This window comes from Phyllopteryx taeniolatus, chromosome 23 (assembly GCF_024500385.1).
Source record: "Phyllopteryx taeniolatus isolate TA_2022b chromosome 23, UOR_Ptae_1.2, whole genome shotgun sequence".
Lineage (NCBI taxonomy): Eukaryota > Metazoa > Chordata > Actinopteri > Syngnathiformes > Syngnathidae > Phyllopteryx > Phyllopteryx taeniolatus.
In genome coordinates this window covers 4,863,429-5,090,432 of record NC_084524.1, presented here as the reverse complement: position 1 = coordinate 5,090,432, position 227,004 = coordinate 4,863,429, and the positions used below count along the sequence as shown (strand labels likewise).

Below are 227,004 nucleotides of genomic sequence, written 5' to 3'. Positions count from 1 at the left end.
TGGTGGTAGGTCTGGTTGAAATGAAGCTAGGGATGGAAAGTGTTGGGAGAGCTGATGGTTGGACAGGGTTTGGTTTGTGGTCATTGCGAAGGAATGAAGGTTGAGATGGTCTGCAGGTTGTTGTTTGTTTGACTTGTCTGCATCCAGAACAGCTTGTTGTTTTGAGGATGGCAATTTGAAAGCGGGAGGGTACAGTGAAGGAGGTGTCCATATTGAGCAATATTTATTATTTTTGTTTTTCCCCAGTTGTGTCCCAGAGTGTTGGTTTGTTTTTGCAGGGCAGCAGTGAAGTTGGTTGAGCTGAGAAGCAAAGAACCATTGGGAATGACTGCCAGATTTAATATCTTGAGGAAAATCTGCGGTAAGTAATTAGTGTGTATACACACACACACACACACAATGTGACTTGGCAAACTACTAAGTATTTTTTATTTTATTTTTTGCAGGGTGGAATGTGCACTGGATGGGACTAAACGCAGAGCAAGGGTAACCAACAAAGTAGACACTCCAATCAATATTCAAGTGACAAAACTATATTATTGAATTTGTTTTTAACAAGGAGCAGGATTGGACATGCTGGAGGAGACTCTAGTTTCTTTGTCTTTGCAGGCTGGTGGAGGAGACATTTGGGACAGGAGGCAGCAAGGAGAACCAGAGCGGGGTAAGAAGTACTAGGGTCCCAAAAAAGACTTGATCAAGAGTAATGGTGTGTTTGTTTTGTGGCGTGGGAGAGTTGTTCTGATAAAAGGAAAGGCTGGCCAAAGGTAACAAAATAAGTGGCACAAGTTGTTTTTGCAGGGCCCAGAAGTGGCTGGATGGGATGAGGAAAAGGAACAATTCCATACCAAGAATAAAGCGGCACACAGATGAGTTGTTAGTTCATAATCTATTTGCAGGGCGGATGTAAAAAAGTAAACAGGAGGGGGTAGAGTACGGAGCTTTGTGCTTTGCCTTGGTTGATTTTTGCTTTGGAAGATAGCTTGGTGGTCAGTGTGATTGTAATGAAGGCAGCCATGGAAAGTGTTGGTAGAGCTGACATGGTTGGACATGGTTTGGTTGGTGTTCTTTGTGAAGGAAGGAAGGTTGAGATGGCCTGCAGGTTGTTTGGCTCATTTGGGTCCAGAGCAGCTTTTCGTTGTGAATTGATGCAGACGGTGACTGCTTTGAATGAAGTATCAATCATATTGATCAACATAAGTAAAAAATCTTTTTTTTAATTTGTTTTTTTTTTTCATTCCCAGGAAGAAGACGAACTAATGTACAGAAATGGCATGCAGGTGAAGAGGAACAGTTACTTTTCCTGTTTAAGGTTTGTGCAATTAATGGGGATTAACATATGACATGTTGAGTCTTTTATTTTTTATACATGTCTTAAATTGTCCATTTGATGTTTGTATGCTTGGGGGCTTTGGAGGGATCTGCACTACTTGGAATAAAAAAAAAAAAAAATTTTTGAATTTGGAGTACATGTACACAACTTACAGGCTGAAAGATGGTAAGGCATGCATTTTTATGAAATGAAAATGCACCCCCTCCCCCCCCCCAAGCTGAAAGATAGGTCTTTTTAAAAATGTATGCCTCAAAGTAGGTATGGCAAGACTCAAGCAACATACAGGTGGCTTTGAAAATAAGACTATGAAAATTAGGGACTTTTTTTTCAACTGGTTTATAAAGGTGTGCATGTATAGGAATAGTTAAAGTCCAGTTGAGTAAGATATTTAGTTTGAAATTCATTTTCGTATTGGAAGCATGCTGGTTTTTCTTTGTGTACTTCAGTGTAAGCTAGTTTGTTGTCAGTAGTTATTTTTTGTGGGCTGTTATCTTTTGTCATCCAGTTAAGTTAATTGGGTGCTTTGGCACACTATCCTCGATGGCCAATGAAGAATGGGATTTGCATACTATGAAGTTGACTGTAAAGTGCACAGTCTGTCACCTTTGTGACTGGAAATAGGTCTGTGTTTGAGTGTTGAAAAATAAAATTTTAAAAAGCCAGCAAAATATCATATTTGAACCCCTGGCATTTCTTTTCTTCCAAATTCAGTTTTAACATCTACCAGAGTAACTTTTTTTCAGTCTTTTAGAAAATATGGGTCTTTCCAAAATATGAAAAAAATAGTTATGTCTAAAACTTTTTTCAGAGATGTTTTTTTTTTTCCTAGGAAAAAAAAGAAATCTGTGAAATTATTGGTTTATCCAGTCAATTTTGCCGTTTAGCTTCTTAAGACACCAAGTTGTGCAAAAACGTTGCGTGAACTCAACATTTCAAGTTGGATAATTCAAGTAAATGTTAGACCCTCAAAGGAAATTGAAGCCTTTATTTAAAAAAAAAAAAAAAAAAAAAAAAGCTGTCAGTCTCGATATGGCGGCCCTGGAGCGCCACCGGCCCTTTTGTGTCCTCAGAGGTTCCGAGGTCACCCTTGAGCCTTCTACGTCCAGCACGGAGTTTGGCGGTGTAATAACTCGTCTGTAGCAGTCTGATTTCTGGTCTTGGTCTTTTCTCATTCACCGTTTGACCCAGACCCCATAGAGATTCCTTCTCTATTGGCTCTTGTTTCAAAATGAAGCCTCCAATCTGCCTCAGATGTTATCGAGTCACTTGCCGCCGGTCGGGTAATGAGTACATGCACAAATAAAACTAAGTGTACTGTTTGAAGACGCGTTGGATAAAAGCCAGGCAAGGGTAACCAGCAAAGTAGACACAGAAAGCAAATGACTGCTAAGTATAGTAGGTTATTCTTATTTCTTTGTTGCAGGGAGGAGGAGGAAACATTTGGGGCAGAAGGCAACAATGGGAACCAGAACAGGGTAATTAGTGAGTCATGGTAAGTGATTTAGCTATTTTGTAGATATGTACGGTGACCTGGAAGTGCAAAACAATAAAACAAATTGTGAAACACTTCAAAATTTCAGAACAAAAGAAAAGCAGAAACACTTTTACAAAAAAGACGAAACAAATGACAATTGCAGGAACCTGGAAATGGAGCGGCCCAGTTCGCAGACATTCTTGGTAATCCCACGGCCTTTGTCGGTAACACCCCGTCCCGCTCAACGGGATTGGCTCCTGCATGGCGGGAAGGGTAGGCTATGCAGACGGAACGTGATGTCCATATCAAATAGCGATTGTATATCTGGAAGCCCTGAACAGCGAGCCTGTATAGGGCTTTGATTCTGTAAATACAATTTATGTACTTGAGCACATTGCTTAAATCATAAAAGATTGATGAAGAGTTAAGGGGGAAACGGGTTTCTATAGAGAAGATTCTGGCCAGAATGAAAGGGCACGTGTGGATATTGACAAGGAAGTTCCATTCATTTTTTTTAACGTACCTTGTTGATCTACCTAGTGTACATTGTGGTCACAAGCTATGCGGTTTCAACAACATTTGACGCTTTACGTAGTATTCATACTGCTCGCAAACCCAGAAATGTATAGTATTCTGGTGTGGTCGAAGGGGCAGGAAACGGTTCCCTAATCACGTAAACTGCGGCACAGTTAAGTCGGGTGGTTTTCTCGAGGCCGATCGGTCGTCCACTGGTTTCGACGCGATTCCAAATTATAATCTCAGTCGCACGGTGTCTTCACGTCCCAGTTTACGTTAAATGAAAAAGCACAGAAGCTTTCCCCTACGGTGAGAATACATTTCCGAGTCGGTGAGCAATGCTGCCGCGTCGCCTCGGCTCCAGCCGTATAAATAGCACGTAAAGCATCAAATGTTGTTTAGCATCAATGCTAAACTATATTCATAATGTATTATGAGCTTGTCGATGGAAAAAGCATAGCTCGTGACCAGAACGTACGCAAGGTCGATCCCTCGCTCGGTGCGTTCAAAACTGAATGGAGCCGGCAGCTTCCTTGCTAATATACACACGTTCCCTTTCATTCTCTCTTAAGAAATCTGCTTCTTCCTTTAACTCTTAATCTCTCTATGGTTTAAGAAATGTGATCAAGTACAATATATTGTATACACAGCATCAAACGCCTATACAGGCTAACCATTAAGGGCCTCAATATATACTATTCCTATTTGGGACGGACGTCACGTTCCATCCTTGTAGCCTACCCTTGCCGCGATGCGGGAGCCAATCACGTTGAAGCGAGACGGGTCTTGCCGAGAAAGGCCGTGGGATTTCCAAGAATGTGTGCGAAATGGGCCCTTCCATTTCTGGGTTTCTGCAATTGTAATTTGTTTGGTCTTTTTGTAAAAGTGTTTGTGTTTTCTGAAATGTTAGTGTTTCACAATTTTGTTGTTTTGCGTTTCCTGGACACTGTAGATAGGAGCTGGATAAAAGAAAAGGTAGCCAAATGCAAAGTGTTTATTTTGTGTGTTTTTTTGTTTTTAAAATCTTTGTGTTGTTTGAGCCGTACAAAGAGCCACAGGGCGAGGGTAATAAGTAAATGTAGGTCATGAAGTGACCAGCACAGAACCAATTGTACCGTTTGCTTTGCAGGTTTGGAGATGAGCTGGCTCCAGGCCGTGCAAAGGTAACTGTCAAAGTAGACGCGTCAATGAAACAGTGTGACGGGCAAGTGCAGTCGGCTACTGGAGTTTCTTTATTGCAGGATGGAGGAGGAGACCTTTGACCTTTGGGATAGGAGGCACCAAGGAAAACCATAACTGTAAGTACAAATGGGGGGGGGGGGGGGGGAACAAAACAATATTACCAGAGTAATGGTGTGTTGTGGTGTGGAAAAGTTCTGATAAAAGGAAAGGCTGGCCAAAGTTAAATATGTGGCACAACTTTTTTTTATTTGTTTTTTGCAGGGCTCAGAAGTTGCTGGATGGGATGAGGAAAAGGAACAATTCCACACATCAAATGAAGAATAAAGCGGCACACAGGTGAGTTTCTTTCATCTATCTGGAGGGTGGATGTAAACGGGAGGGGGCAGAGTATGGAACTTTGTGGTTTGCCTTGGTGGACTATTGTGATGGAAGGTAGTTGTTTGGTGTTTGCAGGGTCTCATTTGTAAAGAGGGCAGGTACGGAAGGTGTCGGAAGAGCTGACGGGTGGACATGTCGGTGTGGTTAAGTGGTGTCTTCTGAAGGTGTAGAGACTGTGCAGGTTGTTTGGCTCGTTATATTGATCAATATAAATAAAACCTACTTTTTTGTGTATTTGTTCTCCCCAGGATGAAGACTAAGAAATGTACACAAACTGCACGCAGCAACAAGATGAACACCTTGTCCCTTGAGGTCAGTGTGCAATTAATGCGCATGAAGGTGGCCTTGACCATTCAAGTACATTGTGGAGTAACAATTGCGGATGTAACTGCCTGAATAAAGGCAGATGAAATGACGACACCTTTTTCCCTCCGGAAGCTGGACCGAGAGAGACATTGCGCCGAGAGCTCCCTCGTCTGTCTTCAGCAGATGTAAGTAGTTGATCACTTCACTTTTCTTAAAGAGGCTAAACTCGCAGATTACAAACCTGATGTATTGTACAGTTATAGGCCAGTATTTTGAAAGCGTTCACTATATTTAAATGTTATGTTTTTAACCTTTTAGAGCGTAAATATTTGAACATTTCCCACAAGTCTCTTGTCCTATATTAATTTTTGAGTTTTACCTATTAAGGAATTACTGACTTAAATTCTTATGACCTATCATGAGTCACATGGTAGTAGCGAGTTTTAGTGTCATTGCTGTACAGTCGCGTCCCTTCGTGTTGATTTGTTGTTGCAGGGCAGCAGTGAAGTGGGATGAGCTGAGAGGCACAAAGAAGCACTGGGAATGACTGCCAACTTGAATATCTTGAGGAAAGTGTACAGCAAGTAAGAAGTAGACCCACACAATGATGTGACTTGGCAAACAAGTAATTGTACTGTCTTTTGCAGGATGGAAGGTGCGCCGGATGGGACGAAACGCAGAGCAAGGGTAAGCGACAAAGTAGACATTGCAATCAATACTCAAGTGACATAACTATGTTATTGAATTTGTTTTTTAACAAGGAGCAGGTTGGGACATGCAGCAGGCTACTGTAGTTTGTTTGTCATTGCAGGCTGGTGGAGGAGACATTTGGGACAGGAGGCAACAATGAGAACCAGAACAGGGTAATTAGTGAGTAATGGTAAGTGGTTTTGCTTGTTTTGTAGATATTGATATGTACGGTGACCTGGAAGTGCAAAACAATATAAGAAATTGTGAAACACTTGAACAATTCAGAACAAAAGACGAGACAAAACCCAGAAACTGAAGGTCCCACTTCACAGACATGCTTGGTAATCCCACGGCCTTTCTCTGCAAGATCCGTCCCGCTTCAACGGGATTGGCTCCCGCATGGCGGGGAGGGTCGGCTATGCAGACGGAAAGTGATGTCCATACCAAATAGCGATTGTATATCCGGATGCCCTGAACAGCCTATGATGCTGTATCTACAATATATTGTACTTGATCACATTGCTTTTAAATCATAAAGAGAGAGATTAAGAGTTAAGGAAGAAGCAGGTTTCTATAGAGATGATGCTGGCCAGAATTAAAGGGCACGTGTGGATATTGACAAGGAAGTTCCATTCATTTTTTTTTTTTTTTAACGTACCTTGTTGATCTACCTCGCGTACATTCTGGTCACAAGGTATGCGGTTTAATGGACTGGTACATTATACATTATGAATATAGTTTAGCATTGATGTTAAACAACATTTGACGCTTTACGAAGTATTCATATGGCTTGAGACGAGGCGACGAGGCGACGCGCCGGCATTGGCCGCAAACCCGGAAATGTACAGTATTCTGGTCTGGTCAATCGGGTAGGAAACAGTTGCCTCATCACGTACACTGCGCCACAGTTCAGTTTTACGGTGAGAAAACATTTCCGAGTCGGCGAGCCGTGCCGCTGCGTCGCCTCGGCTCCAGCTGTATGAATAGCACGTAAAGCATCAAATGTTGTTTAGCATCAATGGTAAACTATTCATAATGTATTATGAGGTTGTCGATGGAAAAAGCATAGCTCGTGACCAGAACGTACGCAAGGTCGATCCCTCGCTCGGTGCGTTCAAAACTGAATGGAGCCGGCAGCTTCCTTGCTAATATCCACACGTTCCCTTTAATTCTCTCTTTAGAAATCTGCTTCTTCCTTAACTCTTAATCTCTTTATGGTTTAAGAAATGTGATTAAGTACAATATATTGTATACACAGCATCAAACGCCGATACAGGCTAGCCGTTAAGGGCCTCAATATATACTATCGCTACTTGCCGAGAAAAGCCGTGGGATTTCCAAGAATGTGTGTGAAATGGGACCTTCCGTTTCTGGGTTTCTCAAATAGAAATTTGTTTGGTCTTTTTGTAAGTGTTTTTGTGTCATTTGAAATGTTAGTGTTTGACAATTTTGTTATTGTTTTGTGTTTCGAGGACATTGTAGATAGGAGCTGGATAAAAAAAAAAAAAAAAAAGGTAACCAAATGCACAGCAAGTGTTCTGTGTATTTCTTTGTGTTGTACGAGCTGTACAAAGAGCCACAGGGCGAGGGTAATAAGTAAACTTAGGTAATGAAGTGGTCACCAGCACAGAACCAATTGTACTGTTTTGATTTGCAGGTTTGGAGGTGAGCTGGCTCATGGCCGTGCAAAGGTAACTGTCAAAGTAGACACGTCAATGAAACAAAGTGTGACAGGCAAGTGCAGTCGGCTCCTGGAGTTTCTTTATTGCAGGGTGGAGGAGGAGACCTTTGACCTTTGGAACAGGAGGGACCAAGGAAAACTACAACGGTAAGTACAAATGGGGGGGACAAAACAATATTGCAAGAATGATGGTGTGCAGTTATGTGCTTGTTTTGTGGAGTGGAAGACTTCTGATAAAAGGAAAGGCTGGCCAAAGTTAAATACGTGGCACAACTTTTTAGTATTTTTTTTGCAGGGCTCAGAAGTAGCTGGATGGGATGAGGAAAAGGAACAATTCCACACATCAAATGAAGAATAAAGCGGCACACAGATGAGTTTCCTTCATCATCTATCTGGAGGGTGGATGGCAACGGGAGGGGGCAGACTATGGAAGTTTGTGGTTTGCCTTGGTGGACTATTGTGATGGAAGGGAGTTGTTTGGTGTTTGCAGGGTCTCATTTGTAAAGTGGGCAGGCACGGAAAGTGTCTGTAGAGCTGGCGGTTGGACGTGTCTGTGTGGTTAAGTGGTGTCTCGTGAAGGTTTTGAGACTGTGCAGGTTGTTTGGCTCGTCTGGGTCCAGAGCAGCTTTTTGTTCGTAATTGACGCATATAGTGCAGGCGTTGAATGAGGAATCCATTATATTGATAAGTATAAAGAGAACCTACTTTTTGGTATATATTGCCTTGGTTGATTGTTGCTATGGAAGGTAGTTTGGTGGTAGGTGTGATTGTAACGAAGGCAGGCACGGAAAGTGTTGGTCGAGCTGATATGGTTGAACTTGGTTTGGTTTGTGGTCTTTGTGAAGGAAGGAAGGTTGAGATGGCCTGCAGGTTGTTTGGGTCCAGAGCAGCTTTTCGTTCCGCTTTGAATTATCAATTATATTGATCAACATAAGCAAAACTGTGTTTTTTTTTTCTAATTTTTAATTCTTTTATTTCTTCCCAGGCAGAAGACTAACAAATGTACACAAATGGCATGCCGGTACAAGAGGAGCAGTTACTTGTCTTTTCCAGGTGTGTGCAAATCATGGCATTAATTAACATATGACATGTTGAGTGTTCTTTATATATATATATTTTCCACTGAGTTTTTCTGTCCACTAACTTACTGGGTGTGCATGGACTAGCGGATTTTTGTGTGTTGAGCTGTTCATTGATTCAAGGCAATAATGCTGAAACATGTTTATCGGTGGAATGTCTTAAAATGTCCATTTGATGTTTGTATATTTGGGGCCTTTGGAGGGATCTGCAAAACTTGACTTTGTTCCAAATGTACTTGTACTACTTGAAATAAAAAGAATAAAAAAAAAAAAGGTTGAATTGGGAATCTATGTACACAACTTAACTGAGACGGTAAGGCATGCATTTTTATGAAATGAAAATGCACCCGCCCTCCAAGCTGAAAGAAAAAAAAAAAAAAAAAGAGCTGTCAGTCTCTACATGGCGGCCCTGGAGCGCCACCGGCCCTTTTTGTGTCCTCAGAGGTTCCGATGTCACCCTTTAGCCTTCTTCGTCCAGCCCGGAGTTTGGCGGTGTAATAACTCGTCTGATTTCTGGTCTTTGTCTTATCTCATTCACCGTTTGACCCAGACCCCATAGAGATTCCTTCTCTTGGCTCGAAGGATAGTAGGTTATTCATGTTTCTTTGTTGCAGGGAGGAGGAGGAAACATTTGGGGCAGAAGGCAACAATGGGAACCAGAACAGGGTAATTCGTGAGTCATGGTAAGTGATTTTGCTTGTTTTGTAGATATTGATATGTACGGTGACCTGGAAGTGCAAAACAATAATAGAAATGGTGAAACACTTCAACATTTCAGAACAAAACAAAAGCAGAAACACTTTTACAAAAAAGACGAAACAAGGAAGAAACTTATTTCTGTAGAGAAGATGCTGGCCAGAATTAAAGGGCAAGTGTGGATATTGACAAGGAAGTTCCATTCATTTTTTATTTTTTTTTAACGTACCTTGTTGATCGACCTCGCGTACATTCTGGTCACGAGCTATGCGGTTTCATCGACGGGCACGTTATACTTTATGAATACAGTTTAGCATTGATGTCAAACATTTATTGCTTAACGTAGTAGTTATACGACTTGAGGCGACACGCCGGCACTGCTCGCAAACCCGGAAATGTATACTATTATGGTCTGGTCGATCGGGTAGGAAACAGTTGCCTAATCACGTACACTGCGCCACAGTTAAGTTCTACGGGTAGAATAAATTTCCGAGTCTGCGAGTCGTGCCGCTGCGTCGCCTCGGCTCTAGCCGTATAAATAGCACGTGAAGCATCAAATGTTGTTTAGCATCAATGCTAAACTGTATTCATAATGTCTTATGAGCTTGTCGATGGAAAAAGCATAGGTCGTGACCAGAACGTACGCAAGGTCGATCTCTCGCTCGGTGCGTTCAAAACTGAATGGAGCCGGCAGCTTCCTTGCTAATATCCACACGTTCCCTTTAATTCTGTCTTTAGAAATCTGCTTATGCCTTAACTCTTCATCAGTCTTTTATGATTTAAGCAATGTGATGAAGTACAATATATTATATACACAGCATCAAACGCCGATACAGGCTAGCCGTTAAGGGCCTCAATATATACTATCGCTACTTGCCGAGAAAGGCCGTGGGATTTCCAAGAATGTCTGTGAAATGGGACCTTCCGTTTCTGGGTTTCTCCAATTGTATTTTGTTTGGTCTTTTTGTAAGTGTTTTTGTGTTATCTGAAATGTTAGTGTTTGCCAATTTTGTTATTGTTTTGCGTTTTGAGGACATTGTAGATGGGAGCTGGATTTTAAAAAAAAAAAAAAAAAAAAAAAAAAAAAAAAAAGGGTAACCAAATGCAGTGTTTATTCTGTGTATTTGTTTGTAAATGTTTTTGTACGAGCCGTACAAAGAGCCACAGGGTGAGGGTAATAAGTAAACGTAGGTAATGAAGTGACCAGCACAGAACCAATTGTGCCGTTTGCTTTGCAGGTTTGGAGATGAGCTGGCTCCAGGCCGTGCAAAGGTAACTGTCAAAGTAGACGCGTCAATGAAACAAAGTGTGACGGGCAAGTGCAGTCGGATACTGGAGTTTCTTTATTGCAGGGTGGAGGAGGAGACCTTTGGGACAGGAGGCACTAAGGAAAACCACAACGGTAAGTACAAATGGGTTGCAAGAGTGATGGTGTGCAGTTATGTGCTTGTTTTGTGGCATGGAAGAGTTCTGATAAAAGGAAAGGCTGATGGAAAATATGTGGCAAAACTTAAATTTTTTTTGCAAGGCTCAGAAGTAGCTGGATGGGATGAGGAAAAGGAACAATTCCACACATCAAATGAAGAATAAAGCAGCACACAGATGAGTTTCCTTCATCTATTTGCAGGGTGGATGTAAACGGGAGGGGGCAGACTATGGAACTTTGTGGTTTGCCTTGGTGGACTATTGTGATGGAAGGTAGTTGTTTGGTGTTTGCAGGTCTCATTTGTAAAGTGGGCAGGCACGGAAAGTGTCGGTAGAGCTGGCGGGTGGACGCGTCGGTGTGGTTAAGTGGTGTCTTGTGAAGGTTTTGAGACAGTGTGCAGGTTGTTTGGCTCGTCTGGGTCCAGAGCAGCTTTTTGTTCCTAATTGATGCATATCGTGCAGGGTTTGAATGAGGAATCCATTATATTGATCAATATAAATAAACATTTTGGTATCTTGCCTTGGTTGATTGTTGCTATGGAAGGTAGTTTGGTGGTAGGTGTGATTGTAACGTAGGCAGGCATGGAAAGTGTTGGTCGAGCTGACATGGTTGGACATGGTTTGGTTTGTGGTTTTTGCGAAGGAAGGAAGGTTGAGTTGGCCTGCAGGTTGTTTGGGTCCAGAGCAGCCTTTCGTTCTGAATTGATGCAGACGGTGACTGCTTTGAATGAAGAATCAATTATATTGATCAACATAAGTGAAACCTTTTTTTTGTATATTTTTTCTCTCCCCAGGATGAAGACGAAGAAATGTACACAAACTGCACGCAGGTCCAAGATGAACACCACCTTGTCCCTTGAGGTCAGTGTGCAATTAATGCGCCTGAAGGTGGCCTTTACCATTCAAGTACATTGTGGAGTAACAATTGCGGATGTAACGGCCTTAATAAAGGGAGATGAAATGACCAATCGGACAACGACCCTTTTTTCCCTCCGGAAGCTGGACCGAGAGCGACATTGCGCCGAGAGCTCCCTCCTCTGTCTTCAGCAGATGTAAGTAGTAGATCACTGCTCACTTTTCTTAAAGAGGCTAAACTAGCAGATTACAAACCTGATGTATTGTACAGTTATAGGCCAGTATTTTGAAAGCGTTCACTATATTTCAACGTTATGTTTTGAACCTTTTTAGAGCGTAAATATTTGCACATTTCCCACAAGTCTCTTGTCCTATATGAATTTTTGTGTTTTACCTATTAAGGAATTACTGACTTAAATTCTTATGACCTATCATGAGTGACATGGTAGTAGCAAGTTTTGCTGTCATTGCTGTACAGTCACGTCCCTTCGTGTTGATTTGTTGTTGCAGGGCAGCAGTGAAGTGGGATGAGCTGAGAGGCACAAAGAAGCACTGGGAATGACTGCCAACTTGAATATCTTGAGGAAAGTGTACAGCAAGTAATAAGTAGATAATAACGGTAAGTGATTTTGCAGATATTGATATGTATGGTGACCTGGAAGTGCAAAACAATAAAACATTGTGAAACACTTGAACATTTCAGAAAAAAAAAAGCAGAAACACTTCTACAAAAAAGACGAAACAAATGACAATTGCGGGAACCCGGAAACGGAGTGGCCCATTTTGCAGACATTCTTGGTAATCCCACGGCCTTTTTCTGCAAGATCGGTCCCGCTTCAACGGGATTGGCTCCCGCATGGCGGGGAGGGGAGGCTCGGCAGACAGAATGTGATGTTCATATCAAATAGCGATTGATGCCCTGAACAGCTTTTGATGCTGTATCTACAATATATTGTACTTGATCACATTGCTTTTAAATCATAGAGAGATTAAGAGTTCACGAAAAAGCAGGTTTCGATAGAGAAGATGCTGGCTAGAATTAAATGGCATGTGTGGATATTGACAAGGAAGTTCCATTAATTTTTTTTGAAGGTACCTTGTTGATCTACCTCGCCTAGATTGTGGTCACAAGCTATGCGGTTTCATCGATGGGCACATTATACATTATGAATATAGTTTAGCATTGATGTTAAACATTTGACGCTTTATGTAGTATTCATACGGTTTGAGCCGAGGCGAAGCGCCGGCACCGCCCGGAAACGGACAGTATTCTGGTCTGGTCGATCGGGTAGGAAACAGTTGCCTAATCACGTACACTGTGCCACAGTTCAGTTCTACGGTGAGAGCTGCTCCAGCTGTATAAATAGCACGTGAAGCATCAAATGTTGTTTAGCATCAATGCTAAACTATTCATCATGTCTTACGAGCTTGTCGATGGCAAAAGCACACCTCGTGACCAGAACGTACGCAAGGTCGGTGGATCGCTCGGTGCGTTCAAAACTGAATGGAGCCGGCAGCTTCCTTGCTAATATCCACACGTTCCCTTTCATTCTCTCTTTAGAAATCTGCTTCTTCCTTAACTCTTAATCTCTTTATGGTTTAAGAAATGTGATCAAGTACAATATATTGTATACACAGCATCAAACGCCTATACAGGTCAGCCGTTAAGGTCCTCAATATATACTATCGCGACTTGCCGAGAAAGGCCGGGGGATTTCCAAGAATGTCTGTGAAATGGGACCTTCCGTTTCTGGGTTTCTCCAATTGTATTTTGTTAGGTCTTTTTGTAAAAGTGTTTTTGTGTTATCTGAAATGTTAGTGTTTGACAATTTTGTTATTGTTTTGCGTTTTGAGGACATTGTAGATGGGAGCTGGATTAAAAAAAAAAAAAAAAAAAAAAAAAGAGGGTAACCAAATGCACAGTGTTTATTCTGTGTATTTCTTTGTAAATCTTTTTGTACGAGCCGTACAAAGAGCCACAGGGCGAGGGTAATAAGTAAACGTAGGTAATGAAGTGACCAGCACAGAACCAATTGTGCCGTTTGCTTTGCAGGTTTGGAGATGAGCTGGCTCCAGGCCGTGCAAAGGTAACTGTCAAAGTAGATTCGTCAATGAAACAAAGTGTGACGGGCAAGTGCAGTCGGATACTGGAGTTTCTTTATTACAGGATGGAGGAGGAGACCTTTGGGATAGGAGGCACCAAGGAAAACCACAACGGTAAGTACAAATGGGTTGCAAGAGTGATGGTGTGCAGTTATGTGCTTGTTTTGTGGCGTGGAAGAGTTCTGATAAAAGGAAAGGCTGACCGAAAATATGTGGCAAAACTAAACATTTTTTTGCAGGGCTCAGAAGTAGCTGGATGGGATGAGGAAAAGGAATAATTCCACACATCAAATGAAGAATAAAGCAGCACACAGATGAGTTTCCTTCATCTATTTGCAGGGTGGATGTAAACGGGAGGGGGCAGACTATGGAACTTTGTGGTTTGCATTGGTGGAGTATTGTGATGGAAGGTAGTTGGTTGGTGTTTGCAGGTCTCATTTGTAAAGTGGGCAGGGACGGAAAGTGTCGGTAGAGCTGGCGGGTGGATGCGTCGGTGTGGTTAAGTGGTGTCTTGTGAAAGTGTTGAGACTGTGCAGGTTGTTTGGCTCGTCTGGGTCCAGAGCAGCTTTTTGTTCCTAATTGATGCATATCGTGCAGGGTTTGAATGAGGAATCCATTATATTGATCAATATAAATAAACATTTTGGTATCTTGCCTTGGTTGATTGTTGCTATGGAAGGTAGTTTGGTGGTAGGTGTGATTGTAACGTAGGCAGGCATGGAAAGTGTTGGTCGAGCTGACATGGTTGGACATGTTTTGGTTTGTGGTCTTTGCGAAGGAAGGAAGGTTGAGTTGGCCTGCAGGTTGTTTGGGTCCAGAGCAGCCTTTTGTTCTGAATTGATGCAGACGGTGACTGCTTTGAATGAAGAATCAATTATATTGATCAACATAAGTGAAACCTTTTTTTTGTATATTTTTTCTCTCCCCAGGATGAAGACGAAGAAATGTACACAAACTGCACGCAGCTCCAAGATGAACACCACCTTGTCCCTTGAGGTCAGTGTGCAATTAATGCGCCTGAAGGTGGCCTTTACCATTCAAGTACATTGTGGAGTAACAATTGCGGATGTAACGGCCTTAATAAAGGGAAATGAAATGACCAATCGGACAACGACCCTTTTTTCCCTCCGGAAGCTGGACCGAGAGCGACATTGCGCCGAGAGCTCCCTCCTCTGTCTTCAGCAGATGTAAGTAGTAGATCACTGCTCACTTTTCTTAAAGAGGCTAAACTAGCAGATTACAAACCTGATGTATTGTACAGTTATAGGCCAGTATTTTGAAAGCGTTCACTATATTTCAACGTTATGTTTTGAACCTTTTTAGAGCGTAAATATTTGCACATTTCCCACAAGTCTCTTGTCCTATATTAATTTTTGTGTTTTACCTATTAAGGAATTACTGACTTAAATTCTTATGACCTATCATATGAGTGACATGGTAGTAGCAAGTTTTGCTGTCATTGCTGTACAGTCACCTCCCTTCGTGTTGATTTGTTGTTGCAGGGCAGCAGTGAAGTGGGATGAGCTGAGAGGCACAAACAACCACTGGGAATGACTGCCAACTTGAATATCTTGAGGAAAGTGTACAGCAAGTAAGAAGTAGATAATAACGGTAAGTGATTTTGCAGATATTGATATGTATGGTGACCTGGAAGTGCAAAACAATAAAACATTGTGAAACACTTAAGCGTTTCAGAAAAAAAAAAGCAGAAACACTTTTACAAAAAAGACGAAACAAATGACAATTGCGGGAACCCGGAAACGGAGTGGCCCATTTTGCAGACATTCTTGGTAATCCCACGGCCTTTTTCTGCAAGATCGGTCCCGCTTCAACGGGATTGGCTCCCGCATGGCGGGGAGGGGAGGCTCGGCAGACAGAACGTGATGTTCATATCAAATAGCGATTGATGCCCTGAACAGCCTTTGATGCTGTATCTACAATATATTGTACTTGATCACATTGCTTTTAAATCATAGAGAGATTAAGAGTTCACGAAAAAGCAGGTTTCGATAGAGAAGATGCTGGCTAAAATTAAATGGCATGTGTGGATATTGACAAGGAAGTTCCATTAATTTTTTTTGAACGTACCTTGTTGATCTACCTCGCCTAGATTGTGGTCACAAGCTATGCGGTTTCAACGATGGGCACATTATACATTATGAATATAGTTTAGCATTGATGTTAAACAACATTTGACGCTTTATGTAGTATTCATACGGTTTGAGCCGAGGCGAAGCGCCGGCACCGCCCGGAAATGTACAGTATTCTGGTCTGGTCGATCGGGTAGGAAACAGTTGCCTAATCACGTACACTGTGCCACAGTTCAGTTCTACGGTGAGAGCTGCTCCAGCTGTATAAATAGCACGTGAAGCATCAAATGTTGTTTAGCATCAATGCTAAACTATTCATCATGTCTTACGAGCTTGTCGATGGCAAAAGCATACCTCGTGACCAGAACGTACGCAAGGTCGGTCGATCGCTCGGTGCGTTCAAAACTGAATGGAGCCGGCAGCTTCCTTGCTAATATCCACACGTTCCCTTTAATTCTCTCTTTAGAAATCTGCTTCTTCCTTAACTCTTAATCTCTTTATGGTTTAAGAAATGTGATCAAGTACAATATATTGTATACACAGCATCAAACGCCTATACAGGTCAGCCGTTAAGGTCCTCAATATATACTATCGCGACTTGCCGAGAAAGGCCGTGGGATTTCCAAGAATGTCTGTGAAATGGGACCTTCTGTTTCTGGGTTTCTCCAAATTTAATTTGTTTGGTATTTTTGTAAAAGTGTTTTTGTGTTATCTGAAATGTTAGTGTTTGACAATTTTGTTATTGTTTTGCGTTTCGAGGACATTGTAGATAAGAGCTGGATTAAAAAAAAAAAAGGCAACCAAATGCACAGTAAGTGTTTATTCTGTGTAAATCTTTGTTGTACGAGCCGTACAAAGAGCCACAGGGTGAGGGTAATAAGTAAACGTAGGTCATGAAGTGACCAGCACAGAACCAATTTTACAGTTTGCTTTGCAGGTTTGGAGATGAGCTGGCTACAGGCCGTGCAAAGGGAACTGTCAAAGTAGACGCGTCAATGAAACAAAGTGTGACGGCCAAGTGCAGTCGGGTACTGGAGTTTCTTTATTGCAGGGTGGAGGAGTAGACCTTTGGGACAGGAGGCACCAAGGAAAACCATAACGGTCAGTACGAATGGGGCGGGGGAACAAAACAATATTGCAAGAGTGATGGTATGCAGTTATGTGCTTGTATTGTGCCATGTATTTTGTTAGCTTTCACCAGCTTTCCTTTTATCAGAAGTCTTCCACACCACAACTTGAAATGTTTTTTTTTTTTTTTTTTTGCAGGCCTCAGAAGTAGCGGGATGGGATGAGGAAAAGGAACAATTCCATGTATCAAATGAAGAATAAAGCGGCACACAGATGAGTTTCCTTCATAATCTATCTGGAGGGTGGATGGAAACGGGAGGGGGCAGACTATGGAACTTTGTGGTTTGCCTTGGTGGACTATTGTGATGGAAGGGAGTTGTTTGGTGTTTGCAGGTCTCATTTGTAAAGCGGGCAGGTACGGAAAGTGTCGGAAGAGCTGGCGGGTGGACATGTCGGTGTGTTTAAAGTGGTGTCTTGTGAAGGTTTTGAGACGGTGTGCAGGTTGTTTGGTTCGTCTGGGTCCAGAGCAGCTTTCTGTTCCTAATTGATGCATATAGTGCAGGTGTTGAATCAGGAATCCATTATATTAAGTATAAAGAAAAGCTACTTTTTGGTATATATTGCCTTGGTTGATTGTTGCTATGGAAGGTAGTTTGGTGGTCGGTGTGATTGTAACGAAGGCAGGCGTGGAAAGTGTTGGTCGAGCTGATATGGTTGGACTTGGTTTGGTTTGTGGTCTTTGCGAAGGAAGGAAGGTTGAGTTGGCCTGCAGGTTGTTTGGTTCGAGAGCAGGTTTTCGTTCTGAATGGATGCAGACGGTGACTGCTTTGAATGAAGTATCAATTATATTGATCAACATATGCAAAAGCTTTTTTTTGTAATTTTTAATTCTTTTTTTCTTCCCAGGAAGAAGACTAACAAATGTACACAAATGGCATGCCGGTACAAGAGGAGCAGTTACTTGTCTTTTTAAGGTGTGTGCAAATCATGGGTATTAATATGACATGTTGAGTGTTCTTTATATATATATTTTCCACTGAGTTTTTTTGTCCACTAACTTACTGGGTGTGCATGGACTAGCGGATTTTTCTGTGTTGAGCTGTTCATTGATTCAAGGCAATAATGCTGAAACATGTTTATCAGTGGAATGTCTTAAAATGTCCATTTGATGTTTGTAGATTTGGGGCCTTTGGAGGGATCTGCAAAACTTGACTTTGTTCCAAATGTACTTGTACGACTTGAAATTAAATGCATAAAAAAAAGTAGAATTGGGAGTACATGGACACAAAGAGGTCTTTTAAAAATGTATGCCTCAAAATAGGTATGGCAAGGCTCAAGCAACATATAGGTGGCTTTGAAAATAAGACTAAAAAGTAAGGACTTAATTTTATTTTTTGAAGTTTGGTTTATAAAGGTGTGCATGTATAGGAAGAGTTAGTCCAGTCGAGTAAGATATTTAGTTAAAAATAAATTTTCGTATTGGAAGCATGTTTGTTTTTCTTTGTGTACTTTAGTGTAAGCTAGTTTGTTGTCAGTAGTTATTTTTTGTGGGCTGTTATATTTTATCATCCAGTTAAGTTAATTGGGTGCTTTGGCACACTATCCTTGATGGCCAATGAAGAATGGGATTTGCATTCTATGAAGTTGGCTGTAAAGTGCACAGTGTGTCACCTTTGTGACTGGAAATAGGTCTGTGTTTGAGTTTAGAAAATAAAAAAAGCAAGCAAAATATCATATTTTAACCCCTGGTATTTATATTTTATCTAAATTCAGTTTTAACCTACCAGAGTAAGGTTTTTTTTAGTCGATAATGTTTTTCCAAAATATGAAAAAATAGTTTTGTCTAAAACCTTTTTCCGAGAAATGTTGTTTTATTTTGAAAAAAAATAACTAAAAATCTGTGAAACTTGACAATTTTCTCAATTGTTTAAGTGAATTTATTGGTTTATTCAGTCAATTTTGCCATTTAGCTCCTTAAGGCACGAAGTTGAGCAAAACCGTTGGGTGAACTCTAAATTTCAAGTTGGATAATTCAAGTAAATGTTTGGCACTCAAAGGAAATTGAAGGCTTAAAAAAAAAAAAAATGCTGTCAGTCTCTCTTGGAGCGCCAAAGGGTTAGGGCTAGCGCCAAAGGGTCTCTTGGACCCTTTTGTGTCCGCCGAGGTTCCCATGTCACCCTTGAGCCTTCTTTGTCCAGTTTGGAGGTGTAATAAGCCGTCTGGTTTCTGCTCTTCGTCTTTTGTCATTCACCGTTTGACCCAGACCCTATAGATATTCCTTCTCTATTGGCTCTTGTTTCAAATTGAAGCCTCCAAACTGCCTCAGATATTATCAAGTCACTATCCGCCGGTCGGGTAATGCGTACATGCACAAATCAAACTAAGTGTACTGTTTGAAGCTGAGTTGGATAAAAGCCAGGCAAGGGTAACCAGCAAAGTAGACACAGAAAGCAAATGACTGCTAAGTATAGTAGGTTATTCTTATTTCCTTTTTGCAGGGAGGAGGAGGAAACATTTGGGCCAGAAGGCAACAATGGGAACCAGAACAGGGTAATTAGTGAGTCATGGTAAGTAATTGTGCTTGTTTTGTAGATATCGATATGTACGGTGACCTGGAAGTGCAAAACAATATCACAAATTGTGAAACACTTCAACGTTTCAGAAAAAAACAAAAGCAGAAACACTTTTACAAAAAGACGAAACAAATGACAATTGCAGGAACCCGGAAATGGAGCGGCCCAGTTCGCAGACATTCTTGGTAATCCCACGGCCTTTGTCGGTAACACCCCGTCCCGCTCAACGGGATTGGCTCCTGCATGGCGGGAAGGGTAGGCTATGCAGACGGAACGTGATGTCCATATCAAATGGCGATTGTATATCCGGAAGCCCTGAACAGCGAGCCTGTATAGGGCTTTGATTCTGTAAATACAATTTATGTACTTGAGCACATTGCTTAAATCATAAAAGATTGATGAAGAGTTAAGGCAGAAACGGGTTTCTATAGAGAAGATGCTGGCCAGAATGAAAGGGCACGTGTGCATATTGACAAGGAAGTTCCATTCATTTGTTTGAACATACCTTGTTGATCTACCTCGTGTACATTCTGGTCACGAGCTATGCGGCTTCATCGACGGGCACATTATACATTCTGAATATAGTTTAGCATTGATGTCAAACATTTCTTGCTTCATGCTGCGTCGCCTCTGATCCAGCCGTATAAATGGCACGTAAAGCATCAAATGTTGTTTAGCATCAATTGTAAAGTATAGTCAAAATGTATTGATTTTGTCGATGGAAAAAGCACAGCTCGTGACCAGAACGTACGCAAGGTCGATGCCTCGCTCGGTGCGTTCAAAACTGAATGGAGCCGGCAGCTTCCTTGCTAATATACGCGTTCCCTTTAATTCTGTCTTTAGTAATCTGCTTCTTTCTTAACGCTTAATCTCTTTATGGTTTAAGAAATGTGATCAAGTACAATATGTTGTATACACAGCATCAAACGCCTATACAGGTCAGCCGTTAAAGGCCTCAATATATACTATCGCTATTTGGGACGGACTTCACGTTCCATCCGCGTAGCCGACCCTTGCCGCCATGCGGGAGCCAATCACGTTGAAGCGAGACGGATCTTGCCGAGAAAGGCCGTAGGGCTTCCAAGAATGTCTGTGAAATGGGCCCTTTGGTTTCTGAAGTAGAAATTTGTTTTGTCTTTTTGTAAAAGTGTTTGTGTTTTCTGAAATGTTAGTGTCTCCCAATTTAGTTGTTTTGTTTCCAGGACATTGTAGATAGGAGCTGGATAAAAGAAAAGGTAACCAAATGCACAGTAAGTGTTTATTCTGTGTATTGTTTTGTAAATCTTTCAGCCACAGGACGAGGGTAATAAGTAAACGTAGGTTATGAAGTGACCAGCACAGAACCAATTGTGCCGTTTGCTTTGCAGGTTTGGAGATGAGCTGGCTCCAGGCCGTGCAAAGGTAACTGTCAAAGTAGATGCGTCAATGAATCAAAGTGTGACGGGCAAGTGCAGTCGGCTACAGGAGTTTTTTAATTGCAGCGTGGAGGAGGCGACCTTTGACCTTTGGGACAGGAGGGACCAAGGAAAACCACAACGGTAAGTACAAATGGGTTGCAAGAGTGATGGTGTGCAGTTATGTGCTTGTTTTGTGGAGTGGAAGAGTTCTGATAAAAGGAAAGGCTGGCCAAAGTTAAGAAAATACATGGCACAACTTTTTTTGTATGTGATATTATATTTATTTTTTTATTTTTTATTTGCAGGGCTCAGAAGTAGCTGGATGGGATGAGGAAAAGGAACAATTCCACACATCAAATGAAGAATAAAGTGCCACACAGATGAGTTTCCTTCATAATTTATTTGCAGGGTGGATGTAAACGGGAGGGGGCAGACTTAGGAACTTTGTGGTTTGCCTTGGTGGAGTATTGTGACGGAAGGTAGTTGTTTGGCGTTTGCAGGGTGTCATTTGTAAAGCGGGCAGGTAGGGAAAGTGTCGGGAGAGCTGGCGGGTGGACATGTCGGTGTAGTTAAGGTGTCTTGTGAAGGTTTTGAGACAGTGCGCAGGTTGTTTGGCTCGTCTGGTTCCAGAGCGGCTTTTTGTTCATTGATGCATATAGCGTGAATGTGGAATGCATTATATTCATCAATATAAATAAAATGTACTTTTTGGTGTTTATTGCTTTGGTTGATTGTTGCTACGGAAGGTAGTTTGGTGGTAGGTGTGATTGTCATGAAGGCAGGTATGGAAAGGGTTGGACTTGGTTTGGTTTGTGGTCTTGGCGAAGGAAGGAAGGAAGGTTGAGTTGGCTTGCAGGTTGTTTGGGTCCAGAGCAGGTTTTTGTTCAGAATGGATCCAGACGGTGAGTGCTTTGAATGAGGAATCAAATGAAATTGATCAATATGAATAAAACCTACTTTTTTGTGTATTTTTTTTCTCCCCAGGATGTCGACGAAGAAATGTACACAAACTGCACGCAGCTCCAAGATGAACACCTTCTTGTCCCTTGAGGTCAGTGTGCAATTAATGCGCATGAAGGTGGCCTTGACCATTGAAGTAGATTGTGGAGTAACAATTGCGGATGTAACGGCCTGAATAAAGGGAGATGAAATGACAATGACCCTTTTTTTCCCTCCGGAAGCTGGACCGAGAGAGACATTGCGCCGAGAGCTCCCTCGTCTGTCTTCAGCAGATGTAAGTAGTTGATCACTTCACTTTTCTTAGAGAGGCTAAACTCGCAGATTACAAACGTGATGTATTGTACAGGCAAGTATTTTGAAAGTGATCAGAATATTTAAACGTTATGTTGTTAACCTTTTAGAGTGTAATTGTTTGAACATTTCCCACAAGTCTCTTGTCCTATATTAATTTTTGAGTTTTACCTATTAAGGAATGACTGACTTACATTCTTATGACCTATCATATGAGTCACATGGTAGTAGCAAGTTTTGCTGTCATTGCTGTACAGTCGTGTCCCTTAGTGTTGATTTGTTGTTGCAGGGCAGCAGTGAAGTGGGATGAGCTGAGAGGCACAAAGAACCACTGGGAATGACTGCCAACTTGAATATCTTGAGGAAAGTGTACAGCAAGTAAGAAGTAGACGCACACAATGATGTGACTTGGCAAACAAGTAATTGTACTGTCTTTTGCAGGATGGAAGGTGCGCCGGATGGGACGAAACGCAGAGCAAGGGTAAGTAACAAAGTAGACACTGCAATCAATATTCAAGTGACACATTGAATTTGTTTTTAACAAGGAGCAGGTTGGGACATGCAGGAGGTTACTCAATCTTTTTTTTTTTTTGCCATTGCAGGCTGGTGGAGGAGACATTTGGGACAGGAGGCAACAATAAGAACCAGAACAGGGTAAGAAGTAGCAAGGTCCCAAAAAAGACTTGCTCAAGAGTAATGGTGTGCTTGTTTTGTGGCGTGGAAGTTGTTCTGAAAAAGGGCAAGGCTGCAAGATATTTAGCTGTTATCTTTTATCATCCAGTTAAGTTAATTGGGTGCTTTGGCACACTATCCTCCATGGCCAATGAAGAATGGGATTTGCATACTGTGAAGTGCAGTGTCAGTGTTGAAAATAAATAAATAATAAAAAACAATCCAAATATGGTATTAATCCCTGGTATTTTATTACAATTTAAGTTTTAACCTTTACCTTATTTTTTGAGGGGAAACCCAAAAATCTGTGAAACTTGACAATTTTCCCAATTAAGTGAATTTTTTGGTTTATTCAGTCAATTTTGCCATTTAGCTCCTTAAGACACCAAGTTGTGCAAAAACATTGGGTGAAGTCAACATTTGAAGTTGGATAATTCAAGTAAATGTTAGGTCGTCAAAGGAAATTGAAGCCTGAGAAGAAAAAAAAAAAAAGCTGTCAGTCTCTACATGGCGGCCCTGGAGCGCCACCGGCCCTTTTGTGTCCTCAGAGGTTCCGATGTCAGCCCGGAGTTTGGCGGTGTAATAAGTTGTCTGTAGCCGTCTGATTTCTGGTCTTTGTCTTTCTCATTCACCGTTTGACCCAGACCCCATAGAGATTCCTTTTGTATTGGTTCCAAACGAAGCCTCCAATCTGTTTCAGATGTTTTCAAGTCACTTGCCGCTGGTCGGCTAATGCGTACGTGCAGAAATTAAACTAAGTGTACTGTTTGAATCTGAGTTGGATAAAAGCCATGCAAGGGTAACCAGCAAAATAGTCACAGAAAGCAAATGACTCTTCAGTATAGTCGGTTATTTTTGTTTCTTTGTTGCAGGGAGGAAACATTTGGAGCAGAAGGCAACAATGGGAACCATAACAGGGTAATTAGAGTAATGGTAAGTGATTTTGCATATCTTGATATGTGCGGTGACCTGGAAGTGCAAAACAATACAAGGGTAGGCTTTGCAGACGGAACGTAAAGTCCATACCAAACAGCGATTGTATCTCCGGAAGCCCTGAAGAGCGACCCTGAAAAGGCTTGTATATACAATATATTGTACTTGATCACATTGCTTAAATCATAGAGTTCAGGAAGAAACCGGTTTCCATGGAGAAGATGCTGGCCAGAATTAAAGGGCACGTGTGGATATTGACAAGGAAGTTCCATTCATTTTTTTTAATGTATCTTGTATCTACCTAGTGCACATTGTGGTCACAAGCTATGCGGTTTCAACAACATTTGACGCCTTACGTAGTATCGATACGGCCGTGCCGCTGCGTCGCCAGCCGTATAAGTAGTACGTAAAGCATCAAATGTTTGGCATCAATGCAAAACTACATTCATAATGTATTATGAGCTTGTCGATGGACAAAGCATAGTTTGTGACCAGAACGTACGCAAGGTCGATCCCTCGCTCGGTGCGTTTAAAACTGAATGGAGCCGGCAGCTTCCTTGCTAATATACATGTTTCCATTAATTCTTGCCAGCATCTTCTCTCTTTAGAAACCTGCTTCTTTCTTAACTCTTAATCTCTTTATTGTTTAAGAAACGTGATTAAGTACAATATATTGTATACACAGCATCAAACGCCTATACAGGTTAGCCGTTAAGGGCCTCAATATATACTATCGCTATTTGGGATGGATGTCACGTTCCGTCCTCGTAGCCAATCATGTTGAAGCGAGACAGGCCGTGGGATTTCCAAGAATGTGTGCGAAATGGGACCTTCCGTTTGTGGGTTTGTGCAATTGTAATTTTTTTGTTCTTTTTGTAAAAGTGTTAGTGTTTGACAATTTTGTTATTGTTTTGTGTTTCCAGGACACTGTAGATAGGAATTGGATGAAAGGTAACCAAATGCACAGTGTTTCTTTTGTGTATTTTTTTTAGTAAATGTACGAGGTGGTCAAAGAGCCACAGGGCGAGGGTAATAAGTAAATGTAGGTCATGAAGTGACCAGCACAGAACCAATTGTACCGTTTGCTTTGCAGGTTTGGAGATGAGCTGGCTCCAGGCCGTGCAAAGGTAACTGTCAAAGTAGACGCGTCAATGAAACAAAGTGTGACGGGCAAGTGCAGTCGGCTACTGGAGTTTCTTTATTGCAGGGTGGAGGAGGAGACCTTTGGGACAGGAGGCACCAAGGAAAACCACAACAGTAAGTACAAATGGGGCAGGGGGGGAAACAAAACAATATTGCAAGAGTGATGGTGTGCAGTTATGTGCTTGTTTTGTGGCGTGGAAGAGTTCTGATAAAAGGAAAGGCTGGCGAAAGTTAAAATACGTGGCACAACTTTTTAGGATTTTTTTTTTTGTATTTTTTGCAGGCCTCAGAAGTAGCTGGATGGGGTGAGGAAAAGGAACAATTCCATGCATCAAATGAAGAATAAAGCAGCACACAGATGAGTTTCCTTCATCTATTTGCAGGGTTGATGTAAACGGGAGGGGGCAGACTATGGAACTTTGTGGTTTGCCTTGGTGGACTATTGTGATGGAAGGTAGTTTGGTGTTTGCAGGGTCTCATTTGTAAAGTGGGCAGGTACACTAAGTGGTGTCTTGTGAAGGTTTTGAGACTGTGCAGGTTGTTTGGCTCGTCTGGGTTCAGAGCAGCTTTTTGTTCCTAATTGATTTATATCGTCCAGGCGTTGAATGAGGAATCCATTATATTGATCAATATAAAGAAAACCTACTTTTTGGTATATATTGCCGTGGTTGATTGTTGCTATGGAAGGTAGTTTGGTGGTCGGTGTGATTGTAACGAAGGCAGGCATGGAAAGTGTTGGTCGAGCTGATATGGTTGGACTTGGTTTGGTTTGTGGTCTTCGCGAAGGAAGGTCGAGTTGGCCTGCAGGTTGTTTGGCTCGTTTGGGTCCAGAGCAGCTTTTTGTTCCGCTTTGAATGAAGTATCAATTATATTGATCAACATAAGCAAAACCTGTTTTTTAAATTTTTGTAATTTGTCATTGTTTTTTTCTTCCCAGGAAGAAGACTGACAAATGTACACAAATGGCATGCTGGTTCAAGAGGAGCAGTTACTTGTCTTTTTCAGGTGTGTGCAAATCATGGGCATTAAGATATGACATGTTGAGGCAATGCTGAAACATGTTTATCAGTGGAATGTCTTAAAATGTCCATTTGATGTTTGTATATTTGGGGCCTTTGGAGGGATCTGCAAAAGTTGACTTTGTTCCAAATGTACATGTACTACTTGAAATAAAATGATTTAAAAAAAAAAAAAAAGGTTGAATTGTGAGTACATGTACACAAGTTAAAAACTGAAAGTGCAGTGTGTCACCTTTGTGACTGGAAATAGGTCTGTGTTTGAGTGTTGAAAAAAATAAAAATAAAAAGCTAGCAAATTAGTATTTGAAACCCTGGTATTTATTTGATTTTGTTACAAATTCAGTTTTAACCTACCAGAGTAACTTTTTGTCAGTTGATTACAAAAACATGGGTTTTTCCAAAATATGAAAAAAATAGTTAAATGTTTTTCCGAGAATAATTTAGTTTTTCCTAGAAAAAAAAAAGTAATCTGAAAGTTGACAATTTTCCCAATTGAATTTATTGGTTAATTCAGTCAATTTAGCTCCTTAAGACACCAACTTGTGCCAAAAAGTTTTGTGAATTCAACATTTCAAGTTGGATGATTCAAGTAAATGTTAGGCCCTCAAAGGGAATTGAAGCCTTTAAAAAAAAAAAAAAAGCTGTCAGTCTCGACACTGTGTCTCTGTAGCGCCACCGGCCCGTTTGCGTCCCGTCAGAGGGTCCGATGTCACCCTTGAGCCTTCTACGTCCAGCCTGGAGTTTGGTGGTGTAATAAGCCGTCTGATTTGTGGTCTTTGTCTTTTCTCAGTCACCGTTTGACCCGGACCCCATAGAGAGTTCTTCTCTTGGCTCAATATGAAGCCTCCAATCTGCCTCAGATGTTATCAAGTTACTTGCTGCCGGTCGTGTAATACGTACATGCACAAATAAAAATAAGTGTACTGTTTGAACCAGAGTTGGATAGGCCAGGCTAGGGTAACCAGCAAAGTAGACACAGAAAGCCAAATGACTGCTAAGTATAGTAGTTTATTTTTATTTCTTTGTTGCAGGGAGGAGGAGGAAAAATTTGGGGCAGAAGGCAACAATGGGAACCAGAACAGGGTAATTCGTGAGTCATGGTAAGTGATTTTGCTTGTTTTGTAGATATTGATATGTACGGTGACCATCTATCCATCCATTTTTCTACTGATTATCTGAGGTCGGGTCGTGGGGGCACTAGCTTTAGTAGGGACGCCCAGACTTCCCTTTCCCCATCCACTTCATCCAGCTCTTCCGGGGGGATCCCGAGGCGTTCCCAGGCCAGCCGAAGGACGTAGTCTCCTCCTGGTGGGAACAGCCCGGGACACCTCACCAGGGAGGCATCTTAATCAGATGCCCCACCCACCTCATCTGGCTCCTTTCTGTGTGGAGGAGCAGCGGCTCTACTCTGAGATCCTCCCGGATGACAGAGCTTCTCACCCTCTCTCTAAGGGAGAGCCCGGACACCCTGCGGAGGAAACTCATTTCGGTGGCTTGTATCTGGAATCTTGTTATTTCAGTCATGACCCACGGCTTGTGACCGTAGGAATGTAGATGGACTGGTAAATGGAGAGCTTCGCCTTCTGGCTTAGCTCCTTCTTTACCACAACGGATCGATACAAAGTCCGCATCACTGTAGATGCTGCACCGGTCCATTTTTCCATTACTTGTGAACAAGACCCCAAGATACTTAAACTCCTCCACTTGGGGCAGGATCTCATCCCTGACCCGGAGAGGGTATGCCACCCTTTTCTGACTGAGGACCACGGTCTCAGATTTGCAGGTACCGATTCCCATCCCAGCCGCTTTACACTCGGCCGCGAACTGCTCTAGTGAGAGTCGGAGGTCACGGCTTGATGAAGCCAACAGAATCACATCTGCAAAAAGCAGAGATGCAAATACTGAGGCCACCATACTGGACCCCCTCTACTCCTAGAAATTCTGTCCATAAAAGTTCTGAACAGAATCGGTGACAAAGGGCAGCCTCGGCGGAGTCCAACCCTCACCGGAAATGAGTCTGACTTACTGCCGGATATGTGGACCAAACTCTTAATCCGGTTGTACAGGGACTGAATAGCCTGTATCAGGGGGTTCAGTAGCACCGTCCACAGGACAACACGAGGGACACGGTTGAACGCCTTCTCCAAGTCCACAAAATGTAGACCGGTTGGGTGAACTCCCATGCACCCTCGAGGACCCTGCTAAGAGTGTAGAGCTGGTCCACTGTTACACAGCCCCTCCTGAATCTGAGATTCGACTTCCCGACGGACCCTCCTCTTCAGCACCCCTGAAATAGACCTTACTAGGGAGGCTGAGTAGTGTGATCCCCCTTCTTAAAAAGGGGGACCCATCACCCTGCCAATCAAGAGGCACTGCCCCCGATGTCGCAGAGGCGTGTTAACCCGGACAGCTCCACAACATCCGGAGCCTTGATGAACTCTGGGCGAATCTCCTCCACCCCTGGTAACGTGATCAAGTACAATATATTGTATACACAGCATCAAATGTCTATACAGGCTCGCCGTTAAGGGCCTCAATATATACTATCGCTATTTGGGATGGACGTCACAGTCCATCCGCGTAGCCGATCATGTTGAAGTGAGACTGGTTGTGGGATTTCCAAGAATGTGTGCGAAATGGGCCATTCAGTTTCCTGCAATTGTAATTTGTTTGGTCTTTTTGTAAAAGTGTTTGTGTTTTGTGAAATGTTAGTGTTTCACAATTTTATTGTTTTGTGTTTCTAGGACATTGTAGATAGGAGCTGGATAAAGGAAAAGGTAACCAAATTCTGTTTGTTTATTGGTAAATATTTCAGTATTGTATGAGCCGTACAAAGAGTCACAGGGTGAGGGTAATAAGTAAACAGCACAGAAGCAATTGTACTGTTTTGCTTTGCAGGTTTGGAGATGAGCTGGCTCCAGGCCGTGCAAAGGGAACTGTCAAAGTAGACGCGTCAATGAAACAAAGTGACGGCAAGTGCAGTAGGCTACTGGAGTTTCTTTATTGCAGGAGGGACCAAGGAAAACCACAACGGTAAGTAGAAATGGGGGGAACAAAACACTATTGCGCAGTTATGTGCTTGTGTTGTGGAAACGTTCTGATAAAAGGAAAGGCTGGCCAGTTAAATGTGGCACAACCTTTTTGTATTTTTTTTTGCAGGGCTCAGAAGTGACTGGATGCGATGAGGAAAAGGAAGAATTCCACGCATCAAATGAAGAATAAAGCAGCACACAGATGAGTTTCCTTCATCTATCTGGAGGGTGGATGTAAGCGGGAGGGGGCAGAGTATGGAACTTTGTGGTTTGCCTTGGTGGACTATTGTGATGGAAGGTAGTTGTTTGCAGGGTCTCATTTGTAAAGTGTTGGACATGTTGGTGTAGTTAGGTGTTTTGTGTAGGTTTTGAGACAGTGTGCAGGTTGTTTGGCTCATCTGGGTCCAGAGCAGCTTTTTGTTCCTAATTGATGCATATCGTGCAGGGTTTGAATGAGGAATCCATTACATTGATCAATAGAAATAAAAGCTACTTTTTGTATATTTGTTCTCCCCAGGATGAAGACGAAGAAATGTCCACAAATGGCTACAAGATGAACACCTTGTCCCTTGAGGTTAGTGTGCAATTAATGCGTATGAATATCTATGACAACACGTTGTCTTCCCTTGTAATTTTTGTTTGATTTAGTGTTTGTCTAATTTCTCACTAGGTGTGCATTTTTGGACTGAGCTGTACATTGTGGCGCCAACGGTGAAACATGTTTCAGGAAACTGTTTTTTAAAATAGTGGTTTTGATGTCTGTGTGTAATATTGTAAATAAAGTATATTGTGTTGCCACTGTTTTGGGCTGTTATCTTTGTTAATTTATTAGCATTAGTCGTGCGCTTTGGCAGAACCATCCACGAGCTTGTTGCGGTCAATGAACAAAGGTGGCCTTGACAATTGAAGTACATTGTCGAGTAAAAATTGCAGATGTAATTGCCTACTCTGACAATGAGACTTTTTTCCCCTCCGGAAGCTGGCCCGAGAGCTCCCTTCTGTCTTCAGCAGATGTAAGTAGTTGATCACTGTTCACTTTTGTTTAAGAGGCTAAACTAGCAGATTACAAACCTGCTGTATTGTATTTTGAAAGTGTTGACATGTTTTGAACCTTTGAGAACATAGATCTTTGAAGTAGTTTTATATTCATGTTTTACCTATTACTGATTTAAATAGTTATGCGCTCTCATATGAGTAATCTACCACATGATGCTGTAAATTAGATGTTCTGACCTCAGTATTTCCCTTGTTTTGGAATTGTCTTAACTGTGTCCTGTTAATAATAAACTTATAGCAACCGATGCTAGCTTTTCACTACGTACGAATGGTCGTCGACGGTAAGTGCTGGAACAGGTAAGGCGTTGTTTGTGTGTGCTGCGTGTTGGATATCCAAGCTGGTTATTGGAGGTTGTCTGTCCGTCCTTGGTAAGTTGCATCTTTGTTGGCTTTCATGTCCACCAGAATCTGAGTGGCAACATTGCAGCCTCATCATCACGAACCCATCGGTTCATCATGACAGTGATTTTCCCCTTCGACACCACATCCTCTTTTGTCCAGTTTTCTTGAAGCGTTACGACCGGCCTGTCGTCTTCCTTTTGATCCGTGTTATATTGTGTACAAGCCGTGCCCACAACATCCAAAGCCTTTTGGAGCTGTGGGTGAATTTCATCCACTCCTGGGGCCTTGCCACCGAGGAGCTTTTTAACCACATCAAACCCAGAGATAGGAGAGCCTGCCTGTGGAATTGAGGTATGGGAAGTATTCTCACAACGTCCCGAGTTCAGGTCAGTAGCGCCCATCCCCACTATGTTGATGCTGCACTGCTTTCCACACCTAAGATGCCGGACGGATGTCTTTTTCAATGGCTTCACTGAACTCCTCCCATGCCCGAGTTTCAGTGACTACCAAAGCTGCATTCTGCTTGGCCAGCCGGTACTCCTCCTCCTTTAGTTTGAACGGCATCCTTCACTATTGGTGTCCACCAATGGGTTTGGGGATTGCCGCCATGACAGGTCACCTTAGCAATGGAGGTGTGGAACGTGGTCCACTCGGACTCTGTCCCCTGCCCCCCCCGGAACATGAGCAAAGTTCTTTTGGAGGTTGGAGTGGAAAGTCCTTCTGATGGGATTCCGCCAGATGTTCCCAGCAGACTCTTACTATGTTTGGGTCTGCCATCTTCCCCCACCAGGGGGTGAGCTGTCGATAGCTCTGCCCAAGACATGCGCCTGTAAGTCCGATGACACGACCACAGTCGATCATCAAACTGCGACCTCGGGTGTCTAGCGCCTGTGTGGAGACCCTTTTGTTTATGGGCAAGCTGTGTCCTTTCTCAAAAAGGGGGACCATCACCCCAGAGGTACTGTCCAGGTCATCTTGCCAGGTGTGTCAAACAGGACAGCCCCACAACATCCAGAGCCTTTTGGCGAATCTCATCCATCTCAGAGACCTTATGCTGCTTCCTCATGGGAAGGTGTGTTGGTGGAATTGAGGTTTTCAAAGTAGTCTCCCCACTGACTTACAAAGTCCTGAGTCGAGGTCTGCAGCGCCCCACCATACACAGTGTTTATGCTGCACTGTGGACTAGACTTTTCCGGAAGCTGTCCTTAAGTGTTTCTCCATGGCTTCCGCGACCACTGAAGTCCCCCTTGAGTTTGAATGGCACCCCTCACAATTGGTTTGGGGATTGCTGTCACGTCAGGCACAGACTGCCTTTTGGACTTGAAGCTCCTGATGGGATTCTGTGAGATGTTCCCAGCATACCCTCACAATACGTTTGGGCCTGCATCTTCCCCCACCATCGGAGCAAACTGACCACCAGGTGGTGATCTGTTGATAACCAGGGCATGTCTTGGGCAGCGCTATGTTTGAACATGGACAAGCTGTGATGAGCATTGATAACAGAACACTGCTTGGGTTCTGTTCTCTCAATCGTGCCCTTTTAGGTATCACTGTCCATGTGAGTATTGAAGTCCCCCACCGGGAGTGCTTTCCAGCACTTCAAAAAGGGTGGGAAGTACTGTTTGGCGCATAGGCACAAACAGTCTGGACTTGTCCCCCCCCACCTGAAGGCAGCTGCTTTCCTGTACACCAGGGTGAACTCCAACGTGAAAGAGTCCAGTTACCAGAGCCCCAGCTGTGGTGTGGGGGTGAGTCTGACTATCAAGTCTGCACACACCAGCTTGGGCTCAGGATCGTCAATGTCCCTGCCTTTGTGCACTTGACCCCATGTTACCCTTTTGGGCTCAGGCCATTGATAGTTGTCATCATAGTGGTGTCTTTGCCTGGTACCTCATGTAGGACCTGTTTGCCATGGGTATCAAGCGCCAGACAACTTGGCTCCTATGATCATTGGGGACACACAAACTCCTCCACCATGATAGGATTATACTCAACTTGGCCATCATTGAGATGTCACCTTGTCTATTGGTGAGGATATGAAGTGTTGAAATGCTGATTGAATACCATCAAATCGTGTTGGAGTCATTTTGATGATATAGGAAGAGGAAGACGTGGGGCAGGATCCACAACACAACCACACGTTTATTGCAGGAAAGCCCCCTCCATCAGGGTCTATCTGGAGACAAAGTCCTACCCCCTTATCTGATTGTACACATCCTTGCTTATCTTTGTTGTCAAGTGGGCAGCCAAGCCCCCACATAAGCCAATTACTACCTGTTCCATCGCTTTATTTAGCTGCGTTCATATGATTGCGCTTAGCCCCAGTTTGCAATTCCTAGTTTAACCACCAGAGGTCGCCAGTTCAAGCAAAGTCTTAAATGCCCTAATACTATTAAACCCCGTACCATGGTAAACAAACACATACCGAAGTCAACCAGTTAAGAATGAACGAACTTGTTGAACGCATGAGAATTGGATTCACAGGAAAGTATATCCATTTATTTAACATATACTCATGTATTGTGTAGAGATTGACAGTGTGATGAAATGTGCTTGGAGTTGAATGTATTTAGTAAAAAGAAGCTGTGGAAGGATGGTTTCTTCTCCACCAGTCCACTGAATTTGGGAGTCCGAATGAGAGACTGGGAATGAACATCTTTAATATTGTGGGTACAAATGTTCTACAGGCAAAGGCTGCAGCTGCACCAAATGTGCACTCTCAGTGCTGTGACCTTGGATCCACCCTGCTCAAGCTTTGGTCCCAAGAAGAGAAACATCCTGTTTTGCGGCTGACGTAGGTTTCACAGTTACGTGAATATCAGAACATTTTAATACTGAGGTTAGGTTACACAACATAACAGTGCACAAATAAGTCTATGTATGATCAGTATATCGTGCAAGGGCCTTCAAAGCCTATTTGGGTGAGCAAATAATAGGTCAGGATGACGCTTCAACTCCAGTTATGTCAGGTCACTGTGAGGGGAAGAAAGGTGCATGTCGCTAACAAAGGGGAGGTCTCAGCCCAAGCACGGGGCTCTCATCTTCCAAAAAGGTGGGAGAGACTTTTTTTCCTTGCAATGATCAGGGATGGGGTGGCAGGAGGACTTCATCTTTGAATTTTCCTCTTTAATTGGGTAAGACTAAAAGAACCGCTATTGACATTGTGTGGATAGGGAAGAGGGCTCGTCAGCTGTCCAGTAATTGTTATATTCCAAATGATTAATTGGCATTACGGCTCCGTAGGACTTGATCACTCAAATAAATTTCCTAGGTCTTTAACAAGTGCAATGGAGTTTTAAGGGATGAAGCACTCACAATATTAGCCTTTCACTTGGTGCGGTTTAGTCTTCAAGGGGTGATAAGTGAGGGCAGACTGGATTGGCTCCATAAAACTAAAGGCAGTTAGCACACCTAGGCGAATTTATCTCGACACCGGCTGAACAGCTCCTGGAAAAAGGAGGGAGCTTGACCCTTTAAATGGACATTTCTCCCCATCGGTCTTGCGGGTAAGCGAAATGTGACACGTCCAAATCAGTTCCACCTTGACATAACAGGGTTTGAAACCTGGCACAGGAATGCACTGAGCCACATGGGCTGCAACACTGGGCCTTTCAAATGTAACGTGTTCCTTTGAAAGGCCCAAATACTTGGATGCACAACCAGGTTCACCTGAGCTATTTTGAGAAACACTGCTTAGCTCACCTGTTTGGGGTTGGTTGAAAGCTAAACTGCCCGGTTCAAGTCCAAGTGCTTTATGTAAAGCAGCCCACTCTGAAAATAGCAACATTACATTCTAAGAGTGGCTACCCTGAACAGTCACCTGACTTTAACATAATGCTGTTGTGGTGGGTCGCAGCAGAGTATGATGAGCATCAACGCCTCCAAATCTAAAAGGGTGGAGGAGCTCAAAGATCTTGGTCTCGTTCACAAGTGAGGGACGAATGGAACGGGCAATCGACAGTGTAAATAAGACCCTGTGGCCAAAATGCCTTTTCTCTGGGCTCTCCCTTAGAAATAGGGTGAGTGGCTCACAGAGAGACTACGTCTCTGCTGGAAACTCTGAGCTTACCTGTTGAGGCTGCAAAAAGCAATAAATCTGAACATGTATTTAATTCCCTTCCATTCTACAAAACAAGTACACACCATTACTCTGTGCAAATGACCACATTCTGGGTCTCGTTGCTGTCTCATCCTCCAGATCAATGGTACAATATTTATTTCATGGAAAAGAATAGCATTTCAGAAATCTATGTAATGTTCTGTAAGTAAAGCACATTTGACCTAGACTTATTTTCCTTTCTGCAAAATGTCTTAAATATTGTACAATAAATTGAAAATAATCCTAAATGATGACCAATTTCACTATTAAAATATGGTAACAGATTTGCATAAAGTAGCTACATCAGTTTTCATTATAGATCATCAAATAAATGACCTGTCAAACTTTCCCCTTGGGTCAGAACATTGCTTTTAAACCTTTGACTGGGTTCCCTTAAAACTTGTCATCTGCTTTAGAACATTGGTCTTCTATGATGGTCAGCAGAGATACCAATCCTCCCTCAAAAGCCAGAAAAAAGAATTCCAAGTTCCTCCTCTTAAAAAGGTCACTTTCCACATAATTTGTGCGGTGCAGGACGCATCTGGGATGTTTCCATATAGCAGAGCGTCCCTTTAATCTTGCCAATTCTTCTCCCACGTGATAGACGCCTGTTGATGGGACCAGTTTTCTGGGAGGTGCTGCATACTGTTGTCTGATGTTGGAGAGAGGACCTCTAAACTTCTGGAAGACAGTTTTCTTTCTGTGAACAAAAGGAAAACAATTCACAAATGTTTACAATATGTACAGTAACATTATCTCAAAGTACATTTTGGAGTTGCAAATCCATACTAATAGCTTTTCTCTCAGGATTCCAAGCTCACCATTGACAGTCTTTTAAACAGTGAGACATTCAATCAAGGCTAACTTATTCCCTAAAAAGAACAGAGGCAAACATACCTTTACAAAGCCAACATGTTCATTATGGACAATCCATGCTGAGCACAGTAGTCCAGTAACAGATCGCTCTTTCAGGTCTCATTGTCCACGTGAGCATTGAAGCTCTCCAACGATTCCAAGAAGGGTGGGTACTCAAATGGTGTTTGGTGCATAGACGCGAACAGTCAGGACCCATGCATTTCACCGTGGGCAACTCCAGAGTGCTCATCACGGATTATCTATAACAAACACCGTGTTAAAGCATAAGGGTGCGCTTGGCAAAGAGAAGTGAGGAGCTGCCAACGGATCACCACCTGGTGTTGAGTTGGTGCCGATGGTGGGGGAAGATGGCAGGCCCAAACATATTGTGAGGGGGAGTTTGATGATGATGATGATGATGATGATGATGATGATGATGATGATGATGATGATGATGATGATGATGATGATGATGATGATGATGATGATGATGATGATGATGATGATGATGATGATGATGATGATGATGATGATGATGATGATGATGATGATGATGATGATGATGATGATGATGATGATGATGATGATGATGATGATGCTTCTTCTTCTTCTTCTTCTTCTTCTTCTTCTTCTTCTTCTTCTTCTTCTTCTTCTTCTTCTTCTTCTTCTTCTTCTTCTTCTTCTTCTTCTTCTTCTTCTTCTTCTTCTTCTTCTTCTTCTTCTTCTTCTTCTTCTTCTTCTTCTTCTTCTTCTTCTTCTTCTTCTTCTTCTTCTTCTTCTTCTTCTTCTTCTTCTTCTTCTTCTTCTTCTTCTTCTTCTTCTTCTTCTTCTTCTTCTTCTTCTTCTTCTTCTTCTTCTTCTTCTTCTTCTTCTTCTTCTTCTTCTTCTTCTTCTTCTTCTTCTTCTTCTTCTTCTTCTTCTTCTTCTTCTTCTTCTTCTTCTTCTTCTTCTTCTTCTTCTTCTTCTTCTTCTTCTTCTTCTTCTTCTTCTTCTTCTTCTTCTTCTTCACTGCTGCTTGGCTCTTGAAACAGCACTTGCCATGATCCTGCAAAAACATACAATGCCTGGTCTCACATGGGTGTGTCCCATCCTGCAACTCAGGAAGAGGACAATCACCTTTGGGAAACAAAATTAACTCTTAAGCATCATTTCAGACTTGTTACCTAGGGTTTTGTGCCATCCAAACACAGCCATGGTGGAAAATACTCCTACATGAACAGATTGACAAAATTACAAATAAGACCACAGAAAATTCTAAATCAAATTCATGTAGTTTTTAAACATGCATATCCAACTTAAACACCAAAGTGTGAACATGCACAAACCTTTCCTCCCACGTTGCTCCTCTGCCCATGAAAAGCCTGCAACAAGCACATTACCACCATTACAAATATGCTTACTCCCATGACAAAACATAGCTTAAAAAACCTGTTTCTTTTAAGTGCCTTCCACTCAACTTTAATCTTACTGCATTGTGTACATGTTGCAAGTTTAATTCAAATAGTAAAAGGACTAAACCTTTACCATTCCCTCCCAAAGAAAAATAATCAAAAGCACATTTAACTCAAACCTGTTCAATAGCAGTGTTGCCTTGGCTCTTGAAGTGGCACATCATTTCCACTTATTCTGGATTGCTGCCAAAAACTAAAAACAGACACCTTCAAATGTTTTGTCAGATAATGCACATCACTTGCCTCAAGTGAGAAGATGCTGTTCATCTTGGAACTGCATCACAGTTGGTCTTCACCCTTAAGAAAATACAAGTATTCAGTTTTGTGTTGATAAAGTCCTCACTCAAAACAAAGAGCTGCTCGGGACGAAGACAAGCCTAACAACCTGTGGACCATCTCAACCTTCCTTCCTTCGCAAAGACCACTCAACCAAACCACCACATCCAACTATCAACTCTACCGACACTTTCCTTGCCTGCCATCATGACAATCACACCTACCGCCAAACTACCTTCCACAGCAACTGTCAACCAAGGCAAAGCTCCATACTCTGCCCCCTCCGGTTTACGCTTTACTTCCACCCTGCGAATACATGAACAAACTACTTATCTGTGAGCCGCTTTATTCTCAGTGTGGAATTGTTCCTTTTCCTCATCCCATGCCACGTCCTTCCGAGCTCTGCAAAAGAAAATAAAGAGGTAAAAAAAACCATCTCACTTCATTTTATTTTATTTTTTTTTAGTTAATGTGTTTCATTACCTTTTCTTTCATCCAGCTCCCCTTCCACTCTCTGAAACATGTCACCTTTATTGATGCACATTTGCATTAATTACCCAATTCTGGTTCTCTTGCTCACCATCTCATCCTCCAACCTGCAATCACAAAAACAAACCTGGGTCATTCCAGAATTGGAAAACATTTGAGCTTCAGAAATCCTGAAAAATTAACTCACTTTTCTGATTTTCTGCTACATGTTCACTAATAAACTATCAAAAGCTTCATTAACGCCGCTTACATATCAATGGTACAAATTTTATTTGGTGTTTACAATACTTGCTTCAACACTGGGCAAACTGAAAAAAAAGGACATTGCTTTCTGAAAAATTATTCAACAAGTAAATAACGTAACATTCTCTGAATAAGCACTTGATATAAATTAATTTTCACTTTCCAAAACTGTTGTGCCCAACTTTTCAATAATGCCATGTTTCACTTTACCAATTTCAGTATTTATTGTACAATATTTACTCTAACGCAATTTGCATATTGCATAAACTCAAGGAAAATGGGTCAAAGCCCTTTTTAGCTGAAAATCATTTAGATTATTTTCAAATATGGTAACAGGGTTCAATAAAGTACAATAATGACTCGCTACATTACTTTTAATTATAGCTCAATACACCAAACTATTCTTTGAATAACATTTAATACACTGTTGGTAGTGTGCAGGGCGCATCACAAAACTAAAAAAAGAATGCAGTTGCCACATCTTGGATTTTACCTCCATGCGTTTCCATATCGCAGGTCGTCCCTTCAATCTCCATGCAAATTCTTTTAAGAAAGAAAACAAACAATTCAGGAGGTAAAATTCTGAAATGTGTTTCCAATAGAGTAACTACAAATATTATTTGTAATTCAACTATTTACATTATCTAAGATATAATTTAAAGTCTGAGTAAACTGGAGAAGGCGCAACAGGGTTGCAAATCCATACAAATGTTAGCATTCTCTCAAGAGTACAAGCAAGATGTTGCCGTTGACCAACAACAACCTCACTTGAAAAAACTACTAATTAATTTCTTAATCTATTCATATGCATAACAGGGTTGCATGAATGACAGTCAATCAAAGCTAACAATAGTAAAAAATAAAACCGAGTACATACCTTTGTTCTGCCCATTCTTTTGGAAAACTGATGTCAAGTCCAGCGTATCGTGAGTCACTGCTTTCTTCGGGTTCCGTGCACCTTGTGGGACATACATCCCATGAAGAATGATTACTTCAACTCTATTCAGCAACACAGCAAGTAGAGAAGAGGACAATTAAAGATTTGGAGAGAAAACAAATGGGCACATTTCACATGCTTTTATTGGTCCGTGCAAACTTGTTACCTGAGTTTTTGTGCTTTTCAAACTCATCCACAGGGAGGGGGGGGGCTATTAGTTGTGACGGTCATTTATTGATTTGTCTGTGCATGTCCTTATTACTCTAGTCCAGTTCATCTTGGCACCTCTCACCCGATCCGACATCGACTCTACCCTAAAGGAAGAAGGAGGGAGAGGGGAGAAGAGAAACACTATGGAGTCCTCCCTCAAAACCCTGCACTGCACACTCCAGACCATCGCAAGTCCACCGACAACACTTAACTGCAGCGACGTCTGTCCGACATCACACCTACAAACGCTTCCCATGCCTGCGCAGCATCATTACCACTCAGACCTTTCTAAACACAAAAAACAAACTGTAGCAACAGTCGACCAAGACACTCAGCTGTACCAGTGAAAAGCCCGCAACAAGCACATTGGCACGGTTACAAACATTTGCTTGCTGGCATTCCAAAACCTTACTCTCCATTGTTTATACATACAGTCCCACTTTAACAGTTTCATTCAAGTTGAAAAACCCACACTAAACAACTTACCATTCCCTCCCAAACAAAATCCAAACCACATTTTTCAAGAGTACATTTCAGTTTAACAACATTGTTGGCTTGACTCGAAGCGCAAGTCAGTACACAAAAATAATCACAAATCGGTGTTAGTCCATGCACACCCAGTGAGTTAGTGAACACATACACAAAGTAACTAAAACATACTCTCCCTGTATAGTTGCTGCTTGACTCTTCAAGCGGCACAGCATTTCCATCTTCACTCTAGATGACTGAAATAAAAATATTTTAAATACATAACACCTTCAAATGTCTTATCGATAATACACGACTTGCACACTTGCCTCAAGGGAGAAGAAGCTGTTCATCTTGTAACGGCATGCCGGTTGTGTACAATTGTTGGTCTTCACCCTGAATAAAATAGAACTATTTAGTTTTGTATTGATCAAGAGGATAAATTCCTCATTCACAGCCTGCACTGTAAACATCAACTCAAAACAAAGAGCTGCTCGGGAGAGAGACAAGCCTAACAACCTGCAGACCATCTCAACCTTCCTTCACAACAACCCCTGAACCATCAACTCAAGCGACACTTTCCATGCCTGCCCTCATTACAATCGCAACTGTCAACCAAGGCAAAACTCCGTACTCTGCCCCTTCCTGTTTACTCTTTACATCCGCCCTGCAAATAGATTCACTTGTGTGCCCAACTGATTCTGGACAAACATTGCTGCATCTAGCAGATCTGAATGGGCTTTCTTCCTGAACAAACGCAAAGACCACAGGTACCTGCGTAATTCCAATAAACTAATAACAATACCATCTATTTAACTCAAAGACAGGAGTATCTCCCAGTGTCTTAAACCCATACAAAAATAAAACTCGATCAAACTGTCGCTTACGACGGAATCCACAAAGAGTCACTTGCAGTTCCTCACGTGAACTCAAGGTGTCCAAAAAAAATGGTGGAAAAAAATCACGTCAGAAAAACAAAAATAAATCTATTTAAAAACAAAGCCCTAAAAAAAATTGACTGAGAAAAATAAATTATTTTTTTGCCTTTTCCAAGTAAATGCAATACGCTTCCGTACTCCTCCAACCCGCAATCACTAAAAACTAACCTGGGTCATTCCAGAATTAGAACATATTTGGGCTTCAGAAATCATGACAAATAAACTCACTTTTCTGATTTTCTACTACATATTCACCAATACGTAAAAAACTATCAAAGGCTTAATTAGCGCCGCTTACAGATCAATGATACAATTCTTTCTGAATTTATTTGATGTTTACAATACTTGGGGCAACCTGGAAAAAAAAGTACATTGATATTTCATTCCTTTTCCATCAAGTCAAGAAAATAACCTTCACCAAATAAACACTTCATTTAAATTTATTTTAACAGCTTTCAGTGTTTTGCCCAACTTTTTCATAATGCCATGTTTCACTTTACCAATTTATTGTACAATTTTTACTCTAACACAGTTTGCATACAATTGCATAAACTCGAAAGGAAAATGGGTCAAACCCTTTTGAGCTGAGTCATTTAGGATTATTTGCAATTCAAATGATATAGTAACAGGGTTGCATAAAGTATGATAATGACAAGCTACATTACTTTTAATTATACATCAAATAAATGCCCAATACACCAGTGTTCTTTGAATAACCTTTAATACGCTATTGGTATTGTGTGCAGGGCGCATCACAAAACAAACAAAGGCAGTTGTCACATCTGAGATTTTACCTCCGATTTCCTTCAGAATGAGCTCCATGCGCTTCCATATCACAGGTCGTCCCTTCGAAGCGTGCGGTTACTCCACCCACTGCGAGGGCGATCGGAAGTGACGTTGCAATTGATTTGCAAACTTGACTCAAGGGAAAAGAAGCCATTCCTGTTGGAACTTCGTGCCGGTTGTGTACAATTGTTGGTCTTCACCCTGGGAAAAAAAAATATACAAATACATATAAATATATATATTTTCACTTTTGTTTTCATCAACTTGATAGGTGATTCAAAGTCTACACTGTACACATCAACCCAAAACAAAGAGCTGCTCGGGACAGAGACAAGCCTAACAACCATCTCAACCTTCCTTCCTTCACAAACCACTGAACCAAATCACCACGTCCAACCATCAACTCTCCCGACACTTTCCATGCCTGCCCTCGTTACAATCAGAACTACCTTCCATAGCAACCGTCAACCAAGAAAAACCTCAAAGCTCCGTACTCTGCCCCCTCCCGTTTACACTTTACATCCGCCCTGCCAATATATGAACAAACAACTTATCTGTGTGTGGAATTCTTCCTTTTCCTCATCCCATTCCACATCCTTTCCGAGCTCTGCAAAAGAAGAAAATAGAGGAAAAAAAAGCGTACCACTTCATTTCTATTTTTTTTCAGTTAATGTGTTTCATTACCTTCTCTTTCATCCATCTCCCCTTCCACTCTACAAAACAAACACACCATTACTCTGAAGCATGTCACCTTTATTGATGCACATTTGCACTAATTACCCCATTCTGGTTCTCTTTCTTGCCTCCTGACCCAGACATCTCATCCTCCTCCAACCTGCAATCACAAAAAACTAACCTGGGTCATTCCAAAATTGGAGGACATTTGGGCTTCACAAATCTTAAAAAAAAAAAAAAAACTTTTCGGATTTTCTACTACATATTCACCAATACGTAATCAACTATCAAAGGCTTGATTAGCACCACTTACATATCAATGGTACTATTTTTATTTCAGAATTTATTTGATGTTTACAATACTTGGCGCAACCCTGTTACCAACACAAGGCAACCTGAAAAAACAAAAGTACATTGATTTCTGAATTACAATTCCTTTTTCCATCAACTAAATAAAATAACATTCTCCCAATAAACCCTTGATATAAATTTTTACTTTCCAAATCGGTTATGCCCAACTTTTCAATAATGCCATTTCACTTTACCAAGTATTTATTGCCACGCATTTTGCATATAATTGCATAAACTCGAAATGGGTCAAACCCTTTTGAGCTAAGTCATTTACAATTATTTTCAATTCAAATATGGTAACAGGGTTGAATAAAGTACGATAATGACTCGCTACATTAGTTTTAATTATAGATCATCAAATAAAAACACTGAAATAAATGCCCAATACACCAAAGTGTTCTTTGAATAACCTTTAATACACTGTTGGGACTGCGTACAGCACATCACAAAACAAACAAAGACAAATGCAGTTGTCACATCTGGGATTTTACCTCCGATTTCCTTCAAAATGAGCTCCATGCACTTCCATATCACAGGTCGTCCCTTCAATCTTGATGCCAATACTTAAGAAATAAAAAAACAAACAATTCAGGATGTACAATTCAGAAAGGTCTTTACAATATGTAGTCACAAAATTAAACTACAAAACTTTTGGACACATTTCACATGCTTCTATTGGTGCGTGCAGACTTGTTACCTGGGTTTTTGTGCAATTCAAACCCATCCACAGGGAAGGGGGGGGCTATTAGTTGTGATGGTCATTTCTTCATTTGTCTGTGCATGCCCTTATTACCCTGGTCCAATTCATCTTGGCGCCTCTCACCCGATCCGCCATCTACTCCACCCTAAGTAAGAAGAGGGACAAAATTATTAGTGTGTTGATCCATACTATGGAGTCCCTCCCTCAAAACATTGCACACTCCAACTTTCAAAGTGACATCCTGAAAGGTCATGACAAACATTATGGGGGTCGGTGATTATTCATATCTGCATTGTTAGTTAATACATGCACGTAACTTCCAGCACATTTTCAACCATACTTTAGCTAAAAATTTGGTTTTTAATGACGCATAAGGAGCCCTCCCCAAACATACCCGAAGCGTGCGGTTACTCCACCCACTGCGAGGGCGATCGGAAGTGACGTTGCAATTGATTATTTGCAAACTTGCCTCAAGGGAGAAAAAGCTGTTCCTGTTGATACTTCGTGCCGGTTATGTACAATTGTTGCTCTTCACCCTGAAAAAAATAAATAAAATATTCACTTTTGTTTTGATCAACTTGACAAGTTATTCAAAGCCTACACTGTACACATCAACTCAAAACAAACAGCTGCTCTGGACCAAAAACAAGCCAAACAAACTGCAGATCATCAACCTTGCTTCGTAAACCTTATCTTCTTTCCTCCAACTGCTCTTGCATTCTCCAAAACAAGCAGACAAGTCGCAGGAGTAGGTCACCTTCAACTCGGTACACAAAAATAATCACAAATCAGTGTTAGTCCATGCACACCCAGTGACTTAATACACTAACACAAAGTAACTAAAACATACTCTCCCTGTTTCATTGTTGCTTGGGTCTTGAAGCGGCGCAGCATTTCCACTTTTATTCTTCATTGCTGCCAAAAAACAAATAGACACCTTCAAATGTGTTGTCAGCGATAATGCACATTACTTGCACACTTGCCTCAAGGGAGAAGATGCTGTTCATCTTGGAACTGCGTGCCCGTTGTGTAACAATTGTTGGTCTTCACCCTAAAAAACTATTCAGTTTTGTTTTGATCAACTTGATAAGTCATTTAAAGTCTACACTGTAAACGTCTACTCAAAACAAAGAGCAGCTCGAGACTGAAACAAGCCAAACAACCTGCCGACCATCTCAACCTTCCTTCGCAACAACCACCACGTCCAACTATCAACTCTACGGACACTTTCAATGCCTGCCCTCATTACAATCAGACCTACCACCAAACTACCTTCCATAGCAACTGTCAACCAAGGCAAAGCTCCGTACTCTGCCCCTTCCTGTTTACATCCGCCCTGCCAATAGATTAACAAACAACTTATCTGTGGCGCTTTATTCTTGATGTGGAATTCTTCCTTTTCCTCATCCCATTCCACGTCCTTCCAAACTCTGCAAAAGAACATAAACAGTGAAAAAAAAGCATGCCAATTCATTATTAAAATTTTTTTCAGTTCATGTATTTCATTACCTTCTCTTTCATCCAGCTCCCCTTCCATTCTACAAAACAACCACACACCATTACTCTGAAGCATGGCACCTTTATTTATGCACATTTGCGCTAATTACCCCATTCTGGTTCTCTTTCTTGCCTCCTCACCCAAACGTCTCATCATCCTCCAACCTGCAATCACAAAAAACTAACCTGGATCACACCAGAATTGGAAGACATTTGGCTTCAGAAATCTGGAAAAAAAAACTCACTATTCTGATTCATGTTCACCAATAAACTATCAAAGGCTTCATTAGCGCCACTTACAGATCAAGGGTACAATTTTTATTTCATAATTTGGTGTTTACAATACTTGCTGCAACCCTCTTACCAACACAGGGCAACGTGAAAAAAACTACATTGATTTCTGAAAAATAATTCCTTTTTCAACAAGTAAATCAAATAACATTCTCTGAATAAAAACTTCATTTACATTTTAACAACTTACTAAAATCTGTTTTGCCCTACTTTTCAATAATGCCATGTTTCACTACCAATTTAAGCATTTATAGAACAATATTTACTCACGCATTTTACATATTGCATAAACTCGAAAGTAAAATGGGTCAAACCCTTTTGAGCTGAGAGTCATTTAGGATTAGTTTCAATTCAAATGATAACATAACAGGGTTGCATAAAGTACAATAATGACTAGCTACATTAGCTTTAATTACAGATCATTAAATTGAAAAAAAAGACAAATAAATGCCCAATACACCAAAGTGTTCTTTGAATAACCTTTAATACGCTGTTGGTATTGTGTACAGAGCGCATCACAAAACAAAAATTAAGTTGTCACATCTGGGATTTTACCTCTCATTTCCTTCAAAATGACCTCCATATCACAGGTCATCCCTTCAATCTTGATGCCAATTCTTTTTTTCTTTGAAGAAATAAAAAAAATAATTCAGGATGTAAAATTCACAAATGTGTTTACAATATGTACAGTAACAAAATGAAACAAAGGAAAAAAAATTTTTGGCCACATTTCACGTGCTTTTATTGGTGCATGCAGACTTGTTACCTGGGTTTTTGCGCAATTCAAACTCATCCACGGATTCGGAGGGCTATTAGTTGTGGTCATTTATTGATTTGTCTGTGCATGTCCTTATTACCCTGGTCCAATTCATCTTGGAGCCTCTGACCTGAACTTCCATAGACTCCACCCTAAGTAATAAGAGGGACAAAATTATTTTTTTATTATTATTATTATTGTGTTGATCAATACTATGGATTCCCTCCCTCAAAACATCGCACACTCCAGCTTTCAAAGTAACATCCTTAAAGGTCATATGACAAATACATTATGGCGTCAGTGAATATTCATATCTGCATTGTTAGTTAATACATGCACACAACTTCCAGCAAGTTTTCAACCATACTTTAGCCCAAAATTTGGTTTTTAATGACGCATATGGAGCCCTCCCCAAACATACCCGAAGCGTGCAGTTACTCCACCCACTGCAAGGGCGATCGGAAGTGACGTTGCAATTGATTTGCAAACTTGACTCAAGGGAGAAAAAGCTGTTCATGTTGGAACTTCGTGCCGGTTTTGTACAATTGTTGGCATTCACCCTGAAAAATAAAATATATATATATATTCAAATATTCACTTTTGTTTTGATCAACTTGATAAGTCATTTAAAGACTACACTGTAAACGTCAACTCAAAACAAAGAGCTGCTCGGGACTGAAACAAGCCAAACAACCTACGGATCATCATCAACCTGCCTTCCTTGCAAACACCACTGAACCAAACCACCGCATCCAACTATCCACTCTACCGACACTTTCCATGCCTGCTGTCATGATAATCAGACCTACCACCAAACTACCTTCCATAGCAACTGTCAACCAAGGCAAACCTCAAAGCTCCTTACTCTGCCCCCTCCTGTTTACTCTTTACATCCAGCCTGCAAATAGATGAACAAACAACTTGTGTGCCGCTTTATTCTCGGTGTGGAATTGTTCATTTTCCTCATCCCATTCCACATCCTTTCCGAGCTCTGCAAAAGAAGAAAATACAGGAAAAAAGCGTGCCACTTCATTTCATTTTCAGTTAATGTCTTTCATTACCTTTTATTTCATCCAGCTCCCCTTCCACTCTACAAAACAAGCACACACCATTACAATGAAGCATGTCACCTTTATTTATGCACATTTGCACTAATTACCGCATTCTGGTTCTCTCTTGCCTCCTCACCCAAACATCTCATTCTCCTCCAACCTGCAATCACAAAAAACTAACTTGGGTCATTCCAGAATTAGAAGACATTTGAGCTTCACAAATCAAAAAAAAAAATTAAATAAATAAATAATACAAAAATTAAATAAAATACACTTTTCTGATATTCTACTACATATTCACCAATAGGTAATAAACTATCAAAGGCTTGATTAGCGCCACTTACAGATCAAATGGTAAAATTTTTCCTTCTGAATTTATTAAATGTTTACAATACTTCGCGCAACCCTGTTACCAACACAGGGCAACCTGGAAAAAAAAGTACATTCATTTCTGAATTACAATTCCTTTTTCATCAAGTAAATCAAATAACATTCTCTGAATAAACACTTCATTTACATTTTAACAACTTTCAAAATCCGTTTTGCCCAACTTTTCTATAATGCCATGTTTCACTACCAATTAATTTTAAAATATTTACTCTAACGCATTTTGCATATAATTGCATAAACTCGAAAGGAAATGGGTCAAACCCTTTTGAGCTGAGAGTCATTTAGGATTATTATCTATTCTAATATGGTAACATGGTTGCATAAAGTACGATAATGACTAGCTACATTACTTTTCATTATAGATCACCAAATAAAACTACTGAAATAAATGCCCAATACACCAAAGTGTTCTTTAAATAACCTTTAATACGCTGTTGGTACTGCGTACAGCGCACATCACAAAACAAACAAAAAAATGCAGTTGTCACATCTGGGATTTTACCTCTGATTTCGTTCAGAATGAGCTCCATGCGCTTCCATATCACAGGTCTTCCCTTCAATCTCGATGCCAATACTTTTAACAAATCAAAAACAAACCATTCAGGATGTAAAATTCCAAAATGTGTTTACAATATATACAGTCACAAAATTAAACAAAAAAACTTTTGGACACATTTCACATGCTTTTATTGGTGCGTGCAGACTTATTACCTGGGTTTTTGTGCAATTCAAACTACATCGATACTATAGAGTCCCTCCCTCAAAACATTGCACACTCCAGCTTTCAAAGTGACATCCTTAAAGGTCATATGACAAATACATTAAGGGGTCGGTGAATATTCATATCTGCATTGTTAGTTAATACATGCACGTAACTTCCAGTAACTTTTCAACCATACTTGAGCTAAAAATTTGCTTTTGGTTTTGGTTTAATGACTTCACTCACTGCAATGGCTATCAGAAGTGACGTTGCAATTGATTTGCAAACTTGCCTCAAGAGAGAAAAAGCTGTTCATGTTGGAACTGAGTGCCGGTGATGAACAATTGCTGGTCTTCACCCTGAAAAAATAAATAAATATTCACTTTTGTTTTGATCAACTTGATAAGTTATTCAAAGCCAACACTGTACACGTCAACTCAAAACAAAGAGCTGCTCTGGACCCAAACAAGCCGCAAAACAAGATCATCATCAACCTTCCTTCGCAAACCTTACCTTCTTTCCTCCAGCTCCCCTTCCATTCTACAAAACAAGCACACACCATTAGTCTGTAGCAGGTCACCTTTATTTCTGCACATTCGCACGTTTTACCCCGTTCTGGTTCTCCTTGTTGCCTCCAACAACAAAAACAAGCCTGCTGTAGTGTAGTCACTTGCTTCTTCCACTGGTGTGTCTGTTTGTTATTTTTGTCCAACGATTATCCAGCTCATGTGCAAAAACACATACAATAAAATTGTCTGCTGGTTCTCACCTGTTTGCACGCGTCTGTACTCATTACCCTCATCCAGTGGCTCTTCATGCCTCTCGTCCCTTCCTGCACCACAAAACGAAAAGTAGGGAAGAGGACAATGAATAATTACAAGAGAACAAAATAAATAAAAATTTACTTTTGGACACATTTAACATTCTTTTATTGGTGCGTGCAGACTTCCGTTACCTGGGTTTTTGGCCAATTCAACCTCATCCACGGTGGGGAGAGGAGAAAGCTCTTAGTTGTGTGCTGCTCATTGATTTGTCTGCGCATGTCCTTATTACCCTGGTCCAGTTCATCTTGGTGCCTCTCACCCAAGCTGGCATCTCCTCCACCCTAAGGAAGAACAGGGGGAATGATCAATACTATGAATTCCTTCCTCAAAATCCTGCACACTTCACCTTTCAAATTGCCGTCCTTAACAACAAACCAAACAACTCCAGACAATCGCAAGTCTACCGACAACACTTGACTGCAGCGACTTCTGTCCAACATCAGACCTACGAACACTTCGCATGCCTGCGCAGCATCGTGACAAATCAGACCTTTTCAAACACAAAAAAACTGTAGCTGCAGTCAACCCACACAAGCCACTAAGCTGTACCAGAGAAAAGCTTGCAACAAGCACATTCAGCTCAGCTCAAGACACAAATACAATCACAAATCTGTGTTATTGCATGCACACCCAATCAGTTAGTGAGGAAGTAGACAAACAAAGTAACCAAAACATACTCTCCCTGTATAGTTGTCGCTTGGCTCATGAACCAGCACAGCATCTCCACTTTCATTCTGGAAACGTCAACTCAAAACAAAGAGCTGCTCGGGACCGAGACAGGCCAAACAACCCGCGGACCACCTCGACCGTCCTTCCTTCGTGAAGACCACTGAACCAAACCGCCACACCCAACCATCAGCTCTCCCGACACTTTCCATGCCTGCGCTCGTTACAATAACACCTACCACCAAACTACCTTCCATAGCAACTGTCAACCAAGGCAAACCTCAAAGCTCCGTACTCTACCCCCTCCTGTTTACTCTTTACATCCACCCTGCAAATAGATGAACAAACAACTTGTGTGCCGCTTTATTCTTTGTGTGGAATTGTTCCTTTTCCTCATCCCAGGCCACGTCCTTCCGAGCTCTGCAAAAGAAAATAAAGAGGGAAAAAAAACATGCAACTTCATTTTTATTTAATTTTTTTAACTTAATGTGTTTCATTACCTTCTCTTTCATCCAGATCCCCTTCCATTCTACCAAACAAACACACACCATTACTCTGAAGCATGTCACCTTTATTTATGCACATTTGCACTAATTACCCCCTTCTGATTCTCTTTCTTGCCTCCTCATCCAACCTGCAATCACAAAAACCTAACCGGGGTCATTCCAGAATTGGAAGACATTTGGACTTTACAAATCTTGAATAAACTCACTGAATTTCTACAACATATTCACCAGTAGGTAATAAACTATCAAAGGCTTGATTAGCGCTGCTTACAGATCAAGCCTACAATTTATATTTCATATTTTATTGGATGTTTACAATACTTGTTGCAACCCTGTTACCAACACAGGGCAACCTGAAAAAAAAAAGTATATTGATTTCTGAAATACAATTCCTTTTTCAACAATAAAATCATTCTCCGAATAAACCCTTGATAGAAATTTTAACAACTTTCCAAATCTGTTATGCCCAAATTTTCAATAATGCCATGTTTCACTTTACCCATTTAAGTATTTCACACATTTTGCATAGAATTGCATAAACTCGAAAGGAAAATGGGTCAAACCCTTTTGAGCTGACTCATTTAGGATTATTTTCTATTCAAATATGGTAACAGGGTTGCATAAAGTACAATAACGATGAGCTACATTACTTTTAATTCGAGATCAAATAAATACAACTGACAAATAAATGCCCAATACACCAAAGTGCTCTTTTAATAACCTTTAATACACTGTTGGCATTGTGTGCAGGGCGCATCAAAAAACAAAAACAAATGCACCTGTCACATCTGGGATTTTACCTCTGATTTCCTTCAGAATTAACTCCATGCATTTCCATATCGCAGGTCATCCCTTCAATATTGATGCAAATACTTTTCAAAAATACAAAAACACAATTCAGGAAGTTAAATTCTGAAATGCGTCTCTAATATGTACAGTAACTACATTATATCTCAGAATTGAATTACAAATAATATTTCTAAAGTCTGAGTAAACTGGAGAAAGTGCAACAGGGTTGCAGATCCATGCAAGTTTGCTTTCTCTCAGGAGTACACGCTAGCTGTTACCGCTGACCAAGAGGACAAACTCACTGAAAAAAAAATAAACATTTCCTTATTCTGTTCATATGCATACCAGGGTTGCATGAGTTACAGTGAGACATTGTGCTGATCATTGATTTGTCTGTACATGCCCTTATTACCCTGGTCCAGTTCATCTTGGCGCCTCTCACCCAATCTGCCATCTCCTCCACCCTAAGGCAGAAGGGGGGGGGAAAAAAAATATTTTATACTATGAAGTCCTCCCTCAAAACCCTGCTCACTCCAGTTTTCAAAGTGCCATCCTTAACTACAACAAGCCAAACAACTCCAGACCATCGCAAGTCCACCGACAACGCTTGACTGCAGCGACTTCTGTCCAACATCAGACCTACGAACACTTCCCATGCCTGCGCAGCATCGTGACAAAATCAGGCCTTTCGAAACACAAAAAAACTAACTGTAGCTGCAGTCGACCGACACAAGCCCACTAAGCTGTACCGGTGAAAAGCCTGCAACACATAGTCACTATTACAAACATTTACTTACTTGCATGAGAAAACCTTACTCTACCTTGTTTAAAGTGCCTTAGAGTGAATTCAAGTTATGTATGCTTGTCCATGTTGTCACACTTTAACATTGCTACAAGTTTAATTCAAATAGTAAAACCACACTTGAAACTTACCACTCTCTCAAAAAGAAAAACCAAAAGCACATTTTTCAAAAGTACATTTCAGTTTAACAGCATTGTTAAACTGTGACTCGATGCACAGCTAAGTACACAAAAATAATCACAAATCAGTGTTAGTCCACACACACCCAGTGAGTTAGTGAGGAAGTCGACTAACACAAAGTAATTAAAACATACTCTCCCCTGTATAGTTCTTGTTTGGCTCTTGAAGCGGCACAGCATTTCCACTTTTATTTTGGATGGCTGCCAAAAAACAAATAAAAATAACACCCCTTCAAATGTGTTACAATCAGACCTACCACAGCAACTGTCACCCAAGGCAAACCTCCGTACTCTGCCCCCTCCTGTTTACTCTTTACATCCGCCCTGCAAATAGATGAACAAACAACTTATCGGTGTAGCGCTTTCTTCTTGGTGTGGAATTGTTCCTTTTCCTCATCCCATTCCACGTCCTTCCGAGCTCTGCAAAAGAAGAAAACTAAAGATGGGGGAAAAAAACCCTTAACCTTTAATACGCTGTTGGTGTTGTGTGCAGGGCGCATCACAAAACAAACAAAAAAAGTTGTCACATCTGGGATTTTACCTCCAATTTCCTTCAGAATGAGCTCCATGCGTTTCCACATCGCAGGTCGTCCCTTCAATCTTGGCAATTCTTTTTTTCTTTGAAGAAATAAAAAAAATAAACAATTCAGGATGTAAAATTCTGAAATCTGTTTACAATATGTAGAGTAACAAAAATAAACAGGAAAAAGGAAAACAATTAAACTTTTGGGCACATTTCACATGCTTTTATTGGTGCGTGCTAACTTCTTACCTGGGTTTTTGTGCAATTCTAACTCATCCACGGAGAGGAGGGGCTATTAATTGTGATGGTCATTTCTTCATGTCTGTGCATGCCCTTATTACCCTGGTCCAGTTCATCTTGGCGCCTCTCACCCAATCCGCCATCTACTCCACCCTAAATAAGAAAAGACTAAATTACTATTATTATTTTTATTTTTTTTGGTTTTTTTATTTGTGTTGATCGATACTATGGAGTCCCTCCCTCAAAACATTGCACACTCCAGCTTTCAAAGTGACATCCTTAAAAGTCATACGACAAATACATTATGGGGTCAGTGAAGATTCATTTCTGCAGTTCATACATGCATGTAAGTTCCAGCAAGTTTTCAACTCTACTTTAGCCCAAAATTTGGTTTTTAATGGCGCATATTGAGCCCTCCCCAAACATACCCGAACTGTGCGGTTACTCCACCCACTGCGAGGGCGATCGGAAATGACGTTGCAATTGATAATTTGCAAACTTGCCTCAAGGGAGAAGAAGCCGTTCATGTTGGAACTTTGTGCCGGTTGTGTATAATTGTTGGTATTCACCCTGAAAAATAAAAAATACAAATATTCACTTTGGTTTTCATCAACTTGATAAGTCATTTAAAGTCTACACTGTAAACATCAACTCAAAACAAAGAGCTGCTCGGGACTGAAACAAGCCAAACAACCCGCAGACCATCTCAACCTTCCTTCCTTCCTTCGCAACAACCACTGAACCAAACCACCACGTCCAACTATCCACTCTACCGACACTTTCCATGCCTGCCCTCGTTACAATCAAACCTACCGCCAAACTACCTTCCATAGCAACTGTCACCCAAGGAAACCTCAAAGCTCCGTACTCTGCCCCCTCCCGTTTACTCTTTACATCCAGCCTGCAAATAGATTAACAACTTGTGTGCCGCTTTATTCTTGGTGTGGAATTCTTCCTTTTCCTCATCCTTTCCGAGCTCTGCAAAAGAAAATAAAGGGGGAAAAAAGCACACCACTTCATTTTTAGTTCATTTTTTTTCAGTTCATGTGTTTCATTGCCTTCTCTTTCATCCAGCTCCCCTTCCACTCTACAAAACAAGCACACACCATTACTCTGAAGCATGTCACCTTTATTTATGCACATTTGCACTAATTACCCCATTCTGGTTCTCTTTCTTGCCTCCTCACCCAAACGTCTCATCCTCCCCCAACCTGCAATCACAAAAAACTAACCTGGGTCATTGCAGGATTGGAAGACATTTGGACTTCAGAAATCTTGAAAAATAAACTCACTTTTCTCATTTTCTACTCCATATTCACCAATAAATAATAAACCACCAAAGGCTTGATTAGCACCGCCAACAGATCAATGCTACAATTTTTATTTGATGTTTACAATACTTGATGCAACCCTGTTACCAACACAGGCCAACCTGAGAAAAAAGTACATTGATTTCTGAAATACAATTCCTTTTTCAACTAAAATAATTCTCCCAATCAACCCTTGATATAATTTAATTTTAACAACTTTCAAAATCTGTTATGCCCAACTTTTCAATAATGCCATGTTTCACTTTACCGATTTAAGTATTTATTGTAACGCATTTTGCATATAATTGCATAAACTTGAAAGGAAAATGGGTCAAACCCTTTTGAGCCGAGTCATTTACGATTATTTTCAATTCAAATATGGTAACAGTGTTGCATAGTTGGATAATGACTAGCTACATTACTTTTAATTATAGATCAAATAAAAAATAAAAAAAACACAATGCCCAATACACCAAAGTGTTCTTTTAATAACCTTTAATACGCTGTTGGTATTGTGTGCAGGGCGCATCACAAAACTAAGAAACAAATGCACCTGTCACATCTGGGATTTTACCTCCCATTTCCTTCAGAATGAGCTGCATGCGTTTCCATATCGCAGGTGATGCCTTCAATCTTGATGCAAATACTTTTCAAAAATAAAAAAACAAACAATTCAGGAAGTCAAATTCTGAAATGTGTCTCCAATATGTAGAGTAACTACATTGTATCTCAGAGTTAAATTACAAATATTTCTAAAGTCTGACTAAACTGGAGAAGGTGCAACAGGGTTGCAAATCCATACAAATGTTAGCTTTCTCTCACGAGTACAAACTAGCTGTTACCGCTGACCAAGAAGACAAACTCACTTAAAAAAAATAAACATTTGCCACTCCACCCACTGCGAGGGCGATCGGAAGTGACGTTGCAATTGATAATTTGCAAACTTGCCTCAAGGGAGAAGAAGCCGTTCTTGTTGGAACTTTGTGCCGGTTGTGTATAATTGTTGGTATTCACCCTGAAAAAAAATCCAATAAAAAATACAAATATTCGCTGGTTTTGATCAACTTCATAAGTCATTTAAAGTCTACACTGTAAACGTCAACTCAAAACAAAGAGCTGCTCGGGACTGAAACAAGCCAAACAACCCGCAGACCATCTCAACCTTCCTTCCTTCCTTCCTTCGCAACAACCACTGTACCAAACCACCACGTCCAACTACCCACTCTACCGACACTTTCCATGCCTGCCCTCGTTACAATCACACCTACCGCCAAACTACCTTCCATAGCAACTGTCAACCAAAGCAAACCTCAAAGCTCCGTACTCTGCCCCCTCCCGTTTACTCTTTACATCCAGCCTGCAAATAGATGAACAAACAACTTATCTGTGTGCCGCTTTATTCTTGGTGCGGAATTCTTCCTTTTCCTCATCCCATTCCACGTCCTTTCCGAGCCCTGCAAAAGAAGAAAATAGAGGAAAAAAAAGCGTGCCACTTCATTTCTTGTTTTTTTCCAGTTAATGTGTTTCATTGGCTTCTCTTTCATCCAGCTCCTCTTCCATTCTACAAAACAAGCACACACCATTACTCTGAAGCATGTCACCTTTATTTATGCACATTTGCACCAATTACCCAATTCTAGTCCTCTTTCTTGCCACCTCACCCAAACGTCTCATCCTCATCCAACCTGCAATCACAAAAAACTAACCTGGGTCATTGCAGAATTGGAAGACATTTGGACTTCAGAAATCTTCAAAAATAAACTCACTTTTCTGATTCTCTACTACATATTCACCAATAGGTAATCGAAGGCTTGATTAGCGCAACTAACAGATCAATGCTACAATTTTTATTTCATATTTTATTTGATGTTTACAATACTTGGTCCAACCCTGTTACCAACACAGGGCAACCTGAAAAAAAAGTAAATTGATTTCTGAAATAGAATTCCTTTTTCAACAAATAAAATCATTCTCTGAATAAACCTTTGATATTAATTTCAACAACTTTCAAAATCTGTTATGCCCAACTTTTCAATGCCATGTTTCACTTTGCCAATGTAAGTATTTATTGTAACACATTTTGCATAATCTCCAAAATAGGACAAACCCTTTTGAGCTGAGTCATTTAGGATTAGTTTCAATTCAAATATGTTAAGTGTTGCATAAAGTAGGATAATGACAAGCTACATTACTTTTAATTATAGATCAAATAACAAAAATGGCAAACTAATGCCCAATACACCAGTGTTCTTTGAATAACCTTTAATACGCTGTTGGTATTGTGTACAGGGCGCATCACAAAACAAACAAAAAAAGTCACATCTGGGATTTTACCTCTGATTTCCTTCAGAACGAGCACCATGCGTTGCCATGTCTCAGGTCATCCCTTCAATCTTGATGCAAATACTTTTTAGAAATAATAAAAAAAACAATTCATGAAGTAAAACTCTGAAATGTGTCTCCAATACGTACAGTAACTACATTATATCTCAGTTGAATTCCAAAGAATATTTCTAAAGTCTGACTAAAGTGGAGAAGGTGCAACAGGGTTGCAAATCCATACAAATGTTATCTTTCTCTCAGGAGTACAAGCTAACTGTTACCGCTGACCAAGAGGACAAACGCACTTAATTTTTTTTACATTTTCTTTTTCTGTTCATATGCATAACAGGATTGCATGCGTTACATTGAGACATTGTGCTGGTCATTGATTTGTCTGTGCATGCCCTTATTACCCTGGTCCAGTTCATCTTGGCGCCTCTCACCCAATCTGCCATCTCCTCCACCCTAAGGCAGAAGGGGGGGAAAATAATTAATACTATGAAGTCCTCCCTCAAAACCCTGCTCACTCCAGTTTTCAAAGTGCCATCCTTAAAACTACAACAAGCCAAAAAACTCCACACCATCGCAAGTCCACCGACAACACTTGACTGCAGCGACTTCTGTCCAACATCAGACCTACGAACACTTCCCATGCCTGCGCAGCATCGTGACAAATCAGACCTTTCTAAACACACAAAAAACAAACTGTCGCTGCAGTCAACCAACACAAGCCACTAAGCTGTACCAGTGAAAACCCTGCAACAAGGACATTAGCACTGTTCCAAACATTTGCTTGCTGGCATGCGAAAACCTTACTCTACATTGTTTAAAGTGCCTTAGACTGAATTCAAGTTATGTATGCTTGTCCATGTAGTCACACTTTAACATTGCTACAAGTTTAATTCAAATAGTAAAACCACACTTGAAACAACTTCCCACTTCGTCAAAAACAAAAACCAAAAGCACATTTTTCAAAAGTACATTTCAGTTTAACAGCATTGTTGCCTTGACTCGATGCACAGCCAAGTACACAAAAATAATCACAAATCAGTGTTAGTCCACGCACACCCAGTGAGTTAGTGAGGAAGTAGACTAACGCAAAGTAAATAAAACATACTCTCCTTGTACAGTTGTTGCTTGGCTCTTGAAGCAGCACATCATTTCCACTTTTATTCTTCATTGCTGCCAAAAAACAAATTAAAAGACCCCTACAAATGTGTTGTCATCGATAATGCACATGACTTGCACACTTACCTCAAGGGAGAAGAAGCTGTTCATCTTGGAACTGCATGCCGGTTGTGTACAATTGTTGGTCTTCACCCTGAAAAACGATTTTGTTTCTATCAATATGATAAATTCCTCATTCAAAACCTGCACTGTAAACATCAACTCAAAACAAAGAGCTGCTCGGGACAGAGACAAGCCTAACAACCTGCAGACCGTCTCAACCTTCCTTCCTTCGCAAAGACCACTGAACCAAACCACCACGTCCAACTGTCAGCTCTCCCGACACTTTCCATGCCTGCCCTCATTACAAATCAGACCTACCACCAAACTACCTCCCAGAGCAACTGTCAACCAAGGCAAACCTCAAAGCTCCGTACTCTGCCCCCTCCTGTTTACGCTTTACATCCGCCCTGCAAATAGATTAACAACTTATCTGTGTGGCGCTTTATTCTTGGTGTGGAATTGTTCCTTTTCCTCATCCCATTCCACGTCCTTCCGAGCTCTGCAAAAGAAAATAACTAAAGAGGGGGAAAAAAACCTAACCTTTAATACGCTGTTGGTATTGTGTACAGGGCGCATCACAAAACAAACAAAAAAAGTTGTCACATCTGGAATTTTACCTCCAATTTCCTTCAGAATGAGCTCCATGCGTTTCCACATCGCAGGTCGTCCCTTCAATCGTGCCAATTCTTTTTTTCTTTGAAATAAAAAATAAAAATTAAACAATTCAGGATGTACAATTCTTAAGTGTTTCCAATATGGAGAATAACAAAATTAAACAGGAAAAAGGGAGAAAAAATAAACTTTTGGACACATTTCCCATGCTTTTATTGGTGCGTGCAAACTTGTTACCTGGGTTTTTGTGCAATTCAAACTCATCCACAGTGAGGGGGGGGGGGGGGGGGGGGGGGGCTATTAGTTGTGATGGTCATTTCTTGATTTGTCTGTGCATGCCCTTATTACCCTGGTCCAATTCATCTTGGCGCCTCTCACCCAATCTGCCATCTACTCCACCCTAAGTAAGAAGAGGGACAAAATTATTATTTTTTCCATAATTTTTTTTTATTATTGTGTTGGTCGAAACTATGGAGTTCCTCCCTCAAAACATTGGACACTCCAACTTTCAAAGTGACATCCTTAAACGTCATGACAAACACATTATGGGGTCACTGACTATTCATATCTGCATTGTTAGTTCATACATGCACGTAACTCCCAGCAACTTTTCAACCATACTTTAGCCAAAATTTTGTTTTTAATGACATTCATCCCTCCCCAAAGATACCCAAAGTGTGCAGTTACTCCACTCACTGCAAGGGCAATCAGAAGTTGCAATTGATTTGCAAACTTGCCTCAAGTGAGAAAAACCCGTTCATGTTGGAACTTCGTACCGGTTATGTACAATTTTTGGTCTTCACCCTGAAAAAAGAAAAAAAAATACAATAAAAAAACAAAAATTATTCACTTTTGTTTTGATCCACTTAAGTTATTCAAAGCATACACTGTACACGTCAACTCAAAACAAAGAGCTGCTCTGGACCCAAACAAACTTCGGATCATCATCAACCTTCCTTCGCAAACCTTACCTTCTTTCCTCCAGCTCCTCTTCCATTCTCCAAAACAAGCACACGTCGCCTTCATGCATATTTGCACTTATTACCCCGATCTGGTTCTCCTTGTTGCCTCCTTCCCAAATGTCTCCTTCAAACCTGCAAAAACAAAAACAAGCCTGCTGTAACTGACAGTCACTTGCTTGTTCCATTGGTGTGCCTATGCTGGTTACCCTTGCCCAGCCATTACAGTTTATCTCTAAACCTGCAAACAAAATACGATACAATTACTTATCTGCTGGTCTCACGTGTGTACTGATTACGCTCGTCCAGTGGCTCTGGATGCCTCTCGTTCCATCCTGCACCACAACTCTATTCAGCAACACAGCAAGTTGGGAAGACGACAATGAAAGATTTGGAGAGGAAAATAAAAAACTTTTGGGCAAATTTCACATGCTTTTATGGTGCGTGCAGACTTATTACATTGTTTAAAGTGCCTTAGACTTAATTTAAGTCTTACTCAATTATGTATGTATGTACATATAGTCCCATTTTAACATTGTTACAAGTTTGATTCAAATCATAAAACCACACTTGAAACAACATACCATTCTTTCAAAAAGAAAACCAAAAGCACATTTCGGTTTAACAGCATTGTTGCCTTGACTCGATGCACAACTCGGTACACAAAAATAATCACAAATGAGTGTTAGTCCATGCACACCCAGTGAGTTAGTGAGGAAGTAGACACAGACACAAAGTAATTAAGATATACTCCCCCTGTATAGTTGCTGCTTGGCTCTTGAAGCGGCACAGCATTTCCACTTTTATTTTTGATGGCTGCCAAAAAACAAAGACACACCTTCAAATGTGTTGAGTCAATACAACACAGCCTGGGTCAATAATGCTCATCACTTGCACACTTACCTCAAGGGAGAAGAAGCTGTTCATCTTGGAACTGCGTGCCGGTTGTGTACAATTGTTGGTCTTCACACTGAAAAACTATTCACTTTTGTGTTGCTCAATATGATAAATTCCTCATTCGAAGCCTGCACTATACACGTCAAAACAAAGAGTTGCTCGGGACCGAGACAAGCCAACCAACCTGCAGACCATCTCAACCTTCCTTCCTTCGCAAAGACCACTGAACCAAACCACCACATCCAACTATCCACTCTACCGACACTTTCCATGCCTGGCCTCATTACAATCAGACCTACCACCAAACTACCTCCCATAGCAACTGTCAACCAAGGCAAACCTCAAAGCTCCGTACTCTGCCCCCTCCTGTTTACGCTTTACATCCGCCCTGCAAATAGATGAACGAACAACTTATCTGTGTGCCGCTTTATTCTTGGTGTGGAATTCTTCCTTTTCCTCATCCTTCCGAGCTCTGCAAAAGAATCAAATAAATAAAGAGGGGAAAAAAGCGTGCCACTTCATTTTTATTCAAATGTTTTTAAGTTCATGCGTTTCATTGCCTTCTCTTTCATCCAGCTCCCCTTCCATTCTACAAAACACACACACACCATTACTCTGAAGCATGTCACCTTTATTTATGCACATTTGCGCTAATTACCCCATTCTGGTTCTCTTTCTTGCCTCCTCACCCAAACGTCTCCTCCTCCTCCAACCTGCAATCACAAAAAACTAACCTGGGTCACTCCAGAATTGGAAGACATTTGTGCTTCATAAATCTTGAAAAATACTCACTTTTCTGATTTTCTACTACATATTCACCAATAGGTAAACTATCAAAGGCTTGATTAGCACCACTTACAGATCAATGGTACAATTTTTCTTTCGTGTTTACAATACTTGCTGCAATCCTGTTACCAACACTGGGCAAACTGAAAAAAAAGTACATTGATTTCTGAAAAATAATTCCTTTAACAATAAAATAACATTCTCTGAATAAACACGATATAAATTTTAACTACTTTCAAAATCTGTTGTGTCCAACTTATCAATAATGCCATGTTTCACTTTATTAATTTTAGTATTTATTGTACAATATATACTCTAACACAATTTGCATAAACTCCAAAGGAAAATGGGTCAAACCCATTTGAGCTGAGTCATTTAGGATTATTTTCAATTGAAATATGGTAACAGGGTTGCATAAAGTACGATAATGACTAGCTACATTAGTTTTAATTATAGATCAAATAAAAAAACTGAAAAAGAAGTCCAATACACCAAAGTGTTCCTTTAATAACCTTTAATACGCTGTTGGTATTGTGTGCAGGGCGCATCACAAAAAAAAAAAGTCGTCATGTGGGATTTTACCTCCATTTTCCTTCAGAATGAGCTCCATGCGTTTCCATATCGCAGGTCGTCCCTTCAATCTTGATGCAAATTCTTTGAAGAAATAAAACAAACAATTCAGGAGGTAAAATTCGGAACTGTGTTTACAATATGTAGAGTAACTCAATTCTGTCACATAATGTAAATTGACTTGAATTACAAATAATATTTCTGAAGTCGGTGCAACAGGGTTGCAAATCCATACAAATGTTAGCGTTCTCTCAGGACTACGAGTGAGATGTTGCCGTTGACCAAGAAGACAAAATAATTTTCTTATACTGTTCATACGCATAACAGGGTTGTATGAGTTAGTGAGACATTCGATCAAGGCTAACAGTTATAAAAATATGAAAAATACAACCGAGTACATAACTTTGTTCTACCCATTCTTTTGGAAAACTGATGTCAAGTCCAGCGTATCGTGAGTCACCGCTTTCTTCTTCTACCGTGCGAAAAAGGATACAGTAACAGGGTTGCGTGCATCTTGTGGGACATACGTTCCATGAACAATGATTACTTCAACTCTCTATTCAGCAACACAGCAAGTAGAGAAGAGAACAATTAAATATTTGGAGGGAAAAAAAAAAATCACTTTTGGGCACATTTCACATGCTTTTATTGGTGCGCGCAAACTTCTTACCTGGGTTTTTGTGCTTTTCAAACTCATCCACAGGGAGGGGGGGGGCTATTAGTTGTGACGGTCATTTATTGATTTGTCTGTGCATGTCCTTATTACTCTGGTCCAGTTCATCTTGGCGCCTCTCACCCGATCCGCCATCGACTCTACCCGAAAGGAAGAAGGGAGGAGAAACAAGATGGAGTCCTCCCTAAAAACCCTGCACACTCCAGTTTTCCAAGTGCCATCCTTAACTACAACAAGCCAAACAACTCCAGACCATGGCAAGTCCACCGACAACACTTGACTGCAGCGAATTCTATCCAACATCAGACCTATGAAAACTTCCCATGCCTGCGCAGCATCGTGACAAATCAGACCTCTCTTAGACAAAAAACAAACTGTCGCTGCAGTCAACCAACACAAGCCACTAAGCTGTACCAGTGAAAAGCCTGCAACAAGCACATTGGCACTATTACAAACATTTGCTTGCTGGCATGCGAAAACCTTACTCTACATTGTTTAAAGTGCCTTACACTGAATTCAAGTCTTATTCTGTTATGTACGTTTGTACATATAGTCCCACTTTAACATTGTTACAAGTGTTAAAAACACACTAAACAACTTACCACTTTCTCAAAAAGAAAATCAAAAGCACATTTTTCAAGAGTACATTTCAGTTTAACAGCATTGTTGCCTTGACTCAACACACAGCTCAGTACACAAAAATCACAAATCGGTGTTAGTCCATGCACACCCAGTGAGTAAGTGGACACACACAAAGTAACTAAAACATACTCTCCCTGTATAGTTGCTACTTGACTCTTCAAGCGACACAGCATTTCCACTTTCCTTCTGGATGACTTAAAAAAATAAAAATATTAAATAATTAGAATAAATAAAAAGACCTTCATATGCGTTGTCATCGATAATGCACATGACTTGCCTCAAGGGAGAAGAAGCTGTTCATCTTGGAGCTGCATGACGGTTGTGTACAATTGTTGGTCTTCACCCTGAATAAAATACAACTATTCAGTTGTGTATTGATCAAGATGATAAATTCCTCATTCCAAGCCTGCACTGTAAACGTCAACTCAAAACAAAGAGCTGCTCGGGACAGAGACAAGCCTAACAACCTGCGGACCATCTCAACCTTCCTTCCTTCCTTCGCAACGACCACTGAACCAAACCACCACGTCCAACCATCAACACTTCCGACACTTTCCATTCCTGCCCTCATTACAATCAGACCTACCACCAAACTACCTCCCAGAGCAACTGTCAACCAAGGCAAACCTCAAAGCTCCGTACTCCGCCCTGCAAATAGATTAACAAACAACTTATCTGTATGCTGCTTTATTCTTGGTGTGGAATTCTTCCTTTTCCTCATCCCATTCCACGTCCTTCCGAGCTCTGCGAAAGAAGAAAATCGAGGGGAAAAAAAAAGCGTGCCACTTCATTATTAAAATGTTTTTAAGTTAATGTGTTTCATTACCTTCTCTTTCATCCAGCTCCACTTCCATTCTACAAAACAAGCACACACCATTACTCTGAAGCATATCACCTTTGTGCACATTAGCACTAATTATCCGATTCTGGTTCTCTTTCTTGCCTCCTCACCCAAACGTCTCATTCTCCTCCAACCTGCAATCACAAAAAACAAACCTGGGTCATTCCAGAATTGGAAGACATTTGGACTTGACAAATCTTGAAAAATAAACTCACTTTTCTGATGTTCTACTACATATTCACCAATAGGTAATAAACTATCAAAGGCTTGATTAGCGCCACTTACATATCAATGATACAATTTTTACTTCATATTTTATTGATGTTTACAATACTTGGTGCAACCCTGTTACCAAAACAGGGCAACCTGAAAAAAAAAAGTACATTGATTTCTGAAATAGAATTCCTTTTGCAACAAGTAAATAAAATAATTCTCCAAATAAACCCTAGGATTATTTTAAATTTAAATATGGTTACAGGGTTGCATAAAGTACAATAATGACTAGCTACATTTGTTTTAATTATTGATCATCAAATAAAAAAAAAAAGACAAATAAATGCCCAATACCCCAAAGTGTTCTTTGAATAACCTTTAATACGCTGTTGGTATTGTGTGCAGGACGCGTCACAAAACAAAAAAAATGCAGTTGTCACATCTGGGATTTTACCTCTGATTTACTTCAGAATAAACTCCATGCGTTTCCATATCGCCCCTTCAATCCAATTCTAAAAAATTAAAAAAAAAAAAAAATTCGGGATGGAAAATTCTGAAATCTGTTTACAATATGTAGAGTAACAAAATTCAACAAACAGGAAAATAAACTTTTGGCCACATTTCACATGCTTTTATTGGTGCGTGCAAACTTGTTACCTGGGTTTTTGTGCTTTTCAAACTCCTCCACAGGGGTCAGTGGGCTATTCGTTGTGATGGTAATTTATTGATTTGTCTGTGCATGCCCTTATTACCCTGGTCCAGTTCATCTTGGCGCCCCTCACCCAATCCGCCATCGACTCCACCCTAAGTAAGAAGAGGGACAAAATATTATTGTATTTATTTTTATTTTTTATTTATTTATTTATTTTTTATTATTGTGTTGATCGAAACAATGGAGTCCCTCCCTCAAAACATTGCACACTCCAGCTTTCAAAGTGACATCCTTAAAGGTCATATGACAAATACATTATGGGGTCAGTGAATATTTATATCCAGATTGTTAGTTAATACACGCACGTAACATCCAGCAAGTTTTCAACTATACTTGAGCTAAAAATTTGGTTTTTAATGGCGCATATTGAGCCCTCCCCAAACATACCCGAGGCGTGCGGTTACTCCACCCACTTCAAGGGCGATCGGAAGTGACGTTGCAATTCATTATTTGCAAACTTGCCTCAAGGGAGAAGAAGCCGTTCATGTTGGAACTTTGTACCGGTTGTGTATAATTGTTGGTATTCACCCTGAAAAAAAATAAAAATACAAATTCACTTTTGTTTCGTTCAACTTGACAAGTTATTCAAAGCCTACACTGTACACAACTAAAAACAAAGCTGCTCTGGACCCAAACAAGCCAAACAAACTTCCGATCATCATCAACCTACCTTCGCAAACCTTACCTTCTTTCCTCCAGCTCCTCTTCCATTCTCCAAAACCAGCACACGTCGCCTTCACGCATATTTGCACTTATTACCCCGATCTGGTTCTCCTTGTCTCCTTCTTCCCCCTGCAATAACAAAAAACAGCCTGCTGTAATTGACAGTCACTTGCTTGTTCCATTGGTGTGCCTATGCTGGTTACCCTTGCCCAGCCATCACACAGTTTCTCTAAACCTGCAAAAAAAAAAAAAAATTAAAAAATATGATACAATTACTTATCTGCTGGTCTCACATGTGTGTACTGATTACACTCGTCCAGTGGCTCTGGATGCCTCTCGTTCCATCCTGCACCACAACTCTCTATTCAGCAACACAGCAAGTTGGGAAGACTACAATGAAAGATTTGGAGAGGAAAATAAAAAAACTTTTGGGAAAATTTCACGCTTTTATTGGTGCGTGCAGACTTATTACATTTAAAGTGCCTGAGACTGAATTTAAGTCTTACTGTGTTATGTATGTTTGTACATAGTCCCATTTTAACATTGTTACAAGTTTAATTCAAATGGTAAAACCACACTTGAAACAACTTAACATTCTTTCAAAAAGAAAACCAAAAGCACATTTCGGTTTAACAGCATTGTTGCCTTGACTCGATGCACAACTCCGTACACAAATAATCACAAATGAGTGTTAGTCCATGCACACCCAGTGAGTTAGTGAGGAAGTAGACACAGACACTAAGTAATTAAGATATACTCCCCCTGTATCGTTGCTGCTTCGCTCTTGAAGCGGCACAGCATTTCCACTTTTATTTTGGATGGCTGCCAAAAAACAAAGACACCTTCAAATGTGTTGAGTCAATACAACACAGCCTGGGTCAATAATGCTCATCACTTGCACACTTGCCTCAAGGGAGAAGAAGCCGTTCATCTTGGAACTGCGTGCCGGTTGTGTACAATTGTTAATCTTCACCCTGAAAAACTATTCACTTTTGTGTTGCTCAATATGATAAATTCCTCATTCGAAGCCTGCACTATACACGTCAAAACAAAGAGTTGCTCGGGACCGAGACAAGCCAACCAACCTGCAGACCATCTCAACCTTCCTTCCTTCGCAAAGACCACTGAACCAAACCACCACAACCAACTACCCACTCTACCGACACTTTCCATGCCTGGCCTCATTACAATCAGACCTACCACCAAACTACCTCCCTTAGCAACTGTCAACCAAGGCAAACCTCAAAGCTCCGTACTCTGCCCCCTCCCGTTTACGCTTTACATCCGCCCTGCAAATAGATGAACGAACAACTTATCTGTGTGCCGCTTTATTCTTGGTGTGGAATTCTTCCTTTTCCTCATCCTTCCGAGCTCTGCAAAAGAATCAAATAGAGGGGAAAAAAGCGTGCCACTTCATTTTTATTAAAATGTTTTTAAGTTAATGCGTTTCATTGCCTTCTCTTTCATCCAGCTCCTCTTCCCTTCCACAAAACAAGCACACACCATTACTCTGAAGCATATCACCTTTGTGCACATATGCACCAATTATCCAATTCTGGTTCTCTTTCTTGCCTCCTCACCCAAACGTCTCATCCTCCTCCAACCTGCAATCACAAAAAACTAACCTGGGTCATTCCAGAATTGGAAGACATTTGGACTTGAGAAATCTTGAAAAATAAACTCACTTTTCTGATGTTCTACTACATATTCACCAATAGGTAATAAACTATCAAAGGCTTGATTAGCGCCACTTACATATCAATGATACAATTTTTACTTCATATTTTATTGATGTTTACAATACTTGGTGCAACCCTGTTACCAAAACAGGGCAACCTGAAAAAAAAAGTACATTGATTTCTGAAATAGAATTCCTTTTGCAACAACTAAATAAAATAATTCTCCAAATAAACCCTAGGATTATTTTAAATTTAAATATGGTTACAGGGTTGCATAAAGTACAATGACTAGCTACATTTGTTTTAATTATTCATCATCAAATAAAAAAAAGGACAAATAAATGCCCAATACACCAAAGTGTTCTTTTAATAACCTTTAATACGCTGTTGGTATTGTGTGCAGGGCGCATCACAAAACAAACAGAAAAAAATGCAGCTGTCACATCTGGGATTTTACCTCTGATTTCCTTCAGAATGAACTCCATGCGTTTCCATATCGCCCCTTCATCTTGATGCAAATTCTTTTTCTCTTTTAAAAAAACAAAAAACAAAAAATTCAGGATGTAAAATTCTGAAATGTGTTTACAATATGTAGAAACAAATTCAACAAACAGGAAAAAGGAAATAAACTTTTGGGCACATTTCACGTGCTTTTATTGGTGCGTGCAGACTTGTTACCTGGGTTTTTGTGCAATTCAAACTCATCCACAGGGAGGGGTGGGCTATTAGTTGTGATGGTCATTTTTTGATTTGTCTGTGCATGCCCTTATTACCCTGGTCCAGTTCATCTTGGCGCCTCTCACCCAATCCGCCATCGACTGCACCCTAAATAAGATGGACAAAATTATTATTTTTTTAATTGTGTTGATCGAAACAATGGAGTCCCTCCCTCAAAACATTGCACACTGCAGCTTTCAAAGTGACATCCTTAAAGGTCATATGACAAATACATTATGGGGTCAGTGAATATTCATATCCGGATTGTTAGTTAATACACGCACGTAACTTCCAGCAAGTTTTCAACTATACTTTAGCTAAAAATTTGGTTTTTAATGGCGCATCTTGAGCCCTCCCCAAACATACCCGAGGCGTGCGGTTACTCCACCCACTGCGAGGGCGATCGGAAGTGACATTGCAATTGATTTGCAAACTTGCCTCAAGGGAGAAGAAGCCGTTCATGTTGGAACTTTGTGCCGGTTGTGTACAATTGTTGATATTCACCCTGAAAAAAAATTAAAATACAAATTCACTTTTGTTTCGTTCAACTTGATAAGTTATTCAAAGCCTACACTGTACACAACTAAAAACAAAGCTGCTCTGGACCCAAACAAGCCAAACAAACTTCGGATCATCATCGACCTTCCTTCGCAAACCTTACCTTCTTTCCTCCAGCTCCTCTTCCATTCTCCAAAACAAGCACGTCGCCTTCATGCATATTTGCACTTATTACCCCGTTCTGGTTCTCCTTGTTGCCTCCTTCCCAAATGTCTCCTCCAACCTGCAATAACAAAAACAAGCCTGCTGTAACTGACAGTCACTTGCTTGTTCCATTGGTGTGACTATGCTGGTTACCCTTGCCCAGCCATTACACAGTTTCTCTAAACCTGCACAAAAAAAATACGATACAATTACTTATCTGCTGGTCTCACGTGTGTGTACCAATTACGCTCGTCCAGTGGCTCTGGATGCCTCTCGTTCCATCCTGCACCACAACTCTCTATTCAGCAACACAGCAAGTTGGGAAGACGACAATGAAAGATTTGGAGAGGAAAATAAAAAACCTTTGGGCACATTTCACATGCTTTTATTGGTGCGTACAGACTTATTACATTGTTTAAAGTGCCTTAGACTGAATTAAATCTTACTCTGTTATGTATGTTTGTCCATATAGTCCCATTTTAACAAGTTTAATTCAAATGGTAAAACCACACTTGAAACAACTTACCATTCTTTCAAAAAGAAAACCAAAAGCACATTTCGGTTTAACAGCATTGTTGCCTTGACTCGATGCACAACTCGGTACACAAATAATCACAAATGAGTCCATGCACACCCAGTGAGTTCGTGAGGAAGTAGACACAGACACAAAGTCATTAAGATATACTCCCCCTGTATCGTTGCTGCTTGGCTCTTGAAGCGACACAGCATTTCCACTTTTATTTTTGATGGCTGCCAAAAAACAAAGACACACCTTCAAATGTGTTGAGTCAATACAACACAGCCTGGGTCAATAATGCACATCACTTGCACACTTGCCTCAAGGGAGAAGAAGCTGTTCATCTTGGAACTGCGTGCCGGTTGTGTACAATTGTTGGTCTTCACCCTGAAAAACTATTCACTTTTGTGTTGCTCAATATGATAAATTCCTCATTCGAAGCCTGCACTATACACGTCAAAACAAAGAGTTGCTCGGGACCGAGACAAGCCAACCAACCTGCAGACCATCTCAACCTTCCTTCCTTCCTTCGCAAAGACCACTGAACCAAACCACCACATCCAACTATCCACTCTACCGACACTTTCCATGCCTGGCCTCATTACAATCAGACCTACCACCAAACTACCTCCCATAGCAACTGTCAACCAAGGCAAACCTCAAAGCTCCGTACTCTGCCCCCTCCCGTTTACGCTTTACATCCACCCTGTAAATAGATGAACAAACAACTTATCTGTGTGCCGCTTTATTCTTGGTGTGGAATTCTTCCTTTTCCTCATCCTTCCGAGCTCTGCAAAAGAATCAAATAAATAAAGGAGGGGAAAAAAGCGTGCCACTTCATTTTTATTAAAATGTTTTTAAGTTCATGCGTTTCATTGCCTTCTCTTTCATCCAGCTCCTCTTCCATTCTACAAAACACGCACACACCATTACTCTGAAGCATGTCACCTTTATTTATGCACATTTGTGCTAATTACCCCATTCTGGTTCTCTTTCTTGCCTCCTCACCCAAACGTCTCATCCTCCTCCAACCTGCAATCACAAAAAACTAACCTGGGTCAGTCCAGAATTGGAAAACATTTGGGGTTCAGAAATCTGGAAAAATAAACTCACTTTTCTGATTTTCTACTACATATTCACCAATAGGTAATAAAGTATCAAAGGCTTGATTAGCACCGCTTACAGATCAATGGTACAATTTTTATTTCATTTTATTTGGTGTTAACAATTATTGTTGCAACCCTGTAACCAACACTGGTCAAACTGAAAAAAAAAAGGGACATTGATTTCTGAAAAATAATTCCTTTTTCAACAAGTAAAATAACATTCTGAGTAAACACTTATCAATTAATTTTAACAACTTTCTAAATCTGTTGTGTCCAACTTATCAATAATGCCATGTTTCACTTTATTAATTTAAGTATTTATTGTACAATATATACTCTAACACAATTTGCATATGATTGCATAAACTCAAAAGGAAAATGAGTCAAACCTTTTTAAGCTGGGTGTCATTTAGGATTATTTTCAATTCAAATATGGTAACAGGGTTGCATAAAGTACAATAACAATGAGCTAAATTCGTTTTAATAGATCAAATAAAAAAAATTAAAAATAAATGTCCAATACACCAAAGTGTTCTTTTAATAACCTTTAATACGCTGTTGGTATTGTGCACAGAGCGCATCACAAAACAAACAAAAAGTCACATGTGGGATTTTACCTCCATTTTCCTTCAGAATGAGCTCCATGCGTTTCCATATCGCAGGTCGTCCCTTCAATCTTGATGCAAATTCTTTGAAGAAATAAAAACAATTCAGGATATAAATTTCAGAAGTGTTTACAATATGTAGAGTAACTAAATTATATCTCACATAATGTAAATTGAGTTCAATTACAAATAATATTTCTAAAGTCGGAGTAAACTGGAGAAGGTGCAACAGGGTTGCAAATCCATACAAATGTGAGCGTTCTCTCAGGAGTACGAGTAATTTTCTTATTCTGTTCATACGCATAACAGGGTTGCATGAGTTACAGTGAGACATTCCATCAAGGCTAACTGTTATAAAAATATGAAAAATAGAACCGAATACATACCTTTGTTCTACCCATTCTTTTGGAAAACTGATGTCAAGGCCAGCGTATCGTGAGTCACCGCTTTCTTCTTCTACCGTGCGAAAAAGGATACAGTAACAGGTTTGCGTGCATCTTGTGGGACATACGTTCCATGAACAATAATTACTTCAACTCTCTATTCAGCAACACAGCAAGTAGAGAAGAGGACAATTCAATATTTGGAGGGAAATTTTTTTTTTACTTTCGGGCACATTTCACATGCTTTTAGTGGTGCGTGCAAACTTGTTACCTGGGTTGTTGTGCTTTTCAAACTCATCCACAGGGAGGGGGGGGGGGGCTATTAGTTGTGACGGTCATTTATTGATTTGTCTGTGCATGTCCTTATTACTCTGGTCCAGTTCATCTTGGCACCTCTCACCCGATCCGCCATCGACTCTACCCTAAAGGAAGAAGGGAGGAGAGGGGGGGAACAAGATGGAGTCCTCCCTCAAAACCCTGCACACTCCAGTTTTCCAAGTGCCATCCTTAACTACAACAAGCCAAACAACTCCAGACCATCGCAAGTCCACCGACAGCACTTGACTGTAGCGAATTCTATCCAACATCAGACCTATGAAAACTTCCCATGCCTGCGCAGCATCGTGACAAATCAGACCTCTCTTAAACAGACAAAAAACAAACTGTCGCTGCAGTCAACCAACACAAGCCACTAAGCTGTACCAGTGAAAAGCCTGCAACAAGCACATTGGCACTATTACAAACATTTGCTTGCTGGCATGCGAAAGCGTTACTCTACATTGTTTAAAGTGCCTTAGACTGAATTCAAGTCTTATTCTGTTATGTACGTTTGTACATAGTCCCACTTTAACATTGCTACAAGTGTTAAAACCACACTAAACAACTTACCACTTTCTCAAAAAGAAAATCAAAAGCACATTTTAGTTTAACAGCATTGTTGCCTTGACTCAATGCACAACTCAGTACACAAAAATATTCACAAATCGGTGTTAGTCCATGCACACCCAGTGAGTTAGTGGACACATTCACAAAGTAACTAAAACATACTCTCCCTGTATAGTTCCTGCTTGGCTCTTCAAGCGACATAGCATTTCCACTTTCATTCTGGATGACTAAAAAAAAAATTAAAATAAATAAAGACCATGTGTGTTGTCATCGATAATGCACATGACTTGCACACTTGCCTCAAGGGAGAAGAAGCTGTTCATCTTGAAACTGCATGCCGGTTGTGTACAATTGTTGGTCTTCACCCTGAATAAAATACAACTATTCAGTTGTGTTGATCAAGATGATAAATTCCTCATTCAAAAACCTGCACTGTAAACGTCAACTCAAAACAAAGAGCTGCTCAAGACCGAAACAAGCCAAACAACCTGCGGACCATCTCAACCTTCCTTCCTTCGCAAAGACCACTGAACCAAACCACCACGTCCAACTATCAACTCTCCCGACACTTTCCATGCCTGCGCTCATAACAAATCAGACCTACCACCAAACTCCCTTCCATAGCAACTGTCAACCAAGGCAAACCTCAAAGCTCCGTACGCTGCCCCCTCCCGTTTACGCTTTACATCCGCCCTGCAAATAGATGAACAACTTATCTGTGTGCCGCTTTATTCTTGGTGTGGAATTCTTCCTTTTCCTCATCCTTTCCGAGCTCTGCAAAAGAAGAAAATAAAGAGGGGGAAAAAAACCGTGCCACTTCATTTTTAGTTCATTTTTTTTTTAAGTGAATGTGTTTCATTGCCTTCTCTTTCATCCAGCTCCCCTTCCATTCTACAAAACAAGCACACACCATTACTCTGAAGCATGTCACCTTTATTTATGCACATTTGCACTAATTACCCCATTCTGGTTCTCTCTCTTGCCTCCTCACCCAAACGTCTCATCCTCCTCCAACCACAAAAAACTAACCTGGGTCATTGCAGAATTGGAAGACATTTGAAATAGACTATTTCTGAAATAGAATTCCTTTTGCAACAAGTAAATAAAATAATTCTCCAAATAAACCATTGATATAAATTTTAACTAATTTCCAAATCAGTTATGCCCAACTTTTCAATAATGCCATGTTTCACTTCACCAATTTAAGTATTTGTCACGCATTTTGCAAAAACTCGAAAGGAAAATGGGTCAAACACTTTTGAGCTGAGAGTCATTTAGGATTATTTTCAATTTAAATATGGTTACAGGGTTGCATAAAGTACGATAATGACTAGCTACATTAGTTTTAATTATTGATCATCAAATTAAAAAAAACTGACAAATAAATGCCCAATACACCAAAGGGTTCTTTTAATAACCTTTAATACGCTGTTGGTATTGTGTGCAGGGCGCATCACAAAACAAACAAAAAAAATGCAGTTGTCACATCTGGGATTTTACCTCTGATTTCCTTCAGAATGAACTCCATGCATTTCCATATCGCCCCTGCAATCTTGATGCCAATTCTTTTTTTCTTTTAAAAAAAAAAAAAAAATATTCAGGATGTAAAATTCTAAAATGTGTTTACAATATGTAGAGTAACAAACAGGAAAAAGGAAAAAAAAATAAAAAAATTTGGGCACATTTCACGTGCTTTTATGGGTGCGTGCAGACTTGTGTTACCTGGGTTTTCGTGCAATTCAAACTCATCCACAGGGAGGGGGGGCTATTAGTTGTGATGGTCATTTTTTGATTTGTCTGTGCATGCCCTTATTACCCTGGTCCAGTTGATCTTGGCGCCTCTCACCCAAACCACCATCGACTGCACCCTAAGTAAGATGGACAAAATTATTATTTTTTTTTGTAATTGTGTTGATCGAAACAATGGAGTCCCTCCCTCAAAACATCGCACACTCCAGCTTTCAAAGTGACATCCTTAAAGGTCATACGACAAATACATTATGGGGTCAGTGAATATTCATATCCAGATTGTTAATACACGCACGTAACTTCCAGCAAGTTTTCAACTATACTTGAGCTAAAAATTTGGTTTTTAATGGCGCATATTGAGCCCTCCCCAAACATACCCGAGGCATGCGGTTACTCCACCCACTGCGAGGGCGATCGGAAGTGACGTTGCAATTGATAATTTGCAAACTTGCCTCAAGGGAGAAGAAGCCGTTCATGTTGGAACTTTGTGCCGGTTGTGTACAATTGTTGGTATTCACCCTGAAAAACAATTAAAATACTAATTCATTTTTGTTTCGTTCAACTTCATAAGTTATTCAAAGCCTACACTGTACACAACTAAAAACAAAGCTGCTCTGGAACCAAACAAACTTCGGATCATCATCAACCTTCCTTCGCAAACCTTACCTTCTTTCCTCCAGCTCCTCTTCCATTCTCCAAAACAAGCACACGTCGCCTTCATGCATATTTGCACTTATTACCCCGTTCTGGTTCTCCTTGTTGCCTCCTTCCCAAATGTCTCCTCCAACCTGCAATAACAAAAACAAGCCTGCTGTAATTGACAGTCACTTGCTTGTTCCATTGGTGTGACTATGCTGGTTACCCTTGCCCACCCATTACACAGTTTCTCTAAACCTGCAAAAAACAAAATACGATACAATTACTTATCTGGTGGTCTCACGTGTGTGTACCGATTACGCTCGTCCAGTGGCTCTGGATGCCTCTCGTTCCATCCTGCACCACAACTCTCTATTCAGCAACACAGCAAGTTGGGAAGACGACAATTAAAGATTTGGAGGAAAATAAAAAACTTTTGGGCACATTTCACATGCTTTTATTGGTGCGTGCAGACTTATTACATTGTTTAAAGTGCCTTAGACTGAATTTAAGTCTTACTCTGTTATGTATGTTTGTCCATATAGTCCCATTTTAACATTGTTACAAGTTTGATTCAAATGGTAAAACCACACTTGAAACAACTTACCACTTTCAAAAAGAAAACCAAAAGCACATTTCGGTTTAACAGCATTGTTGCCTTGACTCGATGCACAACTCCGTACACAAATAATCACAAATGAGTGTTAGTCCATGCACACCCAGTGAGTTAGTGAGGAAGTAGACACAGACACAAAGTCATTAAGATATACTCCCCCTGTATCGTTGCTGCTTGGCTCTTGAAGCGGCACAGCATTTCCACTTTTATTTTTGATGGCTGCCAAAAAACAAAGACACACCTTCAAATGTGTTGAGTCAATACAACACAGCCTGGGTCAATAATGCTCATCACTTGCACACTTGCCTCAAGGGAGAAGAAGCTGTTCATCTTGGAACTGCGTGCCGGTTGTGTACAATTGTTGGTCTTCACCCTGAAAAACTATTCACTTTTGTGTTGCTCAATATGATAAATTCCTCATTCGAAGCCTGCACTATACACGTCAAAACAAAGAGTTGCTCGGGACCGAGACAAGCCAACCAACCTGCAGACCATCTCAACCTTCCTTCCTTCCTTCGCAAAGACCACTGAACCAAACCACCACATCCAACTATCCACTCTACCGACACTTTCCATGCCTGGCCTCATTACAAACAGACCTACCACCAAACTACCTCCCATAGCAACTGTCAACCAAGGCAAACCTCAAAGCTCCGTACGCTGCCCCCTCCCGTTTGCACTTTACATCCGCCCTGCAAATAGATGAACAAACAACTTATCTGTGTGCCGCTTTATTCTTGGTGTGGAATTCTTCCTTTTCCTCATCCTTCCGAGCTCTGCAAAAAATCAAATAAATAGAGGGGAAAAAAGCGTGCCACTTCATTTTTATTAAAATGTTTTTAAGTTCATGCGTTTCATTGCCTTCTCTTTCATCCAGCTCCCCTTCCATTCTACAAAACACGCACACACCATTACTCTGAAGCATGTCACCTTTATTTAGGCACATTTGTGCTAATTACCCCATTCTGGTTCTCTTTCTTGCCTCCTCACCCAAACGTCTCATCCTCCTCCAACCTGCAATCACAAAAAACTAACCTGGGTCAGTCCAGAATTGGAAACCATTTGGGGTTCAGAAATCTTGAAAAATAAACTCACTTTTCTGATTTTCTACTACATATTCACCAATAGGTAATAAAGTATCAAAGGCTTGATTAGCACCGCTTACAGATCAATGGTACAATTTTTATTTCATTTTATTTGGTGTTAACAATTATTGTTGCAACCCTGTTACCAACACTGGTCAAACTGGAAAAAAAAGTATTCCTTTTTCAATAAGTAAAATAACATTCTCTGAATAAACACTTAATTTTAACAACTTTCAAAATCTGTTGTGTCCAACTTATCAATAATGCCATGTTTCACTTTATTAATTTAAGTATTTATTGTACAATATATACTAACACAATTTGCATATGATTGCATAAACTCGAAAGGAAAATGAGTCAAACCTTTTTGAGCTGAGAGTCATTTAGGATTATTTTCAATTCAAATATGGTAACAGGGTTGCATAAAGTACAATAACGATGAGCAACATTAGTTTTAATAGATTAAATAAAAATTTTTTAAAATAAATGTCCAATACACCAAAGTGTTCTTTTAATACGCTGTTGGTATTGTGCGCAGGGTGCATCACAAAAAAACAAACAAAAAAAGTCACGTGGGATTTTACCTCCATTTTCCTTCAGAATGAGCTCCATGCGTTTCCATATCGCAGGTCGTCCCTTCAATCTCGATGCAAATTCTTTGAAGAAAAAAACAATTCAGGATGTAAATTTCAGAAATGTGTTTCCAATATGTAGAGTAACTAAATTATCTCACATAATGTAAATTGAGTTGAATTACAAATAATGTTTCTAAAGTCAGAGTAAACTGGAGAAGGTGCAACAGGGTTGCAAATCCATACAAATGTTCACGTTCTCTCAGGAGTACAAGTAATTTTCTTATTCTGTTCATACGCATAACAGGGTTGCATGAGTTACAGTGAGACATTCCATCAAGGCTAACCGTTATAAAAATATGAAAAATACAATCGAATGCATACCTTTGTTCTACCCATTCTTTTGGAAAACTGATGTCAAGTCCAGCGTATCGTGAGTCACCGCTTTCTTCTTCTACCGTGCGAAAAAGGATACAGTAACAGGGTTGCGTGCATCTTGTGGGACATGCGTTCCATGAACAATGATTACTTCAACTCTCTATTCAGCAACACAGCAAGTAGAGAAGAGGACAATTCAATATTTGGAGGAAAAAAAACAAAACAAAACTTTTGGGCACATTTCACATGCTTTTATTGGTGCGTGCAAACTTGTTACCTGGGTTTTTGTGCTTTTCAAACTCATCCATAGGGAGGGGGGGGCTATTAGTTGTGACGGTCATTTATTGATTTGTCTGTGCATGTCCTTATTACCCTGGTCCAGTTCATCTTGGCGCCTCTCACCCGATCCGCCATCGACTCTACCCGAAAGGAAGAAGGGAGGAGAGGGGGGAAACAAGATGGAGTCCTCCCTCAAAACCCTGCACACTCCAGTTTTCAAAGTGCCATCCTGAACTACAACAAGCCAAACAACTCCAGACCATGGCAAGTCCACCGACAACACTTGACTGCAGCGAATTCTATCCAACATCAGACCTATGAAAACTTCCCATGCCTGCGCAGCATCGTGACAAATCAGACCTCTTTTAAACAGACAAAAAACAAACTGTTGCTGCAGTCAACCAACACAAGCCACTAAGCTGTACCAGTGAAAACCCTGCAACAACCACATCAGCACTATTACAAACATTTGCTTGCTGGCATTACAAAACCTTACTCTACATTGTTTAAAGTGCCTTAGACTTAATTTAAGTCTTATTCTGTTATGTACGTTTGTACATAGTCCCACTTTAACATTGCTACAAGTGTTAAAACCACACTAAACAACTTACCACTTTCTCAAAAAGAAAAAAGCAAATTTTTCAAGAGTACATTTCAGTTTAACAGCATTGTTGCCTCGACTCCATGCACAGCTCAGTACACAAAAATAATCACAAATCAGTGTTAGTCCATGCACACCCAGTGAGTTAGTGGACACACACACACAAAGTAACTAAAACATACTCTCCCTGTATAGTTCCTGCTTGGCTCTTCAAGCGACACAGCATTTCCACTTTCATTCTGGATGACTAAAAAAAAAAATTTAAATTAAGAAAAAGATCATGTGTTGTCATCGATAATGCACATGACTTGCACACTTGCCTCAAGGGAGAAGAAGCTGTTCATCTTGGAACTGCATGCCGGTTGTGTACAATTGTTGGTTTTCACCTTGAATAAAATACCACTATTCAGTTTTGTGTTGATCAAGATGATAAATTGCTCATTCCAAGCCTGCACTGTAAACAACTCAAAACAAAGAGCTGCTCGGGACAGAGACAAGCCTAACAACCTGCGGACCATCTCAACCTTCCTTCCTTCGCAACAACCACTGAACCAAACCACCACGTCCAACTCTCAGCTCTCCCGACACTTTCCATGCCTGCGCTACTTACAATAAGACCTACCACCAAACTCCCTTCCATAGCAACTGTCAACCAAGGCAAACCTCAAAGCTCCGTACTGTGCTCCCTTCCGTTTACGCTTTACATCCGTCCTGCAAATAGATGAACTTATCTGTGTGCCGCTTTATTCTTGGTGTGGAATTCTTCCTTTTCCCTCATCCTTCCAAGCTCTGCAAAAGAATTAAATAGAGGGACAAAAGCATGCCACTTCATTTTTATTCAAATGTTTTTAAGTTAATGTGTTTCATTACCTTCTCTTTCATCCAGCTCACAAGCACACATTACTCTGAAGCATGTCACCTTTATTTATGCACATATGCACCAATTATCCAATTCTGGTTCTCTTTCTTGCCTCCTCACCCAAACGTCTCATCCTCCTCCAACCTGCAATCACAAAAAACGAACCTGGGTCACACCAGAATTGGAAGACATTTGGACTTCAGAAATCTTGAACAATAAACTCACTTTTCTGATGTTCTACTACATATTCACCAATAGGTAATAAACTATCAAAGGCTTGATTACCGCCGCTTACATATCAATGATACAATTTTTACTTCATATTTTATTGATATTTACAATACTTGGTGCAACCCTGTTACCAAAACAGGGCAACCTGAAGAAAAAAAAAAAGTACATTTCTGAAATACAATTCCTTTTGCAACAAGTAAATAAAATAATTCTCCAAATAAACCCTTAATTAATTTTAACAAATTTACAAATCGGTTATGCCCAACCTTTCAATAATGCCATGTTTCACTTTACCAATTTAAGTATTTGTCACGCATTTTGCATAAACTCGAAAGGAAAATGGGTCAAACCCTTTTGAGCTGAGTCATTTAGGATTAATTTTAAATTTAAATATGGTTACATAAAGTACGATAATGACTAGCTACATTAGTTTTATTGATCATCAAATACAAAAAACTGACAAATAATTGCCCAATACACCAAAGTGTTCTTTTAATAACCTGTTGGTATTGTGTGCAGGGCGCATCACAAAACAAACAAAAATGCAGTTGTCACATCTGGGATTTTACCTCTGATTTCCTTCAGAATGAGCTCCATGCATTTCCATATCCCCCCTTCAATCTTGTTGCTAATTCCTTTTTTCTTTAATTAAAAAAAAACAAAACAATTCATGTAAAATTATGAAATGTGTTTACAATATGTAGAGTAACAAAATTAAACAGGAAAAAGGAAAACAAACAAACTTTTGGGCACATTTCACGTGCTTTTATTGGTGCGTGCAAACTTGTTACCTGGGTTTTTGTGCAATTGTAACTCATCCACAGGGAGGGGGGGGGGCTATTAGTTGTGATGGTCATTTTTTGATTTGTCTGGGCATGACCTTATTACCCTGGTCCAATTCATCTTGGAGCCTCTGACCCGAACTGCCATCGACTCCACCCTAAGTAAGAAGAGGGACAAATTATATATATATATATATATTTTTTTAAATTATTATTATTTTTTTTATTATTGTTGATCGATACTATGGAGTCCCTCCCTCAAAACATTGCACACTCCAGCTTTCAAAGTGACATCCTTAAAGGTCATACGACAAATACATTATGGGGTCAGTGAATATTCATATCCGGATTGTTAGTTAATACACGCACGTAACTTCCAGCAACTTTTCAACTATACTTTAGCTAAAAATTTGGTTTTTAATGGCGCATAAGGAGCCCTCCCCAAACATACCCGAGGCGTGCGGTTACTCCACCCACTGCGAGGGCGATCGGAAGTGACATTGCAATTGATTTGCAAACTTGCCTCAAGGGAGAAGAAGCCGTTCATGTTGGAACTTTGTGCCGGTTGTGTACAATTGTTGATATTCACCCTGAAAAAAAAATACAAATTCACTTTTGTTTTTCGTTCAACTTGATAAGTTATTCAAAGCCTACACTGTACACAACTAAAAACAAAGCTGCTCTGGACCCAAACAAACTTCGGATCATCATCAACCTTCCTTCGCAAACCTTACCTTCTTTCCTCCAGCTCCTCTTCCATTCTCCAAAACAAGCACATGTCGCCTTCATGCATATTTGCACTTATTACCCCGTTCTGGTTCTCCTTGTTGCCTCCTTCCCAAATGTCTCCTCCAACCTGCAATAACAAAAACAAGCCTGCCGTAACTGACAGTCACTTGCTTGTTCCATTGGTGTGCCTATGCTGGTTACCCTTGCCCACCCATTACACAGTTTCTCTAAACCTGCAAAAAACTAAATACGATACAATTACTTATCTGCTGGTCTCACGTGTGTGTACTAATTACGCTCGTCCAGTGGCTCTGGATGCCTCTCGTTCCATCCTGCACCACAACTCTCTATTCAGCAACACAGCAAGTAGGGAAGACGACAATGAAAGAGTTGGAGAGGAAAATAAAAAAAACTTTTGGCCAAATTTCACATGCTTTTATTGGTGTGTGCAGACTTATTACATTTAAAGTGCCTTAGACTGAATTTAAGTCTTACTCTGTTATGTATGTTTGTACATAGTCCCATTTTAACATTGTTACAAGTTTAATTCAAATTGTAAAACCACACTTGAAACAACTTAACATTCTTTCAAAAAGAAAACCAAAAGCACATTTCGGTTTAACATCAGTTGCCTTGACTCGATGCACAACTCGGTACACAAAAATAATCACAAATGAGTGTTAGTCCATGCACACCCAGTGAGTTCGTGAGGAAGTAGACACAGACAAAGTAATTAAGATATACTCCCCCTGTATAGTTGCTGCTTGGCTCTTGAAGCAGCACAGCATTTCCACTTTTATTTTTGATGGCTGCCAAAAAACAAAGACACACCTTCAAATGTGTTGAGTCAATACAACACAGCCTGGGTCAATAATGCACATCACTTGCCTCAAGGGAGAAGAAGCTGTTCATCTTGGAACTGCGTGCCGGTTGTGTACAATTGTTGGCCTTCACCCTGAAAAACTATTCACTTTTGTGTTGCTCAATATGATAAATTCCTCATTCGAAGCCTGCACTATACACGTCAAAACAAAGAGTTGCTCGGGACCGAGACAAGCCAACCAACCTGCAGACCATCTCAACCTTCCTTCCTTCCTTCGCAAAGACCACTGAACCAAACCACCACAACCAACTATCCACTCTACCGACACTTTCCATGCCTGGCCTCATTACAATCAGACCTACCACCAAACTACCTCCCATAGCAACTGTCAACCAAGGCAAACCTCAAAGCTCCGTACTCTGCCCCCTCCCGTTTACGCTTTCCATCCACCCTGCAAATAGATGAACAAACAACTTATCTGTGTGCCGCTTTATTCTTGGTGTGGAATTGTTCCTTTTCCTCATCTTTCCGAGCTCTGCAAAAGAATCAAATAAATAAAGAGGGGAAAAAAGCGTGCCACTTCATTTTTATTAAAATGTTTTTAAGTGAATGTGTTTCATTGCCTTCTCTTTCATCCAGCTCCCCTTCCATTCTACAAAACAAGCACACACCATTACTCTGAAGCATGTCACCTTTATTTATGCACATTTGTGCTATTTACCCCATTCTGGTTCTCTTTCTTGCCTCCTCACCCAAACGTCTCATCCTCCTCCAACCTGCAATCACAAAAAACTAACCTGGGTCACTCCAGAATTGGAAGACATTTGGGGTTCAGAAATCTTGAAAAATAAACTCACTTTTCTGATTTTCTACTACATATTCACCAATAGGTAAACTATCAAAGGCTTGATCAGCACCGCTTACAGATCAATGGTACAATTTTTATTTCATATTTTATTTGGTGTTTACAATACTTGCTGCAACAAACACTGGGCAAACTGAAAAAAAAGTACATTGATTTCTGAAAAATAATTATTTAACAATAAAATAACATTCTCTGAATAAACACTTGATATAAATTAATTTTAACAACTTTCAAAATCTGTTGTGCCCAACTTAATAATGCCATGTTTCACTTTATTAATTTAAGTATTTATTGTACAATATATACTCTAACACAATTTGCATAAACTCGAAAGGAAAATGGGTCAAACCCTTTTGAGCTGAGTCATTTAGGATTATTTTCAATTCAAATATGGTAACAGGGTTGCATAAAGTACGATAATGACTAGCTAGATTACTTTTAATTATAGATCAAATAAAAAAACTGAAAAAGAAGTCCAATACACCAAAGTGTTCTTTTTAATAACCTTTAATACGCTGTTGGTGGTGTGTGCAGGGTGTATCACAAAACAAAAAAAGTTGTCACGTGGGATTTTACCTCCATTTTCCTTCAGAATGAGCTCCATATCGCAGGTCGTCCCTTCAATCTTGATGCAAATTCTTTGAAGAAATAAAAATTCAGAATGTAAAATTCAGAAATGTGTTTACAATATGTAGAGTAACTAAATTATCTCACATAATGTAAATTGAGTTGAATTACAAATATTTCTAAAGTCTGAGTAAACTGGAGAAGGTGCAACAGGGTTGCAAATCCATACAAATGTGAGCGTTCTCTCAGGAGAACGAGTAATTTTCTTATTCTGTTCATACGCATAACAGGGTTGCATGAGTTACAGTGAGACATTCCAGCAAGGCTAACTGTAATAAAAATATGAAAAATAGAACCGAATACATACCTTTGTTCTACCCATTCTTTTGGAAAACTGATGTCAAGTCCAGCGTATCGTGAGTCACCGCTTTCTTCTTCTACCGTGCGAAAAAGGATACAGTAACAGGGTTGCGTGCATCTTGTGGGACATACGTTCCATGAACAATGATTACTTGAACTCTATTCAGCAACACAGCAAGTAGAGAAGAGGACAATTCAATATTTGGAGGAAAAAAAAAAATTCACTTTTGAGCACATTTCACATTTGTGCGTGCAAACTTGTTACCTGGGTTTTTGTGCTTTTCAAACTCATCCATAGAAGGCAGGGGGCTATTAGTTGTGTGATGGTCATTTATTGATTTGTCTGTGCATGTCCTTATTACTCTGGTCCAGTTCATCTTGGCGCCTCTCACCCGATCCGCCATCGACTCTACCCTAAAGGAAGAAAGGGGGGGGGGGAAACAAGATGGAGTCCTCCCTAAAAACCCTGCACACTCCAGTTTTCCAAGTGCCATCCTTAACTACAACAAGCCAAACAACTCCAGACCATCGCAAGTCCACCGACAACACTTGACTGCAGCGACTTCTGTCCAACATCAGACCTTTCTAAACACAAAAAACAAACTGTAGCTGCAGTCAACCAACACAAGCCACTAAGCTGTACCAGTGAAAACCCTGCAACAAGGACATTAGCACTGTTCCAAACATTTGCTTGCTGGCATGCGAAAACCTTACTCGACATTGTTTAAAGTGCCTTAGACTGAATTCAAGTCTTACGCTGTTATGTACATTTGTACACAGTCCTACTTTAACATTGTTACAAGTAGTAAAACCACACTAAACAACTTACCACTTTCTCAAAAAGAAAATCAAAAGCACATTTTTCAAGAGTACATTTCAGTTTAACAGCATTGTTGCCTTGACTCAATGCACAGCTCAGTACACAAAAATAATCACAAATCAGTGTTAGTCCATGCACACCCAGTGAGTTAGTGGACACACACACTAAGTAACTAAAACATACTCTCCCTGTATAGTTCCTGCTTGGCTCTTCAAGCGACACAGCATTTCCACTTTCATTCTGGATGACTAAAAAAAAAAATTTAAATTAAGAAAAAGATCATGTGTTGTCATCGATAATGCACATGACTTGCACACTTGCCTCAAGGGAGAAGAAGCTGTTCATCTTGGAACTGCATGCCGGTTGTGTACAATTGTTGGTTTTCACCTTGAATAAAATACCACTATTCAGTTTTGTGTTGATCAAGATGATAAATTGCTCATTCCAAGCCTGCACTGTAAACAACTCAAAACAAAGAGCTGCTCGGGACAGAGACAAGCCTAACAACCTGCGGACCATCTCAACCTTCCTTCCTTCGCAACAACCACTGAACCAAACCACCACGTCCAACTCTCAGCTCTCCCGACACTTTCCATGCCTGCGCTACTTACAATAAGACCTACCACCAAACTCCCTTCCATAGCAACTGTCAACCAAGGCAAACCTCAAAGCTCCGTACTGTGCTCCCTTCCGTTTACGCTTTACATCCGTCCTGCAAATAGATGAACTTATCTGTGTGCCGCTTTATTCTTGGTGTGGAATTCTTCCTTTTCCCTCATCCTTCCAAGCTCTGCAAAAGAATTAAATAGAGGGACAAAAGCATGCCACTTCATTTTTATTCAAATGTTTTTAAGTTAATGTGTTTCATTACCTTCTCTTTCATCCAGCTCACAAGCACACAACATTACTCTGAAGCATGTCACCTTTATTTATGCACATATGCACCAATTATCCAATTCTGGTTCTCTTTCTTGCCTCCTCACCCAAACGTCTCATCCTCCTCCAACCTGCAATCACAAAAAACGAACCTGGGTCACACCAGAATTGGAAGACATTTGGACTTCAGAAATCTTGAACAATAAACTCACTTTTCTGATGTTCTACTACATATTCACCAATAGGTAATAAACTATCAAAGGCTTGATTACCGCCGCTTACATATCAATGATACAATTTTTACTTCATATTTTATTGATATTTACAATACTTGGTGCAACCCTGTTACCAAAACAGGGCAACCTGAAGAAAAAAAAAAGTACATTTCTGAAATACAATTCCTTTTGCAACAAGTAAATAAAATAATTCTCCAAATAAACCCTTAATTTTAACAAATTTACAAATCGGTTATGCCCAACCTTTCAATAATGCCATGTTTCACTTTACCAATTTAAGTATTTGTCACGCATTTTGCATAAACTCGAAAGGAAAATGGGTCAAACCCTTTTGAGCTGAGTCATTTAGGATTAATTTTAAATTTAAATATGGTTACATAAAGTACGATAATGACTAGCTACATTAGTTTTATTGATCATCAAATACAAAAAACTGACAAATAATTGCCCAATACACCAAAGTGTTCTTTTAATAACCTGTTGGTATTGTGTGCAGGGCGCATCACAAAACAAACAAAAAAATGCAGTTGTCACATCTGGGATTTTACCTCTGATTTCCTTCAGAATGAGCTCCATGCATTTCCATATCCCCCCTTCAATCTTGTTGCTAATTCCTTTTTTCTTTAATTAAAAAAAAAAAAAAACAATTCATGTAAAATTATGAAATGTGTTTACAATATGTAGAGTAACAAAATTAAACAGGAAAAAGGAAAACAAACAAACTTTTGGGCACATTTCACGTGCTTTTATTGGTGCGTGCAAACTTGTTACCTGGGTTTTTGTGCAATTGTAACTCATCCACAGGGAGGGGGGGGGGCTATTAGTTGTGATGGTCATTTTTTTATTTGTCTGGGCATGACCTTATTACCCTGGTCCAATTCATCTTGGAGCCTCTGACCCGAACTGCCATCGACTCCACCCTAAGTAAGAAGAGGGACAAATTATATATATATATATATATATATATATATTTTTTTTTATTATTATTATTTTTTTTATTATTGTTGATCGATACTATGGAGTCCCTCCCTCAAAACATTGCACACTCCAGCTTTCAAAGTGACATCCTTAAAGGTCATACGACAAATACATTATGGGGTCAGTGAATATTCATATCCGGATTGTTAGTTAATACACGCACGTAACTTCCAGCAAGTTTTCAACTATACTTGAGCTAAAAATTTGGTTTTTAATGGCGCATATTGAGCCCTCCCCAAACATACCCGAGGCGTGCGGTTACTCCACCCACTGCGAGGGCGATCGGAAGTGACGTTGCAATTGATAATTTGCAAACTTGCCTCAAGGAAGAAGAAGCCGTTCATGTTGGAACTTTGTGCCGGTTGTGTACAATTGTTGATATTCACCCTGAAAAAAAATAAAAATACTAATTCACTTTTGTTTCGTTCAACTTGATAAGTTATTCAAAGCCTACACTGTACACAACTAAAAACAAAGCTGCTCTGGACCCAAACAAACTTCGGATCATCATCAACCTTCCTTCGCAAACCTTACCTTCTTTCCTCCAGCTCCTCTTCCATTCTCCAAAACAAGCACACGTCACCTTCATGCATATTTGCACTTATTACCCCGTTCTGGTTCTCCTTGTTGCCTCCTTCCCAAATGTCTCCTCCAACCTGCAATAACAAAAACAAGCCTGCCGTAATTGACAGTCACTTGCTTGTTCCATTGGTGTGACTATGCTGGTTACCCTTGCCCAGCCATTACACAGTTTCTCTAAACCTGCAAAAAAAAAAAAATACGATACAATTACTTATCTGGTGGTCTCACGTGTGTGTACTGATTACGCTCGTCCAGTGGCTCTGGATGCCTCTCGTTCCATCCTGCACCACAACTCTCTATTCAGCAACACAGCAAGTTGGGAAGACAACAATGAAAGATTTGGAGAGGAAAATAAAAAACCTTTGGCCACATTTCACATGCTTTTATTGGTGCGTACAGACTTATTACATTGTTTAAAGTGCCTTAGACTGAATTAAATCTTACTCTGTTATGTATGTTTGTCCATATAGTCCCATTTTAAAGTACAAATGGTAAAACCACACTTGAAACAACTTACCATTCTTTCAAAAAGAAAACCAAAAGCACATTTCGGTTTAACAGCATTGTTGCCTTGACTCGATGCACAACTCGGTACACAAATAATCACTAATGAGTCCATGCACACCCAGTGAGTTCGTGAGGAAGTAGACACAGACACAAAGTCATTAAGATATACTCCCCCTGTATCGTTGCTGCTTGGCTCTTGAAGCGGCACAGCATTTCCACTTTTATTTTTGATGGCTGCCAAAAAACAAAGACACACCTTCAAATGTGTTGAGTCAATACAACACAGCCTGGGTCAATAATGCTCATCACTTGCACACTTGCCTCAAGGGAGAAGAAGCTGTTCATCTTGGAACTGCGTGCCGGTTGTGAACAATTGTTGGTCTTCACCCTGAAAAACTATTCACTTTTGTGTTGCTCAATATGATAAATTCCTCATTCGAAGCCTGCACTATACACGTCAAAACAAAGAGTTGCTCGGGACCGAGACAAGCCAACCAACCTGCAGACCATCTCAACCTTCCTTCCTTCCTTCGCAAAGACCACTGAACCAAACCACCACATCCAACTATCCACTCTACCGACACTTTCCATGCCTGCCCTCATTACAATCAGACCTACCACCAAACTACCTCCCATAGCAACTGTCAACCAAGGCAAACCTCAAAGCTCCGTACTCTGCCCCCTCCCGTTTACGCTTTACATCCGCCCTGCAAATAGATGAACAACTTATCTGTGTGCCGCTTTATACTTGGTGTGGAATTCTTCCTTTTCCTCATCCTTCCGAGCTCTGCAAAAGAATCAAATAAATAAAGAGGGGAAAAAAGCGTGCCACTTCATTTTTATTAAAATGTTTTTAAGTTAATGCGTTTCATTGCCTTCTCTTTCATCCAGCTCCCCTTCCATTCTACAAAACACGCACACACCATTACTCTGAAGCATGTCACCTTTATTTAGGCACATTTGTGCTAATTACCCCATTCTGGTTCTCTTTCTTGCCTCCTCACCCAAACGTCTCATCCTCCTCCAACCTGCAATCACAAAAAACTAACCTGGGTCAATTGTTGGTATTCACCCTGAAAAAAAATTAATACAAATTCACTTTCGGTTCGTTCAACTTCATAAGTTATTCAAAGCCTACACTGTACACAACTAAAAACAAAGCTGCTCTGGACCCAAACAAACTTCGGATCATCATCAACCTTCCTTCGCAAACCTTACCTTCTTTCCTCCAGCTCCTCTTCCATTCTCCAAAACAAGCACACGTCGCCTTCATGCATATTTGCACTTATTACCCCGTTCTGGTTCTCCTTGTTGCCTCCTTCCCAAATGTCTCCTCCAACCTGCAATAACAAAAACAAGCCTGCCGTAATTGACAGTCACTTGCTTGTTCCATTGGTGTGCCTATGCTGGTTACCCTTGCCCACCCATTACACAGTTTCTCTAAACCTGCAAAAAACAAAATACGATACAATTACTTATCTGGTGGTCTCACGTGTGTGTACCGATTACGCTCGTCCAGTGGCTCTGATGCCTCTCGTTCCATCCTGCACCACAACTCTCTATTCAGCAACACAGCAAGTTGGGAAGACGACAATTAAATATTTGGAGAGGAAAATAAAAAAAACTTTTGGGCACATTTCACATGCTTTTATTGGTGCGTGCAGACTTATTACATTGTTTAAAGTGCCTTAGACTGAATTTAAGTCTTACTCTGTTATGTATGTTTGTCCATATAGTCCCATTTTAACATTGTTACAAGTTTGATTCAAATGGTAAAACCACACTTGAAACAACTTACCATTCTTTCAAAAAGAAAACCAAAAGCACATTTCGGTTTAACAGCATTGTTGCCTTGACTCGATGCACAACTCCGTACACAAATAATCACAAATGAGTGTTAGTCCATGCACACCCAGTGAGTTAGTGAGGAAGTAGACACAGACACTAAGTAATTAAGATATACTCCCCCAGTATCGTTGCTGCTTGGCTCTTGAAGCGGCACAGCATTTCCACTTTTATTTTTGATGGCTGCCAAAAAACAAAGACACACCTTCAAATGTGTTGAGTCAATACAACACAGCCTGGGTCAATAATGCACATCACTTGCCTCAAGGGAGAAGAAGCTGTTCATCTTGGAACTGCGTGCCGGTTGTGTACAATTGTTGGTCTTCACCCTGAAAAACTATTCACTTTTGTGTTGCTCAATATGATAAATTCCTCATTCGAAGCCTGCACTATACACGTCAAAACAAAGAGTTGCTCGGGACCGAGACAAGCCAACCAACCTGCAGACCATCTCAACCTTCCTTCCTTCGCAAAGACCACTGAACCAAACCACCACATCCAACTATCCACTCTACCGACACTTTCCATGCCTGCTGTCATGATAATCAGACCTACCACCAAACTACCTCCCATAGCAACTGTCAACCAAGGCAAACCTCAAAGCTCCGTACGCTGCCCCCTCCCGTTTGCACTTTACATCCGCCCTGCAAATAGATGAACAAACAACTTATCTGTGTGCCGCTTTATTCTTGGTGTGGAATTCTTCCTTTTCCTCATCTTTCTGAGCTCTGCAAAAGAATCAAATAAAGGGAAAAAAGCGTGCCACTTCATTTTTATTAAAATGTTTTTAAGTTAATGTGTTTCATTGCCTTCTCTTTCATCCAGCTCCCCTTCCATTCTACAAAACAAGCACACACCATTACTCTGAAGCATGTCACCTTTATTTATGCACATTTGCGCTATTTACCCCATTCTGGTTCTCTCTCTTGCCTCCTCACCCAAACGTCTCATCCTCCTCCAACCTGCAATCACAAAAAACTAACCTGGGTCACTCCAGAATTGGAAGACATTTGGGGTTCAGAAATCTTGAAAAATACTCACTTTTCTGATTTTCTACTACATATTCACCAATGGGTAATAAAGTATCAAAGGCTTGATTAGCACCGCTTACAGATCAATGGTACAATTTTTATTTCATTTTATTTGGCGTTTACAATTATTGTTGCAACCCTGTTACCAACACTGGTCAAACTGGAAAAAAAAAGTATTCCTTTTTCAATAAGTAAAATAACATTCTCTGAATAAACACTTAATTTTAACAACTTTCAAAATCTGTTGTGTCCAACTTATCAATAATGCCATGTTTCACTTTATTAATTTAAGTATTTATTGTACAATATATACTAACACAATTTGCATATGATTGCATAAACTCAAAAGGAAAATGAGTCAAACCTTTTTGAGCTGAGAGTCATTTAGGATTATTTTCAATTCAAATATGGTAACAGGGTTGCATAAAGTACAATAACGATGAGCAACATTAGTTTTAATAGATTAAATAAAAAAAATGTAAAATAAATGTCCAATACACCATAGTGTTCTTTTAATACGCTGTTGGTATTGTGCGCAGGGTGCATCACAAAAAAAACAAAAAAAGTCACGTGGGATTTTACCTCCATTTTCCTTCAGAATGAGCTCCATGCGTTTCCATATCGCAGGTCGTCCCTTCAATCTCGATGCAAATTCTTTGAAGAAATAAAAAAAATTCAGGATGTAAGTTTCAGAAATGTGTTTCCAATATGTAGAGTAACTAAATTATCTCACATAATGTAAATTGAGTTGAATTACAAATAATGTTTCTAAAGTCAGAGTAAACTGGAGAAGGTGCAACAGGGTTGCAAATCCATACAAATGTTCACGTTCTCTCAGGAGTACAAGTAATTTTCTTATTCTGTTCATACGCATAACAGGGTTGCATGAGTTACAGTGAGACATTCCATCAAGGCTAACCGTTATAAAAATATGAAAAATACAATCGAATGCATACCTGTGTTCTACCCATTCTTTTGGAAAACTGATGTCAAGTCCAGCGTAACGTGAGTCACCGCTTTCTTCTTCTACCGTGCGAAAAAGGATACAGTAACAGGGTTGCGTGCATCTTGTGGGACATGCGTTCCATGAACAATGATTACTTCAACTCTCTATTCAGCAACACAGCAAGTAGAGAAGAGGACAATTCAATATTTGGAGGAAAAAAAAAAAAAAAAAAAACTTTTGGGCACATTTCACATGCTTTTATTGGTGCGTGCAAACTTGTTACCTGGGTTTTTGTGCTTTTCAAACTCATCCATAGGGAGGGGGGGGCTATTAGTTGTGACGGTCATTTATTGATTTGTCTGTGCATGTCCTTATTACCCTGGTCCAGTTCATCTTGGCGCCTCTCACCCGATCCGCCATCGACTCTACCCGAAAGGAAGAAGGGAGGAGAGGGGGGAAACAAGATGGAGTCCTCCCTCAAAACCCTGCACACTCCAGTTTTCAAAGTGCCATCCTGAACTACAACAAGCCAAACAACTCCAGACCATCGCAAGTCCACCGACAACACTTCACTGCAGCGAATTCTATCCAACATCAGACCTATGAAAACTTCCCATGCCTGCGCAGCATCGTGACAAATCAGACCTCTTTTAAACAGACAAAAAACAAACTGTTGCTGCAGTCAACCAACACAAGCCACTAAGCTGTACCAGTGAAAACCCTGCAACAACCACATCAGCACTATTACAAACATTTGCTTGCTGGCATTACAAAACCTTACTCTACATTGTTTAAAGTGCCTTAGACTGAATTTAAGTCTTATTCTGTTATGTACGTTTGTACATAGTCCCACTTTAACATTGCTACAAGTGTTAAAACCACACTAAACAACTTACCACTTTCTCAAAAAGAAAAAAGCACATTTTTCAAGAGTACATTTCAGTTTAACAGCATTGTTGCCTCGACTCGATGCACAGCTCAGTACACAAAAATAATCACAAATCAGTGTTAGTCCATGCACACCCAGTGAGTTAGTGGACACACACACACACAAAGTCACTAAAACATACTCTCCCTGTATAGTTCCTGCTTGGCTCTTCAAGCGACACAGCATTTCCACTTTCATTCTGGATGACTAAAAAAAAAACATTTAAATTAATAAAAAGATCATGTGTTGTCATCGATAATGCACATGACTTGCACACTTGCCTCAAGGGAGAAGAAGCTGTTCATCTTGGAACTGCATGCCGGTTGTGTACAATTGTTGGTTTTCACCTTGAATAAAATACCACTATTCAGTTTTGTGTTGATCAAGATGATAAATTGCTCATTCCAAGCCTGCACTGTAAACGTCAACTCAAAACAAAGAGCTGCTCGGGACAGAGACAAGCCTAACAACCTGCGGACCATCTCAACCTTCCTTCCTTCGCAACAACCACTGAACCAAACCACCACGTCCAACTCTCAGCTCTCCCGACACTTTCCATGCCTGCGCTACTTACAATAAGACCTACCACCAAACTCCCTTCCATAGCAACTGTCAACCAAGGCAAACCTCAAAGCTCCGTACTGTGCTCCCTTCCGTTTACGCTTTACATCCGTCCTGCAAATAGATGAACTTATCTGTGTGCCGCTTTATTCTTGGTGTGGAATTCTTCCTTTTCCCTCATCCTTCCAAGCTCTGCAAAATAATTAAATAGAGGGAAAAAAGCATGCCACTTCATTTTTATTAAAATGTTTTTAAGTTAATGTGTTTCATTACCTTCTCTTTCATCCAGCTCACAAGCACACACCATTACTCTGAAGCATGTCACCTTTATTTATGCACATATGCACCAATTATCCAATTCTGGTTCTCTTTCTTGCCTCCTCACCCAAACGTCTCATCCTCCTCCAACCTGCAATCACAAAAAACGAACCTGGGTCACACCAGAATTGGAAGACATTTGGACTTCAGAAATCTTGAACAATAAACTCACTTTTCTGATGTTCTACTACATATTCACCAATAGGTAATAAACTATCAAAGGCTTGATTACCGCCGCTTACATGATACAATTTTTACTTCATATTTTATTGATATTTACAATACTTGGTGCAACCCTGTTACCAAAACAGGGCAACCTGAAGAAAAAAAAAAAGTAGATTTCTGAAATACAATTCCTTTTGCAACAAGTAAATAAAATAATTCTCCAAATAAACCCTTATCAATTAATTTTAACAAATTTACAAATCGGTTATGCCCAACCTTTCAATAATGCCATGTTTCACTTTACCAATTTAAGTATTTGTCACACATTTTGCATAAACTCGAAAGGAAAATGGGTCAAACCCTTTTGAGCTGAGTCATTTAGGATTAATTTTTAATTTAAATATGGTTACATAAAGTACGATAATGACTAGCTACATTAGTTTTATTGATCATCAAATAAAAAAAACTGACAAATAATTGCCCAACACACCAAAGTGTTCTTTTAATAACCTGTTGGTATTGTGTGCAGGGCGCATCACAAAACAAACAAAAAAATGCAGTTGTCACATCTGGGATTTTACCTCTGATTTCCTTCAGAATGAGCTCCATGCATTTCCATATCCCCCCTTCAATCATGTTGCTAATTCCTTTTTTCTTTAATTAAAAAAATAAAATAAAAATTCATGTAAAATTATGAAATGTGTTTACAATATGTAGAGTAACAAAATTAAACAGGAAAAAGGAAAACAAACAAACTTTTGGGCACATTTCATGTGCTTTTATTGGTGCGTGCAAACTTGTTACCTGGGTTTTTGTGCAATTGTAACTCATCCACAGGGAGGGGGGGGGGGCTATTAGTTGTGATGGTCATTTTTGGATTTGTCTGTGCATGACCTTATTACCCTGGTCCAATTCATCTTGGAGCCTCTGACCCGAACTGCCATCGACTCCACCCTAAGTAAGAAGAGGGACAAATTATATATATATATATATTTTTTTATTATTATTATTTTTTTATTATTGTGTTGATCGATACTATGGAGTCCCTCCCTCAAAACATTGCACACTCCAGCTTTCAAAGTGACATCCTTAAAGGTCATACGACAAATACATTATGGGGTCAGTGAAGATTCATATCCGGATTGTTAGTTAATACACGCACGTAACTTCCAGCAAGTTTTCAACTATACTTTAGCTAAAAATTTGGTTTTTAATGGCGCATATTGAGCCCTCCCCAAACATACCCAAGGCGTGCGGTTACTCCACCCACTGCGAGGGCGATCGGAAGTGACATTGCAATTGATTTGCAAACTTGCCTCAAGGGAGAAGAAGCCGTTCATGTTGGAACTTTGTGCCGGTTGTGTACAATTGTTGGTATTCACCCTGAAAAAAAAATATATAAAATTCACTTTTGTTTTTCGTTCAACTTGATAAGTTATTCAAAGCCTACACTGTACACAACTAAAAACAAAGCTGCTCTGGACCCAAACAAACTTCATCATCAACCTTCCTTCGCAAACCTTACCTTCTTTCCTCCAGCTCCTATTCCATTCTCCAAAACAAGCACACGTCGCCTTCATGCATATTTGCACTTATTACCCCGTTCTGGTTCTCCTTGTTGCCTCCTTCCCAAATGTCTCCTCCAACCTGCAATAACAAAAACAAGCCTGCCGTAATTGACAGTCACTTGCTTGTTCCATTGGTGTGCCTATGCTGGTTACCCTTGCCCAGCCATTACACAGTTTCTCTAAACCTGCAAAAAACGATACAATTACTTATCTGCTGGTCTCACGTGTGTGTACTAATTACGCTCGTCCAGTGGCTCTGGATGCCTCTCGTTCCATCCTGCACCACAACTCTCTATTCAGCAACACAGCAAGTCGGGAAGACGACAATGAAAGAGTTGGAGAGGAAAAAAAAAAAAAAAAAAAACTTGGCCAAATTTCACATGCTTTTATTGGTGCGTGCAGACTTATTACATTTAAAGTGCCTTAGACTGAATTTAAGTCTTACTCTGTTATGTATGTTTGTACATATAGTCCCATTTTAACATTGTTACAAGTTTAATTCAAATCGTAAAACCACACTTGAAACAACATTCTTTCAAAAAGAAAACCAAAAGCACATTTCGGTTTAACATCAGTTGCCTTGACTCGATGCACAACTCAGTACACAAAAATAATCACAAATGAGTGTTAGTCCATGCACACCCAGTGAGTTCGTGAGGAAGTAGACACAGACACAAAGTCATTAAGATATACTCCCCCTGTATAGTTGCTGCTTGGCTCTTGAAGCAGCACAGCATTTCCACTTTTATTTTTGATGGCTGCCAAAAAACAAAGACACACCTTCAAATGTGTTGAGTCAATACAACACAGCCTGGGTCAATAATGCACATCACTTGCCTCAAGGGAGAAGAAGCTGTTCATCTTGGAACTGCGTGCCGGTTGTGTACAATTGTTGGCCTTCACCCTGAAAAACTATTCACTTTTGTGTTGATCAATATGATAAATTCCTCATTCGAAGCCTGCACTATACACGTCAAAACAAAGAGTTGCTCGGGACCGAGACAAGCCAACCAACCTGCAGACCATCTCAACCTTCCTTCCTTCGCAAAGACCACTGAACCAAACCACCACAACCAACTATCCACTCTACCGACACTTTCCATGCCTGGCCTCATTACAATCAGACCTACCACCAAACTACCTCCCACAGCAACTGTCAACCAAGGCAAACCTCAAAGCTCCGTACTCTGCCCCCTCCCGTTTACGCTTTCCATCCACCCTGCAAATAGATGAACAAACAACTTATCTGTGTGCCGCTTTATTCTTGGTGTGGAATTGTTCCTTTTCCTCATCTTTCCGAGCTCTGCAAAAGAATCAAATAAATAAAGGGAAAAAAGCGTGCCACTTCATTTTTATTAAAATTTTTTTAAGTTACTGTGTTTCATTGCCTTCTCTTTCATCCAGCTCCCCTTCCATTCTACAAAACAAGCACACACCATTACTCTGAAGCATGTCACCTTTATTTATGCACATTTGCGCTATTTACCCCATTCTGGTTCTCTTTCTTGCCTCCTCACCCAAACGTCTCATCCTCTTCCAACCTGCAATCACAAAAAACTAACCTGGGTCACTCCAGAATTGGAAGACATTTGGGGTTCAGAAATCTTGAAAAATACTCACTTTTCTGATTTTCTACTACATATTCACCAATAGGTAAACTATCAAAGGCTTGATCAGCACCGCTTACAGATCAATGGTACAATTTTTATTTGGTGTTTACAATATTTGCTGCAACAAACACTGGGCAAACTGAAAAAAAAGTACATTGATTTCTGAAAAATAATTATTTAATAAAATAACATTCTCTGAATAAACACTTGATATAAATTAATTTTAACAACTTTCAAAATATGTTGTGCCCAACTTAATAATGCCATGTTTCACTTTATTAATTTAAGTATTTATTGTACAATATATACTCTAACACAATTTGCATAAACTCCAAAGGAAAATGGGTCAAACCCTTTTGAGCTGAGTCATTTAGGATTATTTTCAATTCAAATATGGTAACAGGGTTGCATAAAGTACGATAATGACTAGCTAGATTGCTTTTAATTATAGATCAAATAAAAAAACTGAAAAAGAAGTCCAATACACCAAAGTGTTCTTTTTAATAACCTTTAATACGCTGTTGGTGTTGTGTGCAGGGTGTATCACAAAACAAAAAAAGTTGTCACATGTGGGATTTTACCTCCATTTTCCTTCAGAATGAGCTCCATGAGTTTCCATATCGCAGGTCGTCCCTTCAATCTTGATGCAAATTCTTTCAAGAAATAAAAATTCAGGATGTAAAATTCAGAAATGTGTTTACAATATGTAGAGTAACTAAATTATCTCACATAATGTAAATTGAGTTGAATTACAAATAATATTTCTAAAGTCGGAGTAAACTGGAGAAGGTGCAACAGGGTTGCAAATCCATACAAATGTGAGCGTTCTCTCAGGAGTACGAGTAATTTTCTTATTCTGTTCATACGCATAACAGGGTTGCATGAGTTACAGTGAGACATTCCATCAAGGCTAACTGTAATAAAAATATGAAAAATAGAACCGAATACATACCTTTGTTCTACCCATTCTTTTGGAAAACTGATGTCAAGTCCAGCGTATCGTGAGTCACCGCTTTCTTCTTCTACCGTGCGAAAAAGGATACAGTAACAGGGTTGCGTGCATCTTGTGGGACATACGTTCCATGAACAATTACTTCAACTCTCTATTCAGCAACACAGCAAGTAGAGAAGAGGACAATTCAATATTTGGAGGAAAAAAAAAAAAATTCACTTTTGAGCACATTTCACATTTGTGCGTGCAAACTTGTTACCTGGGTTTTTGTGCTTTTCAAACTCATCCATAGAGGGCAGGGGGCTATTAGTTGTGTGATGGTCATTTGATTTGTCTGTGCATGTCCTTATTACTCTGGTCCAGTTCATCTTGGCGCCTCTCACCCGATCCGCCATCGACTCTACCCTAAAGGAAGAAGAGGGGGGGGAAACAAGATGGAGTCCTCCCTAAAAACCCTGCACACTCCAGTTTTCCAAGTGCCATCCTTAACTCCAACAAGCCAAACCATCGCAAGTCCACCGACAACACTTGACTGCAGTGACTTCTGTCCAACATCAGACCTTTCTAAACACAAAAAACAAACTGTAGCTGCAGTCAACCAACACAAGCCACTAAGCTGTAGCAGTGAAAACCCTGCAACAAGGACATTAGCACTGTTCCAAACATTTGCTTGCTGGCATGCGAAAACCTTACTCGACATTGTTTAAAGTGCCTTAGACTGAATTCAAGTCTTACGCTGTTATGTACATTTGTACACATAGTCCTACTTTAACATTGTTACAAGTAGTAAAACCACACTAAACAACTTACCACTTTCTCAAAAAGAAAATCAAAAGCACATTTTTCAAGAGTACATTTCAGTTTAACAGCATTGTTGCCTTGACTCAACGCACAGCTCAGTACACAAAAATAATCACAAATCAGTGTTAGTCCATGCACACCCAGTGAGTAAGTGGACACACACACACAAAGTAACTAAAACATACTCTCCCTGTATAGTTGCTACTTGACTCTTCAAGCGACACAGCATTTCATTCTGGATGACAAAAATAAATAACTAAAATATTACAAATTAAAAATTACAATAAATAAAAAGACCTTCATATGCGTTGTCATCGATAATGCACATGACTTGCCTCAAGGGAGAAGAAGCTGTTCATCCTGGAACTGCAAGACGGTTGTGTACAATTGTTGGTCTTCACCCTGAATAAAATACAACTATTCAGTTTTGTGTTGATCAATATGATAAATTCCTCATTCAAAAACCTGCACTGTAAACGTCAATTCAAAACAAAGACCTGCTCGGGACAGAGACAAGCCTAACAACCTGCAGACCATCTCAACCTTCCTTCCTTCGCAAAGACCACTGAACCAAACCACCACGTCCAACTATCAACTCTACCGACACTTTCCATGCCTGGCCTCATTACAATCAAACATACCACCAAACTACCTCCCAGAGCAACTGTCAACCAAGGGAAACCTCAAAGCTCCGTACTCTGCCCCCTCCTGTTTACTCATTACATCCGCCCTGCAAATAGATGAACAAACAACTTATCTGTATGCTGCTTTATTCTTTGTGTGGAATTGTTCCTTTTCCTCATCCCATTCCACGTCCTTCCGAGCTCTGCGAAAGAAGAAAATAGACGGAAAAAAAAAAGCGTGCCACTTCATTATTTTTAAGTTAATGTGTTTCATTACCTTCTCTTTCATCCAGCTCCTCTTCCATTCTCCAAAACAAGCACACACCATTACTCTGAAGCATGTCACCTTTATTTATGCACATTTGCGCTATTTACCCCATTCTGGTTCTCTTTCTTGCCTCCTCACCCAAACGTCTCATCCTCCTCCAACCTGCAATCACAAAAAACTAACCTGGGTCATTTGAGAATTGGAAGACATTTGGACTTCAGAAATCTTGAAAAATAAATTAACTTTTCTGATTTTCTACTACATATTCACCAATAGGTAATAAACTATCAAAGGCTTGATTAGCGCCGCTTACAGATGATACAATTTTTAGTTCATATTTGATTTATGTTTACAATACTTGGTGCAACCCTGTTACCAAAACAGGGCAACCTGAAAAAAACTACATTGATTTCTGAAATAGAATTCCTTTTGCAACAAGTAAATAAAATAATTCTCCAAATAAATGGTTACAGGGTTGCATAAAGTACAATAATGACTAGCTACATTTGTTTTAATTATTGATCATCAAATAAAAAAAAAAAAAATTACAAAAATGCCCAATACACCAAAGTGTTCTTTGAATAACCTTTAATACGGTGTTGGTATTGTGTGCAGGGCGCATCACAAAACAAACAAAAAAAAATGCAGTTGTCACAACTGGGATTTTACCTCTGATTTCCTTCAGAATAAACTCCATGCGTTTCCATATCGCCCCTTCAATCTTGATGCCAATTCTTTTTTTCTTTTAAAAAAAATTCAGGATGTAAAATTCTGAAGTGTTTACAATATGTAGAGTAACAAAATTAAACAAACAGGAAAAAGGAAAAAAAACAAAATAACTTTTGGGCACATTTCACGTGCTTTTATTGGTGCGTGCAGACTTGTTACCTGGGTTTTTGTGCAATTCAAACTCATCCACAGGGAGGGGGGGACTATTAGTTGTGATGGTCATTTTTTGATTTGTCTGTGCATGCCCTTATTACCCTGGTCCAGTTCATCTTGGCGCCTCTCACCCAATCCACCATCGACTGCACCCTAAGTAAGATGGACAAAATTATTATTATTTTTTAATTATTGTGTTGATCGAAACAATGGAGTCCCTCCCTCAAAACATTGCACACTCCAGCTTTCAAAGTGACATCCTTAAAGGTCATACGACAAATACATTATGGGGTCAGTGAAGATTCATATCCGGATTGTTAGTTAATACACGCACGTAACTTCCAGCAAGTTTTCAACTATACTTGAGCTAAAAATGTGGTTTTTAATGGCGCATATTGAGCCCTCCCCAAACATACCCGAGGCGTGCGGTTACTCCACCCACTGCGAGGGCGATCGGAAGTGACGTTGCAATTGATAATTTGCAAACTTGCCTCAAGGGAGAAGAAGCCGTTCATGTTGGAACTTTGTGCCGGTTGTGTACTATTGTTGGTATTCACCCTGAAAAAAAATAAAAATACAAATTCACTTTTGTTTCGTTCAACTTGATAAGTTATTCAAAGCCTACACTGTACACAACTAAAAACAAAGCTGCTCTGGACCCAAACAAGCCAAACAAACTTCGGATCATCATCAACCTACCTTCGCAAACCTTACCTTCTTTCCTCCAGCTCCTCTTCCATTCTCCAAAACCAGCACACGTCGCCTTCACGCATATTTGCACTTATTACCCCGATCTGGTTCTCCTTGTCTCCTTCTTCCCCCTGCAATAACAAAAACCAGCCTGCTGTAATTGACAGTCACTTGCTTGTTCCATTGGTGTGCCTATGCTGGTTACCCTTGCCCAGCCATCACACAGTTTCTCTAAACCTGCAAAAAAAAAAAATACAATTACTTATCTGCTGGTCTCACGTGTGTGTACCGATTACGCTCGTCCAGTGGCTCTGGATGCCTCTCGTTCCATCCTGCACCACAACTCTCTATTCAGCAACACAGCAAGTTGGGAAGACTACAATGAAAGATTTGGAGAGGAAAATAAAAAAACTTTTGGCCACATTTCACATGCTTTTATTGGTGCGTGCAGACTTATTACATTGTTTAAAGTGCTTTAGACTGAATTTAAGTCTTACTCTGTTATGTATTTTTGTACATATAGTCCCATTTTAACATTGTTACAAGTTTAATTCAAATCGTAAAACCACACTTGAAACAACTTACCATTCTTTCAAAAAGAAAACCAAAAGCACATTTCGGTTTAACATCAGTTGCCTTGACTCGATGCACAACTCAGTACACAAAAATAATCACAAATGAGTGTTAGTCCATGCACACCCAGTGAGTTCGTGAGGAAGTAGACACAGACTAAGTCATTAAGATATACTCCCCCAGTATCGTTGCTGCTTGGCTCTTGAAGCGGCACAGCATTTCCACTTTTATTTTTGATGGCTGCCAAAAAACAAAGACACCTTCAAATGTGTTGAGTCAATACAACACAGCCTGGGTCAATAATGCACATCACTTGCCTCAAGGGAGAAGAAGCTGTTCATCTTGGAACTGCGTGCCGGTTGTGTACAATTGTTGGTCTTCACCCTGAAAAACTGTTCACTTTTGTGTTGACCTATATGATAAATTCCTCATTCGAAGCCTGCACTATACACGTCAAAACAAAGAGTTGCTCGGGACCGAGACAAGCCAACTAACCTGCAGACCATCTCAACCTTCCTTCCTTCAAAGACCACTGAACCAAACCACCACGTCCAACTGTCAGCACTCCCGACACTTTCCATGCCTGCCCTCATTACAAATCAGACCTACCACCAAACTACCTTCCATAGCAACTGTCAACCAAGGCAAACCTCAAAGCTCCGTACTCTGCCCCCTCCCGTTTAAGCTTTACATCCGCCCTGCAAATAGATGAACAAACAACTTATCTGTGTGCCGCTTTATTTCTTGGTGTGGAATTGTTCCTTTTCCTCATCCCATTCCACGTCCTTCCGAGCTCTGCGAAAGAAGAAAATCGAGGAAAAAAAAACAAACCATGCCACTTCATTATTTTTAAGTTAATGTGTTTCATTACCTTCTCTTTCATCCAGCTCCTCTTCCATTCTACAAAACAAGCACACACCATTACTCTGAAGCATGTCACCTTTATTGATGCACATTTGCACTAATTACCCCCTTCTGGTTCTCTTTCTTGCCTCCTCACCCAAACGTCTCATCCTCCTCCAACCACAAAAAACTAACCTGGGTCATTCCAGAATTGGAAGACCTTTGAACTTCAGAAATCTTGAAAAATAAACTCACTTTTCTGATTTTCTGCTACATGTTCATCAATACGTAATAAACTATCAAAGGCTTGATTAGCGCCGCTTACAGATCAATGGCACAATTTTTATTTCATAATTGATTGGATGAATTTATTTGATGTTTACAACACTTGGTGCAACCCTATTACCAAAACTGGGCAACCTGAAAAAAAGTATATTGATTTCTGAAATATAATTCCTTTTTCAACAAGTAAATAAAATAACACTGAAAAAACACTTCATTTAAATTAATTTTTACTTTCAAAATCTGTTTTGCCCAACTTTTCAATAATGCCACATTTCACTTTCCCAATTTAAGTATTTATTGTACAATATTTACTCTCACGCATTTTGCATATGATTGCATAAACTCGAAAGAAAAGGGGTCAAACCCTTTTGAGCTGAGAGACATTTAGGATTATTTTCAATTCAAATATGGTAACAGGGTTTCATAAAGTATGATAATGACTCGCCGCTACATTAGTTTTAATTATGGATCATCAAATAAAAGAAACTGACAAATAAATGCCCAATACCCCAACGAAAAACATTTAATACACTGTTGGTATTGTGTGCATCACAAAAACAAACAAAAAAATAGAGTTCTCAAATCTGGGATTTCACCTCAGATTTCCTTCAGAACGAGCTCCATGAGTTTCCATATCGCAGGTCGTCCCTTCATTCTCTATGCCAATACTTTTAACAAATAAAAAAAAACAATTCAGACAGCAATAAAACAAATACCCCAAAAAGTGCATTTCACTTTAACTGTTTTGAGATTAAATTTCTTCATTAGTGGGGTGGGACAAGAGAGAAAGGGAAAAAATAATAATTTTAATTAAACAAAAAAGGGGTACTCCAGACTTATTTGGTATTTTATAAACTATTTTCAAGCACTTTTCTCCATGTTTTTTTTGTAAATTTGGTCTCAGGACAAGTACATTTACTCATGTTTTACTATTTAGGATATGGCTTATTTAAAATTTGATGGCTGGGATGTAAAATGTTCTCCAATTTGACCCACCTGCTTTAGTTGACAGTCACTTGCCCAGCCCTGATCCAGATAATCTCCAAACCTGCAAAAACAATTACTGGTCTCACATGTGTGTGCACCAATTACCCTCATGCAGTGGCTCTTGATGCCGCTCGTCCCATCCTGCATCGCAGCACGCTAGTCATCAACACAGCAAGTGGGGGAGAGGACAATGAAATATTGGGGGGGGGGGGGGGGGGGGGGGGGGGGGGGGGGGGGGGGGGGGGGGGGGGGGGGGGGGGGGAAATTATACATTAACTTTTGGGCATAATTTCACAATTTTATTGGTGCCCGTAAACTTACCTGTGTTTTTGTGCCATCCAAACTCATCCATGGTGGAGAAAATCAAATTAAAAAAATTGAACACTCCCACATGAAGAGTAACATTGACAAAAACACAAAGTACAAATAAGACCACAGGTTGTTTTTTTTTGCAGGGTACCCAGACTAACAAAACCCCCAAAGTATACAAAAAAAATATACCAGTCCATATTAGCATTTCAAAAACAATTACAATGTATTACAATACCAGATTGAAAATAAAATGCATCGCCAACTTCAACACCATACAGAAAATGTATTTTTTTTTTTTTTTTAAAGTACAACTTACCAAAGAAAATAGAAAAATCACTGCGCATGAACACTTAAAACAACGAACATTTATTCACAAAGCCATCGCAATTTTAAAACAAAAACAAATTACACGAAGGAGCTGATCACCATTTAAAAAAAATAAACTAAATAAAAACGTGCTCAACCCAAAGTGAAGTGTGAACATGCTGTGCTCAAGCAAACCCGTGTACAAACCTTTCCTTGCACGCTGCTCCTTTCCACTGTTACAAACATGGCCGAACGGCAACCATTTGCTTGCGTGAGAAAACGCAGCTTAGTCGCTCGCCATTTTGCTGCTGGGGGCCATTAATGTACCTGCGTGCCCTTCGTGGCTCCCTGTTGGCACACCTGTCTCCAATTAGCGCCACACTTCACATCGTAATGGCCGAAAAGGATTTTTTTTTCGTGGCTCCCTGTTGGCACACCTGTCTCCAATTAGCGCCACACTTCACATCGTAATGGCCGAAAAGGATATATATATATATATTTTTTTTATTAACCGTTCATTTATGCCTTTAGTCACAATCCAAAAATAAAGTGAAGGTCGGTCGGCGTGCTCGTGTGCCGTGACCGAAATTTTAAATCGACGGGTATGGAACATCTATTTTCCCGCCAACACGCATACCGGAAGTAATTCAAGACTTGACCTTCCATGTAGCGCCGCCCTGTGACCACGAATCGTCTTTTTCTTTCGTATTTCCGACAATGGAAACGCTTATTTTATTATTTATACACACACACACACATATTTATTTTATTATTTATACACACACACACATACACATATATAATATATATGTATATATGATATATATACTCATTTCAAAACAAAATTGTTTCACAGCAAAATCTGCAATGTCGTGGTGCCCCCCTCGTTGACCCATCAATCAAAACGTCCCCGTGAAAACTGTGTACCTCACGTAATATCTTTCACCCCCACACAGGATGTAAAAAAATAAAATAAAAAAAAAGTGTATCATTTTTTTCTTAAATGTAATCATGTAATGCAATTCTTTAAATGTATTGTTTTTTTTATTCTTGGTTAGTTAATGCATTGACAACATCAGCTGCCGTGCGATAATACTTTACAAAGGCAATAAAATTAATAGGCTGAATGAAATATTACACCCAAAACAAATTAGCTCGCGAGTGTTACTCATTGGTATTAAATATATAAAATATGCAAATGAACGAACGAATGGGGATTACGTGAGTTTGCCATGCGGCATCGGGCTGTTATATTTGTTATTTCCACAAAGCGGGACAGCAAAATGAGTCCTCGGCAACCGCGTTTTGGTGCCCTTGCGGAGAGGTCGGGCTGCTGACCCCGCTCAGGATCCAGTCATTCTCCTCCAGGAGCTCAGACAGCGACAGCTCACCCGGGCACGGCTTCATCGAGGGTGCGTTCGGAGCGAAGACGTCGTCCGGCGTGCCGGGCGCGACGGGAAGCGGCGCCAGAATGGACTCGAGCGACGGCGTCAACTCCTTCGGCCTCCCGTCGGCCTGCTCCGATACGAAAGGGCACTCGAAACCGGCAGGCGTTCCCGGGCCTTCGGCGGGAAAAAGTGCAGACGTGACTGAGAGGACGTCTTCGGGATGAAGCGTGGAGAAGGGCGAGGAAGGCAAATGGGGGAATTCCGCGTCGGCGTCTCGGCTGGACGCCGAATGAGGAGCGAATGAGGTAAGACCGGAAGGGCAGAGGTCGCCGTCGGCACCTCGGAGGACGCAAAAGGGCCGGTGGCGCTCCAGCGCCGCGGTGTAGCGACGGACGTCTTTTTTCAAGGCTTCGATCTCCTTTTCGAGGGCAGAGTTCAAACCCTCCAGACTCAGGAGCTCCTGATGTGAGGGGAAACACACACAACAGTTAGCCACCGTCCTCTTTTAGTGCACATTTCCCACTACTTCCTGCTTGTAGTGTAAAAAAACAAACAAATAAATAAAAAATAACAAATAATTTTTGGGGGGCCTAAAGCAGTCATTTCAGTATATATACATAAAGGACACATTTATGGCAACCATGCTGATGAGCGCCACAATGCGAGCGAGTTGCTTGCGCCTAAACAATTTGCCGAGTGGATTTTCCTCATATCTTTAAATTGGGGTTTAGAGTAAAGAGTAAGAGTCAATTGCTCATTTCTCTGTTTTGAAATGCACAAACGGCGACTTTCACAAGGCAAAAATGTCAAACATTTGAGTCAAATTACCCAACTGGTAAAATTTGACTGAGCATGTTGAACATCTTTCGTGTTTTGTTGCCATTCAAAGTCTGTCCCCCCTCGCTGCCAAGGGGCCAGGAGCCTTTACATTTTCTTTTCACACAGGAAGTCAACCCAAGCCCTGTTTCCTCTCTGCGGACAACAGTATGGCCAACAGGCGGTGCTGTTAAACTGCCGTTCCCTTCCCCTAAAGCAGATTATTTACAAGAAGTGATCATGAGCAACCCACCCCACCCACACACACACACACACACACACACACACACACACACACACACACACACACACACACACACAGTATTAAAAAGACCTTGCACAACCTGGTGGAGTTCATCGGCCCGCTCCGTTTGTTTTTTACGGCTCTTGCGGGCGGCGTCTCGGTTCTTCAGTCGTCTTTTGCCGGCCGGCATGTACCCCGCCGAGATCTTTCGCTCCTGCCGACGAGAGCGCCGAAATTAAGCTTGCCGTTGCAATTTGACAACTGGCTTGAAAAGACCAATGGCACTATTCCGTCATGTTCGAATTGGAATTGTTGAGGAGTTTCATTTGGACAAAAGTAGTGCTTTGCTGCCATATTGCGCCATATCGGCGGTGGTCGAAGTGAAGTGAGTTGAGGAGTTTCACTTTCGAAAAAAATTGTGTTTTGCTGCCATGTCGTAGCATAGTGGTGCCGAGGAATATGTTCAAGTGAGCTGAAGAGCTTCATTTTAGACAAAAGTAGTGCTTTGCCGCCATCTCGTGGGATTACGTCGGCATCAATTACTTGCGGATTTTTGCTGTTCGCTGTTACAGTTACTGTTAAAACCGCTCAGGCAAAAGAAGCTCTCTTTTGAATTCCGGGCCTTGCGGGAGGCCACCCGGCCGGCTCAGGCGGTTCACGCTGAGCAAGACGCATCATTGCAACAGTTTTGCAACTTTATGTAGCTACACAGTCACTGACTGTCGGATTGATTCGCAGCGAGGGTGCGATTCAAACCCAGTTAACTCATAAAAACGGCATGCAAAATGGATGAATCGCCAAGATGCGAGGGTCACAATATAGCTACAAGTAAACAATGTACTCAGTCAAAAGAAAACACGACCGTGAAAACTTTTTCGAGAGCATGCACATTCAATGGCGGGGGCGTACGCAATACTGATACTTTCTGTGCTGGAACGCCATGACAACACCAAAAGTTATTCATTCAGCTTCCGTCAACGCCTTGAGACAAAAATGGGAATATTTTACCCTCAGTGTGTGTCCGCTTCTGAGCTCCAAATTCAAATAGATAGAAAAGTTCACTTACTTCAGGAGGTACATTTTAAAAGTTACAATTTAACATGTAAATGTCTTTTCAAGTCGTTTTAAATGTTTATTTCAAAAAAAAAATAAGGTTTGGCTAAAAGTGTCCTCAATACAGGAAAAATGTAATCATGAAATATTTAAATATACCATCGGAGTTTCATCTTTTGGTTTCCCACGCTATTGACATGCACCTGCACGTGGATCTCATTCGTTGGTGTATGTGTATTTTTGTTGTTGTTTATTTGTAATTATGCAGCCTATTTGTCCTAATTATGAGAAGGAAGGAAGAACTTACAGAGCCCGATGTAGCCTCGTTTCTGGTGTCCATGAAATGAGGGGACATATCATCTCCAGTGGGGAGCCCTGACGTCTCGGTGGTACCATCAGGGTGGACCGCAGGACCGAACCTTCAGCTTTTCTCAATGCCACGCTCCATACTTGGACTGGGGGGAAGGTGCAGTCGCTGTCTCGAGATGACGTAGCAGACATGCTCTTTCAGTTTCTCTTTATATTAAAGCCAGTGGAGTCAAAGAATAGGCTGTTGCACCGCCCCCTTGTTTCGTCAGGCCGTGACGTTTCTTGTCTGTAACGCCAACCTTCGCCACACGAGGACGCCAAAAGCCAAACTTAAAAAGAAGAACGACTGGCACGTGGAGGACGAGAAAGAATCGTGTGCTGATATCGTCTGAAGTCTTTTCAAAATGTACCTGCGGAAAAGATAATTGTTGTTAACGTCACTCTTTACAAGTTGTGTTCAAAGATTGCTACGTTCTTAAATAAAGCCAAGCACGCGAACTAACATCAAGCCAGCGTATTACATATAGATATTTCTAAATCCGAACTTTACTCGAAACCCCATACGTGCAGTTATTTGAGTATGATTGATTTCAGGACAGCAAAATGAAGTTGAAATATGAAAAATGTGATAAAAAAGAAATGGTTGGTCTGTTCAAATAACTTCCAGGTTCCGTTGTTTTTTTTCCTTTTTTTCCCCAGACTTTGAATAGTGCTCAATAAATTCCCACCACACGCGAACGCACCACCAAAATCACGTTTCTCAATGGTGATACGGATGGTGGCTTTGACCAATGACCGTGCGCCAAACGCCGAGTTTGACCAATAGGACGTCGCGTACTGGCGGGTCTATCGTCTACTACTTCCGTGTCCACCACACGCGAGACACTTAAAACGTATTACAGAACACAAAAAGGAAAGACTTTTCAGTCTAAATTGGCGGAATAGGAGAACGTCGTCGCGATGGGTTTGCTGACTATCCTGAAGAAGATGAAGCAGAAAGAGCGGGAGATGAGACTCCTGATTCTGTATCCTGTTTCGAGTGGAGCGCCGTAGCCTAGCATGACATTTGCTTTTACTCCCGCAAAATAACCACTGCGAGCACAATGCTAACGTTTTCTCGTGTGGTTCGGAGTTCCTTCCACAAGTGACGAGTTGTACTGAATGTAACCGACACTTGTTAGCCGTGTGTGTGTGTGTTTTCCCTGACCTGGCTTGCGCAGAGGTCTGGACAATGCGGGGAAGACGACCGTCGTGAAGAGGCTGAACGGCGAGGACATCAGCACCATCCCCCCGACCCTGGGCTTCAGGATCATCACCTTGGAGCACAGAGAGTAAGCGTTCTGGAGATGGTCGTCATCCGCAAAGGTTGAAAACTGGATGATTTTTTATTTTTTTTTTACCCAAAAGGTTTCTTATTCACTTATTTTAGGTGTGGCTCTCCCCATTTATGTCTCTGGGGTTGGAAAGAAGCATGTCCATCCTCGTGCTAAAATCCCCCATGGGATGAGTGACCCCCGACCTCACCAGTGACATAAGGCGGACTCCGCACCTAAAATTGAATCCCATTACCTTCATTCCGCTAACATTAGTCCCGTTCCCATTGTAGCTACAAGTTGAATATTTGGGACGTGGGAGGCCAGAAGTCGCTACGCTCCTACTGGAGGAACTACTTTGAGCGCACAGACGGTCTGGTGTGGGTGGTGGATAGCGCAGACCGACAACGCATGGAGGACTGCAGACAGGAGCTCCATAAGCTGCTGCTGGAGGAGGTACCGCCGCCAATATTCTATCCAATTCTGAATGTTATTTTAAAAAAGAAAAACCTATACTTTTCCTCCCTTGCAGAGGTTACTTGGTGCAACATTGTTGGTGTTTGCGAACAAGCAAGACTTACCTGGCGCCTTGTCGGAAGAAGCGATACAAGCGGTATGACAATGTTTTTTTTTTTGTTCGTTCCTTTCACACAGGACATGTTTTGTTTTTTTAATTTGCAGACACTGGCCTTGGATGACATTAAGAACCACCACTGGTGTATAATGGGATGCAGCGCAGTGACAGGACAGAACCTTCTGGCGGGAATGGACTGGCTGTTGGACGATATTGCTGCAAGGATCTTTAATGCGGACTGACAACGTGTTTGCCTTGTGTTGCATCTGGTTTATAAATGTAAAGCGCATTTCAGCTTACTGCAAAAAAAAACCAAAACATTTCTTTGGCAAGTAGCCCACATGGCAGACAAGGACTTTTTGAAATAGAAAATTACATCTGATTCTGACTACTCAAAGCAAATTTCTACTTTTTTTTTTTTTAAGGCTGGCATCCACTAAAATGTTACCAAGTGAAATACATCATTTCCACACATTAACATTTGTTATTTGCTTGAACAAACAAAGTTGGGTGCGAGTACTCAAGACAAAACAGAAGACAATTTAAATTTATTTATTGAATGACTGTGTATGGCAAAAAAAAAAAAAGCACTTTCAAATCATGAAGATGTCGGTCAATCTGTAAAGAAATGTTTTTTTTAAACTTGTCAGCGCCAAAAGAAAACGATGGTGATAGTTGAATGTTTCCGTGAAGATCAGAGAGGACCAATCAGTCATAAAATTTCAGACTGGGGCGGTAACATGGGCTCATCATTTCTGCTCGGAAACAAAAATACGCACAACTTCTTACCGACATGTTTGCTTGCGGAGCCTGTGCAAAGAGCATCCCGGTGGTCAAAAAGAACCCAAACTGTGGATAAAGACAAACATTTTTTAATGCAAGTTGCGGTACCATTTACAGGCGGTGGTGCTATTTTGTCTGGATCAGGGGTGGTACCAATCAGTCAGGAATTTTCAGACTGGGGCGGTAACATAAGTCATCAGTTCCAAACAAGAACCTTAACAAAACTGACTCTTACCTCCACAAAATGGCCACCGTCCACCTGAAGAGTCAAGAGACAAAATTGTTTTTAGCTGCAAAAGTCTGGGAATAAAACAATTTGTGTTTCATTCACTGTTTTAAATCTTAAAATGTGATGCTTATAAATTGCATTATGACAATAATTAGAATGTCCCCAGCCATCACAACTATATGTAGCTGGCGTGTTACAGCCGTTTCCTTTCAGACTGTTGGAAACCCCAACAAAGCTGTCCCCTTGTTGCCGTGGCAACGCCAGTGGGTTCACCTTTGCAGGTCTGGCATTGACACGGCGTAAGACGCGTGCGGGTGTCATCACCAAGGAAACGCTATTTGAACATTTGTTGCCTTTGCGTGCGCTCACCTGGTGGATGCTGCAGTCACATCTGTGTGAGGGTTGGGGGTGGGGAACAAAAAAAAAACGTGACGTTTGGAACGACCATGTTGCATTTGAAACTTTATTCAAGCGCGACTGATGTCAGCCTTCCGCTTCTCATCAGCAGCTCAGACGAACGAGATTCCAGAATTGTCTCATCATTTCCAGCCGCCAAGCGCCACGTGCGCCTTTCTGCCGCTCGACTCACCTTCAGCCCGGTGCCGCGGGACCTGTTGCGAAAGACAAAACTTTTTAGTTCCTATTCAAGTCACGTACAATTAAATATACACGCGGCAGGTGCTCAGTCGTTCGTGTCGTTTCACAGCGAATCAAAGTGAGCTAAGTTTCATCATCACTGCACCGCCAAAACACATTACAAAAAAAAAAAAAAAAAAAAGTACCTCGAAGCGTCATCGGCAAGCAGCTTCTTCCGTGCGAATCTGAGCACCTGCAAAAGAAACAACGGAAAATATCAAGCACGATCGCTCAAGCAGACTTCCGTGCGACACTTGCCGACCAGCTCTTTAAAAGGCTGCGAATGCGTTTTATCCTTTAAAAAATTTCACAGAAAATATTTTTTTTAAAATATGTCAGCCGCAGAGGAAAAAATTGCAGCGCTTACATTTGGGGATGTGCTGTCGACATCGTACCGCCGTCACCCCTTAGCTAGCACAAAAAGAGAAAGGGTGCCTTATTTAAGGTGCAAACATTCACATTTTGTTCTGATGGGCCACACAAATCAGAGTCTGTGTTGACATCAATGCATTCAGACATATGCTTGTCATTAGAAAATCATCATTTAGAGCCAGAAAATTTATTGTACATAAACGTCGCGTACCCGTGTGTGTCATTCTGGCGGGTCGTTTCCCATCTACAAACAGGACAGAACATTAAACCAAAGATGGAACAGTGACGGAGCCCATAGGTGCTGCTCAGAATCTCATCAAGTTCTCTTCAAATAAATTCAGTAAGAGAGAGTTCGAGAATTCATCACAGCAGCCCCGATCTCCCAAACAGCCGTGCTTATTATGATTTTTAAATCGCGAATAACTTGAAATACCTGAAGATGAGAAGACCGCCCTCTGGAAGGGAAACGAAAGAATTCACATTAAAGCCAGCTTAAGGTTTGTTCAATTCGCACTTCTGTGACACGCTACTCAGATTTAGATACGAGTGTCATCCAGCTTGAATCAGTGAGAGAGTTCAAAGTTCACATCACCGCAGCGCGAAACATTTCAAAGGCCATTGAGAAAGCTCAAAAAGGGGACAATACCTTGTTTGTTGAATATGCGCCATCTGAAAAAAAGGCAAGATTATTCATCAATTTGAACGTGTAACTAGGGAACCGTAAGTCAAAGCGTCCAGTTAAAAACGCACATAATTGGATGTTAGCCTTTTCCTCGTCCAATAACATCTTGTGATATTGTTAACTGTCCCTCTGAAAATCATGTGCATGCCATTTATTTTTAAAAGAGAATGCAAGGTAAGTTTGAAATTGTATTGGGCTCATAGTTGGGAAGGAATTTAAAGCTTAAACTTTTTTTGGGGGGGAATAAATATATATATTCTTTTAGTGAGGGGAACAACGCGAGGGTTCATTGAATTAGTTTTAAAAAGGTCAATACCTGAGGATAATGCCGCATCTTCTCCAACACGTTGCATCTGGAAGACAACACACGAGGTGTTAGCTTTAGCATTAGCATTAGCCACAGACACGTGCCCGCACACCTCGATTTTTATTGTTTTAATTCTCTTTCCCCCCAAAAATCTCTCACTTCAGAATCAATAAAGTGCAATCACAGTCATTCAGTTCAGGTCTGTGAAAAAGTATCATCATTGAGAGACTGGAAAGAAAGTCAAAGCTCGCCGCCTCCACTCCAAAAGTGAAGCATCGAGGAAATTGCATTTCAAAACGAAATGACTAACATTTGAAGCTCTAAATAATACCAATAATGAAACACTTACAGATTGAAATGACTGAATAACGAAAGCAGTGCAAGAAACGTGGCCACGCGACACCTACCCAAACCAATACTAACAAACAAGCGGGCCAAGAACGTTCGAGAAGGTAGCTATAGAAACAAAACTATTTCTGTCGAGAAAAAAATATATATATAATGAAAAAAATTCAAGCACATTTTTTTTATCTTACCTCGACGCGTCGAAGTCAAGAAAATGGACGACAAAATGACTTCCTCCACTTTATATACTCGCATCGAGACCCCACCCACTCCCCCAACTTTCGCAGAGTCTGGGACTTTTGGGGCTTTTAAACGAACAACGGCGGTCGCAGAAGTCTATTTTATACGTGTGTAATTGTTTCCGTAACGCCGTGAGGACAAACATTTAAAAAAAAGAAATAAAAAAAAAAAACCCGCTCTCTCGTTTCTTTTTTTCTTTTTCATTTGGACATAAGCTGTTTTGCACTACTGCCACCTGTCGGATGGGAGGATGAATCACAGTGGCCTCGTGGAATGAATACGAACAAGAAAATCGAAGTGGCTAAGCGGTTAGAAAACGAAACAAAAACAACTTATGACGAGTTCAGGGATGCTATTTTCAGTTATCACCAGGATAAAGTGATTTAGTGGACAAAAAAACTATTCTGATAAATAAGCTTGACTAAAGGCTAAATTCGCTTTACAATTTTCTCATTTGCATTTCCTTTAGTGGCATCATAATACCAATCATTGGAACAATATCACAGTATAAAATATTAATTCTATTTTATTTTCTTGTCCATCAAGCTAATCAGCAGCTTTAGTTGTTCAATACAGTCAGAAGTGCCTTACTTGTTTGCCACAGAAGTCACGGCTGAATGTTTTTAACATTGCATAAATATCGCATAGTTCAGAGACAAAACACAATACACAAATTTAATTCTCATCATGTTTTTGTCAATTGAGTTTGCAAGACTCAATTGTCGATTTAGTTGAAACTTCCCTTGGATGTTTTGTAACCTTTTTAGTTTGGCTGCTGCTGAAGGTAAACACTTATTTGCTCACAAAAAAAAAAAGTGCATTGAAATACACACCTTTGACTTTATTTTTCCGATTTGCCCCTCAAGGTCAAATAATCTTCACTACACTGTATATATAACAATACTGTATGACTCACGGGACATGAAAAAAAAAAAGAAAAAAAATATATATATACACACATATATATATATATATATATATTACACAGAATATATGTCACAAAACAAACATTGAATCACTTGGAGCATGCTTGTGTCTACACTCACCCAATTGAAAATTAGCTACATTATTCATTAAATAAAAGTCAAAATGGGTCCACTGATCAGTTATTGCTTCTTTAAAAGTTTACACGTCGACACTTGTTTCATGTTTTCATCATGCTAAACCTGAGAGAAGCTCCAAAGAGTGAACCCGATGGAATAAATGAACAACTAGAATAAATAATTAGGATGGTCACGTCAACGTAAACGTCGTTCAATACTTCCGTTGAGGTGTGCATTATTGCGGCGCTTCTACTGAAGCTCAGCTGGCGCAACGTTGTGCCGCAGTTTTGTTTTTGGGCGAGTTGACGGCGTGAGGGTGACGCTGTAGATGTTGGCCACGAACGCCTCCCACCCTCGGCGAAAAGCTCGGTCCGCGGCCTGAGGAAAAAAAAACAAAAAAAAAACAACAACAAACAATTCAAGTTGAAAAGCACCAACGCAGCAAGAACCAAAAAAAGGAAGCGTGCGAAGGTCAGAGGTCGTCGTACGTGGCCGACGGACCTCCACCTCGCTACACGTGCATGCATAGTCCAGTATTGTGGACTTTATTCCACAAAGTGACTTACATAACCTCCATGGACTTAATGTTTAACCAAGGGGCGTTCATGCAGAGATGGGATTTATGACCTCCACTAAAGTTTTTTTTTTTTTTTTTTTTTTTTTTTTTTTAAATACCGGTCTTCTGTTAAAAATTTAAGTATGCAGTCATGGAGAAAATGATTAGACCATCCTCGTTTCTTCAGTTTCTTGTTAAATTTAATTTCAAGTGTATGCCCTGAAGAATACATTGAACACGACAAAAAATGTAGTACATTCCATAGAAAAAAAATTGTGATATTTGCCATGCTTAAACTTCGTTGTATTCGCAGTGATTTTGGCTTGATATCAGCTCTTAAATTCAACTCTTTTGAGCTATTTTTTGTTGTTGTCATCGTTATATTTGTCCAAACAAATGTACCTTGAACTGTTCCAGGCTTTGAAAATGAACAACAAACCGACATGTTGAGTTGGTGACGAAAAAAAACAAACACAAAATACGTTGTGCATATATAGATGCGTCTCAAAAAATTTGAATGTGGAAGAAAATTCATTTCAGTTGTTCAATTGCAAAAATGAATTTTATCATACAGATATCAATTAAATATATATATCTATATTTTATGATTAGAAATGTAAGAAACAAAGCAATTATTTATTTTTTGAAATATAGAAATGAGGTAGTAATTGGCCTTTGGAGTTTTTTGCACCTGTACAATATGTAAATTGATCTCGTGGAATAAATTGAGATGCATGTGTATAAACCTCAGCAAATATGTTTTTTTTTAAAAAATTATTTCAAATGGTACTTGATTGATACAATAAAATGTTAAAGTCTTGCTGGACGCTCACCTTGCGATATGTTTTCATTGTATTCCTCTTGAGCACGTTCACGACTTCCTCCTGCCCCCTCGTCGTCCTCTTTTTGTCTCGGATCAGCACCTGGTCGTCAGCGTCCACGAGCAAGTTCCCCCGGTTGCGGGCCGTCTCCGGGACGCGGGGGCTTCCGGCGCCCAGGCTCGGCCGCTCGCTTCTGGGCGCCTCGTCCCGAGAGCCGCCCTGCTTCGGCTTCCTCCCGGAGCTTCCTCTCCTCCACCTGCCGCCGGGGGTCCCGCGTAGGAGCGTCTCACCGTCGTCCTCCGGCGTCCCCTCGTTGGGGTCAAACGGAACACACGCGTCCACTTCACTCCCCCCATCCGTCGCCGCGTCCAACTCGTCCTCCAAAGGTGCGCTTTCCGGCTCATCCAGGCGGCCGTACAAGCCGCTGGATTTGTCCAGAAACTTTGGGGCTCGGATGGAGCCCCGCACAGAACTTTTCCTAGAGTCCTTGCCGATAGTCATCTTCCAACTCGATCTTCTCCGGTGCTACGCTCTGCGGGGGGAAAAAGGAAAGGGGCGGGAAGTGGATGGAGAGATTAGTTACACAATCTCCAACGCTACCTCCGCTGTTGCTTCACACGCAGGGTTGGGATTTTTTTTCCAAGGGAGGACAAAGATGGACAAAAATACCTTAAGTGCATCTACTGTGTTTGCAAGGACAAACAACAATTGACACTTTTTTTTTTGGGGGGGGGGGGTTCAGTTCGGTGGTGACTTTCTCTTTTTGCTGACTCTTAACGCTATACCGTTTGGTTTAGCTTTACAAACTTAAACTTGTCTCTCAAGTCACCGCTGTACGGAGTTGAGACTTCTCAGCTTATATGTAGCTCAGCAAAGACAAAGTGTTCTTCGGGCACACGTCTTTGTGGGACTCGAACAGGAGTCGAGTGCTTCATCAAAATAATAAAAAAAAAAAAAAAATCTACGAAAGAATGCGAGCATGCGTGTGTTGGTGAATCAATAACTCGGGAGCTTGGATTTGGCAGCACACCCCCAACACACACAATGACAAATGTCAACACTGAGCTCCGGAAGGGAGTTGGAGCTGTGTGTGGGTGGGTGGGTATGCGCAAGTGTCTGCCACATGTACACACACACGCGCGCGCACACACACACACACGCTTACAGTTGTGCAAACTGAGGTGCAGAATGAGTGAGGCCAGTAATCATGGACATAATACGCAAAGAGCAGGTTTCCATGGCGACCATCGACCAGACGGAAGGTTCCAGGGTCCAGGTTCCGTGATGACGACGACGACGAGCAGGGTTGTGTCAGAGACGGAGAACAGATGTGAGGCAGTCGTGCTTGCCGCAAAAAGTGAAACACTCGTTACAAATTTGAGTTGAACATAATTAGTGACTATTCAAACCGCAAAAAGTATCCGGATTTTAATTATCAAATACATCGCTGTACCTAACCTTGTAAAAGTTGCCGTCGCCGTCGGCAGCGTGGGCCGTCCGTTTGTTGTTGTTTTGCGGCTTAAAGTACCTCCGCCAAAATCAAATCAAACCAATTGTCCAAGTACAGATCACAGAGATGACGTTTAAGAAAGAAGCAATGACAAAAACAACATTGGAGCGAGTTTATTTGTCAGTGACACAGTAGTACAACGCAAGGAGCAAATACTACAGCAATAAATAAAACAACACTGTATACAACACCCAGCACATCGCGATCAAACTACTGCATTTGATATATTGAACGCGAAACGAGGCTCAGAGGAGTGGTCGTGTTTCTTACTTTATCTTCATTAGCGCTTGTATTGTTCATCTGAGTGGATTTTAAACGTTCTACTTTAAAAGGCATCTGTGCGGCTATCATGCAAATAAAAACAAAGGCATGCATGAGTTTTAATCAGAGGTCCACAGGGAGTAGGAATGGGGAATTACAGTACGTACAAAGCATCGTTGAATTTTAAGACGACTTCCCTGTTGTGGGCGTGTGCTTCTCAGACCTCCAGAGTCGGGTCTGAGCCCAGTCCCTGAGCCTGCAGAGCATCTTCACGCTTCATCTTAGGCTTCTCCGTGCGCGTGTGCCACACCAGCACCTGAGCACAAAAAGAAAGCGACGAGGCGTTGGGATTTGGAGGAAAAACGCCACCCCGCCCCCGCATTATGTCGCCCGATGCCAACAACGCACTTACTTTGGAACAGTCGTCCGCTTTAGGCTCCAGCTGGTCCATGGTGACCAGGCCCTGCAGGAGACTGCTCTCCAGGAAGCCCATTGGGGCGTTGCCATCGAAACGAGAGTCGGGATTGGTCAGGAGCAGCTCGAGGGACACGGCGAAGCCGGCCATGTCCATGGGGAAGGGACGACTGGGACGCCAGCCGACGTGAAAGCGGACCACCTGCAAAAGAACGACCGATTCTCGTTGATTCCTCTTTCGTTAAGACCTTGTATTCTTCCACCCAAACTTTATTTGCTTTATTTATAAAAAAACAAAATCAGTCACTGCACACACGCGCCCAGTTGTAAATTGAGATCATTGTTTTCGGATATTTTTTGTTATATTGTCGTTTTGTTTTTGTTTCCACAGTGTTCTTAAGGACCTTTAAAAACCTGAGTGCCGTCAACACTATAAAACACGCCGAGGGTGCATTTAAAACATTTCCACATTTCGGCTTTCCCTAATTGCGGGGGTGGTCTGGAATCGTTTGTAATCGGTTGCAGCCCCTCCAGACAACTGTAAAAGAACAATACTTGACGTGTGCCTTTAAGAGTGTCGTGGTCAAAAATTGGACAACCTTAATGTGCAAATCAAGCAAATTCTTTACACATATATATATATATATATATATATATATATATATTTTATGGCGTTACGAGCGCACCGACCTTTCCTCCTTCCACTACGGGCTTCTCGTACTTCATCCCTCCGACCAGCCCCACGGGCCACACGGACACTTGCCGCGTGCTCCTCATCTGATACGACAACAACGTCAACATCATCAGCAACAGCTCGACGCAGAGAGACGCGAGCGGATTTCTTCTTCTCTTCTCCCGCCTTTGGCAGTTTGGACAGCCCTGAGCGAGGCGGAGCATTTCAGTGTTACTACCTCTTCAAATATCTGCAGGCTGTACGTGTTATCGTCGTCGGCAAAATAGACCACGCCCCGTCGGCCGCGCTGGTCCTTCGGAGCCCTCCGGTCCTCTCGGAGCCAGCGCAGGGCCTCGTTCCTCTGCTCCACACCGCGAGGCTTGAGCCAGCTCGGATCGCCCTGAGAAGGCAAAGGACGCGACGCGGACGTTCCGTTTAGCGCCGGGACAGGGCAGAGCTGTGCTATCCCGCTGATGACTAAACATTATTCCAACAGAACATAAAAATAAATAAACATTAATAATAATAATTAGGTCGGTGAATTTACCCACATATTAACAATCTGTATTTAGGCTCCAAAAACTTCCCAATTTGGAATCTTTCCAAAATTCCCCAGCTTAAATTGCCATGGAAATTCACGGGAAACTGGACGTAAACTTTCACCCCTACGCAACCCAAGTCACCTCCTGCAATTTGCGCTCCTTGGCGGTGGCCACGTGCAGATGCGTGTAGGACAGGCCGGACTTGGCCAAGAGTTGCCCCACGAGCGGCGTCTTGGTCTGAGAGTCCTCCACGACGATCCAGTGGAGCTGGGGCACGTGGAGGAAGGTCTGGGACAAGCGGGTCAGCTCGGCCTTTTGCACCAGCCTGGAACAAACGCGGACAGCGCCTGTCAGTTGACTCCAAACAACTGACGAGAGCGGGGCGAGACTACCTGGCGTATGTCGGCGTGATGACAAAGACGGTGGGCAGGGACGACTCTTTTTGGGGCTGCCTGGTGACCTCCAACTTCCTCACTTGCTCCTGAAGACGGTGCAGCTCCCCCCGCAGTCGAGATACGGTTCGCTCCTTGGGCATGTCGTGCTCCGTGCAGTCACAGCGTTGACCTGGGGAGAAAACAAGACCGCCGGTCGGCTCGTACAATCGAAACCGTTCGGCGGGTTTTCTGGAACAGGAAAAGACCGGCCGGAGTCTCAGGTGTGCTCACCGAGCTGCATCAGTGCATAGATGAGGCCCAGCAGAGAGACCAGGAAGTAGAGCACAAACACCGTTTTCAGCTTCAGTCTCATTGTAGCGCCGTCTCACCCAAACTCCTTTTCGTGAGCCAGGAAGATCTGGTACAAAAACGTAGCATACGTTCTTTTTTCACGGCAAACTTCTGATGCATCGAGAGTGAAATGACCGCGGAAATGTGCGGCGCTTCACGGCCGCCGTACGCACGTTTCTACGGCCGTCGGTCCTTTGGCGACACTTCGAGGTGATGCTGGGAAACTGTTAGAATCAATCTGCACATCAGAGACACATGAACAATTCGCACCGATCAACAATTCGTGGCCGGCAACATTTCATTTCAACAATGTAAAAGAGGCAAGGACTCAGAATTCATTCGTTAACGCCGGAGGACAGCGTGTCAAAGAGGATTGTTTTGTTTTGTTTTTTCATTACCTTGAACCCTCGCAGGTGCAGGGTTCATTTAAATATGATTTGCATATTTAAACGTGGGCGTGGACAGGGAGGAGTCGGCTACGTTGATCGGGCTGTTCGAAGGAAATGTGCTTGGATTCGTGCGTACGCACTGATTCATACATCGGAATATTTTTGTGTTCACGACATTTTCTGCATTGGAGCGTACGCCATGTTTCTGTAGGACATCCATGCAAGTCTTTGTACATGAGGCCCTTTAATAACGTCCACATGTCGGCAACAATGAATTTGAGTGAAACTACAACAGGAAAGTGGATAAAAGAGAAGAAAAACACCATTACGATACATTACACGGGATGGCAATCTAAATTTAGCAACAACGGTAACGTCCGACCGGCATTTTCTGCTACTGCTGCGTTTGTATTTACGTGCAAATACATCACACACACACGACGTCAACGTACAATTATGCGATACTTACAGTCATTGCGTTGTGAAGGGACCACGACAGCACACCGCGCTAGTGACCGTGTAGTCGCTGTTTACATTCCGTTGGCCTCTTGCCGTTTTCTCCTGCGCCTATTAAAAAAATTAAATAAATACAAATATCATAATAATGGGCAGAACACTCATCCTTGTGGCCATCCCATCCTGAACATCACAATGTGGAGAGGAACCTTTATTAGGTACACAACATATCCAGTGTTAGTGTAATTTACGTGCAGGGCTCTAAAAGAATATTTGAATCGATTAACCTGTTGATTATTTTTTCCCATTAATCAATGAATCGGATAAAAAAAAGCCTGGCCCTTTTAAAAAAATTAAAATAACAGGCCATTATTTCAAGTTGATTCAGTTCAGTCGTCAACGTCAGAAAATAGGCAAACATTTTTATCATTCTTTTCAAATGGAGAAGCAGATATTTGCAAATATGATTTGATTAAAAACAAATATATAATCTGAACCGATTTTCTGATGAGAAGCTAAAATCGTCAGGATTTTGACAACTTTAACCTCAACAATGTTTAATTCGATTTTTTTTATTTTCACAAACTACTTATGACGTCAGAAACGAGGCTCACAGTTGTTGTGACTTTCGACTTGTCCCAATGTACACTTTTGCTTTGGAAATCTCTTTTATTGTTCAGTACAGTACTGGAATGGATAACTATTATTTCATTTCAATGGGGAGAATTGATTTTTACATTAGTTATTTGGTTAATAGAATTAACGAGCTTGGTCTGGAAACAAACTCAAGGTACAAATGTAATCTCCATTGCGATAGTTGTAGTTTGCAAGGCTGTAGAACTGCAACATTTTTCATTCTCAGGTCATTGAATCGTGGACAACAGGATTGTATGATATAAATGTTTTTTACAAAAAAATTTAAAAAAACGTAAGTTCTAATAAATCTGGACGACGTTCAGAAAGACAAAAAGAATCCTGGTGGGGGGAAAAAATAATAAACAAAATATGACTCAAACAAATGGATGGCGAATCGCATCAACGTAATTGACGGTTAGCGTTAGCTAGCTACAGAAAGGTAGAAATTTATGCATGTACGTACCTAAAGATAATTCCGGCGGATGCTTTTGGGAAGCTCTTCGACACCTGACGTCATTTTTGTACCGAAAAGCTTCGCGTGGACGTCAACATCCATTCATTCGGATAGGCTTTCTCCAACCACTTCCGGGTTGGGTGCCGCACAATAAGAAGTCCAAGCCAAACAGCGCGCATACGTATTAAGTTCCACCTTCACAAAAATACCTGAACATGTAAACACGTTAGGTCATCTTGATCGCAATAACCAATTTCAGGGTGTCTTATGAAAAGTCAAACAACTTTATTGGATGTGTAACATACAAACAAAACACTGACAAGGCAGAATGACTGTTTCCCTTTCATCGTGGTGAAGGACTGCACAGTTAGCATCAGTCAGTCAGACAGTTGCATGTCAAAAAACTGTTGCGCTTCAAGATGGAACCCATAAGAGGACATATATATATATATATATATATATATATAAACACACACAAGGAGAGAATAGATCAAGAGAAAGTTTAGTTGGAATAGTGGCTAAGTAACAGTTCTTCCAAAATAAAAGTCATAATTAAAATTGGCGAATTTTTTTTTTTTTTTTAAGACAGCTCATCTGCCAGGAGGAGTGATGAGTGGTTAAAGCATAATTTTTCTTTTTTTACAAACATTTTTTTTTCCAAGGCGTGAGATGAGCTCTTTTGTTTTTTGTTTTGTTTGCAATTCCAACTATTCTCCAGAACTTAAAAGTAGATTGTTATTCCAATGGAATGACACAAGCACTCCAAAACGCATGTACCCTGTAGGCTTTGTAAACATAACTACTTGTCGCTCGTTCAAAATAAAAGCCTGGGATTTGGCTGTATGTCCACTCTTGATTTAAGTTCCTGAAACCCAACAGTGGCGACCATTCACGAAATTGCTCTATGTTAGCCTAATGAGGATTTACAATAGAGCGGCTGCAAAGTTCCATAACTGTAGCACATCTGTCATTAAGACTGAAATTCATCAAAAGGCTCGCTCCATTTTTTAAATTATTATTTTTTTTTTATAACCGACACACGGAGCGCATGCTAAAAAAAATAAAACATGAAACAAAAGGAGCGATGTGCATTTACAGTCACTGCAACGAGGCAGAAATCACATTTCACGAGGGCTCACCTGGATAGAGGGTGCAGCTTCTAACCTTCGATACAGTGACAATGAGAGGACGAGCGCTCAGAACGGGGCCACAGGCTGTCATGAATAGGACGGAGATGACGAGAAAGGATCAAACAAACAGAAGCTCACACCGCATGCCGCTTTTACAGCAGAAAAACACATATGTCGCTCCGTAACATCGAGATCTGGAACCAAATACTCCACCGTCCCTGGCCCGTTACAAAGAAAGGAGGCAGCCCGAGCGTTCACGGACACGATTGCGCCTGGCTGCGTTTTGAGGCCAAACGATCAATGGCAGCACCCGCCGCAGTGGCCGCCGGCGTGGCCGTGGCCCACCGAGGCCTCGCCGTGTTTGGTCCGCCGGCTGAGGATCTCGTACGAGCAGTCGTCGCCGCAGCAGCCGGACATGCTCGGCGAGGTCTCGTCCATCTCGAACCTGCGGCGGACGTGAAGGAGATTCAAAACAAAAGAGGGGCGCCGCTCTCGTTGTCGGGCGGTACTCACTGGAGAGCGTCCCTGAAGAACTGGTAGGCGCCGTGGTTGTGTTTAAAAACCGTCAGCATCACTTTCTTCATCTGCGTACTGCCGAGAGCAAACGTAGCATAACGTGAGTCTTCATTACACCAAGAAATGCTAATGAACAAACAAACAAAAACATTTTTTTTTTTACATCTGCTTTCTCCATCTTGATATTATTCAGTTTGTTGCATCACCTAGCCCTTTACTCTATTCATCTGCATATCAAATAGATTTTCCCCCATTCAAACGTATTGAAATGCTATTATTCTATTCCAGTCCCCCAAAACACAATTTTTATATATTTTTTATTCACGACAATTTTATTCAATACAGGCACCCGATTGTATAAATACATACAACCTAAAAGAGAATGTAAAGAAATGATGCGGTTTCTATACAGTGCGATTACTCGACAGACTGTCGCATTTGTGTTGGATGCGTGCCTTTAAGGGGTGTGGCCTTAGGGTCGGGTCGGCTCGCTCGTCGGGCGCGAGCATTTGGGCGCGAGTTGTGGTCTACAGCAGCTCCTTGCGAGAGTTCCAATTTTGTATTTGAGTGTTTGATTATTTGTAAGAATCCAAAATAAAAATAAGTGCATCTGCAAAATATGAGGGCATCAGAGCACCTGAATTGCCCCAATTTTGGATTTTTTTTTGGTCCACTTCACCAGAAGCTCTTTCTTCCCTGAAATTTGGGCTACTTGATGTGCATTCATTGGTCATGTTTGTAGTTCTTGTCACCATTTACCCATTAGCGATGAGCTGTAAAATCTGGATGAGGAATTTGCCGAGCCCTTTCCTCCGTACTCTGCTCTCCAGCTGCACCTCGTAGCTGCGACACGTGCACAAGTTTACATCCGGCGGCATCCTCACCGCGCACGGCTACGAGGACAATCGGCGACAAACGGCGTCCTACCAATACAGCACCTCCTCCCCGCACTCCACGTCGAATCGGAAGTGCGAGAAGGCCACGGGGGCGGAGTCGCCGTCGCGGGCCAACAGGTACCACGCCCTCTCGTCGTTCATCTCCTCTCGCTTCTCGCGTTCCTTCCAGCCCCACTCGCTCTGCTCGTAGCTGGCGGCACGGCGGAAAAGTTTTACTGGTGTACGTTTTTTTGTTGGGGAAAAAATAAATAAAAAAATAAACCCCCGTTCAAATCGGATCCTTACAGTGTCTGCATGTTAGCTCGGGTCAGTTCGAAGGCCCACTCCACCGACAACGGGTTGAGAGCCGTCACTCGCTTGCACTCGATCTGCAGGTTCAATCTGGACGGGGGTGGGGGAATGTCACTACCACCCCAACAAACTAAAATAAAAACAGTGGGGGTGGAGCACACGCGCAAATACATACCCGTTCCTGTCGTACTTTTTGAATGCCGGGAAGGAATCCAGCGGGTCGTTGAGCTGGGAAAAGATGGCGCAAATGTTACGCCGAGTGTTCACGAGAGACTGAAACATTTTCCCCAAATTTCGCCGACCCATTTTCATGACGTGCGCATGCTCTGCAAGCGGCCGATCAGCACGATTGGATGCAAGGTGCAACACAAACGCTCAAGTCGAAGAATGTTGCCAGTCCCGCGGGGGCAATGATGTACCGCATCAAAGCGAAAAAACTGGGCCCGCTCCCCCGCTCTGCAATCAAGTCACCTTATTGGCAGCGTCCACCTTGGCGCAGACGGCGTCCATGGCCGCCCTCTCCTCCAGACGCCGCGCTTTCTTCTCCTTCGCTCGGCTGGATTTCCTCTGGATGGGAGAACCAATCAAAACAACATGAACATCTTTATTCTCGCGGCGGCGGCGGACAAGATGGGCCTGGGGAGCCGATGCGAGCGTGACTGAGGTCGCTGGCAAGAGACGTGGGGTCATGTTTCCAAGAGATGCTTTATCCACAAAAGTAAGCGGTGCATTGTTTGTGCATGCAAACAAACAAGCACAAGTCCTCCAGATGAACTGGGGGGGGGGATGCACCGAGGAGACCACCTTGGGTCAGAGCATTAAGCTCGGAATCTGAGGGGGAACACGTGGATGGGTTTAAAGCAAAGCGTGCAAAAGCGGAGGATGGAAATCGCGGTGCAGGCTTCGGAAATTGGCATTTCGGAGGAGGGGAGGGGGTGTAGCTAACGCGGCTAGCCGGCGATGTGAGCGGCATGTGTGGGGAAACAAGCTAAAGTGTTAGCTCGCATGCTAACCAGGCTAGCCCCCCCCCCCCCCAATCCCCTCTCACAGCAGCAGCAGCTTTTCATTTGTGCCAGCTCCGTTTTCAACTCACCCCCATCCTCGTGTGCTCCGTCACCGCCCCCGGGGGGACGCTCGCTCCTTTTTTTTTTTTGGGTGGGAGTGGGTGGGGGGTCCCTGCGCCTGGTTGTCGCCGCCGTGCTAACGATGCTAATTGGCGCCAGTGCCGGCCGGCCGGCCCGCGGTCGCTCGGGGCAGGGCGCAGCTATTCGCCAATGACAATCGACGCTCAGCTCCACCGAGCTGGGGGTTGAATTTTCTCCGATTGTCGGATTGCGGGGTTCAATCGGATCCGGGTCCGTCTTGCGTTCTGCCTTTCTTTACGCCGCTCTCCTGCCTTCCCAACCGCGAGGCGTTCACGGACTGCGGCAAAACTCCGACTTTAGACCTCCACCGATGGGGACCTTCACGCAAACAACTTCGGGATGGATTAAAATGTGCTCGTTTTCCCACCATTTTCAATAAAACAGTTATCCCAAAATCACGTCACACTTACATCCACGATTTTTATTTTGTTTTTTAATTTAAAAAAAAAAAAGGTCACGTACCAGAAAGCTGGATATGTAACTCTCCCTTTTCCGGGAACTTGAACGTACCACGCACTGTTCCTTATTTGGAAAGTCATCACTGTGCATTTTAGCTGTCATTTGACATATACATTTATTTTTCGTGATGATCAAATCACTAACGTCAAGTATAAGCTTTCATCTTAATGTATTAAAGGCCACAAAAAAAAAGATTTTATATTGACGGATATGGAACGTACACACGTCTTTTAATATAGATATATCAACATCAGAAGGAAAACAAGGCTTTAAATAAAAAAATGTTTAAAAAAACAAAACAATATATATATATTTTTTTTCATACAATTTTGTTGTTAAGAACCAAAACGACAATTATGTGGCTCCGAACAGAGGAAACGTGTTGCCAAACCTTCGCCTGAAGACGGGGGTACCTGGACATCAGAGGAAAAAAATTGCATCAAAATGACTGCAAAATAATCTGTGTGTGTGTGTGTGTGTGTGTGCGTGTGTGTACCTTCGGAGCAGTCCTGGATTTTTGCGGGGTGTTCAAAAGTTTAAGGCGTCCCAGTCACGGACTGCTGAGCCAAATGGACTTGCCATTGAGAATCTTCTCACAAAAATAAGAAGCATGCTTAGTTTAACAAGACGACACCTGAAACCTGAAAGAACTTTATAAAAAAATAAAGAATAAATTGTGTTTTCTGCTCAAATTTCTGCTCTGGGAACGAATACTTTTTCACTATGACATCACACGTATTTCCGAGTGGCGAACGCATGATCGCTGGTAAAACAAGCAAACAAACAAAAAACTTCTACACGTCATTTGACCGAGGCCGAGTAAATGGCTGGAACGATCATTTAGCTACATTCAAAGTACTGTCGTAGTTGATTCAAAAATAGATGTGATGGATATTTCGACGTAAGACGATGACTTACGGACTGGCAAATGGACTTCGTATTATCATTACCTGGAAGTGCGAGCTGAGCTGCTCGTCCACGATCAGCTCCAAGTCCGGCATCTCGTCGTCTTCAACCTACAAAAAGAAACTTCTTTCAGACTCCCGGTGCGTCAACGCAGCGACGTGAGCGCCGACCTTGAGGGAGACGGCGACGTCTTCTTGCGGGTCGACCGAGCCATCGCCCAGGTACAGAGTGACCGGACTGTCCTCGGCACACAGCTGAGCGAGGCACAGGCCGTGCGACAGTTAGCCTAACGGATCAAACCAGAACGCAAATATCGGCGACTGACCGCGGCACCGGCAGGGGGAGCGCACGCCACGGCGTGGCCCTGGCTCAGCAGGACGTCGTGGACGTAGACGTCGTCGCTTGTGCGCGTGTCGCAGAGGTAGAGCTGCAGCACGTCTCCGACGTAACTATAGAGGGCGCCCGCGAGCACGTGATGCGAGCACAGCTCCTGGAAGGAAGACGTGGCCTCGGGAGTCCAGGTGCCCTGTGACGGAAACTGCAAGACTCAAAACCAAAGCGCACAGCGCTTGCCACGCGTTACGTTGATTTATTTTTTTTTGGACTTGATAATTCAAGTGAACGAAAACATTCCCAAAAGGGTTATTTGAAGGCTCAGGATAGCGTCATGCTTACGGTTATTGGTTTAATTCCAGCGAGCGATGAGGGGACAGCTTGCGCCGGGAGAACGGAGAAACGCGCCCTGAGAAAAGATACGATTATTCGTTCGCTGCGAGACTTTGGAGGCCACACAAACACAGCTCATTTACACATGAAGGTCATTTGCCATTGCGTTGAGGCTAAAACATCCCGCAAACGCGTTTCACAAATGCCGGCGGGAGCCGACCTGAGGAACTTCAGGTCGGCGGAGTGCACGGTGGTGGTGTTGCCGTAATCCACGAAGTACACCTCCGCCCGAGTGGCGCTGACGACCTGCCGGATCACCACCCGGTAGAACCAGAAGCCGATGGCGGACACGCAACAGGCTTGGCCCCGTCGGACCAATCTCTGCGGGAGTCGGTAGTGCTCGGACACCTCGGAACAGGTGTAACATCGCCTAGAGGACGCGGTGCATTGAAATGTCATTCCTCACAGCCTGAATTATCATCATCATTATTATTTTTTTTTAATGTTTTGGAGATTGAAAACGCATCAAAAAAGTTGCCGGGATGATACACCTCGACGACCACCTGCGCACCTCATCTCAAACATCAAGTCCTGCAAAGCCCGCGCCTCGTCGCTCTCAACGAAGCTGACGTAGAAATGCCCCGGCGACTCGACATGCTCCACCCGGACGGCCGCGAGATCCCGGACGCCGTGCGGCGTGGGCCGCTTGAGACGCTGAGTGCCCAGAACGTCCCGGGCAATTGCGGAGCCGTGGCGCACCTCAGCGGCGGGGGGTGTCGCCGCGCTCTGACGTGGACGCGGGAAGTTATCGCGAAGTTACGAAAAGAGCCGTGTAGAAGAAAAAGGCGTTATTTACCCCACCTCCTCTGGGGTCCGGGAGTCCTCGCTGATCTCTGACGTTTCATCCTGACGGGCCCGCGCTGCACAGCGATCGCCTTCGCCTTTGATTTCGCCGCCCCCGTGTGCACGCTGGCCGACACTACCCACTGGGCCCGAATCGACGAACGAGAAACACGTCAGGCGCCAGGGAGGACAACTATCAGCGTTTTCAAGCACATAGCGTAACCCTCACAGTCCACAACTGTACAGTGACCATTGTCGCCCTCTGCCGGTCGTACGGGGAAGTGACTGTTCTCGATCGGCGGCGCATCCTTGCCCGAAGGCCTCTGCGAAGAAACAAGATCATCACCCCCCCCCCCCAAAAAAAAAGACAAAGACAAGCAATCCCTCTTTGTCGCTAGCTTTACAGTACAGCACAGTACAGACCTCCAGCACCGGTTTCTGAGAGAGCTCTAGATCTGCTTCTTGGTCCTTTCTCTCGGCCACCGCCGTGGGCTGAGAGCTTGGTGGCTCTTGGAGATGGATTAAGGTGGTTTTGACAAGCGGGAGGAGCTAAATTGAGAAATGTCAAACAACGCACCTGATGGTTTTCCTTGCTTCGGACGTCTGCCGTGTGAGTATTTCGGCGGCCGCGTTTTGACCCAATTGGGCGTGTAGAACAATCCATAGTGATTCGTAGGCATGGCGTTCTCTCTCAGGCTGACAATGAGACCCATGTTGGAGGGCTGGACGAAGATCAGATCTGCCACGGCCTCCAGCATCCCTCCGAGCGTGTCGAAACCGAACTCGCAGGGGAGGAGCGGTCGGTGAAAGCATCGCAGGTAGCACGCGTTCAAGTCGCACAGCTTGAGCGGCCCCTGCAACAGTCACCGTCGTATCAAAAACGCAAGCCGAACAGGCCGTTTCGTCAGAAGAGCCTCGGAAGTATGTGCGACGTCACGGTGAAATCAGGGAAGGGATTACCTGACAGAGGAGGATTTTCAGCTGTGCCCTTAAAGTGTGGATTGAAAGAAAAGGATGGTGCTGCAAGGGCGACGGTTGATACTGGTGGAAATGGTTCCTTTTCTTCGGATTGCGCTGCTTGGCCACCAGCTCCTCAATATGTTTGGTGGACGTGTCACTCACAGCTGCGTGAAGGCACATTTGAACACTCGTACAAGAGCACAGACTTGCTAAGCATCGCGTGGTCAACTACCTTTCAAAAGTGCCACGCCGTTGACGCCGCGGCTCACCGACAGCACGTCCGGCATTGCCGCGGCCATGTCCAGAACGTTCCCGAAGCCCAGCAACTGCAGCGGCATGGGACATCCCAGCATGTTGCCGTAGTCCCTCGTCAGCTGGTTGGGGTCCAAGCCCAATTTGGACGAAATGAGCAAAGAGCGGACATCCTTCTTGAGCTGAGCGAAGACCTGTTCTTTGTTCGACATGTCTGCTGACATCTGTGGGAGAGTCCCCCGAAAAAAACAAAAAAAACCCAAAAACAATCAATCAATAGCATCAATAGATAGAAAGGCGAGCTAAAAGAAGTTCAGTTGAGAGTCAAAGCAATTGCATTTTACGAAGCGTTCGGGCCGAAGTTAGCTTGAAATATTGCTCTTGCGCTCAATTCAAAGTTTCCCCCAAAGTAATAGCAAACGTATTAACGAGCCATAGGAACGCGACACGCGAAGCTAACACGAGCAACGCCGGCTCCTCCTGTATTTGACTTAAGCACGCGGACCGTTAATGTCCTCTCCCCTCCGTGACCGCTTGAATGTCAGCGTATGTCGTTGAATGTTCGCCGACTATGACGCTTCCCCCCCCCCCCCGAAAGTGGCGACAAGATGCTTCGCTTCGCTGCTGGCTGAGTACAGGGCCAATAATTACACTCCCTGTGTTGGATGCTTAAATGACTGAGTTGTGGTATCAATCCCCAGCAGCAATCCCGCTGACAAAGGATCACAAAAAACAAACAAACAAACAAAAACAACCTTCAAATACTCGTCTAAATACTCCCATGTGAAGAACACTATAATCCAAATGATGACTCAATACAGGGTATCATCATGTGGGTGGTTACTCATCCTCCATTCACTAGTCTTCATTCAAGGCTGTGAAAACTAACATTTATCCTCTTTTCATGCGTAAAAGAAAAAAAAAAAAAAAAAATATATATATATACCGTTTATCTGGTCCATTACCAGGACGCCTCTGCCCTTAAAGCTTTGGAGTGGTTGGGGGAGAAAGGACGTGAAGTGGCAGCGGGTGCCTACGAACGCTCCTGTAAGTAATTAAACCGCAATAAATAATAATTTAAAAAAAAAAAAAGAAGGAATTTTGAAATTGCCCAAGCTGCAATTGCGAGCTCTGCACACTTGATGGCGCTGGAAGTTTGGGAATGGGAAGAGGGAGGCCCCAGCTGGTGAAAACAATGTGACATCATCGAAATGAAGCGGCATCCGCTGGAAATACTCCCGACAGGTTATTTCTTTATATGCCCACAAACGTAAACCGAAAAAATAACTAACAGTAGAACAACTCACCATGACGTGTCCAATATATATTTGGGCGGCAAAAGCTAACGCGCTCTCTGGCAGCGCCACGGGTAAACAAACCCGGGACAGAGCCATTGAGCGAAAGAGGGTCAGCGTCTTGAATCAATCATTTTCTTCAAGCCATTCTTCCTGCTCTCAAACGCTGTGGGCGTGTCCTCGGAATGCGCCGAAGCCGCGCCCCGCTCAACTGTCAATCAATTACTACTTGTCAGACCTGGAAAAATGGATGCTACGTCGTCTAGCATCTTTTTATGCCTATACATAAATATATCCGCTTAGAAGCCTCCTGTGGCTTCCGCGCGGCGTGACAACGAGGCGCTCTAACGTGGCCACGCCATCGATAACAACCTGTCCACACTCTGGCTATCGCATCGTAATTTACAATTTATTATTATGATTTTTTTGCCTTCTCTCCGTGACATTCACGCACATTCGCAGCCAACAATGAGGCGCTCTAAAGCGGTCATGGCAGCGGACTACCTGAAGAGAAGATGTATTTTCAGGGTGTACGCATAGCTAGCTACCTAGCTAGCTAAATGCAAGCAAAGGTCTTATAACACGACCCATGCTGGCGCCAAAAGGACCCAGCCAAAAAAAAATTAAAATAAAAAAAATTAGGATCTCCACAATTGAGCACTACGTATTTCGTAGTCTTTACTTAGTTTTCACCAATTATCTTCAAACATATACATAGAAACAAATCTCTAACTTGACTTTCATTCAGTCAAAAATTCCATTCTCTCTCGTTATTAATTGTACTTATTTTGGTGCACAATAGCATTACTCTGAACACTGCGGAGAGGGAGGGAGAACACGGAAGGGTGGCAATGGATCAAAGTAAAAAAACAACAACAACAAACAAACAAACAAACAAAAAACAAGTCCAAATTGACTTGCTGGGTGTAAAGCTGCGACATTTCCCCAGTTACACTGCGGCGTGTCTGAGAGGCAACAAAGCAGAGCGACTGCCAGTCAGCCGGTCCTCTACTGGGATGATAAATCATCACGCTGATGAGCAGCCAGACGCTGGGTCAATACGCACGCGTGAACGATTCATCGGAATCGGTCGAATCCATCAAACGGTCACATATTAGCGCACTTTGTCAAGCCCAAATGAGCCGTTAAGAAGAGACAAAACAAAGAAAGATGACATAATACATGATGAGGAAGAGAACGCTTGATCGGGCATCAGTCCAGAACCACAGCAAGGTCTTTCTGTTCTTTCTCCAAGTTAACTCTCTCGACTGTTTATCCTTTTTTTTAATATTCACTCCATTATTTTAACACATTCACTGCCATTGACGGCTTTAGAAGTCAAATATCCGTGTGAACTGGGAAGGCAGTGAATGAGCTTAAAAGCAAGCATTTTGAATCATTTACAGCGAACCAAATACTTTTCGCTCATTAGCACGCCCTCTTGGAATTGCTGTTCATTATTCTTCTTCTGACCGACAATCACCTTACGTGTTGGATGCGGACACACGCCGCGTTTGCTCTCCGGGGGGGAAACGCAAAGCTCAAATCCGAGGTGATTTCAAGCACCAGTGAGTCATCGGGTGGAAAGTGCAGAGAGGTAAGAATGCCGGCAAACTTTTGTCAAAAGTCATAAATCGCACAGCCTGACTACATTAAAAGCCGGCTAGTAAGAAAAGTAAACACGAGCGAGCCGAGGGGGAGAAAAAGATATCGGCTCGCATTATTATGACGCTCCACTTTGTCAAATCTAATTGCCCGTGAGGGACTGAAGGAGGAGGAAAAAACAAGGAAGGTGAGTGACAGACTTGCATGCACAATAACACGCAGGATCCAGCGGGGAAGGCTCGGATATTGTTCCCGTTGGAGTTATGTCAATCATACCGAGAGCGGTTTCTAATATTTTGACCCAGTCGCAGGGAGATAAATGAGACATTATTTCACGCTACTACAGCACTACAACCACAGGAAACGAAGCTTGGTGCGTCAACAAAGCTCGATAAACCAAAATGCAGACAAACGCAAAAGCAAAAGAGACCCTGCGTGTTATGAAGCCCTGCCAAATTGTCTCACTTCGCTTATTTTCAGCCATTTCTCTAAAAGCGGCGTGCCAAAAGGTAAGACGGGAGGAGGGGAACGAAAGGGGAGGGATTCGGCAATCAAATATTTAGGAGGTAAAATAATGTTCTTCCAGTCACTTGTGCACTCGACCATTCTTCACCCTGCACACTCACATCGTCCGTGTTGCTGTGTTGGAGTTCGACAAAGGACGGGCCAAAGAAAGCAACGGTTATGGATTATTGGCGGGCCGAAAGGGAGCAGACGGTGCCGCCGTTAGCCCAATACGCGCTCCTCGCGAGCGTCACAGTGGCAATCTATAACTGCCAGCGCTCATTTGTCCCTCGCTAAATGTCAAGCTGTGGCTACTTTGTGAACGCGCCGCCCAGCGAAGCGAAGGCAACCAAGCAGAGCAAAAAACCTGACGAGAGGAAGAAAGAGGGGCGAGCGAAAGGTCAGCGAGAGCAAAGAGCTCAAAGTGTCTGAATGGCGCAAACTGGCATTGAAAAAAGAGAGAAAATGGACGGAGAGAAAGATGGAAGAAAGGTCCCATGGAGACAGAGTGCACTTTGAAAAGAGGGTTGTGAACAATGGCGACCCCGGGATGGAAAATGAGAGGGGACTCACTTTTTTTTTTTTTTTTTTTTTTTTTCTCCAATGCATCCATCAGAACCATCAGCGGGGCCTCACGACGTGCGCCCACTCTGCCAGCTTCGTTCCAGCAGATGACTTTTTACGGCACGACGACGTTCCCATAACCAAGTTCATTCCTTTTGATAAAATTGGAGTCGTTTTCCAAGTTTGCCATTCAAGCGTTTCTTTTTTTTTTTTAAACAAACAAAAACAGACCAAAAGAGGTTTCAAGCTATTTAATGCCCCTCCCAGGTGTGGTTTACTGTTAAACTAAACATGGTGTGTATTTAAAACAAACAACTTTGTCTTAAGAACGCCCCCTCCTTGCCCCCACTAGCTTAATGGTAACACACAGTGGAAAATGCCATTGACGGGCTAGCACTTCGCAACATCGATCGTCACGATGTTATAACCCTTTAAGCAACGGAAGAAGCGGAGCAACACATGTAGCCAGACACTCATGGGTATATATTCTTTATCCTCTGTGAAAAACGACACATACATTACAGCAGCTGTGAAACTTCGTTTGTGTCTGCAAGACTGTATTATACAGTTTCCCAGTTAGCATATAGTTGAAGCACATTATAATATTATATAGATTTTGATGTTTATTATCGTGGTTCAGGTTTTCAGTGCACCTGAACAAAATTTGCCAAACTGCGGACAAACTTCTCCTCCCGCAAGGAAAAACAAAACAATCTCAAACTTTAGCAGCCTTGAAAGATTCCCTCATCGGAGAGAATTGCAGAGATTTTTCTGTTTTCTCACCTCGCGTGCTTTTCCCACCCTCAAAGAAAAAAAAATCCCGTAATGGGCTTCTAATCGTTTATCTAAGCGCTCCTCCGTTGCAGCGTGGCGATCACGAGGATGGAAAATGCGGGCAGAGTGAGAATCCGCAGCGCCGCCCGGGCGGACATATTTCACGTTTCACGTCATTACTCTTTACGACACTTGAGGAAACGACTCGTCCTCCACAAATCACGTCGGCTCTTTCGCCATGCGGAAACTCATTAGAAAAAGAGGTCGAGTAACAGCGGGAGATAAATTTATTGTCGATTTGATCTCACATGAGTGAAATGACGGCTGTAATCCACTTTGGAAAGTTGAAAAATAATATATTGCGGCTAAGTTTTTCTTCAGACACTAGCTCCGCCCCTTTTGGTACCAAGGCCAGAAGGGGTGCCCTAAAACTAGTAGGGTTGGTACATTTTTTTGTTTTTTTGGGGGGGATAAAACCAAAGTCAAAAAGTATAGTAGCTCGAAACAGGAAAAGACAAAAAAACCGAAAAAGGATCCCGGAAGAAACGAATACATTCAAAATGTCTCGGGCATGTCACTCTGATGACGCTCATCTGGCACAAAGCTGCTTGTTTGTTCCACTCAGAGACAACATGAGGGCCACAGTCTGGGACACTGAATATTTGATGCACTATCACAGCGACTGTTGCATTCAATTCCACGTTTATTTGAGATAAAAATAGCGGGAGGACCTTCTGGGACCGTCGCATTAAGTTCCCGGAGAAGAAGTGAGTTGGATTTTTATTGCTAAGATGTTATAGCGCAATTTTAAAAACTACGCGCAACACCTGCGCGCACGACGCCCTTTTCCGTGGTGCGTCAATCCATGTTGTTTCCATGGCGACGTGGCACTTATGGCTCCTCAGTGGTTCTCATGCTTGTGGGAGTTTCTAACAACAGCAAAAATATGAATATGCGGCTCCTTTTATGCCTTGAATGGTCCAAAAAAATTTATTAAAATGCATACTGCAGAAACTTCGGAAAAAAGCGGTGACATTTACAAGATAATGAATCCCTCCACAATATTGACTCAACTCAGTTATGAACAGTGATTATCTTTTGAGTTTTGATTTTACACGGCCGCACTTGGGCGTACAAAAGGCGACTTTCCTTTTTTTTGGGGGGGGAAAAATGTCACTAAAGCAGCCCAATATCTAATTGCTTGGCCCTTAGGTTAGCATTTGGCCACTTTTGCCCTTTTGCTACAACTGATGATGCCATGACAATAAAAAGCAATGCGTATGCTCAAAATGTCATCTCTCCCTAATGGATTTTAAATAAGTCATTACCTTCCAACAGCAAATGAAAGAATTTTGGATTACACTGTAATAGCCTTTTATTTATTAATCACCTATTTGGAGCGCCTCAACATGCCCGACAATACACATTTATTTATTTTTTTTTAAATCCAGTTTCACTTAATTGGCCTGGAAATTATTTTTGACTTCACAATGTATCTTTATTCATCTATCTCTGTCAGTGACACAGTGACAGGCAAAACAATTACATACTCTTCCACTAGATGGCAGAACAGCTTTCTGTTCAACCAAACGGGCCCAAATGTTGGACTGAATACGTACATTTGTAAATTGTCATTATTTCAGTATTTTTTTTTTTATATTTACTTTTTGTGACGTGGCTCAATAAAAGTTGGGGAAAATGTTTGATGAGCATTTGAAAGATGGGCCATTAAAAAGACTTCTAAAGCAGTCAATGGCAGTGAATGTGTTAAAACAGCGTTATGGCTACATCGTCGTGTATAATTAACCCATTCACTGCCAGCCTTTCCAGTTAACATGGATATTTGACTTCTAAAGCCGTCAATGGCAGTGAAGGTGTTAAACAACAAAACTTGTCATATAAGATTGAAAGGGGATTGGGTTGCGCTCCAAACATAGCTTTCTAGCTCGTGTTTACGTCAGGAGGGGAGAAGGAGGCGGCATTTGACGAAGTTGTGTCCATTTTCTGAACTAGGGAAGTCCATTTGGGTCAATAAGGTGGATGCATTTTTTATTTGTTCGAGGAGCAAGGAAAACAGGCGCATAATGAAGAGCGTGAGTGATGAAAGGCCACTAAAGCAAAGCCCATTTCATGTTGTCCACTTCACATGCTCGAGAGACACGGCAATTCTCTAATTATGTTCTGAATGGGATGTGCCTGAAAGGAAATGGATCATGTTCCTTTTGTGACAAGGGGGAGGGGAGCAAAGTGGTCAGCCGTGGAGGAGAAATGGGGCTTTCGGAGTTTGAGTTGGTGGGTAGGGGTGGGGGGTGGTGGGGGGCGGCAAGTCGCTGAGGTAAGACGGAGGACGGAAGGTCGCAAAGAGGCACAACAGCCAAACATGAAAGATGGCCGGAAAATTGAAAGAGACTCAAAAGCGACGACGAGGTGAGCAGTAGAGGGTTAGGAGGAGAGCAGCAGTTAAAAAAACTAAACAAAAAACACTTCCACAGTGAGAAAGAAAGAAACAAAGAGATTGAGCGAGGCGGAAAAATGAGCGAGGGCAGGCGTCGAGTCAATCATCATCTTCCCGGCTGTTGGACATGTGAGGGGACGGGGAGAGAGTGTCATTTTGCCCCGCTTATCATGATCATCGGCGCCACAATCATAATCAGGGTAATTCTGCTGTGGCGAGATGGAAAGGAGGATTGGTGGAAAAAGGGAGGGCGAGAAAATATCAGCTCCGAGGACAGCGTGGAGTGCCACGACGCAGGCGAAGCTAGATGAAAACAAGACGGGGGGGGGGGGGGGGGGGGAGTGTGAAAATGGGGGGCGGCCGAGATGAGCTGGACGTCATAAAATCACTCCGCGGCCTGCGCGATGTGCCGCGAGAGGAAGAAAGTCTTCACGCCACAAACAGAAAGAGTGCGGCGAAACCTGGCCTGATTCAATTATCGTTAAACCGCACAAGCGTCACCCGCCGACCGAGAGTAGGCGTCCGGCAACATCTCCAACAACACGGAGCGAGCAATAACGTTGGAAATAATCACCAGCTCCTTGCGGGATATTAAAGAAGGAAAAAAACAACCCAGAAAGGCTGTAATTAAATTGAAGATCTTTTCATTAGTAATGTGATTCGACAGTAATAAGCGCAAGTCAAATATGAAATGCCGAAGAAATAAATGCTTCAGCTGATGATATGTTTGGCATTCGGCCTGTTCTGTTGGCGCTAAGCGCTTCACTCCGCGTTCACACAATAATAAACGTGAACGATATGAGAACAATGCCAATGCAATATTGTTTGAGAGTGGATCATTGAATGTAGCTTTGAAAACTAATTCGCCGCTCGCCTTTTTCGAGATCGAAAGAACGTGTTCTCCAGGGAGCCGTTCATCACTGCCGTGGTTTACAAACCTGAACGTCACAGACAAGCTGGGCGAGACCCTCGCCCCCGCCCCCCGACAAAATCCCAAAAAGGATGCTGGACATTTGTATTCATCGAGCATATGTGCCAGTCGATCTAAACGACCGCACCGAGCAGCGTGAGGGTTGATTTCGACGCGCAAAACACCTTTCAAACTCCTTCCTGCGGGAGTCGGGAGCAAAGCGCTTGCGAGGCTGATGAGAATAGCGGGACGATTTTGGATGAGAGATAGTCGCGAGGTGACGCGAGTCAAATTGGGGGAAGATAAGGGGGCGATAAGAGAAAAGAGGCTATTAAAACCAAAACGGAAGGAAGGAGACGAGAGAGAGGGAGATGAATAGACCCACGGACGAACACAAGGAAGACGAGTGGCAGAGCGTTTGGAAGTTGGTGGGGAGGGAGAAAGCAGGTGTGAAATTCATGGAGAGCACTTATCCTCGAATATATATAACTGCATGGCAGGAAATGAGATAGATGCAGAAGAGAGAGGATGGAAATAAAGCTGCCAGGGTGGAATGAGTCTTGCCGGGAGAGGGAAAGTTTGGTGGTGATGGTGATGGATGTGGAGGAGCGGGAGGCGAAGGGGGAGGGGAGGCCAGGCGGCGGGGACGGCGCTGACGGATGGCGGCGATGGCGGCCTCCATCACGCCTGGCGGTCTCATAGTCTTCATCATGGCTGTCCGCCGCGCACTGACGCGACTCCGTCTAATTGCGGCCCCTTGGGAGCAACGTGCTACTTCGCCTCTAATGAGGGGATCATCAGAGTCGCTAGGACGCAGATGTTCTTTCCAATTTACCATTAACACACACATTCCATAAAGTGGAGTGTGAACTGCGGAGAATTAGCACAATAGGCGGGGACTCACTGAAGTCGCCAATTTAGGGACTGGACACCCTTTGAAACAGTAATCCGTGCCTTCATCACATCTGGGATTACTTTGGAGTCAACCGGCCGTCCCTCAAACGCCTCAAGTTGGTTCAAAATGCTGCTGTTCGCCTCTTAACTGGAACACGTAAGAGGGAGCTGAGCTGCTCCATCACTACGCCCCCCCCCCCCCCCCCCCCCCCCGGCCCGGACATAGATCCTTTTCTCGTGCTGATCCTAAACGATGGAACGACCTCCCAGTGCACATCAGACAAGCCTCAAAACCTGGAGATTGTCCTTTGGTTCAGTGTCATATTTTAATTTGAATCCATTGTCCTATTTTTGATTGCTATTTATGTCCAGCACTTTGCTTCAGCTGCGACTGTTCTTAATGTGCTCTCGAAAGAGAAGTGAGTTGAGATAACTTTGCACTTTGGCTAACTGATAGCGAGTCAAACAAATTAAAAAGCTCAATGTCAGCTGTGTGTGTCATTGTGAAGAGCTAAAAAGACTGATTTGGGACCATAAAAAAACAAAAACTGTGATTGTAAATATGCTAGCTTAGATAAGTAATCTGTTCCGAAAATGCTCCTTAGATGACGACTGGTTTGATTACATTTAAAAACGATCAGGCGAAAAAAAAAAAAACCCCAAAAAACCGTTTTGACAGTCCATTGATGCGGACGCACCTGCACAGATGATTCACTGACAAGAGTGAAAAAGACATAACGGAATAATAAATGAATGAAGCTGAGAAAGAAGATAAGCAAGGGGTGAAACCAAACAAAAGGAAGTAAATGAAAGGTGAGCTGGCGGCAGCACGCGCACGAGTGCCAGCGGGTGAGGCGTTTACAGATGGCTGGATGTTGGAGGCGTCCCAAACAACACAGCTGGCAGCTAGCGAGAGGGGGGCAGCAGGTGATGGGGCGCGAGGAGAACAGTGCGCAGATCAACATCAGCAGATCAAGAGTATGAATTCAAAAGAATGCGAGAACAATTAGGTGGCGGTGAGAGGGAAATCGCGGAGAAGGCGAAATTACACCAGAAGGGACGAATGCGCGGCAGAGGCTCCGCGACGCGCCGTCGCGAGGGAAGTCACGTAACATCGTGAGAAACAAAGGAATTTTGCCCTTTAGCTCCTTTTTAGAGAACATCGAGATGTACCCAAAAAAAAACAAAAAAAAAAAACGCTGAACCTTTGGACATCAAAAGTTCAAAAGAGGTCAAATTAAATCCACCTGCAAATCTTATCATGCAATTTTGGCCCGTCCTGAATTTTCACCCTTAAGTCCAATATCGCCCGCTTTTGTGAGCATGCAGTACGTGACCTTTCTACAAGTGGCACACGCACAGACAGCGCCGGCGTGACATTTAGGGCAAGACGAGGCTTTTGTGAGAAGATTGAGGGATCTGGAGAGAAGGCCGCAGACAAGGAGACACACAAGTGACACGAGTGGAGTGTCGGCAGAAATTGGAAGTGAAGTAGCGGCGGTCGTTTTGGACATTGCAAAAAAAAAAAAGTAATGTGCTTTAGGACAACGACGACACCTGCAAGAAGTCAAAATGAGAGAAAATATGGACATCTGCGGGAATTTTTCACCCATCTAGCCGTGTCCGAATTGGTCACTAAGATAACAAAAGTCATCATCTGCCGGTATCGCTACGGTTTGTTCCCCGATGTGAAAATGTAAAGTCATTGCAAGTCGAAGGCATGTTCTATTTAATCGCATCGACCCCGAATAAAAGAAAAAAAAAGGGAGCTGAATCGAGAACCAAAGTCGGGAGCTGGCAAAAGTCAAATGAAAATTCAAACTGAGGATTAACAACGCTGTAACACGGAAATATGGAAATATCTGTTGGGAGGGGTTGCGGGCAAAGCTTTGCTTTGGAGGTTCTTCCGACCCCAAATCCTCGAAATTGGGAAAAGGGGTGCAGTTAGCATTTTAAAAAAAATAATTTCCCCCCCCCTCCTCAGAATGAGCTGCTTTTGTGTCCTTTTCTGCTCCCAGAGGCAGAAGACAGCAGAGAGCGGGAGAAAATGACAGCGCGAGTGCGCGCTTGTGGGTGGCATCGGTTCAGGAATAGAAAGACATCCGCGCAGACACAGACAGGAGAGGGAGTCGGATAATGAGAACCAGGGGGAGGTGATGCCGGCTCGGGGAGAGCAAGATGGAGACCCGAAATAGACATGCAAAGTGCAAGGTGTTGAGTCAGAAAATGAAGGGAGAGAGATGGCAGGCGGAGAGAGAGCGACAGCGAAAGACGGAGGGCCAGAAAAAGAGCAGGAGGAAGGTAAAGTGGGAAAGGAAACGTGAAAAGAAAGAGGATGCGGAGAGGAGGGAAAAGAAGGCAGGTTCAGTGAAAATACGGCAAAAAAAATGAAATAAAAATACAAATCAAGAGTGTCGGGCAAAGAAGAAACTAAATAGACACGGAGCTTCGTGTGCACACGCGCTACGATAACTGCAACTAGCCCAATTCCAAAAATACAACTATAACTACAACTTCAACGACCATGACCCCGCGGAATATATAACTACAATAATTAAAAAGAAAATAAGAAAAAAAAAAAATCATCATTTAATGAGATACCCCCGTATTTATTTGTCATGGGAATTTTGCAAGCTAATCACAAACCCTTCAACTGAAATATTTACGCTTTATATACACACACACACGTTCTCATTCACTGAAATGTACTTCAGTACAAAATAAAAACATTTTGTACTGTTAATTAGATCAAATTTGACATAATAGGGGGGAAAAAAAATGCACCTAATATTTTCCCTCTGAATAACTTCGCTCGTATTGAGGGGGGGGGAAAAAGTTAGCTTCCGTGGCTCAGTCCTTTATGCCGTCAAAAAATGTGCTTCCATTGCTTTACTAAGAACTGATTCACCCCAAAAAAAAAAAAAAAAACTAAATTAGCTAATTTTAGCTGAAATCACCTTTGCTGTATGTGTTAGAAGTTTCACTTTTTATATTTGTCGTCATCCATGGAGAACTAAGGAGCCTATTTTGAGAAAGTAAGGAGTAACAGGAAAAAAGAAACACTTCAAGTTGTTGTGACTTTTGGCTCGTACTGCGTGAAATGAAACCGCAATTTCCTCGCTGAGTGGATTTATTTTGGCAGTTTTTACGCCTGTCCTGGCACAACCCATTTTAAAATCCCTCTCGGGGACCGAACCCTCGCCGTCTGCATGTACCGCTACACGGCCAGCTCAAATACTCAAGTACAGATACTATTTGTAGAAGTTCTTGCGCCGTGTTACGAGATGCACAAAAACACACTTCTTTGGTGGAAAGCATGCACAGGAGCACTTGGAACTGATTAGATTGGGAAGGGAGACCCATTACAGATGATGAGACACACTCAATTAAACAGGATCGGGCTGGAGTGCACCCCCGGGTGCCGTGCGAAACCAGCAAACCATGAGGGAAATATTTGCAATGTGTCGACCGAGCGCCGTGTGTTGAGGAGTTTTGTGTGCGTGTGTGTGCGCGCGATGCGCAACCAACCCCCTCAAGGGACAAGCAAAGGCGAAGCTCATGTTGACGACGCCCCCCCTGATAGGTGTGATAAATGCTGCGACACGTCCGTGTCAAAGCAGAGGGTGATAATGTGCAATCACGGGGAGGGGGCCCCGCTCCAGGGTGGACGGGGGACGGGCCAACATATTCAGAGTAAATGAGAAGTGAAGGCGGATAACAAAGCAATCTCAGTATGAGAACTCACATTGGACACAAGACGGAATGGAAACGCCATCATAGCACCGTTACTGTTGTCGTGCCCATTGTTCTCTAGTTAATCCCCCTTCCCGGCCTAAAAAAATAATAATAACAATTCATCAAAACACAAGAGTAAGAGTCGATTAAAAGTTTCTATTTGTCGTTCTGTCATTCCTGTACCAAATGACCCCTCAACCTTTGAAGATGCCAACAGGTAATGCAGTGTGAAAGAACAGTCTGGAACTAATGAGACTGACACACAGATAAAAAAACAAAACAAAACCAAAAAAACAACACACTGACGTGTATGCGTGCATAAGACGACCTCATCTATTTCGCCGCATCACAACAACAACAACAAAAACCCCATCTGCTCATCACAGCGAGAAGAGACGAGGCGTTGGTAGGCACAATAGCACAGCTGCATCAATAATGCAGCCTGTGCGAAAGTATTCGCGCTCACTACTGACAAATACTTCGTTGCCATTATAGAAAACATCGACACTATACAAAAACGCAATATAACAGCACGCAAATGTGCGCGGTTCTTTAACGTAGCGCTGTTTTTTTTTTTTTTTTTTTTTAATGGGGAAGGGGAGAAGCCAGAAATGCCGCACATGCTGCACATGTCAGAAACAGCCGCTGCACGTACATCATCTGGAGTGGTACATAATCAACACACCACACTCCCCAGAATTAAACGCTTGAATGTGTCATTTGCACATTAATACGACAGGCATGTTTCGCTCATTTAAAGTTTTAGTTTTGGACAGAAACATTTTGCCTTGTGAGGCAAATTTTAACTACCGCACTACTGATTCTGAAGGCCTTGGGCCCATATTAGACTGACATGGCAACACACAGATCCTGCAATGTGATTGGATTCAAAGGGGGGAGAGAAAAAAAAAAAAAAAAAAAAAATCCAACTTCCACATACACGCACTGGAAGCATTACAGCCAGGAGACTACGAGTAAAAAGTTCAGCTCAAAACAAATTCTCACGGAACAAATATTCGAATATCTGATGTGAACGTGGTCAGTAATGTTGAAGCCCTGACGACCCACGAAAACTCCCAGCATGATGCAGTCCACTGCAAGCTACAAGAGGAATGAAGTGGAGTACATAATAATGAATTTACAGACTATTTGGAGGGGAAACTCAACTTCCCCTTGCACACATTTCAATGTCAACGCAATGCTCCTGGGCTGCCGTGTCAATTTGCTCCCATCAAAAGCCGTTTCGCCGCCGCGTTCCGAGACCGCAAAGCGCTCAGACACGCGATACGCGGCATGACTGTCGTACTCAAAACGGCGCGGGCGACGACAAGGTCGCGCTTTAGGGTCCCCGTCCCGCGCTTACGTACGCAGCTCGCGCGTGTCTCCGTTGTGGAGATAAATGTGACAAAAAGTACATCAACACAACAAATAATTGTCTCTTTTCAGTTCCGTCACAAATTTTTGTTGAACTCAAACCTTCTGCCATCTTGTGGAAGAGCACTGAATTGTTCTCCCTGCCATTATATGTCGCTGGCATAGATACTATATTATTTGCCACTTTCGGACCAATTAAGTTGGACTGGACCTGATGATCTCTCACATTGGAAATCACCGCTGTATTGCGTTGGGGCGGGGAGAGAAGGGGAGAAACCAAATAAATACAAAATTCGGCTTTTGGAAGCATTTATTTCGAGCTACAATTGCTCATCCAATCTGGCATCTTTGCCGAGTCAGCAGCTTTTCTCACCGACAAAGGCAGCTCAGTCCAAAAAGCCTCGTTAGGAATCTATATATATCTATAAAAAGAGGATGTCATTTTATATTTAAAAAGGAATAAGTCAGTGACTCTGGTATCAAAAAAAAAAAAAAGGCACGCCGGGTGTTTTTAATTGAATCCATCACTTTGATTTGCCGATACGACGTCTCGATCAGCGTGGAGGAGCTCAATCTCGTGCGTTGATTGCCTGAGCTCTCCACATAAAAGAAGCCGGGATGTTTCATTAAGGCGGCGATAATTCCGCCAGATACACTTTAGGAATCAGCGTGCATTCAGAGCTCTGCACAAAAAAAAATAAAATAAAATAAAATTGCACGGAGACAGAGCCCACGTGGGTACTTGGCGGGAAGCCGGAGGCAGGCAAGCGGAGGAAAGAAGCCGAAACAAAGACGTGACCCCGCAAGGGGGGTGTGGGGAGAAAAGTGGTAAACAAACAGGACTAATCAGACAAAGAAGAGGATGAACCAGTGAGGAACGATCACAGGATAACTTCATACGTTCCAGTGCACCACAGGAGGAAACAGGTGATCTAGAACTCCAGATGAATCCCAGAAGAACCCTGGGAAAAACAAAACAAACAAACAACAACAACAAAAAAAACATCTCCATTGTCTCCCACGATTAGCTCCAAAGCGCGTTCGTTACCAGCAGTTTCATCATCGCGCCACTGTTGTTATAATAAGCAGCTTATCCTTCCGGATCTTCCATTTTCTTTTTCGCCGATCAAGACTTCAAATAAGGCGTGCCGTTCATCTTAATGTGATTTCTATCCATCTAACGCTCGCATCAAAAATATCAATTTTGGATAGATGGCAAACAAAAATATAGGGGAGGGGGGGGGGGTTTATGGGAAACATTTAGGCACCATATCACCATCTCAAATAGGTGTGCGGTATAACTTTTCAAATGAGGGTCTTGTAAAGGAAAATGGAGTCATCTTGGGTTTGTGAAAAATGCTAAAACCGAACCGATGTAGCGGAGATCAACATGCGCTTAGCAGTTAAAGCTGGAGTTTGAATTTGCAGTTTGAAGCCTCACTTCACTAGTTCCAGAGTGCACGGCACACGTTTCACGACTTCTGTTGTCTGATACGTTGTTGTTCCTCGGGCACGGTGGTTTCTGATAAAAACAAACTGAAAACTTTGTTTTTAATGTTTTTGTAATTAAAAAAAGTGATTTATTTTCATAAACGTGTGCTTTGTAACATTCCCCCCCCCCACAATTTTAGAAAATGACAATTTTTAATTAACCTTTCATTCATTCAAAAAAAAAAAAAAAAACACAAAATTAAAAAATGCAATATCTAGTTACATTCAACTTTTATTTGCATTTCTATTTTTAAAGTTTTCTGATAACCCTGTTTTGAATTGACGATTCGAAATACGCGCCGGGCCGAGAGCAAACCTGCAGCAGTCCAGACTTGAGACAAACAAACCGCACTCGACCCCGAACGTCACAGCCGCCAGGAAGGCGTGCTGACCGCTAGAATAACGTGCTGCCCTGTCGCGAAATTAGATGACATATGGATAATCCAGATAAAATGAATATAATACTAGTACTTGGCATGTGCACTATGTGTTTTGTGGGTTGTCCACTAAAGAAGAAGGAGGAAAAAAAATAAAGCATCGCATTGAAGCCAAAGTGGAAGTCAAGAGCACACGCTGCTCTAGTGGAGGTGCGAACAGAGTCAAAAACACACTTGTTCAAAAGTGTGTGTGTGTGTGAGGATGTTACAATTGACTATTGACAACAACCAACAACAGATCAATACACTACACCGTGTTGTGTTTTCTGTCTGGGAGGGGGGGGAAAAAATGAATGAGGGGGCCTGTAGGAGAGACACACGCGCGCACGCACAAACACACACACAGTGGCACGCTGGGAAACCATGGTAGCGGCGAATCACGATCACGCTGCTGCTGTGCCGTCGCCATGCCAACAACGGCGGCAGCTTTCTGTGGGTAACCCACACACACACACACACACACACACACACTGGGGGTGACACCTGATGAATCGACACGCGCGCACGCGCACACAGAAAAAGGGAAGAAAAGGAATCATGCAGGTGGATGAAAAGGCAAGCAGAGGTGCACACAATGCCGAGCTTTGGACGTGATCCCACACAAACTCATGCACATGAATCATTTGAGCATCTCTGAAGCTCGCACGCACGCACACGCACACGCACGCACACTCTCTCCAATGTCAATATGAGGTTTCAAGGATATGCGTGTGTGTAATGAATTCATCTTTCATGCTACTCACACTCATTTTCCCCGAGCTTTATTGAGCCGAGGCACACCAGCAAACAAAAATGTCACAAAAATTATATATAGTATTGCCTTGAGATATATATATCTTATATATATATATAAGGAAATGAGTACTCTATAATATTGTACTTGATACAAAGATATGTGTCGCGATAACATAAATCGAACGTAAAGAATTAAACAATTTGTGCACCGTGATTAGTTCGTTGCAGCTCATTCTTGTGCGCGCAACTTGGCCACCGGGCGGCAGTATAATCCAGTCATGCGAACAAATGAGTTCTACTCGACTAATGTGAAGTGACTCAGTCAGCTGCAGTAATAAGAGTCATTCATCGCAGAGGATGAAGAATATATGACTGAGTGTTGTTATATTGTTTGTCTGCGTGTGTTGCTGCACCATTTGCATTCAAACATCTGTTCCTTAAAGTGTTATAACACCGCCACATCGATGCTATTCAGTAGCCTGTCTATGGCGTTTCCCATTATGTGGTAGCAATAAGCTCGCGGAGTTATGAGTTTGTTCTAAACACTCAAGGTGTCATTTTCTTATTTATTTATTTATTAATTTTTTAAAGTTTTAGAGTAAACTTTAAACAGTTTAAGGCCTCTTTTGTTGAAGATTCATTCATGATTTAAAAAAATAATAATTGCTCACAGGTCAAAGCAAAAAAAGCAAAAATAAAAATAAAAAAATAATAAAAAAAGGGGCCTATTCAGTTGAACACAGAGCTGACATACATGCACACAGATATCATAAACATTCATTTTCAGACCCAGCTCAGTGAACGCTCGTCTGCATACCAGAACGAGAGTGTAGAAAGGAGCAGCGGCGGAGATACAAAAAGGGAAAAGCACAAAAAAAATAAAGAAATAAAAGAAAGAAAGAGAGAAAGAAAGAAAGAAAGAAAAAGAGAGTGAGGCCCTTGACTGAGAAGAAATACGCCGCTTGACCTCCAGCAGCGCTGAGCATCAAGGGGTGAAGGAAAGCAGCCTGCCATTTTGAAATCAGCGCCTTCACTAAAGGCTGCTCGCACTTGAGAGATGCTTAAAATAACCATTGAAAAGTCTCATGGTTTTTGCTCGGTATTCACTCAAATTTAATAGGGATAGGGATTTTAAAAAAATAAATGTAAAATTAAACTGCTTATGTCTTTGCTTGAGCCTCGTGTCGAGCATTTCTGCCTCCTATTTCTGAGGTTTGGAGTTCAAATCCGGCCTTCATGTGTGGCGTTTGCGTGTTCTCTTGGGACTCCAGTTCTGATCTTTGTTCCGGTCAGAACGCGAGCTGCAGGTCTTCGGTGCTCTTTTGGGGGAGTCCAGTCAGAAGACCATTCAAAAAGTCAAGTCTACTTTTCGTGATTGATTTGACCACGCTGCCCCGTCAGATCGGAATCTATCAGCACACCAAGACTTGCTCTTGGTTTTTGATGAGACTGACTCCAGGTATTCATGAACAATCTTCTTAACAATTACCTCAGTTTTTCTGCGGTTAAATTGAAGGAAGTATTTCGACAGTGACACAACACCTCAATTGAACTGTAATCACCTGGAGACACCGCTAGATGTAATTATGTGTCATCTGCATAGCTACAATAGTCAATAATAAAGTTAAAATTCGACTCTAGGGTAGCATACTGTATGAAGGCAGAACAAAAAGGGTCCAAGAACTGACCCTTGAGGGACTCCGTATGTCATTATCGTTCGATCAGATTGAAAACTTCCAGTTGTTACGAAGTAACTCCTTTCCTCACCATTTAAGGACTATTCCGTTGAGTCCTACCTACTGTATGTTTCCAACCTGTGATCTACTGTATCACAACATTATTGGCTGTCTGTGTATTGTTGGCGTGTAGATGAGTCCCAGTCTACTATTGCTGACCCAACCAAAACACAAAGTAAAATATTAGGGCGCACCTAACTAGCGAACGAAAACTGAGCAGCTCGCAATTTATAACGTTGATTCTCCAAGTTCACAACAATGAGCATCAGATTGTTTGACAGATTTTTATTTTTTTTGCACCATACCTTTGGTCAAACATGTGCACAAAATCACAAAGCAAACAATATGACAACAACCTGACACTGTACATAATGTATATATACAACCATGAACACACAATCTACCACGGGCACCCACATAACTAGCACAAACCATCGAGCTGCATTCGTGTCAGTGAACGCAACACAATGTACAACGGCGGCTAATGAGGATGTACACAGTAATTACCCTTGCACACAAGAGCCAGGAAAGAGGCCGTAATTAACGAGACATTCGCGCCGGAACAGTCTGCACACGCACAGACGCACACAGGAGTGCAGCATCACTTTGTGTGAATTTGAACGTGTTGTGTTTGAATGTGCGATAAGATCTCGTCAAAGTGAGTTTGCCACTTTGGAAATAAATGTGTGTGTGTGTGTGTGTGCCCGAGGGCATGTTCGCGCCGCACGCCGTCCTGCTGACACACCGCCAGGTCGGCGGGAGAAACAGGCGAGAGTTGACTCACAACCGACATAAGGACGAGAATGCTTTTCAACGTCAAAACTAGAGCTGAAAATTTGAAATCCTTACCACCAGATCATCATGCTGCTTACTGAAGTTGCAGATGCAAGAAGACTAAAAACTTTTGTTTTGCATTTTTTAGCTATTTTTCTGAATATCTCAGTGAATAATACTTGCACGTGAATGGCAAAATTGAGTACATAGAACGTTTTCTCACACACTTTACCACTCACTAGATGGTAGTATTGAGCCACAACACGCATCAGGATCCAAGCCATGCCGGTGAACTGTGTTCCACTTGCAATAAAGACACACAAATCAATGGCTATCATTTTTCTAGCGAGAGAGCGAGAAAGCGAGCGCGCGAGAGAGAGAGGTCAGATACACCATTTGTCGGACAGTGCGACACTATAACGCGACAACGCGACGTAACAAGCACAGAGGCGGGCTAATGAAGAGATATCGCAGGGAGCGAAAGCAAGTGAAGAGCTCCAGGAGAGGCTCAAATGTGATAACAACAACAGAGAAACGGGAGCAACGGCGTGCCACAATGGCCGCAATATCTGCAGCTTTTTCGTGTGCGTGTGAACGAAGGCTCCTCGTGTCTGGAGATGACCCCCGCCGAGTCAAAGCCCGACTGCTGTGAGGAAGATTTGGAGTCAGATAGAAAGCGCACATGAATTTGGGCTTTGTTGCGTGGCAAGATAATAAAAGATGGAAATCTGAGCGGAGGCGCTTAAGTGTATGTTTGGGGAGCAAATGACTGACAGCACAAAACAGCCATTTGGGCAGCGGGCTTGACAGAAGCTCTTTGTGCGAACATTTTGCACTTGCGAGCCACTGTGTTTATACATGAGAGGCGAGTCGTTAGTGAAATTGGGTTTGTATGCAGGTTGTAATACTGGGAAATCTGCCAATCTACTCCTGCTCAGCTTGAACTCCAGTCAATAGAAACAAGTCGCTATTTGACATTTTAAACATTTCCACGGAGTAAGAAGAAAAGAGAAGAGAACACACAGCAACCCGGTTTGAACTTTTCCACATTTTGCCACCAACAAATAAATGGTTTTCATTTTGAAGATAAAAATCGGACTAATATGGCGTGCTAAATTATTCAGCACTCTTTAATCTGATACCCCGAAATAAAACCCATTGCAACCAATTGCCTTCAAGTCACTTAACAGAGTCCATCTGTCCATAGTCCACGGCCGACAACGAGGCGCTCTAAAGCGGTCACGCCAGCAGGCTATCTGAAAGGAAGATGGATTTTCGGGATGTTGGCATCGCTAGCTAGCTAGCTAAGTTCAAGTTCTGATATAGGGGGGGGTAGCATGCCCCCCCACAAAAGAGAGAGAAAAAACTGAAACGGTGAAAAATCTCCCAACAATTCAGTACTACATAGTTCTCAGTCTGCATGTTTTCAGCAACTATCGTCAAATGTAAAATGTATTTCTCAACAAATCTCAGAATTGACTTTACAGGGACTTTGGTGAGATAAGGTAGCGTCTGTACATTATTGCCACTCATTTACCACAATGAGCTATGAGTATTTAAGTGTGAAGTTTACTATTGATGAAGCGCAATTGTCATTTCGTGCAAAATGTACTCAAAAACGATATGGGAATTGGAGTCATTAGTGATCGAAAGCGATAGCAATTTCGTTTACGGGAACAGCAATGACCCAGTGTTGAATCATACACACAATATTATATTTCAAACTAAATACAAACCAAAACAGCAAAACCTGTGATCTTTCCCTTAATGCGCACAAATGTGTACCTTCATTGTGTGTGTGTGTGTGTGTGTGTGTGTGTGTGCACATCAGCATCCATGTAGTTGATAAGATCTCAGTGTGTGTCTTACTCATATTATCCATCGTCTCATCATTAATCATTCCCCCTCAGTCCAGACACGGCCATCAGTTATTGAGTGGTGCTATCACTCGCAACTGATATTTCCCATCACACACACACACACACAATATAAAACGCTAATTGAGCAAGACAGACGACTGCAGTTCGCTACAATATCCATTTCTGCCAACACAGCTTCCATAAACTGTAGCAGAGAAAAATATGCGAATAATAACATATTTATATTTAATGCCACCCCCTCCAACGTGCAGCCAGACAAGCAGTATACTCTCAGCAAGGAGATATCGATGCTTCAATTTGGGCAAAATGATATTGATTGCACTATTATTTGACCACTTCCCAATATGAATCGCTTGCTAACTGACTCCCCCCCCCCTCCAAAAAAAAATATTGTATGTATGACATTACACATGCTAGACTTTTACAACCATCCACTCCCATCTATTTTCTATAATGCGTATCCTCATTTGGGTGTGCTGGAGTCCATTCCACACATGTAGAACAAGCAATCAGTCATACTCACACCCATCAATAATGAAAGCCTACCAGAACAGCTGAACTTTAAATCAATAGTGTGGATTTAAAGTTAAATCCATTAAGTGGACTTTGTCCCAGTTATGTGATTAGTTCATTAGTTCAACACAACCATACCCCCAGTTGTAAGAGGGTGTGCACACTTGTGCAACAATCCTCTCAGTTGTTTATTTTTCACTTCCCCTCTCCCAAAAGTGTCATTTCCCCCCTAATTGGCAATAGATCACATTAACGGTGTAAAAAGTTGTAAAATGTTTCATCTTGGCCTCATCATTTCTTTTTTTTTTAATCACGAAAACCTGGCATTTCAACAGAGGGTGTGTAGACTTTTTATATCCATTCTATTTTGAATTTATAGCACATATTTTGCTTGACATTGTATCTTTTACTTTATTTAAGACTCTGTTTTAAGGTATCTTTATACATCCAGGTTATTTCTTTTGTTGTTGGGTTTTGCTCTACAAATGAATTTTGCTGGTCCAGGTTCACAAATAAATTACAAACCAGATGACAATTTGACAGTAAATGCACAATATATTGGTTTATTTGTGTTTACATTTAGTCGGCCTAGATCAGTGATTATCTACTACTGGTTCGTGGGCTCCCTCTTGTGGCACGCAAAAGAATGACTGCCCAAGTACAGTTCAGTTGTATTTTACTGTTTCGTACAAGACATTTGCATGTCATCTTTAACAACTGTTTCTATTGAAACTTTTATTTCAGTACAATTTTAATTTATGCGCACAACAAATTAAGTAAGTATCAATATTTAAGAACATTTGTTTTCCTCTATTTAAGTGCAGTCTTAATGTTCAAACTGCATAATGTTACAGTGGCTTACATTGACGAATATACCTTTTAGGAATAAAAGTCATTTTTGATGACATTGTTTTTTTTTTTTCTAAAAGATGGTCTTAACGATTTGAGAATTTTTACAATATTACAATTAATATAATATATCATAATGTAATATTACTTACAATAGTATTGAGGATACTTTCTAGGAATAAAACTGTTTCGTGTGTTATGACTCATTTTTTAAAGATGGTATTAAATGGACAAGATTTCAGAATCAAATTTGTTTTTAATTTTTTTTTTTTAGTGTGAGGAAGTCACTCGTGCAGCTCGGTCCTTCAAACAGATGGAAAAAGATCTCAGGCACCAGAGTCGCCGAAAAGAAAGCAGATGAAAAACATTACAACACGATACAACCGAGATCTGGAGCTCTGGGTTCCCAAACCCGCGGTCACAGAAGCTCTGGGAGTGCTGAAGTGCGTTATGGGATGTCGGGAAGGAACAAGGGAGGGTTCGCGACTGAGCGATGATGCTGACACGGCCCGACAAGAAGACCGGAGGCGACCGGGCGCTCGGCTTCCCACCGGTCTGGCGAAAATGAAGTCAGGTCTCTTTTTGCTTTCACTTGAGATGTTTTTTGCATGGTGGTTGTAAACTCTTCAAAAAGTGCCACATGGACCAGGGCACCTGGCAGCCGTTCATCACGGCCTTTGAAACCACGATCTGGCTTTCAGGGGTGGGGGTGGCGGGGGTTCTAATGTGAAACGATTGTTTCTCCCGGATGTTAACCTCTTGGGGTACGTTTGTGCCCTCAAAGTCAGAATTGGAATATTTTCAGATGGTAGCCTAGCCACACTTGACATCCGCCCAAATACGACCTCAGGGTAAGATCATTTTTTTCCCCTCAGCATTTTTGTTAGAGTGCGGCTGCAGCTCTTATCCCCGTTTGTTTTTCCCTTTTGAGCTGAGGAGCGCGCTTTCAAAAAGTTGCATCACTGGCGAAAAGGTCCAGCCGCACCGAGCGTCCGTGTCGTAAATGTACGGGATGACCAAGGACAGGCAGCCTCATGCTAAAAATCGAGCAAGGAGCGGGTTCCCCTCCGTGCGTCACCTTGGCCATCGCAGCAAAAAAAATGCAATTTCAAGCGGTTTGTCTTTCTCAAGCTAAAAATAGCACTAATCAAGTCCCCAAAGAGTCGTAAACAAATACACAGAATAGTAATTATGCTTTGCTCTTCCCAGAGGCCGGCATCAAAGTGCAAGCCGCCGAGCTGATCAACAATTCACAAAGTTTCGCGTGAGAGGATGATCTAACACAAAAGGGAAACACAAAACAAGTACAGTACCTCGGTACTTCTGTGCGAGGAGGGGTCTAGAGGGACAGGGCGGGACAAGGAGATGGGAGAAGCCTGGAGAGAAGAAAAACAAACAAACCTGCCTTTTTGGCATCGTGGTCTCTTTTGCATGTGTTGAGTCAGATTGCAACATATTCTCACAAGAATTTGAAAAGCAAACTGCGCGATGTTAAGTGAGACAAACTGGAGTAAAAAAAAAAAAAGAATTTGTGCTTTTGATGATATTCTCATGTGTTCATGCTACATCGAGTGCACTTTCTTAACTCACTCACCCTGCTCTTGCTACCACTGGCATACTACTACTACTTTCGAGCGCTTCGTTGTTGGCTGCGAGGATGCGCAGGTCACTGAGAGAAGGCAGCACAGCGAGGGGGTCAAAGGTGACAAAATGGAACTAGCACAGCTGAAGAAAATCTGGAATCTTACTGGAATGTGAATAGAATCTTAAAGGAGCGATGGCTATTATTTCTTGCCTTTGTTTGTTAACTTAAACTGTGCTAATTGCTGTTTGCTTAGCATTAGGTACCATTTAGTCCAATCTGTAATTCCTTACAGTGTTTTTCTTTTGAAAAACTGATTTAATGTTATCAATCCAATCAAAAGTGTGAAATAAAGCCGAAGAAAAGTTGAGTTGATAAAGCGTCCTCGACGATTTTCAGGCAAGCTCAGAGTAAAATATTGCAACGTGACTAGCTCAAAAAAAAAAAACAAAAGAAAAAAGATAAGAGCTGCAGGAGTGTCCCAATACTTTTGCAGCAAATGATCAAGGGAATGAAGACAAAAAAAAAAAGAGTGGTAAAGCACCTACAGTTTTAGGGATGAGTCACGGCACGTCTCCGACTTGTCGCCGACACCGCGGATGGGAAAAAGGTCGGTAGCGGGAACAGATTAGATCCAGGCTGGTGGCCATGATGAGGCCTGCTACAGATCAGCGAGGAGGCCCCGACGATCAGCACCTCCAAAGAAGATTTGCTCTAAGGACATTACGATATGGTAGGAATAAACTTTAAAGCTCCTCTTTTCAGAAAAGTGGAAAATCCTCACTAAATATACGCTCGCCGGTCACATCATTGGGTACACCTCTCGCAATCTAATAGGAGCCAATGCATTCTAATACCAATACTCATGTTAACAACGCTTTAAGCAACAGCCACTCGAACATATCGCCGTAGACGGATAATACAACAACACTCACAGGCATATATTCTTTATCCTGTGCGAAGAGCGACTAGCATTACAGTGTGTGTCCCTGTGTGTCAGGGAGGAGCTAACTTTAGCCTGGGTTGTGAGTAGAAGTTATGAAGCGTGTTGTGTATATCTGCGCAATTATTCTGCCCCGTGAGCATGAAATCTTTTAATATTTAACCCATGAAAAAAATGTCAAATAAATAAATAAAGCCACGAGCGCTATTTGCTACTTTGAGGGCTGGCTCCCCTGGGCCAGGAGGGTAGCCGCCGAGACTCCGTGGACTCTCTGCAAACGGCTCTCAGGACGAAAGGAAGGCAAAGCGCACGAAATTGAGGTTTCCGAAAAAAGATGCACAGGCAGTGGCACTCGCCCACTTCACTCCTCAATTTCATCATTTCATAGACGTCCCCGGGGAAGCACAGAGAGTGGGATCTGAAAATATATCAGTGCATGGTGCAAGACTTTCATTTGAAAAGCCACCTGCTGCCAATCATCCCTCGGGCACCTCTCCTGTAAATGCTCACTTTTGACACACCCAGAGAGGTATTCATTCAACCATTTTGCTCATTATTGGGGCCGTACAGTTCAAGTGCACTCGGTCACACTGAGAAATGTTTTCCTGTTTTTGCTCTCTCGTGGAGCTGCTGAAAAAAAAAAAAAAAAAAAAAAAGAGAGTCACAATTACTTTTTTATCGAACCACAAACACATGGTGTGATTATCCTGGCCTGGCTGCTGTCGCTAAATTGTTATAATACAAAAGAGAGGAATCGGGCAAGAAATAAAGGAAAGAGTGTGGATCTTATATTGACTGCGCTCGTGTATTTCAGTGACAGATACTCCCCACTCTTCGCTTTTTAGCTACATGTTCGTATGATACATATGTTATGCATGATACACTTATTCCACAGCAAAAAGCTTTTTTTTTTTGGGAGAATATACTGCAGTCCCATTTTTATTTTATTATTTTTTTTTTTTTTAAGAGGCACCTTTTCCGTAATGAAGGTGTAACATTATGACGGCTTTATCATAATCCTTAATTGGACTTTATTCTGGCATGATTCCGATTTCCCCCCCCCTAACGTGCGTGTGTGTGTGTGTGTGTGTGTCGGCAGGGTCGACGTGAGCGGAAATGTTGTGGTATCGATCACACTGAGGTCACGGGGACGATTGTCTTTGCTTTGGCGTCGCCCTCGCTCCGTTGAGTCAACAGTCAGCGCTTTTCCGATAAAACTGCAGAGTCAGCAAACAACCATCGCCTTGATAATTAGGAGCACACTCAAGGCCAGAGCCGGACAATACTGTTGTATAGGACCGCGGGCTCTGGACTTATCTCAGATGATAGGACTGAATCCAAAGTATAATAGAGAATCCGGATCATCGAATAGCACGGGCGGCGAAAAGCCTAGCATTAAATGTAGCATCGCGGTAAGAATGAATCAACAACGCAAACCAAAAGGGACTCATGTTACAGAGGAAAAACAGGAGAGGTTCTCTAAGAGATGGATGGAATTGAAGAGGGAGACAAAGAAACTGAAAGTTATCACAGCGAATGATTAGACGTGCGCACCGGAGCGTCTTGCTCATTCGTCTCACTTTTGTCCCACGTAAATCTTTCATTTAATCAACTTTGAAAACACGTGGAAACGTGCTCTCTTTGGTATGGCCAAATTCTCTCTTTTTTTTTTGGCTGCTATTCAAAGACGTATAAACCGTGAAAGAATGTAAACGGATATGCAGTTAAATCTCGAAGAGGGAAATGACATTTATGAGTGCGAGCGTCACCTGCGAGCTATTAGAGGCTAATACGGTCTGGCTTTGGCGAAGCGGCGGTGTCACCTTGCCAGTGTTGCGGAGAGAGAGTGATTTTTACTGGCGATCGTAACGTGGCCATTTATTGTACAACGGGAAAACATTGCTGATGAAAAGGCTGCAAACGTGATTTTCGATGTCGGCTAGGTGAGCATTTGTTCCTGTTTGCTTTGTGGAGGCAAAAGAGGCGCGATAAGAACAAAATTTCAATGGAATATTTTTGTGTGACTGCGAAAGAGCATTAACTCGTTATTCTGCACACATTTTTATTGTATTTTTTAAAATATTATTACTACTACTTTTTTGACCGTCTAAAATTTACACCTTTGCAAATAGTGTCCAATGTGTGTCAAAATATTCAGAGCATTCAGGACATCTGCGCAATTTTTTTTTCCTTTCCTCAAAATCCACATTTTTAATTAAAAAAAAAAAAAAAAAAAAAAAGCTCCTTTTGAAAAAAGTGGTGACATCTTCCAATTCCCCCCCCATTCAATTCTACTATTTGTGATATTCCAACAATTCCCTTTGTTAATTATATATATATATATTTTTAAATATATTCCAAGAATCCCCAATGTTCCCCTACTTCCTTATTTTCCGAAACTCCCGAAATAATGAGGACATTTTATTCGTTTCAATCAATTCCACTGCCTTTTCGTCAGCTCTTCCGCGTTCAATATGTATCGAAATTGAATTTGAATAAAAGGAACCCCAAATGATGATGATAAGTCTTTTACTAATGACAGTGCATTACAATTCCCAGTGCGAGTATCCCAGTACGCAGCTTAAACGCGCAATGACGCAGGGGAGGCGAGCGGGCCAACTCATTAGATTGGGCTGCAGACTAAGTCGGATTAACCTCGTGCGGCTCTCGGAGACGCGCGAGCGAGTCGCGCTTAGCGATAGCGCCGGGAGAAAACCTGGCGGTCTCGACGTCCGGTTCGCTTGCAGTTGCCGTGAACGAGCCTTCCCCCGAACACGGCGCCGCACGGAAATTCCAGATCCACGTGGCAATCTGTGGATTTGACGGGATAAAGCACGGCATGCGGCGAAAAGCTTCTGACGGGAATTTGGCGGGCGAGGAAGGAGTACACCCACTATAAGGCCTGCAAAGTCACAACCTCGCCAACATCTGGAGATTGGACAAAATTGGCAACTGGCCCTGAGGCAACATATTGCTTTATTATTATGATTTTTTTGTTTTTGCTTTCTGTTATTGTTGTCGTTTTCCCCCCTCGTAGGCCCGTAGACTCGTTAATCAACACTTTACGTGCCGAAATATCAGCCCATATATTTGGACTCCAACAGCTAATGCCTTTTGCTCCTGAAAAAAAATGTAAATCAATAAAAATAACCACTATGTACCTTTAGCTGTATACTGAGCCCCCCTCTCAATCGGCAGTTTTCAAGCAAGGTATACAGGCAAAACTGAATTTAGAGTTGTTGTATGTTCTGCTTGTATGTGTTGCTGCTCTGTGTGTGCGGAAGTCGCAGTCGTTTGATTTATCTCCGCGAGCAAGTGAGTGTTTTGCATTATTTGTTAGCGTTACGCTAGCAGACTTTCTTTTGAGTTGGAAGGTTTGAACATTTTTTTGTCCCGTGTTTAAATCGACAAAAGTTGCATTCTTATGTTTTATCGGTCAATTTTACAGTCGACTTCAAGTGGGAGTGACGAACAGCTTAGCAGCGAGAACGCGTTGGAGAACCGTGCGAGCGAGCGAGTGAGTTTTAATAAGTATCCGTGTGTTTCCAGTGTTTGAGCAGGGTGAAACGATTATAAAGTTTCTTTCGATGGCCTCTGTGTCTCAGTAGTCTGCTGCTATATCAAAGCAAGAACTCTCCATTTTGAGCAGTGTCTGATAAAAGACGGCCTTGTTTGCTGGGCTTCAAGATTGAATCAGTTCATACTTTTAAAGTTGAAACGTGGAACTCGAACCGAACCCGAAAGACAAAGCACGAGTCGAGATCCTGGCATGACGAGATTGGATGGGTCCGGACACAAACGCTTGGGCTTTTTAAGCCAACGTGACATCTCGGCTTGTCAAGTAACGCGCGGAATTCAATTAATTAGCAACAGATGAAATGAGACGCTTTTAAGTCATGCTAATCGCAATTAGCGGCGGAGCGTGCCTAATCGCTGCGTCTCGCCAACCTCGGCGTCTGAAAGCTCGCCGTGGCAGCGTGAAGGAAGGTGGTGCTCAAGTGGGGCAAACAAAGGAGGCCAGGGCCATGATAATAATCCTTCAAATATTTGAAGGAGTCACATCCAAGAGACAAATGTGAAACCTTCCCTGCACAGTGGCGCCTTGACATAAGAGTGACCCGGCTAAAGATTTTTTTTCCAGATACGGGCAGTTGTTTGACCCATTTTTTTTTTTGCTTGTCGTATGGTTTGTGTCAGCCAAAAGCGCTTTCAAAAAAATCCCCAAATTAGGAGTTGCTGCTCTGTTCTCCTCCTCTCCCAAAACAAAGAACGGCAGAATCCACCCAAAACAAAGCGTTTTCATGAACATGTTAACAAACATGAAGTGGCACAGTGCTTTTTTTTGTTTGTCATGCCACAGAAGCGCACTTTGATTCACAGCCAAGTCCTGATTGGGGCCTGACCCAACGCAAAGCACATTAGCCTGTCTGGACTTGTACTTTTCCCTAATGCCTCGGGCTTCTTTTAGGTTCGTGCTTTTCTGCAGCACACGAAAGTGCTCATATTTGTGCACGGCCACGTCAGTTCGGACAACGCAGCTAAACATATGCGGAAAAATGGGGGGGGGGGAATAGAACAACAGCAGGAATACTGACTTTGTCCTCTGAGTGGAGACAAGGGGAAACCTGAATAACATACCGACTAATGCATTACTGTCAACACTGAGGACAATACTGCATTATAATTGAATAACGGAGTAGTTTGTGACCTACAACATTCGAATACGCGAGTGGACGAAAGCATTCATGAGCAAAATATCCTTCTTGCCTTTCAAAACCACTTCCTGGAACTCCCTTCCCCTAAAGTGCATCTCGGATGGAAACAATAATGTTAAGGTATGATAAGCCATCGTGTGTTCGCAGAGGCCAGGACAGCTGTGTTTAATAGCGAAAACAACGAGCCACGGTCTGGGGGCTAAATTAGCTTGCAGAGCATAGCCAAAGTTGGCTTCGCTTAAACTGCTTTTGGTTCTTTGAACAAGGGAGCGATGGCGCATTCCTGTCGGTGAACAATGACTAAACACAAACCACGTTCAGCCGGGCTCGAGGCGTGTTCCTTCCTCCCAAAGTACAACGGAAAGGATGTTTTCATGATTCAAGCCAATCGTCATTTTCGCAGCCGTCGGCATCAGCTCGTTAACGCCGGTTTAAGCCACATGTCGCCGTGGTTGGTTGGTTGTCCGCTCGGATGAAGATTGTCAGTGTATCGTGCCATCTATCCCATTGCTTGTTAGAGGTGAACGAGTTCCTCAAATTTGGCCTGGCTGGGAGTGGAAAACCTCCAGTCCCATGACTTCTGTCTGCTCTGAAACGCGGTGGGCGCGCTCGCTAAATGCGCTGAAACCACGACCCGCTCACCTGCCAGCTGTCACTCAAATGTCTCTACTACGACCTTGCTCGGACCAACACAAACTATTTGTTTGAGCAGCAAAAAAATATATCCGCTTAAAGCCTCCGGTAACTGGAATGGAGCCCACCGGTAAGTCGTGGGGCCTTACCACGCCGCGACAACGGGGCGCTCTAAAGCGGTCGCGGCAGACCGAAGCCCCGGTACAGACGCTGGACTCGACTTGACTTGCTTGATTTTTGCCACAGTAACTCGGTACCTGTTTGAAACTTGAATGTTTAGACTCTGGACCTACTTATGACCTGCACATTAATATGCGACGAATTCCCAGCTGTCGTATGATCAGATCGTGTCATTGGACGGTGTACGGACCGTTTTGTAACTTCATTGAGGTGAGCGGCTGGCCCAGAAACACTTTGTGACAAGAGAAGTTCAGTTTGACCTTCCCTGGAATGTTTCGCTGGACAAGGACACGACTTAGGGCTATGGAAGTTTAATCTTCAGAGACAATGTTTGATTCCATTCGGCTTGCTTTAACTTCATTTCCAACAAAAGGCCCCTTTCCATTTGGAGCAGGTTGAAGCTCCTTCTCGATGACAGAGGCCCACGCAAAGCTCCCTTTCGAGGGAATAGTGGAGAGAGACGGATCTCGCAGGTCTTTCGAGGGTGGTAAATGGACAAAGCCCACGAGATCATTGTGAGGAAAGTGCATTTTGCATCCAGAACGTCAGGGTGATACAAGCTTCTCCTTGGTCCATTTAGGGGACGGGAATGGATTTGGTGTTAATGGCCTGGACAAAACCCCTGGGATTATCCAACAAGCTGAGTTAAAAAAAAAAAAAAACAAGAGTATCTCGTCCTTGTCCATCTCACCCATTCAACGATCCTTTTCCTGACTTTCAAAGCAAACGGCCTTGGTGATTTAAATCGATATATTGACCCAAATATTCTTCGTCAGCAGTCTATTGGGTTACAAGACGACTTGAGGCATGAATTGAAGAAGAGATCCAAAGACAAATGGAGAGGACTAGTATACACACTTTATAGAAATTTGACTTTTACTACACACGTTTGAAAACAAATATCGGTACTTTCTATTCCTCAGCTTGTGAAAACGGCTTCGATTGAAGCCTACAAAGACACCGTCCACACGTCGTACACCGATGGCGCTATTCACATCAAATGACCAGCTGTCATGGCGGCGAGGAGGCGGCGTGTCGGAACATGCTAATCTAAACGTGTCAGCATATTATACGCGTATATAGATACACGTGTATGCATGCAGTACGCGTCCATATGGACAGGCTGTCTGCGTGTACACTCATTTCATATACGTTTGCAGCCGTGAGTTTTTACTTGAAACCTCTCGAAGCTGCAACCGACATGACAACTCAATGATAGACGCTTGCATGTGTACTTTTGCAAGAGAAGCAGCAAAGAAGACGACAAACACAATTTTCCCGACGTGCGCGCGCCTGTGTGTGTGTGTGTGTGTGTGTGCGTGAAACCATTTCAACCCGGCTCATGGGGGCAATGCACCGTCTCGGAGCGAAGAAGCGGCGAAATGGATTCACAGGCACGCCACATTTATCTCTATTACTTCCTGCTACGCTCGCCATCAAAATTCTACAGGCGGCAGCCGGGGGGGGATTTTGCAGCATGACGTTCGCATCTGATGTTCAATGCTTTCTCTAACTTGGTTATCCTTTAAAGGGAAAGAAGGGAGGGTGGGAGTTGCTCTCCAAACCCGCTTCTTAAGAAACACAAGACGCCTTTTATTTGCACAGGAATCTGCTGATGCAAGTCCGCTGCAATTTAAACCTGCTTCAATAATAACGTCAGGTGACGAACTCTTACACAACTTCAGTTATTTGCTTTTTTTGGTTCAAGACGTGTACTATTTGCAACTCACCATTTTCCGACTCATGTGCTGTATCGCGAAGTCAAAAATGTAATAAAATGACAGATAGCAAAGTAGTAAGTGACATCCACACCTGTGTTGCATTTTGATTTAAAATAATCTGTCAGCAGTTTATTTTGAACAGTAATGTTGAAAGATGAATTTGAAATTATTTTGGAAGTAATTTGGGATCCATCAATATATTGTTTGTCCAGTGAGATTCATTAACTCATTCACTGCCAGCCTTCCCAGTTAACATGGATATTTGACTTCGAAAGCCGTCAATGGCAGTGAATGTGTTCAAAAGAATGAAGACCGGCCCCGATTAAAGTTTAAAAGCAAACAACACTTACCCGCGTCGGTTGCGCCAGCTGGTGTTTTGACACGAGCATGTGGACGTCTTCGCCAGGCGACCTCTGAACCCCTGTGACCCCAGCGGGGTCTTCTGATGACTGTCCTTGGGGGGCCCCGCGAGGAGAAGGCGGACGATGCGGCAAAGCTGTGCAGGAGACAAAGGTCAAGATAACAACAGGAATGAATAAGGTGATAATCATGTCGGATAATTCATAGATAACAGGAAAAAAATCCCATGTATGGTTTTGCTGCGTGCGGTCATTTTCACACCACCTTTCGCGATCATTCTTGAGCAAACAAACTATAAAACAATCCATCCATCCATTTTCTGTAACGCTTATCGAGGCAGATGTGCCAACCGCTTGTACAAACATGCTGCTATTGATGAAAAAAAAAAAAGCTCATTTCTTTTATAACACACGGTCAACCTGCAAGGTGAGCAATAGGGGAAAAACAAAAAGGGAGATAAAGGCGGATAAGGCGGGCCTGGCAGTGGCCACGGGAGAGATGACAGATAACCATAACGTGTGCTGCCTTGTGTATGTGTGTGTGTGTGTGTGTGTGTGTGAAGAAAGTGTGGAGATAAGGTGGGAAGGATAAAGTGTTCCGACAGCATTTCACATTCATTGCGGCGGGTGACATAAGTGGCACGAAAATGAGATGAAGTGGGCGGCGCTGAGCACATCTGACACCTGTTGCCACGGCGCAAGTGGCCCAAAAAACAAGTGTGTGTGTGTGTGTGTCTGATCAGATGAGGTTAAATGCTTTCCACTTTGTCTTCAAACTCCTCCTGAAGACCAGAGTTGAGATGTGCCGGTCGTCATGGAAACGGGAGGCTGCGACAGTGACAGGCGGGCAGCGGAGTGACGGCGCCTGGCGAACAACAACGGGCGAACCGGCTGCAATCTTCAGTTGCCGACCACTACTGGTTTTGAAATACATTTCCGATGCGCCCGACAGAATTTATCGGATCAGCGCAAGTGTCAGAAGCGGCACAGTCCGGTGGCTCCACACGGTCAATTTAGACTCTGCGTAATCTGGTTATTGATGATCGGATTAAGCGCCAATTTGCTTGGGAAAACAACAACAGGGGCCGTGTGAGCCAGATCTATTTTAACTTGAGCTGTCAAAATGCAAAAAAAATACTGGACGGCTCATACAAACCTTCCCATTATGCTGCAGGGTCCAAAAGGTTTTAATCACTTTTAGCTATTTATTGAACAGATAAAACAGTTAGACAAATATTAAATGAAAGCACTCACAAGGAGCAAACGCACTCACTGAACTAATCGCATGTGTGACTTTCGCCTTAAAGTACTCACACACTCACTGCCGTGGAAAATGTATTTGCCCCCCTTCTCAAATTCAGTTTCCCCACATTTAACTCATTCACTGCCAGCCTTCCCAGTTAACATGGATATTTGACTTCTAAAGCCGTCAATGGCAGTGAATGTGTTCATGTTTAGGATCATTAAAAAAATGTAAATGCCAGACAAATGTAACCCAAGTAAACATTTCTTTTTTTGGGAATTAGATTTATTTTTTGTCAGCATCTGTTTTATCAAAGATAAACAGAAAAGTCAAGAAAAAGAAACACTTTGGTCCTCGGGGAGGGTGAACACCTTCTTTCATGTATTTCTGAAGGGTGATCAACACTTTCAAGTCCTACTGGTGCCCACAGGTGACAAAATATGTGCGCACGAGTGCACAAAAGAGCCCATTCCTGTGCTTCCTCGCTACTTTATCACCGGGAGTCTTTAAGTGCTTAGTAGACTGACCAAAAAGAGTTTAAAAAAAAAAAAAAAAAAAAAAAAAGAACAAATACTATTTTGGCTGTGAAACACTAGGGAATCCCCAGCGGGGCACAAATGCTTCTCTCGCTTTGCTCTGCCCGCCCCACCCCAACATTAACCCATTGATCGGGAAATAAGCGTCCCCTTTAATGGGTCGGATAAGGTCGATTGCTTGTGCACACAGCGGGCCGTGCGTGTGCGCTCAAAAAAGAGCCCAACTTGTGACTTAAAGCTACAGAATCCCAATGTGGTTTCTTCTATTTTCAAATAGCAAAAAAATTAATAAATAAAAATAATTTAAAAAATAAGAATACATAAATATATATATATATAAAAATCTAAAACGTGAACAAATATTTTGTCATTTTTAGGCTATAATGGGATTTTTTTTGTGTTGATTAAAAAATTCATTTTTGTTTGTTAATTGAAAATTGAAAAGACAAATGATCCACAAAAACTCAAAAAGTCTGCCATTGAGGGAAGCAGAATTTGTGACTAACCACGCAAACGTGGCATCATCTACTTTAAGGCTCTGTCCACTTGTTGTCATAGCGCTAACATTACGGTTAACATACAAACACTTTACTCTGCATGCTTTTTCGTCTTTTCTTTGCACAAAAAGAAGAAAACGCCCATGCTCATGTAATAAATTCAATTAAACGAGTTGAAGCGGGCGAGTCTGCCACACAAACACACATTCCCCTGTGGCGCTCGATGTTCTGATGCGAAACCGATTTCATGGATTCCAAATCTTTAAACACAAACACTCACGCACACACTTAATGTTAGTCAGTGTAAAAGTTGAAAAACAAAGAGTTCATTAAAAGCAAATGCATTGTCATAAGAAGTTAAATACAACTGAACTCTACTTGGGCAGTGCATCTGTCATGTACCACCATGTATGTATTTGTTAAAAGTGGAAGATTTCCCACAACCCACCACAAAAAAAATATATTTTGACTGATACATGCCCACACGTTAGACAACGAAAATCATGAGGTTCAGAGGGAGCGGTTTGCAGACACTGATACGATATCTTGAAGCGTGGACGTGAAGTACAGCGAATAAGCACAACAGGCAAGGGGGTAAAAAAAAAACAACAGTATTAGCGATTCATTCACTCTTTTTCTATAAAAATATCTTCACCCAAAAAATAAATTAATAAATAAATAAAAATAAATACATAAATGAATAAAAATCTGTTTTGAACACTTTTGTCAGGAAACGCCACTGATGTTGGCCAGACTGGCGCTAATCTCCAGTTCATCCCGCAGGCATTTTTTTATGGCCATTATAATGTGGGCACAAAAGGTTCTTTCTCCACTGCGCCCACAATATTGGAAGCATAAAATTGGAGAACATATCTCGAGAAGAGGAAGAATTCAGAGCGCAACTAGGGTGGCCGGGAGGGGTGGGCGCGGGGGGGTCTCACTCGTGAGAGGGCGACACGGGGGCACAACCGCGACGTGGCTGGCACACAGGAAATTGAGCTTCTCATTTGCGGAGGAGAGCGGCCCCTGAAAAGAACAAAAAACAAAAAGGATGGAAGATGGAGACGGTTCCCCCTCTCATCGTTTCTATCGTGCTTCCTCAAAAATCAGGGACAGCGAGGGCCACATCATCTGGAATTTCTTTCTTCCCCAGCCTGGCTAAAAACAAGCAGATGGCAGCCAAGGCATCTCCGGCAGAAGGCAAAGAAGAGGTGTCAGACAGCTTGTAATAGCATCTCAGTTCTGTCAAGCGGAGAGCAAGAAAACGAAGCAAAAAATAAAACATATCTCGGGGAAAGAAAAAGCGCAGATCGAGAGAGCACCGCAGGCGAGCAACACGGAATGATCAGCGCGGCCATTACGCAGCATTGACTGCCGTTATTTTGCTCTCTTTGGGGGGTTTGAACTGGATGTAAAAAAGTCTCAAAACTTCTTGCCCTGCAGTCTTTCAGCGGCTGAAAGATGCGATCAAAGCAGATATTACGGGGGGGAAAAAAATAAATAATAAAAAATAAAAAATGAAGGAGCTTGTCGATGCCATGCTTGGAATAATGGCACCAGACAATACAAAAGCGATGAAAAAGCCTGTGAAGTTCTCAAGAGAACAGCGTATTCCCATTGTCAGGTATGAACATTTACAAGTAAAAACACATTTAAAAAAAAAAAAAAAAAAAGAGGCATTCAAGTACTGTATTTTGTATTTTATTTTTTTTTTTAGTCACCCCCTTCACAGTTTTCAGGCAGGTAAAGTGTGCGGCAACAACAAACGCTTGTCAGATTGCCGCGTTCACATAATTACGAGCCATGTTTTGTTGTGGAGTCACAGCGGCATGATGGGATATGAAAGGAACGGAGGAAAAAGATGCAAAATGGAGCATCATCTCCTTTTATGTCGGAGAAAAACAGTTTTTTTTTTTAACCGCAGAAAACAACACTGCTACTACATTAATTGTTCCTTTTCCCCGTTTACCTGTAGTTTGTGCCAAAAGGATAATCGTTTGGGATTCATCATAAGTTAGCTTGACAGTTTTTAAGAAAGGGTTTGAAGTTGTTTTTTTTTTTTTTTTTTTTTTTTAATAATTACTTGGAGTTTTAATTAGGTAAGAACAGATTTAAAAAAAAAAATAAAAAATAAAATAAAAAAAAACAGCGGTCTAAATAATTAGATTTAAAAAACCGACGTGTGAAAGAAATTGATAAAGACGAAACCCAAGGAGATTTTCGCGACAAATTTGTTTGAATCACACAGAAGTGCAGCTAACGACTTTTAAGGTTTGGTCCGGGGAAGAATCACTGCCAAGGTACAGTTCAGTTGCATTTAACTTTTAAGCACATTTAATCCTTGAAAACAGTTTTTAAAACATTTATTGAGTGAGGCACAATTTCTATTTGACTTTCCTGTGCAACACACGAACTGAATCATTATTTAAGTCATTGCGCCTCCTTCTGGTGTGCACGAACTGGCCACCAGGGGGCAGCATAATACAGTCACGCTGATACAAAAGCGTTTCCAAACTCCTGAGACTCGGTAAGCTGCTGTAATATTACTCGTTTCTCGCAGAGGATAAAGAATATATGCCCGTGAGTCGTGTTCATGCGTCGTTTGCATTCATTGCTGAAAGCGCTACCTACCGCCACAGAGATGCTTCTCGTTAGCCCGTCTATGGCATTTGGCATGGTGTCCTCTCATCTCATCTGACAGCTCAAGGACTTTGAAACACACGAACCATTCCGGATGGAACGTTCTGCACGCACATACGCAGAACATTTTCAACTTTTCCTGGGCTTCGGTGGAGTGAGCAGAAGACAAATAAAAGAGGAAAAACACACGAGAGAAGGTGAAAGGTAAAAGGCGAGCGGTAGCGAGCAGCGGCGCCTCATTAAGTGAAGAAAAAGTCAGAGGCAGGAAGCATTTTGGAAGAGAGAATCCCAAATCAAAAGCCGGTCGGCGTGACCTTTCGGACAAGCTCCCTCGAGGGATGAACACGGAGGACTCGGGGCGCAACGTAAACACTCACAAAAAAATGCCCCGCAGGCTTTTTTCCTCACCTTTCTGTGATTATCACACCTTCAATGCTTCTGCGGTCAAACATCACTTCCTTTTTTTTTTTTGGTCCTCAATATCCAAGGACACTATGGTCCAAAAGTTCATTCAACTTCTATGGCTCCACTGCTGTTTTTCCAATAGTGACTTTATTTATGAAAGAATAAAATATATATATATTCAAAGCTACCTGGTCCTATGTAACAGGTTGCGTCCTGCCTAGTTGGATTCATAATAACCTTGTCTCAACTCCTCTCTGGGCTCATCAATACTGCACTAATATTAGTCATTCTATCCAGAGGATAAAGAATATATGACTGTGAGTAGTTATATTGTTATTGCTGTACAGTTTGTGTTCTATCGGTTGCGTAAAGTGTTTAAGCACCACAACATAGATGCTAATAGCTTTAGCATTAAGCTAGCAGACTTAAAGGCAAGGCAATGTGGTTGTTTTTTGTGCAATTCTTTGTTTCAAATGAGCGTGGCAATAAACAGCTAGAAGTTGCTTTTTTTGCTGAATTGTTGACCGTTTTCCGAGCTGCTGCTGCTTCACTGCCACCACACATGCGCTCGCGTCATCTGGAGAGAGCGGCGCTATTTCAAAAAGGTCGAGGAAATAATCAAAAAGAGGAAAGAAATAGTCCGATGATGATGATGAGTCACGCAAAATGAAATGTGCGTCTCCCTGGCCGCAGATCAAACGGCTTTCGGGCTGCAAGCCTCAGTGGGAAAAGGGTGGGAAAAAAAATAAAAACAACAAAATAAATTTAAAAAAAAAAAAAAAAAAAAAAAAGATCTTGTATCTTGTGGTCCAAAAATAAGCAGGCGGGCTTTTTGTTTGAAAGGAAGGTGCACAGCAGAAAACAAAATCTAACAGACGTGCACTTTGCGAGATCATGAGAAATCATTCACTACTTTGGGGGATTTCGCTTCATGTTAAGACGTTTTCAGACCGAGCTTGCTTTCTCTGCCTCCAAACAAGAAAATGATGTAAATGTGGACACAAGGAGGTGGACCGGCTCGTTTTCTAGGCTCAGCTGACATGTGATGCATGAAGGTGCAGACACACAATAATTCATGACTCGAGCGACAATATGACCTCGCGTCCCTGTTGGCATATTTATGCGCTAACGAACCTCGCTTCTGTCTGCGCTTCATTCTGGATGAACGTGCTAAGTTTCTCGAAAGCGTGTTTACGCCACAGGCCGCATTTGAACAACAACAAAAAAAACAACACCTTTGATTGTCGGCATAAAACGATATCACAAACATGAGAATTTGCGGCGGGCTGAGGCAATGAAAAGGATTTGTGTCAGGATTATCCAATCTCTGCGTGATTATCCGGGAGGGGGAAAATGAACACGTAGCTGGGAGCAGGTAGCGAGCGCGTGCGTGCGTGTGGCTGCAGCTTGCGGTTTGTGTGTACCGATTGGGATCATTAGCATGAGAATTGAACCATCACCGCGACAGTGCAGTGAGCTATAATGTGAGATAATATCAGACGAACAATAATAATCGGAATCTAAAGTAAAGACGTCAGAATTTAGAATTGCGCGCCGTTAGCATGAGCACAGTGGGCCTTTATCAAAACGAAATGATAACGGTTGGGTTGAACACTTTGGTATTTAAATATACAATGTTTAATTCTCGTTTAATATGTTAGTTTTACGCTAAATTTCAAGTGGGAGCGACAAACAGCTTGAAGCAAACACGCGTTGTCTCTTATTTGGAGAACTGTGCGAGCTAGCGAGTCTTCTTATTTGCCTTTTTTGTGATACGATGATCTCCCATTAATTTACAGGAGTACGCAACAGTATCAACAGGTGCTAAGAAATACGTTAAAAATAGTTTTAATGTTTTAATAGGTTTAGGTGCCTTTTAAAAAGTTTAAAGTGTAAATGTTTGTGGCTAAAAACTATCACAAGGTCAAGCGAAAGGCAAGAAAAATAATATTTTACACCTTTTTATTGAGGTGAATTAGTTGAGTTTGCGACTCAATTTGTCTCTTTTTGTTAGAAATGCCAAACAAATTTTAGACTTAGGAATCCATCGGAGGTCAGAGCTTCAAAAAGACGCCAAAAAAAAAAGAAAGAGCAGTTTAGAGCGCTTTTGTTACAAAAAAAGTAGAGTCAAAGAAGACACCTGCGTCGCTTCTTGGCGGCGTCACGGGTTGAAACGTCGCAGCTGCTGCTCTGCCAATTGCAATTTAATAATAACTAAAAAACGAAAAGACAAAAAGGACAATGAGAGCAAAAGTAAATATGATAGCAAAAGGGGATAAAAGAAGTGCAAAATTGAACAAACTGATAAAGAGTGAAAGCATAATGACACAAAAATGAACAGGGATTAGAAAAAAAAAAAAAAAAAAGATTTTGCAACACAAAATTAAATGGAGGCGTTCACAAAAGAGTCTGCTTTTGTGAAAAGCGCTGCGGACGTATAATGGGAGACATTTTTATTAATTCCCGTGGGTCTCTTTTAGTCACTTGGTATTCAGGGATGTCGTTATCCAAAATCTACAAAAGCTCTTATCGGCTGTCCTAATGCCGCGTGCGTGCGTGCGTGCGTACGAGCAATCTCTGCCTCACGTTGTGAAGCTCTCGAAAACTGTTTTCGAGATGAAGCGAAATGATGCACAAGATGCGCGGACGGAAAGGCATTCTAATGCCACGTTTCACCTTCAGCCTCATCGTCGCTATCAAAATGTGCTCTTAGAAATTAGGAGGCGCCCCCCCCCCACCCACCCACACCCCCAACTCCTCCGCCCGACATTTTCAATGTCAGAACATTCATTACAGGGCTCAATGGGGCACATCGCTTTCATTTAGGGCTCCATAACACGTCGCACTGGGTTTCTGCTATTATCTGTTAGCGCAGGAGGACACAGTCGTGGCAGTGTTTGGATTTGGGGAGGAAGTGGACCACCTGTGAGGGGCACGGTGAGGACCTCCTCCCGCCATCCCCAGAGAAAATTATATTTATACAGATTTATACAGCTACGCCTGTCTGCCCTTCATGTAGAAGTCCTTGAAATCAACCAGAATAAATAAGGAGATTGTGAACATCACACCGAGAGCCGTTTGTAATATTTTTGATTGGAGCCGAGTAGGGCAACCATCCATCCAGTTTTCCATCCAGGCGTCAAAGATGAGCATTAGTGATTAGTTAATGAAGTGTGTAAAATCAATCAATAAATAAATAAATAAGGATGTCCAATGGACAGCGTTTCGTCTCATGCCGGCGTAAATACATTTCACCCACCTTGCAAAAGAAGTTAAAAGTCATAAAAGGGCTGAGTCAATAGCCGGGGGAACTATTTGTCTTTGTGGAACCGGACGCGTATCAAAGCCCACAAGCAGTGCCGGCTTTATTGAAACTCGGCACCCCCCCCCCCCCCCCTGCCCCCCAAACCCCCTCGGTTGTCACTTTGGAAAGACGGGCTGTAATAAAGGAGCCCCAATAAGAGTGCACGGGCGTTGAGAGAAGCACAAGAGCTGACATTGATCAATAACATTAATATGGGCTGCGGGCTGATTTACTGCTACTGAGGCCAACAAAAGGGACAACTAACACGGCAAATATTGCGCGCAGGGTTATGTGTATGTGGTTTTTGCTGTCCCCCCCACCCACTCTTTTAAAAACAAGTATGTGAAGTACCGTAATTTCTCATGCAGTATCATACACACGACTATAGTGCACATTCCCAAAATCAGGAAAACCATTTTTCCTATGTATAATACGCACCCCATGACTATCCATTGATATATTTATATGCAATAAATGTTCATGGTAACATGTTTTTCTAATAAATTCGGATCAGTCATAATATTAATACTGAGGTTTGCTTGTTCTTTCATAATGTGTTTAATATTGTGGCGCACCGTCGTGTTTAGTCTTAACACTGTGACTTCAAAACTAATTTATCTCTGTTCTAAAACGTATCTACTATAGGTTTAGGTGTCTTTTAATAAGTTTAAAGTGTTAATGTTTGTAGCTAAAAACTTATGTCAAGCACTGTGAAAGAGTTTTCTAACTTTTACTATACCCATGTATAATACGCACTATTGACTTTTGAAGATTTTTTTTTGGGGGGGGAATGCACATTATACATGAGAAATTATTATTATTTTTGAATAATGTGCATCAATATATCTACTTTAATGACTTCACCAATGTCATTCGGGTATGTGTTTGTGTGGGAAAAAAAATGAATAAATGAATGGCACAACTGTAAATAAATGATCATTATGGAGAGCATCCGGAGATGGCCTCTCAGGAACCTGGCGTTGCAAACCTCTTACAGGGAGCTGCTTTGAGCTTTTAACCAGAACAAGGTGCAAATGGAGAGGCCCCTTGTTTGAGCAAAGGGGGAGGGCGGCTGTGGGGGGCTCTTTTGTGCATTAAAAGCACGAGGAGCTACTCCAAGTGCTCCTCCACAGGAAATGCTCATTTTATATGTTGGCGGGGGGGGGGGGGGAACAAAAAACAAAAACAAAAAAAGTCTCCAAAATCAAGGAAACTACTCCACTGGAACTTTTCCTTGTCCTTTTTTTGGTCCATGTTTATTTACTTTGGAGGCTGGGAAATTGAGACACGCAAATGCTGACGGTTGCCCTTGTTGCGAGCTGGCAGAACAAAGTGGGCGACACGAGGAGGAGGAGACAGCAAGCGGAAGATGAATAATGGAAGCGTGATGCCCCGTGACCTCGCCACCTCTTACCCCCCACCCACTTTTCTCACGGAAAGCCGCTGGCGTGACAGTTAGTTTATCCCGGCGTGGCGTCCTCGTGCCATGACGTGACTTGTCGCCCTCCGCTACCTTCACCACAGCACGCCATTCTTTACAACGTGGACGAGAACGCAAAGAAAACAAATAAAAAGGCCTATCCCAAAACCAATTTCTTGGATGTGTGTTGTAAAGGGCGACTAAACCCAAGACATTTTAAATGTACACATCTTTTTCTATCAGCTGTGTTTTACTGAAGGTACAAAGTATTTATTGAAAACATTTATGTTTAAAACATCGCCTCTGCCTTTGGGTACTTGCTTGGTGCTTCTCCGTCACTTCCAGTGTGCAACTGAAAATGAGTTGATTCATTATTATTTGGAATTCTTCCTCCACGAATGCAAAACTGTGTTTGACTCGTGCGGGCGCACACCATTTATTCTCTCTTTAACAACTGGCGAGACTTTAGATTTCCTTTCAGAAACTCTAAACGCAAAGGATCTCCTCACCTCACAAATACTCTCTGGAAAATATCCCTCAGATTCCATGAAAAAGTCGTATTTCTTACTATTACGGTGCATTATTTGCTTGGGAAGAAATAATGTGCTCTTTTCCCTGCCCGTTTTTCTCTGATGCCAACCATGAATGTTGAATGCGACAGCAGCGCTTCCCAGACTGCTGATGCCTCGCTCGCATGCACGCCACACATCTATGAGCTATTTGTGTGCCTCCACCCGCCAAGCAGCTTCCTTCAATGTCCCACGGTGGGGGGGCTGGGGGGGGCAATCGACCGTGGCGGGGAGGACACGTTGAGGCTCTAGTTGCGAAAACACCGGTGCTGTCCTATTAACCGTGACAGGGGGACAGAAAAGCTCAAACAGGAAGTGGGATAACAGGAAGCTCAGGCTAACAGGCAAGTCGGGATAAAAAGAAGGTTTAAATCGGCCTTACCTAATAAAATGGCCTTTTAATTGACACGTCGTGATCCCGGTAACTCCCGACCTCGGCACTAGAGATCATCAGGTGTGCCGCGGGAAACCACCCGATTCGATCATTTATGGACGATAAATAATCTTTGTTCATCCATCTGTGCCAGCGGCGTATAGTGACAAGCAGAGCAATTTCATTCAAACACTAGCAGCGGATTAATTTACAAATGGATTATTGGGCGAGTTAACCTACCAGAGGATTACTGGGCCTATTAATACTCCTAGTGCACGCGTGTCAAAACTGGTGGCTCGGGGCCCACATTCGGCCCGCCGCATCATTTTATGTGGCCCGAGAAGGCCAATCATGTGCGCCGACTGTTTTTTGCTACAATAGCAAAATTGCAAATTTTTATTATTTTTTTTTTACTGGCTTCTGATTTCAAAACTGGTTATACAACAATTTGCTGTGTGTATATAATAATATGAGACGATCATACATTTGTGTGGGTTCACGAGAAAAATAAAAAAAAATAAAAAAACGGCCGTCGGAGGGCAACGACACCTCTTCACCACCCTGATGTGCAGCATTGACTGGATCAAAGTGCAGAAAATTGGAACCCCTTAACACTAAACTGTCTCCAATTTGGAGCGGTAACCGCTTCATCCGAGCTAAAACAGACTCGATGGCGACGTCCGAATCTCACAGCTCCCGTTCCTTGTGGCCCAACAATCATGGCCGCTAAATGATTCTTCATCTACAAACGTGTGTTCTGTCTCTCTGAATGGCGCCCTTCATGTCCAGTGTGGGTGGTTCCGAGTGCGCGGGCCTGGCTGGGGCGCCGCTTTATTTCACCTCGCACATTTCAAAGAAACCTCTCTCTCGCTCTCGCACACATCATCAGCCCACTGGAGGTTTCAAAGCGTCTACACGGTTGCTTTGTGGTGTCGTGGTCGGGCGCGGGCTTTTAGCTCACGCCGATGGCCGACGCGGCGCCTTGCGTGCATGTGAGTTTAAAGAGCGTTACCAGATTTGTTCCCGAGCTATTTTAAACACTTTAAATTGGTTATTGATGTGCAAAAATAACAGACGGCGGAGGGACAGACCAATAATATTGATTTGTGAGAAAATATGAAATTGACATTTGCCCGACATCCATGCATTGGATAATTAGATTTTAAACAACAAATCGTTTTTTTAAATTTATAGACAAGACATATTTTAATATAAAGTACAAATATTACCCAATTTACAGTATTTTAGGAAAGGATTTGGTGAAAATGAATCCCTGTAAAAACTGATTAAAATGAAAAGAAATTGCCGATGAATAGACCAAATCTATTTGGCAAGAAATCTGAATTACGCAGACTTTGCTTTGCTTTTAGTGGCACCAGATCAGGTCCCCGGGCCTTGAGTTTAACACCTGTAAGCTAGAGCAACCCCCGCCGAGCCGCACGCTCTCGTAAATATTTGACCACCTTTTGACCTCATTAGTCGTGGTGGAGGAGTGCAGTCGTACGTCTTAGTCACCCCACTGACTGGAGATGCAGAGCGTGCGCGCAATGGATCAGCGTCACGAGCTAGCCTCAGTCGCCGACCTCCAGGCCGGGCCTCGTTGGGAGAGCCTCTTGCCGGCATCAGAACGCATCCTTCGCCACTGGGGATCAGCGCAAAAACACGCGGACGCAAAGAGGAAAGAAAAGTCTGGAAAGTTACTTACAGGCCTATACCAACTGACCTACCGAGCTGGAATTACAATCGTAAAGCAACGGTTCTAATACTTTCTCAGTTTTGAGGTTACATAACCTGGCAGCTGTTGTATTTTGTTGTTTCGAAAAGCGGCGTCCGCTGTGTGCGAGCATCTTGCGGACAAGGTACGAACCCAGCCGTGGCCGTGTTGTTCAAAGCTGCACACTATTACCCTCCTCCTCCTCGCCCGCCGCAAGAGTGCTGACAACGTTAATGTCAAAAACGTGTTCTTGGGGCCGCGGCGAGCCGAGCAACATGGCAGCTATAAAAGAAAAAAAACAAAAAAAAACAAGAAGCAGCTGTTTGTTGGGTCACAACCGAGGGCTAAGTGAATTCCATCAGTTCATGACGAGGTTACAGTACACTTCGAAGTAAACATGGTGGCGCGTTGCAACGAGTGCGGACCAGGTCTTCCTGAAGTCATTAAAATACACTTCGTTTTACTGCAGGTCTTCCAATTAGACAAATCAAACTCAAATAGGGTCAAACTGCATCCTCACACTGAATGCCGGGACGAGAGCTAACGCTAACATCTGTCCGCGGTAACAGATGAAAAGAATTCAAAGCATCTCTGGTTTTGGCTTTCCAGACTCCTGACCCAAATATCCCGACACGAGCATCAGCAGGCAACCGAGCGCGACTCGGCTGCCCGGCGCCTTTCAAGCTTTCGCCCTCGCGACACACACGGAGCCCGCCCGCCCGCCGTTCTTCGGGGTTAGCGGGAGCAGACGTCCAGCTGGGCCGAGCGCGGCCTTTGCCGGCCTGCGAACGTGCTTTTCGGGGTCGCGGCCGCCCCGGAACGCGTCGAGGCCCCCCCGACAGCCTTTTTCTCCACTTGAGGACGACGACCGTCTTCGCTGTGTTCCATGCTATGTTGAATACTGGATCTCTCCTGACAAGAACTTTTTTTTACACCTGTAATTCAATGTCAATTTCACACAGATGGTTGAAATGTGAACGGTCTGCGCTCACCGGGCGGCAACATGACGGAGGAAGCAGCCAGCAGAAGATTATGGAGTCACGTGATCAGCCCCTCTCATTATTCCAAAATGAATATTGACGGCTTACAATTAGTAAGAGATCAATCAGAGCACTCTTAATTACTACACAGTCTGCTTAATTCCAACACAGACAGCAACAACAATGGAAAACGTGACTTTCCCAAAACCGTCTGTGACTTTCCTTCGCTTGAAGGAAAAAAAAAAAAAAAAAAAAAAGTTCCCAAGCAACACTTTCGTGAGCAGCTTCAAAGTTTGCATACATTGTATTATTTCCGATTAAATTCTTACTCCCTAACCTTGCACAGATTGAAAATCGCAATTTGTTGTCTGAAGGTTAGCCAAAGCGGCAGTCCTGTCTCGTCCTAAAAAAAGTTATTTTACATTTTTTTTTTTCCCCCCCTCCATTTACCTTGCACAGCGGTCTTTTGTCGACATGTCTGCCCGATTCCACAAATCTCCGTCCACAAAGAGACGTCTTAGGCATCCTCACTCGGCGATGACCTCTAACCAGAGGAGAATCAATGGAGTTTGCCCTCATCAAGCTACTTTAGAAGCTCTTCTTAAAGGTTAAATAAGTGTGTGTGTGTGTGTGTGGGGGGGGGGCTATTTTAACGGCGTTATCTTGGCCTTCTGTCATCCCTTGTCTCCTGCCTGCCTGTAAAGTTCGTTGTTTAAAACAAAAAGCTCACTAAACAGGACTGGAACTCCCGGAGCAGGCCGCCATTTTATTTTTTTTTTGTCCGTCAACAGCTCACACGCTTTCTTTTCTCTCTCTCTTTTTTGGCGCATTGAAAATCACGTTGTCTCCCCCTGTCTTTTACTTTGTGTCCGACTAATTCGAGAGGCAATTCTCTTGCCTTTTCCCGATCTTGAAAAGAAATGACGGACTTAAACGGAACACGGTCGCATCTTTCCGCGGCAGGTTTTCCCAGACTGACTCCAAATAATTTCTTTGCTCATCTATTTACGCCAGTGACAGAGAGAACAATTCAGTGCTCCTCCACTAGGTCCAAGAAGCTCCAATTAAGTTGTGCGTCCACCTGTTGCCATTCTTACACAAAAAAAAGCTTTTTGTTCACCTTAAACAAGTAAGTTTGTGAGTCAATTAAGACCAAATTATTATTTCTGTATGCATACAATCTGTGTGACATTTTTGTTTTGGTGGCGTGTCCCCCGTGTGCCTTGGCTCAATAACACTGGCCTAGAGGAATCTAATTTTCCCTTAATCAATTGATTTGCATATTTTATTTATATTTTCAGAGTCTGATGTCAAAAACATCGGCCAAGCAATTTAATTCACTCGCCAATGGATGTACGACCTGTCAGGGAAAGTTAGTAATTTGCGATGGCCGCCTGTCTGTTTACACTTGAGCGGCCTTGCCTTCCTTGCGGCTGGTACAAAAAAAAAACCAAACCAAACAAAAAAAAAAAAAAACAACGCAAGCAACGGGAGCGAAGAACGGGAACGGAGACAGATAAGCAGACTTGTGGGAGGAAGCGGAGACTAGATTAGGTGCACGATAAACAATGACAAAAGCACAAAAACAGAGACAAGCGGCACAAAAGGAGCGCGTGGAGGATATATTTAACACATCTCCCCGTCCTCGGCATCCATAGAAATATTGCCCGACTGTGGGAAGCAGAGATGGTAGATTACATTTCCTCAGAAGTTATCAGGAAAATGGAGAATAAGCTATTTCTTTTGACTTGGGATGAGTGAAGCTCTGACATCCTTTCGACAGCCTTGTCTGACTCCTCCGTCTTTAATAAGAAGCGCTCTGATAGGCGCCATAAAGAGTCGATTTTTGGAGGAAAATAAATAAAATGTAAAAAAAAAAAAATGACAGTTGGATACGTTTACCCAAAGGGTGACCTGTGGACGCGTGGCGGCCCGTCACGACGGGGGATGGATCTGAAGCGAGCGCTGCCGTTAGAATTGGAGCGCTCCGGGCGCAGCTGTTCGCCATGACAACCAGGGAGACAGTCTGGACACTTGTTAGTTAATTATTTAAGATGGCACATCATCCACATCACTCCCCATCCTGCTGGCGTGCGCTCACAGTGAAGCATCCTAAAATTGGTTGTTGTTGTTGTTTTTTTTTTTGCACAACAGAAGGAGTCACGCGCACACGCGCAGTGCACCAAAAAAATGAAATTGAGGCCCCCGGGCCAGATTTAGCCCTCCACATTATTTTATGACCATCTGCCTTGACTTGACGAGTGATGTGGCACTTTCTTAAAAAGAACATTTACAGTATGTGGTTTCACCGTTATAAACTGAGCTCTTGCTTCTTTGCTATAAATGTTTTTTTTTGTTTTTTTTTTGGCGCAAACAGCAACCAAAGTTCCCACAGTAGTAAACTTTTCATTGTTTACATTCCTTCACTCCTCCTCTTCTATGGCAACCTCGATACTGTCTGCCGGGGAATAAATGCCACTAAGGAATTTATTAGTGTCCAGTAAGTGTAAAAAAAAAATAAAAATAAAAAAAATAAAAAAATAAAAATTTTTTTTAAATATTAATTATTTGAAAAAGGCTATGTTTTCTATATTTCTAGCGACATTTGTGTTTGACTGACAGGTGCGACAGTCAAGTCCCGTTCCCTCGCGTTTGTAGTTAATGATTCACGTTTTTATCCCCGCTCCTTCGCCGTGTGCTTTTAGCGACAAGATCCGCAGGAAGCGCTGCGTTTTACGAACGTCCCTGAACAGGGGGGGCGTAGTTGCTGGAGGACGGTTTCCGAATCTGTCCTCATTTGTTCTCCCGCTACACATGCGACTTTTGAGAGGAGCCATTGACTGCGAGAGAATGATCACCTGCTCATAAAAGTGGGCTTCCGCCGAAACATTTCGTCCCGCCTACTTCTGAAACGGGACCTGAATTTGTTCAATGCGACATCATGAATAAGTAGAAAAGAGTCGAGCGTGGCTAATAATCACAAATTGGCCTGTTGAAGAGATTATAAGGTGGGAATTTCGGCAAACATCAGCTGCGGTTAGCAGACGCAAAGTTGCGTAGTTCTCCAAGCCTTTCAAGCGGGGGTCGCCAGTGTTCTTCTCATAGTCCGTTGACCTTTGCGCCCTGAGCCCGCCAGACCCCCACATTGGAAGTCATCGCTGTTTTTACTTTTTCACTATTTTTGGCGGACGGATTCAAAATAGCCCCTCTCCCTGATGGGAAAACACACTGGACTCCAAGCCCACTCTGCAGTCGATGTGCTTTGTAAGGCGAATAATAGCTTTGACCCATCCAAGTGTCCTCATTCTGTATTCTCCTCATATTTTCCTTACTCTGAATGGCACCCACACCTTCCTTCCAGGAAAAAAACAAACGAGGGCGAGAACAGTCACCGAGGTCCCCGTCAATAAATGTAGAGATAGACTAAGGAGGCTAAAGAAGGATCAGAGAGGGATATTTGGGAAGATAACTGCTCCAGACCACCAGTGCTCGGCAATCATCCCGAACATGACAGCTTGTAGACCCCGGCAATTATTTACCCCGGAAAAACTCAATAGAGCTCTCTCCGAAAAGATAGCCATCGGCAGCACTATCTCGCCTCGTCAGAGACAAACAAAATAATAATAAAAACCTCAGGACACGTGAAAACACATTTGCAAGCAATCATTTTTTAAGAGCACCAGGCACCCGAACAAAGACATTTCCAGAAAAGGCCAGAGTAACGACACAAAATGGATTTGCTTGTGAATGTCACACCTCAATGGAACCTGAACGATGAAAAGAGGCCTCACAAAAGGGGTGCTCTTCAGAGACATGCACATGCGTCTGTGACGCCTGCGCTACACGCTCTTGTTGAAAGCAAGCCACATCGCACCCACCGAAATGTGCGGATCATCAATTCATCGATTCCCTGCATGTGCGCCAGAGCTCGCTTTGAACCTTGGCTACGGCAGAGTGAACATCAAGCGCTAAACGCTGCGTCATCGGTGTGCATACATCTCGGGTTTTTTTTTTCTTCCCCGAAATCCTCTCTCGGGGGTACTACCGGTGAGCACCAGTGAGACGCAATTCAGCGCTTGTGGTGTTCATGTGCATCGAGAGCACTTTGATCTTTCAAGGCCCACAGAATATTGTGTTCTGTCGCAACATAAGAACCGGACCGACCAAAAGAGAGACTCGAGTAGTTTTTAGCTTTCTTGCTCTTGAGCAATCGGCAACATACATGGGGAAAAATACAGTATCAAGCAGAATAGGGACTTTGACACTCATAAATAAAACAACAAAAACAAGACCAAGGAAGGGCTTTTGATGGCAAAATAATTCTTTACAGATATAAAACTATAAGAGACACTGGCTCCCCCCCCTCCACATATTTAGTTTATACCATACATATGCATATTGTGTTACAGTGTGAGGTGCCTAAACCTGTCCAACTTCCAACATGTTGCTATTTCAGTCCCTCATAATTGACATGGCAAGCTGAGATTCACCCCCCAAAATCTTGACCTTTGACTCAAAAGCTGTGCTGATCTCAAATCCATCTACGGGGATCTGCGAGTCATGACAGTGATTTAGGAACCCGAATCTCTCAGACATTGACCTGTTCATTTACTCTATATACTTGTGTAATTAATTGCTCAAAATTTTTTTACAATAAATGTATTTGTGTTCCTCTATTTATGCCAGTGAGGCATAATGACAGACAGAACAAATGAATGGTCTTCTATTAGATGACAGGAAGTAAATACAGTAATTAATGTCTCTACTTTTTGTGACATTCTTGTTTGTTGATGTGTCGTGAGATTTTTCAATTGTAAAATATGTTCCTTGGCTCCATAAAGTTCGGAAATCACCGCTCTAGTCAGATCGTGTATTCTAATCAGTCAGGTCAAACCAACATTACATGACAGAAATAATGGGTGCTTACAATGACTTCATTTTTAATGAAATGACTTCACCCACACTGAAACTTTAGAGCACGAGTCGACTGAACGGCGGCATGTTAACGTCGAACCGTTCGTGCTACCACTAGCTTGCTAGGCTACATAACATTTTATTGCCTGCTTGTGAGCCGTATCGTATTAAAAGTACGTGAACATACCTGGAGCAAGCCTTAAACGGACGTCCTGTCCTGAGCACCGGTGACCACCAATACACGTCTTTCCCCATTTTGTCCTTATACTACAGTCGGCACGCTCCACTCTTGTTGTCGTCGCCACGGTAAAGAGTGTATCACATTTGAGTAAACAAGATAAAGCCCAATGATCGTAAAAAAAAAAAAAAAAAAAAAAAAACGGGATGGGGTGGATTTTATTGCAGTAGTCTGACGTAGTGCAATCGTGAAAGAGCAAATTTGTCTTGTACTCTGATCCGGGCATTACGTGTTGCCTGTCTCCAACGTGTTGTTTTTTAAAATTTGATATTATTATTTTTTTTTAATAACTTCATTGGCAGTCAGATATTTACAGTACTACGTCAAAAGACACACGACAAGGCTAAAAATAAACTAGCTTTTGGATTCAAATATACTGTGCACGATGGCGACGCGGAGTAAATGTCTTTTGCGGAGCCGATCAAGATCGGCGAATTATGACATTAAAGCCGATCAGCATAAAATGCTAAATATCGGCCGGTACCGATCAGCCCGAGAAAATCGGTGTAAAGTCTCATTTTTAAGCGGATGCTTTGGACTGCCCTCCTCCCATTTCGTCTCACCTGCAACCAGGCCAGCAAGTCCTCGCCTCCCCTCCACCTTTTCCCAGCCCCAAGGACTGATCGAGTTTTCCAGCAGCAGATCCGCTTTCTCTTAGTGTTCTCGTGCGGCGTTATCTGCTTACGTGGTTTTGAGGGAACATTTGGGGCTGTTGTGGAGGTTAAACACCCGTGGCTCAAGGGCTTTTATGAGCACTGCTGAATGGCCCAGAGGAGAGTTTCTACATTCGCACGAATAGCCACATATATTTTACTCTGTCTTCTCGCCCACTTTGCTCCATTTATTCCGCTTCACGCAGCATTAGGTCAGCTTCCCTGAACTCTCTTTTGTTTCTATTTTCTTTTTTTTTTTTAACATCCTGTGTGGCTGTGCTGCTGATGTACTCTCTATCCTCCTCCCACCTAAGGTAGTTTCTCACCAACACATCTTGTATTTGGTTCATTTCCTCAAAAGGGGAAGCACCAGACGAGGCGTAAAGCAGACCCAATCCTCTCAATTACATCTCTCACCTTCCTCGTCCTGCCTGTCAATCCATTTCCTCTGCAGTTTGTCACTTCCTCCGCCTCAACTCCTACTCAGCTCGTCTTCATCTTCCCCATTCTGATGCTTTTTAAATGCACTCCACATTTTGAAGTCCATGGAGAATAAATAGTGTGCAGTGTGAGGGACACTGTTACAAACACACAGTCCACATTGAGAGTTTACCAGTTGTTTCATAGCAATTAACGGATGTAAATAATTTTGCGCACAAGTCGAGCAACATTTTGTCAACATACATACATAACATCGAAATTAAAAATTGCAGTACAGCTGACCCAGATTCATCCGCGTACATTGAGAACTGTATGGGCTCAAGGGGGGAACCCAGAGGGACTCCGAGGGAAGCTCAAGACACCATAAAATGACCACGAAGCAAGTGTGAAACTGCTTTAAAAGCAGCCTTAACATTGAACATTGTGTGTGTGTGTCATAGTCACTGTTATCAACACTAAAGTTAGAGACAGAAAAGCGACAATGCAAAAATAGGTCAGTCTAATTTAAGGATCCTGAAAATACATATTTCACATGGGATGCGTTTGCCACCTTGTGGTCATGTCTCTTTCCCTCTGTGAAACTAGGGCAAAATGTTGAAGGGCAACCGCCAAGATTTGGGTGGACAGATGCAATTAAGTGTTTGATCCCTGAAGGAAAGAGGGAGGACAGCGGTGGAAAGGGAGTGTGGGTGAGGGCTCAACAAAATCACACACACACACATCTGCTATTCATCTGGAATGTTTCCAATAGGTGTTAAATGATTTGCAAAGCCCCACGGAAGTGCGCAGAACAGCCAAAACAGAAGGAATCTGATGTTTGTTTTTACTGTCGTTGGACTCTTCTTCTTCTTCTGTTTTTTTTCCCCATTAGATATTATTATAAAGTCCCCAAACTTGAGGGCAAATTGATAATGGTACAAAAGCACCCACAGAGGAAGAAAGGCAAATGAATGTACTCAGTGAGTCACACAGCAGCTTTGAGCAAGACTTCACAGCTATCTTTTTCGAAATTAAACATCGATGCTCGAAATCCTCCTCCCTGCTCCAGCTATTTTCCACACCCACAACTCAGCGTGACAGATCCAAGCGTCAGAAACGAGGACCCTCAAGACGAAGAGCCGCACACTCTCAGACGTGCGTTTTGCCAGGAACCAGCTGGTGCTGTCATGTCTGATGGGCTGGAACACAGACAGAAGATGGAGCCCAGACTGGGGAGGAAACAACCAGGATGGAGGTGTGTGTGCGAGGGTGGTAGCAGGAGGGGACGCTTGTTCATGTTGGGAAAATGTCGGCAGGTGGGGTACATGAGCAGTATAACTTGAGTATTGATGACTGAGAAAATTGTCATGACTGCAGCAATGCACCAAGCTCTTTGGAAATCAGCTCGCCACTGCATTATTGTCCTCCAAATGATTAAAAAAATATATACATATATAAGAAATCACCTGCTCCCAAATGCTTTTGATGGACTTTTGTGATCCTCAAATGTGAGGGGGGGGGTCACTTGTCAACAAGTGTTTTTTCCCGGCCTCGATGATGGGGTTCCAGCCATAGATTCGTTGTTGGTGTGATGGAATGGTGGATGAAGCCCCCAAAAATCACAGTTCTACTGTTTGGGGTTCGAATCTTGGCACAGGCCTTTTCCATTCCAAAAAGATGCACATTCATGTCACTGAACCCCCGTGAATAACGAACATCCCCAAACGTCAGTAGTTAACATTTTTTAAACACAAACAAAGCATCTTCACGTGAGGCTCATCAAGAGTATTAACTAGCCTAAGTAACACGCTAGCACAAACTGAGGTGACATTACACACGGGCAAACAAGTATGCACACTAGAATACAGCATGGACGGTAAAAAACGTGGATCTCTCAAATTAACAGGTGTGGCCATGGGCTCGTGGACATGAGGCCGGAGGAAACCAAATGCCAACATTGTCATTATCCCGTCATTTCTCCCGCCTATTTGGACCAAAGCTCTCCTTCCACATAAGCCGCTCAGCTATCCGCTCCGGCGGGGCTCAAGATTGAGGGATTTGGCCTTCTTCTCATCAGTTCATTCTCTCCACATGGACGCATGAGATATACACGCTGCTGCCAAGGTGAATGGTCAGGCTGTGATGTTATTTCCGCAGAACTTTTGGGAGACCTGCATGCATGTACCACTACATAGCAATTAATTGATGTAAATCATTTTGCAAACAAGGAGAGCGAGATGTTGTCAGTATAAAATTACACCTACACTGAAAATTGCAGAACAGATGACCCAGATTAATGCATGTATACTGAGAACTGTATGGGTTCAAGGGGGGAACCCTGAGGGACTCCGTGGAAATGTCCAATGTCATTTGAACCCATTTTGGGCGCATACTTGCTTTCATCAAAATTGCATCAGGCAGCCTCAGTGTGAAGGTAGAAATATGTACGCCGAGGCCTGAAAATATTCCGCAGTGGTCACAGGGGCATTTGGAAAAGGCAGCGTTTGAATCTTTAAACTGTGGTTGTGTCCCTGAATTGAATTTTTTTTTTTCTCCACATGAAAAAGACATCTCAAAGGAGGCCGAATCTCTGCATTTTGTCTTCATTGGGAAGCAAAACAGAATTCATCATTGAACCATCAATAATTCAGCATTGTGAGACAAAAAAACCAACTGCAAAAAAACAAAATGACTCCAGCAGACTAGCCTTCACTTGTCTCTGCTGCACAGTGCATTATTACAGCATACAGCAAGTGGCAATTATCCCAAACATGGACGTGGGAAATTAAATATGACAAGATGGAGGCTACCAATCATCTCCAGCATTGTCTTAAAGTGATGAGTGCAGCGTGTACAGTCTATTCTTTGCACCGTGTCACAATTATGTCAATAATGAGCAAATGCACTCTTTAGAGATCTTTACGAGAGTGCAATCCATTTTAGTCAAATAGTTTTTATGCAAAACAATGTTCAACAGAGCTGATTGGTTTATTTTGACATAAGTGACCCTGCATGGCCCTCACTTATTGTCATATTTCAGATAATTTGTCATTTTGTGTTTATCATCAAGAGCTCTACTATATTGTTTTGTGAGTAAATGATTTTTTTTCGCTCTTGGATTGGATCTCTTACCTCATGATGAGATCACCAAGTGTATTTTCACTACTACACTTGCCTGCATGGGATCACGCCCCACCTTCGCCGACAAATGCGCCGGACAGAAAGAAAATAGATTGTTTCCCCACCTAATAGCCCTCATTTTGCGACTTGATTGACAGTCGTCCAGGCAACCACTCCAACTCCAAAGCCTAAAAGCTTGAACAGAACAAAAGGCGTCATAATGCTGTCAGAACTCCAGAATAGCTCGCTGGGAAATTGCGGCCGGCTTAATTGCGATTCGATGCCTGCTCCCCAGCACGGGAGCATACCTGCGCACCTGGCTTGCTCGCCCTTGTTTTAAACGACAGGAGCGACAAAGAGGGCAGGCGGACGTCCCGGAGTGAAACAGCTTCGTCGCCGGCCTCCTGCTGCTCGCTGTTTCCACGTTAAAAACCATCGGCAATTTTGTTTCCTCCTAAATACCCAGTCACGCCGCTAACCTGCTATGCAAGACACACATCCCATTTCCCTTATTGCAGGAGAAAGCGAGACCTAAAAATAAGAAACCAAAAGGTGTAAAAGGCTTTGGTGCGTAATGAAGACTTGAATGATTTTCCTACTCCCGCACCAACTTTTCCTGTGTGCTAATCCCGACACATGAGACAGTTCAGGTGGACAGAAGGTAGGAAAGAGCATCTCTAATTAAGCAGGTGGACTCGGAGGATGCGGTGGAGGGGGGGGGGGGGGGCGCTTACATTATTATATCAAGTATCTTATCAGATGGGGGAACAAATGCAAAGAAGACAATCGAAAGCTGCCCGTGCTCGGCTCCGAAAGCTCCGCACCGGCAGCCCGACCACCAGCCAGGCGAAGAACGCCGTGGCCCTGATTACACCTCATTATGAATCCTGATTAAAGGCTTTTAATTAGTCGCACTTCAACCGCACAAGATGGAGAGAGACGGCGAGGGAGACGGAAAGGGAGGCACGTCTCGATACGCGCGCACAAGTCACAGCTCATGATATATAGTACAAAAACTGCATCAGAAAGGACCCTGCGAGGTGAAATCAAAGATGTGTTCCCTAATACATGATACATCTTTGAAGATAATTGCTGACATATGGGCAAATACTAAGAACTATGCAGTACTCAGTTGTAGCGTTAACCCTGTTTTTCACCATTTCAGTATTCCTGATTTGCTGGGGCGTGGCTTAAAATGGCCGTGCGCGAGTCTCGCATGAGTCGGCTCTCCCCGACTCGTCCGCATCAGTGGTCATTGATTACATTTACCACTAGGTTCTTCATGGGCTGGATGTAAGCGATAACAGATTGAATAAGAGAATCTAGTGTTACTTTTCAACACTTCCCCTCTTTGTGGGATCCATATGTTGGGCACGAGGAACCCATCTGTGCAGCAACACTCATATTTTACTTTTGCATGCAGTCTTATGATACAGTATTCCTCAGAAATGCTGATTGCTCGACAGATCCTGGTTACAAACGTAACCTCTCAGTTGTTCCGCTTTTCACCCCTCGTCTTCCTCCTTCTCTTCATTTTCATCCCTTTGTTCTGCTTCCCATCTGGCATCCTCCCCCCCCCCCCCCCCCCCCAAGAAGTCCTCCGTAAACTCCAGCCGCCACCCACAGTCCCCGCCCGTCCATACATGGACCATTTGGCACAAACGCAGCGCTCCTCCTCCCATCCCTGGCGCTCACCTCAATTTTGGTGGAAAGCATAATTAATTATCAGCACTGTTGGCAATCAATGCGATTACTCCAGAGGACAGAGACTGAAAGAGAGGGGGAATATAATCAGACATGGAAAATCCATGATAAACATAGAGTGGGGGGGAAATGGTTAGCAAGAGGGTAACGTCGAATGGATACACAGTCAACAAGCAAAATGTCAATTAGGACAACACAAAAGCAAGGCACATCTCAGGGATCCCTACCGGGAGAACGCAACTTTGATAAAAACTCACTGCGCCACATGATAGGATTGCGGCGGCTCTTCAAAATGACCCCGTGATAAAACGCATTCCAGACGTACGTGTATGTCAACACTCCCCTATTTCATCTTGTTGTGAACATAAACACTCCACTGCTGATATGGCACCCACGGGTGCAATAAAAGCACCGAAAGGAGACTCGCACCGGAGCCTGTGGCTCAGCGGCACGAAAACGACGGCGGCCCGTTTATCGGCGCGCCAACGAGAATAACGACGCGTAAGCAGGACTGCTGATTAGTTTCATCCTCACTTTGCTGTTTAACTTGGCTGCAAGCGGGACATTATTCACACAGTCGAGGCTGATATAGCGAGCGATGTCATGCAAAGGAGCGGGCTGAAACACGTGCCGAACCATCTGTGAACGTGGACATTCTTAATGATAAAGCGGTGCATTCACAACCAAAACGTGTAAACATTTAATTTGCACATCTGGCGCCCAATCCGTCTCCGTTTGGCACAGATGATTACAATGAGAAACAAAGGTGATCATATACAGTAATTCCATGGGGGACACATTCCAGAGCCACCCGCTATAGGTGAGAATTTGTGACAGAGACAATATGTGAACAAAAAAAAAAAACATTTTACAGTGCAGTCCAGTGGTGCCTTGAGATATTGTTCCCTGAGACAGTGCAACTCCTCTCAGCTCATCAGTACTGCACTAATATGCGTCGTTCTTCACGGAGGAGAAAGAATATGCCCGCGAGTACTGTTGTTGCTTAACAGGTTGTAGCACCGCAATATTGATGCTAATTAGTGTTAGCATTAGGCTTGTAGCCTCTTTCTTTTCTTTTTTTTTTTTTTTTTGAAGAAGAAGAATTGTTAACTGCTGCTTACTGTGAAGCGACTTGAGTTGAGTTCACTGCAAAAAAATCGTCTGAACGACACCTCGTATCTGGAAAAATGTGAGTCGAGCTGCTCGTATCTCAAGGGCACCATTACTCGCAGGCTCTGTCATCATCCATCGTGAATAGCAAGGGAACACTGTACTGAAAAAAAAAAAAAATATATATATATACATCACTATCAAGTGCATATTTCTTTGTTTTAGCTGGGATTTTTCTGCTACAGATTTATATGTACCACCGGTGCATGGCAGTATTCGCAATATTTGATAGAGAGAAGCACTTCTACTCACACTAAAGCCAAATGGACTCAAGGTAGGGAATAATAAAAACAAATAAAGAACACCCTCCCGACACACAAATCGAAATGCCGGGAGGTTTGCCCAATTACGGGCAAATGATATGCAGCGATATTGTTGCAGCACTTTCTAATCAGAGGATGTGACTGGAAATGAAATTTCTCCCTCTGTTGCATTAATTGTCGACTGTGTGCTAATTAAAGCTTGCCAGTCATTAACTGATCTGTGCAGATGGAAGCAGCGGCTGTGGCGGGCCCTCTTTGATGGGGTGCGGGAGGGCAGTTTGTCATGTCGGAACCGACCGAGGCAGACGGTCCAGCGCTTTAGCTTCTTGCTTCCGAAGCGAAACCGCCGTCCCCGCTAATTTAACGCCCCGTGTAAAAGCAACCGTGCGCAACGATCGAGACGTTTGTGTTCCAAGACGACGCCAACGAGCCATGATGAATAATTCCCAAATTCTTACCTTTTTTGTGATTTGGTGAAAAACAACTAATAACAGTATCACTTTGGAAACAAGGAAACAAGATCCAGTGACTTGAGGAGCTTCATTTTGAAAAAAATAAAATAAAATACACCTGATTTGTTTTTTTTTTCTAAATCCCAGAAACTGTTGGTTTTTAGGCTCTCACAAGACGACGAAAGTCGTCAGAAGACTAAATACGTGCCTGGAAAAATCTACCTCCGTTTGTGCAATACAAAGCAACGCGCACACTCAAGTTTGTTTTGTTTGTGAATGCACATCGACATCCATCAGTGTGTGAGCGTCCACGTTAGATTCCGGGCTGCGATTAAGCAGCACAGCTCGGAGGGGCTGAGTGCTTATATCTTCATTTATGTCCTGATAGATGAAGGTGTGTGTGTGTGTGTGTGTGTGTGTGTGTTAAAAGGAGTAAGTGGAAAGCAAATAGGAAAAGTATGTGTGGTGTGAGGAAGCTAATCTCTCGATAAGACGGGAAAGATCACAGGTGAAGATTGCTGATGCTGTATTGATCGGTCTGATGCTGGCTGTTTTCAAAAAAAAAAAATATTGAAAATCTATTCTGATAAACTTCAGATAAGGAAAAATACAGTGAACGAATGAATAAATGCAAATGAATTAGCGTATGAGCGGATTTGTTTTTGGCAAACTGTCCTCCGTTAATGGCCAATTTGCTGTTTTTGGGTCCGCAATAAAAGCAATAAAAGTATGACTTTGGCCCCATCTTGTGGCCTATTGGTGCCAAGGAACTATGTTGAAGTGAGTTGAGAAACTACTTTTTGACAAAAGTACTTTGGCGCCATCCTGTGGCATCTTGGTACCAAGGAACTATGTTGAAGGGAGTTAAGAAGCTTGATTGCGACGTTAGAAGTGCTTTGGCGCCGTCTTGGTGCCAAGGAACTGTTGAAGTGTGTTGAGGAGCTTCATTTAGACAAAAGTAGTGTATTGCCACCAGCTTGTGGCATCTATAGGCAATCCTAAACCTTTTTGTGTGGGTTCGCTCCTCGCGGCTTTTCGAATAGCGGGGGACTTGACATAAGACAGAAATTCCAATAAGATTTTCACCGACGTGGGTTTGTGCTATTTTCTTTTAAAAGCTAATTAGAGCCCGAGCACCCTGATTAGATAATATTTACTATCATTTTTAATTACCTCTAATCGGAAAGTGCACTTACAATTCAATGTTACTGTAAGGTTAAACTGTGTAACGGGAGGCCGCCGAGTGGCATTTATCTAATAATACATTAATCCAATTAAAAGGATTTTCATTTTTACGTGACTTTTGCTGGCAACATGGCGTAGGTGTCTTTGACAAGTCTAATCAGCTCGCTGTGCCGCTCCACACGGCAGAGCAAAGTTGTTTTTCCAAAGAGAACAGGGGGTGGATAAATATATTTGTTCTTCCTCACCATCGCCGCCTTTTCTTGATCTTGACCCATTTTTGTTTTGTTTTCTTTCCGCAGCGTGACATTTATTTTTAACCCAGCTTTTCCAACATTTATTTACATTGACGGTGACTGTCACGTTGACGCAACCTACACCCGTCATTTGTTTCACGCCGCTTTGGGAGAAATTAGGTGCAATTGTTTTCATGTGCTGGATGCAAACGTGTCAGAATCGGTGTCACATATAGCCTCACTAAGCGCTAAGTTGCTACTAGATTTGGATTAATTGTGCGCTCTCAACAAGAAATAATGATTGCGTTCTCTCTGGGGATAGTAAAAAAAAAAATACAAAACAAGCCACCAAGGTTGGAGTACACTGACAAATTCAAATGTTTTTGCATTTCGAGCTAATGCTTAACGATTCGCATCATAATTGCAAACTCGCGAAATTCCGCAACGTGGAGGCGATTCCTTGACAGCTCACTGGGGTCAAACTCAAGCGCAATTTTGAGCGCGCCAAGACGTGTTCACAACCTTAGGGCTTTAAAATGTTTGGATACATTTTGCGATTGGTGAACCACCAAAGGTGGAGGTTCAGTATATTTGTCGGTGGTCTTTCTTCCCCTAAGGGCTGGGGGGGGTGGGTGGCGGTGTGGGGGGCGTTACTGGCCCGTATTTGCCTTTGCGGTTTGCGGGCCTGCTCACACAAGGTCAGGACCTTGCTAGACGCAAAAGAGGGAGTACGTCCATCTGTTACGAGGAAGGTGTCATGTGACAGATCAGAACCCCGACATTGTATCAGGCCCCATATGCTTGGATAGACTAATTATAGATACACCTAACAGTTTCGACTCAACCAGATGGGATACTACGGTCACCTATGAACAAGGGACCGCCCCAGCAATTGTACCCCGATGGGCATATGGCACCTATTTTTTTTTTTAACACACATGCGCACGCACACACAGGCTCCCTAATGAGTGTGCAAATCACAAAAGACAAAACATTCCAGGCAGTCTGTTGTTGTTAAAAAAAAAAAAAATTGTCACCACACTCCTGAGACTTCCGATAATATTTTTTTTATATATAAAATGTTTTGGAAATGGAGAAAAAAAAAATAATAATTAAAAAAAAAAAAAATCGCTATCAATTATAAGCAAAAACACCGTTATTAATACATAAAATGTTGTCCATATCGCACAGCAATATGCGTAAATATCTGAGAATTGATAAGACAATCGATAAGGAATGGGAATGATTGATAAGCAATATCGACGCCAGAATCGGAATCGTTAAATTCTTATCAATCCCCATGCTTGCCACAATGAGATGAAACGGTATCGAAAACAATTTTGCACGTAAATGTTTCCTCCTGGATTTTTCCCCTTTATCAAAAGGTTACGTCACTTTTTTCCTCAAAACCAAATAAAGCATCCTTTTTTCCACACTACATCTCCCTGCATGTCCACCATCGCTTGTTGGTTGTTAAGCGAAGCTCTTTAGTGGAAAAAGATGCCAGGAGGAGGCGGATTATTACTTTGCGACAAATTAGCATACAAACTCGGCTGTTGTGAGATTCACTTTTCTCCTCGCAGACGACAAATAAACACGTTATTGGGTTTTGGGAAGGACCCCCACCCCCACCCCCCCCCCAAGCTATGTGATGATTGCTTTCTATTCGGCATCTTCGGCAATATGAAGTCAAACTTAAGTCTTTTGGGGAGGACATCCATCAGCGTATTACAGCGATTGGAATCACATGGTCGCCCGCTGGCGTGCAAATCTCTTTAAAAGGCACAGGACTAAAAAAAATAAATAAATAAATTAAAAAAAGATTTTAAAAAGTCAAAATGTCAGCGAGGGATGAACCGGTCATTTTGCCTCTGTGGCAAAATATCTATATTCTGTCTATGACTCTTTAGGTAGCAGCAGTCACGTCCGGACGGCGCCCGCCCTCTCATTAGCTGTGATCCTGGCACAAATATGCACATAAGAATGCACGTATTACCTCAAACATCCCCACAACAACCAAACAGCTTTGGGAATGTCTGACACGTCTCACAGAGGCGCGGCAAAGGAAGACTGACTCACAGGGTAGCGGAAAAAGTCTGCTCTCTGTGTCTGCCAGCCGCAGGTTACAAAATAAAGTTTTCAAAACGCACAGGAACACTTGGGGGGGAAAAAAAATAAAAATAATGTAAATGATAACTCCAAAATCTCTCCGCCATGTGCAATTCATATTCTTTGGGAAAATGAGCATGTGCGGCAGAGGAAGGAGCGAGCAAAAGTTATTCGGGGCTTTGAAAAGGTCAAATGTTGGCTGGGATGCGGCGTCGAAATGAGAGCCCCCGAGGCCGTTGTTTTGAAGCCAGCATTTCAAACGGGAAGAGTGACGAGCACAAGCGCTTCCATTCCCAAGGTTACAAACTTGTCCAAAAAGATAGGCGCGCACATAATCTGAGAGCACCAAGAGGGGGCTCGACTCGACCCAAGTGTGTCAACCGTGGGACGCCAGAGGCCAAAATTACTGCCACGCCGCATTTACGTCAAGATTGACATGCTCGGCACCGACACATCGGAGGGGAGAAAAAGCAAAACGGTCGAAAATGACGACAAACAGCTTTGAGAGACTTTTGTGCCCCAACGTCATGGAAAGAAATTTAGCAGGACAATGTCTGTCCACAGCTTTATCTGAAAAACAAGTCATTTCCATTTTCCATACCGCTTATCCTCACTCAAAGCCGGAAAGATTTAGTGAGTCATTTTTCCTTCTTTTCATTTGAATGTCCAGGGGTACTTAATGATGTGGCCAAAATCCCCAAGCGAGCACAAGATCTTGTGATTTGTCCTTTCATTGCCACTCAAGAATCTAAATCTGCACCAGGATGCTGAACAAGATACTGTATAATCAAAGGATCCTTACATTATGAAATGTATCAAAGATTACTGATTTCACTCGTCACAGTGACGACTTCATGTCGTGGATTTCGTTTGGAGAGCCCGACCGACCCGTTGAACCGCAGATGGTTCAGGAAGGAGGGGGAAAAAAGAAAAGAGAAAAAAAACATGTGGGTTTGGTACATTTAATCTACATGTGCATTTTAATCCCAAGGATTACCAGATAGAGCTAACGTAAACCTTTGCGTGCTTTTGCACGGAAACCCAGGCAGGAAGTTCCAAGGTGCACGGAAGAATCCTGGGAAATCAAAAAGGGCAGGAAATGAATGAGAAGCAGATCCACATGAGGAAGTTATCAGCTCTTCAGTAAACTGCTCCGTTTTCCAGATTACACCCGAGACAAATTTGTTCGGAGAAAATTTGTGCGAGGATTACAAAGTGCTTTGAAGTGACAAATCCTGCACAAAAAGTATTATGATGCCAAATAAGGAGCGAGTTCTGAGCTGCCACTCGAATTGCCGCTGCCATTTTTAGCCACAGCCATAATTAAGCTTTTAGCGGGAGCTGTTAAATGACTGCAATTTCTAATCTGCCAATCAAACACCTTTGGTGGCGCCAGGACTACTTGTGACTTCCGACTATCGGTGTCTTTGATGGTGATTGGAGGAAGCTGACAAAAGTGGACAACAATGTTGAGGTGGTCAGCGAACCCCCCCGAGTGAAGATCCGCAATACAGAGATACCATACAAAAACAAAAAAAATATTTTGTTATCGTTTTACCTCTCCCACAAACATTAAAACACGCACAGCAGTGCCGTACTGATGAGGTGAGAGGAGTCACGATATCTCAATGAACAGCATATTTATCTGTCTGTCTTATACTGCCCCCAGGTGGCCAAGGCGGGGACACCAGAAGCAGTACAATATTGTAAAGTGTTATTTTCCCTCGTGAATACACATTACAACAACTTGTGTTTTTTTTTTGTTTTTTTTTTCTAGAACGGATTAACGGCATTTCTATTCATTTCAAATGAGAAAAACGACCGTGCTTCTATTCGACCGTCCAAATGCTCACACAGCGTGAGCGCACACGCGTAATTGAAGCTGGCACAAGGCCGCGGTGCTCCCGCTGCGCGCCACCCGATGACCGACGTGTGTCTCCCCGTTCAATCCGCGACGGCCGGACAGCACGCTGTATGGATTTGCGTAAAAGCAGATGGTCGCCGCTCAGAAGTCGTTCTCTGGCCAATCAATTAGCCGCTGTCACCAGTGGTGACACGTAAACCTAAATGACACGCAGCCTGGAGCTGCGTGCGCTGCGTTGAGTTAACCCAATTGACAACTGAGTGCCAGCATGCGAGGTTGTCAATTGGAGACCATTCCAAGTTCGTTAGCCTGTACCTCGGCAGCGCTAACTCCACGTGGAAGCTAACAGGGTAACACACCCAGGATCGCGTCTGCCAAATTCCATTTCAGTCGCCAACAAAGCGTTTCAATCTGTTAGCGAAATTGAGCCTTTTATGCTAATCTAAATTAAGGCGGCACTATTTCGAAAAGAACTGAACCGTAACATTAACAAAGAAACAAGATCTATAGAGACTTATTTGTGTCTCATTTTGGGAATGAATGAGATGCAGCAGCAGTGGACAATAAGTTGAGTCACTGTTTGTATTCCAAAAGTTCCTCTCTGGGAAAAGTCTACAGTCCTTCCTTCTCAGGCCGTTAAGTCATCATCTCGCTCAGCTTTTTTTTTTCTCCTGGGCGACCTGCCCCCACTGTCCCTTCTTTTCCAAACCCTCCACAAAACTGGAGAATTGGCTTTCGAGAAAGAGAATGTAATGTATCTGATTCAGTGCGAGGGAACAAATATTGACATGCAATTTGGTTTTCTTCTTCTTCTTCTTCTTCTTCTTCTCCTCCTCCTCCTCCTCGCCTCATGTGGCCAAACCTCCACGAGGGAGACGGAGAGCAAGTGTCGCCAGGGAAACGGACATGACTGATATATTTCCTTATTCTTTCTCCTCTTTTTTTGTCCCTCTTCTCCCCTGTGAGAAAGTGAAGCCCTTTTCCAACAAGGTAAATAACCATTAGTGAGATGAAACTCAGAGAAGGTCATTTGATGTTTTTTTCTTTTTCTCCCCCCCACAATATCCTCCGCCAGCCAACTTTTATTTCACCCGTGTCTTATTTGTCTTTGGCCCTTTTTGCTGTCTTTCGTGAAGCCAGACAGTATTAGCACTCGGGAGGTCCAATATGAGAGCTCAATGGATGACGTCTCTTCATTTATGTTAGCGGACGCACAAAAAAAAAAGTGATTCTCTCTTGCCCACAATCTCACGTTATTGATCGCTTCAACTTTGTTTGCCCTCTGCCGCCTGCCTTTTCTTTCACCTTCTCTCCCTCCTCCCTCCGTCCAAGTGCCCACTTCTCATCTCCTTGCAACTCCGCATCTCCAGGCTGCCTGCGTCTATTCCCCACCTCCACGAGGGTCCTCGGGAGACACTCGCGGACCTAAGCGAGGCCTCTTCTGCTCCGGTTGCGGAGGAGCAGCGGTGCATCACTCCTGGAGCGCTCTTGAAGTGTTTGTTGTGCATCCCGGCTGTTCGTCCATGCAGGCCATGAATAATTGATTAAATCTCATAAAACATAATAAGAGGGCGAGGAGGGGGGGTTAGTTGAAAAATTCAAATCAAACAAGCTGCTCTCCCGTAAGCAGATCCTTCACGTCGATTGTGGCCGGCCGCAAAACTGCGGCGCTCACCCGGGCGTGCAGGGAAAAGATTAATTTGAAGATATTTTTCTCAGGTGGGTTTATGTTTGTACGGAATCAAGTGAAGCTTGACACTGTTGCGTTAGACAACAGTGGATTTTGTTTTTCCGATATCTGAGACTTAATTTTACGGCCTACATTTGAAAACATAGCTGTACTTTCGATTCCTCCCTTTGTCAAAATGTTTTGTTTTTTTTTGTTTTTTTTTTACTTTTCCTTGCCGAGCCAGATGATGACATGAAATAAATAAGACGTAACTAGAGACGGGTACCGTCAGCTATTGTACAGTTAAGATTAGGGCTGGGGAAGGCGGGGGGGGGGGGGGGGGGGGGGGGGATAATTGAATAATTCGGCTAAGTCGACTTAAAAAATAGCACTGCCGGGACCAAAAAACAACTTCAGCCACGAACCATGTTTGCGCCGCCAGAACTAATGTTTCACAGGGACATTTATTGTAGACGGACGCATTGTTGGCCCGCTGATAGACTTCGCCAAAAATGAAAGAGTATCATCTGTAAGTGATTTTTTTAAGACATTCATCTCTATTAGATGTGTAATGTACAAATAATGAATGCATAGCATGGAAAAGGATAATCGATTCTAAAAAGATTCGATCGTGACAGCCCGAGTTGAGATCTTTGACAAAGAAGCGACGCAGAATGAGCAACATTACTCCACGGCAGCCATGTTGAGCACCTCTTTTTGATTTTTAATGGATTGTCCAAAAGAAATCAAACTTCAAACTTCTTCAACACCGCAAACTCAACGGCCACCTTTCGTCCGAAGGCGCCCGACGTGGCAGATGGCGCCGTGGTGCATTACATTACCGCTACTGCACTCAACTGCCACTCACTCTTCTCTGCACATAAAACCTCCGTCCCATTCTCCAGAAATGTGCTCCGCATCACGCTCGCGCACGTCGCTGCCTGCTCTTACGCCGCAGTGGAAACAATGCAGGCATCATTAGCGACATAATGGAGGACGACGTTCTTGGTCGCCGCTACGCTCTCTCGCTGATATTGTGTTTGCGTGCTCGTTGACACTTTTTTACATTTTGCCATGATTCGGGCCCAGCTCGTTCCCTGCTTTAGAAATTGTCAAAGTTGGCAAATGGAGTTTCCTGTTTATTTAAGGTAGTATATACCTGAAAAACATAAGCACTATATCACGTTTCAAATATAAATTGTAAATTCTCAGAATGTGTCCAGAGTTTCCTTTGACGACCATTTGTGACCACGTGCCGGCTCCCACATAATCACGCCAGCGCTAATTGTTGTTGGTGATGTACACAAAGTCACAAATTGTCCTAATTAAAATTTCAGTGTATAGATTTGGCTCATTTATATTAATGAGCTCTGCTGTGTTTGCGTCTGTGTGGAGATCCACGCCCGACGTGTACCCCCGTCCCCTCTTTTTGTTCCCTTTGCTATCGTCACCTCCTCGCCCATCACGGCCTGTCATCACAAATCACAGCGGCAGAAAGAGCAAAATGTTTGCCGACGTAAAATGTTATAAAGGGAGGAGGCGGAGGCAGACTCTCTTTTCTTTTCTTGCCTCGGCCACAAAAGAGCAGCGGGCATCCATCTCAGGCCTATCTGTGGACACAGGGCCACTGGTCTAGTGTCCAGCTGGACCTTTACAAAAAAAAGTATTAGCGTGTGCGACAACAACTACCGCAGACAGCACGGAGAACAGCAGCAGCTGCTTCAACAAGCAACTGTAGAAACACACAATCAGGAGTTGTATATTAAAGTCACTTCCTGGAAACAAAAGAAACGCCATCCAGAGTGCGGCCGTCAGAGTCAGAAAGGACGGAACATGATCCAGACTGACCTACATTTACAATTTAAAATCTAATATTTGTTCTCCATGACCACTGTATGAATTTATTCCGTTCATTTTGTAGCGTTTCTCTCAGCGGCACGAATTCCAATGTGTGGATGTTCATCACATTTCAGCCTCTTTGTGTCGCCATGTCAATCTAATCTGCCCGGGGCCTTCAGAATGAGTCACGGGGAACATGGAACCGTTTCTTGAGTCAACCAGATTTCAAATTCTAATGTTTTCCATCCTCTGAACGGCTGGTCAGAGCAAAACTTGTTCGAGCAACGTTCGACTTGCATTCACTGACGGTCCTCCATGTTAACATAGATATTTGAATTCAACAGCCGCCAATGGCAGTGAAGGAGCAACAGGCAACAGCAACAGTGACAAAAACACCCCACAATTCAACACTGGGCTTTCAACTGTAATTTTTTTTGTTCTTTTACAGCTTATTTGTTACCATTTCTTGCCCCCACCCACCCCACCATTTTGAATCCATTTTTCGCAAGTGCACCGACACGAACGCCTGAAAAGCCAAAATGTGTCCGAGCATTTTGGCCGCCGCCGCAGCCGCTCATCTTCACTCTCCATCTCGTCTGGCAGCCAGAAATCAAGGCAGAGGATCAGAAGGAGGGGCGGAGGAAGATTAAGGACATGGACGTTGGAGTGCAGTTACTTGACATTAAAGGCAAAAACTGACTCGGCTTTGCATGTGCTCGCTTTTATTTAATCCTCCATTTCAGGTCCAATACAAGTGCTATTTTCAGCCATTTGTTTTATGAAACTCAACAGTGAGCTCAGCCATCTTTTCTTTTTCATCTGCCAGTTTAATTAGAGAGAGGTTCACTGGCATGGACTGGATCTTAATTACATTTTGTTTGGTTTTGTTTTTGGTGGCAAGCGCATCATAAAGCAGTTACAATTAATACTTTGGGTAAAAGGCAAAACCGCACAATGCTTGGCAAAAACTAACAAACCATTTCAAGATTGGCCTTCAGTTCCACTTGTCAAGTGGTTCATTTGATATTAATAAAACAAATAAAGCTTCAGACTACCTGATTCAGTGTTATGATAGTAGATCCGAGTGAGCAATTTTAATTAAAGATGGGTTGACTGATTCCGGCGCGGTATTGGAGCCGCAAGCCACATGCTAGGAATAATAATAAAAGAAAACAAAAGCAAAACTACAATTTCGACCGGTAAAAAAAAATAAAGCGATCGTGCTCGTCATCAATGCATACACGCAGCAAGTAACAGTATAGAAGTGCTTTATAATATACGTTCAATTCACATCGTCAGCATTCCCCTTTGCACACACGGACGTACGCGCACACAAACCTGTTCCTATCTTGCCTTTCGCTATTTGGAGGTTAGGCGGCGGTGGGCAGGGAGGATTGAGATTGAAGGTAGTTGCTGTGTGTGTGAAGAAAGAATGAGCGAAGGGTGGCAAAGCGTTGTCTTGGCAACGGGGAGCGGGGCCCTCGTTAGCCCAGCAGGTGTTAATAGAGATAACAAGCGCTTTTGGAGGTGGTGGGGGTGAGCACGTGGACCACAATCCCCATTTATAGACCACCTTAGTCCTCCCAGCATCCTTTGCTCCTCTCCTTTTCCTTTCCTATCTCCCCTCTATGTCCATTTCATGCTGGTCTTAAACCATTAAAGCGTCTCACCCGCCCACCCCCCAATTTCAGCTGCACTTGCTTTCAATTCCCCCCTCTTCAAGCCTTCTTTTCGTGCCCTCCATCCATCCTCACGGCACTCCAAGATGGCGAGGAAATATTTGTCGTGGTTCAAAAAGCACTCCCAATTTCACTATATCGTGAACAAACATCTTGTAGCGCTGTACGAAATGTTATTTCACATCTCGTGTCCGCAACGTATCCCCCACGATGCATTTTGAAAAGTAGTGAAGAAAGATGCTGACGAGATTATCAAATTAATCCCATTTTTCCATTTCTGGGGTCTAATTGGGATTTCAATGAGCTGTGGTGTGAAAATATCTGGAAAGTCACTGTAAGAATACATGTTTAAATTGGGCACAATACAGAGAAGAGTGTTCTTAACAACTCTGCAAATGTGAATGACAAAATGCAAAAATCGCTCTTCAGCCTTCTCAGTCTTCTGACGTGCACGCACTCAAAGCCGACAACGAGGCACTCTAAAGCCGCCACGCCAGCCTGAAGCTGCAAATCAGACTTTGAAAACAACAACAAAAATGCCCACCTCTTGCTCTTCCTTCTTTCCCTGAGGCACAATAACGATGCGTTTTCGGGGCTGAGGCTAAGCTAGCTCGCTAACCGCAGATGCGAATGAAGGCGCCTAAGTTCTTATTCGGGCTGTCATGATCGAATCTTTTGAGAATCGATTGTCTTGTAGATATTTTGTCCAGTACTCACCCAATAACCCCCCCCCACCCCCCACCCCCCCAAAAAAAACAATCAAAACATGCATTTTATTCTCATTTCTGAGGGCTGAACTTCTGGCCTTAAACTGAATATGGTGGTACTGAATGTATGGTGTAAACAGAATTTGAGACAAACAAAATCAGCCTTCTCAAAATGGTTGTCAGTCGCGATTAGCATTAGCATGCTAACAATTACCATCCATCCATCCATTTTCTGAGCCGCTTCTCCTCACTAGGGTCGCGGGCGTGCTGGAGCCTATCCCAGCTGTCATCGGGCAGGAGGCGGGGTACACCCTGAACTGGTTGCCAGCCAATCGCAGGGCACATAGAAGCAAACAACCATTCGCACTCACAGTCATGCCTATGGGCAATTTAGAGTCTCCAATTAATGCATGTTTTTGGGATGTGGGAGGAAACCGGAGTGCCCGGAGAAAACCCACGCAGGCACGGGGAGAACATGCAAACTCCACACAGGCGGGGCCAGGGATTGAACCCGGGTCCTCAGAACTGTGAGGCTGACGCTCTAACCAGTCGGCCACCGTGCCGCTAACAATTACCATTTTAGGTTAAAAAAAAAATGCTAACTAGCATTCAGCTCATTCATACGTCAAGTTATATGTACATTACACATCTGATAGTGTCTTAAAAAAATCACTTGGAGACGCTCCTATTTGGCAAAGTGGCCCAACAACTGCGTCCGTTTGCAATAAATGTCCGTGTGAAACATTGGTTCCGGTGGCGCAGACATGGTTCTGGGCGGAGCTTAATATTAAGCGGGGATGCATTGCCAATAAGCGTTTTTTGGGGTTGCCCCTCCCTGCTAAAAAGAAAAAAACAAAACAAAAAGGACAAAACTATTTTAGAAAATGGAAAAATAAAATACAAAAAATTCAGGTGCAGGGGCCGAATTGAGAGTATGCGAGGGTCCACTGTATATCGTGTTATATAGTGATTAGGCAGTAGTGAATAAGTGAACGATTCCTCTGTTTGTGTTAAATCCCTAAATCCTCTGCCATTTTAGAGCACTTTTCTTCCTTGAACTGGCGCTCCCCCGGCCATTTTGCCCTTTTCTTTCTCCTTCTGCGAACCATTCAGCAGGAGGACAGATATTGCGTGCAATTCCCTGTTCGTAAAGCCTGATGCTAATTAAAATACAAGTGCCCAAGGCCCAGCCACTTATCAGCACAAAGAAAACACGGCGATGCGACTGGAGCACTCAACATCAATGCAGGCCCAGCGTGTTCAGATGCAAGGTCCTCTGCAGCCCAATCCGTGCAGTATAGCTCAAACATTCCCCTTTTGAAAACAGCCATTTATGAATCACCATTAAATCGCCAACATTACATTTTTATTCTGGTTTTATTGCTGTAACGGTGGTACCTTAACATACGGGTTTTTCAATTTACAAGCCTTCATTTGGTCATCTTTTTTTGCTTTGTGTTGCGACCCAAAACCAGAACGAAAAAAAAAAGGAAAAAAACTGAAGCAATGCAGGTCAGTTTTGTTAAATTGAATGTTACTGTCTTTAATTGAACTTATTAGACTTGTATCTATGTCAACAAACGCCAAAATCCATCACAAAAATATGAGTAACGCCTGGTTCTTTCGCTTCATGAAACCGTCAAAACAGAATTTTTTTTTTTGCATCCCATCCACATACGTCCGACCATGCTAGTACTTGCACCGCATCATCTCAACTAGAAATCATGATAGACAAAAAAAAAAAACTACGATCGTTTGCTTGCCAGACGATTCCACTTGTCGATTCCTCTTCATTCGCAAATGATGATGATGTCACACGCACTGAGTGTTTTTTTGGTTCGGAACTCTTCCAACGTGGCCTCGATAATGTAGCACGATACAACAGTCCAGTTGCGATCGATTCAGTGCCCTGAGATTGAAATGACCTGGATGAATCAGAATATTCCCAGGCATGAACACTTAAAGAGCATTGTCTCTTTAATGTTGAAGAATAACAGATCGGTGCTGGTCTCGAAAAATCCCGTCCGGCCAGTCCAAGACCAAGATTTTTGAGAGACCTTCAAAATGCTGCCTCAAGACCAAGACCGGACATGAGTGTTTACAACGCTAGTAAATCAAATAGTCAGACCAAACCAGTTAATTTCTTTCCCCATTCATTTAATAGGTTTTGTGAGGTTGTTTTTTTCTTTTAATCCAATACAATTCTGTATTTTGGGGCCTCTGGAACGGATTAATGGCATTTCAATTCAGCTCAATGGAGAAAATTGATTTGATTTACGAGAATAGTGGAGTTCACAGAACAAATTAAACTCCTCGTCGCTGCACCACTGTGAATGCCCTTTACTGGCCCAAGTTGAGATCTCAGGTGCTGATATAAACACACAAACAAAACTGCGCTGTGTGTTATGCGCAAACACACACACCAACTCATAAAATGGTGGGAAAGGGACTAAATCGAAAGTATCCCACCAGTGGGATCAAGCGACCACCTCTCAACTCGCCGTATTTCTCGCTCTCTCTCATATTTCTCTTCCCAAAACCGAACCAGGTGTGCAACGTGGCTCCTCCCCCCCCCCTTTCGGCATGTCACCTCAGGGGTGATGGAGGCGAAAGATAATCGAGTGTGAGAGAGCCAGCGAGGGAAGGAAATTCCCAGAAGAGGAGTCAGAAGCTCAGACATTCCTGGGGTGTGAATTGTAACAACGACTCCCTTTCCATCCCGCCCCAATTGAAAGCTGGTCCAAAACGCCTGGGGCCCGATATGACCCAGGAACACACACACACGTACACACACAACCATATAAAGAGTACACCATCCTCGAAAACAGCTGGATAGAGACATCACTTGTCATGCTTGTCAGGTCGCGCCGCTCACATCTCAACACCAAAACACACTCCACTGCACCCTAAACTGGCTCAAGTACGTGTGTGTGCGTGTGTTTGTTGGTCGCCATCCACCCTCACACTTCCAGTAAATCACAGGCACAAACGCACATGTTGATCCTTTGCTCTCTCATCTCACCATGAGTGTGGACAGAATGGAGACATCATTTGTCACAGTCAACTGTCAACCGTCCACACGCCGCCGCCCACCTGGATGCACCCACGCACACAGCTTCTTTTTTTTTCTTCATACTGAGGAACTGGTTCGTGTTGCCAACTTAGCGATTTGATCGCTAAACATTGCCGTCTTGAGATACAACTCCCTTGACAAATGAGAATTGTGTTTGTCACTCGACGGCGCCAGCAAACCGGTCGCCATCAATTAACATTGTTCGCTTGCAGTAGAAAGGCAATACCAGTTGGTGGCGCTAATGCACCATTAAGCTGGTTAGCCAACTGCCATTAGAAGAACAAGGAAGGAAAATACATTAGGTACAGTCATGCTTTGTGCTCACACTTTTTGTGTTTTCTCATTATGGAGACCAAATGTTATTACTGTGTGTTTTTATACACAACTGTTGAAGCAATTTTCTTTTTGGGGGGGAAAAAAAAAAGGTTGAAAATAACAAATTGTGGTGTTTTTTTAGGGAGACTGGAATGGATTAATTGCTTTTACATTCATGGGAATAGGGAAAGATGACTTGAGATACAATCGAGGTCAGGGAACGAATTCAGCTTGTATCGCGAGGCACCGCTGTATTTGGCAATGTACCCGACCACACTATCGACAACTGGACTTTAAAAAAAAAATAAAAAATACAAAATAAAAATTCAAAAAAGTGACTTTAATTCCCGCTATGTAAGGGCAGAATCATTTTGATTTTGTTTTTTTTGTTTTTTTTATGACCATAAAGTAGCCCGGTAAACTGCAATCATGGAGTCTACATGAGAAAACAGCCTAAGAGCGCTCGAAATGCTGCTTGCATGCAGGTATATCAGATTTATTAGCGCTTTTAATTGACCTAAAGCTAAGGTAGGAAAGGAGTAATTGGTCGAGTATGTTGGTTTTATTGGCACGCTAGCCCCCGCTATGTTGCTGTGCTTTATATTGCACAAATAAAGAACAAAAGTCCAAATGCAACAACGTCCAGGAAAAGCAAATGCAGACGTGCTTGAAAGCAGTCTCACCTTTGGCGTCTTGCCTCAGTCTCAGCCGCACGCTCGCCGCAGCCTTTGGCCTTCTCCCTCATTAAAGCCCGACCACCTGTCGCCGCAACCCGCGCTCATAAAAACAGCCCGTTTTGGAGCTAGCCCTCCCTGGCTGGCCGCAGAAATAATATACGTCTTTTCATATGTGCTCGCGAGGCTGGAGGAATGAAATGAAATGAAATGGAGCGGAGAGAGCGCCACGGCTCATCAAGATCGACTTTGGAGCCGCGCTTAGCCCTTCGGTTCGCGTCAACCGGCGTGACGGATTTAGGAGGCCAGACGCACACTCAATAGCATCCTGATCACCGTCCAAGCTTGTTACGGCGCCTGTAAAACGCTCGGCACCCGGCGCCCGATCATAAGACGGCGGAACCCTGGGAATCAAACCTTTTCACCGTGCACGGACCTCGACAATGCCAAAGTTATTTGTTTTATGATAATTCTCATAGGAGGCACCGAGGTGTGACTTCAAGTAGACTCGCGCACTCGAAAATGCTGCAGGCCACGAGGTAGAACGAATGCTCGAGGCGATCAAGGGCCACTAGAGTCACGTGACGTGCGAGGCGACGAAGAGGAGAACTAACGAGAGGCCAATATCGAGAGGCTGCAAGCTAAATGCGATTAGCTTCAGGCTGAAAAGGTAGAGGGAGCATACATCTACATTTCTTGTTAAATCCATCCAAAACCATTGATTTGTATGTAGTATGGCATTTGATAGAAAAACCAAAACATAAAAGCCTTACGAAACATTTTTCCGACAAATGCCTTACGATAAAAAAATCAAAAATGTCTTACTGCTGTGTGTTCATGCGCGTCTGTTTACAATGCATGTGCCAGTGGGTGCGCACACGCGAGTGTATGCTCGTCTTCCTTGTTTGATCACCAAACACGCAACACTCAAGCGTGCATTGCGGCCATCGCATACATACACACACAAGTTGGCATCTGGGTGGGCATTTGGATTGGCAGCATGGCACCAGTGCCTGGTATCCACACAAAGAAGCAGGGAGCGGTAATGCAGACTCATTCCGTGTGTGTGTGTGTGCGTGCGTGTGTTCATTAATTCTCTGAGCAACCTCGTAATTGAATTTACCCCCCCTCACTCCCCACTTAAACGCTCCTTGCAAGTGTTTTCATTTCGTCAGATCTTGCGTCGCGACAAAGCAAAGAAAGTCATCGACTGCTCGTGACTCCAAAAACCCTGCGATCGTTAGTCAAGGTGCAATTCTTATTTTAATGCAATAAAAGCCACTAGTAATAATTCCGTTCGAGCAAAGGTCAACACAGTCGAAATGGATCCGTTCGGTTCTGAGCGAGGCGGAGAGGCCGACAGAAGGACCGCCGGACGACGGCGGACGAGCCGTATTGAGGTCATGTTGACAAAATGGAGGTGGCCGGCCGTATGGCGTCTCATATAGGCGAGCCCCGATGGAAGGATAGAGCGGCGGCGGAGGAGCGGGCAGATAGCAGACAGTCTGCAGGGAAATTACTGTGGGCAGGCACTCTGCTAAAATGTCAACTCAACTCAACACACACACACACACACACACACCGAGGAATACAGATCGCGGAAGTGAAAAGAGAAGTAGGGGAGAATGTGGCTGGTTCAAACAAAGTATTGGTACAATTTGACACCTTCAAGAAGTGACAACGGATGAACATCTGGAAGAGGTGGACACGACAGCGACTTCTTCGCTTGCGTCTGCATGACCGTACGGTATTATACTGCCTCCAAGTGGCCAAGGGGGGAACACCAGAAGGAGCAGCACAAGGATTTAGATTGCAGCATAAAATACTGAGGCAAAAACTGTTTTAAATCTTGACATTCTATAGAATGATTTTATTCCTCCATGTCTTTATAAAGTGCAATATTAGAGTGCTATTTTTCCTTCAGAAAAAAATTAGTTCACAAAACAATTTAAACTCTCAAGGCACACACAGGCACGCACGATCAAAAGCGCACGCGTTGATGCAACCCTCAACGTCGAGCGCATCCCAATTACCGTGACGACTGATTGGGGGAGCACTCGCGGCCTTGCCAAACGTACGACAGCGCGCACTGACGCACGCGTGCGCTCACGGAATGCATTATGGATGCGCCCCTACGCCGCTTGCCGTTCGCTCTCCTTTGTACACGCACAGAGGAAACCCTTCTCCGCACACAGCCTTGGCGAGTGTAGGGCCGAGGTGGGAGGCCGCATTTAGCAAGCAGCGTGGTGGTGGAGGGGGATGCCTACTGCTTGGGTGCAAAAGGCAAGATGAAGGAAGAGCCAGCAACTCTCACATCTAATTATTTTTTTGAAATAAACCCAGTGGTGCCTGGAATGTCATGTGTTTTTCAATCAGCACTTGAAAATATTTACCTCACAAAACACATAGTACTCACACAATTAAAGAGAATTCAAGAAACAGTTTGTGCATTATGATGAATCAATTGTGACTGCTGGTGACTTGGGCACCAGGGGACAGTCCAATACAGTCATGAAGATAAAACGAAGAAGACTTTCATAACTACTTTAAGTGATTCTTTAAACTGTAGTAATATTGGTTGTTTTTCGCAGAGGATAAAGAAAATATCACAGAGTATTGTTGTATTGTCTGTTGCTTAAAGGGTTATAACGCTGCAGCTATTAGTTAGCAGTCGATGTTACTTTGCCTTAGCATTAAGCTAGTGGAAGGCAAAGTTGTGTGGTTGTTTTAATCGTGTAATTCTCTTTGATTTAATGTTTAGTTTCACGGTGAACTTCAACTGGTATACGTACAGTACTCAAATCTCAAACTTTGGCTCGCAAGTCAAGGCAATTTGTGGCACTCTTATCTCAAGGCACCACTATATAGTGTATAAAACAATATAGAAGAGTTAGGATAGTTTTAGCATGTTAAATACAACCCCAATTCCAATGAAGTTGGGACGTTGTGTTAAACAAATAAAAACAGAATAAAATGATTTGCAAATCATGTTCGACCTATATTTCATTGAATACACTACAAAGACAAGATATTTAATGTTCAAACGGATAAACTTTCTTGTTTTTAGCAAATAATCATTTGTAGGTGGAATTCTTTCCCATTCTTGCTCGATGTACAGCTTCAGCTGTTCAACACTCCGGGGTCTCCGCTGTCGTATTTTAAGCTTCATAATGCGCCACGCATTTTCAATTGGAGACAGGCCTGGACTGCAGGCAGGCCAGTCTAGTACCCGCAGTCTTTTACTACGAAGCCACGCTGTTGTAACACGTGCAAAATGTGGTTTGGCATTGTCTTGCTGAAATAAGCAGGGGCGTCCATGAAAAAGACGTTGCTTGGATGGCAGCATGTTTCTCCAAAACCTGTATGTAGTTTTCAGCATTAATGGTGCCTTCACAGATGTGTAAGTTACCCACGCCATTGGCACTAACACAGCCCGATACCATCACAGATGCTGGCTTTTGAACTTTGCATCCATAACAGTCCGGATGGTTCTTTTCCTCTTTGGCCCGGAGGACACGACGGCAACATTTTCCAAAAACAATTTGAAATGTGGACTCGTCGGACCACAGAACACTTTTCCCACTTTGCATCGGTCCATCTAAGATGAGCTCGGGCCCAGAGAAGCCGGCGGCGTTTCTGGGTGTTGTTGATAAATGGCTTTTGCTTTGCATCGTGGAGTTTTAAGTTGCACTTACGGATGTCGCACCAAACTGTGTGCACTGATATTGGTTTTCCTGAGTGTTCCTGAGGCCATGTGGCGATATCCTTTACACATTGATGTCGGTTTTTGATGCAGTTGGATCGAAGGTCACGGGCATCCAATGTTGGTTTTCGGCCTTGCCGCTTACATGCAGCTCCTTTTCTACCCAATCATGGCACCCACCTGTTCCCAATTAGCCTGTTCACCTGTGGGATGTTCCAAACAGGTGTTTGATGAGCATTCCTCAACTTTCTCACTCTTTTTTGCCACCTGTCCCAGCTTTTGTGGAACAAGTTGCAGCCATAAAATTATAAGTTAATAATATTTGCTAAACATTAAATATCTTGTCTTTGTAGTGTATTCAATTAAATATAGGTTGAACATGATTTGCAAATCATTGTGTTCCGTTTTTATTTATGTTGAACACAACGTCCCAACTTCATTGGGAGGGAGAGGCCGCTTTACCACGTCACAGGTTTCGGCTTGCAGCTGCTTTGCCGATCAAACGGAACCGTATGATATCCGTGTTTTTGTCTTCCGATCTCAGCCAGTCAAATAAACAAGTCCTTGTTATTCTGGCTTCCCATTTCCTACTTGTCAGTCAGTCACACACCTTTGGCAGCTGCCGATTCCCTCGTCTGTTTTGTTAAAGCCTCGCCTTGCAAAAATATGAATTTGTGCCTTTAAACTCATCACTGTGCATGCTCCCTTTTACCTTTTCTTGTTGATTTTGTTTTCTCATCCCACCGCCGCTAACCCCATCATGCCTGAAACCTTAATGTAATAGAAAGTAGGTGGCTTCTGCCTGCTTACACCTGCAACACTTTTTTGCCAACGTAAATTCTTAAAACCGACAAAACAGTCATCCCTTTTCCAGTCCAAGTGTCCTTTTTTCAGGCTGTATAACAAACACGTTCACAGTTTTGAACACAAACACAGCGTTCCAGTGGGGCGGAACATACAAGCCGATATTTTGGGATGTGTAGTGTAAATCGGGGGTTCTAAAAAAAATTTCCAAGGGCCCTCTCATAATCCTCAAGTTGAATAACTACCATTTGTGCCCCTAAATGCCATAGAAAGTAATACATTTGCCTACTATCAAGAAGAAAGTGGTGAAGTTACAATTACAAATTCATTTTCTTACACAAAAAAAAAGCATATATTCTTTATCCTCTGCAAAGAATGAACGACTAATACTCTATTACTGCTGTACTGAGAAGCTGAGAGAAGAGCTCTCTTTTTAATTCCATTTTATATTTGTTGTATTCTTTTTGCGTTGATGTTTTTTGGGAGTCTGGAACATTTTAAGAGCACTTCCCCACCATCATCTTGAGCATGATCAAGAAACAAATGAAACTGGTCTCTCAAGGCACCACTGTATAATGATTCTAAAGAAAGCATTTTAACAAAAGCTAATTTAACATGTGAATTGAAAAAAATATATATGACTTTATGCCCATTTTGGAACCACTGGTCGAAGGCTGCTGTGGACACACCCGCACCCAAACACACACACGTTAACACACGCACCTTTCTGGCCGGGCAGCCGAGGCAGGGTTAGAGTTCAACTCGGTAATGGAGTCTCTCCCACCTGCAATGTCAGGTAATTGACAGAGGTGAGAGTGTACGGTGATGTGTGTGTGTGCCGACTAAAATGCAGCCAGCGCTGAATGACCCAAAATTGTAGCGGCAACCTTGAAGTGCTCAGATGGCGGAAAGTGAAAAGCTGTCTCAGTCTCAGTCTATGGGCAAGGGAGGGGGGGGGGTCCTCGCTAACTTGTGTCCTTAAAGTGATTTGACTTGTTTTGAGAACAAGGTGAGGTCCTCTCATCTCATCAGGGCTGCAGCTGATTGGAAGCCGTTTGAGGTCTGAGCCACAGGGCGTGCGCTTGCTAGCTTGCGTGCGTGCATGCATGCGAGTGTGCGCTCGCACGACCACATGCATGCCGCCCATTATTCCAGCTTTTTTTTTTTTTTTTTTTTGTCCGAGGCCCAATCACCACTTTTGGCCGCCGCTGTGCATGCCCGTTTGCCCCTCGGTGCTTGTGATTAGCAATCATTCCGCATTGTGTCTGCATTCATGCATCGTATCAACGACCTCATCAGAGCTCGCACTTATTTGCCCGCCTGAATCAGTGCTATAGTGCGGGGACAAAGGCTTTAATACGAGGCCACGGGGTTGGACCACAGTGGGTTTTTTTCATGCTATATGGACAAAAGTCTTCAAATTGTATGGACATATGTGGGAAATAAAGTCATAGACGATACTGAGACCGGAAGCTGGAAACTACACTATTAAAAACTCTGATTGTGAATCTTTTTGTGTGTGTGTGTGTGTGTGTATATATATATAAAGCGGCAACTTACAAAGTACACAAAGTTCATGTCTTGCATTCACTCATACATTTGCAAAATGGATCGCTAGACAGCACAGAGCTCGACTGGAAGAAATGCAGCGTAAACGCCGTCTTAGCTCAACTAATAGCCGCTCCAACACAGCAGATAATAAATAAATGCCTGTGAGAATTGTCGTATGCTCCGTTTGTATGTGTTGCTGCTCCACGTGTGTTGAAGTAGGAGTTTCCGGTTTTGCATTAAGATGGCAGACATTCGTTCGTTGAAATTATACGGTTTGCTTGGACATTTTGGTGTTTCAATAAAAACTCCCCGCAATAAAAGGGGTTGACTGTTTTTCCGAAACATTTTGGGCAATTGTATGCTTCCGACATCCATGAAGGACTACTTACATGACTCTGGAGTGAAAGGTTAGAAAACAAAGACACGCTCCAAATTATGAAAAAATATTAGTTGTGGCTTTGAGCAAAGGTAAAATATATATATATTGCAATCACCTACTTTATTGGTTTACCTTCCTGAAATAGTCGTCAAGTGAGTGAAGTTTTTCCAACGTTTGTCATGTATATTTTGTTTTGATTGCCCTTGACTCTATTATTTAACATTTTTCCTCACACACACACAGAAAATACAGCCTGTTGAAGAATGGGCCCTCTGGTCGGCGGTGTGTTATTTGACGCGTGCTGCCGTTGACGGATGTGAATGTGATTTATGGCGTCGGGCCTCGTCTGAGCTAAAAAATAAAAAAATGAATATATGTGGAAATGACCTTTGGTGGAACTCGTAGCGCTGCAAACAACCGACAGAGAGATAGGCTGTCGTGGGATTTAAAGCGATATACTGATTTTTTTATTATTATTTTAGTTCTCCTCATTTCCACTTCCTTTGCTGCTGATTGTCATTCGTTTTCTTGCTTTGTTCCCATTCCCACGTTCTCTTTGCTTGGTTTTCGGCCCGTCAAGCCTCGGCTGGCTGATAAACACACTTCATTAAACCGCAGAGTCTCATTCATCGGCCGGCCTCCTCTATACGACGAAGACACACCAATCATCCAACGCTGCGTGTGTGTGTTTGTGCGCGTGTGTTCCTCCTGCTGGGATGTTTGGGCCTAACTGGATGATTTATTTACAATTCTGACCGCGTGCTTCCCGGGTACACGCTTGACTTTGAAGGGAGGGATTACTTTCCCAAGCAAGGGCACCAGGCAACAAGCCAGCATGTGACTTGGCAAATTTCAATGAAGTCGTTTGCGGTACGATGATGCAGAAAGGCCCATTTTCATCTTTTATTGTTTGTCGCCACAAATAACCCAAGATGAGGTGCCTCGAAACGCAATTATGAGCTCAGATTGGCTGTAAGCCGCCGTGTTTTTCTTTGACTTGTGTCATTATAGCGTCACAGCGTGTGAATAAGTGCAGGTTTGCGCAGTAAAGCACGATGAAGACATCCCAAATCAATGTCAATAAAGACATGCGCAGAAAACCCCCAGAGGCCAATGAAACACACAGCCAATGACCAAAATAAATTACCTTAAAAAGAGGGGTAGGGGTGGGGGGTCGGGGGGTGGGGGGGGGGGGGACTTTTTCCCATGAATAATAAAAGCCAGTCCAAGTGCACAACGGGATTACGGCAAGGACGCCTCTCCACGGGGTTTATTGCTGCAGTTTAAGAGATCACCCTCTCGCACATTTCATCCCACCAACTTTGCATCACACGTGTTTCACATCAGCGTCGGCACATTGGCGACGCACGCGGCGGGGAAGCTCGCAGGTTGACTTGCCGTCTCGCTTCTAGTGCAGCTGGGCCTGCCGTTATTAGAAGCAAACATACGGCTAGGGGCTTTCAGTAAAATCAGCATTGAATTTATATTTTACCTTCCTTAACAAGAAGCTGCCAGCCCTTCCGCTTGAATTCCCGCCACGCTAAGGATCGGTCAAGGGAACCCATTCAACGGCACGTGATGAACGGACTCCATTCGACGCCGCAACAATCGCAATTGTCAGCATATTCAAATAGAAGTCACCTCATGTTCAGATGCTAGCTCGTTATGTGCTAATCTTTTGGCATACCGACTGACAAATCCCAGTTGGAATATTTGGCTTTGTCTGCTTCGACGTTGTCAAACGTCGCTGTCCTTTAACGTGGGGGGGGGGCGTAATAATTCCGCTCAGGCTATTTTGTTTTTCAGCGGGGGATATGATTGAATTAGACTCCTTTTAGCATGTCCAAAGACTGAAAAAGACACGTGCTAATACAAAGCCAAAAGCTCTCATATGAGACAATGGCATCAAATACCGCCACTCATCCGTGATGCTCGCGAGCGAGCCCCGGAGAGCCGAGCGGGAATATTTAGCTGAGGGTTCCTTTTCGTTCTGCCAGACTCCAGTTCTGCTCTGCTCTCTTGGAAGGCAATAACACAAAAAAAAAAATAAATAAATAAAAAAAAATAAAAAGAGCCAGCGAGTAGAGCAGCCGTCAATTTATCTCCAGAAGCAACAGGAGAGCGCTGGGCCATCGCGAGTGCCTGAGCGCGCATATGGAGACAATACTTTGGACGGCGATTTAAGCAGCTGTATCTGGCCGCTCCCGTCGCCTCCGCGCTCGCACCCTCATTGACTCCGTCGTCGACGTCTCTCCGCCTCCGACAGCCGTGACTCCACGCTGACTCGCAGTGCTCGTCTCTGTCGACACGGGCCGAGATGTCGGCCCCACACGCAGACTGTCAATAGGTGCCGTCTGCCTCTGCGGACGCCCTCTGGACGCCATCTATCATTGCTTTTTTTTTTTTTTTTTTTTGCACAGCTGCAAGGCTGTCGGTAAACTCAAACTCAACGCTTTCATTGTTGCGGAAACGTCACAGGAAAGAATTCGAGGCAACACTGTGTCAGCATGGAAGAACTTATTACAAATTGCTTTTTAAACACAATGTTAAACGTATTGCAGAAAATACTGCGTGTGCTCTAGTTCTAGAGCATTCGCTATCTGGGCTCTAGTACTCTGAAATGCCCTACTACCCGCTGACATTAGAGCAGCTACCTCTGTAGAAATGCTTAAATCTGGATTTATTTTTACACTCTCGCATTTAGCTAAACCACACCGAGTATGCAAAACACTTTGCGGGATTTTGGCCTGTTTTACTGCCCCTTCTCTATTTCAAAGGCCTGGCTTTTGACAGGATGTTATTTCACAGTTCTCTGGCTGTAGAGCCATATTTATTCTCTCCATAATGCATTTTTTGTTAATATTTTGAAAGGGATTGATTGGAAGTATATTATTTCCTATGGGAAATATTGCTTTGGGTTTTAATCAAACTTTCTGGAAGGGATTAATCACAAAACCGAGGCTCCACCGTCGACTGTAAAAACCCAACAAAAAAAGATCACGATATACCGAGCACTATTTGTAAGCCATTTTGTTCAGGAAATTTCCAACGTGAAGACATTGGAGGCATTCAAGTTTTAATGACTGACATCTGCCGCGACTCAGCCCAGACGTTTGGGGCTTAGCGTGGCGGGAAGATCGTTGGCATGAGCAACCACCTCCACATGATGTGATCTGGATTGCTTCCCGGGTTTACACACCTGGAGGCACAGTTTGACTCTTCTCATGACATCACTGATTGACACCGCGAGCCCATCCCACCCCGCCCCCTCCCCCCCAAATCCCGAGCTCCCGCAGACGGAGTTGGCGTGGGGTCGCGACGGGCTGCAACAGGCCGATCGAAAAAAGCCGGAAGGGAGCCTGATTCTTGGCAAAATGCAACAAGAGAGCGCTGTTCACCCACACAGACATTTCGTCACAAAACATTCTGCCCTCCGTCTAATACTCATGTCTGAATACGCAACGTGATGGGAAATTGTCCCGGAGAAATGTTAATCCCTCATCAACTCCATCTGGAACGAAAACACAGCCAGCGACAAGAATGTAGCCGGTGGGTCAAAAGCGTTCACAGTGAGGCCGCTGAACGCCATGTTTTCTTGCTCCGATTGGCGTCATGAATCATTTCTGCCATTGATCGCATCAAAAGACTAAAGACGCATTGATTTAAGACTCCCTCCATGATAGCGCGGTGACTGATGGCCAGAAGATAGTTCGAGCGCACAAATAATAGCCTGGAAGCACTCGGCACAATATATTGACATTTGAGATATATGTCGACATGGTGTACAAGAGCAGCTGGCGGCGTTTCTTTTGTCAGAGGAAAATGACGGGAGGCATTTTTGACGTTTTACCTCTCTTTTATCCGGCTGCTATCTCCGCTTTTTGCCCGCTGGCTTCAAGGTCGAACAAAAGCCGCTCAGGTAACTGTCACTGTGCTAAGTATCAAAATGGAAGAAACTTTAGAGTTGGCAACGTGGAAAACTTTCTACAAGATGCCGCAGTGCAACTGTGGGATTTTTTTTTTTTTCCCCCCCCTCCCGCTCCGTTCTAGTTCATCTAACCCAACTGAGGAGTGATTAATGAATTAATTAAGGCGTGTCTCCCAAGCTTTTTGCCCGTGAAGCCGAATATGCGGCCGAACATACGCTGCAACAAACGCAAACAGAGTCATCTCTAGCAAACATCTTCGCCCTCCGTCTTCTCTTCGGCTGATAAAACGCAGACGTGATAAATACGGCGAGTCGCCGGCTGACACGTCCGATTTGCGGCGGCGGGAAGAAAATGACATCTCTGCCAAACAAACACCTCTACCTCCGTGCTTGTTGTCGTAGCAACGACGCGGCCGCCCCATCACAATGTAAGTGGAGCTGCTGCAGCTCTTCCTGCTGTGGGTGTGACTCCCCTTTACCCCCCCCCCCCCCCCCCCCCCCCACACACTCCATTGTCCCTGTAAAATAAACAGGCTTGAAAGTGGCTATGGATTTTTATTTATTTTATTTTTTTTTAAACGCACGCAGACATGCACGCAAGGGCGGACGCAGACACACACGCACGCACAGTGAGTATTCGGATGAAGACAATCAAAGAGACTGAACAATGAAAACAAACGCAGCACAGATGAAACACCTCAATTGTGTTTGTCCCACGAAATGCGACACCTCCTAATGAGCATCTCAAGTTGTGACGTGCGTGTGCGTTTGTTTCACAAACCTGGTTGGAGTTGGGTAGACTGACGTGTGCCAATGTGTTTGTGTGTAATCTTCCCGATAAGCGAGTACAGATAGGCTGAGCAGGGATGAGATTTTTTTTTTTTTTTTTTTTTTGATGGGGGGGGGGCTTAAAGCTGAAGCTGTAAATCACTTAACCTGGGGCTAATGGGTTTATGGGCTGCATTACAGTACACACACTCACACACACAGATGCAAATATAAACTCAGATGCAACTTGCCAAACACATACGATTACAACATTCCCGCAATGTTGAGGCCCAAGGCTTCAATAAGTCTTATCAGAGGTGTTAACGACTAAATCATGCTCGTGCACGACATCAAATTAGAGATGGACTAATTGGGAGCGATGAGTGGCTGTCAATCACTCCTTTTTGCTCATGTGAGTCAATTAATTGATTAACCAGCGACCCATCTTTGCCTCTGAATGCAGAGCATTCGTTGCTGCCGAGAGGAAAACTTGTACGTCCAAATATGGTCAATTTTATATCTTAAAATATCTCTCTCTCTCTCTCTCTCTCTCTCTCGCTCTCTCCCTCTCTCTAAATATATATATATACATACACACACACACACACACACTATTCATCTTTCCCCATACAGCCTGTTATTTTGACGCGTGAACTAATTTAAAGTGCCGAAAATAGCTCAACGCTCTCTTAAATCTCTTAACGCTCTCGAGCGCTTGAACTGCATGAGAAGTGTTTTCCCTCACTCTGCGGGAGCCGTGCAGCATTTTGTCGCCTCAAGATTGAAAGTCTGGATCTTATTTGGACCGAAACGAATGAAAATTTTGAAGTTCGATGTATTGGAGTCAGCTTGTTGTGTCAAAAATGGGCAGCTGTAATTGCTTCCTTGAAGAAGGAACCAGTCAGTGAAAAAAGGTAAGTTAGCGACTGAATGCGATTTTTACAGTATTATTGTGACTATTCTGTTGGTGCGCAATGCTATATGATACGAATATAAAGGTAAAACACCAACTGGAACAATGCAGTGTTTGATAATGACTTTTTTTTTTTCAACCTCTGCACGTGTCACATTTATTGCTCAGGACGCCAAGTACGTTAGGCACCTCTGCCTGAATCCTTATTCTTCATCCAAATGGAAAATATTTCAACTCTGACCTCACAAATGATCCCGATAAATCCACTCCAACCTATCGCGGGACGTCTTCCCAGAAGTGCGGAAGCGGGTCTCGCCGCATCCTGACACTTGAGACTTTATCAATCTATACAATGAATGGCATGCATCCCGTTTGCATCACCGCGCGTGTGGGCGTCAACGCCATGAATATGCAGCGTAAGCTGTCACATCAGATGCACTTGTGAATCACCGCAAAAGTTCTGCCGAGCCAACCGAGACGCGCGACTCATCAAGCTATGGTAATTTCTTCGGAAAAGAACACTGTGTACAGTATGTCGTGCTCGGCTCCAAATAATAGGGGGGGGGAAAAAAGCACTATGGGAAATTCTGCCCTTACAAAGGTAATAATGCTGAGAGTTGCGGTCTTACATTTAATAGAGAAAAACCACGAGTAGCTGACACCCCCCCCAAAAAAATGTGTAGAATTGCCAATGCTAATAATTTCAACTATAAATATGCCACAAATGATCTCAAAACACTTTGATATCATTACAAACTCATCTTAAATCACCCTCAAAAATAAATGGCTTCCAGATTTGATTTTGAAAAATGGACAGAAAGTGCACATTGGGCTACAACACGCTCCAAGCTTGTTTCTCCAGAGTCGTAGCACCGCAACGTACTGTACTTCCTTGGCACCAATTATTGCCTATTTTACCACAGCATTGTCAACAATTTGGGACTTTTGGGGTGAACAGCTGATACCCGTGGTTCCCCGGCGCAGGGTCACATATGGCGCAGCATTCATCGCTCGTTACATTTCTCACGCTGCTTATGCACTCATTTGGCCCACAAATTTGGCCGCACCTGTTGAGGTGTAATGCGCCTCCTTTGTCTTCACACCTCCTCCTCGTGTGGCTGCCTCTCACCTCCTGCCCTCCATCTTGCTCTCCCCCCCCCCCCTGTCACTCCATCTGTCTACCTGTCTCACCTCCTCACTCCTTCTCCGTCTCTCTCGCTCCTCCCGTTCGTCCCGAGAGAGAGAGAGAGAGAGAGCTGTTGCCACGGCGACCGCAGCCATTGTGTATCCGGTTGCCAGGTGACCGGTCGCCGTGGCAATGATGGAGAATTCTCAAGTGCTCCTCCCGCTCCAACAAATAAATCTTTTGCTATTTTTCCTCCCTCCATCGCCGTCCTCCGTCCCCTCCCAAACACAAAACCCGCACCACTTTCCGTGCGGGAAGAAGAAAAACATGTCGACCTTTAAGGGGGATTATTTGTTGGGTCTCCCTTCCTCAAACTTCACGTCGCCATCGAGCCTTCATTCTTTTTGTCTCAAAGCAAACCGAGCAAGGCGTCCGCCTTTTCATCCCTCCTTCCCCTCCTCTTCATCTCCCCTTCATGCGGGATAGCGGCCAAAGTCAGGGGCAAATATGTAACACAGTGAGAAATATTTTCTGTTCTACTTTCCTAAAGAGAAGAGGAAATTAACTTTTGACGTTGCTAAGAAGACGACAAGCTTTGGATGTTGCACTTTCCGAAAAGTCCTTAAATCGGTTAGTTTTGCAGCTTCGTTAACCGAACGTGAACCGAACCATGAACTTAAAACCCGGGCTATGTGCTGAAACGTAAATTTTTGGCACACGGAAATACAAATCTCTCTTTTGTGAAACACCTTGGATGGCAGCAAACGGGAAGTGAGAGGAACCGCATGCGGAAGATCGTTCAAGTCAAATGAATGCTGCGGACACATTTTACCCATCACAACTTTTCACTCTTTCATTTGTTGCCTTCACCTTGCTCACTGTGTGTGCGTGCGTGTATGTGTGTGTGTCTGTGTAAAGGGCAGATGACTGCGGTGTCCCGCAACCACGTGTCAGGACGTGGCAGTGTGTGCGTGGACTGCTTGGCGCTGATTTGTATGGAAATAAGCGCCCGGTGGCACAGCAGGTCCAATGCCCTCATCAGAGTCCAGCTGGGGGGCGTTCTGTCAGGTTTCAGCATGTGGCTGAATGGACGCGAGACAAACATGTTGTTGCATGGCGTGCAAGGAGAAGTTTGTCAAAAAACGTTTTGGTCAGATAGAAAGAGGTTTCTCTTTTTTTTTTTGCCTTATTCAGCTACATGAGTGAGTCAAATTACAATAGTCCGCTGAATATTCGTGGTTCACTAGTCACAAATTCACCTGTTCCCCTATTTTTAGCCACCGTTTCCACCTTTGTGCAGTATAAAGACAGACAGACGGATATACCGTTCACTGAACTCCTCCAAGGTCATCAGTACAGCACTAACATTAGTTGTTCTTCGCAGAGGGTAAAGAACATGACCGTGCGGACTTATACTGTCTGTCTACATGTGCTGATGCGCCATTTGAGTTCAGTTCGTTGCTTCGGGGGTGATATCACCGCAAAATAAATGCTAGTTAGCATTAGCGCGTAGCTAGCTGATTGAAAGGTCAGCATGATGCAGAGCGGTTCAAAGTGCAACGACAACATTTCAACATCCTTTTATTTTGTCATTCCCTCTCATGTCTTCCTCATATCTGTCTTCTCTCTTCTATCCTCCCTCCTCCTCGGTATTTCATTTGAGCCGCGACCCCATTCAGTGCACGTTCTTGTCACTAAATGACAAACTGGAGACATTTTAAAGGCCACGGCGCTGCGTGCATATTTATCGCTCAGGCCTTTTAGCGCTCGTGCAACACGTGTGTGCGATGATGTGCTCTGCAACCTTTATGCAAGAACACTATTCTTCATCGATTGATTTTTTTACATTTTTTTTTTTTAACATCATGACAATTTCGCTTCTACAGACAAAGGAAGGAACTGATGCGGTTCAGGGACGGCTGCATGGCTGATCAATGAATAACAGATGACGTCATGACGCCATGAAGGGACTGAGTAGCCAGCAAGTGTGTGTGAACGAGTCGAAGCGCGAGCTGAAATGTGGCGGAGATGAAGTCATTAAAAATGTTGAATGTGAGGCTAAAATGAAAGAGGTACCTCCGTGAAATTTAGTCACAGAAAATATAACCTAGGGGGAAATGTGTGCATTTGGGGAACGTGACAAATACAGTGGTGCCTTGAGATACAAGTGACTCGACAACCAGGCTTTTTGAGATACAAGCTGTCGTTCGGCCAATTTTTATTTTTTTGCTTTGATTGGCGAGCGCAGATTTGGACGCCGTACAGTGGCGGTGAACTCGGCGTCATAATCAGCGACACTTTGGCAAATAGCCGTTTATTGCCACTCCCAGTTGAAGTTTACTGTCAACCTAAACATAAAGCAAAGACAATTACACTTTGTGTATTTCAAACAACTACATAGGCTTTCAGTCCGCTAGCTTAATGCTAATGCGAAAGCGCATCTATGTTGCGGTGCAATAGTACTTTTCGCAACATATTGAACGAAAATGGCGCACCAACCCATGTAAACAGACAATATAACTCAGTCATATATTCTTTATCGTCTGCAAAGAACGAATAATAGCGCCGTACTGACAAGCGGATTGGCGTCTTATACTAAACCCCAGGCGGACGCACCGGAAAGAGATGCATTTAATTGATGCAGCACGCCCTCCTTCACGAGCTGATGCGATGACATCAGACAGAGATTCACTTTTACAGCGCCGGTTTCTTTTATGACGCCAAGCCCTCGCTCGTCCCTGTGCAAACATTGCCGCGAGCGCGGCCGCGCGTGGAACTGCACACGTAGTGAAGTTGCTTTATTGTGTTGTCTCTGCGCGTGTTTATGTAACCGCGAGCTAGCTTGCTTTTTTACAGCCGGTCGAGACCCGGCCCAGTGGGCCCTGCGGCAGGAGATAACGCTGCACCCTTGAGCCCCCCAAACTTGAATTTGAGGAGGACAAACGCATCGAGTGCAAGAAGTTAAGGGGGCCGTAAATGAAACGCACACACGGCATGTCCGTCCAAAGCATCTCTCGTTTCAACAACTCGTCCGTCCTCTAAACCAGTGATTCCAACCGCATTACCCGTGTCGTGATGTGGAAAATTTCTCTCCTAGACCCTGTAAAGGGAAAGCAGAGATTTTCCCCCCCCCCTCTTATTTTCACTTTACATTGACTTCAATCGGTCTAACTTTACACAAATACAGTATCCACTTTTGTTTGGCCGTGAGGTTTTTCTCATGTAAAATATGTTTTGGCTCAATAAAACTATGCTAACAAGCGCTTTCGTGATCTCCCTTCACCTAGGCGCGGTCCTTGTTTTCCCCCTCTCGTTGCGTCGCTCATCCCATTTGCAGTCCGCCAACTCACCACGGAGAACCCAGCTGTGTCCCCTCCATCGACAGCCGGCCGCCGAGGTACTCGTGTGATATTTTGTAGGTGTCGCACGCATGCCTGATGGAGCCCAATATCTTGTCGTGCGTCTTCTTCATAGAGTTGCTCATATTATAAACTCTCCTGTCCTTAATTCTTCAACCTTTTTTTTTTCTCCTTTCTGCGAGATAAAATGGAAAGATGTAGCTCAGGGGCTCGACTTTCACTGAATATGTATTATCCTTTGACAGAATGTTGGCTTTTGTTAGGATTAGCTAATAAACACGTGGAGTAAACTTTTATGGAGGTCTGGGGCATGAGCCAAGGAAGACTTCAATAAAATTCAAGGTGCCATGAGCCTCCATTCAGGAAGTAGCCTGCCTACTAACTAACATTTTGGACAGACAGCGCTTACATTTTTTTGGCTATTCATAGACATAGCCACAATTTTTGGTGCCCTTCCAAATAGCTCAGTGCTAACATATACCATCGACATGCTAACGGTTAGCATTGATAGTTGCAGTTTTAGAACCATTTAAAGCAACGGATATCTAAACACAAATGGTGCCGGAACGCATGTAGACAGATAATGTGACAATACCCATATATATATATATATATATATACTTATTCTCTGTGATGTTTTCTTTATCCTCGTTGAAATATGCATGTAAAAACTAATCTTACAATAGCTTACTTTCTCACTGACAGTAATAGTCGAAATACTATACTTTTTCGTTTGCATGACAGTATTATATTGCCTACTGGTGGCCAAGGCATGCACACCAGGACCATTAAATCATTCTATTTCATGTTATTATAAGAGTGCTATTTTCCTATTAATAAACAAAAAATATATTTGTTTGTTTTTTGGGGGAGACTGGAACAGATTAATAATGGCTTTTCTATTCATTTTATTGGGGAAAGATGATTTGAGATTTGTACTTATATCTCAAGGAACTACCGTACAGCGAAAAGAACACCGGCGCAACTATGAAATACGGAGGCGGTGCGGTTGTGTTCTCTGGCTACTTTGCTACATTGAGCACTGGGTATCTTGAATCTGAACAGGATGCAATGAAATCTCAAGACTATAAAGTTATCATCAGGAATCAAATGTGCTGCCCAGCGTCAGAAGGCTTGGTCTTTTTCCGCCCCTTTCTCACAGTGTCAACAATTTTGCCCTCGTCTATATAGAGTAATAATTACATGTACCTAAAATACATTTCTAATAATGCACGAATTTCGATGACAAAATTCAGGCATACTGTATGTAAGACATAAGATTGTTTTAGGGGTGTAGATCTATCTATTTGGGAATAGATGACGCAAAATGCTGCAATTACCGTTTCAATGGTAAGCAATTAAAAAGCACAGGGCGGGACAACCACGACCACTCACTGGTAAATATAAACTTAAAATGAAGGTCTGTATAACCTGCACGGACGTAAATGGGAGCGCCGCTTCCTGTTTGGCTCAGCGAAAGTTAATTATGATGTGCAACAGCGTCTCATTTAGACATTGGAACGTCGCGGCTGTCTGGTTTACGCGGCGGCCTCGTCTCGTTTGTGCGCCAGCTTGTGTGACTTTACTTGCCAAAACAACTCATTACTGTCTTTTTCTTTTGCAGTCACCAACACGATGACCTTCCTTTCTGGCGACCTTCGTTTCGCCTTTTCATCATAACAGGACAGGCGACGTCAGGCATTTATGTGCAGACAGACACACACATGCACACACATGAAGCGGAGTACGCCGTCCAGCCACGAGAGGGAAACGATGAGCTGCCCTGCGAGAGGAGGATGAAGAGGGTGGTCTTTCTTTGTTCCCCACCTCTCTCTCTCTCTCCATTGCCTTGTTTGCAATGTGTGTCGGCTAGGTTCTGACCCAACATGGCCCGTCTGGTGCAACATCACTCAAGACAGACTGCCAGCGCCTTGTCCAAAGACAAGTGGAAGCAGTACGAGCTGCAAAGGAGTCCATATTCCTTCACTTGTCACTTTTGGCACATCTCCCAATAATGTTGTCTATTTGGTGGTGACAAGTGGCAGAAAAGTCTTGCTTCCTATTTTTGGAACCGTTTTAGCTGTGTAAATAGACATCATTTTTGTCTAAAACTACATAATTCAGTTCTCTGTTATTTACTGGACTGAAGCATTTGGGTAAATGGATATCATTCTCGACTGAACACTTTTTTTTTCCCCTCCCAGATTACATAATTTATACATTTTTGGATAAGGGGGCAATTTCATGTAATATTCTTAGTTTTTCCAATGAACTGACAGCACTGCAGACCAATGAAGCAAATTAATTCCGTTAAACAAGTGACGAGCGCCTCTGCTGACCATGGAGATGAATTACATTTTCATTTCAGAAGTGGAAGCTCCATCTGCTTGCTCTGAACTATTAGAGCCGCTTTGGAGATTATAAAAACGGTGGCGCGTGTGCAAGAAGGGGCGCGAATGCTCTCCAACTCATTCACTGCATTCACTATTTGAATTCGACGGCCGTCAATGGCAGTGAATGAGCTAAAAATGCTAATGGTCGCCACAGCTGCATAATTTCTGTGTTGTTGTTGTTGTTGTTTGTGGCCCATCGACTAGTCACTTTTAATTGCACACACAAACCCAAACACGGAGAGCAACAACCCGGCATGCTGTTGCTAATGGCGCTAATTAATGGGCCTGACTCTGCTAACTGCAGCCGCTTATGCTCGAGCTCTCCCGGCGCCTCTCTCTCGCCGACTCCTCCACCGTGCAAGCCCAACTTGAAGGCTTTTAGGCCTCGTTCACGTTTGCGTGCCGCTTACACGAGACTCCTGTGACGTAAAACAATCTCCCGGCCCGGGCAGCGAGCGACGGGACCACACAGGACTTGGAACCGCGCCCCTTTTGTTTTGACTTATTACGTTACGTCTCAAGTGTGTCAAACTCAAAGGCCGTGGGCCAGATTCATGGCGAGTCAAAATATGTGTAGATTAAACACAAGCAACAGAGTTTGACAACAAAAGAAACAAAGACAAACAGTGATCCTTCCAAATGAGGAAAAAAAAACTAAAACAAAAAGACGGCCATTAGTCGCTTCAGCTGTTCCTCTTGCATATTAATGAGCGCCCGCAAACGTGGCGGCAAAGACACAAACGGGGTCGCCAACGTACGCTACAAGCTAGCAGGCTGCTCTACATTATACATCGCACTCCTGCAAAGTACATGCGCCGTGAAGCGTGCGTCGCACAAGATATGCAAAACACGATTTATTTAAGAGCGGCGAGAAGATTTAGTAGAGTTCCGGGATCAGGATGGTTGATGGAGGAAGTGAGCGAGATCGCTTTTGGTTTTCTCTCCTCTTTCCTACACGCACACACAGCCATGTTACTTGCTATTTACGACCACAAGGCAGGGAGATAGGGAAGCGTGCATGCCTTACATCACGCATACATTTTAATGACTTTTACTCTGTCTGACGTGTTGGTGGTGAAGAGGCCGTTGTTACATAATAGATACTAAATCCCTGGTAAGAACACACGCATTAAAAAAAAAAAAAGCTATTAATTAATAAGTTAAGCTGCAGCACCAGCTGAACCGTGAACCTCATTTGGCCAATTAATCGGTAAATCAATTCAGTACATCGTTTTAATTTTCGGCAAAAGGCGGCTTTGCGGTATTTTGAAAAGCCAACATTTTACACGGGATCATAAATTCTCAGAGCAAATAATTCCATTGTGGAACCCTGCACCTTTAGAGGACTCATTAAAGCAGGAGGATTTTCATTTGTGTTCTTTGTGATTCCGATGGCCAAAAGGGCAGAAGGAGTTGGTGGGGGAGGGGGGTCATTATGATTATAACAAATATGGATATATTGTGTAACACTGGCGTACCCTTGTCGTACAACAGGCAGCGTGATGAAAAAAAATGACAAACAAGAGCGAGAGTGAGCGGGGCTAACGTGCGACAGGGGGATGATGAATGACACACACACACGCACACACTAGAGAATAATAATGTGAGAGGATCCACACGCACATATGGGTCTCTGGTGTTAGCTTGACTTATGGAATCATAAAGGTGGCTCAATGCTGCAACATCGTGGGGACAATGTGGGGGACTTAGATGAAAGCCCCGGTGGGACAAAACTCTCACTAGCGCATTAAATAAAGTAACGGGCAGTTGATGCGGCCCTTATTGTCTGTATGTGAGGGTATGATCATTTTCGGAAGCTGCGGTTGCATTGTAAATGAACCGTGGGTTAAAAATTATTATTTGGATTTTTTTAAAACACTTCCTCCTTTTCTTAGTGAACTCCTCATTGGGATGTACATTTGAGAATTTCAAGATCCATGGTAGAAAATAGAAATGTGCCCAAGGTTGTTTTTGTCTGATGCTCTGCTCGCAGTGAATCATCGGTCTCCACGTACCCATAAACCGTTGCGTTCCGGTGTAATTTCCTGTTCAGATTGCGTGCTGGCATCGGGTCCGGGGAGGTGGCGTGTGATCAGGCACCTTTCGGGAATGCAAAGGTCCTGCCTCGCACCTCAGCTACTTTTTACTTTTGTACTTCATTGTATTCCAGACTCTGTACTTTTTTTTTTTTTTTTTTTTACTTCTACTTTGATGCAAGTATCTGTACTTTTACTTTAGGTCAGACTTTCAGTACTTTTGCCACCTCTGCAAACTGGCGTCAGCTGATGCTAGTCAAGATCGACCCGCTTGGCCTTTAAAAGCGCACAATGCAAAAACAACACAAACGCACAGCAACACGCACGTACTTCACGAAGAGTCGCTGTTTTTTTTTTGTTTTTTTTTAACACTAATTAGACAGAAGGGGTCTGTCGCCAGATAAACGCTCCCATGTGGCGCCCTTAGTTGCACTTTTATTGCAGCGCAACACCCACACAGTCAGTCAAAATAAAGCAGTGCGCGTACAAAATATGCACATGTGGACAGCCTGCACACGCTCCAAAGTACTAATTAGGAGTTGCGGCGTTCTAAAAAGGAAATGGTAAGGGGGGGGGGGAGAAAAGAAAAAAAAACATCCCATCTGCTGAACACTTGTCGCGACTACCGTCGTCCTGCTAGCTGCCAACCTGCGCGTTCTCGCCACGCATGGCACTACTTTGCTGCTGATGTGTGTTTGTGTGTGCCACCCCCCCTCCAAAAAAAATAAAAAAATGTGCCTGGTGCTGATGTTCGTTTGCCCTAAAATGGATCCAAGATGCAGATGTGGTGTTCATGAGAGGCAGCCATATTTGTTTAGGCCAAGGTTGAGGCGCAGGGGGATGATCGGCCATATTAACCGAGGACTCCTTTTCACGCAGGGCTTGACCCTCGCCCTTCCTCGTATTCTCCACTTTCCTCCCCTCTGACCCGAGCCAATGGAGGGGGATCCTGGGTGTCAAGCAGCGTCTGCGAAAACACCGCAGGGCCAGATAAGCGAGGCAGGACGACTCTGCGGGACATCGAAATCGACGCGACGACGGCGTTTCCACACAACACCACGAAAATAAACCTTCAGATGCTTTGTTGTGACTAAACAACAACAGTGTGCATATTTGTCAACACCAACTTGCAGCTATTCCCCCCCCCCCCCAAAAAAAAAAAAAACAACGCCAATGCTATCTGACAGCCCGTGTAGTTGTGCGACATAAAAATATACAGGATATCGTAGATATGTCTATCGTATGATGATATGATGAGAATTAGTCATGTCACTTTACTCTCCGGCGGCACGGTGGCCGACTGGTTAGAGCGTCAGCCTCACAGTTCTGAGGAGGGGGGTTCAATCCCCGGTCCCGCCTGTGTGGAGTTTGCATGTTCTCCCCGTGCCTGCGTGGGTTTTCTCCGGGCACTCCGGTTTCCTCCCACATCCCAAAAACATGCATTAATTGGGGACTCTAAATTGCCCGTAGGCATGACTGTGAGTGCGAATGGTTGTTTGTTCCTATGTGCCCTGCGATTGGCTGGCAACCAGTTCAGGGTGTACCCCGCCTCCTGCCCGATGATAGCTGGGATAGGCTCCAGCATGCCCGCGACCCTAGTGAGGAGAAGCGGCTCAGAAAATGGATGGATGGACTTTACTCTCCACATACAAACGGTTTCTACAACATACAGCCAACCATTCCCTTTGAAGCCAACAACCCCCGTTGATCCTTTCATCTCCTGTCCCTCCCTTGAAGATACACATCCCTAGTGAATGCTTCCCTCTTGTGGGTCACCACAATAGTTTTTTTTGGTTTGTTTGGACAATGTGTGCATACATCGATCAATACAAAAAGACATGCTCGCACCAAATTTAGCAGAAGGCTTCTTCAATTTGTAACCCATCTATCGTTAGATTTCCCTCATCGCTACGAAGGGAATCCTGCAGTTTCTTTTCCTCCGGCAAGGAATACGCTTGCCCACGTGGGATTTTATTTTTCATTCACTTCATTTGGAGCTCAGCACAAAGAGCCAACATTGAATCCATCTATCTATTTGTAAACAATATCCATCCACACGACTATATTCTTCTTCGGAGTAAAGAGCAAAGAAAGTCGCCATTATTTTGATGGAATTTCAGGGTTTGACATTGACTTTGATATAAAATTAATTGTATTGGAATATACATTTTTGTCTGTAAGCCCATCTATGGCGTAACTTGTGCGTCAGTAAGCTAAACTTGAAGGCAAAGTTGCGTGGTTATTTGAAATACACGATGTGCAATTCAAAGTTAAAAGTTTAGTTTGACAGTAAACTTCAAGTGGGCCTGACAAAAATTGGCCAAACGACAGCTCGTACCTTAAAAAAAAAAAAAAACACAAAAAAACACAAAAAAATGTGTAAAGTCGGATCACTCATATCTCGAGGCACCACTGTATTGCTATGCGAGTACTTACTAAAGGAAACGGGTAAAGGCAAGGACCAGAGAGGTGAGGAGAGGAAATGAAAAGAAAGGACACGAGAAGGGAGAAGAAAGGAAAGGAGGGGAGGCAAAGGATGAGGCGAGGAGGAGCCTGAGAGTTAAGTTCGAGCCAAAGTCAATTGAACAACTAATGCGTATCGATTAGTTGCCTCTGCCCGGGCTCTTTGGGGAGCCGGTGACATTTTAAAGGCATGTTTTATTGTTGGCGAGGGGGCGGGGCCACTCGCCGGGCAACACAACACGCTGACAGCCTGCTGACAGCTGGACGGGATACACTGAATAGAAGAAATACGGCAAATGGCCCGTGTGTGCGCTCAGGACCCCTTTGTGAGTCTGCCCGAGTGTGTGTGTCTGTATGTGTTAGATAAATGCTGCAGTGTGTGTGTGTGTGTGTATCCTCGTACAAGTTGTGTTTACACACATGAATCAAGTCATTAACCAGTGAGTGTGCGTGTTCACATGTGATCACATTTTATTGGGTAGGTGGGTGCGC

The 227,004-nt window shown here is 42.7% G+C and overlaps 6 protein-coding genes, 10 long non-coding RNA genes and 6 other non-coding genes across 38 annotated transcripts; 1 reads left to right on the top strand and 21 right to left on the bottom strand.

Moving 5' to 3' along the window:
* Nucleotides 1–34,382: 34,382 nt before the first annotated feature.
* LOC133472847 (uncharacterized) lies at nucleotides 34,383–35,328 on the bottom strand. The gene is made up of 2 exons (XR_009786870.1): nucleotides 35,288–35,328; nucleotides 34,383–35,090 (listed from the first exon to the last, which is right to left on the bottom strand). It is a non-coding gene; the product is annotated as an uncharacterized LOC133472847 (long non-coding RNA).
* Nucleotides 35,329–36,210: 882 nt separating this feature from the next.
* On the bottom strand, nucleotides 36,211–39,575 carry LOC133472846 (uncharacterized). Its single transcript, XR_009786869.1, has 7 exons — nucleotides 38,808–39,575; nucleotides 38,582–38,703; nucleotides 38,198–38,247; nucleotides 37,456–37,568; nucleotides 36,816–37,374; nucleotides 36,571–36,606; nucleotides 36,211–36,453 (listed from the first exon to the last, which is right to left on the bottom strand). It is a non-coding gene; the product is annotated as an uncharacterized LOC133472846 (long non-coding RNA).
* Nucleotides 39,576–39,645: 70 nt separating this feature from the next.
* On the bottom strand, nucleotides 39,646–43,686 carry LOC133472848 (uncharacterized). Of its 2 annotated transcripts, XR_009786872.1 has the most exons (9): nucleotides 43,620–43,686; nucleotides 43,444–43,532; nucleotides 43,164–43,305; nucleotides 42,767–42,914; nucleotides 42,561–42,632; nucleotides 41,824–41,878; nucleotides 41,728–41,756; nucleotides 41,052–41,650; nucleotides 39,646–39,715 (listed from the first exon to the last, which is right to left on the bottom strand). It is a non-coding gene; the product is annotated as an uncharacterized LOC133472848 (long non-coding RNA). The 2 variants fall into 2 exon arrangements; XR_009786871.1 differs by having other exon boundaries at nucleotides 43,444–43,681.
* A 72-nt stretch (nucleotides 43,687–43,758) lies between these two features.
* LOC133472849 (uncharacterized) lies at nucleotides 43,759–47,332 on the bottom strand. The gene is made up of 10 exons (XR_009786873.1): nucleotides 47,259–47,332; nucleotides 46,474–46,526; nucleotides 46,376–46,404; nucleotides 46,180–46,305; nucleotides 45,736–45,874; nucleotides 45,324–45,466; nucleotides 45,113–45,182; nucleotides 44,377–44,431; nucleotides 44,279–44,307; nucleotides 43,759–44,199 (listed from the first exon to the last, which is right to left on the bottom strand). It is a non-coding gene; the product is annotated as an uncharacterized LOC133472849 (long non-coding RNA).
* Nucleotides 47,333–47,748: 416 nt separating this feature from the next.
* Nucleotides 47,749–51,609, bottom strand: LOC133472850 (uncharacterized). 5 transcript variants are annotated; one of them, XR_009786876.1, is made up of 7 exons: nucleotides 51,358–51,609; nucleotides 48,627–50,705; nucleotides 48,412–48,561; nucleotides 48,226–48,288; nucleotides 48,066–48,147; nucleotides 47,970–47,996; nucleotides 47,749–47,815 (listed from the first exon to the last, which is right to left on the bottom strand). It is a non-coding gene; the product is annotated as an uncharacterized LOC133472850 (long non-coding RNA). The 5 variants fall into 5 exon arrangements; XR_009786878.1 differs by having other exon boundaries at nucleotides 48,412–48,770; nucleotides 48,958–50,705; XR_009786875.1 differs by having other exon boundaries at nucleotides 48,412–49,366; nucleotides 49,447–50,705.
* A 2,153-nt stretch (nucleotides 51,610–53,762) lies between these two features.
* LOC133472764 (uncharacterized) lies at nucleotides 53,763–57,576 on the bottom strand. Of its 2 annotated transcripts, XR_009786819.1 has the most exons (6): nucleotides 57,465–57,576; nucleotides 56,872–57,362; nucleotides 56,031–56,799; nucleotides 55,630–55,701; nucleotides 54,926–54,980; nucleotides 53,763–54,749 (listed from the first exon to the last, which is right to left on the bottom strand). It is a non-coding gene; the product is annotated as an uncharacterized LOC133472764 (long non-coding RNA). The 2 variants fall into 2 exon arrangements; XR_009786818.1 differs by having other exon boundaries at nucleotides 53,763–54,980.
* Nucleotides 57,577–62,327: 4,751 nt separating this feature from the next.
* On the bottom strand, nucleotides 62,328–63,832 carry LOC133472395 (uncharacterized). Its single transcript, XR_009786693.1, has 4 exons — nucleotides 63,698–63,832; nucleotides 63,495–63,552; nucleotides 62,882–62,961; nucleotides 62,328–62,730 (listed from the first exon to the last, which is right to left on the bottom strand). It is a non-coding gene; the product is annotated as an uncharacterized LOC133472395 (long non-coding RNA).
* Nucleotides 63,833–75,677: 11,845 nt separating this feature from the next.
* Nucleotides 75,678–82,987, bottom strand: LOC133472843 (uncharacterized). The gene is made up of 4 exons (XR_009786867.1): nucleotides 82,723–82,987; nucleotides 76,323–76,684; nucleotides 76,052–76,205; nucleotides 75,678–75,751 (listed from the first exon to the last, which is right to left on the bottom strand). It is a non-coding gene; the product is annotated as an uncharacterized LOC133472843 (long non-coding RNA).
* Nucleotides 77,288–78,651, bottom strand: LOC133472844 (uncharacterized). Its single transcript, XR_009786868.1, has 3 exons — nucleotides 78,585–78,651; nucleotides 77,796–77,928; nucleotides 77,288–77,714 (listed from the first exon to the last, which is right to left on the bottom strand). It is a non-coding gene; the product is annotated as an uncharacterized LOC133472844 (long non-coding RNA).
* Nucleotides 82,988–95,691: 12,704 nt separating the features above from the next.
* LOC133472647 (uncharacterized) lies at nucleotides 95,692–96,461 on the bottom strand. The gene is made up of 3 exons (XR_009786784.1): nucleotides 96,324–96,461; nucleotides 96,065–96,215; nucleotides 95,692–95,765 (listed from the first exon to the last, which is right to left on the bottom strand). It is a non-coding gene; the product is annotated as an uncharacterized LOC133472647 (long non-coding RNA).
* Nucleotides 96,462–102,673: 6,212 nt separating this feature from the next.
* Nucleotides 102,674–107,786, bottom strand: batf2 (basic leucine zipper ATF-like transcription factor 2). 2 transcript variants are annotated; one of them, XM_061763776.1, is made up of 4 exons: nucleotides 107,652–107,786; nucleotides 106,443–106,854; nucleotides 105,183–105,296; nucleotides 102,674–104,482 (listed from the first exon to the last, which is right to left on the bottom strand). In XM_061763776.1, exons 2-4 carry the CDS (start codon nucleotides 106,488–106,490, stop codon nucleotides 103,892–103,894), a joined length of 753 nt encoding a protein of 250 aa, XP_061619760.1. In that variant the 5' UTR covers nucleotides 106,491–106,854; nucleotides 107,652–107,786; the 3' UTR covers nucleotides 102,674–103,891. The 2 variants fall into 2 exon arrangements, with proteins under 2 accessions (XP_061619760.1, XP_061619761.1); XM_061763777.1 differs by lacking the exon at nucleotides 105,183–105,296.
* Nucleotides 107,274–108,713, top strand: arl2 (ADP-ribosylation factor-like 2). The gene is made up of 5 exons (XM_061763779.1): nucleotides 107,274–107,469; nucleotides 107,665–107,775; nucleotides 108,051–108,213; nucleotides 108,290–108,370; nucleotides 108,439–108,713. Exons 1-5 carry the CDS (start codon nucleotides 107,405–107,407, stop codon nucleotides 108,571–108,573), a joined length of 555 nt encoding a protein of 184 aa, XP_061619763.1. The 5' UTR covers nucleotides 107,274–107,404; the 3' UTR covers nucleotides 108,574–108,713.
* Nucleotides 108,714–109,019: 306 nt separating this feature from the next.
* Nucleotides 109,020–109,091, bottom strand: LOC133473036 (small nucleolar RNA SNORD31). Its single transcript, XR_009786947.1, has one exon. It is a non-coding gene; the product is annotated as a small nucleolar RNA SNORD31 (small nucleolar RNA).
* A 157-nt stretch (nucleotides 109,092–109,248) lies between these two features.
* LOC133473035 (small nucleolar RNA SNORD31) lies at nucleotides 109,249–109,321 on the bottom strand. Its single transcript, XR_009786946.1, has one exon. It is a non-coding gene; the product is annotated as a small nucleolar RNA SNORD31 (small nucleolar RNA).
* A 226-nt stretch (nucleotides 109,322–109,547) lies between these two features.
* Nucleotides 109,548–109,672, bottom strand: LOC133473037 (small nucleolar RNA SNORD22). Its single transcript, XR_009786948.1, has one exon. It is a non-coding gene; the product is annotated as a small nucleolar RNA SNORD22 (small nucleolar RNA).
* A 149-nt stretch (nucleotides 109,673–109,821) lies between these two features.
* On the bottom strand, nucleotides 109,822–109,890 carry LOC133473034 (small nucleolar RNA SNORD30). Its single transcript, XR_009786945.1, has one exon. It is a non-coding gene; the product is annotated as a small nucleolar RNA SNORD30 (small nucleolar RNA).
* A 130-nt stretch (nucleotides 109,891–110,020) lies between these two features.
* LOC133473031 (small nucleolar RNA SNORD29) lies at nucleotides 110,021–110,085 on the bottom strand. The gene has a single exon (XR_009786943.1). It is a non-coding gene; the product is annotated as a small nucleolar RNA SNORD29 (small nucleolar RNA).
* A 566-nt stretch (nucleotides 110,086–110,651) lies between these two features.
* Nucleotides 110,652–110,723, bottom strand: LOC133473032 (small nucleolar RNA SNORD26). The gene has a single exon (XR_009786944.1). It is a non-coding gene; the product is annotated as a small nucleolar RNA SNORD26 (small nucleolar RNA).
* Nucleotides 110,724–112,745: 2,022 nt separating this feature from the next.
* Nucleotides 112,746–115,033, bottom strand: sb:cb1058 (uncharacterized protein LOC394209 homolog). Its single transcript, XM_061763778.1, has 3 exons — nucleotides 115,015–115,033; nucleotides 114,358–114,877; nucleotides 112,746–113,346 (listed from the first exon to the last, which is right to left on the bottom strand). Exons 2-3 carry the CDS (start codon nucleotides 114,844–114,846, stop codon nucleotides 113,218–113,220), a joined length of 618 nt encoding a protein of 205 aa, XP_061619762.1. The 5' UTR covers nucleotides 114,847–114,877; nucleotides 115,015–115,033; the 3' UTR covers nucleotides 112,746–113,217.
* A 920-nt stretch (nucleotides 115,034–115,953) lies between these two features.
* b3gat3 (beta-1,3-glucuronyltransferase 3 (glucuronosyltransferase I)) lies at nucleotides 115,954–120,456 on the bottom strand. Of its 3 annotated transcripts, XM_061763769.1 has the most exons (11): nucleotides 120,415–120,456; nucleotides 119,329–119,426; nucleotides 118,869–119,145; nucleotides 118,644–118,708; nucleotides 118,411–118,537; nucleotides 118,138–118,309; nucleotides 117,887–118,070; nucleotides 117,442–117,603; nucleotides 117,221–117,307; nucleotides 116,529–116,732; nucleotides 115,954–116,432 (listed from the first exon to the last, which is right to left on the bottom strand). In XM_061763769.1, exons 5-11 carry the CDS (start codon nucleotides 118,490–118,492, stop codon nucleotides 116,334–116,336), a joined length of 990 nt encoding a protein of 329 aa, XP_061619753.1. In that variant the 5' UTR covers nucleotides 118,493–118,537; nucleotides 118,644–118,708; nucleotides 118,869–119,145; nucleotides 119,329–119,426; nucleotides 120,415–120,456; the 3' UTR covers nucleotides 115,954–116,333. The 3 variants fall into 3 exon arrangements, with proteins under 3 accessions (XP_061619753.1, XP_061619754.1, XP_061619751.1); XM_061763770.1 differs by lacking the exons at nucleotides 118,644–118,708; nucleotides 118,869–119,145; XM_061763767.1 differs by lacking the exons at nucleotides 118,869–119,145; nucleotides 120,415–120,456 and having other exon boundaries at nucleotides 119,329–119,404.
* Nucleotides 120,457–120,668: 212 nt separating this feature from the next.
* Nucleotides 120,669–125,226, bottom strand: naa40 (N-alpha-acetyltransferase 40, NatD catalytic subunit). 2 transcript variants are annotated; one of them, XM_061763775.1, is made up of 8 exons: nucleotides 124,332–125,226; nucleotides 123,710–123,805; nucleotides 123,414–123,466; nucleotides 123,233–123,328; nucleotides 122,979–123,137; nucleotides 122,811–122,894; nucleotides 122,049–122,126; nucleotides 121,833–121,980 (listed from the first exon to the last, which is right to left on the bottom strand). In XM_061763775.1, the coding sequence occupies exons 1-8, from the start codon at nucleotides 124,335–124,337 to the stop codon at nucleotides 121,833–121,835; spliced, it is 720 nt and encodes a 239-aa protein (XP_061619759.1). In that variant the 5' UTR covers nucleotides 124,338–125,226. The 2 variants fall into 2 exon arrangements, with proteins under 2 accessions (XP_061619758.1, XP_061619759.1); XM_061763774.1 differs by lacking the exon at nucleotides 124,332–125,226 and having other exon boundaries at nucleotides 120,669–121,980; nucleotides 123,710–124,324.
* Nucleotide 125,227: 1 nt separating this feature from the next.
* On the bottom strand, nucleotides 125,228–219,803 carry LOC133472637 (tudor domain-containing protein 5-like). Of its 7 annotated transcripts, XM_061763757.1 has the most exons (18): nucleotides 172,124–172,327; nucleotides 166,035–166,147; nucleotides 161,119–161,264; nucleotides 152,308–152,370; nucleotides 128,450–128,693; nucleotides 128,218–128,381; nucleotides 127,835–128,111; nucleotides 127,681–127,766; nucleotides 127,487–127,580; nucleotides 127,276–127,400; nucleotides 126,986–127,200; nucleotides 126,635–126,844; nucleotides 126,424–126,490; nucleotides 126,074–126,274; nucleotides 125,919–126,002; nucleotides 125,793–125,858; nucleotides 125,339–125,431; nucleotides 125,228–125,255 (listed from the first exon to the last, which is right to left on the bottom strand). In XM_061763757.1, exons 2-17 carry the CDS (start codon nucleotides 166,090–166,092, stop codon nucleotides 125,393–125,395), a joined length of 2,139 nt encoding a protein of 712 aa, XP_061619741.1. In that variant the 5' UTR covers nucleotides 166,093–166,147; nucleotides 172,124–172,327; the 3' UTR covers nucleotides 125,228–125,255; nucleotides 125,339–125,392. The 7 variants fall into 7 exon arrangements, with proteins under 7 accessions (XP_061619741.1, XP_061619745.1, XP_061619744.1 ...); XM_061763761.1 differs by lacking the exons at nucleotides 166,035–166,147; nucleotides 172,124–172,327 and adding an exon at nucleotides 203,099–203,211; XM_061763760.1 differs by lacking the exon at nucleotides 166,035–166,147 and having other exon boundaries at nucleotides 172,124–172,326.
* Nucleotides 219,804–227,004: the final 7,201 nt, after the last annotated feature.

Bases quoted from the DNA above. Each gene is read 5' to 3' on its own strand.
- batf2 (XM_061763776.1), bottom strand. From the start codon at position 106,490: ATGTCCCCTCATTTCATGGACACCAGAAACGAGGCTACATCGGGCTCT. The intron at 105,297-106,442 runs GTAAGTTCTTCC...TCTCGTCGGCAG, and splicing joins ACGAGGCTACATCGGGCTCT to GAGCGAAAGATCTCGGCGGG. The intron at 104,483-105,182 runs GTTGTGCAAGGT...CCCTCACATCAG, and splicing joins GGGCCGATGAACTCCACCAG to GAGCTCCTGAGTCTGGAGGG.
- arl2 (XM_061763779.1), top strand. From the start codon at position 107,405: ATGGGTTTGCTGACTATCCTGAAGAAGATGAAGCAGAAAGAGCGGGAG. The intron at 107,470-107,664 runs GTATCCTGTTTC...TGGCTTGCGCAG, and splicing joins GAGATGAGACTCCTGATTCT to AGGTCTGGACAATGCGGGGA. The intron at 107,776-108,050 runs GTAAGCGTTCTG...TTCCCATTGTAG, and splicing joins ATCACCTTGGAGCACAGAGA to CTACAAGTTGAATATTTGGG.
- sb:cb1058 (XM_061763778.1), bottom strand. From the start codon at position 114,846: ATGACTATCGGCAAGGACTCTAGGAAAAGTTCTGTGCGGGGCTCCATC. The intron at 113,347-114,357 runs GTGAGCGTCCAG...TTTTTTCCTCAG, and splicing joins CAATGAAAACATATCGCAAG to GCCGCGGACCGAGCTTTTCG.
- b3gat3 (XM_061763769.1), bottom strand. From the start codon at position 118,492: ATGAGACTGAAGCTGAAAACGGTGTTTGTGCTCTACTTCCTGGTCTCT. The intron at 118,071-118,137 runs GTAGTCTCGCCC...CGTTTGTTCCAG, and splicing joins ATCACGCCGACATACGCCAG to GCTGGTGCAAAAGGCCGAGC. The intron at 116,733-117,220 runs GTCGGTGCGCTC...GTTCTTTTGCAG, and splicing joins CCGTAGTGGAAGGAGGAAAG to GTGGTCCGCTTTCACGTCGG.
- naa40 (XM_061763774.1), bottom strand. From the start codon at position 123,928: ATGACCCCACGTCTCTTGCCAGCGACCTCAGTCACGCTCGCATCGGCT. The intron at 123,329-123,413 runs GTATGTATTTGC...ACCCCCGTCCAG, and splicing joins AAAAAGTACGACAGGAACGG to ATTGAACCTGCAGATCGAGT. The intron at 122,127-122,810 runs GTAAATGGTGAC...TGCTCTCGGCAG, and splicing joins TTACAGCTCATCGCTAATGG to TACGCAGATGAAGAAAGTGA.
- LOC133472637 (XM_061763757.1), bottom strand. From the start codon at position 166,092: ATGAGAGGACACCATGCCAAATGCCATAGACGGGCTAACGAGAAGCAT. The intron at 128,382-128,449 runs GTAGTTGACCAC...GCCTTCACGCAG, and splicing joins CGGCGTGGCACTTTTGAAAG to CTGTGAGTGACACGTCCACC. The intron at 127,201-127,275 runs GTGGGGTAAATA...CGTCCACGTCAG, and splicing joins ACTCCCGGACCCCAGAGGAG to AGCGCGGCGACACCCCCCGC.